General features: G+C 33.9%; 21 protein-coding genes across 43 annotated transcripts; 9 read left to right on the top strand and 12 right to left on the bottom strand.

Annotated features, from left to right (window-relative positions):
• Positions 1 to 28780: 28780 nt before the first annotated feature.
• Positions 28781 to 76554, bottom strand: rdgC (retinal degeneration C). 2 transcript variants are annotated; one of them, XM_053744187.1, is made up of 15 exons: positions 76349 to 76554; positions 57341 to 57716; positions 55156 to 55283; positions 48214 to 48304; positions 44761 to 44906; positions 44051 to 44215; positions 40987 to 41153; positions 39754 to 39790; positions 38139 to 38288; positions 37065 to 37145; positions 33069 to 33254; positions 31873 to 32128; positions 31133 to 31281; positions 30722 to 30824; positions 28781 to 30640 (listed from the first exon to the last, which is right to left on the bottom strand). In XM_053744187.1, the coding sequence occupies exons 2-15, from the start codon at positions 57561 to 57563 to the stop codon at positions 30423 to 30425; spliced, it is 2100 nt and encodes a 699-aa protein (XP_053600162.1). In that variant the 5' UTR covers positions 57564 to 57716; positions 76349 to 76554; the 3' UTR covers positions 28781 to 30422. The 2 variants fall into 2 exon arrangements, with proteins under 2 accessions (XP_053600162.1, XP_053600163.1); XM_053744188.1 differs by having other exon boundaries at positions 30722 to 30821.
• A 2172-nt stretch (positions 76555 to 78726) lies between these two features.
• Positions 78727 to 84373, top strand: LOC128669469 (CCR4-NOT transcription complex subunit 7-like). Its single transcript, XM_053744328.1, has 8 exons — positions 78727 to 79039; positions 79174 to 79284; positions 80900 to 81009; positions 81561 to 81674; positions 81902 to 82020; positions 82573 to 82730; positions 82945 to 83085; positions 83692 to 84373. Exons 2-8 carry the CDS (start codon positions 79174 to 79176, stop codon positions 83806 to 83808), a joined length of 870 nt encoding a protein of 289 aa, XP_053600303.1. The 5' UTR covers positions 78727 to 79039; the 3' UTR covers positions 83809 to 84373.
• A 2292-nt stretch (positions 84374 to 86665) lies between these two features.
• LOC128669283 (CCR4-NOT transcription complex subunit 7-like) lies at positions 86666 to 90437 on the top strand. The gene is made up of 8 exons (XM_053744017.2): positions 86666 to 87024; positions 87281 to 87391; positions 87974 to 88083; positions 88667 to 88780; positions 89050 to 89168; positions 89265 to 89422; positions 89539 to 89679; positions 89975 to 90437. The coding sequence occupies exons 2-8, from the start codon at positions 87281 to 87283 to the stop codon at positions 90089 to 90091; spliced, it is 870 nt and encodes a 289-aa protein (XP_053599992.1). The 5' UTR covers positions 86666 to 87024; the 3' UTR covers positions 90092 to 90437.
• A 716-nt stretch (positions 90438 to 91153) lies between these two features.
• Positions 91154 to 99278, bottom strand: Iswi (Imitation SWI). Of its 2 annotated transcripts, none has more exons than XM_053744015.2 (17): positions 99089 to 99278; positions 98725 to 98951; positions 97959 to 98216; positions 97717 to 97840; positions 97346 to 97633; positions 97028 to 97241; positions 96624 to 96895; positions 96029 to 96256; positions 95704 to 95949; positions 95251 to 95356; positions 94812 to 94957; positions 94069 to 94175; positions 93707 to 93840; positions 93112 to 93227; positions 92679 to 92899; positions 92127 to 92267; positions 91154 to 91714 (listed from the first exon to the last, which is right to left on the bottom strand). In XM_053744015.2, exons 1-17 carry the CDS (start codon positions 99137 to 99139, stop codon positions 91513 to 91515), a joined length of 3081 nt encoding a protein of 1026 aa, XP_053599990.1. In that variant the 5' UTR covers positions 99140 to 99278; the 3' UTR covers positions 91154 to 91512. The 2 variants fall into 2 exon arrangements, with proteins under 2 accessions (XP_053599990.1, XP_053599991.1); XM_053744016.2 differs by having other exon boundaries at positions 94818 to 94957; positions 99089 to 99261.
• Positions 99279 to 100382: 1104 nt separating this feature from the next.
• Positions 100383 to 104864, bottom strand: LOC128669429 (uncharacterized protein). 4 transcript variants are annotated; one of them, XM_053744262.1, is made up of 4 exons: positions 104725 to 104864; positions 102950 to 104460; positions 102454 to 102674; positions 100383 to 100494 (listed from the first exon to the last, which is right to left on the bottom strand). In XM_053744262.1, the coding sequence occupies exons 2-4, from the start codon at positions 104424 to 104426 to the stop codon at positions 100411 to 100413; spliced, it is 1782 nt and encodes a 593-aa protein (XP_053600237.1). In that variant the 5' UTR covers positions 104427 to 104460; positions 104725 to 104864; the 3' UTR covers positions 100383 to 100410. The 4 variants fall into 4 exon arrangements, with proteins under 4 accessions (XP_053600237.1, XP_053600235.1, XP_053600236.1 ...); XM_053744260.1 differs by lacking the exon at positions 104725 to 104864 and adding an exon at positions 104633 to 104703; XM_053744261.1 differs by lacking the exon at positions 104725 to 104864 and adding an exon at positions 104686 to 104700.
• Positions 104746 to 107827, bottom strand: LOC128669430 (uncharacterized). 2 transcript variants are annotated; one of them, XM_053744263.1, is made up of 5 exons: positions 107488 to 107827; positions 106929 to 107143; positions 106233 to 106334; positions 105332 to 105568; positions 104746 to 104885 (listed from the first exon to the last, which is right to left on the bottom strand). In XM_053744263.1, the coding sequence occupies exons 1-4, from the start codon at positions 107618 to 107620 to the stop codon at positions 105338 to 105340; spliced, it is 681 nt and encodes a 226-aa protein (XP_053600238.1). In that variant the 5' UTR covers positions 107621 to 107827; the 3' UTR covers positions 104746 to 104885; positions 105332 to 105337. The 2 variants fall into 2 exon arrangements, with proteins under 2 accessions (XP_053600238.1, XP_053600239.1); XM_053744264.1 differs by having other exon boundaries at positions 105332 to 105550.
• A 610-nt stretch (positions 107828 to 108437) lies between these two features.
• LOC128669362 (uncharacterized protein) lies at positions 108438 to 135176 on the bottom strand. Of its 3 annotated transcripts, none has more exons than XM_053744130.2 (13): positions 134866 to 135176; positions 127205 to 127426; positions 122039 to 122147; positions 120061 to 120085; positions 119318 to 119473; positions 118494 to 118638; positions 117773 to 118002; positions 116550 to 117036; positions 115984 to 116187; positions 110764 to 110880; positions 109767 to 110294; positions 109204 to 109395; positions 108438 to 108857 (listed from the first exon to the last, which is right to left on the bottom strand). In XM_053744130.2, exons 2-12 carry the CDS (start codon positions 127418 to 127420, stop codon positions 109234 to 109236), a joined length of 2379 nt encoding a protein of 792 aa, XP_053600105.1. In that variant the 5' UTR covers positions 127421 to 127426; positions 134866 to 135176; the 3' UTR covers positions 108438 to 108857; positions 109204 to 109233. The 3 variants fall into 3 exon arrangements, with proteins under 3 accessions (XP_053600105.1, XP_053600106.1, XP_053600107.1); XM_053744131.2 differs by lacking the exon at positions 134866 to 135176 and adding an exon at positions 129106 to 129124; XM_053744132.2 differs by lacking the exon at positions 109204 to 109395 and having other exon boundaries at positions 134866 to 135175.
• A 448-nt stretch (positions 135177 to 135624) lies between these two features.
• LOC128669415 (sodium- and chloride-dependent glycine transporter 1-like) lies at positions 135625 to 147556 on the bottom strand. 2 transcript variants are annotated; one of them, XM_053744233.2, is made up of 13 exons: positions 147098 to 147556; positions 146005 to 146158; positions 145404 to 145691; positions 145063 to 145216; positions 144752 to 144884; positions 144337 to 144471; positions 143998 to 144101; positions 143590 to 143827; positions 143208 to 143336; positions 142856 to 143065; positions 142034 to 142207; positions 141225 to 141392; positions 140389 to 140527 (listed from the first exon to the last, which is right to left on the bottom strand). In XM_053744233.2, the coding sequence occupies exons 1-12, from the start codon at positions 147152 to 147154 to the stop codon at positions 141261 to 141263; spliced, it is 1908 nt and encodes a 635-aa protein (XP_053600208.1). In that variant the 5' UTR covers positions 147155 to 147556; the 3' UTR covers positions 140389 to 140527; positions 141225 to 141260. The 2 variants fall into 2 exon arrangements, with proteins under 2 accessions (XP_053600207.1, XP_053600208.1); XM_053744232.1 differs by lacking the exons at positions 142034 to 142207; positions 142856 to 143065; positions 143208 to 143336; ... (6 more) ...; positions 146005 to 146158; positions 147098 to 147556 and having other exon boundaries at positions 135625 to 140527; positions 141225 to 141367.
• A 2056-nt stretch (positions 147557 to 149612) lies between these two features.
• Taldo (Transaldolase) lies at positions 149613 to 154167 on the bottom strand. Of its 2 annotated transcripts, none has more exons than XM_053743796.1 (8): positions 154121 to 154167; positions 153678 to 153779; positions 153444 to 153567; positions 152858 to 152965; positions 152032 to 152163; positions 151527 to 151652; positions 150651 to 150876; positions 149613 to 150286 (listed from the first exon to the last, which is right to left on the bottom strand). In XM_053743796.1, exons 1-8 carry the CDS (start codon positions 154125 to 154127, stop codon positions 150101 to 150103), a joined length of 1011 nt encoding a protein of 336 aa, XP_053599771.1. In that variant the 5' UTR covers positions 154128 to 154167; the 3' UTR covers positions 149613 to 150100. The 2 variants fall into 2 exon arrangements, with proteins under 2 accessions (XP_053599771.1, XP_053599772.1); XM_053743797.1 differs by lacking the exon at positions 154121 to 154167 and adding an exon at positions 153868 to 154008.
• A 243-nt stretch (positions 154168 to 154410) lies between these two features.
• Positions 154411 to 164136, top strand: Hsp110 (Heat shock protein 110). Of its 3 annotated transcripts, none has more exons than XM_053743793.1 (15): positions 154411 to 154705; positions 155903 to 156143; positions 156341 to 156482; positions 156619 to 156755; positions 156836 to 156990; positions 157243 to 157445; positions 157671 to 157789; positions 158242 to 158388; positions 158755 to 158872; positions 159133 to 159455; positions 160309 to 160422; positions 160961 to 161170; positions 161630 to 161772; positions 161985 to 162153; positions 162273 to 164136. In XM_053743793.1, exons 1-15 carry the CDS (start codon positions 154590 to 154592, stop codon positions 162414 to 162416), a joined length of 2481 nt encoding a protein of 826 aa, XP_053599768.1. In that variant the 5' UTR covers positions 154411 to 154589; the 3' UTR covers positions 162417 to 164136. The 3 variants fall into 3 exon arrangements, with proteins under 3 accessions (XP_053599768.1, XP_053599767.1, XP_053599769.1); XM_053743792.1 differs by having other exon boundaries at positions 160288 to 160422; XM_053743794.1 differs by having other exon boundaries at positions 154412 to 154705; positions 159133 to 159377; positions 160288 to 160422.
• Positions 164137 to 165205: 1069 nt separating this feature from the next.
• On the top strand, positions 165206 to 171282 carry eas (easily shocked). Of its 2 annotated transcripts, none has more exons than XM_053743685.2 (7): positions 165206 to 165320; positions 166450 to 166586; positions 166680 to 166863; positions 168334 to 168422; positions 169021 to 169247; positions 170307 to 170535; positions 171023 to 171282. In XM_053743685.2, exons 1-7 carry the CDS (start codon positions 165273 to 165275, stop codon positions 171087 to 171089), a joined length of 981 nt encoding a protein of 326 aa, XP_053599660.1. In that variant the 5' UTR covers positions 165206 to 165272; the 3' UTR covers positions 171090 to 171282. The 2 variants fall into 2 exon arrangements, with proteins under 2 accessions (XP_053599660.1, XP_053599659.1); XM_053743684.2 differs by having other exon boundaries at positions 165229 to 165780.
• A 755-nt stretch (positions 171283 to 172037) lies between these two features.
• On the bottom strand, positions 172038 to 172911 carry Ssu72 (Ssu72 CTD phosphatase). The gene has a single exon (XM_053743687.1). It carries the CDS (start codon positions 172675 to 172677, stop codon positions 172099 to 172101), a length of 579 nt encoding a protein of 192 aa, XP_053599662.1. The 5' UTR covers positions 172678 to 172911; the 3' UTR covers positions 172038 to 172098.
• A 151-nt stretch (positions 172912 to 173062) lies between these two features.
• Positions 173063 to 174532, top strand: mRpL22 (mitochondrial ribosomal protein L22). Its single transcript, XM_053743686.1, has 3 exons — positions 173063 to 173378; positions 173783 to 173996; positions 174264 to 174532. The coding sequence occupies exons 1-3, from the start codon at positions 173202 to 173204 to the stop codon at positions 174482 to 174484; spliced, it is 612 nt and encodes a 203-aa protein (XP_053599661.1). The 5' UTR covers positions 173063 to 173201; the 3' UTR covers positions 174485 to 174532.
• Ugalt (UDP-galactose transporter) lies at positions 174475 to 183629 on the bottom strand. Of its 4 annotated transcripts, XM_053743681.2 has the most exons (7): positions 183392 to 183629; positions 182638 to 182713; positions 181250 to 181388; positions 179599 to 179712; positions 178610 to 178824; positions 177533 to 177802; positions 174475 to 177200 (listed from the first exon to the last, which is right to left on the bottom strand). In XM_053743681.2, exons 3-7 carry the CDS (start codon positions 181365 to 181367, stop codon positions 176841 to 176843), a joined length of 1077 nt encoding a protein of 358 aa, XP_053599656.1. In that variant the 5' UTR covers positions 181368 to 181388; positions 182638 to 182713; positions 183392 to 183629; the 3' UTR covers positions 174475 to 176840. The 4 variants fall into 4 exon arrangements, with proteins under 4 accessions (XP_053599656.1, XP_053599655.1, XP_053599654.1 ...); XM_053743680.2 differs by lacking the exon at positions 182638 to 182713 and having other exon boundaries at positions 183392 to 183628; XM_053743679.2 differs by lacking the exons at positions 182638 to 182713; positions 183392 to 183629 and adding an exon at positions 182209 to 182434.
• Positions 183630 to 184893: 1264 nt separating this feature from the next.
• On the top strand, positions 184894 to 185985 carry LOC128669280 (cytochrome b-c1 complex subunit 8). Its single transcript, XM_053744014.2, has 2 exons — positions 184894 to 185136; positions 185818 to 185985. Exons 1-2 carry the CDS (start codon positions 184983 to 184985, stop codon positions 185910 to 185912), a joined length of 249 nt encoding a protein of 82 aa, XP_053599989.1. The 5' UTR covers positions 184894 to 184982; the 3' UTR covers positions 185913 to 185985.
• Positions 185986 to 186706: 721 nt separating this feature from the next.
• LOC128669389 (uncharacterized protein) lies at positions 186707 to 188695 on the top strand. Its single transcript, XM_053744196.2, has 2 exons — positions 186707 to 187908; positions 188382 to 188695. The coding sequence occupies exons 1-2, from the start codon at positions 186859 to 186861 to the stop codon at positions 188652 to 188654; spliced, it is 1323 nt and encodes a 440-aa protein (XP_053600171.1). The 5' UTR covers positions 186707 to 186858; the 3' UTR covers positions 188655 to 188695.
• An 830-nt stretch (positions 188696 to 189525) lies between these two features.
• LOC128669388 (uncharacterized protein) lies at positions 189526 to 193660 on the bottom strand. 2 transcript variants are annotated; one of them, XM_053744194.2, is made up of 8 exons: positions 193329 to 193660; positions 192761 to 192932; positions 192092 to 192356; positions 191457 to 191731; positions 190974 to 191201; positions 190732 to 190871; positions 190263 to 190428; positions 189526 to 189952 (listed from the first exon to the last, which is right to left on the bottom strand). In XM_053744194.2, the coding sequence occupies exons 1-8, from the start codon at positions 193376 to 193378 to the stop codon at positions 189722 to 189724; spliced, it is 1527 nt and encodes a 508-aa protein (XP_053600169.1). In that variant the 5' UTR covers positions 193379 to 193660; the 3' UTR covers positions 189526 to 189721. The 2 variants fall into 2 exon arrangements, with proteins under 2 accessions (XP_053600169.1, XP_053600170.1); XM_053744195.2 differs by having other exon boundaries at positions 192761 to 192797; positions 193329 to 193467.
• Positions 193661 to 196490: 2830 nt separating this feature from the next.
• LOC128669404 (DEAD-box helicase Dbp80) lies at positions 196491 to 198783 on the top strand. Of its 3 annotated transcripts, none has more exons than XM_053744216.2 (2): positions 196491 to 196673; positions 196930 to 198783. In XM_053744216.2, the coding sequence occupies exon 2, from the start codon at positions 196939 to 196941 to the stop codon at positions 198334 to 198336; it is 1398 nt and encodes a 465-aa protein (XP_053600191.1). In that variant the 5' UTR covers positions 196491 to 196673; positions 196930 to 196938; the 3' UTR covers positions 198337 to 198783. The 3 variants fall into 3 exon arrangements, with proteins under 3 accessions (XP_053600191.1, XP_053600194.1, XP_053600192.1); XM_053744219.2 differs by having other exon boundaries at positions 196614 to 196722; XM_053744217.1 differs by lacking the exon at positions 196491 to 196673 and adding an exon at positions 196687 to 196823.
• Positions 198784 to 199413: 630 nt separating this feature from the next.
• On the bottom strand, positions 199414 to 200690 carry EMC10 (ER membrane protein complex subunit 10). Its single transcript, XM_053744220.2, has 5 exons — positions 200499 to 200690; positions 200218 to 200382; positions 199838 to 200109; positions 199653 to 199749; positions 199414 to 199576 (listed from the first exon to the last, which is right to left on the bottom strand). Exons 1-5 carry the CDS (start codon positions 200547 to 200549, stop codon positions 199493 to 199495), a joined length of 669 nt encoding a protein of 222 aa, XP_053600195.1. The 5' UTR covers positions 200550 to 200690; the 3' UTR covers positions 199414 to 199492.
• Positions 200691 to 206164: 5474 nt separating this feature from the next.
• Positions 206165 to 210800, top strand: LOC128669425 (uncharacterized oxidoreductase YrbE-like). 2 transcript variants are annotated; one of them, XM_053744253.1, is made up of 7 exons: positions 206165 to 206276; positions 207161 to 207261; positions 207724 to 207975; positions 208093 to 208400; positions 209173 to 209412; positions 210112 to 210267; positions 210573 to 210800. In XM_053744253.1, exons 2-7 carry the CDS (start codon positions 207182 to 207184, stop codon positions 210710 to 210712), a joined length of 1176 nt encoding a protein of 391 aa, XP_053600228.1. In that variant the 5' UTR covers positions 206165 to 206276; positions 207161 to 207181; the 3' UTR covers positions 210713 to 210800. The 2 variants fall into 2 exon arrangements, with proteins under 2 accessions (XP_053600228.1, XP_053600227.1); XM_053744252.1 differs by lacking the exon at positions 206165 to 206276 and adding an exon at positions 206651 to 206802.
• A 9806-nt stretch (positions 210801 to 220606) lies between these two features.
• Positions 220607 to 227417, bottom strand: LOC128669431 (delta-sarcoglycan-like). Of its 3 annotated transcripts, none has more exons than XM_053744267.2 (6): positions 227036 to 227417; positions 223916 to 224202; positions 223398 to 223587; positions 222888 to 223080; positions 222302 to 222425; positions 220607 to 222014 (listed from the first exon to the last, which is right to left on the bottom strand). In XM_053744267.2, the coding sequence occupies exons 2-6, from the start codon at positions 224153 to 224155 to the stop codon at positions 221823 to 221825; spliced, it is 939 nt and encodes a 312-aa protein (XP_053600242.1). In that variant the 5' UTR covers positions 224156 to 224202; positions 227036 to 227417; the 3' UTR covers positions 220607 to 221822. The 3 variants fall into 3 exon arrangements, with proteins under 3 accessions (XP_053600242.1, XP_053600241.1, XP_053600243.1); XM_053744266.1 differs by having other exon boundaries at positions 227192 to 227417; XM_053744268.2 differs by lacking the exon at positions 227036 to 227417 and adding an exon at positions 226667 to 227011.
• Between the last annotated feature and the right edge of the window lie 23762 nt (positions 227418 to 251179).

Genomic DNA, 251179 nt, shown 5'->3' with positions numbered 1-251179 from the left:
TTCGTATTCAGGACCACTCGCTACCTTTCTACACGATTGAATTGCCGGGGTCATCTTTTCTTAATACTTTTTTCGGACATAAATAAGAAAATATTTTGGTTGACTTTTTTGGGATAAAGTTTTAATGGAAACAAACATATTTGTTTTTATGTCAAAATAAGATTGATATGACCCTAGAGCAGGTATATACAATTTCAAATGATATTTGATAAGCTTCAAACGTTTAATTGCCAAAGTTGCGACGGTCGTACTTATATTTCCTAATTGACGAAGTAATTTGATTAGGCGTGAAACTTAAATATGCTTTCACATTGGTAAATACGAAGATAATTCTCAAGTATGATGGATTATCAAGTAACCAATACATTAATAAGTAACATAATACAAATAGTTAATTTTGTTTTAAATTCTCTTCTGGTCTTCTTTTTGGCAATGTTTTTCAATGTGTGTTCGCGAAATATTTTTTTTTTGTAAGTACTAAGGATGGGTTGCACTAGTCAAGTTTGACTAACTTTAACCTGCAAAAATTGGCGTACTTTGCGTTGTTGTGCGAAGCTTTACGAAAAATAAAAATCACGTTTTATATGTATAGGAAAATTTTAATGTAATTCTTAGATAACATCACATAAAAATATAACTAAATGATGTCAACAAAATCTATTTGTGAATGACCTAACCGTCGTATTTTATTTTTTATATTTTGATATGTAAATAATTACTTCACAGGTATTCCAAGGTAAGTACCAACTGTAATCCCTGAAATAGTTCTCAGCTGGTATTGTCTCCAAACGGTGTATCAGCGTGCGACGGAACGCGCCATGTCCGCCCAATGGGTGAGCTTCGAAGGGGGCGGCACCGCGTTAGCCCCTCCCCCTGTACTGTTTGTCCATCTAAACATTCGCAGTTAGGAAGTTAACCCAATTTACCATGGTTTTCTTGTCTATTTTGTTTATTTATTTAAAAAATATTGCAGAAAGTTATGTACATATGGTGGACCTACGCCATACGGCATTCCCTAAAAGTCAACCGAAAATGTGATGCGATAAAGTGCACCTATAAGTAGGAAACTTCATCACCTAATATAAACTATCTTTAGTAATATATAGTATATTTCGTAAATTTGACGTTGAAATAAATACCTAAAATGAAATAAAAAATGAAAAATCCTCTTTATTCCAACGGGCTATTTATTCCTACTTTTATAACGGGCGTTGAAGTATTTTTGTTTAATTCTCGATATACTTACTGAACCAGATATCTGTGCTCATCACATATGTGAATAGGTATAATATCGATTAATAAATTGTGAGGAAGGTTTTATTATAGGACAATAATAATTTAGCAACTGAATTAATAAAATTTTATTTTAAAATATTATTTTTTAAGTTGGTGAAATTACTTTTATTGATAAGTAGGTATGCGTTGTATTCTTACTCATTCTCTGGCCGAGTTTGTCTAACGAACCTTCTACTTACCATTAGCCATTTATGCTTACTTTTTTAACTCTCAAAGTACGTTTTGTTTCACCAAAAAATATTTTCATTCAATAAATTAAATAAGTTTACTTAGTAAAATTTTAACAAAATACTTACAGTTCTATCGATCCAAAAACTTTTACTTTAATATTTATATATTATCTATTTATTAAAATCATAGTTATGATAGGTAAGAATTCACTTTACAAAATGTTTTTCTTTAATTTTTAAATTGAGAATGTGTTATTAGGTTATCAAAATTTAAAATAAATGGAAAGCTATACGACATAAAAGTATAAAAATATAGAAAAAAAAAAGTATAAAACCAATATTTTAGTTAGGGACGTGCCTATAATTTAGGCGATTATACAGGGCGTTAAGTTTTAAATTTCATTTGTAAGAAAGTAGATTGTGTTGGCAACTTACATCGTCAAGTACCTATATTGAAGTATTAAGTAAAATGTAAACCTTAATTGCATAAATTATTACACGTGGAATAAGTACCAAACCTCTTGCTAAATGAAATAGTGTTAAAAGAAATTACTCTACCACATATAGCTAGATCTAAATCCATTCCCTAAATCAAATTTTTATTGGATTGAGATGATAATATATGTTATGAAGAAAGTTGGAGTGCTGAACAGTGACATATTTTCTCAAAGTATCATCAGCTCTATGCATATAGGGACAAGCCAGGACTTTAACATACCTTCTGATGGGCTTGAATTTATTAAAATAATAACTATTTTTAAACTTACAAAAATATGACTCCTGTACTAGCGTAACAAGAGCACGCTCTATATTCGGGGTCCGCTCGCCGCCCGCCCACTAACATATGGCGTTTGGACGGAAGGGGCGCGAGGCGCACTTGCCTAGACTGCCTACCCCGAGTATTAACTCGCCTAATTGCTTCCATTTACATACATTAACAGAAAAAAGCCGCGCAACTGCCGCTCCCGGCCCTGTATGTAAATACCGCCTTATATAGACCACACAAGCCCCTATTACCTCCACGATCGCTCAACGAACATGCCAATTCAAAAATTTGATACGTGAAAATTTATAACGGAAATCAATTGTCGTATCACTAATTACACGCTTTCAACCTATGAGAATGTACTCATATTTAATGAATTAAATACTAATTCCAATAATACCTTTATATGTTACTATATATTAGCTACCATAAATTATTTGGGAGCCAACCCTCATTATCGTTTGGATTCGTTTATGAATACGCTAATAACATACTGTTAGGTAATTAAATAATAGTGAGAACCGAAAACTAACAATAGCCAAGTGTTACATTCCAAATTAAACCCACTATAATGAAACATGTAACGTTTTGTGAAATCTCTAGTGGATTTTTAGAGAGATAATATTTTTAAAACCTCTATTCCAAAATTAAATTCTGCAATTAACTTTTTTATGAATTGTACTACGTGAGTTTACAAAAACAGAATACTGTGGTTGCGATTCAATTACCTACTTTAACATATTTTGTTAAATATGCTTAAAATCTGGATTATAATAAGTAGATCGATGTGGAATGAGGGATCCTGCTGAAAAGGAAAATTCTTAGAAAGCCTTTAATCCTCCAACCAACAATAAAATGGCGGGTCTAACAACAATCTAAAAATTTTAAATTGTACCTTGAGAAAAGTTTACTAGGAATAATGTATGTTCCAGAAAAACATGGTGAATTAGAACCTCAACTCGACAAAGGTAGTTTGTATGGCCTATAATCATAGGTTTCAATCAAATCCAGATTTCGCAAGTTCGTTAGCTGAGCGATGTTCAGCTATCATTCAGAACTGTTCTGTTGGCCATACAATGGCTGTTATCTGTGATCGAACAAAGGCTACTTACAACTGTTCTTAATCGTCATTTCACATACCTACGGTTTCCACTGACGCTGGTACGTTACTCTTGACGTATGTCTATCTGGAACTAGATACCCACGTATATACATAGTATGGTTGGAAGAAAAGTAACAAAAAGTTTTTGTTCTATCACATTGTTATGTGTGCAATGAATCAATTTATAAAAGTTTCCTTGCTTCAACCTAAATAATGGATACCAAATTTGTTTTTTCTTTCATAACTTACAACATACCAAAAAAAAAGATTATATGTCTCGATTATTGAGTATCGATGGTAGAGTAAAAGAGGAAATTTGCATTACCAATATGTACCTAATTCTACACAATTTAATTTATTTACTAATAAGAACAAGTTTGTAACAGATGGACAATAACACGACTCAAACAAGTGTCTAGACAAGACCCCATCATTTTAACAAACATCTGGTACGGAACCCTGGACATATTACTTGCCTCAACCGCAAACCAGGCTAATTTAGAGGTCCCGGATATTCATCAGGTATTCTAATACTCCCTCAGCCAAGATACTCATACACATCAAACATTTAAGAATTGTTTATAGGAAACGTGAACATGAACTGGCCTAGGAGTTAATAGAATGTGTAGCCGTATCCTAATTTATTAGACTGGCTGTTTATTCTGTCGCTCCCGCGTTTTGCAAATAAAAGGGGCGATTTTGCTCGCCCGGGCCGCGCTGGGCACAATGGGTTTCGGAACGCTGATATGCATAGATATGCGCTAAACGATGCAGTTCGTGCAAACACCGGCTGTGCTCCACTCACACACACAAATCTCACGCCGCTTTCCATTTGCTAACTAAGTACACAATGAAAAGTGTGTGAGTTAAGGTTAATATTTAAAAATAACAGATTTCAGTCAATCAGGCTCTATCAATCTAATAATAATAAAAATATTTTATAAGGTTTTTGACTCGTTGTTGTAACATAAATATTCAAATACGAGATTTCTTAAATATTTTAAAACTGCTGAAATACAATATTTTACACGCATCAACTCTTTCGGAAAAGTGATATTTTTCATTTGTATTAGGAAGCTGCTTATATCAAACAAATTAGTACATTGAGCAAACACTTAAACCTATACCAATGTAAAGAAATAACAGTACCAACCAATTGAATGTAAACTTAGATCAAAAACTCGGACAAATAGCACAATTCTCTTACATATACCGTTATCTAGTTAGTGCAACAGCATTGCATAAAGATTGCTAAACTCAGATACATATTCGTTCATTAAAACATTAATTATACTCATCCACATTTCGTAAGTAGTCCGTGTACGTGCAGCAAATCTCTTCCGGGCTTTCGTGAATAATTCACAAACGATCATTCTTAGGTAGTTTATTTTTTAATTAGTGGCCGGTTTTTCATAGGCCGCCTTCAATCAAGATAGGCGGTGGAGTTCGTGTGAATGGCCTACGGTTCCCCGTTGCCTCACGCATCGGGGACTGCCTCACCGATTATATGCAAATGAGATGTCATAACACGTGAATAATTACAGCCAGCACGAGTCGCCCTTTCGGACGAGCCGCACAAATTGGATTTACGTGAAAAGTAAGTTTTAGTCTAGCGACATGAAGTTGATGTATGTGAGGGGCGCCGTAAATGTTGAATGTATAAAATATTAGTCGATGGTTCATTTTCGTCTTGTTCAGTTGACAATTTTTCCTGCGAACGACATGAAGGCCAAATTTCGGCAGCAATTATTATAAAATCAATACCCTCAGTAATGCTTATGTTTTATACAATAATTGTTATCGCCGTTGTCGCTTCCGGCACGAAGCGGTTCCAAATGGATTACATTATGTAATACAAAAGATAAAGCCTTTAAATACTGTATATAATGCATAAAGAAAAAAACTTGTTTGAAATAGGTGTAGGTAGTTTTGTGTACTCTGAAAAGAAATTCTATTAGTATTTTTATATTTATATTTTCTATTTTTATATTCAAATAAGTTAAGAAATAAAATATTTTTTTATACGACGCAACACTTTTCATGAAAATCCCCGCTGTGGAAATTGCGACCAACGGCGGGGGGCAGCATGACCAAGCATGTTGCGTTAAGGGGCGCGCGGGTCGTTATGCTAATACAACTTCAGTCATGCAAACCCCGAAACAAAATTCTAATCCACTCTTGAAAATTGAACTTAATTCCAAATAAATTACAATCTGTTTCCATATGAACATACTTGGCGTTTATTATATTTCGGCACTGGAGTATTTCTTCGGTCTGCGTGTCCGAAGCCTGTAGTCGCGATAGCAGCAAAATGGACGGTTGACTACGTTTATGGCTTACCCGCTAGAGCTCAGATTTAAGGTGAATACTCGTTCTCGTAAATACGAAACACGTACCTACTGTGCGATAGCGCCTTAATGGGGTTTATTTTCTAAACAACAGCGACGCGGTGTCGCTTCGCCTGAAATTTTACGACCGCGCCAATTTGAGACACTATCCGCTAGTGGTACAAACTAGCCGTGATGTATGGCGTTAAGAAATAACTGACACCAACGCATCGCAAGAAATATAATATATTATTGTTCAACTTCCGTATTATGTTTTATAATAAAGACTTCCCCTAAACGTTATACAGTTCGTAAAGTAAAGCGACTGTGGCATATGAACGTGCCGTATTTTAACGGAAATTAGTGGCTTGTGGTTACACGCATTTGTGGAAATATTTCATGCACAATACACAACAAAGGTTTAAAAAAATATTAACAATATAATTAAATCGAAAAAAATTCAACATAAAGAAGATACCTATTTAATTAAAAATTTAAGTAAGTACCTAGTCACTTTCCACTTCTGCCTTAATAATTCATGATATAAAACGGTGAGCTATATCGAAAACTGATTTCAGAAGATACATTTATATTTTTTGTTCAAAATACGCGACTTAAATTATTTTCAAACCACCAAATTATGTACCGTTTCCAACACCGACTTTCAACCTAAAATTTCACCATACAAAAGTTTAAATACTTATGAGATGAAGCCCTTGTGGTTTCTACGATTGATACGTAATAATGGTGTTTAAACACCATATTGTAATAGCCGTAACGGTAACACTTCTAATAGCTCTGTTTTTTATGCGCAACCGTTTAAAAGACCCAATTCAAAGAGCATGACGAATTTTCTCTTGATATGGAGTTTCCTGTTTTAAAGATATATTTTAAGTATGGACTGTAAATTCATTCAAAATTATTTAATCAACTTATAGGATGATGTACTTCATATCACTCTTAACTTCTGCTATAACGCTACTCTGTTTTGTTTTATCTACCTTTCACGAGTCACATCAACAGCTGTAACAAAACCGTTTCAAATCGCCCCCGGCTTCTAAACTGTCAATACTTCCCCGCTAGGATATTCATCTCATTTCCGCAGTGACGATGAATACCTTTAAACAAGGAGGGTGTTTAAATTGGTGATCTTTTTGCGGAATGCCGGGCATATCCGCGGGGCAGGTGGAGTGCTCGCCGACGCTAATGAACACAATGAAGACGTATTCCTACGAATGTATCCGGCGTTGATCGATTGATTTACTTGCTACCACCGAGCTCGAGCTTTTTGTATTCGAATGTCGCCTGCATTTGCATATCAAACCCGCGACGGACGAATTTTAAACAAGACGAACGATGGGAGCTCCGATGTGCTAGATACAGTGAGGGGACATCGACATTTGCATATGATGACGCGTATGCTATCAATTTTGATGATATGCAAGTACACGACGATTATGATCTTTATTCCAAATTGTAACAACTACTTTAGTGAGGAAATGATACTCAATGATAACGATAGATGATCCTATAATGACTAGGTACCTTTGTAATTTCATCTATAATTCAAAATCAAGTTCGAGGCTAATTTTAATTCAAGTACGTATATGCCATAGTATGAATAGAAAATTAACAGCTTCAGAAAAAATAATTAAAAATGTTAGTTTTAATCACAATAAATTCCAAATTCAAATTCAAATCATTTATTCACTTTTTCACGTCTATTTAATTTTATCCCAGAAATTTTATCTACAAAAATTATATCTTGCTTATCAAATTATTATTTAAAGAAGCAGTAAAATCAATGTGCATTTACCGAGCGACTTATGCGTATAATAATGATTGATTGTTTACATGCGTCACACATACAATGCTAATTGAAAATTGCGGCTTTATAAACAATGCCCATCAGTAAATAATTATGTAAAGATGACTTTTTTGTCTGATTGTTGTCTGCAAACAAAAAAAACTGTAATCACATGGATTAAAATGTCAATACAATTACATAGACAATCGATACAATAGCACCATAGAAATATGAGCATAACATTGCAATAATAAGTGTTATCTGTTTGCATGTCTCACACAACACGCTAGAAAATTGCAGGTAACCCGGCGCGGCGGCGTCCTAACTGCGCTACAAATACTACAACACCGTGCGACGTGCCGCGATGCGACCATATCAAACGAGTGTCATACATAGTCGCGCTACGTCTTACAAAATGACGAAGCAGGATAATGGGCATGTCTATAATGCCCCATTATCCAGACGCGCTACGTCATTTTGACCGTCAACAGACAACGCGAAAAAAAAAGAAATTGTATGAAGTGCACATCTGTGTCAAAATCTAAAGTAAATAACGAAGCACGACGGACCTACAACGTGGTGTATCATCACAAAGTAGCGCGCTAGGGCAATAGGCCATGGCTCAGTCTATGTTGTCGCCACCGCCGTGATCATTCAAAGCTGTCGTTGCATGGCGTCGTCTACTGGAACCCAAGCGCAATTAGGACATCGGGAAATGTAAACAGGTGGAGCTACTGTGCTGGTCTACAACAAAGTGCACTTGCAACAATTGACTGCATCACCTATCTTGATGACAAGACACGAACATTGCGCACTCGCCGTGCTGTTTGACATCACTGTTGTCACGATTTTGCCGTTATGACTCTATTGCAATCACAGCTATTAAAACAATGTTTTTCAGTTAATATGAAAATTATTAAAATTCAGTTAATATAATATTGGAAACATTTTATTTGAATTAAAAATTTAACTTTGGCTTGAGTCAAATATTGATCAAATTATCATACTTTCATGTGACGTGTGGTTCCCGCCCTAGAATAGGACCACTGCATATTCTTATGTGGATGTTATACGAGGCGACTAAGGAATATAATCTTGGCACCAAAAGAGCAACAACAGTGATGAAATCAGATCAGTGAAGAAAAATAATGTCATTCTTGCGTTTTGGTTTACCGTCGACAGAATAAGAATCGGAATAAATTCTTACGTGGAGACTACCCGTCTAAAGCAATTATGAATTATTATTTTTGTACGAATAAATTCCATGCAAAGTTCTTGTCATAAAATTCGACAAAATTCCAATAGATAAGCAAATCGATGTAAAATGATATGTAAATAGGCAAGACAATTTAGCAGCCCTCCGTATTGACTAAAGTAGAGTAGATGTTATTTGTAGTACTATCGTATCATCAGATCTTTTTTCATCGACTTAATGCACATTATCGACCCCACTTTATGCAAAGATGGGTAATTATTTGTTAGTATAAATTAAACTGTTTTATTGCCTTGTTTATTGGTTACTTATACTTATCAGACGCAGTAATTTTAAACTTGGTGAAGATGGTTACTTAAGGTAGACACTTGGTAGTTAATTGAGATTTATTGGAAGACATCACAACAATGAACAACAATAACTTAGTTTAAATGCTTATTTCTTCTTATGATAACCTATGAACGCATTTAAAAGTAAAGTAAATATTTCGTAAGCGAAACAAAGAAAGAAAAATTTATTTTCCAAAAACAATGAGTACAAATAAAATAATTTTAAAATAAATGAAACGTACTTGTTGTATATGGATATGCAAATATAAATAAATAAATGAAGTGCAAGCTATCCACTACAAATAGCAAAAAAGTAATAATTTATACTGGATTATATAATTTTAAATAAAACTTTTATACCTATTGATTTGGCATTTTGTTGAAAATGTTCGGTGCCATACATACTATTACCGAAAAGCAAAGCATTTCCTTGCATGTTCGTCAGTCCATTTCAAATTTTTTATTCTTTTTAACACTATTTTTTTATCTCATATTGATGAGTACATTATTTTATTTTAATGACTTTAAAGAATTTAAAAAATAATTTTAATTTCTCAAGACATTGGTCTGCTCATCAAATTCAAATAAAACTTTAAACAGAGCCTGTTTATTAATTTTATTAAAATGTGTTCAACCCTTCACCGATTACATTAGAATATATTAACCCTACACATTTTTGACAAGCCGCTAATCATATTCAAAGACACACCTTGCGCTAGTAAGACGGACTGTTAGAATTTTAAACATTAGCTCCCAGGCAAGTATTTGGGTCTCGATTAGAGTAAAAAGAATATGATTTGAAAAGTATGGACAGGTGATAGATAAGCTACTCGTATAAGATTTTACTTGAAAATTGTGCTTAAAAATTTAAATTTTCAGTCTCCTATTAGGTACGTACAATTACTTACATCTTATGAAAATATAAAACTGTGGTTTATGTTATCCAAAACATTATTAATTACTAGCGGCCCGTTCCGGCTTCGATCAGGTGAAAACATTTGAGTTTATCACAAACAAATGTGACCGACGTGACAGAGAACTAATAAGTACTCGTAATTTGTATGTTTACTCTTTCCAAGTACTTACAAAGTACAACATTTTATGTAAAGCTTATTACATAAAGCGGCATTTCCTCCTCTATTTACCGCTATGTGCTCGCTCGCCCCCTAATGCTTAGTCATTGGTGAGCATTGCGAGCATGCGCCTGCGACGCGCAATTAACTGTTTATTGCTTCCCTCATTGGCCGCCGGGCACAATGCCTGCTTAGAATATAACATCGTAGTAAATATCTATGTAAACTTACTTTGTTATCATAGTTACGCTGTATTTATCGCTATTGTTTGTATTCTCATATTCTTGTTTTGTTTTTGTACGCTCTTAGATATTTACCAATAATAAACAATTGGTACAATTTCTTTATTTTTAATCGAATCCCACCCACCCAAAATAATGTTGCAAAAATGCATTAAAGTTAATTAGATAGGATCACTTTCAAATTCGTATACTAAAATTAATACAACCTAAAGCTTCTTTTTTGTATTTTAAAAACTAACAATTAAGATTAATTAAAATTTTATTTCCATCATAACTTACTTTCCACCAATTAAAATCGAATTACACAAACCGACACATTTTAATTTCTCCCCCGTATTATAACGTTTCTCACTGTGTATATTAAAACAATGGCTACTGGCCGTTGCGCCGTTTGGTCTTATCTTTCCATCAATAAATGCCTTTCTTTGGAACGCTGAGGTTATACATTATGTACCTACAATTTTAATTCTCACGTCCGTCAAACGTAATTTGGCCTAACAGACCCCAGTGGTTCACACGCACCAAAATGTAAAAGAATTTTGTGCGAAGGCCTTTGGATATTGGCGTAGAACCTTCGAATTATATCTACTGAATATTCTAATTAGATATTTGTGGCGATTGTCTTGGAACTTTTGTTACTAATTACAATAACTTCATGAATTGGGTGAAGCCAGTTCAGATATAATACTATATACTATCTATCTAATAACAAATGGTTCATCAATTCATCTTACTAGGTATATTTACACCCAAATTTAAGATAAAACTATTTCTAAAAGAACCACTCGAACGTCATTGTGTACGATCTTTTTTCTATGCTTTTCATATTTGGTGCAATGAAAGGTATTTTAGTGAAATGTATGACTTTGTATCAAAATTACATATGTGTGCACAATGACATTCAGGAGGCGACTGAAAGCGGGAGGACTATAGGTAGGTAAGTTGCCTTACAATAATGCTCTCGGTCCAATATCGTTAGGTATTGGACTTAGTGACATCTGCAGTTATAGAAAAATACTCCTACAAATTAAAATAACTATTCAAAGTCGGTGTACTTCAAACGATTTAAATATGCTAATTGTTTACCGTAGCCTATGTGCGCATCAGTGTAGCTCTTTGTGACCAAATAACAATAACACTAACCACAGATCTAGTCAGAAAAGGAACCATTTTCTATTTGGTACTAAACGTTATTCTATTAGAAAGTTAACCTTAATTTCAACGGTATTGATGCTTTTTATCTAATAAATTTTTTCGTTTTCTTTCGTGACTTTAAAAGCTATGGCTTATTTAGACAGATAACTATAATTCCATTTTTTTCTCTAAAAGATCGACATTTAAAACATGTCTAATTTTCAGCAATTTATGAATCTACCCATTAAATTTAGTATAGATCGAAATTGAGACTTTATTGTACTTTAATTAAATGTAGTTTTATTTTTAATTATTACTACAAGAATCCGCATTTTTACTAGAAAATCATTTACTGCATCATTTACTTGACCCTAGTGTATTATTTACTCATAAGGATATTAAGTATATATCCAAGTCCGTTCTATTTGCGTTCAGAAACCAGCCGCGAGGCGACACGGAAGCCCGCTACTGTGTGCCTCCATTGTCCCTCCGGCGGCACTCCTCCAATCGGTTACCACACTCTTTCGTCAAGGTACACCAAAAGACGCCGCTTCTTTGTCTTCTCTACACACAAGTACTTTCATATTTTCAAATATTGTCAGCGGTTTCCATCAATTGCAAGAAAGCAGTTGAACTATTAAAGAATATAAAAATGTTCAGTGAATAAACGAAAGATCGAGTTTAGCAAACTAAATAGTATGAAACTGTTCGGATGAGCGGAATATGTGACATTTATTTCAAAAAAATGTATTCAATAGGATCGTCATAATAAATCATAACATCAAGTTAATCCTAAATTATACAATTGTATCCTCTTCAACAACACAACATGAGATGAAAAAATAATTTATGACCTGAAAAAGGATAAACAATAAGAGGCAATGTGTCAAAATACTCTTACATAATAGGATCAACGCCTAGAAAGACCGTGGAGGTGTTCGTATTAAGCCACAGGAACCCACAACTAACAAAAGATGTCGCCGACATGGTATAAAAAATACTATGAACTTCTGTAGGAGTTAATAGAAACGAGACACAAAAGATCGCAGCGGTGGCACCACTTGAATGAAGTCTACCGTAGTATATTCGTAAGTATATTCATATTTATGACATGTTCGCGGTCAAAGAGGTGCCCCTTTTTATCTCATGATGTTGTCATCGTAGAAAAATGTGATACAATCAACATTAGCCTGAATAGCGGATCCATTATTCAGTATTGTAATAACATTTTTAATGATACAAATGTGAATCTGGGATTATAACTAACACTTTTAATTATTTTCACAATATAGATATTTGTATGAATGATTATACTCATAACTGCATTGGAGCTCTCTTGAACGGACATATTAATGTTCTTCGAACCTTGGCTGAACCTACACCGGATTCACAACAAAAGCTCAATAGTATTTACATTTACTCATCGGCTATTTATCAGCACAACTTGTGTGTATAATATCATAAAAGAATCCGAAACAATCGATGATAAACTGACAAAGAAATGGTGCTAATATAAATAAATGGTTAGCGATATGTTAATGTCTTGATGGCTAAGATACATGGAGAGGACTTCATATTTCGATTTTCTGAATTATTAAAAGGTAGTGCAGTATAATGAATCCATCCACCAATGAATACGAGTAAGTTTTATAATTTGAAATTAGTTTGATTTCATGGATTTGTATTGTTAATAATAGTTATTATATTCCACTTATTTATCCCGCCATTTCCCTTTCAAGATGTGTATAATCTATGTCATATCGAATTAATCGAATTTTATTGGAAGGGCTATGACATGTCTATAAAGACACCATCAATACTCATTCCATACTAGCGAGCAAATAATCCCATGAACGCGCGCGCAACAAGTGGTTCTAACAAGCGGTCATTCAAAGTCTCACTGACACTAAGCCTAAATTATAACACAGAAACTAATCAATCGTCAAAGCTAACTCTCCGGCGCAATCCATAACAAATCCGTGCACCAAATGGCTCGAAGTGAGAGTTCATTACATTGATGTATGAATAACAAAATGCTCATAATAATTGATACATTGTTTAAAAAAAAATACTCACTAGCATCAGCTAGTCACGGGCATCAGCCCGTGACTTCGTTCGCTTGGACTCTAAGACTCCTGTGAATTATAAATACAAAAGTTTGTTACTTGGTTATGCCAAACCAGTAGAACGAAAATTAGATCTAAATGTGGTGCGCTGTTACCGCCATCACCACGTGGAGGTACTCCCAGCTATGAAATCACCAAAACTATGAAATGGTAAATTTGATCTTCAACTCTTTATATCAATGAGTAATGTGGTAAAAACATCAAATTTCTATGTTGATACCATTTTCCAAGTAAATACTAAAAATACCAATACAGGGAAACACTCGACTTCTAGTTTCGCCTTGAGAAATTGTAGTAAAATGTTGTGTAACACGATATCGTGGTGCTGGTAACGGAGCAGTTGACTTTTGAACCCGATGAGTGAGCCTTCATCGTTAGTTTCTGTCGGCAAAAGTCTGCCGACTTGCTAACACAGATCCGATCTAATCAGAACTTCCAATGTGTTTTCTGGAAACTGTGCTTGGGTATTGACTTTTCTATTATTCGATTCTGACCTACATTCAAGAAACTGTCAACACCAGATAACATATACTATCGTTGAGGAAATATAACTCTTGAAATTCATGATGGGATTACTATCGACATAATATGTAATAAGTTGGGGGCAGAAACCTTACCCTAACTAACTAACCTAACTTACTGAAGGTCAGAAGAGTCATTTACCAGTTTGCACTGGTTATATTTTCATATTTTTAAAAAGAAAATCTCTTCTCTACTCTGAATATATTTTTTTAAATCTTTTCATATTATCGATTTCAAATAAAAACGTTTGAATTAAGAGTCTCTTCGAAGTGGGTATCTGTAGAGATACATCATCTTTGTACCGATACAATTCGCTATCGATTTATTCTATCATTACTAGTAACAAGAGGCGCCTTATCCGATAATAATGCGATTAATATTGTTGCAAAGCAAACGGCGATATTGAGCGGGTCCCGTATAAATCCAGCTATGTCGGAGCCGTACCCATTATCCTGTCGATACTTCGACCTCAGTGCACGAGTATCGCTGAAATACACCTCTGTTTACTGTCAAACTTAATTCCCAACTCGTGTCGTTGTAAAGTTCAAACTAGTACCAACCTCAACATCAGAATTTTCATGTTACTCATGTAGTAGTCAAGTATTCTGATGACGAGACGGAACTTTTACTAATTTAAAATGTGCAGTGAAACATGACATAGGTTTTAATTTAATAATGGGGTATTTTTCTTGCATGACTCAACTATGTGTGAAGACTATTGCTAACCATTTTAATGTTTAATTTAATACCAATATTTATTAATTAAGTTGCTAGATATATCGATTTGTGAAGAGCGTATAAAAGTCGGTAGAGAGTCATCAATATTATTATTTGTAAACATTATGTGATTTCAAAATTTATAAAAATAATGCAGCTAAATCATACAAAGAATATAAATCACCATCATCCTATCCACGAAGCTCAGCTCATCTGCAGTAATGTCAGGCATTTAAACAATTAGGGAGTGTCCAAGTAGTTACAGTGATAAACATCTGCGAATCAAGGCCTAGCTCCGGGTGGTACTTACCGACAAAGCTGATGCCTGTAGGACAATAACAAACACATTTAGGACCATGGACTCCTTTCTTTAAGCAGTTTCGCAACATATAGAGATCATGAGGGTTAGAGTGGACTACTTCAGCATCATATTCTGTCAAAATTGATTCAAGATACTTATTATGGTTTCAAGATATCTTTGCATAATCTAGGTTGATTTTATTTTCTTCACAGTTTCACATCCCACTCCTTATGTGCATTGCTATATGCCTATCATGCCTAAGTAAACACGAATTTTTTTTACACATATTAGTTTTACAAATTTCTAGTTTCTTGTTTGTTGTTATACCAAAACTTACACCGAACGCACTTAAAAATGAACCGTGGCAAGATATTAGCGTGTGTCTTCGTCAAGGGTACCTACGCCGTTTAAAATAGATATTTCTAACTTGTTAAAAACTCTATATTGTTGTGAACTTCAAGGCTGCACCGCCAACGATCTACACACCCTAATCGCCAGCTCGCGGCTAGGTTTCAGTCGTGCGCTGATTTCTTGCCTGGTTGATGCATTTCTTAAATACTTCTTGAAATTCGACTTTAAAGCCCAGTCACAGCAAACAAATTAATAATGTGTATAGACACATTATCAATATTTAATTAAGCTAGTATAAATTGTAAAACTATTCATTAAATATGAGGAAATAAGGTTTAAAACCGTTTTAACAGGAATAAGGGCATAATATAACCCATGGGCTTGTATTATAGTGAAATCAATCACAACATAACACTCCAAAACGTTACAGGGCGAGCTTACAAATCGCACTCTTTACCATTATCCTTTGTCCATAATGACTTTTGTATGAGCCTTTTTTACAACTTGCAAGGCAATTACCATTAATTTTTAGGCTTAAATCACAAATGGAAAAAAAACCATATTATCTTTTTATCTTTTTATTCATATTATTTATTTTCACTGCCTTTCATCCTTAGCATTATTTGCAGTAACATTTGAAAAATGTTTATTCACTCTAATATGCTGGTATTACGCCAATTTTAGGGGTTGAGTAAGTGAAATTAAAGTGAATTAAGCTTGGAGTGCAAGCAACGTGATTTAATGTGGATTCGCCTCTAGTTATCATGTATCAAAGATTGTGTCTGACATCCACCGCAACAGTTTAGCTTTTAATAAGGACTCGTTAGAATATTGCATAGAGTAGCGTAAATACACAGATAAATCGTATCTTTTAAGTTTTAGCCGTTGATGCGATGTTATTCAGCAGACAGATAACAAGGTTTATTCATTAGATTTTAAGGAAGTTGCTAGCCTTACTTTACCTAAACCTTGACCAGTTAAAAACGGTAAGTGAAACGAATTTAGCTTCTTCCTGTGACTTTAACAATGTCGTATGACCAGTTGGTTGATGTCGATGTTGGTGGGTGCTCTACAATTTTCCGTAATATATATCTTTCGGCCTATGTAAACTGTGGCAGTGGCTGTGATGATATTTGTTTTTATAATAAAAAAAGAACACAAACATTAATGTCAGCTCTATAATCTAAATTTATTCAAAGCGATCAGACTCTTACTTTGCTTTAAATCGAGGTTCTGCGTACTCAGGCAAATAAAATATGTTAAAAACAATGTAGCAACTGGATACCAGTGTTGACCTGTGGTACAAAAACCTCCAGCGACGTCGCTCCTCTACATAATGATTGATGGCTCCCGAAACCCTTGCCGGCGGCGAACTTTGGATTTATCGACGGGACTCCCAGCTCAGACGCTTACATCCGTTTCGCGCGGTCACGTGGGAGGCAGCGTTCCAGGCGCGCAAACATCATTGGAGACACTTCTCATCTCATAGTAAGACTTACAGCGATGTGCGCAAATGTAACCATGATTATATTTTAAACTAATATTATAACATGTTATACACGTTTATATGGCATTGGAGTTCGTGAGAAAATGCACAAAATTAGAGTTAGGGATTGTGTGATTGACATTCAGCAAATATATACTGGCTGTCAATTACACAATGCAAAATTTCATTCTAAAAATTATGCTCTTTGGGGTAGAAGGAGAAGAAGAGGAGAGAAGAGAAGGAATACTCCATCTATCCCAAAGTGCACAATTTTTCGAGTCCAACGTATAATATAACGCTTAATATTGAGCCAAAGTTAATGTAATAATGATACTTGTCGACTAATTGCTTAATAAAATAAATAAATAATAAAAAGAAAATCTCTTCTATTATTTAAATAGTACATTATTATTGTATTAAATTAAAAACATAATGTTTCCTTGTCAAGTTATCAATTCCTATTTATCAGCAATATTTGAATAACACCAAAGGGATATGAATTCGATAAATCACAACATCTTAAACCGTGCATTAAAGCGATAATCTAAGCCTCCGCAAGTGCAGTTATTACGAAAAGATTTATAGCATTGGCTGCGATTATCCCGAAAACTGTGATATTTGAACCCTTTTGTTGTAACAGCCGCCAGGCAAACAATGAACAGGTGAACGGGGACCAGCGGAACCGAGCAACAAAATGTACCTTTCTTCACGCTTTTTGTGCCTTTTTTGTCGGCAGTCGTAGGTAAGTGTCCAGATAAAGGTCGAACTAACACCAGCAGTAATTAGCGGCGATTAATAATCGGTTATCTTGATCACGATCCTAGCATTATAATTGCCGATCGTGTTCATTTTGTAACAATTTCAACTGAAATTATCGCTTTCGTTGCGATAGACGAGATTTTTAAATGATACATTTCATTTCCTTTCTGTGCTCTTTTTTAACTACCGCGCTTTAGAGAATCTATTGTCGTTCAAATTAAAATGTTTATATTTTTGGTTCGTATACTTTGACCTACTTTTGTTTAACACAATATCAAAATATTGTGTTAAACTTGATGAAATCGAGCCGTATTCAAATTATGAAACTTAACGCCATCGTGTCGTTTATAGACGATTCATATTCAGCAAATTCTATCAAAATTAAGAACATATTTTTTGTCAGACAATGTTAATAAGATCACCAGCAAGAATATCACTTGAGAGCGCGCAGAGGTAACTCTTCATATTGAATGCTGTCATTACTCGACATGTTATCCGAGTTTGAAGGTCCTATCGATCAATTCACCGATGAGGTATACCTACCTGTTTGAAATTACGTGTCAATTTATAAAACATATCACTGCCTCTTTGTTCCTCCGACTGTGCCTCAGACAGAGATCGGAAACGTCGATATGCTCTGTAGGTATGTTCAAAATCAATTTGTTAGAATAAAAGCATGGTTCATGTCATAAGTGGTCTTTATCTACGATCGACTGGTGTCGGCGTGGTTTCGCGCATGCGCCGCTGGAACGACGTTTGCGAGGCAAGCTTCCCCGAAATGCCACGATACCATAAGAATGCCTGAGAGATGTGATCTCAGCATCGATAAAAATAAATAATCAAGTACCTATAAGAGGAAATGGAGAAGATATTTTTTAAAACTAGAACTTCAACTAGATTTAAGAAGTATGCGAGTTTCATGAAAAAATTCCATTGATAGTATATGTTATGATAGATGTAAAATATTTATAAATTCGTGATTATCAAGTTCTCAAATCCCTGACCATTTTTGTCTATGGTGATTGGCTATATTCATTTCATTAAATTAAAGCTTTACTTTTGTATCAGTCATATAAAATATTAGAAATCGCCGTATCAGACTTGTACACAATTACAGTTCATTCATTCTATTATATTTCTAATTCAAATTTGTACATACTTTACCTAATTTACAAAGCTAGAAAAATACAACTGTGGAAAAGATTAATTATGTTGTCCTATATATTTAATATTAAATTATAAAAGTGTTTAAATATCGATAAATCTTATTGGAATCCCGAAGGATGAGGATGACTGGTGTCGGGCACAGTGGCGACCCCTCGCGGCGCTCAATTGATGCATCACTTGGTCGCCTCAATGTGAACCGCCAGATATAACTCCTATCGACATGCGCATGAGATTATAAATTCAACTTGTGAATGCCTGAGAAATTCCTAATAGAATTTAAATATTATCTTAACGACTGGTTCTGTAGTTTCGGCAGAAAATAAAGCTTCGATGACACTATAACTGGCTTGAATTATCGTATGCTATTCTTTTTTGTGTAATACGATGGCGATGATAAAAAGCCTCTACTAAACGCCTGGTTTGTGAAATAAGAAGGATAAACTGTATAATAAGAAGGATAATTACTTTAAAAATATCTGATCGACATTTGGAACCCTTTCTGCGTGTTTTATAATATTTAAATAAAATATTTTCAATACAGTGGAAAAGCAGTTGCTTCCTCAATAACTAGTCGAAGTAGACAAGGCAATATCTGGTCTCAATAGCAGCTCCATCTCAGTCATCAAAATGTGTAATGTGTTCGCTCGTTCGTTGTAAAGATCCACAAAAGCCTTTAATAATGCTTCATTATCGACAAGAAGTGACAACTTTACGACTACTATAAACGAAGGGTTCATTTTAAATAATTTTGTTTTTGAATCCCTATCCTATTTGATTAGAGTATGGTCTTGTTGGACATGATATATTTATAGACCCAATATAAAGAGTATGATACCTATCAGAACTATATTGCTGTTTACAATTTAACACCCTAAATAATTTAAAGTATCCTTGTACCTACTTAAATAAATTTTGGTTAAACGAGAGTTAATTAATATATTACTTCAGGGTGCGCATTTTACATATCATTAAGCAGGCAAGCCATGTGTGCTCAACTTCTTTGAATGAAGTGTAATTTAGTAAGAGCATTTTGGTAAAAGTTTTTAAATAATCGCACGCCCCGAGACACTTTAACAAGTGTGCGGTTTTATTGCGGTCTCCAAAAATGTTCAAGAAAAGACGTGAAACGTTTTTTCGCCCTAAGGTTGTCATCATGTTCGATCTATTGCTACTTTGTTCGCCGTCACCTGCTGTAAGAATGCAAGAAGTTTGTCATGACTCCAAGGTAGGAAAGTTGGCGAGAATTTTTAATTTTGATCCTTTTCCGAAACGCCTTGTGTAACGGTATTGCCAGCTGTAATTTACAAAAACAGATCAAGTTTCGAAACGGTAGCAATTTTTACCGCTTAACTGCGTTTTGTTATGGAATTGGTAGCGTTTTAGTTATTTAAAGCAGTTATTTGAACGGTAATGAACAGCGAATCCTATAGTTCATTTGGTGAGTCTGTATTTAAAGTCCTCTTCGTGAATGTTCGCAGTTGTATTGGACACGCAATCCGCGCTTCACGGAAACCTCAGGTAGGCGCCGCTCAGACAAATTTTTGACTTTACCGCTTTGCAAATCGGGTGATTAAACAGACGAATATTCTCGGATTGACTTTGAAATATATGTAGGCTCACCACACAATAAATAATCAAGGATAATCATCAAAAAAACAAAATAAGAAATTCAATACCATGACAAAGCCACAATGCGCTTAGGTTTAGATAGCAGACATTTATTATAACTCTGATCTATATAATTTCTGATAAAATCAAAATACCTTACACGAATATCCGGCTTCATAAGTATATTTTTTGTTGTAATGTTTTTACTCGCACTGAATTAAATTAATCGTTACGTGCGATTAAACATACGTATTTGCTTCGAAGGAATTCAAAAACCTTAAAACAGACTAGTGTCTTTTTTCTGTGGCCGACAGCGGCGGTAGGTAGACCAGCAAACCATCGGTAGCTGGTTACGAACGAGATTTCATGCGCAAGTTAGTTCAAACAAATCGTACGGTGTCTCTTCCTATCTCGTCACTGTTTTTACGTCAGCGATCTGGAGAGATAAAAAATGTCTACGTACCTACTGATTAGAAATATGCGTATGAGCGCTCACTCATTCCTAGTAGTACTTACTTGAACTAATGTATCGCATTGTATCGCAATGTACTTTAATAGGATCGAATTCAACAGAGAATTTTAGTTAATTATCTTATTTCTCCCTCTGGGTTATTTAGTTGATAAATTGTACAATCGAATTAGATTCATAGGTAATCATGCATAATCAAAAATATATAATTATAAATTGAATGCCGTGCGGCTTCCGAAGATTAAAACAATTTCGGTCAAGTTTTGCTTTATTCTTTTTGTGAGAGGCCAACACGATATCATGTTTCCATAAAATCACCGAAGCGACTATTATTCTCTAGTCCTGTTGTGTTGTAAGTAAAAATATTGTCGCACTGAGATAAGAACCTAACTGTGTAGTTTTAAAGGTGAATTTGTCATGTAGATGATGAGTTTGAAGATGTTCTTAGGTGGATAGCCGCAGGTGCCCAGTAGCCTAGGTAACTCGATAAGGTGGATATCGCTCTGCCTCCGCTTGACTCTGTACGATTAAGATGAATTTGCTTTTGTTTTAATATTTTCAGTGATGAACACGTGATTACAAATAAAGTCTCATTGGCATTGCAAATTGTCCATGCCCCCATGGACAATTTGAAATTGCTATCTTTTTAATGCGATTCATGCTCTTGAATATCTCTTTGATGCCTGAACGGATCTGCATCGCAAACTCGAAACATCATAATCCATTCAATAAATTAAAGCAGCCAATTATTTTCAGACGTTCTCTTTTAGGATATAAAAAGATCAAGCTTTAAGATTAGTAGGTAAGGCTTATATGTTACATAACTAAGTACATTAAGTATATTCTCAACGAATTCCGGATTCCCATCAAAACTAGTGTCACATTATATCTGTCAAACTTTGATGTATCGAGACAAAAAAAGAACCCATCTGGCAATTTTTAACGGTTCCATAAAAAAATAAGCCCTTTTTTCTTCAAATTCAGTAGCATCCACGCTTGAGTAAGCTTTTTTTAATTTAACTATTATCGCCCTGTTACCTCCATACTAAAACAAAGGATAGCATACCTAGCATTGTAGAAAACTAGCGACCGTCATCGACTTCATCCGCAGTAATTGAAAGTTAATATATATGAAGTACTCTAGAAGATCTGATCTATCGTTATGTCTCATATAAATTGGTCCACATTAATATAAATAAAACACGTATTTATTATGGTCCCTAAATGAAAAATATTGAAACTTATTTTGAGTAGCCTTGGTGTGTTATATGTACGTGACTAAATTGGAAAGTATTTCCGATTAATTGCTATTTTATACTTATTTATTTTTATCCAATAAAGATAATTTCATCTAAATATCGACATAATTGGAATTTGATAATCGTCAGATTCGGCTCCCACCTACCGCGTTCCCATTGCCGTCACTGCTCACGTAACCAAATACAGGATGATAATGTTATAGGACGCCTTATCGAAGCGTTTATTTTAATTCGATCTGTCAGAGATGAAACAAAAAACAAAAACTATGAGTCGGGCATCGCTACTGGGCGCAACGGGCGCCTCGTAACGTGATCGCTGAGAGACTTCCATGGCTAGTCGATTATTAGATGATGAAAATTAATTCACGTGACTATACCTACGCTATGAAATGTGATAATAATAAAATAAGCTCATTAAAACGAGTGCACGTTGATCAATCCATATAAGATCACAGCCAGTTCTAAGACCTAATAAACAACAACTGTAAATTGAAACTGGTTGTAATAAGAAATTTTATTGTGACCACGGGTTACCCTCGCGATTCGGCTACTCGTTTACAACCGACCGCGTACCTGACGTCAACCCTCCTGGGATGTTATGGTTTGTCTATTAGCTACCTTGACTGTGTCCCTTAGTCGCCTCGTACGACATCCATAAAATATATAATAAATATGAAGCTCAACATCTTTTTAGTTTCACTTTTATTTTGATTCTCACTCAATATTCGTTAACCTAGTCAAAGATCACGGATTATTTTACGTAATGATAGTGAAACACGCAACAGATTATCGAATTCTTATTTTCTGACTTTTCATTACTATCATGTTGTATAAAATCATAGTCAACATCACTTCTAGCTTGATGTCCATACAACACCCCAAGTAGCATATATGCCACTTTTACCAAAGTTACCTATATATAGGTAGATTAGATTGTACGGTTGCATGCATAAGTCGTAATAACTTTATTACACGCTTACCATTTCATTAGTATGGAAATCTTTAAATATCAACCTTCATCCTTACATAGTATAAAACAAACTACCACTAGCAACTTCTGTTTGTCTGTTCGCGATAAACTCAAAAACTACTACCATTAGAAAGTATGATTTCTGAGGAAGGTTAGGTGTACCATTATGTTTTTACCCGAGCGAAGCCGGGTCGGGCCGCTAGAAACTTCTCAACTATACTGCGTGCAAAATTAGACGATCGATATGTTAAATTTTTAAACAAGATTGGTGTCATCTTAGATCATAATGGGCAGCCAGAACAGAAGCGACCTAGGGATTCAATTCTACTAACGTTATGACAATATCGCGTCGTATCGTATCATAATATGGTGTCTCAATAGTAGCTCTTATTGCATGTAAATAAGAGTTACTATTGAAAATATTGAGTTAGAATCTATACCCAGGAACTGTGAGAATCAAGTTTTGCGGTGCAGACGAGGCGCGCAAGACCGCGCAATGTCTATACCGATACCACATCGTAACAGGGTTGCTACTTTCTATACCAACTACTTTTTAATAAACATTTAATATTTATTGTACCTGTGGCGTGTGATTCTACCCTAGAACAGGATCTTACGATATCCAATACCCTCCCTTGGTTGTCGTGACACATAGCCTAGGCAACTTATAACAAAAACAGCATTCCCAACGAGGGTTCAAGCCAGAACCCCCAGAAGTTTAAAAAAGATAGCCGAGTCTTTGAAATTTTTAAATTTATTTTTGTCGCTGATTCACAGCCCAAAACGCAACCGAAAACATGCAGAGACGAGAGATTGGTTTCTATTTTGAAATGCTGTGAATAGTTGTAATGGATTACCCATTGGTGTCTACATTGATTCAAAAACTATTCACCATATTTATATGTGCTGTACATACTTACCAAATCATTCAAATTAGGGTAGTTGCCATCAAGTCAAATAAAATATTTTTTCCGTGTCAAAATAAAAAAAATATATATGGGGTAATACACATTTCGCTCGATGTTCAACCCTGAAATTCTGAGTAGTCTATACTAGTCTTACTTTCGAAATCATTGTTGTTAAGTATTTTGTAACTTATAGCTCTACAAGTTTTAGAAAATATTAATACTCTCATAGCTCAATGTGTTATGTACACATTGAGCTATGAGAGTTATTATTTAATGAAAATGTCAAAATAAATGTTAGACTTGAGTCGTCATTATCATTGATTTATTTATCTGATAATTTTGTTGTGTCGTATATTTACGAAACAATAGACTAAGCTAAACGATGTTAACTAGAATGATTACTGCCTAGACTAGCTAATAAGAATCAAACGATTCGCTCTGTAATAAGCAGTAATAGTTTAATAGCGGCTCAAATCTTGTTGCCTAATACTCGAAGTCATGGTAACAATAAAACATGCCCGTAGCTACCCATTATTAACTGATAGGCTGTATAATTTATGAAATTGTCAAAAATTATATTCCGGTAGTCACTGGCCAGTTATGGTATTTTTTGTATGAACATTGACGTCAACATCCCGTACTGGACTGGAGAGTTGCTTTTTAATGCAGTGGAATATCATGCTAGCTTAATTTCTCAATGTCACATCACATTGAGAAATTAACTGTAGTAACACTGGGATGGTATAGTAGCATTACCAGTATTTAGTTCCACGATAAAAAATAATTTACTATTAGGTTGGATTAATTTCTTATTTCGCAGAGCTAAACTTTGTTAGTATTAAATACTCGTTCACAGTATGGAATAATACCTACATGTAAAACAAATGAAGAGCTAAATAAATATTATTTAATTTCTGGTTTAGTAAATCAACTGCCGCCTTATAAATAGATAGTTTAATTGATTAATAAACAAAGTTTAATCCCATATAAAAATAGCTCATATTTATTGTCTACGACACATTTAAGGTAACGAAGCAATAATTATAATAAAGCTACCTCCGTTTAGTCTAGCATACTTGCATTAGAAGGCAGTGTACGTTATGATATTTTTTGTATGCACCCCAAACAGAAACCGAAAAAACAACGTGAGAAGCACGCGACACGCGATCGCTGGCGTCTCGACTCACAAAAAGTATAACATCAATAATCAAATCTCCACAGGTTCGGTAATATTAAACGGCTATAAATTATCATAATAGCTGTAAACTATTAAATTGTGAACGCAAAACATTTAAATCTTTGTCCATTCTGGTTTTTATGCGATCTACCGAAGATGGGTCAAATATTATTAGAGCATAATTATAATGTTGTCTAAACGCTTAAATAAACTGTAATCATCATACTGCAAATAATATTTAAATGTGTAGGTAAAGTAGTAGTTTATTTGGCGGTAAATTCCTTTGAGCCATGATGAGGGATCTCTCCCTTGATACGGTAGCATCTAGCAGCGCATATACCTACGGTAGATACCCATTTATGTTTTTTTTCCTTAGGTTAATAAGGGAAAAAGTCATCATACGTATCTAAGAAAAAATAAAGTCGGTTTTTTTTTTCATTAGGTATTAAGTTTATGAAAAAAATAATTTATGAAATTTTGGTCCCAAATAAAATTACTCAAAAGTGCTAAGGTAAGTAAGTAATTAATTAAGATTCTTCTTAGGTACTTCTTTACTTACTTTGCTTTGGTTGTGTATCCGGCAATATTCGTGCAAATGTTTCCAAGACATCTAGTAATTTATCACTGAACTACCCACCACAGCATTGTGTCGCCATCTAGATGTTGTTTTGACACGCAATGGTAAATTGCAGCGCCCTCTGTGTGTCCATATCAAAACCTTCCCACCAACTCTACCAAAAGGACTCACGAAATCTTTCTATGAGTTAAAAATAGATGGCGTTAAAATATTCCACGAACAGAAAAAATATATATATTGAGAACAACGGTGTTGGATAAGCTGCCTACCAAAAAGTTAGTAAGATCAAGGACTCTTTTCAACAATTTTACCACACGTGATGCTGGGTCCACACTCTCAGGGAACATACAAACTACGCATGTTCATGCATTAACGTCGGCATCTGTCAGAGTTCGGTGATAGTGTGTAGCCGTCATTAAATCCTACTAAGAACTACGTTATCTAAGAACCATCACTAATAAAATGGTTAATTTAGTTATTTCAAAAAACCGTATCTAAATAGGTCAAGGCATTTTAGAAACTAGGTAGGTATATTCAAATATTTCCGTTTTTGTTATTGCAGCCCGGTGTAACTTTAACCTGCAAATCAACGCAAAGTACGCCATTTTGTCTTATCGGCACGAGCGCACTGGTGACTAGTGCAAACCACCCTGAGATTACATCATAACGCCTATCACGAACGGAACAGAAAACCGTAATTTTTCCTCTCAGCAGTTTTAAAAAAATGTTACTTAAATACTTAATTACAAATATGCACAAACAATCACTCTGCCGCATTTATTTACCTAATTATAAATCTTTTAAAAAAGAAAGATACCACTGCGATTCAATTAAACATTATTCTTTTTTTTTTTCATAAAGTCCAGTATGACATATGATGAAAAAATACTTAAAGATAAATAAAGTCACGGCTAGCTGCTGTGGTCGCAACTGGTAATAAATCCTCGGGCTGTGTTGTTTGGATTAATTCTTAAATACCATTCGGGATCCACCCCAACACAAGGGTTGGAAATGTCAGGTCAGCTAGCTATTAAATCACACCTTTCAATTTTGTATTAAGAATCATGGAGCGAAAAGGGAACATCTAATTAGATTACAACCCTACAACTTTCATCGAATTTGGGTGCTTTCCAGTGGGATTACGTCAACATGAATATTGGAACAACGGGGAATTTAAAATTGCTGTTCTGTGATTTTTTTTTTTTAGTGATTAAACTAAAAAATATTTATAAAAATATATAAGACACTTTTTTCAAGAGAATATGTAGGTTTTCTACATTCACACAATGTTGTCAAAACCTAAAGCCAGCTTTACATTATCGCGATACAGGTTCGGCGACAGTATGTAGCCGGTAGCCGACATAACGTAGGTATCATCACATACAAAGCAGTATGTGATGACACCTACGTACCCGGGGGTGGCGAATAAATCTGTAAATTACATTATGATAATGCGTTCAGGTTACATTATGATAACACGTATATTTGGTGAGTTAATATAATAATAGATTCCAATGACAGGAAACATCGTAAGGAAACCAGCACACTGGTTGACTGTTCGTTAAGTTCACTAGTGTGCTTGTGACTACTTGCCAGTGGATGTTGAAAATCGAGTCCTAATAAAATACTTCTATAGCTCTAGTAGCAATACACATGAATAAGCTACTCACCCTGGCTTCGCAGGACAACGAGTGACGGATATAAATTATACTTCTAAACTTTTCTGAACAATTTTTGAAATACCGTAGCGTACATAATTTATACCAATTAATGTCATATTTTTTTAATACTACCAATAAGATAAGATGCAGAAATAGTTGAATATACAATTATATTATTGTAGTAATTTGTAAATAATCGCAGAATACAATTTTACTGCTCAAGGAAAACAAATGTACCTATATATCAAGCCACTTCGTGCACTAGTTCATATATTATTCACTAATTCCCAAATGAGTATGTGGCTAACCACCTCAGCCAATATTACCTTACAAACTTGGAGAGTTATTCCAAAGTCATAGAAGCATAACTTCTTATTACATTATCCAAAACTCACACAGTTCGGTAGGTAGGTAGGTACGCAACTCTTGTCTCTCGAAGGCATGTACCTATTTGCTTTTCACTTGGAATACAAACTGAAGAACCGTTATATCCGATGTTTTCTAAAAATAATAGGGTTGTAAATAATAGCGTTTTTCATATGCAATTACAAAAAAAATTAATAATTGAGGAATATGAAATTGGTAGTTTTATTAGACACGTGATCCAAACACCATTGTTTTAGAAATAAGTATAACTGATGAAATAGGTTCGGCATATCTTTTACAGAACTGACAAATCAAAATATTGTAGGCAAAAGGATTATCTAAACTATTACGTTTAGATAATCCTTACTTATATGCGAAATTTTGTCTGTTTGTTCCGCTTTCAAGTGAACCGCTGGCCGCGGCCAATATGACAACTATTATTAATAACAATTCAATTTAAAGTTTAATAGACCTAAAAGTCTCATGCCAAAATAGGTATTTCCCATAGGAATGGATGGATCATGATAATTACCATTTATACACATTATTGTATGCCTACATACCAATTTCAATGTTTAGTATAAATTACTTGCTATTCACATTAATTTAAATAAATGGGTTTTAGTTAGTTTATTACAGTATTTACGAAAAGCAATAAGCGTTCGTCGACCTTTGACCTACTTATTTAACCCTCCTACTACTACTTGTAATCACAGTTTATTTGTAAGAAAGCTTTTATAAAATAAAGTATTAAAATGATTTGTTTTAATTTCGGCTATATTAAAATTCAGAACTTCTGTACCTAATGTTACGTATTTTGTATTTAAAAACCTAGATATGAATTATATTTATTTGACCAAGTTTAACAAAGGGATAGGATAAATAAAACAACCATTAGTTGAATATCACAATTTAATGGACAATAATTCGAAATATTATATATCCTATCATATAGCTACAGACTTGTAATCGTAAATAATGAGAATGTGAAGTTTAAATAATCGATAGGTACCTAAATATTTTATATTAAAATGGTAGCAAGACGATTAAAAAATAAATTACGTGCTAAGTGAGTGTTTAAATTGTTATAATTATTAGGAAATGCCGTAAAAGTTAACTACATAAGTAGAGCTAATGCAAATTGATCTATATAGTTAATTTATCATATGGTAAATATAATTTTTATGTTAACCTACTTTTTAATTCGGTATTATTCAGATGTTTTCTTTCGTTGAAGTTATTTTACCAGTGTTTAGGTACAATTCTTAAACAAAAGCTGTTCAAAACTCGATGATCCGATCCGAATATATCGTAATCTCGTTATTATTATTTCTAAATATATGAATCAATAATTCTCAGAAGTTCTTGGTGCAATTATTGGAATGCATCATTCAATATAAATTAATATAAAAGATATGTATGACAAACCGTGCTTCTTCGCAATATGACTAGACTCACGCGACTCAGATCATAATTTTAACACGTAATAACTATAAATTAATATAATATGTCATTTTATTTTCTAGAATGAATATAGAATAGCTGACATATGTCTAAATTAAGTTATTAATAGTTTAAAATTTTGCACATTTAGAAATATATCCTGAAATAAATCAAAATTTCAAAGGTAATATTCTAATATTCTTAACTATTGTAATAGAGAATGAGTCAAATGCAAGGGTGATTACATTAAATAGTTTAATTAATTAGATTAATTTATGGCCTCTACAAAAATATCAATAAAATTCGTGTAAATATAACAATAAATTTGAAACTTTTCTAACATTGATCCCTTTTGACAATTAATTGAACATAATACAACAAAACAGGATCCACAAACTTAAGGACATTTGTTATAATATAATTGTAATTGGCCAATCAGTACTGTATGCTTTATCATTTTACTAAGCGTTCTTTATAGTTGGCACCAATTCAATAAAGTTATATTTCCAATATCAAAATATTTATTTCATTACATAAATGTCTAATTATAAATTTTATTAGGATAATTTTGGTAGCAATATTTACTTTTCATATTTTTTTTCGAAGTAAATTACGACTATCTTTTGAAGATATAGCAAAAGCTATTAAAAATTTAGTAAGATCAATTCATATTTTAAAAACTAATTATTCTAATTTTCGATTATACATATATTAGGCTTATTTTCAAACAGTACAAAACACATTGAATTCAAATGAAATTATACAAATAAATCCACACGTACAAATATATAAACATTTGAGTACCTAAAAGAGTAATTAAAAATATAGCGTAGAACATTAATTTATGATCCATTCAGTTTGTCAGGCTTCATATATCGCTCTCCAACAGGCCCGGTCGTTTCGACGTTTCCTCGCAATCAATTAACTCAATGTCGTCCATTTCTTTAGAAACACTCGGGACGTACTCGCCCATCAAATGAGCCTGTCCATTTTTATCAATTCTCTTGTCCTCATCGTCCAATCGCAGGATTTCTATTTCAACACCGGTTTCATTTTTATCGACCGCCGTCCTGCTGGGCCGGCGGTCTAACTCTTGTCAAGTGGCTCGTATGTCGGCTAATTCGTTGTCCTCGTCGGTCAAACTCTTCTCGGCCAGTCTGAAGCTCTCCAAAAACTCGTTCAAATCCACTAGCCCGTCTTTGTTGATATCCATTAGTCGACATATATCAACCAACTGTTCTTGGGTCATTGGATTTGGCATATATTTACCTAATAATTGACAGGCCTCAGAAAACTCCTCCAAAGTTATGAAACCTGGAAATCATAATGTCGTCAATATGCCATTTGTACAGACGGCCAAATTGTTATTGCGACTACAAAATTGTACCAAATTACCTGAATTATCCTTATCAAGGATTTTGAAAATTGCTTCCAAACTACGTTTATTTTTGTAAAGTGTCTCTACCACCGTTGTGGTATCAGCTTTACGCCCATTCTTCTGAAATAAAATGAAAAATATTTACCAATAGATATATCACATTAATTTATTATACCTTTGCAGGAAACTTGATGTATACTTCTACACTAGACTTAATGACAATTAAACATCTTTTGTATTCGTGAAAGCATAAAAGACAAATCCTATTCATACTTTTTTCAACGGTCTACATGTAAATCCACAATTTACGAAGTGGGTATTAAATCTAAAGTTCGCATCTTTTCGGATGCAAAGTTGGTATTCGCGATCCTAATGTTACCCAACTTTATCTCTGGACTCCAACACTTCGCTAAAGCATTAAAACTTACGTTGGTAGATAGGTCGAAGGTGTCCATGTATCGCACACGGCGCGTGTCAGGGTCGGTCCTCACTAACTTGTCCTTGAGCATCCTCCACGGAAGCCCCAGATGTGTAGTCTCCTCCATTGCTAGGCACCAGTCGCTAATTGATATGTACCCTATGTACAAATAAATACAAAATATATCGAAATGAACATCTTTATATGTGTTTATATATCAAAAGTGCAGACTCACAATGATAAATAATAATATTTTTCCTTTGTTTCCAATACAAATAAATATAGCTTTACTTATGTTTTATTGGGAGTGTGAACAAATGCCGTTTACATCATATTTTACTGAGAAAATGTTGAACCCACCCAAAGCTCTCATAAATTCGTAGCATCTCGTTGATCTTGAATTTTACGACGCGATGTTAGATTTGTAGGGCCTCTTCGAGTGTCTTTTGATATTCTACGGCTTTTCCGAGAAGGATTTCCTGTTTGAAGACCCTTTAGTTCTTTCCTGCATCTGGGAGGTTTACGAAGCTGAAGTATTTTTTACCACTTACATATGGTATGAATCCTCAAATGTTGAAAATTTAGTTTAATAAAGTTTGATAATCTGTTATGATTCATATTCCAAAGGTTTAGGGCACTTATATTCGTTGAAAGATTTCTCAGTAGGTAGTTTAATCTATGTTTTTAATAGTATAGTTACAAATACTATGAATATATTTTGTTGTGTACGTGGTTTACGTTGACACTTACCGCTTTGGTCGAGATCCATGCTTCGGAAAGTGGCTTCAAGCGATCTCCTGGCCATAATGACCTGGTTGTGCAGCTCCCTCATGGCCGAGGACTCGACCAAGCCCACGCGCTGGCGGAAGGTCAGCCTTCGAGTCCGAGAGACTGCCGCCGTATACTGTACAAACTGTCGCTCAAGTGCGTTGCCACACAGCTTCAAGTAGGCGCCCTTGTTGGAACCCAGCTCGTAGTAATTTGAGGCCGAGAAAATAGTTATTACCTTAAAATAATAAAATGCTTATACCTTCATCTGAAAAATACACAATATAATTCAAATTATTAATATATTAACGAATGCGTGAATTTGGAAATAACCTTTTTCAAATATAACTTTTAACTTTTATTTACCAAAGGAGTTTAAAATAAAAAGGACTCCTGTATTAAAACCCGCACATCGACTTCGGCCAAAGTTTCAATTATTGTGTTAGAAAATTTTCAATGGAAGATAATAACATTGCACGCTTTTATAATAGTTTTATAGTAGTATTATAATATATTACATTAGTAGTTAAGCGCTTGAATAACATAATCTACTTGGGGAGTCCACCTGAAACTGTCGAGTCGAACTGTCCCTTGATCCACCTAGAGCATGGATCAAGACGATCATAGCTTTACTTTAATATAAATATTTGATGAATCCTATGAATACAGGACTTTAATAATATTTTTAAATGTGTTTTTTTCTTTTTTTTTAAGAATGGAGCACATTGTCAATAACTTTTATAAAATGACAATGTGCCTTCCTCATGTTGAATATATACATTGAAGTAGGAAATCGAATGCTTTCAGTTGTCAAGAACATTCGTAGCCGTTTCTAAACTCCTAGAGTTATTCAGTTTGTCCGTAGCATTCAAACGGACAGATCATAGTATTGTTATGAATAAAATTGTACAACGAAATAATCGTTCGTTTATTTGAGTAGTTTACCTTCTATTTCTCATATTATTTATAACAATATTAAGTATACATGAAATTTCAACTTTATAACTCGCGGCAAAAAAATATCTCGTTAAAATGTTTTCATACACCTTTCTACTCATCCATGTAGTCTCTTTGAGGTCGTTATTTATGGGTCTTCATCTCCATATTTTACGTATCAATTTCATCATGTTCAGCCAGGCTTATTCGTTTCTAATAATATTATAATAAGCATGACTTACATTCCCATTATGCAGCAGCTCGTACCCCCCAGGCTTGCATTCGTGGCTGCGGACGAGGAAGCTGAGCTTGTTCTTCTGCAAGAAGGAGGCTGTGACGTCAGGCCCGAAGTATGTACCCGCGCCACGCAACGCGTTCGCCACGCAACCTCCCGTGCTTTGCGGGTCCGACCACAGGATATCGAATACCTACGAAAATTGGTTTACTGGCGGTGCTCCATAATAATATTATAATACAGTGACATAAATCTTCACAAGAATAACTTGCGAAATTTGTGAAAAGTAAACCTGATTGGACAAAAGCATAGGACTAGAGAGCCGATGATTATATCGTAAGTAAAATTACTAAAAGAATGAAAATGAAGGTGAAAGGTCTAGTGGTTTGAAGTTTTTCGTGTATTTAATTCGTAGTATGTGAACAAAACCGTAGGGAATGGGAATCACATATCAGACCTTTCCTGTAACAAATCGAACATCGCTAAGTTAATCCATCTTATATGCCACAATATGGTCACATCTGGCGTCTTCTCAAATCAAAGGGAAAGGTTTACTTACGCTATAAGTAAACACACCTACCTAGTTTCCCCTATCTACATCTATCAGAAATATCTCAGGAGAAAATAATGTCAAACCATTATGTTATAATTATGTATATAGTTATATGTACATTAATACCAATAAAATTTAGCACACATTTAGAAAAGTAGATAAGTAAATTATTTTTAGGCATCTTTGCCTTTTATAGTGTGTGAGTATGATTATACCCATGTACAACTACAATATGGAATCATCTCATTTTAAAATCAAAGATGTGTATGTGTATAACCACCATCGTATCGTCCTATTTTAGAATATCTGCATCAACAGTACTGATATTTTGTTTTGTGAAGATGATTGTACCCGTCGTGCGCAAGTCATGACGCACAATATTAGCTTCTTGTATTAACGATACTATCATAAAACGGCGCTAATAAACCCCTAATGTCATTATAGCATACGGAGTAGACGCTGAAGCACATAAAACCTCAATAAAATAGGAGTAAAATTTTTATTTTCGGACTGAGACAGATCTATTAGCCAGACGAATCGTTTCAGAACAATGAGATTCTTCATTTAAAATTTAAACAAAGTGGTATTAGAGCCAAGTTTATGCAAATTAAGAAAGTTGTAAAACTTATGGGAGTTAATTTCAGTGGGGCGTCGAGTTCGGTGTTCAGCGGTTCTTCACGTGATTACAACAGATTACGTGCCCTCAGTTGTGATTGTTATCGGAGAGGGCCTGAAGTGTGCCATAGTTATCACTGGTAGTCACGTTCCAAACTTTATATGTATCTTCTCTAGCAATTTTGCAACAGCTAAATATATTATAATTTCAAGTATAATTAAATTTTATGAAGTTATCAGATGAAAAGTTAAGAGATGAATATTATTTGTTTATTGTTTTTAGAGTTCATATTATCTCTAAACCTATACTAACATTACAAAACTACAATATGTTTCCATTTAAGGGTTCATTGACATCGGAACTGAATTTACAATTCGCATACAAATAGAAAACGCCGACGAATCAAATGAGAAGTCTGAAGCAAGTGACAAGTTGTGAAAAACCCCTGAGGGAATTGAAGTTCATAAAGCTATAGGAGGTAGAAGATGATCGTGGCGCGGCGGGAGCCGACCCGACCAAATTGTATTACTAAGGATGGCGGCCGCTTAAATTGCCTCAAGAATAAACAGAAATGAATAAGAACTAAACCAATAAGCGTTGAAAGAAAATTAATCAGTGTGTGCTGCAGACTAAAAACCCCCTTTTATTGCTGTTAATATAAACACGAGCCAAACACTTATTAAAGCTATCTCTAATAGCAGTTCAGTTGTTTAGCTAGTAGTTAGTTCAGTTGATGTAAATTCAAAGGTGACTCCAAATTAAGCTGGCACAAATTCAATTTACACATGTACGTGTTTATACAAACTAGAATTGTAATAATAATGAATTATTTCATTCAGGCCATTTCCAGACTAGTTTTTAGATACTTAGAGATGTAACAAATACATAAACGAAATAGCATGAGTAACTTGGTGCTAATACTGCCTATAGAATCAAGGTAAAAGAAACAATGTTATATATATAACTAAATTTAAAATGTGTAGCATTGTGTCCCAAGCGAGACATAAACTCAGAATGAGGGAACCCACCAGTTACAATTCAAGTTGTTTAACAGAAACCTTAGACTTTATTATTGCGAGTACTTTCACCTTACAAGCGTTTTGGGAATAACTTCGCGTTTCTTGACATTTTTACGTGATCTAATTTATTTATCTTGGAAAATAAGCGTACTTTGTAACTTTTGTGCAGGATATTTTTAACCCCGGACGACAAAAGGAGGGGAATTATAAGTTTAACGTGTCTGTGTCTTTATGTCTGTCCATAGCATCGATTTTGATTTTGATCTACTTTTTATTATTTGAAAGAAAATTTAATCTAGTGTTCTTAGCTATGTATGTAAAATGTGCGTTCAGCCTTTTGCAAACTGACATCTCTTAGCTCAACGGCTCAACGGCTCAGCAGATGAGATGATGAAAACAAATTCGGGGTTTTTTAAAATTAGCTTTTATTATATAGACCAGACGGATGATCTTATATAGAGATCTCTAAATACCCCATTTATGCAGGTTAATTTGTTCCTTAATTTCACTCATTCTAATAATAAAATATATACTTATAGCAATAAACTAGGTATACTGAGATATATATATAGGAATGTATTTTTACTATTCCATTTTTACGACGGGATGGTTATTATCTATTGCTGACCAAAAAGCGTTATATAGTGAAATATTTTTATGTAGGTGTGAATATTAAGGATTATTTTATGGCTCGTTAATGGACTCAAAGTTCCGGCACAAAAAAGCAGGAGAGTATTGGTAAGTAAAAGGCAGGGTGCATTCGACAGACGCAAGCCATATAAAAGCATAATCGAATAGTAAAACTTTTCACATTTCGGGGGTAATGGGTATTTTCTCTAAAATGAGGTTATATAATTTCTATATGTCCTATTTTCGTCAGACTTCCCCGACAGCTGACCTAGAAAAGAACATAATATTCATATATGTAAAAAAGTAAGTTTCTTACTGGAATGGTAATTGAATGGACTAAATATATCGCGCAATTTACTTAAATTGCTACCAAATTCAATTTTGGAGTAGTAGCGAGCAAATTAGGAGTTCATTTATCTAGCAAACTTCATTTAATCTACCATCGAGTGAGGGACATGGATGAGACACTAATAATATTAGTTGTTGGTTAGATGAACTAGGCAAAGCAAGTATTGGCCTGAGTAAATCTATTACTGTGGAGGTTAGACGATATTGCTGACACTGATAGAATAACGAGCTTCGGACAGTAATCAACTGAGGCTGATGGATTTATTTAAAAGAATTTGTGTCTTTATGTCCTTTTAAAACAAAAATAATCTAATGAATGTAACGAATGTAATCATACTTGTTTTTAAGTGTTAGTTCAAGTGTTGTATACTTATTTTAGTACGGGGTAAAACGTCGTCGCAGTGACTATGAGAGGATAAAAAATAACTTCGTTTCAATGTCACAAGTTTTTCTTGGCAGTTGGCTCTATTAGATACCAATATTATATTAGTTTGAATTAAATGCCACAATAATGCGTTTCCTTTAGCAATTCGATATTCCAACATAATTTTAAAACTATTCACCAAGGAAATTAATTCTGTACTGACATTAAAGAATCACACCTATTTTATAAATAAATAAAAAACAGTAGTTTTAGGTGGTTGAAGCTGTAACTTACAACAGTATTTATAAACTATTCTATAGGTCAACGCTGGCACTTGAATAACATACGTCGATTGATTGATCCTCGATTCCAACAAAATCCGATAAAAGTTTCAAACGCGTAGGTACAAGAGCCCACCAGAATCGATCGATGACCCAAAATGTGTTGTGAATGATTGATTGTGAATGACTAACCTGTTTCCACTCGACTTTGTCTATAACCTCGCCGCCTGAAGCTGAGTTCTCAGTCACTGGTGGGCGGAGGAGTGACACGTACTGAAATCATATTGAACTAGTGATATCTTATACCTTTAGAAAAACAAATTTCGCTGATGGATCGCTGTTATAAGAAGGTTATTTGTTTTCATAATTTTATTGCGAAACCCGACACTATTGGAATCAAATTTTCTTTTTATATAGGCATATTTTACGTAAAATTAAAGAACTTTAAAGAATTTATTTCAGACATTTATTTTAACAAAGAATGAAATGCTGGCTGTTCTCGTTACCTGCATCGTCACCCACTTTATTTCTCAGAAATATTACATAGTTTTTGGAAGAATTGTCTATACCTTTCATAACATGATTGTAGAATAATTGACACTTTCAGTCGGTTGACGGGTTGAATACCTTTGTAGTTAAAGCATACAAATGAAATTAACAAACTAATCACTTCAACAATATTTCTAGCTAATCAACTAGCATTAGGTAAATTTATGTGATAAGATTTTTGTGGCTTTGTTTTGTTTCGAAATTACTCAGTTTCGTAATTGATTTACAAAATTTCTTTTAATATTTGATTTACAAAATGTGTGTCATACTGAGTATTCCTTAGTAGGAGTAGTTCATTGGAAAGAAGTTTCAGGAAACTATTTATAGCTAAATGTAACATTCTTCAGACGTCGTAAAGAGCGCAAACACGAAAGTACTTGTGCCACGACACAGCTCATATTTTAGTCGCTTGTGTACACAGACAGGGCAAGTAAACGGTAGACAAACACCAGCCATATGCCAGCTGCCAGCGAAACAGAGCATTATGAACCTACTAAACCAGCATAGCATTTTCATCTATAATATATATATATATATATATATATATTACTATTAATAGTACGCTCAAATTGGAATTATATTTTATAACGAGACTGCTTTGAAGAGTGCTTTGATCTCGTCTGAATTGTTAAATTATTTTTATCTATGATACATACTAGATTTCCCAAATTCATCGATTCGATTCGAAAAAAGTTTTTACATTTTCAGTTACCTTACCTTATCCCTTTCAAGGCTGCGGATCATGTCCAGGTCAGTGGTATCAGAGATGCCGCCGTGCACGACAAACACCCGGTTGTTGATGATGGTTCCCAGAGGCAACCACCGGTATACGCACTCTATGAGCTTCAGCAGTCGCTCCGCATTATGCTACCAACGGAACCACAAATTAGATGTACACGTATAAGCTTAAACATCGATTCTATGCTCGATAAATTTTTCTATTAGCAGGTTTAGTTCATTGTATAAATGGTCAAGGTATGAATTTATAGGATACCACAAAATTTTTGTTTTTCATCATATATATTATTTGTCTATAAAATACTGAAATGATAAAACAATTATGTATGATGATATTTAAAAAAAATACATTTCATATATAATATAGCGTCATTTTAACGTAGTTCTAAATACTATATTATATTTATGATTCCGCCTAGTGCACTTAAGTGTGATAATGTTAAAAAATTATTAGGAGCACTCCTGTATAATTTACAAGAACAAATCAAAGTGATTGAAGTAATTAAATTTCTATCCACTCTAAATTCTAATACAATCAAAAAGCGGGAAAGTTCGTTAAATGCTTCGTATTAACTAATTGAATTGTCGATAAGTTTCTAACGGGCAAGAACTTCCTTCAAAACAACAAGCCAAACAAATATTTTGGGTAAAGAGAGTTGAATAATTGGAAATATTTAAGATATCGCAATACATTTTGACCCTTACGTGTTTTACATTTTTATTTTCCTTCTTCGTAGAGAATAGACCAAATGCTACAAAATCGAGCTTTATAATTCAAACAGAAAAAAATTCGAAAAAATGCCTGTCTGGGATACTTAAATAAATAAATATATTAGGACAAATCACACAGATTGAGCTAGCCCCACAGTAAGTTCTAGACTTGTGTTATGGGATATTAACTCAACGATACCATATGTTATAACAAATACATATATAGATAAACATCCAAGACCCGAGCCAATCATAAAAAGATCATTTCCATTCTGACCCGACCTGGGATCGAACCCGGGACCTCTCCGTTCAGAGGCAAGCTCTTTGCGCCACTGCGCCACCGAGGTCGTCATTTCAGGATAAATATTTCATTATGAAAAAAAAATCAAATTATATTGTTTCGAAAACAAAATTAATCACTATGACATCATATCATTGTCTCGTTAACTGATCTAAAACAGTTATAGAAAGTCCAAGTATTTCGGGACTGAAATGTTACTGCCCTGTCAGCCCCTAATCATACCTTAATTTACCTCAACCTACACCTTTTGACAATTTTTTAGATCTTGTTACATTTTATATTTTTTGAGATCATATCATTTTATTTTTAGTATCACTTAATTCGCATTTCACAAAAAGTGATTTCATTTGTTCATATATTTTCCCCACAAAATAAAATTGTATACTCGGGTACATTGTATTTTAATTAAATGTGAATTACATGTTAACTCATGATATTACATTTTTTAACTATTGATGACTTGTCGATTCCTGGCAGTCCCATACAACGGCTAAATCACTCTCAAACCTTAGCCATCGGGAAATCTACTGGTGCTTTGTGGCTATGAATATGAATCAATGTAGTTTATATTTGTGTACTTACTCTGTATTTTTGATGAACCTCCCTTATGAAACCGTACCTATAAAAATAAAAACATCTTCGTCAACAAATAACAAATCATCATTACAAAACAAAGTGAAATTTTATGTGAAACTTTTACTAAACAAATATTAATATTGGCACACTCAATACCTACATATCGACCGATCATAAAGATTTGTCTTTATCAGATAAGGTCTAAAAAATTTTCCTCGTCTATAAATCGATAAATATCGACATTTAAAGATCACAATTTCAGCATTATCAACAATTCTTCACTCGTTTCTCCGCAATGCAGTAACCCGAGAGACGCAATTCTTGTAATGTAACATTTTCCGGATCGTAACCTAAGTGGGATGAGACCCTCTGTGGGATGATATTTATGTGATATTTATGGAACTGTCTGGAGATCACGCACAGATAACAACACTTCCTGTGAAGTATCAAATAAATCATACGTGAAGACAGGGATAAATAATTCATAATGTTATTTTAGGTATATAATTTAATGAAAATATTGAATTTTAAGTATTTCAGTACAATTAGTGTCAGGAACTTATTTGGAACAATGGATTTAATTTACAATAATTTTATAGACATAATGAAATCATAAAATTGATCATATTACATTTGCGGAAAGGTTTGATTCGAAAGTGACATAAATAAAAGTAACTATTTGCTTTTAAAATATTTGTTACGGGAAAACATGTTTTCTACCCAAAAGTTCTAGCTCTTGGGCGATTGCGAAGTCGATTTCGTCATTTGTGATCACATACGCTTATGGGAAGTTTTCCATGACAAAATTTCGTTGTTGTTTGCCGAACAACTTTTTTGTTTGTTTTCTGGTATGAAACAAACAACATGTCTGAATTTAAAAAAATCGCAAATTATATTTCCTCAACTTCCCTTTTGGGAGTTATAATCGAGTGACAATGCAACATTTTATTATTATGGGAAAGAGCTGGTCCGATGAAGGAATTATACATTGAGTCTGAATAATTAAAGCACGTATTCTACTTAGTCCAGATATAAGTTTTTTTAGTACATACAAGTGCACTAAATATTAATAACAACTTTTATAAACTAAGTACATCAACAGTAAATATATTTATTACGTACTAAATTACCATGGATGTAGAAAGTCACTGAATGCAAACGATACGGAAAGATAGTTTATGTTAATATGAGCCTGATGTCCTAATCTCAACGAAAAATCCAAAAAAATGTGTATGTTACCTAGAATTCATGATCAGATCTTCATGGTTGCCCCTGTTCAAGTAGACGCCTCCAGGAAACGCCAGCATGCAGGAAAGCAGCAGCAGGAGCACTTCCAAGCTCTTCTTGCCTCGGTCCACGAAGTCTCCGTTGAATATGTATGGGTTCTCGGGAGAAGGCAAACCATTCTGCATAACAATCAGAAAAATATGCTAAGCCCCACTTCAGTATGCACGGTGGCAAATTAATAATTCTGAGTTTTAAGCTTTAAGGTTTTTAATCCTGAGGAAGATTTACAATTCTAATAAAACAAATCGTAAATTTTTATGACCTTCTTTGCGTAAAAAATCTTTAAAATATATATATTCTCAAAGATTTCACAATTACTAACCAATAGGAACCAATTTAATTACAAGGCTGTCGGCTAGCGAACAAAAGGATACGATGTTCAATTGTTTTAACAAAAACCGATCACGCGATGAATATCCAACTATCCAATTCAGAGCTTGTTGTTTTAAGTCTTGCAAAGAAACTGAACGAGTATTACCAATTACATACGTAATTGGTAATACTCGTTTATAATTTAAGTGATACTATATATGTAGCCTATTTATTACTGTATTATTATAAATGTATTAGTAGTTATATTTCAATAGAACCCCTAAAATTAATGTTGACTACTTTAGATAGATACGTGGATTGTTTTTAATTGGATAAATTACACAAAAAAATAAAAGGATGAAATAAAAATATCCTTATTGACATAGAACAAATAGTTATATAGGGCTACGGTCACATAGGGGACGGTAAGAAAATAACGATGTGAAAAGCCTTGCCTCATAAGATTTCTGAAAGTGTCCAAGTATCCTCAAGTCAGGACCCATCTCAATTTCATGTGTCATGTCGAGACAGTTGGAGAGTTATGACATTGTTACAACGAAACGATTTTACTAATATAGGATTAAATTTTAAATACCATGCTAGCGACTAGGGATACAAAATGCCAGAAGAAATTATCGAAATTACTCTATGGTGTAATATGGAAAAGCGCTTTATTTTTTTTATGTTCGAACACTTTTATCTATGAAACTATTCACCAAGAGGAGACATTGCATTGGTTCCGATGATTTCCAAATTTATGAGGAACAGGAAATAAGGAGAAATTTCGCATTATAGCTATTTGAACGTCCTTGGCATGGCAAGAACATTCATCTAACAGTGATAGACTAAGAAATTCCAAATTCTCAGCCTTGGAGCACGCCAGCCATAAGTGCACGTTATCCAGCGAGTTTCACGAATCCTTACATATACGGTGTCCGCAACCAAGGCCTTACGCAACGTGTCGACTGCCAATCAATACCAGCTGTGTTGTGTAACGTTATCCTTTATCTATCCTATTATATTCCCTAGTAAACAAAAATGAGGCATCGAATGACCTAATTAAGTTTTAAATGTTATTTTTTACGATAGAGTTTGTATTTATTTATGCAGTTAATACTGCTTAAACTCTGTATTTGGAATCTAATATTAACATATTTTTACTAAGTAATATTATAAATGCGAAAGTTTGTGAGCATATGCGAGTATGTGTGTATATAATATAACCTGGAATAACCATACACAACACCTTTTTATCCCATAATTCCCATGAGAGCAAAGCTCCGCGACTAGTTATTCTAAATGTATACCTAACATATCTATAACTATTCATCATTATATGCACAATATGTGAACTATGGTTTCATTCTTCTCAAGGATAAGCTTATTAATGCAAGGAAGTCAGAGTTTATTTTTAAATATTTCAGCAGCTATGTTTACGAAATAACTCATAAAACAATATATATTAATGATGCTGTCCGGCGCTCTAGGTGGTCTATCAATCAATCATTGGCCAAAGGGGGACTCCAGCACCAATTAGATGACGCGTGCGCCGCTCCCGCCTACGACATGTGTGCCGGACTTACATAGTACAAGTGTCAAGGTGAAAATACAATCAACCCTATAAGACCATAACATATTTTTCCAATCATACAATGTTTCTTTCGTTTTTATATTTTCGTAATTTCAGAGTTGTATATCTACTTTAAATTTACGAAAATATGAAAAGCAATCGAACAACAAAGAAGAGACGAGGCAAAGACTTTAGATCAATAAAAACCCAAGAAAAATACCGAAACAATCATATAAAATTAATATTTCCGTGACCGTGATAATGTTGCCCCCAATACTAGTTACGTTTACTTATTGTAGGGCTGGTCTGTGTATTTACTCTTATAGTCCGTCTCTCATGCCCTTTGACGTCAAAACTCTGTAACGAGCGTCTAAGGGAAAACAACTAAAGAAGTATTTGCGATAAATATAGCATTAAGTAAGCAACGCTATTTATATAAGGTAAACAAAGTATATCGATAATTAGTGTCGATGGAATATTACTTATAACGACCCATAACAACCTATCTTCTTAGTAGAAAATGAAAAGGCTCATTATTTACTTATGTCTATTAGATGAAGATTATATAAACCCAATGTTGAACTGGCGACAGCTTAAAGAAAACTTACATCACAGGCGTTGGTTATAGTTATATTAATCCAATTACAGTGTAACAACAAAACTTGTAAGTCTTTGTAAGTACGAATTTTTATTACTTTGTTACATAAGAAGGTTAGAACAGATTGTTAAAACAGATGGAACTAAAACTAAAACATTTTTGGGAATAAAACACGTTGAGAATGGATTTCCTTGAATAACGCATTAACTAAGACACGTAATTAGGTATCGTAGGTTGACCCCCACGATAATTCCGATTCTTAGGCTTTTCACAGCGTAATTTTTCTTAATGTCTATCTGAGGTGACATTACTGATAACTTACCTGCCAGCCATTTATTTTTAGACATTCTCTAAAACATTCGTTATTGTTTTTTAACCTTGACTCTATCCCTTACCTTTGAGGGAAGCCAATGTAATTTTCTATTTTCAATCAATTTATTATTGGTAAACATATAACGGGTCTTCCCATCAGTTTTCATACTTTTTATTACAAGCCATTACAATGCGAATAGAAGTTGAAATGATTATAACATTACCTTGTGAAATATAACTAAAAGGTCGTCGAGCTTCCCATGCAGGTCTCCGCAAACAGTAATCTGGCTAGAAATGGAAGTGGTGGCTACATTGATGTTGGGCAGTCGCTTTAACACCTGCGTTCCTTCTTTCAGGATTTGAGCCACGTGTTTCGGATGCAACCGGTTCTGCAAATAACAATTTTTTGTCACTTAAATGTGAAATACAAAATCAAATCATTCAACAAAATGAAAACATTGCATAGATCTTAAGTATATTTTAGTATTATCTTAAAGATAAATACTATACAATAATAGTATTATTTGTTTGTCAATGTTTAGAGATAAAGTTGGTAATAAAAGTGTAAAAATAAAAATCAATCCTCTAGCAATCCCTTTTATACCAGAGTAACGAATGCCCTGTTACTTTTAAATTATTTCGACTCATTTCTTTTTATGTTCAATTTTAATAGTAGCAGGTGTTTGAAAGTGATGAAAACTGGTTTAATGGTAAAATCGAATCCACCACACAAAGCGACGTTGAGTTATTAGATAATAACCGTAAAACGTTGTCAAGTTTATGACATTAGAATATTTTTAATTTGTTTTAAATTGTAAAAAGTAAAAAGAAACATACGAATTTTTTCGCAACTGAGTAAAATTGTCTAAAAGTTTCGATCTGAGTGACTACTGTAATAAAATTGCTTCAAGGACTTTACGGCTTTAGAAGATACCTTTTTCTTCCTGAAAGTTTCGATCAACAAGTCGATATCCTTTCGTTGAAGTGGGAACTCGATGTCGGGGCCTCGGGAGGACTTGGGGGGAGCAGTCTCGTCCACGCCTCCACCCTCGTCAGACTCCTCCGAAAACACTTGCTCCACTAAAACATTTATATTTAGTAAATAGACTCCAAATAATAGGCAAGGAAGAGGTTTAAAATTTCAAGTACCTATTTGTCTATGAATCTCTAGTACAGCCTTATTTTATAAAATTATAAATACATGCTAACATATTTATATATAAAATAAGTTGTAAAATTAGGCAAGATTTGCCCTAAAGAAACACCTTGAATTACACAGGTGCCTATGTAGTAAGTAATACCTATAAGGGCTATACCTATATTATATAATCAACTTGTCTTATATCCGACATACCTACTTCGTTTATTCTGCGCCGGAAGTTATTTCCCGAACGGTGAACTTCCAGGGGCGGCGACTATAAATTCCCAGTTTCCCACTGAATTATCGTAGGTAAGTATCTAACAATTCTTCGCGTCAAAAGTTAGTGAAGCATAGCTACAAACACGTTAAAAGTTGAAGATGGTGTACAGTAACACAATTGGATTATCTTTTATTGACTTCCGTTGCGACTAATTATTAACACCAATATAAAGTTATTTTTTATTCATATGGAAACATGAAATGAAAGGCCTTGTATACATTTTAGTATTTGTGCCCACTACTTTTGATTGTGCACATTATGATTATCAGTTGATAAGTACATAGTCTCAGTCTCACACTGAACGCCCACATGTCCAGCCAAGTTTTTGTAAGAAAAACATATTTTATTGCATACCTATTAAAGGTCGAACATGGAAGTGGTAAAATTCCGAGAATAGCTGGACCTCTAGACTTGCCTACGGATTGAAAGGTTATAGTCACAAAAGGTTTGATTTATATAAAGAATGCGTAGACTAACAGAAGTAAGAGTAAGTATAGAAGTAATTGATATAAAACAGAAAGAAATATCCTTTCTGTATTCTGTGTGTATATAATTAGTCTGTTGACAAGAGCAAAGAACCGCAGAATTGCGTGCCTGCAGCCCGTCACTCAGGGGAAGGGGAAAAGTGGAAACACTAAATACCAACCCGAGGACAACTGACACAAAAGAAATAAAACTAGAATAGCTAGAATAAATTAAATTTCCCCGGCGTCATTTGCAAATGGGGTTTCATATAACAGTTTACACGAATAATTGAGTATGTCATGTTATTTAATTCGTTAGGCTGGGTAGAGTTAAGTATAGGATGACTATCTAAAATCAGTGGACAAAAGTGTGCGTCAGGTTCGCATAGAATAAGATTTCGAAGCCTACGCGTTCCTACCCCGCATTTAAGTCAACTTCGCCATTTTCGTATTCGGATCTTTGAGTTACACTATTTTCCGTGATTTTTCCGTGAAAGTCCACAAATCTATTAGGTAAATGTATGTATGTATGGTGATCCTAAATATTATAAATCCGTAAATATATACAGATAAAAGTTTATATACTTTATTGTATTAATAAAGAGATGGCGTTTTCTTCGGATACTCAATATTTTTGTTTTTTGCTTGTTTTATTATTCTTGTTCAGAGAAGTTGATGACAACTCATACTACGGGCTCGAAGATAAAAACTTTGTCGTTTGCAATTTGCCATTTGTTTGAACTCGCTAGTTTCTGAAACTACTGGTCCTATTTGAAAAAGAACAATCCTAAATTTTTTCCTGGTGCAAAGCCATGTGACATAGTATTTATTATAAACACATTACTAGTAGTGCTCAAGAGATTAAAATGTACCGAATATTTAGGTGAAAAATATAAAGACGAGAAAGAATCATTCATTGATTAATTCATTTATAAAAGCTGAGCTTGAAATTTGGATTGTATCTTTATATGATCACGTAGTGATCAATTTTTTTAAAATTCAACTGCTTTCAACTGCGACTTAAAATTTGGCATGAACGCTTTTTAACAAAAATAATCAAATGGGTGTTTTAGAGGTTTTACAAATGTTTCTATAATGGTATAAAGGGGTCGAAAAAAAACAAGTCATTCATCATCACAGAACTGAAACCAAAGTAAGAAGAAATGTTATTAACTTTCACATTACATGAATACAAAACATTTGTTTTTCTCTTTTTTAACATAAAAAAAGAGAAAAACAAATGTTTTGTATTCCAACGTGTCTTACACAAAGGAATAATGTACCAAATGGTGTGCTAGTCAAATAGCCGTTTCTTTTTTAAAATAAAATGTAGGTAACGTTAGTTTTCCTCCGCTCACTACAAAGTTTTCTTTTACGAACAATTCGAAGTTTGAAAAATTGAAGAGAACGAATCTACTATATTTGTTCGAAATAAACTCTCTTACCTTACAAGTTTTTAGCACACGTGTAGCATTTTGAGGATTTTGGGAAGAAAAGCAAAAAATAATCCAATTTTCAGTCAATCCATATCAGTCTCTGGTCGTTCACGTGGGCGTATATATCGCGTTAAAATTCCGCGTTCGCGAATTTCAGTATTGTACTTATTTCTATAAATCACAAAATTTTGGTAACTATAAAATATATACGAGATACTAATTGTTGTTGATGATACTAATTGTTTTACTAATTGAGATTGAGAATTGATTGAGATACTAATTGTTAATGTTTCCACACAATATTGTATTGTTTTTGAAATATTGTATAATAAGCTATATTCAGTGCAATGCCGATGCTGCGCGCTAATACGGCCCCAAAATCTTATGCCGCTAATCACTAACATGTACTCAGGCAGGTACTGACGCGAATGCATAAACATTGCGTAGTTTGAATGAGAGCTATTATTTACCGCTATAGAAAACCAGCAATGTATGCAGATCTGCTAAGTTCGTCGAACTGTTTCGCGGTATACATAAGTATAGCCAGCATTATGTTTTTAATAATAATGACTAAGAAATCGTTTAAAACCCAATTATAATTATTGTCAAATATAGTCACGTAGATAAACAATCCTTTACTGACTGCGACATTGATTAAGCGCATTGCACATATAACTGCATGCATGCACTATTTATGCAGTTGTGCTGCATAATTATTGTGTCCTACTTCTACATACATCACAGTTAACATTGTAAAACTTCCCATTCCATTCTTAATTAAATAAACGTATTTTCCCTTAGCAGTGATATTATTTTACTTAATAAATTAATTACTTTTATTTTACTCTGCGACGTAAAAAGTTTATTTAAAAGCAGCTTTGTTCTACTAAATTAACTAACCACGGCTAGAATAAATATTGGATTTTCACCTGAGGATATCTTATTATTGTTGGTGGCAGTTGATAATCCGTTAATGTTTTAGTAAAAATAATCATAAAACAACCTAAAAGACAGACGACTATTTCTTAGTTGAAAAGTGAAATTATAAAAAAAAAAGATTACTTACATACAGAAGCCGTCCTCGATGTCCTCTCGGAGGAAACTCGACCGCTGGTGTCCCTCATGTGACTAAGCAGTGCGTTGAAAAAATTATACAGCTGTGAACAAATGAAACAACAATGATAAAACAAATTCAATAGGATACGCAAAACCCAAATAAAATTTGAAATCGGGTTTACTTAATGATGATTGTAGACTTTTTTTTGTTCTCCTTTTTAGGAATTCGTGTTAGATACCTAATTTATAAAATTATGTGATTTGTTTATTATACAGTCACATAGTAACCACTACTGAAGATAATAATATAACCGTTTTGTATATATCTATTTCGAGACGTTTAATTTTACTCACAATATCAAAAGATGACGAAACCATGTTAATTTTTTTTTACTAAAATATTAAAATATTATTATAATATGACTAAAACAACAAGTAGGTGCTCATATTTTAGGTAGATTAACATAAAAAAGTAACCCGAAGTCAACTTTATCACACCACATTATGAAATTATGTGAAAGTATTACACGCTCCATAAGTAGTAAAGGTTATTGTGACTCATTACATACACTATAATGGTTATAAACATCACGGCATCGGGAAAATACGTATAAAGTTTGAACGAATTAAAGGAAATGTGAAAGGAGATAAGTATATACTTGCGTTAGTACACAAGTAAAAAAATATTAATTAGTTTTAAAAAAATATTAATATTTTTGACAAGTGAAGCCCTGGGCTCTATTTTCATAGAAATTATAATTTAGTAACTTTTGCCCGCGGCTTCGCACGCGTGGATTTCAGTTTTCCAGAAGTCGTTTCCCAATTGAGATGCAATTTTCAAAATCTAGTTATATTTTACTAACTATATATAGATTACCAACTACAAATTTAAATAAAACATTTCATGTGTCTCACTTCAAAAATGTCGAAGTTTCATACAAATTGGCAACCCCTATTTCACCCCCTTAGGGATGGAATTTCGAAATATCCTTTCTTAGCGGATGTCTCCTATTCACAATCTACCTTCCTGCCAAATTTCATCTTCATAGGCTCAATAGTTTTCGAGATTTTGTGATACGTGAGTAAGTGAGTGTTTTTCGCTTTTATATACATAGATTATCTTAATTTTGGGATAAAAAATACATTACTTATAGGTATTCTACGCGTCCCAAATTTCATAACAATCGGTGCAGTAGATTTTGTGTGAAAGAGTTAAAAACAAACATTCTCACAAACTTTCAAATTTACAATACCTATTAGTAGGATACTTACAATTTTTTTTCCAAATTTAATTATTAGCCACGCGACCTTCGGTATACACTGAAAGTGTCAAGTCTAAAATATGTAAGCAATACATTATAGTATTTAGTTACTCAGCTAGCTAGGTACGAAAAAATAAAACGCTTTTCTCTGCAACTTTCAATGAAATTCATTAGTAAATTATGTTCTTAATTAATACTTTTAACATATGGATGTAGTTCTACAATTGCCGTACACGTTACTAAATTTTCCCCATAACAAAGTGGAGGGATTATTAATACGCGTGATTGCGCAGCCGCATGTGCTATTTCATGCGCATGATTGTGCAGCCGCTTCGCTGGTCAATGGTCAACGTGTTGGTGCTTACCACCAGCCTACCGCTCATGCATTCTAAGGCTAGACTGTCTGGGACATATTGCAGTACCGTCGACCGTATGTCAAGTTGAACCCTACATGGACGGTTCATTGACCCAACCTCTATGCCGATGTAATAACGGCAAATTTGCAATGAATTTGGGTAGGTTGATGTATTGTCCACTGTACATGCTATTATCCAGACTGATAGTGATCTGTCTAGATAATAGATATAAATGCAATAGTTTACATTTACTCGAAATTAAGGCTGGATTTACTGAGCATTAAATATACCTAATTATAATCACATCGTTGCCGACGCGAATACACAAACATTACGTAATTTATATGAGAATTTCTGTTTACCGCAAGGCAAAATCCAGAAATGTACGTCGATACCGCAAAATTTGGTGAACCGTTTGCCGATAGTGTGGAACCGGCATTATCAGTAATAAATAAATTGGTAGACAATTTATTTATTACTGAAATAAAATTAAACTAAATACTTTGTATCTCCAAATATTTTTCTCCAAAAATTGATTAATTACTGTCTATAACTAGTTATATTACCGAGGCTGACATATCACGATCATCCAACGTGCATGCATGGCTTTGTTCACTGAAATCAAATAATCGGAATGAAATGCTCAGTGAGTCGTGAATCAATAGAAGCGACGTGTTTCTTCACGAACTACATTAAATTGACTCCAAACCTCACATCATAATCATCTAATATTGTAAAGCCACAAGATATTCAGTGATGTGATTTCGCATCTAACGTGACATACTGAATATTAATATAATTTGAGCACTGTGTGTCAGATGGCATTCCAAGACGTCGAATAAATTTTATTCATCGATTAACCTCGAAATATCACTATAAAATTAAGTTATTTAAATAAAATATTTGCGCGGGCAGAATTCTTTATGATGTGATATAACTATAATCTTATGATATGAATAGGTATGGTATAATAGTCTAATAACGTATTAAATCGACACGAAGTCAAGAATCAGTCGTTAGTATGTTTACAAATGCAACAGTATCTTGAGAATAACAGGGCTAAGGTTACCAATGTGTCAGAGTATTAATTGTACTGTCTTGTGAATAGCGTGCATTACGGGACTGCACTTGAGTGGACAGTAAGATCACTTGAGCTCTAGGTGCTTGTAGGCGAGATGCAGCCCATACGGAGAAATGGTCGTCCTCTGATATCCAAGGATAATAAATAATAATAATCGTTTCCATATATATATATATTATTTTAAAAAAATTCAGTAATTTACGAGTAAAAATACATTTCACATATAGAAAATTAATGATTATTTTCGTCACAACCATATCGCTTAGGCATTTGGCGACAGTTGTTATCGGTTGTAGGGCTGTCATCTACAACTGCCACACCGCAAGAAACCCTTACATAAACTTTTAGGGCTAACTAACGTGTGTTTCTTAATTATTTATGCGTGTTACTTAGGTATTTCATTTATATATAAATTGGTCTAAATCTCGGTTTAAACAGAACGCCATCTTGAATAATTTGTATTTCAGATTCTGACGACGCCTTTTACTAAATTAAATTTATTGAGCACCATTAATCACTAAGACAGAAAGTGTAATTTGTTCACTTATTTGTTGAACAGCTTCATTCATTTTATAATAAATTGGGCCCAAAAATAATTATTGTCACGATTTCGCGGACTAAATTTACGTTATCATGTAATATTTCGACATATCCAATTATATTGAAATTGAGGCTTGCATATTCGATTTATTACAATTACTCGCTAGTCCCCACCACATAAATTATTATAACAATCATAGAAAACTGCTAAAATGCAATTTATTAGTATCTTTTCTTAACTTAATGAAATGGTATAAGTAATTAAAAATAAATATCATTGATGTATCTGATCAATAAATATCTTTTGTCACAAACATATAAAAAAACACCTGTGTGATGCGAACAACCACTAAGCTTCTCATATTGCCTATAGTCGAGATACAAAGTATCTTTTATAAAGCTTATTGAAACGATAGCCGTTTTCTTCTATGACAAGCCATTTCTGTTATCCGTTTATCCGTAAAGAAATGAATAAAGAATCCAGTTTTCATGGTTTTTTGCGGGCGATGCAAAGCCGCCGCCGGCTGTGAAACAAAAGTACTGATTCATTCCATTCACTTCGCTTGTAGAACACCTCCCTTTTATAATTTGTATTTTCAATAAAGCTATGTTGGAGCTAAGTGTATTTTTTACGTTCATGGATACGAAATACCATATTTTTGCATACAATAAATAGTACGTATAATGTCTCACTTGTCCGGCTTTTGAATAATTTTGTAAATCTTTTTTAAAATATGTTAAAATTGGACTGCTAAATGTGAAAAAAATGTAATAGTAGTTGTTTTCGCTTCTCACAATTGATATTAATGACATAAATTATGGTCATCAAGTTGTTATGAAAGGGCTCTGCTCCATCCATTTATGTAGAAATTTGACATTTTTATTCGATGGAGTTCATAGTGGATGGTGACAGAAACATCAGCAGGAAACTTCCGGGACATCCCTATATTAATATCTGAATACGTCGACAACTATTCTCACAAGCTGTCGGAATGAAACCGACCTTGAAGCAGAAGAGGGGTAGCAATCACTTCGAGTAATGTATTAATTAAACCGCATTGCTCATTTGTGTGAAGGTATTATGCTCTCTCCGAGTATTCAATATTACCATAAGTTCTGTTATTCTTGTAATAGATAGTCGGTATTGCTTTGATAAACTGGAAAGTCTTGAAAAACACACGTTGGAATGTTTTCTTTGTCGTATTTTCCACACGCTTATTTTAACAAAAGCTTGCACTCTTAAAAACAAATTAACAAATAGAGCAATCAAATAACAGAATAAGTTTTCTACAAGAATATAACTTTTAAAAAAGCTTTTTATTGTCATCAGAGAGATTTTGTCATTCAACGCTTGACAAAAATATCATGTCCGTGTAGTAAAGCGTGCATTATTGTGATAAGCAAAGATCAGCATCTTTGCTTATCACAATAGTGCATTGCCATCGGAACTGAAGCCACCTCGCTGGGAGCCGATCTTAGGTGCACCATAAGTATTACACCATATAAAAATGTATTGTCATCCAAGCTGTCTAGTTTGGGTATATAATAATAATGTATATAATATTATCGATTAAATACGAGTATATCTGCTTCAAAATGAAGTTGTAATATAATTACCCTTACCCGGACAAGCACTACCCTTATGTATTTATTTAGATCGCTAGTAAAATAAACGCTTCAAAAATGAAGTATACTTCAAAAATAGATACCCACCGCTTCTAAGTTGGATCCATGCTAAAATAAATAAAGCTTATGTAAATTGTAAACAATTTTTATTCTGACAAAATGAAATTTATGTTTTCTCTGTCCATTGTGATTTTTCCTAAAATAATGAAATGCGAAAGAAAAATTGAGACAATAAATCATTGAACACATTACATTTTATTATTACATGCTCGAGATTCTCTAGCACCTGGACAGTGTTTAACGATTGCAGAATCGATAAAGTCTATACAAACATTGCCAACCAGACCATGTGTAGGATAATCATACAGGCTAGGCATTATATTATTTGCCTAATTTGTAATCATGAAATTAAACGCACATTTGACGTAAGACTTCGAGACATAAATGCATTATCATTAATGAATTTAGCTTTTAATTATAGCAACTTCGTAGCCAAATAAATGGTTACATACCTACCTATTTAGTTTAATAAAATAAATCTTCCATTTTTCAACTAGTTATAAACCAGATACTTTTTCTAATGTCAAAAACATTTTCTAGACATCACGTTTTCGATTTAAAATGCATTCAGATAACCGTTATTTACCTACCTAAAGATTTACTTTTTTTTGTTTAATTCGACACCTCCGCCCCGTCCACTCATCCACTGGTTGATGGACGGGATATTCTTATACGAAGCGAGCATTACTATAACCGGGCGAAACAAAAAGTGGTCTAAAAGATTCTTCTATCCAGAAGAGGACGTCACAAAAAGTTGTCTCAAACCGCATTGTAAGTAATAGTTGGGAATGCATACGCATGTACGAAGGGAAGGAACAATACTGCCACAACATAATGAAGCTAAGGGAGGCTGTGGTGTAAGCTTATTACCTCCGTAAAAATGAAACAAAAGGTATTTCCGTGTCATTTATCATTCATTTTTTGTGGTAATTAAGAGACGTTGTAGGGCTCGAGAAATTTCACATTATAGGTACAGCAGGTCACAGCAGGGTTCAAAAAATGCTCAGTGGGTGCGCGACGTAAGGCATAGTTTGTTTTTAAACCAGATGTGGATTTTTCAATGTGACTCATCAATGACTTCCACACAGTTAGAAAGAATTGACGCAATCAATCACTAACAACTGCCGGATGGAGAGTAATTCGACAGTCAACAACACACAGATTACAGTCAGTCAACGACACACAGATTTGTTCAATTTTAATAACGTATATCATAGCATCGCTTCTTCTTTAGCCTTTTTCAACCACCTTGGTGTAGGCCTCCTTCAACCTTTTCCATTTTACCATTTCTTCCCTTATTAAGTTCTCTGTATTTGGATACAGAGAACTTAATAAGGGAAGGAGCCGGCTATCTTCTTCACGTCGTCTTTTCGCCGCATTTGTGGTCTTCTCCGAGGACGTTTTAGACTCCATGCTTTCCATTCGAAGAGACGCTTGCACCACAAGCATTAATTTATTAATTATGCATACATCCTTATGTTTGCTTAAATCTTTAAAACTATGCAACGAATTTTGTCCCTATATCCTTATATAGGGACAGAGAAAGCGACTTTGTATTATATTATGTTATATAATAATATAATAATACTATAATAATAATAGTGATGATATATATAACGAACCAAGTGATTAATTGAAAACCCAAATAAACATAGGTAGGTACTTCTTATTATAACAAATCTCTCAAATGATTGGCCAACAGCCGCATAACAATATTCATAATGTCGGTCGGGGCAATGTGATCAATTTGATGATTCAATCAGTAATATTTCACCTGAAATTGCTTGTCCATATTCAAAATGCCCGGGCATTTTTAACAATGTTATGATTAATCACTTGGTATATAAATATATATATTTATACACTAATTACACCGGGCAGCTTTTAAGCATTTTGTCGTTACCTGTTGATTCTATAAAATAATAATTATTAATAATAATAATTTAATAATCGCTGAATATGCATCGTCCGAATTTAAAAAGTTTTAGTATGAATTAACTATAGTTTAAAAAGACTAATTAACTTACTTTAACCTGATCCTGCTCCCCAGCATATTCGATGTTCTGGAATATGGTCCAGGTGTAGCGCCTGCGCACCTCCATCCGCGCCAAGTACCGCCGATACCACTGTTGGATCAAGATGGCCGCCTTCATAGCTGAAATTAAATCAAATTGTAACCACTTTTTTACTCAAGTAAACTAAAAAAATATATGCTTTATGTAGTTATTAAATTTAAACCTTTTGAACTAAAATAATTTTGTGCTTATCAACGACACAATTTTTCTCAATCCAACTTTTTTTTTTTCAAAGATAGCCGTAAATATTTTATTTATACGCAATCTTCTGTAAAGCCATTATTTGTGTAATAGACAATTGTGACTATAAAGCCATTGGAAAATAAAGCAAAATTAAGGGTCTGGAAAAAAGACAAAATTCACAAAACAATTCTACTTTTTCTACTCACAAGAGGGTAATATGATTAAGTTAAATTCAAATGATAGTGATACTTGAACCACGACAAGACCCGTGTTAACACAAAACTCAATTCAAAAATGTGTGAGAGATATGAGTTTCGCAACAATTTTCTCCTGAATTTAGAAAACATATTGTGTAGAAGTACCGAGAGATGCGTACCGAGCAACGGAAGAAGAAAGCACATTTGCTAAAATTTCCGTAGTAAAATGTAAGCACCGTTTTTACTTGAAGCATCATTACTGAATATATTTCTTTTAGCTATTACCGCCAGATTTTCCACATTTGACATTCAGTTCCTTTGTTTATTTCTTTTTAAACAATTATACCAACTCTACAAAATTAAAAAAATTAAATACATTAAATCGAATGAAAATGCTAATACTAGCTAAATGTAAAAACCACCGTTTAAAAGAGTATTTCTGTATACATTAGAACCAAGAGTACCAACACCTATTTTCTTATACGTCGTTATATAATACGTGACTTGATTCCAATCTGCTTTTTATTCTCTCACTCGTTTTGTATGCATGGCAATATTTATTACATAATTATATATCTACAACAAGGGTTGTATAAAGTGTGTTTAAATTTGATATAGAGTTAAAGGATAGTTTTACTTGAAGTTAGTAATACAATTTGTCAAAAGCACCCGGGTAAATTTACAAAGTTATTAAACTATCAAACCAAAATAATGTAATACTGTATATATAATAAATATTTAGTCTACCTACGACCTACGTCACATTTATATGGTAGATATTTAAATAGGCACAATTAAAACAAGTCACTTGTGAGCGGTCTAAGGTTGTCTTGTAATCATAATTTTATAACTATATGCAAATTTAACCTAGGCTAGGACGACCAACACAATAATGTATCTAGGTTAATAGCCAATAAGAGGGCCGTAGTGTCAATGGAGAACAAATGATATAAAAGTCACTTATCTCCAGAAAACGCTGCTTAAACGATTTTCAAATTTAAAAATACTTTTATTTTGCGAAATTGTATATCTATAAAGACATGATTTCATGAAACTTGAATCGTCATAAGGATGACGCACTTGATAAATGAAACATGAAATGTTTCACTACTCACACTGCTCATATATTTTACTCGTAACATTACCTACCCTAAACAGATTTACCTAAGTTAAGGTTACAGCAATTAACCATTTCCTTGAACAGTGTTAATTAAGGCGACTGTAAGCGGATGACCATACATTTGAAATTGTATTAATTGTATGTGTGGTTTGTCCTCATTTATTTATTTGTTTATTTATTTATTTATTAACATAAGGTAAAAGGTTTGCCAGTTTCAGAGAAATAGAGTAACGTTAAATACGAATACGCCCACAAACTTCCGGCATTAAATTTTATACGAAGGAATTTTATTACATATGCTCTAAGGATGTACAATGGTACGAAATGTAATGACATTAATGAGGTAACTTGGTTGGCACATAGGATTTGTACCGAACTCCATGTATATTCAAGTAGGTAATGTAAGACTGAGTTAGATCCAATTTGCATTCCTTAACCTTGAACAGTTATTATCTACCTTTATGAAACACAATTCTGTCCCTTAGATAAGGAAATTTGGTTTCCCGAGTTCCTCGTTTAGCATTTGCATATAAGGAGCTCAAGATTAATTTCATTGCTGTATCTGATACGCATCTTTTCAATATTAGAAACAAAACAAAATCTTTTCTTATTCGTATATATACTTATGTATACTTACTTCTTTCCGCTTTCGTCATGCTAACGTCGTCTCTCCTCCAGAACTTAAGAAAAGGTGCAAGAGCCTTCATGGTACATTCTCCATTAAGCACCTTTCTTCCCAGCTTTTTCGGAACTTCTTGCTCGATCTCTGAACTACGGCATGACGACGAGTCGTCTCCCAAAGATCTAGCCTTCCGCCCTCGGAAACTGACGCAGCCACAACCTTCGGCCAGGGAAAACATCGTGGGGCTCTTGTCTTTTTTTTTATATTTCTTATCTCTTCGTTTCCGCGTACATCGTGGCGTCTTCTGCCGTGACTTGGGAATGATGATTGCTGGCTCGACTCAACAGTGTTGAAGATGGGACATCACCAGTCACAGCGACTGGGAACGCAACTGTCAACAAATAAAAACAAGATGTTAAAATTCATTAAAATAAAAAGATTTACATAGTTAGTTTATTTTGTTATAGTTTAACTAATATTTCTTTAAGTATTTCTGGATGATTGGGTAATAAACGCGAGGTCAGAAAAACACCGGGGAGAGTGGAACAAGTCAATATATTAAGAAACCCTATCGAGAATTAGGGTGAAATAATTGATGTCGGTATAGAACTATATGAAGACGAATTATAGCTAGCGCGCGTGCAGACCCGAGTGCCGCCAGTTGAGGAAGGACTAACACATTAATGGAACATCAGTCTAAAGACACGTAAATCGGGAAAATCAATACAACCTCCCACGCAAAAGACATGTTTACACGTTTTAATAAATATGATTATTCCACTTCTTTAGTGGTTGATACACCAGTAAATATTACTGATGACATGAAAAAGTATTTAAACTTCATTATCCTTAAGTTTAGTCCCTCTTACAAATGTAAAACAAGATAGCATAGTATTATCATCGTAAGTTCTTTTGATTTCGCTTCTTGATTTTGATTTGTCAAGGATATTGACTGCCCTCGAGGAGCAATAGGGAACTTGGAATACAATAACCAATTTACACAACGATTCAATGAACCTCAGAATAAAACCGGTCAAGTGCCAGTTAAACTCGTATGAAGAGGATTCCGTACAATTCATTAAATTCTTATAAGTTTTCCTGTATTCTACAAACAATGCACTTTTTGGTTTGTAAGCTATCACACCTAAATTGGTTTTAAAGTAATTTATTTTGGCAAATTTGCAAATTTCACCCGATTTGGTCAAGTAGATTCGGAGCAAATTGGCTGTGACAGACTGACGGACAGACAGACGCACGAGTGATCCCATAAGGGTTCTGTTTTTTTTTTTGTTCCTTTATACAGGGAACCCTAAAAGCCTTGCTTCAATTTGGGTTATCAGGCTGCCAGACTGAATGGCGGTCGACAACGACGGTTCGTTTATTTTATTTCCCTAGGGCTCCCGTGCTGGTTAAAATCGCTCATGTTGTTCACAGGAAAAGCAGGTGTTATACTAAAATATTTTAAAATTTGTTACATTTTAACGTCAAACACTCGTAATGTAAATATGCTGATAATAATTTTACGACAAGCTACGTTATTCATTGGTTGTGACACAGATTCCATCATACCTACATGACTGTCTTAATCTTATACTAAGTGTGTACATTTCCTGCCCACACTCCAATAGAGACAAAGGCTTTCCTTTTATCTCAGAGTATTCAGGATTAAATTGCTACTCTTTGTCTTATTACCTTTCCTTCTGGACGTGAAATCAGAGCAGGCAAGTCTAAAAGCTTCGATTAAAACAAGTATTGGAGATTCTATCCATTTGAATCATAGAACATTTAAAGTACCCAGTGAGCAGATAAAAGTGATAATGTTTTGTACATTTTATTCGATATTATTATATCCAGGACTGGGCACATACTCGTATTTTAACTAATAGCTATGAAACCATGCGTATTTATCCCGCAAAGAGGGTGTTTTTATCCTAGTGAGATAATCCGATCTAGCGTATTGTATTTTTTCTTAGATAAAATAGATATCCAGTAAAATGTATTGCCTAGTAAAAACATACGTCTTTTTAAGCTGGAATTTATCCCTAATAACTTTATTTAGCCGTAACAAAGAACAGGTTTTTCTGATGAAATTCGCTTTAAGCTTCCAAGACTTTGATCGTAAACGCTGCGATACATCTTTCCCTATCTCGTTACTTAAAGCCTCAGTAAACCTTCTTGATTTATAAATCTGATGTGACATGGTGGCCAAAATATATTTAAACTAAATTGAATGGAAAAAAAATCCTTTCCACTTTTGAAATATGTTAGCAAAAGATTGACATTGCATAGTCAATGAAGTCGACGTAAATGAAAATTCGTGCACAGGCATCGCTACGAGATTTATTTATTATTATCACCTTTATGCCGTAATGTAAAACGCCCATAATCTTAAGGAACTTATTTGTGAAATAGTTCAAAATTGATTTTTATGGTGGTTTAATCTCATCTTGCTACACATTTTATGAAATAATCATACTACAATCCTTCGGCTGCATAGGTGACTTTTTGAATTACTTTTTATGAGTAGTTTTCAAACACTATTCCATGCCTTCATTGAATTTATTGATTGTAATTTGTTTGGTGGTGACATGACATTAAAAGGTTTGATATCTGAATTGGAGCAAATCTGATTATCTCTACTTCGTCGATCAATCACGTGACCTTTAAAGATGATGGCTTTCGTAAGAGGCACTCAGAGGAAACAGCGAGGATCGTATACGATCTCTATAATTGCGGTACACAAAGCGCTTACCAGACCCTTGCCTCTCTAGTATACGTGACATATGTAGGTATGTATACGTACAGAGTGACACTTTGGACACCAGCCAAATATTCCCTCAACTGTGTGCTCAACATGAAACTCAAAACATTTCCAAAGATATCCGATGATGAAAAATAAAAAAGAACAACTTTTTATTTAATCGCCTATTTTATATTTACATTTTTCTTATAACATTATTTCATATTATTTAGTAAAGTTTAAATAAATAAATTTGTAGTGTTAGAGCAAAATACAATTTTCATATTTCAAGTCCGATCAACTAATCAATTTATTTGTATGGGAATAAACACAAAAAAGATGTAATTTTTTTGACATACATTTATTTGGAAACTAATTTGGCTTCGTCAACAAAATCTGCAGAAAATATATGCACAGTGTTAACAAATAACTCTGTTTACTCGACTGCATCTTATTAGTGACCATGTAGTGAACATGCTTGTTAACAATGAAAAAGAATTTCAAGATTCTGGGATCAGAGGAGTCATAAAATTCAGGGATCAAAAGAACGTCGTTCGTTCAAGGGGTCGGACCAATGTACTTACGTAATTAGGTAGTGGTAAAGTGCGTAACACACCGTGCAAAATTACAACTGCCAGTTTAAAACGATTAGTCTTCTTCATAGGTATTCGAAGATAACGAAAATTATAATTTATTAATGACATTGTTCATAATCAGAAGAATTACTAATTTTTAATTTCATTAATCAATTTAACAACTTGTTTTCGTTATTGTCTTCATCGAGAGAGGTGAAAATCATGTCATCTATTTATAAAACACAAGGAAGTAGGTCACTGAATAATTGGAAATAGACCCAATGGTCATTGATTTTCTGCGCCATTCTATTTCTATAACCACTGGATTTCCGCGGAAAATTAATGTTTATAATGCTCACCTACTGTACTAATCGGCTGATGTCATTATCCAGAAAATCGATTGTCGTCAAAGTTTCCACGATAATTTCCTACTGGTACTACAGGTATATGAACGTTCAATAGATTATAGTTTTTATAAACTGAAACTTATAGAATAAAATAACCGTTACCGTTACGGCATAGTTACCGTTACTTGACGCGGTGCGATCTGGAAAACTTTATGGGTAAATAAATACTTCATTCAGTGATGGAATTCTTAACTAAAACACAAACTTCTGTGCTCACAAAATCCTGAGTGTAAGCACATAAAAAGGCGATCGTTAAGCGTCGCGCACTGGAACGAAATAGCGGTCTGCTAAACTCATAACAACTACTACGAAAGATATACTTGTTACGTGCTGTCCTGGCTTTTATGTGATAGTCGAAAACACTGTCCTGCATTGTGGAGTAAATTATCCAACCCTTCGGTGATTTACAGTTTAGCTTTCAGGTGCCCCGCTCGACAACTAGGTAAATTATTATGGGACGGTCTACTCTACATAATCGCATTGTTTTCCAACACACATAGCCGGATAAGTGAGTTCTGGCAAGCACCGACCCAAGTTTTATAGACATGTAATTGGTTTGCCTAAACAAACCATTTTATTTGTTATGTCATAAATATACCTACCTACATTATAAAAAATCTAATGAAGCCTCAAAAATGAAATTGTAAATATATACAATAAACAAACAGTTTTAAATTTATCAAATAACACAAATATATGTCCAAACTATATCTTCTTGCAAACGCCTAAGAAGAAAAATATCGAATGTGGCATAAATAAAATCAAGACAAGATAAACTCTGTACCGGTTACGGGGTTGTTATAATGAATCGGAGCCTTCGAGCTATAGAGGAGCGCAAAAATAGACTGTAATACGTGCTTATTGAGTTTTCAATTCAGAAATAACAAAAGCCAAAAAAGTAAATTCTTTTTTCCGGGTTAATCGTGCGCCTAAAATTGACAACAACCTACATCGGTTACTGTGTGATTCCCTTATACGTGGGAAACATTCTCCTAGCAAGTGAATACTTTCTAAGAGAAGGTTAACTTATCGTACTAATATTATAAATGCGAAAGTTTGTAAGCATTGTATGTTTGTTACTCTTTCTCGCAAAATCTACTAAACCGATTGTTGCGAAATTTAGTACGCGGTAAAATGTAACCTGGAATAACACATATACACAATAACAGCTAGTAATCGATAAATATTTATTTCAATGTGTTTCTTTTGTGAGAAATCTTTCCCTTTCTTTTGGGAGCCAACTAATTTTGATACAGGGCTCCTCCAAGGCACGCTACGCCATGTATAAATGTATGTAAACAGGCTCTACATTCTCTACTGTTTACATCTAGATAAGTCTAGTGCAATTAGGGCGAATGCTAATACATCATAAAGGGCATAAATTGTATTAAATTACAAAATGAAAATGTCCACCGGTCACAGACACAGATAGAAGCGGTTTCATTTCACCAGTCAGTTAAATTTATTTATTGCTGGCCGGGTTGTGGGGAAATCAAAATTTATAATCTGCCTTTTATTTACGCGTTAAAAATGTTATTAAGTATTGCGGATTCAGTCGTCGACGTTCGTCAACTTTAAAATCGCAATTCACATAAAATAGATACTTATACCGTAATATGATTATTACAACTATAACTTAGTAACATATACATATACGAGTATATATAAAAAATAGGTAAATATTGTATACTCTTCGTATATAATTGTTTAGATTTAATGCAGATGTAAACTCGGTATAACAGAAAGGTAAACTCGAAAAATTAAAAAAAAAAACTAAATTCTATTTGTGATATTTATATTGATCTATTACTTGCAATAAAAAAAGTCTGAGATTAATTAATTAATGTTGGACAATTATTTCACGAGAATATTGAATGTTTTGTTTGAAAAGGGAAGTGGAACTCATGCGACTCGTGTGTATGAAGTCGTGTAACTACGTTTTGTTATTGTTCCTCGCCCACTGTGTCAGCCGTACTAGTTTAACAATATTTTGGTTTATTCGGGAAATTCGGGATAAAAAGTACCCTATGTATTATTCCAGGTTATATTCTACCCGCGTGTACCAAATTTCAATAACAATCCGTCCAGTAGATTTTGCGTGAAAGAGTAACAAACATACATACGCACATATTTCCTCACAAACTCACATTTATAATATAAGTAAGAAGTACAAATGACAGTCTTATAGCTAAGAGCCATTTAATATCATATGATTTTTTCTCAAAAATAATGAATACATATTTAATTCTTCTTTGAATTTGAGAATAAACAGACGTAAACCCATCAACTACAGCATTTTTTGTTACCGTCACGAACCCAAGTCATTATCCTGAACTCATTACAGCGAGCAGTTATCTGGATTCACTTTGTTACGCTCCCACGTACATCCATCATAAAAACGTGCTCCACTTTGGAAATTGTGCGAATTGCCGATTAATCTCGATGTAATCAATTTTACGTCGAACATCTCTCATTTTAATGGAACAAAACTCGTGATTGTACGCTTTCAGCGTTTATAATAACGTTATATACGTTCATTCAACTAATTTAACTTACAATTAATTTTATTCAAACCTAATATAATTTTCCTGTTGTTATATCTCGGAAAAAGTCAAATTTAGAGAAATGTCTCTCTCATTGTCGCGTGATTTCGGTTCCCGGGGCTGTGACGCCGCGAAACCCGGCTCAGCCGTAAAATTGTGAAGATTCGTCTGTTTTTGCTATTAGTTTGACATTAGTCAGTATATTGTGTTTTATCGGTATATCAGTACCTATTGCATAAAAAAATATAAACTCTTACCTTTCATAAGAAATTATAGTACCTATAGGTACAAACGAAACGGAATTCATTATCTACGTTATCTGTCCGGTTTCCTGTCACGGCTTTCATGTAGCACAAATGAGCTTAACTTTTTCCAGCGACCTAACGCAATTAACCGGTAAATTAGCGCACGAGTGGGGAGGTAGATCGGCTAATCTAAAGCAAAGTTACCGTGTACTACCTAATAACTATCTACTACTATAATATTATCCGTGGCATTTGGACGATAATTCGAAAATTTGTTATATTTGCGAAATACGTATACGTGAAATTGTGTACTTTTTTCACGTCAAAACGATTCGATTGACGTCATTTTCGGGGTAGTGATAATTGAAGAGCTGAGTGAGGCATACGTTACTTTTTCAAGCGTGAGGAGTCGCGGGCTGTAGTTAATTCAATATTAAACAAGTGCACTACTCCCTCGCCTCGGCTTATGTGCCTAAGATATCACACCAAGTAAACAATATCAGACTTGTCCTCACAATCTGCAATTAACGTCGCTAGTGATTGACGACCACTCAATTACTGCACATGGTTCCGTATCGCCTCTAATAAATCTACGAGCCAGTCCTACTTTCCATGAATAACGTCTCAAATTAATATATGTTTACGTAACAGTACACAGTTTAGTACACAGTAAACGTGATCATGTTTACTTTCACGACAAAACGGAGCTTTCGCGGGCGCAGCGATTAAGGGCGTGGAATTGTAATTACATTTGATGAAGGAGTACCCGGTTGGAGCCTAGGGTTGACTGAAAAAAAAATTTCTTTACTTTTTTCTATTGTAAAGAAACGTCACTTTACACATTTTGTAATTACAAACTTATACCTAACCCTCGGTGCACGAGTCTAACTCGCTCTTAACCGTTTTATTTTTTATATTTATTGGGGGTAAGCAACAAAGAAGTCATTATTTTCTTGCTTACCCCAATTCTTAGAATTCTCAAAATTGGGCATCCCCAATTTTAAGAAGACACGGCAATAGGCATATATAAAACAACATTACTTACGTCAAAATTAAAATTAATTACTTATTACCTACTCATCCAAAAATCTATTCGTACAACATTGTGGAAGAAGACATTTGAGAATATGTACCTATCCATTCTCATTATAAGCATAACATTATAAGCAAGCATATAAATTTAGTTTATTATTTAATACAAGACCTTCTGATATCAAAATAAACCTGGAATTGTTATTCCGTTTCCAATTGATACTTATTAATTTATATAATAAGTATTACCAATTTATAGAAAAAAGGTGTCACGTGAATAAAAAATCTATTGAATAAGTTTTATTTTCAATGCTACAGGTACACTAGGTTTAGGTAATAAATTGCCAATAATTGAAAGCATATTACGACTATATAGAGTTCACTTCAATGATATATGAAACGCAAACATATTGACTTAAATCATCTCGAACATCTGTTGACTCTGCTAATTGGTCAATTGGCGATTACTCGTGTTTTTAATGCAAATGTCTTAACTCGTCCTCGAATGTCATTAGGGCAATACCTAATTACAATATGAATACGTGAACGGCGGTTTCACTAACCGACATCTATTCTCTCTAGTTTCTGTGCATTAAATTATATCACAGACAAGCGTGGAAATGTGTTGACACTGACACAAATATTAAGCCGTGAGCTGACAACATTTGCTTCTGTTACAAAATAAAATAGTGTTAAATTTATTTAAGGTTTCACCTTTTAGGTATTCTTAGGCTTTTTATGGTATCCATACCTACTATTCTGCCACTTACTCGTTGAGATACATACACAAGTTTCGTTTTGTTCCTTTTTTTCAAACATGAAAAAAATAGACTCATTCCCGATATATATTACATATAAATACTTTTTCATACATATAAATACTTGTTCTTCTTTAGATCTCAAAACATAAAAAATATTATTTTGAGTACCTGCCAAGAAAACCGTAGCAACCACGAAAATAATATATAATAGAAATCCCAAATGTTTTACTTCCAGAATACAACTTCGAGATAATAAGGCTCCTGAAACAAATCCTAACCCACACAGGTCTAAGAGAATAAATAATAGAAGATACAGGAAAAATCTTAAGAAAATCTAATAAGAAACTTTGATGAGCGTCCCAGAAAGGGACACAGTAATTAAGATCATTGTCAATGCCTATTAACTATCCAAGTTGTAATTAATTGGTATAAGTCTACATGTAGTACATTTGTCAGCTTCTGAAGACGGCCCTATTACAGTAAGCTCGAGTAATCTCGTGACAAACAATCAATAGATACGTTTCTTCTTTCTTAAGTATATTGATTATAACCTAATCTAGAATCGAATTATATGTAATATATTAATCGTCTATATAATAATTAAGTACTTACCTAATATATGTTACAACAATCTTAATTGTATTATAGTGAAAGACCTAACCAAAGAAATGTGTTAAGTAAACATAGTTACCTAACGATGTAAAACTTTGTATTATCAGTAGATAGATATATTTCATTTATGCGAATTTATTTGTTGTGTCATTCCTTTTGACGCATTTTTTAAATAAAATATATGAATACTAAAACCCTTTGTGAAAAGTATAAATGCGGCATGAGTCCTAATGAAGAATGGCGCAACTCATTAACTTCACTGACAACAAAAGGTGAAATGATTGGCACTTTTACCTTGTTCTACGAATAATAAAGCACCATGATTTTGGTTAATGACTTCTAGATTTACCGTATGAGCAAGATTACCAGTTTGGGATTATCACTCCTATAAAATACACTATTAAAATAACCTACCTACCTACCTATGTACCTACTAAAAGTATCTGTCTTCATTTCCATATAAAGCTAAAACTGGCGATACTGAATCTAAATTGGATATTACTCGTATCTTTATAGTTTTGTTCGTGGCGTTATGAAATAAAATCTGTCATATTTGTTTTATCGCGACAGTTTCGAAGTAGGTATGTAGGTACTCGTAGCTACATACCGAGTTAGTAAATAATATACCCAATTGCATTTTCCATCTAATGGGAATTTGCAAACTGACATCCTAAAATAGTATTTAGACACATTCGTACGGATCGTATGCATACACTACTCTGATTACGGAAATCCTGTATATATATGTATAGTGTGCAGGATTTCGGATTACGAGCGAGCTATTATGTACACAAATGGCTCGCCCGTATATGGCGTGTGTATTGAAAGCAGCGTCCGACCAGCCTAAACCCAGTGGATTTGAGGGATAATCACTAGATCTACAACTTTGTGGTATGAAAGCCATATAGGGTTATCGTCTAATTGCTCTCAAAACCGAATGCATATGTAATATGTTGCGTCCATATGAATGTTTCCTATGCCTATTTCTATAGATTGCTACATATTCAATAAATAAAAATGTACTTAGTAGGTATTATTTTTGTCTTATATTTTGATAAATAATTCATGTCGGCAAGGTAAAATGATAATAACACTAGAGCATAAAAACGGTGATTTTCAATCGCCACAGTATTTTAATAAGATTTTGACCTATTAGGTTTTAAGGTCGTTGATTAATGAACTTTACTGAAGCGGTTGTGTCGCGCGTCGCCGCCAAATACCACGAACTACTTTGAGCACGCTGATTAATCACTTTCATTGCTTAATTATTCTTCAGAAAAACTTCAATCGTTTTCATCCCATGTGGGGTGAATTTGAATAGAAGTCAGATTAAAACTTCGTTTAGCTTAGAAACCACGCAAGGTGTATTAAAACGGATATGTCTGAAATTGTACACAGTCATAGAATAACAAAATGACGTACACTCGTATTATAATTATAGAGCGATGATCAAATAACTTTTCTATTTCTATTAGTATGAAAACACACATGACATGTTAGCGCAAACAGAATGTACTTCGGCTGTATGATCCTTCCGTTCGGACAACCAAACTGAACCAGACGAAACCGCAAGCAGTTTTATGAAGGTTGATCTATTTTAGTTGCTGTGGTCCTTCTAAAACAATGGATACATTTCAGATTTGCTACATATTATCAGACACTGAGTGGAGTGTTGTGTTGTGTGACAATACGTGCATTATTGCAATTTTATTTCCCAATAAAAATGCATATTTGTATAAGCTTTTAGAAAGGTTTGCTTTGCTTGTGTACCCTTACCAGCCATACGAAGTGACTGTATGAGTATGTACCCATTAGATTCTTTTATTAATTTTACTTTCTCACAAAAATGGAAAAAAGCGTATGGTATTTTTCTTAATTTAAAGATAGGTAGTAGCGAGATATGCAAAAAAATATATTGACTTAGAAAAAAAGACGAAGAAGAAAGAAGACTGATACGTAGAACTACAGCACTCTGTGTAGCATCGATCTTATTTCTGGACTATCTTAACCTCTGTCTTTATAGACTAGTATCTTACTCACACAATTGCCCAATCTAATTTGAACAAACTAATTCTAATTAGCGATGTCTAAACGTACTTCATAGTTTTATAAACAAAAATAATTCATTTCTTCTGGCATTCAGGGTTAAGGTCATATATAAATCTTTACATTCCCACACAAGAGCCTAGCAAAACTTAATTAAAATCGGCCTGTCATACGCTGGAGACCACAGCGTGTATCACACACTCACACATTGCGGAGATAATAAAATAAAATCTCTATCTACTCGCAATATAGCTCTGACTGGGGAACATAATGAAAATTAAAGATTTACACTTTTTTGTAAACTAATAATTGCTTTTATTGTCAATGAATATAATTGAAATCACTCAATGTAAACATTTTTTCTACCAGTCATTCAACAGAGTGATGCAGAGCAAGAAGTACAAAATTAAAGAACAAGAAATAAAATAAGACTCTTTTTATATGAATTTTTACAAGCTTTTATTTAACTTGTAACGTAACTATGTCTCGGATTCATTTAACTTAGGGTTTATTATCGGGTTTATTGCTTTTATTTAACATGCAACTCAATTGTGAAGCTGATATCTTCAACCGATTGAGCTGAAATTTTGTTCACACGCTTAGTTTGGAATCACAATGTACCTATTATTATCACAAGCATGACCTAATGGTGCACCCAGGAACGGCTCCAGACATGGGAATTTCTTAATGATTTACTGCACGGGCATGAAATAAAACCTATGTCAAAAATGTCATTATTGTAAAAAAATATTTTCCGCATAGAAATAAAATATTTAAGTACTTATTTAAATTCCATAACAGACTGTTTCCACGTGAAATGAGACGCGATTAGCCTTTTTAGAATGTAATCGCCGGTCATCAATACGGTACTAATTAAATACAGAAGTTACGTAATTAGGTTAGGCGGACATTTCGACATCTGCGCAGAGAATCTCCGCAAATCCGAGGGTGACCCGCCATTTACATTTTCATTACTTTGGAAGAAATGTTACAAAACAAGTTAAACTTTAAAAACTGATATTTTTACCCAACTGTCAACGAAAGGACTTTGCATATTTTATCATCCTAATTTAAACAAACAACATGAGATTAAAATTTCAATTTGAAAAAATAATAATGTTTTTTTTTCTTTATATTATTTTAGTAAGAAAATCTTACAGAGTAAATTTACAATGTCAAAGCTAGTTGGGAACATGTTTTTCTATCTAAGACAAGACAAAGAGATGTATATTTTAAAATTTAGATAACGTGCAAATTCATTCATATTAAGAAACACTGTAAGGAAATATCTATTTGATTTTTATTAAATTCAATCTCAAACTTAGTTGTTTACAAGCTTTTATTATTCATTTGAAACAACTCCAAATCCTATGAACCAAATAACTGCAATGCGGGAAAATTGCATGTGTGGTTTCTAAAGAGGAATTACATGAGATTTCATTAGAGGATAGGTACATGTAGTTACGTACATACGGTAAGTTTGTACCAGTATGTACCTACATTATCTTGCATATGTAGTGTAGTACTGCATTACTGTGTTTTTCAAGTCGCTATGCCTGCTTACATGTAAAGCTATTTAAATCTTTTTATCCGCCTGTATTGTTAGATCGTCAAATGTTAAGCCATACATTTGCCTCGAAAATGAAACAAGAGATCAAATTTACTGCATCGGAATAAAGTTATTACAAAAATATTTTATTTTCATAATATTTTATTTTAGACTCCAACTCGAAGTCTACAAACATAAGTGCGTTTCTGGGTTACGGTTACGGGTTAATCCTCATATTTCCCATTTCATTAACCCGTAACTTCGTAGATGTAATGAAAGAATTTTATTAACTTTCATATTTTTTAATCCAACCTCATTTGTCGGTTACAGTTGTAGTTTTAAAATTTTACAAAATCGATTTTCAAGTAACCGCAGCTACCACCACTTAAATGTGCTTGTCTGAAACGTCTGAAATCGACGTGAGAAACCAACTTAGGTAAAGACCTAAACAAATAAAATGCTGATAGAAAGAGAAAAGGCGAATGAAAAAGGTAATAATTAAATAACCCGACCGTGACAAAAGCTATATACTTACATCTAATAAAAAAATGTGTGTATTTTTCATCACTATTAAATGAACTCTTCTATTTTATTATGATCTATTTACTTATTTATGTGGTAGGTAAAGGTGGTCATCAAAACAAGAAAATTATCAAGATAAATGAGAAATAAAATATCAAGAAATCGAGCAAAAACATGCAAAAGAATATGAATGATTTTTCTTAAACCATGACTGACTCTGTGACGTTTTGACTTTTTTTTACTAATAATTTTGCATAAAGATTCATCCGCCCCGTTAGATCCCCATATAAAATAGTTATTTTCAGTGGAGATAAGTGTTATATTCGTTCTATACCTAATTTGCATAAGAGTCTAAACCATGACAAACGCTTAGTTTGATTGGAAGAAATTCTGCACAAATTGTTCGGAATGAAAATACTAGTTTTTCAACCGTTTGATGACTTAGTTAGAACCTGATATTTTATTGTTAGATTTATTTTTTAATATAGTTTTGCCTCTGTCCAATGCACACCTCCACGCACATATCCGTGGTGAATGGCGGTGACAACGGAATTGTGGCAAAATACGAACCGATGGTCACCGCAGCTCTGACACAAATATTAAAGTTACATACGCTGCCAGAAATAAACTTACATGTTTTATACATACTATTGTTCAAGTATATCGGTGCTCTGTTTATCTTGCATGAATGAACCAATGAATCATTATTATAATTCTTGGAGTGTTTACGAGATAAAGAAATAAGCGAACTCAGAATGAGTTTTCTTTGATTTACTTATTGACTCACTTACTTATTTGTTTATCTCTATCAAATTGCGAAGTAATGTTTTTTTTTTTATTTAGAATATAACAATATTTTATTACTTAACAACGATCATTATTCCAGAAACGGCAACATTTTTATCAATGTCAACAGTAGAAGACTTGCGAACTCGATAACCCCTTACCTAAAATAGGTACTTAATAATTTCTGCAGTAAGTTCGTGACGACCTTTACCAAACAAACCCCATCAAGCTCATCTGGCCTGTTTCTCCCATCGCTTACTTATTATAAACACCTGTCTTATAAGAAAAGTTTGTTAATTTATATTTTTGTCCCCATCCCGCGTTGGACCGTAAACCGGGAACTTTTGCAATTTCTTCTCGATATTGACCACGATACTGATATCAATATTGCGTGTAATAAGATAAAAATTAGCAAGAAATACTTCGGTCATTACGCAGACGCAACGCAGAGAGGATGTGAACATATTTTAGCTTTAATCAAAATAAATCAATATCCGTAATCTAATGGTTGCATGGTTTCCTTTTCGGGACACAATTTCTGACAGAGCAAACCTTTTGCCTAGTGTGATAATATCATAATAATATCACATGAAACTGATTTGGATATTAATAGTGTCAACGAAAAGATATGACAAATTTTTAAAAATAAATCACAAGGTGTGATTTTGTAAAAAAAACTGAAACGCATGTAGCCGAGTGCTTGCCTCGTCAAGCCGAAACTACGAGCCGTTACGAAATTGTCCCTATCTCAGGGACTAGCGGGCGTTTTAGATAGCCAATAGGGACCTTGAAACGGAAACGACCGTAGATAACTGAACTATAAATCTTTAGGGTTCACCTGACCTAGCGCCTCGTATGAAATAGTAAATGCGAAGAATTATTATATGATTTTAAGGCGATAGGATGTAATTAGGTAGATCTTATCAATATTTAATGGGATGATAGGAAAAGTTTGATAGATTTTGGGTTTCGGTAGGTAGGTATATATATCTGTGGTGAAGTAAATACGGGTTAGCATTTCACTTCTCACCATCGAATCGATTCGAAATGAGACACAGCGAACCAATCATATGTGCCATTGTGACGCAACGACAGCTACACTTCGGTATGTATTCGGTATCAGATAGGTAGGTTTTATATTAGAAATTTACCGATACCGATAATTAAGTACCTACCTACTTCTTATTTCTAAACATCATTACATTACATACGGAACACTAAATGGATAATTTTTCGCAGAAGTAAATTCATTAATTTCAGTCCAATTCTTAAAAAATAACAGTTTTATCCACACTGCACATCCTCGCTCAGCACGTACTTCATACTTAGTTTTAACGTGTAGCCTCAACATGCAATTGAACTAAACTTTCGTGCCGTGCCACTATTACGTGACAAAAAGTAGCAAACAAACATTATTATCATAGTTATCTAATTAAATGTAAGCATGAATCATGCCGTTCTTACACGAATTTGTATAATTATTTATTTCAAAAATATAATCGCAAGCTGTAGCTGATTTAGCTACCCTCGCTTTGTAAATAATCCTTTATACATCTCTGACATAAAACCAAGGCTTAGATAACACGACGTCATATTTCAGCAGTTTCCGCCGGAATAAAAGTAATTTCCCAACGCGAAACAATTGGTAATTCCGTGGAACTACGAGCACGCTGGGAGACATTTTCCCCGATGATTTGGCAACTCGCCCCCGCCTATATTTAAATCGTAATCTTACTGAGTCAACGCTCTCAATGCTCTAACACCAAAAATAAACGGTCCCGCGAAGACGACAATATTCGACCGAGTTCCAAATAGCAACAATGCATTTAAACCACAAAACCGACTCAGAATCGAAATGCGGAAAGTTTTTAGGTGGCGAAAATGCTGCTTATTTTAATTATATTCTTAGGAGCGAGCTTACATACGACAATATGCGGGTGACACAAAACAGCAGTGTTAAAATAATAAAACAAAATTAATTACATTCAGGAAAATGGAATTACGCAGGAAAATGCTATGAACAAAAATTTCATTTAAATAATATTCTACTCATACTCATACTGTAAATGAATTTTACTCAGATTGATTTGAAGCAATAAACAGACTCAGAATTTAAAATTTCTATAGCATTTAAGTGAAAGATATTTGAACGACTTAATTTTACGACGACATTTTAAAATCCTCTGGTTATAAACATATCTACATTCATCCAATTAGTATAATCACTAAAACGCTATACCTACGTACCTACTCGTAATATGTCGCCTTTTAAGTGTAATGAAAAACCATGCAATTACTGGGAGTTAGTAATGTTAAAACTAAAACACCAGCACCACATAAAATACAAGAATTGCTGATTCTAACACATGTGCTATATGTAATATTACCATACAATATGTCTTGTACCTGAATTGGTTTCCAAAGAAAGCTATGTTAAAATAACCGGCCAAGTGCGTGTCGGGCCACGCACAGTGTTGTGGTGTCCGTTTACAGTTGGTCGTCAATTACTCGTAAACTTATAAAACCACATTCAAAGTGATAGTTTTCCTTCTATTTTCGATATGTTAACATTCTTAGTTAGTAGAGATATGTTTCATTCTTTCTTATTTTTCTTCTTCAACTTAACATTCGAATTCCTAACAACAATAAGTTCGTTGGTAGAGGAGGCACACTTGACTCTAACGAAAATTAGCACCATAAAGTTTAAAATTTTACGAACGGTTTACTGAATCCAAAAACGGTCTTCCCACACCTTGTATAGCTTTGAAAGACCTATCCAATAATATAGGCAATCCCACACTATAGGCAGGAAGAAAACTCTCTCACTTTGTCGCCGTAATTAATTTGCACACCCATATCAAATTACATCATTCTAATACTAATAGTTTTTGAGCTAAACCGCATGGACAGACAGAGGGACATGGCGAAACTATAAAGGTCCTTATGTGTAGGACCACAGGACCCTAAAAAGGGCATTTATGTTCTTCCTCTAATTTCCTAAACAGCTGATGGGACGAAGTCTAGAATGTCGAAGTTATTACTAGTACCTACCTATTTTTTAAAGACGATCCTACAGTTATGGTTGTTGCGGAACCTATAAAACTTTGAATTCTTTTAAAGTAATTAATGGAAATTGCTAAACTTAATGATCGCAAAAAAAAACAACGCTTATCGATCTGTCCATTACTGGAGCCCAAACCATTTATGCAAACACGACGATTACCACATAGCACTGGGTAAAATCAGTGAAAACTATGTTTTCTTTATAAATAAGTAATCATCATCTATTTAATTTAACGTGTTAAAAATTGTACACAAAATTACTAACATGAATCAATCCCCCACCCTCACGAAACTAAACAAAATCTAGGTATTGCAATTTTATTTTTATTTTATATTACATGGTTTGATTATAAATCAGTTCCAGGTGAGTGTAAGATGAGTTTCGGCGGAAGCTCAGGCAATACGTCAGCTGTTTAACGATGGAATAAAGTCAATGGAATGGATTCCATTATTAGACCGTACGGTAGATCAGTCATCATCCGATCCAAAATAAATACATTTTACGATCATTAGCTATTAAGTCGCCGCAGTATTTTATGTCATAATATTTACCTTTACTGTAAATTAACCCATCTATTCCCGCGCGGCCCGATCTGACTCGACATTATTGTTGTTCAATTGTTTTTATTATCTCCAGGATCGAAAGGTTTTATTAAATAATAAGTATTAGCAAAATAATATTTTCGTTGCGTGAGGCGCGTCTCGTAGGAAATACGCCTGAAAAATTGATCAAGCCATATAGGTAATTAATTAGCATTTCTAGATTATTATAATTTATGTCGTATGTACCTACCATATAATATACTTTATGATGGGTGTTGAAAATGGAACATATTCACATCAATTCTGAAATGAAAGGCATGATGAATTTTACAACCACCAATTTAGTGTAACCATTAAATAATTAGCTATTTGACCTCGGCTCTTTTAATTGCCCTAAAATTATCAACGCCAACAAAACCAAATCGTATTACTAAGATAAATACTTACATAAATTTATTTTAATATATCGTAGACGTAGAGCCCGAAGAGTTTCGTAGCAAGGCTGCGTAGCAGTACGTAGCAGTAATAACGTCACGGTAACGTTTTTGTGAATAAGGGGATTCTAAGATTTTAATAGTTATTTATAACAAACTAAACATACAGACTAGCTATATGTGGTCCAAATGAAAAGGGATCTTATGGCACCCGGCACTTTCGCCATAATTGCGGTTGTTTTGTATTGGAACAACGGCAATAAAATACAGTGCCACCAGCCTTAAGGCCCTTTTGATTTAGACGACCACATAATATTATAAACCCAACAATAAAAAATCGAATACTTACAAATAACACAATAGTAAAGCTAAGAACTCTGTAGTTATTTAAAATGTTCTTTAGATTTAGTTCCAAATTATTGTGACATCGCTCTAGATATAAAATTATGTTGATGTTATTATCAAGAGAATAGAAAAACCGAAAGTATCAAAGCCGAAGATTTTTTGGCTGCGAACCAATACAGAATAAAAATAAAAATTTGAGTAGCTGTGTATTTACAAATGAAAAAGCACTTTACTCAATTTCCTTTGTGATTGCTAATGGTGTATTCGTCAGAAAAGTATAACAGAATTATAAAAAATTAAGGAATGCCCTGTGCAATTTTTCAATAGCATTCCTTAAAGCGGTCTCTCTAAACTCCTTACACCTACTAAGCAAAGAAATGATTATATTCTAATTCTAACTAGTTATAAAAAAACTTGTTATCGTATCTGAAAGTCCGTATTGTACATCTAAATAATAGTAACCAAACTGTAATTTATTTATGTGTAAATGCAAATTATTCATTTACAAATCAGTGATAAAAACTTATTGCATAAGTTTATTCAATTTTCCAATAAGTTATATTGCATTTAAAAGAATAAATATTGAATAAAGTTTCCTCAGTGCCATCAATCTCATCGAAGTCGGATGCGGCTACGCCCGTCACGAAAATAATTACGGAATGTCGTTCTGAACCCAAATTCCTTACAAAAATATACTGAAGAACTGAATGCAAAAATAAAGATCGAAAAATAAATACTTCTATACTATTTTTTCTGTGTATGTCTTCAGTGCAATATTTACTATTTAATATTATACTTCATACTTAAAATAATTACTTACTTCTTATTTTTCAAACCGCCAGAAATACAAATAAAAAGTAGAAGACACGAAAACAAATCACATTGCTCTATTTGGTGAAATAAAAAGATAAAGTTTTAAATTAAGCACTACGCGAAGTTGCCGACGCACGTCAGGACGGCGCGGCCTGAATATCGCTAAATGCAACTGGCTCTCACCGCGAACCACACAAGACTGCCTTGCGGACTAGACTATACTATACAAGTCACTTTGTGAAAACGTATACTATACTACCATACTTTCACGCCGAGTGACATTTTACGCTATCTTTTCAATGCTCAATTTAATCTTGTTTTATTCCCAAAGCCAATGTGATACTCCCAATTACTCGCTGTTAAATATCTACCAAATTACACAACTAAAGTTGCTTTGTTAATAGTTTACCTATATAAAAAATAAAATGCATAAAAGTATTTATTTTATCAAACAGGTTAATGAAATGTCACTTTAATTCATTAATTTTATTAATTACGCGACTGACTATATTTTGTTCTAATCTATATATATAAAAGAACAAGCGTTTTCTTTTACCTACTTATCAACGCCCAGCTAAAACCATAGAAGCTATATAATCGCGAAATTTGGACAGTAGCTTTAGGTTATTAAGTTAAGATAAGAAAGGAATTTTCAAAATTCGACCCCTAATGGGGGTAAAATTTGTATGAAAAATAACGAAAATCTTCACTGATCTACTTGAAAATTGGCATAGATGCCATGCAACAAAAATAATGAAACCCGTGTTAAAGGATTTTTTAAAATTTGGCCTTTAATGTAGTTAAATGAGTGTGAATAGAAATAACGATCTGACTCGTAATAATCCCATTCAAAATTCGTCAATTAAAGATATGCTGTCTACTCAGCTCAGCGATAACCACCATTGAATTCACATTGTTACTGTTAATGGTTCGAATCCTGAACTTAAAATATTTTGAATTAAATCTGATTATTTATTAGGGTGATTTCTGAGAAAGATTTATTATGGTTTTACCCGTGGTTTTACTCGAGCGAAGCCGGGACAGGCTGCTAGTATAATACGAATGCTATTTTACTCCGAGGTTGAGTTGAAACTTTGCAGTCATAGGCTCACAGACTTCACTCTTCGACAAGATTTAACACATATTTACGGTTTTAACTTTATTTTTGTTATTGTCATTAGAAAATTACTAAGTAAGTACCTATTTTGACAAAAGTTATTATTGTTGTTAGAAAGATCCTTTTGCACTCAATGCGTGTCAAAAAATCAAGTCCATGCAGTAAATCGTTAAGGAATTCCCTCGCCGGGAGTCGTTTCTGTGTGCACCATCAGATCATGCTTGCCATGATATTTATTATTTACTAGGACTTCGATTTCGTGGGAATTTTGAGATAAAATATAGCCTATAGCAATCTAGGATAATGTCACTTTCTAATGGTGAAAGAATTTCTAAAATGGGTTCGGTGGTTTCGGAGATTACCCTCCTCAAACATACATACCTCTTTATAATAATACCTAGTATACAGGCGACAGTGCGGACATTATACCGGCTCCACTCTGTCTTCAAATAGTTTGCCAAACTTTAACGATTTAGATAGACCGGTTTTTTAATTGCGGTAAATAAATCTAACTACGCAATGTTCATTCGCGTCGGCATGTGTCTAGTTCGGTGATAGTGTGGACAGTGTGATGTTAAATGTGGTCTGCATTAGATGATCCTAAGTCACAAAAGAAAAAAGATGGCACCTGTATCAAAATAATCACCACACCATAGACAACAAGTCACCCACAAGCATGTGAAGAAAACGGATTTTTGATGAACTTAAGTCATGGTATTAGTATTTTATATGTATTTTATTAGCTGTACTGTTATACGGAGTAGGTACCTACTGATATAATTTAGTATTACTGCGAATTTATCCCGCCAGAGTGCTACACTGTGTTAGGTAAACAAAAGCTTTGTCGCCTTTTGCTAAATCGATTAAAACGTCTATTTTAAAGTACTTAATCAATCATTTCATTAAGAATTCGTTTGTGAAAATATAGCATACGCAAATCGTCCATAAGATAATCAATAAAATAAAAATTTAAAAAATTACGTTTTCCATAATTAATTCATACAGGTAAGATCTTCAGTCAAAATTAAGTTTATATCAGTTTATGACCACAATTGACCAAATGATGCAGAACATAACCTAAAATAGAATCATTATTTTCAGGGTAATCCACTAAATCCTTTTTTTTTCCTTTTAACTCGCACCACGATGGCGTAGAAGGTATTTTTGTTAGTAAATTGCAACAATATTGAAAATTGGCGCTTGTGACCGAATAAAATATTGTCTTTGCCTGTGACATAAACGGAAGAGCAAACCAAATTTTAAAAAAAGAAGAAAAAAAAAGTATGGCGTTTGGCAACAGCAGCAGTATTTTGTGTGTTTTATTTTGTAAATTTGGTTTTCAACTAATTTCACATAACTTTTCAGATTATTATTTGTCGAGTGTGGATGATTTTCAAGACTAACGCTGAATATTTCTAGAAAAGTGGCCACATTATGATATGTATATTAAAACCGTAATTTAATTTTTTTCGTTCACAATCGCTGTCTTTAGAATTTACCAACAAATACTGTAAAACTAAAATCACGGCGTCGAAAAATCCTGAAGAATCTGTCCACCAAGACACTGACAACCGATATAAGGTCTAATATAATAACAATTTATTCTATATTGCTGCTTTCAGCCAACATTTATTCGCATATTTTACGAGGCAATAACACAGAATACCTACATAATAGTACGAGTAGCAATAACCTAATAATCTAAATAATTTCAGATGCCAGCAGCAAGTTTCGGTTCTCTGTCACAATTACCAGCAAATGGAGATTGCGGTATTAAGGATGTTTGGAATCATAACCTACATGAAGAGTTCCAAATCATAAGACAGGTTTAATTTTTTGTTAAATATTATTAAACTGCATTCACTATCTAACTTGTAGTTAGTCGGCATAAAACAGAAATGTATTGTGCTCACTTCAAATTTGTAATAATACTGAAGTCACTATGTTCTTCTGCTCAGTGACATGCTTTATTTAGTGACAATGTTACGAGGGCTGCTATTTATGTATCCGGAACTGGCCAATAATTCTAGAATATTTAAAAAGTAATTACAACATTTGAAAATAGAACTCTTCGGCTAGAAAATAAATATTTTTCATGTCCCTGTCATTTGTTTTTTTCAATTGGCGCCAATTTTGAAAATAGCTTGTCTTCATTGCCATGGATTTAACTCGTGAACATTTTCGCGCGATGATTTATTATGATTTTCGGCGTGGATTAACTCAAAAACAGTGCATCGAACAACTGATTTTAACTTTTGGAGATGAAGCACCATCGAAAACCACTGTGTATTATTGGTTTAAGGAATTTCAACGTGGACGGTCTATGCTCACGGATGAAATTAAGGAGGGTCGTCCTAAATCGGTAGTGGTACAACAAAATATTGATGCTGTGCGACAATTAGTAATGCAAGATCGTCATGTTACATACCGCGAGATAGAGGCGTCTCTGGGCATTAGTATGACGAGTATACACGCGATATTACACGAACATTTAATTGTTAAAAAAATTTGTTCGCGTTGGATTCCGCACAACTTGAGCGTAGATCAAAAACAGGCTCGTGTCGACTGGTGTAAGAAAATGATAAAAAAATACAACCGTGGCACGTCAAAAGCTGTTTATAATATCTACACAGGTAACGAAACCTGGATCTATGCTTATGACCCTGAAACTAAACAGCAGTCAACGGTGTGGGTCTTTCAAGATGAACCGAATCCAACAAAAGTTGTTCGTGCGAGAAGCACTTTAAAGCAAATGGTCGCTTGTTTTTTTGGTATCAACGGACATGTAGCTACAGTGCCACTAGAGAATAGTAGGACGGTTAATTCTGAATGGTACACCACCATTTGTTTGCCAGAAGTCTTTGAAAAAATACGAAAGAACAACCCACAACGCAGAATCATACTTCATCACGACAACGCTAGCTGCCACAAGTCGGCTGAAACAAATAATTTTTTGGAGGGTCAAAAGATTGAATTGACGGGTCATCCGCCGTACAGCCCCGACCTGGCACCCAATGATTTTTATTTATTTCCAAACATTAAAAATAAATTACGTGGTCAACGTTTTTCGAGCCGCGAAGAGGCCGTTGATGCGTTCAAAACACACGTTTTGGACATACCTCAATCAGAATGGAAAAAGTGCTTTGAAAATTGGTTTCATCGTATGCAGAAGTGCATAGATCATCGCGGAGAATACTTCGAGAAACAATAAAACCATATGTAATAATATATGTTTGTTTAATTTTGTTATTCCGGATACATAAATAGCAGCCCTCGTATTCTCGTATTCTAACTAATATTCAACTTTATTATATTAACTAAGTTAAGGAAACTGAATTATATTCAAAATTCTATGCTATATATGTTAGACTCAACAATGGTCTGGTCAATACTTACATAAAAATTCACTTTTATACAAAAACTTAATAATTATTTTTTCAGGTTGTTCAGAAATATCATTGGGTAGCAATGGACACTGAGTTTCCTGGAGTTGTAGCTCGACCTATTGGAGAATTCAGATCAACTGCAGATTATCAATATCAACTTTTGAGGTTCGGAGACTCTTTATTTGAAAAACTTTTTTCCCTTTTTTACCACTTAGTGATTCATTATAATAAGATACAGTAAACATTAGGTGTAAATCAAGATATCCAAAGTCATTATAAATTTCCCCCTTTTTTTCATATAACTTGATGTGCTGTGGAACGGTCCACTAATGTTTACTGTACCTTCTTATAATAAATCACTAAGTGGTAAAAGAGGGAATTGAATCAAAATAATAAATGAAATCAGACATACATACGGATGTACAAAAATATGTCTGGTTTCATTTATTATTTTGATTCAATATCATAAAAACAATAAATCAAAGTAGTGGAATAGGTTGAATAGGTCAATATTATATTTATTTCAAAATCTGTTAATAGTTCAAAAATAATATACCTACCTACATAAACATTTCTATTATTTTATACATACAGAGAGATTAAGGATTTCCATTTGTCCTCCTTTCTTACAATTCTCTCTTGAAACTTACACCTCTTAATATGTAAAAAATAATAATTATAGTTTATACCTACTTACTTTTTTTTTATTCATTTAGGTGCAATGTGGATCTGTTAAGAATAATCCAATTAGGACTGACATTTATGGATGAAAATGGTAAAACACCCCCGGGTTACACTACTTGGCAATTCAATTTCAAATTCAATCTGCAGTAAGTATGTGACAGATTTTAAAGCTGAATTTTAATTCAAATAATCTGATAATCGTTCATTCATTCCAAGACCTGATGTATTAAGCAGTGCTCTAGGGTCTTGGACATGTCCCTAACAGGCAGCTCGAATTTTGAAGACCTTTATTTACAAATAATTGTAATTTTTTCTTTTATAAATATATGCTAGCATTCTCCATATTGTAACTTTCAAAAATGTCAACTTTCAGGGAAGATATGTATGCACAAGATTCTATTGACTTACTGCAAAACTCAGGATTACAGTTCCGTAAACATGAAGAAGATGGTATAGAACCACTTGAATTTGCAGAATTGCTCATGTCATCAGGTAAGAGGAATAATAATAATAATTAACTATTAATTACTAGCTGCACCCCGGGACTCCCAATTTTTAATTATTTGTACCAAATGTTCCTTGTAACTTTTAATTATTTAGTGTCTCGGTTGATGCGAATAAACTTCTTATCTACCTTCATAACAATTGGTCCAGTAGATAATAAGTGTAATATGTGGAATATGTGAGTAAGTGGAATATGTGGGACATAATAGAAAAAAACGCTTTCTTTTCTTTTTTTTAATAAAAATAAAAAAACAAATTTAGCTAAATTTTATTGAAAATTTTAATTATCTATTTTATACATTTACCCTTTGTGCAAAAGTATGCTTATGTCATATTTTTAAAACATTGGGACAGAGTTGAACCGCGCGGGATAGCAAATTCTTCCCACCAAAATGGTGACGTCTGTATGAGGAATGTAGATATTACCTAATTATACAATGGTCTTCTTTTTACATAATGTTACATATATATTTAAAGTTTTTGTAGTTATTTACTAATGTTGAAATTCATCAGATAATATTGGTTTTTAATTTTTTACAGGGCTTGTACTCATGGACAACATCAAATGGTTAAGTTTTCATTCTGGGTATGATTTTGGATACTTATTGAAACTTTTGACAGACCAGAATTTACCACAAGATGAGAATGACTTTTTTGAAAGTTTAAGATTATATTTTCCTACAGTTTATGATGTTAAAGTGAGTATTTTGTTTTATACTTAAAATATATTGATAAATCTGGTCATATTTGGCTTTTAGAGCTTGATCATCTCTGTGGATCTATTGGTGAAAACCGCATGAAAATCTGTGCAGCAGTTTTTGAGTTTATCGCGATATTAGATGATAGCTATAGTATGAAACATGTACATAGATAGCATAAATTTAGCCCTATTATTTAAATCCTATATTGCAGTATTTGATGAAACTTTGCAAAAACCTGAAAGGAGGACTTCAAGAAGTTGCAGACCAGCTGGAGCTGAGACGAGTTGGGCCGCAGCACCAAGCAGGCTCAGATTCTCATCTCACAGGAATGGCATTCTTCAAGATTAAAGAAGTAGGTTCTGTTTAATTTACTTCATTATGGATTAAAAGATTTTCATTACTGCTTAATCAACTAAAACAGGAAGGCAAATAATTTAAATAATGTATTAAAACGGAAATGTATTCCTTAATGGTTTATAAAATACATAACATGCTACCAGAAATACATCGACATATTATCAATAATAACAATATTAGTATAATATAATAGCAATGGAAACCACTTTCTACCTCCTGCTGAAAAGCCCAAGTTACGATTACTATACTCACATAGACGATGGCATTGCGCAAGTCGTCTTGTATGGACCGTAACCCGTGATGTTTTGTCAATATTATAATCTACTAGCGACCCGTCCCGACTTCGCTCGGGTAAAACATAATAAATTATTCACCTAAACTTTCCTTAGGAATCACATTATTTGTTGGTGAAAACCCGTGCAGTAGTTTTTGAATTTATCGCGAACAAACAGACAGACAGACGCGGCAGAGGGCTTGTTTTATAATATGTAAGGATTATATATCTAAGGATTATATAGCTAATTTAAAAATTATTACATACATTTGGGAATCTTCCGTCATTTTTTTGTTTTATTATTGACTTATGTGTGTTACATTTCAGATATTTTTTGATGACAACATTGAAAGTTCAAGTGGTCACCTGTATGGCCTTGGAGCACCATTTTCGGTCAATGTCAACAATTTCCAAGACAATGGAGAGAATGGCAACTCATCTTGATTTGGGGGATCTGTTTGTCGGGTCCACCACATCTGACTCCATAAGTATTCCATCAAACTAGACTTATGGAGAATAGATAATGTTAAAATATAAAGTGCTGTACATATTCTATCATGTCTACAAAGATTTGTTATATATGTTTACTTTGAAAATCATATTGTAAATGAAAACAAAGGGTAAATCAGAATGTGACTAAAATTATTTCATTTTAGTGTTTAATACATATTCAAGAAATTATTTTATCATTACAATTTGCATGCAATATACTTAAAGAAAATGCACATTTAATGCTGTTAACTTGAAAAGGTGACCAATATATTTTATTAATCAATAAATTTGGAAATAGTTAAAAACGAAAATATTTTGGAGAGAATATTAGTCAGTTTTTCAAGTGAAAACGATTATACAAATTGATCAATTATTTGTACATGTATTTTATACACATAGACATAAGGACATACCTACGTATTTTTTTTCTAAGACTTTTTCTTTTGCTTTTGTTATAAGTATTAGTTTGATATCTATTGTTTTGTAAAGAAAGATAATAAAACTTAATTTAAAAATACTTTAACTTCGTTGTCATTGATTATTTCTTTTTAGACACCATATTCAAAAATATAATCAAACTAAAATCTAAACACTCATTCGTTTTTCAGCTTGTGTAGTTGTAACTACAAAAAGCCAAGACTATGCTATGCCTCAAGTATTGACTATACCTTTTTATTTACCTACATCCTAACAAACTTCCATATTATGATATTAGTAGTAGGATACCTATTTTAATCCTCGCGTATCATGTATCCTAGTCCTCTCGTACCATGCCGTGCCTTCTAGGCGAAAGATTAAAACTGCGAGATCAGCTGTACTTCTGTTGCCAAAATTTGCTTTGGGGGTCCAACCCCCCTCCCCTCAAGCATCCAAACTTGCGGAAATGTGTAGTTTTCGAATTGTTTTTCGCAGTTCTACTAGTTCATAGGTATATCCATGCATGTATAATAAGTGCTGTTATATTGTGAAAAACCTACCAACCAATCCCTCCCTTCCATCTAAACTTTATTTTAGCGCGGCAGCTTTGGAACCATAACTTACATGAAGAGTTTCATGTTATTAGACAGGTAAGAGTTTTTTAGAAAACTAGATTTTATCAAATCTTTATAATCAATGACATTCATATATACATACCTACATCATAATCAATATTCAACTGCCACCAAATATTGGTCTGACTATAACCAGTAATGTTAAAGACAAAGAAAAAGTACTACTTACTTTCATCTAGGAAACTGCAACACCGCCCGTTCGATGGTGGTATTGGGATAAGAAAAAATCCCAGTGTAGCACTGCCGGCGTTCTTGTCCTCAGTTTATAGTACGCAAAACCTCATTGGTAAAATTCTTGGCCCATCACTTTGTGATGCAGAGGTTGCATGCTTGGCTGAAGCTTGGAACGCCTGGTCCAGTGCAGTTGGTCCGAATGTCGATATACATTTGAATCTGGCCTCGCAGCGGCAATGGGACGAGCCGCTTTGTTTGCTTGTCCAGGAAAACTTACTTGAGATTGCTGATTGTCCTGCGGAGCGGTCTCGTCTTTTGGCAAGCTATGAGCCAGTCAGGTTTTTGCTTGAACGCTATTCCTTCAACTAGTGTAAGAGACACTACTAGACGAGACTGGCTATAGTCTGGCAGTAAGCTTTCGATTAGTGGCCAGAACTAATGAACCACATCGCTGTCGTTGTGGGGAAGATGTTGACCACTTAGGTCACCACGGTTTGGCTTGTCGTCGTAGTTACTCGTAATGCAGGCCGCATCTCACGCCATGCTGCACTGAATGACGTCATCCGTCGCGCTCTTACCAGTGCCAGCAGTCCTACTGCTGGCTCGCCGGCACTGGTACCCTACACGGCACTGGTATAGCCTACTGGCATTTCAAGAGATGACGGTCAGAGGCCTGACGGCATGACACTCATTCAGTGGAAGAAGGTCGTTGGTGTGGGATGCGACGTGCGTGGATACAGTAGCTCCATCCCACGTAGCAGCGACTGCATGTAAGGCTGGTGCGGCTGCGTTGGCGGCAGAGTCCGACAAAAGGCGTAAATATGCATCTCTGGGAGAGCCATACATATTTACGCCTTTTTCTATAGAAGCCCTGGGGTGCGAATGCAAAAAAAAAATCCGCACACCTGTCTCTGGAGACCCAAGGGCTGGTGACTATTTTGGCTAACGTTTGAGTTTGGCCATACAAAGAGGAAATGTCGCCAGCCTTCTCAATTTTTTATTTAAATTAATTTAGTATTTATTACTTTAGTTTTAATTTTAACTTATAGTAAATATGTTGTAAATACTTTTATTAATTTGGTATATATTAGTCGTGCAATCTAATAAATATTTTTTACTGTTTGTAGATGAATAAATAAATATTTAATAATATTATGTATAATATATGTCTATGATTTGACAAAATAAATTTAATATGGACATTTTTCTAGGAAACTTCCTCCCTTGCGAACTATCGCAAATTTCCAAGAAAAATGTCATCAGAAATTTCACTAGATCTATCTGAAGAAAATGCTCCGACTTTCCGAGACCGGCACAAACGTCAATGTTTTTGCATTCATATTGTCTGTCATTGTCAATGCCGACTTCACTCAACTATCGCCACCACAGCCACAGACCATTTAGACTATCGCGGACCAGTTCGCCGCTTAGCGTATTCGGCATACATTGCTGGTTTTTCATTGTGCTAAATAAAAGCACTCATTATAAACTGCCCCATATTCATGCAGTTGTCCGTGTGGGCGATAGTGTAGTATAGGCGGCATCATTCATATACACACCAGCAGCAAGGACAACACACACACACACAAACAACAGGGCCGAAAGAAAAAATCTGAACCTGATTGTCTAGTGGGATTAGTTTTTGATTTTAATTTCAGTTTTGTAAAAATAAATAGAAAGTTGTATAAAGTTAACAATTGGTTAATTATTTTTATCATAATTTTACTCCGTATCGCTTCCTTTAATACCGACATAGATTCTGCGAAATCGGAAAGTAATATAGGAATAATCTACCATACCAGTGCCAGTTACAAATATGATAACGAATAGTACATTATAAATGGCTTTCATACCTTATTAAGTCGTTTTAAAAAATTTTGGTACTTCGAAGTAACAGGTAGATCATAGTGCGATTTATCACAAGTTTGAAGTTTTTGGAAATGTAAGTAAAAATAAATTACCTAGGTAGTTACCTATTCTTTGAGTTTCTCATGAATGTTACAGATTTTTATATGTCAACAGAAAATGCTCACAGTATGAACAGCTATGTTATTGTATTATTCTTAAGATCCCAAGACTTAACCAACTTTAGGATTATTTTAACTCAATATGTGGGAATTGTGTGATATGTCTTTATTTTATATATATATAAGAAACTAACAAATAAGTTCAATAATAAAGGTGACAATAAATTACAGATGCCTGCTGCTAGTTTTGGAGCGTTAGTATCAAATGTAATAAAGGAAGATTGTACAATCAAAAATGTTTGGAACCATAACTTACATGAAGAGTTTCATGTTATTAGACAGGTAAATGTTTTTAGGAAACTTTAGATTTTATCAAATCTTTATAATCAATGACATTCATATATACATACCTACATCATAATCAATATTCAACTGCCACCAAATATTGGTCTGACTATAACCAGTAATGTTAAAGACAAAGAAAAAGTACTACTTCCATCTAGGAAACTGCAACACCGCCCGTATGACATGGTGGTATTGGGATAAGAAAAATTCCCAGTGTAGCACTGCCGGCGTTCTTGTCCTCAGTTTATAGTACGCAAAACCTCATTGGTAAAATTCTTGGCCCATCACTTTGTGATGCAGAGGTTGCATATATACCTACATCATAATCAATATTCAACTGCCACCAAATATTGGACTGACTTTAACCAGTAATGTTTAAGATAATAAACAATACCTAATTTAGCTTGATTATACATATTAATCTTTCAGCTCCCACATGGCCCTATTTGGCAGCAATCCTATCGTTCTTATCTCCACCCTTGATGGGTTAAAAAGCCAAATACCTATTTGACTGACTGACATGTTTAAGTTAAAAACAATAAATAATTTATCATATTAAGAAGTCAATTTTTTAAACAGATAGTTCAAAAATACCACTGGGTCGCTATGGATACAGAGTTTCCAGGAGTTGTAGCCCGCCCCATTGGCGAGTTCCGCTCAACTGCAGATTACCAATACCAACTTTTGAGGTAAATACTCTCTTTGCACTATATTAATGCAGTTATTAATTGTAATATTTTTATCATATGTTTATATGTAATTCACAAAAACATTCCTAGCAACAAAATTATTAGTAACTTGTTGTGCCCCGGCACTTCGCTCTGGTGGGATAAAAAGTACCCTACTTATGTGTTATTCCAGGTTATTTTCTACCCGTGTACCAAATTTCATAACAATTGGTCCAGTAGATAATGCATAAAGATGTAACAAACTTACTTCCGCATTTATAATATTAGTTGGGATTATAGTTCAATATTACCTGGCAAGTAGCCCAAATTTCCTCATGACCAACTGAATTTTTTTTTCGAATGGGATCAGTACTTTGGTATTATTGTAATATATTTTTTTAAGTCATATCACTGGATTTATGTCATTACCTTGTCAACGATACATAATCATAAATATGTTTTACTGTCCCAAGGAAAATCATAACAATAAACTAGTTTATGTTACACTGAATGTCTGTCTCTGCCAAATTTCAGTAGTTTTTTAGTTAAAAAAAATACAAATCTTTTCTTGTATAATATTCATACAAAATTAACTTTTTTTCAGGTGTAATGTAGATTTGTTGAGGATAATTCAACTTGGATTGACATTCATGGATGAAAGTGGCAAAACACCACCTGGATGTACCACCTGGCAGTTCAATTTTAAATTTAACTTACAGTAAGTGATCTGTTCTTCAAAAGTAGCTTCACTTAAATTATGTATAATAAAATCTCATCATTATATTTGTGCACGAACGATCACCTTGAAACGCGTGTATAGATTGCGCCTTCGTTCGTATTGTCTGTTTCTTTTTCTTCACATGATATATGATACCTCCAGCACGCAAATTACGCTACAAAAATTCGCACCGCAATTCCGACATAAATCTTTACACATTTTGGCCTTCACTTTGAGTTAAAATTCAACAAGGCAATTGATAATTTTAGGGAGGACATGTATGCTCAAGATTCAATTGATTTGTTGCAAAACTCTGGACTACAGTTTCGTGAGCATGAGGAGCATGGCATTGAACCTTTGGAATTTGCTGAACTTCTAATGTCTTCGGGTAATAATTTGACATCCAAATATATATTTTGCCGTTTAAATTTAAATGCATATCATAGCAGTGGTAACTGCTATTTCATTATTTTTCACTTTACAGGTATAGTTCTTATGGATAATATCAACTGGTTAAGCTTCCATTCAGGATATGATTTTGGTTACCTACTAAAACTTCTGACCGACCAGAATTTACCTCAAGAAGAAAACGATTTCTTTGATAGCCTAAGGCTATATTTTCCCACGGTTTATGATGTCAAAGTAAGTACCTAATTTTATTATTTCCTTGTGATGAATACTCATACCTTGTAATAAACAAGGTATGTATTCATGTACGTTTTCCTTTGGATTTTTAATACATTATAATTTGTTGGCAGTATTTAATGAAGCTTTGCAAGAACTTAAAGGGCGGCCTGCAAGAAGTGGCAGATCAGTTGGAGCTGCGGCGCGTGGGGCCCCAGCACCAGGCGGGCTCCGACTCGCATCTCACTGGAATGGCCTTCTTCAAAATTAAAGAAGTATGTTTCGTCTTTATTGTCTATTTTTGTTATTATTTACTAGCGGCCCGTTCCGGTTTCGTTTGAGTAAATCCACATATATGCCACACCTAAACCTTGCGCCATAATCACACTATCCATTGGTGAACTTATAAAAATCCGACCAGTAGTTTTTTTATCGCGTTCATACAGACAGACGTAAAATTAGAACCTAATTTCACCACCATATCCACTTCAATATTTTTATTTTGTTCAATTTCATCAAATGATACTGATAATCTACCTACAATAATAATGTTATAAAAATAAATTTCAGATCTTTTTCGATGGTAACATCGAAAGTACCAGTGGACATCTTTATGGGTTAGGAGCTCCATTCTCCACGAGTGTGAATAATTTCCAAGACAACGGCGAAAGTGGAAACTCTTCTTGATCCGGAGACTCGCTGTGTGTGACTAGCCTCACACCTCAACCGCGCGTTTTTCACATCACAGAGTGATTGAATACATGGCGAACTGAGACAGTGAAACAACTCAATTTATGATTGCAAGTTAATGCAATTCACAAACATGTTTAACAGTATTATGATAAACAATTAAAACATTATACAATTTTTAGGATACACTATTGTCTAGTCCTAGGTACGAGTAATTTATACTATTGCATAAAAGGCATTTGATTTTTAATATGATCTCAGTAAAGTACTTATTTAATACTTATTGAATAGAAAACTAATTTCAATTTAGATCTTTAAATAAACTAATATCTTGAATTTTCAACGGCGTTTGTTTAGACATAATTCAATCCAAAGAAATGAATGCAAGTGTTATCTTATATTTTTCTTTCTCACACTATCTACTCGATCTACTTCAAAAATTTCGCAATAAACAGCTGCATGGAAAGACATGCTACCTTCCATCACGAGACAAAAAAAGATAATTCCCTGAGTAGCAGATCAAGATTTTTTTATTTCTGTGGGGAATTCACGCGGGCACAAACTATAACTTGATAAGTATATGTATATAAACTTTTATTTAATGATAGATTTATTTTGAAATTTCTTAGGTTTCGCGCTTTGAAAGCAACTATTATTAACGTAAAGTTCTGACGTTTCAGTCATGTAAGGTGTCTAACATTTACCCCCGTAGTCCTTACCTTGTTCGTTCCACTCAATTTTGACATAACATACCTCCAATCCAATCAAATCGCTATTACATTTATTCACCCCCCTTCAGGGGGGTCACCCCCCAAGTCACCAGCGGCGCCCGCCGCACCCGAGGCCGCAGGCTGAGCCACTCCTGCACACTTTATACATGGATGACATTCTACTTTTCGGTAACCCCATAGTCCCGGAAACATCCGACTCGACAGCCGAACCAGTCACAAAAGCTACAGCCGCACGACTACCACTCGAAGTGCTCGCACCTCGCGCCCCCACGCAACCTCTAGTTCGATTATAAACCACACTGGATAAACAAAATAATAACAAAAACAATTTGCATTAAAATGTCACTTTATTACAATACAAAATGACTTGCAAAATCTACTCATGATCAAAATGGAAAAAAATAGCAGGAATGTTTTGTAGGTTAAAAAATATATAGCGCCACGTCATCGGATGCTCACTATGTCACAAACATATTTCTTGAAAGGGATTAATTTGGCAACTTAAAAAGCTATTCTTCCTATGTTTAAAAATTTTATGAATGACCATAGGTCGAATGAGGAAAATAAATTAAATATATAGAACTTTAAAATTCTAAATAGTGGTAAAATAAATTAGGCATTATTATGTCTCGTTTCCTCTTCTGTAAATTTATGGTCAGATCTTATCCAATTACACGATATTGAATTTTACTTCTTCTTTTTCTTGTGTTTTTGTGCTGTATCTGGCGTGTTGTCTGCTTTGCGTTTACCAGCGTTCGGACCTTTGCCAGCTGCATTACCTCCAGGCGTATTTTGATTTGCGGCCCCGCTCTTTTTCTTCTTTTCTGCCCGTTCCTTCTCTTCCAATTCTTGATTTTCTCTCTCAATCAAGGTAATTAGCGTATTGCATCTGTGAATACAAAATGTTACTATTCTATTAGCTCTCTATTACTAACGCGATTTTTTAAAACAAACCTTACATTTTGTTCCGTCAATTGCGGCATATATGTATAATATTTTTTATGAATGAATACATTAATGTCATATTGTACAAATTATTGGGGTAAATGTCCATTTTGAGAAGGGAGATTATGAACTTCAACAGTCCCTGCTAATAATAATCAAGGAAATCAGTAGCCATGAAATAGTACTACCATAGTTTCAATTCAATTCAAATAATTTATTGCTTTTTACAATGTACAGTAAGGTAATTCAGTAACTTAGTCACCTCAGTCAATAATCTAGGTACAATATAAATGTTAAAATACAAATTAGATTAAAATTACAAAATTAAAAAAAACAAAACTATATTCTCAAATTACCTGCGCTGCAGTTCTACAGCGGTCCTGGACTTGAGGAACCAGTCGAAGCGGAACTGCGGCGCCGCGTGAACTGCCGCCCGAAGTTCTTCATATACATTTTCCTTGTCAAAACCAAGCTTGTGTAACATACATACTAGGAACCTGAAATAATTAAATATACATTGTTTTATGCCGGCTCCAGAATGTTGTCAGTTTCCCAAATTATATCGGATTCGATATACATTGCTGGTTTTTCGCCACACATTGCGGTAAATAAAACCACTCATACTCTACGCAATATGCACGCATTCGCGTCGGCATGTCTTGAGTTCCAACGGCATTGTGAAGCTGACATTAAATAAAAAAAAACGAGGACTGTGCCATGATGATGTTTTAAGTTTATGTTTTCAAGGATTCACAGATTAAATTTATTAAATGTTTCATGATAAGGTGCCTTTTCTCGGGCGTCGGTCACATATGACAAACTTTTAGAGAAGGTTCTCTTATTATAAAAAGTTGCTGCATTTAGCTCATTCCTCTGATATTTATGTTACAACAATGTAAAACCTATACCTGTCCTCTTCTTCAACATAGTTCTTTCCTTTGTTTGTCCCATACGAAATTCTAAGTTGATGGAATGGAGCTCTGTAACGAGCCATTTTAGCATCCAACGCCTTTTTAATTGATGCCCTTCTTTGTATTTTCGCTTCTCCCCTTTCAATCTGTCCCATAATCCTGTCGACATCCTGCAGTTCATGACATCTTTCCCAAAATACTGCCGAATACTCCATAACCTGACGTAAAAGACACAATTTTTAATGCACTAATTAATTAAAGCACTGATAGGATACGTATCCACACTGCAAGTTTGTTACTATTACGGCATGAGAAGGGGAGAGAGAGAGAGCGAGAGAGGGAGAGCACGCGGGAAATATATCCAAAGACTATATATAACATAGACAATGCTAAAATGTTGCTATTTCCAACAATCAGTAATATATATTACCTCCTCTGGGGTCTTCCCTTCAACATCTTTTGCAATGTTCTCTATATCATCTCTGCCATATTTCTCATTTGCTTTTATAAACTGATTGAAGTCACGCTTTGTCCAGTTGGTAAATCCTGTAAGTAAATGTATAAGGTACAAGAAAATGTTATTGATGGACATGGTTAAAACTTTCTCGACTTCATGTCCAATTTTCAATAGTGTAGATAAATTATCGATTTCGTAATTCAATTAACGTATTTCATTTACCGTATACTAGCTGCGCCATAGGGCTTCGTTCATGTGGAATTTTCGGGATATGCTATTACAGGTTGTATTTTTACCCATGTACTAAATTTCATCGAAACCCATCCTGTAGATTTTGCATGTAGTGAGTAATAAATAGTATACACCTAAACCTTCCCCAGGAGCACACAATCTATTGGTAAAAACGGCATAAAAATCCGTGCAGTTGTTTTTGAATTTATAGAGACTTTGTTTTATAATATGTAAGAATTAGTAAGTATGTATTGCAGATTTGGATAAACAGGATCTACAAAATTAATTTAATTTCTTCGAATAGTTTTCACTAGGGCAGTCAGCACTCAGAAAGCACCTTGTGTTAAGAGTTGTTCCTTTTCTTGAACTTCTTCTTCAGTGAGTGCCTCTGCGTCATCAATCTTGCGTTGCTCTTCTCTCTGTATCTTGGCCGCGTCTGGACCTAGTTCGGGATTTCGCGGCACTTTATACCTGAAATATTTTTCATCAATTTAGTAACATTTTTATCCTTGGGACGGCTTCACTTATATAGTACAGGAGTTTTTTTCGACATTTGAAGAGCCGGTCGCTGTTTTTAGGTTTTTTTAGACAATCATCATATCATTTTGATAGTGTGCGCCGGGATATTAAGGGACAACCTAAGAAAAATAAAAAAGTAAATAAATATTTCGCTTGTACAATAAAATAATTATCCCTTACCCAAGAGTCTTTCGGTAGTGATATATTTCTTGATCCAACAATTCAAAGAGTCGAGGTGGAAAGAACTGGAAATCTTGCACTATTGGCTGTTTCGGCGGTCGTGGAGCCTAGCAAATAAAAAAAAGAATATCATTTAAACATAATAAATAAATAAAAACGTAAAAACAGGAAGCCCATATATAAAAATATTTTATAGTAATATTATATACTTATACTTATTATATGTATATGCAACAAGAAAGCAAAGTTAAGAAAGCATGTAAGTATGATTGAATCCACATCGTCGTCAATTCGCTTAGATATCCTAATCATGTCTGTCAAATGGCATGTTTGCAACACATCCATTTCTCATAATGTCTCTTTCGCAAAATTAATCTTTCTCAAAATTTGCGAGGAACTTGGGGACATTTTGAGAATTAGACATTCTGTAAATAAGCCTATGTAGTTATGTCATATAACTTGCATGGAATATTTTGTTCAGATTAAGAACAAAAACGTCCGAAGGAATAAAATATTTTCTATCCAATTCATTTTTCCCTAAATATCAAAGGGAAAAGACACAATAAATACAATGGAATAAAAGTGCAATACATACTATAATAGAATAATATATATAACAGTATAAAGAGCTAATTAAATACATGTACCTAGTTACATAGATGAATGATGATAATAATAATAGCACCTCCACCAATACCAAAAGAGACGGAGCACTCCACATTTAGCTCTTTACACTTATTTACCTGTACCTTCGGAGCCTTCGGTTCGGACACACGGAGTGCCTCCCTGAAGTATGCATCCACAGCATAATTAGCTTTACGTTCTCGCTTCGGAGGTTCTATCCAACTACCAATTGGTATAACTTTTTGCTTTTCTCTGTAATCCTCTCCTATTTAAAAAATAAACATTAATAAGTCATGCCTTATTTTTTATATTCTAGTTAACAATGAGATGAGAAAATAAGACTAAAAATATCGATGTTTTACAACGAATTCATTGCCAATCAATTCAAACTCTGTCACATATATTACGTATCTTTGCACATATTGTATAACGCATAGAAATTGTGTTGAAAATAAGTCTGCTAAAAATGTATTGTAATTGTACAAGAGAGATTAAATCATAAAATATTGAGTAATGAATAAATTTTGGACCTACTAAACTTAAACTATTATAGCAAACCTTCAAATTGGTAAACAGAATCGGTGGTCGCCCCTGGGGTGTCCATTGAAAACGCGCGCAGAGAAGATTCTCCAAGACTTTCCAACTTCTGCTTTAGTTCTTCCGTCTGAAACATCGACATAAAGTTACCTAGTTTAAGATTGATTTCTTCCAACTAGCATCTATTTTTTGTTTTATTTGTTTTTGTAACTGGAATGTATGAATTATTTTAACAAATAAATTATTTACTTATCGATCTAAATTAGCTTAAAACATGAAAATAAATAGTCATGCATGGATATGTACATGACTATGTTGGACGGTTGGACGTACAAGTCTATATATCTATATAGACATAAAATGAGTTTACTGGATAGTAAACTCCCAAATTCAAATCAACAAATTAACGGTAGAAAATTATTCTAGTTACGCGGCTATGAAAGCATACAAACAAAATTACACATTGTGTTATACCTTGGTTTCTCCTTTAGCCAATATAGTATCAATGTCTTCGTCTGTAATGGCTGAATCCTTCGACGAGAACACGTGATTAGCTCCATGCCGGATCATGTTGAGCATCTCATCTTTATTGAGTTGGTTTTTAGTGTCAACCAATCGTCCAGACTGAATTACCAATTTATCCAATCTCAATTTCACCTCTGCACGCTCAACTATCTTTTCTTCAACTGTATTATCAGTGATGAGTCTAAACACTCGTACCTACAAATTTTCATTAATTATTTTTTACAACATAAAAAGAATACAGTGGTTAGTTGATTAGTAAAAAAAAAGGATTTACTTGTTTCTTTTGTCCAATACGATGAGCTCTGTCCATGGCTTGTAAATCCATTTGGGGGTTCCAATCAGAATCATAAATAATGACAACATCAGCTGATGTCAGATTTATACCAAGACCTCCAGCCCTGGTTGATAACATAAAAATGAATTTCTCACTTCCCTCTGCATTGTATTCTTCTATTTGTCTGTTTCTGTCTTCATGAGGTGTTTGGCCATCCAAACGGCAATACTGAAAATTACTTTTTAGATAACAATATAGTTACCAACAGCAACACTGACCGAGTAACATTTGTGCTTTTCCGACCAGCGACCTGCCTGACGTCGACTCTCTTCAGGAATTCTATTGTTATCAAGGCTTCTTCTCCTTTAGTCATCTCGTATGGCATCCAAGTTATTGCAAAAATCAAAATACAATGCAAAGTAACAACTACAACATTATAATAAGCATAATGCAATCATTAAAAAGTACTAATTTATTGTAGTTTATATTTTATTCAAATTCGTCTATGAAATTATTTAGTTGCTTTTGTGTGAAACAGGAACATACAACATGCTTATTATCTTTAGAGACACCCAAAGAGACTTAATAAACTCACTTTATATTGCCTCCACAAACAGTAATCTTCCAATATGTCCAACATTCTGGTCATCTGTGAAAAAATTAATACTCTGGAATCTTGTTCACGTAGTTTAGGCAGCAACTTGTCGAGGATGACCAATTTGCCACAGTTGTAGACCAGATGCTCATCAGTTGTGTAGGGAGGGCCGGGTTCAGCACCGTCAAACAGATATGGGTGATTGCAACATTTACGTAGCTGCATCAGAATATTCTGCAAACGCATCTTTTCCACTTTACCAGCACCATTCACTGAAAAAGTTATTTTCATTGTAGAAAAAGATCCAAATTCTATGAACTAGTGGAATAAATAAAGGTGGTTCTGTTTTGTAATGTTTACAATTTTACAAACAAATAAACAGTATAACTTCTTCAAGAACTTACCAATGTCAATGTCCTTCATTAATACTTTTGTATACCATTCTCTTTGCATCTTACTTAGTCCCACATAAACCTTAAGTTCTTTTTTGGGTTTCAATTTCTTTTCAACTTCAGACTTGAGACGTCGAAGCAAAAACGGTCTTAGAACAGCATGCAAACGTGATACCAGTTGATTATCTCCTAATGCAGCATTTGTATTAAACCATGAATCAAAATCCTGAAACCAAACAATTCAACAATAATATCAACATCTTAGATATGTGGAATATTTATGTTTTTATTAAATACCTATAAAATAATGCAATGATAATTAAAACTTACATCTGAGCTATTAAACACATCTGGTAGTAGAAAATTGAGCAATGCCCAAAGTTCATGCAAATTATTTTGCAATGGAGTACCAGTTAACAGTAATCTATTCATGCTTTTGAACTCGCGTAGCAACTCTGAAAGCTTGGACTTTTCATTTTTGATGCGGTGAGCCTCATCTATAACCATGTAGCGCCAATTGAATTTCTTGAAGACAGATCTCTCTCTGATGATCATTTCATATGAGGTAATGCAGACATCCCAGTTACCAGGCATCAATGTCTCTCTTATGAATGTATTCTAAAAACAGAATAAAAAATTTAAAATATAAAGTGAATGATTATTGTAATCAATTAAACCAAAATTGAACAGTATCATCATACTCTTGTCTCTTGATCTCCAATGAGGCACACAGCTCTCAGAGATGGACACCACTTTTTAAACTCATTCATCCAGTTTGTTAAAGTAGATTTTGGCACAATAACTATATGTGGTCCTGGGACATTCCTGTGAAGTTAAAATAGAGGTATAATGCAAAAATGTCTTAAAATGAACCTGAAATGGTAAATTACATGTAACTGTATAATTAGTTCAAATTATCAATGTCAACAATATTTAGACTTACTTGAAGTGTTTCATATAACCAAGCAGAGAAATAGTCTGCAGGGTCTTTCCTAGACCCATTTCATCTGCTAATATCCCATTAATGCCATTTTCATAAAGCGAAATCATCCAATTAAGACCCCTAACTTGGTAGTCTCTCATTTCCCCATTCTTGATATAATGTGGGGAAGCTTCAAAACGGAATATTGTCTTTGGCTTGAGGTTTGTTTCAGCAAGGAGTTCTTCATCTTCTTCTTGTTCAGTTTTTCGGTGACGATGACTAGAATTTTAACAGTTGTGGTTTCATTCAAAATTAATGTGTACTACTAAATTATAGAAATTTAAATTGGTATGACAGATGCAATAAAAATCAAATAGCTTGGACAATATGTATGTAATAAGTTAAGATTACACTTGACTTATATGAGTATTGTCTGTTATATATAGTCTATTCTATCTTTAGTGAACTTATATTATTATACAATTAAATTTAGATCTAGTTGAACACCACCACAGAAATCCAAATCAAAAATTGTACAGAGTAAACCTCTACAGTCTTCAAAGTATCCCCATACTTAAAATTGGCGATATGCTTCATCAAGCATCGCTAATTTGAAGTTTGCACACAAAAACAAATGTGTTATGACATTGTAGTGCTTAGGAAAGTTTTACTTGCAGTAAATATCTTACAGTTAGCAACAAATTAGAACAATGCCCTTTCTAATTATGTTTAAAAAGATTGGTATCGATGTTGCGTAGGCATTTTATAATTTCATAGTATTACTTACTCCCCAGCCGAGCTAGAGGATTCGACAGCTTCTTTGTTTTTCTTTGGTCTCCCTGCTTTAGCTTTAGGAGGACTGCTTCCAGATTTAGGTGTGTTTGTCATGAAATGCGAGAATATCTCAGTTTGCTTGAGTAAAAATTCAAATCTCTTAGAACGATCGGTTTCGATCTTACTTTCAAAATCACCTTCTTTACCTCGCGATGATGTAGTATCGCTTGAAGATCCATTCTGTAAATTAAAATAAAACCATATTTCAGATCACGGATTGTTGATAATACTGGTTAGCATTTTATGCAGCGTCTGTGAATGACTGACACGATTATAACAATGGATTTCCAATTGTGTTAACCAATAGTTTTTCTTACGGAATTATCTCCAACTTCTCCCACATCCATGGCTTCTTCTGTTTGTGACATATTTCCAAACCTTGTATAAAAATATTTTTTTCAACCACTCCTTACATAGGTGCATTTACTATTGCCGGGCGCGAAATACACCCGACCCGACTAAACACAATGGCGGCGGCGGCTCGGCTGACTGTGACTGTTTTTCTTTTAAACCTAGCCAGTGTTGCCACCTCTGGCTGAATAGGGCATGGCATATTACGCAAAGCTCAGGCAGATGGCACTACTAGTACAACTAAGGTACACAAACATCCAATGCAAAAAGCGCCATTTTTCAATATTGTTGCAGTTTTACGACCAAAAATACCTTCTACGTAATCGTGGTGCAAGTTTAAAGGAAAAAGGAAAGATTGGGTGGATTATCCTGAAAATAATAACACTATTTTTGTTATGTTCTGCATTATTTGGTCAACTGTGGTCATAAACTGATATTAAACTTGATTTTGACTGAATATCTTACGTGTATGAAGCCCATATTTTAATAAGGATAATAAAGTACTCTAAAATAAACGTTTTAATCGACATCGTGCTACAGTGTTGTACTCTGGCGGGATAAATGTGCAGTAATACTCCCTCTTTGATGCTGATGCACTGATGGAAGACTGATGGCTGTGTCCCTGGATCCAATAGTTGAATCAATCAATGTAACATGTAATCACAGACATTATTGCACATTTATCCCGCCAGAGTACAGCACTGAATGTTAGGTACACAAAAGCTTTGCCGCCTTTTGCTATGTCGATTAAAACGTTTATTTTAGAGTACTTTATTAATCCTTTCATTATGCAAGCATTCGTTTGTGAAAATGTACAACAATGTAGCATATTCGGGTACCAAAATATTGGAAAAAATCGTTTTCCATAAAACTTCAGAAACTATGGAATACGCCTCACGCTGTAAATTTTTCGAGCCAGTAAACGGACGAAAAAAGCTAAACACTTCACACGTGAAGAATATTTATTAAAATATGGACTTCATACAGGTAAGATCTTCAGTCAAAATCAAGTATATATCAGTTTACTTATATTGTCTCTTAACATTTTACACTAGTACCTACTTCGTCTTAAACATTCATGCTTACATATGTAACAATTTCATTAAACAAATATTCAACTACCTTCAAATTTGCCACTTCTACAAAATTAGTTGTAATTTTTAAATAATGTAATTCTGCGCTCTACTTTTATCAAAAATCGAGTCGATTTTTTACTTATGGATGTTAGTGTATTTTTGTGACTTTTAAAAATAAAACAACTTTCTAATTGGGAGAGTTAGGTATATTATTATCGAGCTTCTCTAACAAGATTATTGATAAACTTTAATTTTTCTTCCTTTGTTTCTAATGATCCATAAGATGTCCAATTCACCTGTAATTCAAAAACATAAAAACAACATTAATAAAGTGCAACAGGTGCAACGTGTTCTTTCTTCATAGTCGTGTATTTTTATAGTTGTTTTCATATTGAGGGTCGTGGTTATTTACGTGGAATTAAACAGACAAAAACTTTCCTGGCACTATACGGAATAGCTCTCCTCCATTTCACAGTCAATCAACCAGTGTGCAGGTTTCCTCCTTTTTTTCACTGGAAGCAGTGGTGGTCGATTAAAGCTACTATACTGACTTATGTATAGGTACCTAAACACATGTGACACAAGTTGGTTTCGAACCTGGGACCTTTCGATCCACAGGCGTCTTACCCTTCACACTTAAATTCATGAAAAAACTAAGCTAATTTTGTTTTGTCTCAAACTCAATATCTTTATTGCAGTAACTGTGTAGTACAAGGTATAGATGGTACAATAGTATCAACAGTTTACCCTTACAGGCATGCAATATTAGTGTTAAGTTAGACTTATAACACATACTATGTTCTATACTTATATGGGTACGTGCAGTACTTACAAATTAAACTGTTTGTTCAAACAGTTAACAAACTTATATGTAATTTGTCTTTGCACACGATATAATTGTTTATGGAATACATACCCATTTACTCTCGTAAGGTACGTACGAGTATTATACTCATAGTATTCATCCAAATTGTAGAACACATGGCCTAATAACCAGGCCTTAAACTTAACTTTGAATAAGTAACTATTTTGTATACATTTGATGTTTACAAGTAAATGGTTAAATACATTTATTTTCTATCGCACCTCATAATTATTTTGATTAGACGGAAAGAAACAAAACATATAGAGTATGATTTAACTTTTTTATAAATATATGTTTAACCATTGAACCACCACCGCTCGCCAGACTAGAAAAATGACATTAAAGCTTGTACCATGAAAGAAGTCGCGCAGATGTGGCGCCACTGTCGCTACAAACAACACCATGGCTTATCGGTTAGGTAGTTAAAGCGCTTGTTCCCTGCGTACTAGCGCCACCTCACATTTTAATTAATTTATTTTATTAACAATAATTAAAAATAGTGTTCGGGGACAAAGCGCCTATGATAGTACTACATTGCCACGGGCTTTCTTTCGTCTTTGCCCCGTGCCCCTGTACAGTGGAACGGGCACTGGACATATATTATGCCAGATTACCAGCTCCAGACTGTCGCCGAACTGACACATGCCGACACGAATGCGTGATCATTGCGTAGTTAGTACGGGTGCTTTTATTTACCGCAACGAAAATTTAGAAATGTATATATACCGAATCCGCCAAAGTTTGGCAAACTGTTCGACGACAGTGTAGAGCCGGAACATTATACTTTTTAAAAAATGACCAAAATTCCATGTTGGCTCGATGCTTAAAATAATAGTAAAATAAGACAAAATAATAATAGGACACAAATGCCTAAAATGATTATACTAATCATATTTAGGCAAATAATGATTATGCCATGATAGTGTTCTGTATCATTGTACCTATGTTTGACAAATGATTGATTGATAATGAAAACAATATGCTCAAACATTATAAGACGAAAAAAAGTCAATTATGTTAGTAACTAGCGGCCCATCCCAGCTTTGCTCGGGTAAAATCAAAATAAGAAATAGCTAAAGATTTCGTGTATTTCTGTGCCAAATTTATAAATCAGCCCAGTAGTTTATTGATCATATACAAAAACACTTCATAATATTATTATGTTGGTACGCATTTTCAGCAATGGAGCCATTTGAGACGTTCATGGAGCAGAAGCCAACATTTAAGAGGCCTTTTTGTACCTTTTTATTCTAATAAGCGAGATGGTGATTTGCTGCTTTTTGGATATTATTTAGTATAGACATGAATAAATAAGTACATTATACCAATGCAAGTTGTTCTACATTGTTAGATAGATATATCTTAGTTAAATTAGAAGATTTTAAGTTACCAATGCTACATTATATCCCAATGCTTTCAACTCCCTAATTTTTGTTTGGTATGTTCCTGTTGGTACATCAGAATTCAATATGAAGCCATTTTTTCCTGGAATTATAAATACAATCCACTGTTTATTGTCAGGAATTTTTCGAACCAAACCAAATACAGTGTGCTTATAACTTTCTGGTATCTTCACTGGCGATCCTTTCTGATCATTGCAAATAATAATATCTGAAAAACAGAAATTGTTATATTAGTAACTTGTATAGTCCTCTGGTCCTCATTATATGTCCTCTTTAATGAACGTTTTGGCAAATGTTGAACAATAACACACTGTGGATCTAAATTAAGCTATATTATAACACACAAGAAAGAAAAAATATAGTTATCAACCATGAAATAAACCATTTTTTTATTGTATTTTATTTATATTTACTGTAAAGATAGCAGTTACCGTTCAGCTATACATATATAATGAATTAATTCAATATAATTTCTTTAATTACCTCCTTTATGATGATGTGGCAAAACATGATCACCTATAACATATTCATCTCCACCTCTTTCTTCTTTTAAAACTTTCATTACATCTAAGAACAACTTATGAGAGTCATTGTAATTTTTAACAAAATTTTCACTTGGCACATACTCTGTATATTTTTTGGCCAAGGAAATTGCACATTTATCAGTGAGACGATTCATTTTAGCTTCAGGACAGAATATTGAAGCTGTGGTATGTATAGTTAATATTTCCCTGCCATAAGCAAGATGATGGTTTCCATATGCTTTATCTAAGAACTTTTTACTTAAAACATCACTCATTAAATCAACTGGGTATATTTCTAAAAGACTTAAATATGAAATACAACAAGCATATGCTCTGCCGTGTTTTTCTATTTCACTTCGCCTTTCGGGTCTCCTTAATTCATTCAATACTTTGTCAAAAAAACATTCCTTGGTAACAGGTTTTATATTAAAAATGCCAAAAGTAAATACCAATCTTTCAAGATCTTTTAATCTTGTTTCAGCAATATGATTCCCAACAGTCTCGGCAATTTTATGTAAACATTCCTCATGAAGAGTGAGAGTGGATGTTCCTACCAATGCTAAGTGAACATTGCACATAACAGATAAGCGTGGGACTTCATGTTGTAAAGTATCTAATAATTTGTAAATCTCACTGTCTTTGCTTTTTCTTAGTGAATAACGAATAATTTTTAAAAGTGATGCAAGGGAGATCTCGTTTACATCATTTGAGTTTTCTATAATCTTATTTATAATTTGAAACACCAATTTACTATCTCTGATAGGAGTTTTACTTTTGAAAAATCCCATTGATATTATAGCCAATTCATCTAAAGTGAACTCTTTGAATCTCTTGACTAATTCAAGTTCCATGTTATGCATGTCAAATGGTGATCGTCTCAAGATTCCAGTATAAAACATAGTCTGCACTACCTGACTATGACTTAATTGTTTTGCTTTTGTAACTAACTTTTGCACACCTTTTTGTGAAAATTCACTTACTCTTGTCACATTTAACATAAAAAAGAGACTGACATATTTAAGGACTTCATCAAATGACCATTTCTGTAATCTATTTATACATTCATCATCTAATGCAGCCCATACTTCTATATAATTTCTTGTTCTGATTGATTCAGTTTCAGGCCAATTGGTTACAGCATAAAACAAAGATTCTAGCTCTTGGTCTGATGTATTTTTTATGCTATCTGTAAGATTATCTATGAAGGTATCAAATGTCTGGTTTGAGATACATAAATTCTTTTTCTTACAGTATACACCTAACTTTGAAAAAAAATCTATTAAATCAGAAGGTTTCTTCCTAGACCAATCCATCATGATATTGTCGAATTGGCTTGAGGTTAGAGAAGAAATTTCATTATCCAAGCTCAAACGTTGAGCATATCCATATCGTTCCATAATGCTATAAGCATATTGATTTTCATGTTCTAAATACATTTTAATACATAGTTTAGGATCGCAGTGGAAACCCCTGCAAATTTTTACATTATTTGCAATTGCCAGAACTGGTTTAGCATATCTAAAAGGAAAACTGTGCACAATTCTCATTGTAAGATACATTTTTACAACAAAATATGAACACAATGTTTAATAGAAACAAAATTAGTTTCTTATTCAATCTGAGTTAATTTAAATCCTCGTACATTTTTAGTACAAAACTAACACATTTTTACACCCCAAATACATCTGCACTTACATTACACTACAGCTAAACAACAGCATGTGACAGACTTACCTAACCTACAAAATTGTCAGTCAGTCAATCAGCTGAGATTGTCAGTGTCAAAATACAATTGGTATTTTCAAGATTAAAATCAAAACACCACATTTATACTGCCATTACCCACTCACTATGAATATGTCGCTACAACTGCAATCTGCAGCACAAAAACGTTCCTACAAAATAGTATTCGGAATAAGTAATTGTTTACTGTACTGCTGCATACATAGCTAGGCTTACCCCTCTACTAATAATATTATCAAATCAATCGATAGAATCAATAATCATAGACACCTAATTTAAATACACGGAACCGCTCCCGATCCATTCTGTGAACTACTTGTAAATAATTAATTTCATTTTATAATTAAATAGTTTCGGGACCCTATATCTGAGTTTTACTTTATGTAAAACATTTAAGTTTTATTTACTTGTCCGCTCACTTTCTCTCATGTGACCGTTTATCCGGTTTTATCCTTAGCTATAGAATCGGGATCCCAAGGTCTGCCTAATTTTTCCTACATTTTTCATGCCTTGATCATGCTCGCATCTTACTCGTGCATCCTTAACGACATCAAACCAACATGGCTTGAGTTCTTTTTTTTTGTTTTATATAACTTACTCATTCTTATATAACTTCAGAAAGTGTTGACCCGCTGATTTCACATTGCACCCAGTGCTCTGTTTGGTCCCAGCAACCAAAATATTGTGGTTTCAGATACAATAATTTTATTTCTTCCGTAGGTCCGAGACCTGGTACTGGAACTGGTTGACGTTTATCCTCTTTTTCTCTCCTCGAACCCAAATATAAATATTTATCTCGCCATTGTGGATGCTTTTTCTGATAATTAAGAAATATCTGTAACATGCGTGCAATCTAACTTCTTCAGATTTGTGATTCCCGCCCTAGAATAGGATCACTATAATACATATATCCCATCCTATCCTATGGATGTCATAACTCGTACATGTTATAACGAGGTGCCCAAGGGTAAAAATCTATAAAAAGTTGGTTTACATTAATCAGGTTTTAGTAAAATCACAGCCTAATCTTCAAATTGTAAGGTTTTTTTTACGTTAACAGCGGGTGCCACATCCGCGAAACTGCCGGAACACGCAACATTATAAGTAAGATTAAATAAAACACTTTACATAAATCGCTCGTTCCTAGGTAGTTTGTAGGTAGGATATAGCACATCAAGTTACCCGGCATGAACCTCTATGGCGCGGTAATAGCGGCGAGTTTGCAACAATTTTGGGTAAGTTGATGTGCTGTAGACTGTACTTAGTATACATTTTGTTGTTAATAGTTAGCCAATAACACTCGAAATGTTTAGATATACCTTCCTTTTCTGAGAGTAGAATTTCTATCATACTTATGTATTGTAATAGTTATATAGGTACTTAACTAACAAAACTGTTGTTACTGTGATGTTGCCACTACCTACTGCATATAATGAAATAAAATACTAGAAAAATACTTTGATACTTCGGGTTTGATATATCTACGGGTGCTTACTCACCTTTTCTTCATTATTTTTATAGTTCGTTTGTCGATCGTGTCTTTTCGGTACATAAGTGTTGCGGAGCGCGGCAATTTGATAACACCATAGATCCCAAAATATCTATTAAAATAATATCATTATTTGTTGCAGCTTGTAATGTCGACATCCCAAATACATTAATATTACCTATTAGAAATGCGAAAGTACCTAATTTTCTCATATATCTTCCTCTTCATCACAGGATAAGTATGTCCTTCTAAGTATACTAAAAATGGACAATACTTAACTACTCAACGGCTTTAAGTCGGCATGGGTTATATACCTAGATCAGAAGATGTTGAAAATATGTAAGTGGTATACTAGCGAGGTTACGTGCCCCATCCTCGCACGTAACTGTACATCACAGCCACATGACTGATGCTCCAACGTCTGTGCGTCTCGCCGTCTCGTAAACAACTGAGCGCTCTCTCGCAGCGCTATGACTTCTCACAGTAGTGGGGAGGACGCATACACTACAAGTGGCATGTCACTTGCTTAGTTTCAACTAGAAATTATTATGATATGATCATAATTTTTAATAAACCTAGCTAGTTCCATTTAATAAATGAATTATCAAACTAATAGGTACACCTCTGCCCTGTTCTTAATATACCTATCTGCTTAGTGTTATGATGACAATGTGACTTTAATTTTAAATCTCACTCGCACGCTTACCTGTCTTTTATTCATGGCCGCCAACTCAAAATATCTGTTTTTTCCATACTTTATACATAATTTTAGAGCCTGTCTTCGACTACGTTTGAAGACAATTATTTCAGCGAATTCAAGAGGATATATGTATTGTAAATTTATGTTGTGTGAATCTGTTTCTTTCATCTTAACGTTTGGTGAAAAATCCAAAGCAACCATTACTTGATGTAGCGTAATTCCTGTCAAAATAAATTACACCATTATAAGGTCTATAGGTACTAGTTTTCCTCATGGTGGGAGTGGTGGCTATTACGTGGGTGAAACACTCAAGGACTCTCTTATTACTTTAGTGCAAAATAAATCGCCACTGCTTACTCAATTCCCAACTTCACTAGTCAGAAGTGGTGGAAGAATGTTGCACCTACATAAACAGATAGGACATAAAAAGATTTGAACTTTTCGGTTAATTAGCCTATCGGGTATTCCAAACTTCTTACTAGATCAAAGCCGTGAAGAACAGCTAGTTTAAATACAATATCAAAAGTATCATCTAGGTGGTATACGGTTATATTATTCTACTAACCTAGTAGGACTTTGTATAAATATTTTCCACTCCGTGTTGTCTCTATAAATGGACTTTCTAATAGGATTGAATCATGGATTCCTAGATTTTTATATTCTTCAGATAAAAATCTTCGTAGTTTTCCGTAAGACATTATCGTAATTATTTTTTACATTACTTTGATATAGTGGAATGTTTAAAATCTGGTTCATAATATCATTCAGTTATAAATAATACTTTATGATAAGTACATAGATGAATATTTGTACAATAGTACAAAATAATATAGATATAAATATCAATAAAGAAATACAAAATATACTAAAATGTTCAAAATGACTTAGCGTTTTCCAGTCATAGAGAAAATGGAAAATGAACTATAGATAGAAGAGTTTTTCTCTGGAATCTCTGAGAGACAAGTTCATTCTGTGAAAGATGCTTGGACTTCAGAAAGAAGCCAAGAACAAGCCGAACAAGAATTAAGTCTTCTAATCCTCTACTTTTTTTCCTGAAAAACCGTTATTACAAATGCAGCCGTTTGGACAAGGTGGACTCACTAGTGATATTACGTTCCTCTGCATTCTCCATCGTATTTATTCGAGAAGAAAGAGTCCTCAGGAGCAATGCCAACCACTAAATTCTACAACCATGCTACTCGCCGAAGGACAAATTCCATTTTATTCGTTTTTACGTAGGAGGTAGGTGCCATCCCACTATATCAGAGTTTGAAATCTCCGAATAAACTCTCTGCCGTAATAGGTACCTACCTATACGTTCATTTAGATATCGTGTCTAAAAAGGTTCTAATGCTATCTTAGATTGGCAATGCATTGGTGATCCGTATCAAGTTGGTGTCCATGGGCTGCGGGTGTTTGCTTACCATCAGGCAACACTCATGATCGTTTACCCACTATGGCTATAAAAATGCAAGTTAGGTATAATTTAATACAAATAATTAAAAAGCCATTAGAATTATTTCTATTACTCTTTATTTATGACTTAGTATGTTCAAACGAAACTTTTGCTTCCAACTTCAATAAGTTGAGTTTGATCAAATAATTAATAGATACCAAAACAATATACATAATAATGTATCTAATTCTAATTTATACAATATAATTATAAATATAACATCTTATGCTCTGGCACGAACTTATTTATAGTTTTGTAACAAACTCACATGCTTGACAAAAAACATTAATAGATATACGAATGAATAAAATTATCTAACTTTGGCTGAAATATTCAATTAATAATAATTAAAATAATACAGTTAAATCTAATGTTATTGTAATGAAAAAAAAGTAATGAAACATTGTAAATTCAATAGATATAATTATATTTCAGAATCTTCCGGCTATATTTCATCGCACTCATCGACCGGCGTCAGCCTGAAAAAAATTAAAATCGAAAAATTAGTTAATGGTATGTAATTCTCAAATTATTAAATATTTAAATTGTATTACTTAACACAATATTTATTCAATTGTGCCCTGCACCGAAAGATAATATTTTTAATAGATTTACGGATTAGTATCACTCATTTACGACTACCTTTAACTATCAAAAATATCAAGTTACTTTTAAGGTAACCTAATTAGTTAATATTTGTTTAGGATAACACGTTGCAGGTGCGGGTAGTATAGTGATTGATATTAGTAAAGAAAAAGACAATCTCGCAGGCAGAATTAGTTGTTTGCTTTTGTCAGAACTACAATTTGTAATAAATGATCTTACGTAAAATCTTTGAATGTTGAATACAAAAGTTCAATGCTTTAACTTGGAAACCTTTGGTATGGTTATGGACGGCGGCAGCGGCAAAATGTAATTGCCGTAACGTGCGTGAAAATTTTTATCAATCGACGAGTCACTATCTTCAGAACCTTTCATATCCTTATAAAACGTGTTTCTGATACCTATAGCATTATTCTGAAAAAATATATATATTATACTATATTTCGACCTTTTGAATGAGTCATCGCCCACAGGATACGGAGGTGCGGGGCAGACTATGAAAGAAATCGACCCTTCCCATTTGTTGCCAATACCCCCGCGCCTATGTATATATTATACTATATTTCGACCTTTTGAATGAGTCATCGCCCACAGGATACGGAGGTGCGGGGCAGACTATGAAAGAAATCGACCCTTCCCATTTGTTGCCAATACCCCCGCGCCTATGTCATCGCGCGGGCGAAGACTCAGTTAAGATTTAAGAGTTTCTTTCATTAGTATATAGGTAAGTATATACATTTCAGAAAAGAAAATTGGTTTAACCTGAAAATTAATAGATTACTTACGAGAGCTTCAGTCTTTTTACGTAAGTTAGACCTAGATAGTGTTAGCGCCAGCTCAGATTGTAGCCTATTCGAGATGGAGACGTCGTCTTCGGCGTGTCTGCCGTCGGGCCTGTCTGCGCTGAGGAAGTCCAGCTTAGTGGGCTCGCGGCGGGCAGCGCCGGTGCTGGCGTACTCGCCGATGGTCACAGAGACAGGCCGCGCATGCTTCTTCATAGTGGCTGTGCCGTTTGGGGCTCGCACGAAGTACGTCGACGGAGGCTTCGGCAACACATTAGCTGGATTTTTCAATTTGAAGGATTCGAGCGATTCCAGATCGACATCTTCTTCATTGGTTTTTGCTTTCGTTAAATTATCTATTTTATTATTATAATCGGGTGTTGGTGTCCTAGTTAATGTACCATTTTTTCTTAGATTTGAAACTTTACTATTGAGATCTCCATTATATGATTTTACAATCGGTTTTTCATTTGATGTTTCTATATATTTATCTTTGACTTCTCCGTAATGGTGGCCGTTTGTGACCGGCATCTGGAAATAAATCAACAAGTTAGTGTTGCAACAAAAAGTAACTATCAAGATATTAGTAAATTGCATCATAACCGCTATAAAGTAATTAACGCGAACCTTAGTGGTTTAATTGGACATTAGCTTAATGTAAGTAATAGGTAATCCTTAATGTGACTAGAAAGAAGAGAAATTAACGTAGCTGTACGATTAGTAAATTTAATATACCTTAAGTGTTTCAAAATCGATTATATTCTTGACTAATTCATCACTATTTTTTTTTCTAAAAAGTTTACTCCGTTTTGTTTTATGCAAAGACAAAACCGATATTTACCAAAACATCTGCCACCGCTATTATTTACAAATTCAATGGTACTTCATAATATCAGGGGCAACAAAATATAATAATATTAATACTTAAACTACTCGAGTTCCACCTTCGAAGTTATAATAAGTTTATATAGTGTACTTAGACGAAGGAAAGATCACTTACTGGCGGCGGAGGCGGCGGATTGTCAGTTGCCTCTCGTCTAGGTTGGCCGTGATTGTTGGTGCCAGCGTCAGGTTCACTGTGGTTGAGTTTCTTTAACGGCAATGTCTGCTGCCGATCCTGTAATTAATTTAATATACAATTAATCACAAACTTACAATTAACTTACTATTTCATACGATTTCTAAAGTTAATAATTAATTTGATATAAGGTAAAATATTAAAAATTATATAGGTATTTATTACTTAAATCAGAAGAAATTCAGTAGTAAGGTTTCCATTTTTCGGAGTTTATTATAATAGTCATTAAGGCTATAATAATAGAAAATTGCTAGATGTAGAAAATAGCAAGAATCATGGTTTCATGGTTAATTACTCCATATATTTCAAACTCAAGATTAGAAAATGTTACAAATATAATAAGTATATTAAACTTATATTAGTTATGTACCTATATCATTTTTAATCAATTTAATAGCAAATGGCCTTAGTATAAGTAATATGTTTTAACAAAAATTAAAATTCATAATTGTGTAGGCCTAAAAGTGTTGTAGTCAGTTACGTATTGGTATCGAAAATAATAGCAAAGGTAGTACTTTTAACCTTTTGCATTCAGTGAATACGACATTGAACACTGACCTTTCGCCGCGTTATTATCTGTATAGTATTTTTTTAATTAGTATGAATAAAAGGGGCAAAATATTTCTTAAGGTTAAAGAAGATTTACGCTAATTTCTGAAACTACATTTAAAAAACGATTTGGGAGCATAGGTCAATAATATTAGTTCTCGGACTTTCTTTCTAAATAATGTTCATGTATTGTATATGTGTGTATTGTATATATAACTGCATATATCTGTGTTCTCTTAAGGGAGCGGTTAGACCAGACTAAAAGCAACATATGAAGTTACGCAGATGGGAACTAGCTAGACTTGTTTCGTTATAAGTACATACCTTCGATTCTAATCGTGTCCTCTAATGGAACATCTACCTCAATAACCTTACCAAGCCATTAAAATTGTAAAAGATTGCAAAACATACGGAACTCTATACTAGAATAAATTTTGGCTAAAAACTTTAATGGATAATTCTTAAAAGCGGTGAATGAAACAATATGCCCCGCAATATAAATAATAATTAGACATATTTCTACAGGATATTGACGTAGTATATTATACTTTCATCAATTTAACGATAGAAATATCATTTGTTATACATATATGTAGTTTGCAAAACTTGTTTTACTTTTAGTTTCTGAACTAAATCAATACTTAGTAGGTAATTTGCGGGGGTGTGAACTTATTAGTGTATTTATTAATATTAGGTTACTATTTTTCATATTTGAGCTGAAAAGTAGAACTAATTTACTTTGCGCGGTGTGACAGATACGATTAATAATATATTACGCATATATAAAAGTACGCCATTTAAAGTAGCGCAGGTTAAAGTCAACATCAATGTTGACTGCCAATAAGGTTTTTAGCATCTGGGCGCTGGACCCCAAAAGGAAATATTCGTTCCGCTGATAATATTGTTAGATAGTTACGGTTTGATACAACAATAAATAGAACCATAGGTAGATATGTATTTGCCTAGCTAATAGGTAGAACAGAATTATATTCTTGTTGCTTGTGAGCATTTGAATCACGTCAATGCAGGTAGGTAGTGACATCACCACATACGATCCGTAATGCACATTAAATTTTATTCGTTTTTGCCACAGAAACCTGAATGATTGTTTTTGTCCATCAGTTTGTTTGTGTTAATTGTACTATTTTGCAATACTAAGCACTTGAATGATGTATAGGTTTCGCTATCCCATCTCTAACTAGGCATTAGAAGCGAGATACCTATATATAAAAAAATGTAGTGTAGCATTTTCATAGTCATGAATGTATTCTACAAGTATTTCAATTAAAGTTTCCACGATAATTTTAACTTCTGTATTTTATGATCATAATTTTGCGAGATAAGTGTCGCTATAATCTTGCTATACGTGGATTATGGACTTAGAAGAAAAATAAAGGCGTAACAAATATTCATACAACTCTCACTGCGTTTAGGAATATTATTATTAGCTCGGCACTTTTTGTTCTATTGGTTGCTGAGTCATCGTATTGTTATCAATATTTATCAGTTACCCATACGTAGATAAGTGCTGCCCTGAACTGTATTTTGACAACAATTCTGATGTATATTCATAGGTACATTATATATTTTTGTATGTCTCATAAATTTACTTTTAAATGGAACATAATGAACAAAATAATCATACTAAGGTGAAGTCTTCAATAAGTAAGTAGGTTTCCTTCTCGCTCTGTTAATAACAACATGTGTCTAAGACTGATATAAATACATATAGATGTTCAACTTACTTCGTAACATTGTATAATGACCAGTGGCTTAGATTTGTTATTCTTCATATTTAAATAACTATAACGCGTAATCTCTATCAATAGAAACAAATTTGGCAAAAGATCGGCATATTACACGTCGAAAACACTGTTCACTAACCACAAGGATTAAGTACTGAAATTATGCACACTGAAATGGCAGTGAGTACGTAGGTACTTTGAGTTTAAAAATCTTGCAAATAAAAGCAAGAACGCGTGAAGGTCAGTGATTACTTTTCCGAGCGCGGAAAATCGGCGGGTGAGTCCGAGCGCGCGGCCGACTGGCGATACGTCGGCGTGCGGTGGGCTAGCTCAGCGGAGTGCCTGCTGACTGACTAAGTAGCTCGAGTAAGCAATGCTGGGCTGCCCACGGAACCACTCATGTAAAACCGGCTGTTGCAATAGAGTCGCAGTTCGGCACCCACCGTGGCGCCGCCGCCGCCGCCGTTATCATTGCAATGCGAATGATGGGGTAACCATACTTCAGCGTATTAACTACTAATATATTTTATCCGTCCATGATCACAACACGATTTTAACTGAGTTTGATGAGTTTCGTCCATTATGGTTGATTTGTGCCCAGATTATGCTAATTGTTATGGAAATGTATGGTTGTTCAAGACAAAACTGATGAATGGCTTGTTTTTGATGACCTTATGATAGTTTTTATATTAAATTATGGTATTAAGTCCATTATCATTGCAATGCAAATCATGGTGTAACCATACTTCAGCGTATTAAGTACTAATATCAAGACACGGTTTTAAATAAGTTTGATAAGTTTCGTCCATTATGGTTGATTTGTGCCCAGATTATGCAAATTATTATGGAAATGGTTTGTTTTTGATGTCCTTATGATTGCTTTTATATTAATCGATGGTATTAAGTCTCTAAACTGCTATTCACATAGTCTTAACAAAATGAATCCAGAACTATTTCATACGCAAGATTTATTAAAGTAATTGGGTTAATTAAAATAGCTACTATTTTTTACTCTCGGATGCTTTGAGTAGACTTAGCTCAAACGTGTAGGTACTTAGTACTCATAATATTCCAACTACATATCTGAGGAACAGCAATTTTCTGTAATTATAGAGCAAGCTTGTGAGATGTTAAGACGAATTTATGCTTTAATTTTGCACAATTTTAAATTCTTTAAGTGCCTAATTGGGTTTGGTATAGTTTAGTCCAGAGTTATTTCTACCATTATTGACTTTACGTATCATCATTATTTTCATACACCAATAGATGTAAGTATCATCACATTATGTGAATAACTTTCATTTTAAAACCTAAAATATTTTAAATATTGATATGTTAATAACTTACGTAATAACTTAAGATAGAAGGTCCCTTAAGTAGGAACTAAATAAATTAACCGACTTGGTAGGTATTACATGGATCTCACAACTTTTTACGATAGAAAAATTTAGCTGCGAGACTTGGGTTTTTTACAGTATGTTTTGTTGGCATAGACCTTTTTGATAAAGACATTAAAAATAAAATAGAAATAATTTATTGATACCATAAAATGTGCTAAAACTTTATTTTATGCTATGAATATTTTTTTTTCGCGATTCGGGGTAAGTCCAAATATCTCGAAAGAAAATTATTCAGAATCATGGGCTGAGCATGTAGACAAAATATTGCCATGTATTAAAAGTCCTGTATAAACAGCATAATCACTTTAAAATATTTACGAGAGAAACTGGCATTGACCCTAAAGTATATTACAAATAAGAAACACATTCATACATGACAAAAAGTAACGGTCCAATAAATACAATTTTATGTAACCATGTAGTAACTGCCCGTGTCAAGTGATTGTATTAATTTCCCAAGCCGCTAATTGTCTTGTTAGGAAATTTTATGTAACTTTGCGATTGATTTGCGAGATTGGTTCACTGTTTATTAGAGAGCCTAAAGGTTTCCGATTCGATCAAAAGTTTTGAAATTTTCACATTTCAATCAATACCGACTTCCTAAAACAGACTTAAATTCGAATAACAAGTTTGTTAAATTTCCCCATGCGTGGTCAAATGTAAGTTAGATCTAAATGTACCTACTGTAATTCGAGCATGTTTTCGTTGCTAACATACAAAAAGGTGTTAGAAATTTTTACAATAAATTACTTGTAACTCGTTCCGTTGTTCTGGTGTATGGTGGTCGGTAGAGCGATATTCTGCTCCACTGAGAATAATTTGTTACATTAAAATTACAATACAACTGTATATTCGATTACTCATTAATGGCGTAGAAAATTTTCAAAATATCTGAATTTTATTGGTATTAAATTTATAGGATAATTATATAAGACATGATCTGATAAAACCTACAGTTTTACCTCTTTCCAGGATGTGGGAATTTTCGAAATTACCTTTTTGTCTATTTACAACAATACAATATCGTGGACGATAAAGTCCATGTAAAATATTATTTATAAATTTTTAGCAGGTATATCTTTCTCCCAATTTTGTGTAGTCGAATATTAAAAGTAGGTATATAACTAGTAGTAATTATATGTAAGTATGTAGTAATAGTATGAAAATAATAATTGGTCAATGGTCACAAACGGAAACGTTAAATTAGTTATTTGGCTACAATCGCAATTACAACTATTCCAACTAACATTATGAATTCGAAATGCGTATGTTTCGTTTGTTACCTCTTCACGCCTTATATCCTCAGTAAATCTTCTTGAAACTTTGCATACATGTTGTTTAAAGTATGGAGAAAGATAAAGAGTACTTTCATTCCGAAAAATAAATGTACCACTGTGATATTCACGCAGGCGAAGCTGTGGGCAAAAGTTAACAATTTAAACACGTACCAAACTGTCGACATCTTCACTGGAGATGACAGTTCCGGGCTCTTTGGGATCGTCTTGGTTGGCAAACATTTTCCTATGCACCTTCTTGAATTCATCCATAAGTGCATCATGCTGTTTCTTCTTATCATTGTCTATCGATTTTGATATATTGTTCTTCTTGACTGGATTAACTATCGCCTTATCAGCATTTGCGTTCTTTTTGTTCTGTGAAAATGACGTCATTTTTATATCGTTGAATATCACCATTATCATAACAGACGATCTATGAATATTTATCTGTAGTACCCGAAAGATATGTGTACGTGTTTTTGTTAGACAACTTTATCATAATGCATTAATTCTGATTAAATCTCCGAATATTTTCGTGAATTAATCAAAGGAATCCTGAGTACAGATTGAATTAATTTTTACACGACTTTTAAATTGTACAAAAAAACATATAATAGGACTATACTTAAAGCAAGTATTTGCAAGTTGATTTGTCGAATAGTCAATACGATCAATTTTTGATTACATTTATGTAGATGCATATTCAAAATTTTATCACAAATGTACTTAACACTTACCAACTTCCTCTTTTGTATTTCCTCAGCAATGGCACTAGAAAGCGTGGTTGAACTTGACACACTGGTCGAATCTGAAATCGGATCCTTCTTCGGCGGCGGAGGATAACTACAGTGCGGTTTGCCGCAAGCTGGCGCGCTTGTGTGGTGGACTTCCACCACTATCGTCTTCTTGTCATTATCTCTATTCGTTAGGTTGGACGCAAACGTATTTTTCTTAGCCAAATTATTATTATCATAACTACACTGTATCGTTGCCCCGTCTTCAGTCAAATTAATTATTGTCCTATTCGATGGGCTCGTAGTAAATTCTTTGCTTTTACTCCTCTGATTGTTCTTATTCTCATATGTGTGAGGATTATTTGGTATGCTTGGACTATCATAATCTGGCTCTATGTCTGACGGTGCATCGAAATTGTGGATGTTACCATTTTTCCAATTGAAGTCTAAACTATCCCAAGTTCTTCTTTTCAGTCTGTTCATAGTCAACCTGCAAAAAAGTCGTCATCATTATGTTGATTATCAAACATGATTATGTTTGGACATCACAAGAAATAAACAAAACAAGATGTAACTCTATAGATTGTATCTATAAACAGTGTTAGCAATAAAGTATTCGACCAGAAAGACCATTGGATTAAACATTGAACACCAGCATCGTATTGTTAATTAGAGAGAGAGAGAGAGTAACTATGTGGGGCAACAAACATTTTTTAGAAAGCAGGAGGAAATTAGGAAATCTCACTAGGTATCGGATAGGAAGTTTGTTATTCAAACTCACGAAATGATTGTTTCGATGACAGCTACAATAGCCCATAGAGTAATGCTACTTTATTTTACATCTTACTAGCGGTCCGTCCCGGCTTCGCTCGGGTAAAAACATAATAAATCTATTGGTCTATCTATTGGTGAAAATCGCATGAAAATCCGTGCAGTAGTTTTTGAGTTTATCGGGAACAGACAGACAGACGCGGCAGCAGACTTTGTTTTATAATATGTAAGGATTTTATGAAAATAAAAAAATAATTGAATTATAGCCTCTCTCTGGGGTCTCTCAACCTTTATCAGTACAATGAATAAGTTAAGAAATATACATACGAGCACGACCAGTTGGCGCCTCAAGCAGTTGGAAAAGGGAGAGGAACGAATAAAGTTTGAGCAGTGGATGATGTCGCTGTCGCAGCCTCAGGAGGTTACCAGTATGACCATTAATTTATGAACTTAACCTATCAGCGCGATCGGCCGCCTCCTCAGCGACACTAGCGAGCCTCCTCCTCAAGGCAGCAGGAGGGGCGAGGGGCACGAGCGGGGCGGTGGTGGGAGCTGGACTGCGCTCGCCCGCGGCGGACGAGGCCGAGCTGTTGTAGCCGGAGCTCTCGGGAGAGACCAGTTCGATGCCAGCGCCTTCGCGGACCATCAATTCGAGGCGTCCGGTTGCTTTCATTGCTGATATTGCCTGTTAAAACAATGATCATTAATAACTTCATTTGTAAGTTGCGTAGTATGGTCAACAAACTCCATATCATTGAATTTTCATGTTTGTAATAATGTTTTGCTTTATGTGTATAAAACAGTTTTGTATTATATATGCATCTTCCGTATTTCGTTCGGTTTAAACTATGTGAGATAGTTTAAAAAATACTATTCTTTTTGTTTATTAGGTACATCAATTTTGGACGAATAGAAAATAGTAAATAGGTAGTATGTACATACACAATTATATTTTTCAGAATGAATTGAATTAATTCAACAGTGATATATAAAGCTGTTTTTTACCGGAACCTCACTCTCGTCTCTTTAGTAAATTTGAATATATTACCAACTAGTATTAGTTGGAATAAAATTAAATTTTGAAATTTAAAATTTTACAACAACCTGAATGTTTAAATACAAACGTCGTGACGTAGTCGTTCAACTAACAAAGTAGTTATAATGACATGCACAAACCTCATTGAACGATATATTCGCAAAGTCTTGTCCATTGCAGGATAAGATCTGGTCCCCAGGTCTCAAGCCAGCCTCCCGAGCTATTCCACCTTCTCGAACAAATTGCACGAATATTCCAGGTTTCCATTCTGGACCTTTACAAATTCTGAAAAAAAAAACAACAAAATTTATTGTGAAACAATTTGAAGACACACAACGCATTTATATCATGAACAATGAAATAAACTAACATACTGTTCCGACATGACTTAAATAAGATAATATAAGAATTGGTAATAAAAAAGAATGTAATTAAATTACAAAAGTAAATAAATCCTCTCAAAGGAAAGATTTTAATGAATTTTATTAAAACCTTTCCTTTATACAGAAATGGATTTTGCCAAAGGAATTTGTAGCTTGATAAGTAATAATATCGTTTTAAAAATAAACGAGATGATGGGCGTGATATTTACACTTTTGATGTTGCAGGCGTTCATTTTACAGGCTGCGGTAACCGCTTTCTATCAGTTGGATCGCATTACTATTTATTACTTAGTGTTATGTCAATTTTGCTTGCGTCTGCGTACGCGTAAAAAGACAGCTTTTTTTCAATTCCCACCCTCTCTTATAATGCTCTCATACACTCCCCAAAGAACCTGAATATATACCAATTTCAACTCTCTACGCCTAGTACTCAATCATCTATGGAATAATTTCAATATTTTTGCGAATTCAACAATTTGAAAATTCAACGTTGTAATTCGGGAGGAATTTTATATACCTTAGTATATATTGCCGATTGATTAATAGATGTTGTGGAAAAAATATAAAATGTGTTTACTGACCCGCAGCCTAGCTTAGCTCTCGGCGGCACCAGTATGGACAGGCGTAGGTCGGTCAGCCTCTCAGTGTCGTGGCAAAGCGTCGGTGACGACGACACGTCCGACGCCAAGGACGCTCGCTCCGAGACAAAATGCCACGATAGACTCTCGTGGGGTTTACTGCAAGTAATTTACTCGTGTTACAAAATGGTAAGAAGATGTAGAAGAAAATTCAATTAAATTCTGCATAGTTCATTGAGCTGATATATCTCTCAACTGAACGTTTTCCGATTTCTTCCTCAGCCGTCGAGCGCAGGGCGCGCTTTTCTACTTTTTTTCTACTTAGTTGTCAGACCTTTGGCAAGCACGCATATCATCCTTGACGACATCAAGCAAGAACTTCTTGAATTAATATACTTATATACAACATTGCATACCTATATACAAATTCCTACAATTTATAATTTCGCAATGTCGGGGCCATGCAATTACGCTAATATTGATATAATTTTGCATTTCTAAATTCCAAATAATAAAGTTACATTTCGTAGAGCTACGCGTTGATGTCTATTCCGGAATTCGTAGCTTTTTGTAGAGGGTCCTTTGAATTATTCGAAGCACTTCGTAGATGATGATAGTTATTTACATAAAAAATATTTTTGTTTTCACTTCCTACTAATTGGTGTTTTTCATATTAATTTATAATTATATACTTATAAGATATATGTAGGTATGTACCTATATATCAATCAATAAAATATACTTACTCTTTAATTGGCAGTATTCCGACATCTGAAAAAAAATATTTTTTCAATATTTTTAGTAGTTTACAATGTTAAATATTATGTTAAGGGTTTACAATGTTAAGTTGACGTTGGTGGCTTTAGGCGTATATCTCATTTCAAGCAACAATACCGTGGTACTAGAGACCGATTCTGAACTCGATTGCCCACGCACTTTCTCGATTATCAGTAACAGGGTGATAAATCGGAGCACAGAAGAAATGTCCAGATCTTCTAAAAAGAGCCCGTAATATGGTTTATAATATTCCGGCATCAGTTAAAAGGCTATTGCCGGATCTTAAAATTTCATTCGCCAAAACGATGATTTTGCCAACGTCAAGGTTGAGATTAATACGGATTAAAAGAACGAATCGATATCTGACATTTGTCAACCACCCATAAAAGGTATTTAGCTTACAAGCTAATAAAGTGAAAAGTTTACTGACTCAAGTTTCAGGTAATACTCCGTGCGACAAGCGTCACGAGTTCACAACACGAAGTACATGTTTAAAATAGATGAACATTGTAATAAGTTGCATAACTATACCGAATATAAATATTATCACGTCTATTTCCCTTAAGGTAGAAGGTATGATTTTCGCTTACAGAACTTTTTAACGTCATCGATATTCATCACTCTCATTATACAAGCTTGCCGACAACTCAATGTGACTACTGTGTGTAGTGACGGGTTATTTATGGGCACTCCTATAAAGCCCATTCTTAGATTGCAATTCTTGGACAAGGTAGACCCTAAGCATTTCTTCCATTTACTATAACTATTTATAAATTGTTAAACTGTTTAACCTTATGTTAGTCTTTTTTTATCTATATTCTCAACATAATATTACTAAACACAAATTTCTACTCTTTTTAATAATTACTAGCGGCCCGTCACAGTTTCACTCGCGTAAAATTGTGGTAAAAAAGCCTAGCTTTTACTACTTTGTTACTACTGAGTGATTTTTTTCCCAGTCGTTTTAGAGTTTATACATTAGAAACAAAAATTTAAATCTATTTATAATATTAGTATAGGTTGTTATAAATACATTTGTAGTAGCAGAGCTCGCCAACATGCAACACCTTTATGGCGTAACTGCTGCTAAATATTATTAATGAATCATAATGATATTCACGCCACATTGTTGTGAAGAGACACCTACGTAAGATGGGTGTCAGCGATGATTTGATTTAACGTTACACAATTGACCTGTTTGTTACTCTCACTTGGTTCAACCGTATAATTTACATGTGACTGCGATAAGCGCATTATTTCGTATGATAAAAACATTATTTTAACTTGGTCTAGTCCATGACTCTCGACTCGAGAATAAAAACAGTGAAAAGTTTATATCCTTCACATTTATTTATAATGTCCATTGAATTAACTATCTATGAACAGTTTCAGTGATAAATGGTTTGCTGCGCAACCAAAGTGGGTCTTCACCTACGATATTATAAGCATTTCATCTTATCCTGCGCAATCTGTTGTCAGTTATCGATGATCTTAAACTATTCATAATATTGCGGTTGCATATTCGAAGAATTATTCTTATATAATAGCTGCCCCGTGGCTTCGCTACCTTTGTAATTTTGAGATACCGGATCGCCTGTATTACAGCCCTATAGAATCTCCTGTAAACATAAGCATACGCAGAAATCTCAGAGAAAGCTCTGAATTAAAAAATATTTCTACGATATTCTGTGACTTATTGTCTATACCTATTAATAAAGAAAAATAGTTTGAACATGCTAATTCCTAGAATCAGAATTCTGGAGTTTAAAATCGATATTTTAAACTCCAGAGGATGTGACGATTCACATCCTCTGATCACATAAATGATAATTTCAACTCATATGTAGTGGTACACAAAATGTGATGACTTGCATCATAGACGATTTTTGGCTTATGGTACAGCCGGAGATAACTTGACACACATCATATACAAGCAAAGGTACTCACGTCTAACTTTGATCTTAAGCCGGGACTGTGAAGAGAGGTAGTGCACCAACTCGGCGTGCACAGCGTCATCCACTCTGTAGCCGTTGACGCTGACCAGCTGGTCGCCCACCTGCAAATCACGTCACTACATCATTCCGACGCTTCGGGGAAAGTAAACACAAACTTTATTGATAATATTAATTGCGGATAACTTCTATTTGTAGTAAAACATTTTATCTATGACAGGTATCTTTACCCATGGAATGTTACATTTAATATTTCACTCATTCAACTAATGTCGCTATTATATCATAGGAAATTAATGCGAAATGAATAATGTATTTTCTCACTTATTTTATCTAGTTCAAAATTTATGACATTACATAACACAAAGCCGTGTCGAAATATAAAATTGCGAAGTTGGAATTGATGTGGCTGTCTCTATTTTCTATGTACGAACTTAACATTTTTTGATATTTTTTAAAATTAAATGTGTGAATTTATCCTGCAACAAGTTTAATTGGCCGAGCGAGCGAAGCGATTCGAGCGAGGTCTCACATTCTACTTGGGGCAAAATACATTTTTTGTATGTATGTATGAATGTTTGTAACGCGATAACTTTCGAACCGTTGGTCCTATTTTGATTAATTTTAAAAAGTAGGATATGTCAATGGAAGTTTTAAATTCTTGGGGCAACAAAATCAGCTAAGCCGTTTTTGAAATATTCACAATTGTGTAAAAAAAAATGTGTTCGCGGGGTGAGTTTGTATGTTTGAGGCGAATTGATGTATGCCTATAGCAATCTCGGATAATGTACCTTTCTAATGGTGAACGAATTTTTGAAATCGCTTCGGTACCTACGGAGATTATCCGCCTCAAACATACAAACTCACAACCGCTTACCTCTTTATAATAATAGTATAGATGTAGAAAAAAAATTGTATTCGCCAGGTCTACGTTCGCGGCAAAGGACTAATAATTACTAGAACAACTTTTTATGATAATAAACATTTTACAAAACAATGTAATTTATTCATTTTCTGACCAGTGGAAACGTCTTAAAACTTAACTGAATAACTATCTAAATAACTTCTGTTTAATTTTGGGTACGTATTTTATTTTAAAACGTTAATTAACAAACTTAAGTTCCACAATGAGTTTAAAGATATAAAATATATTTCTCACTGTCAAAATAGAGTAACAATGGTCTATAAAGTTATTAGTTCTGCAAATGTTACGCCACAGAGGTACTACCTACCGACAACCAACTTCTTGGTCACTGACGCAACAATCAGAAATACCTAAGAGAGATAAAGATAACAGAAGGTCTCATGTTCCATTAAATGAAAGCATTCTCATTGTAAATTTTTCATTGGATGCTTAAGTTAAATTTGTTAATCCTAATAACTGAATTGTGGTTTTCTAAACGGCTATTAGAGTTAGTTTGAGAGAGCTAATGCATTAAATGTTCAATTATTTGTGGCTTCATTGATCACAAGAGTTAATTACACTAATCCTTGTCAACTTTCCTATTAGCAGTTTATTTTTTTTTTAATTAGGCTGTTTTATAGTATATTTAAAATTCATCTAAAACCACCATTTAGATAACATGACCAATAACTTAGATTTAGGTGGCAGCAAGCTGGTGATACCCACATCAATATTGACAGAAACCCTGGCCTACTTTCATCAGTTGTCGCTATCGGAAATTAGAGGTTTATTCAAAGGGTTTACGGGTATATCTACTCAATATAATTTCTTTCCATGGACCGGTCTGTTTCACTCCAATAAACTCGTTTATGAAACAACTCTCAAATAGACGATTGGATCGATTTGTGAATTGTTTACCATATAATAGAAAGCATGTAGTGTAGAGCGTGCGCAACGTGAATTAAAGTTATGGAATGATAGTATGACGTCACTTTCACGCATGCTGCCGCGTGTGTGGTTTTAGCTGTGTGGGTTTAGTTGGCGGCTGCGCTCGAGTGACGAGCCAGAACTTTCTTCACGTCGTCGGCATCGCCTCTGAGCCGGACCGCCTCGTGCCCCACATATCGGACAACTTTCGATCGGACTTTCGTTCCAACCTTTTTTGCGAGACACGCGGGAGAAGGCCAGACTCCGAGGCACCCAGCCCTCCCAAATAAATTCACTTTCCTTTGGCGGCAACTTGATTAATGTTTGGTCAAAATACTATAAACAGAGTGAGAGAATAAATTTGAGTGGGTAAATCAAGCGAATACTTGTACTTATTTATTATTACAGGAACAAGAATTCCAAGAAAAATTCACGGACATCCATTAGTAGTAAAGTCAGTTACTAAATCTCACAAAATGTATTCATTTTAGATTTTTGAAATGTATGCAATGTCATACCCATAACAATTATATTCAGAGGAGAAACTCATAATAACAGATAAATAGTATATTATGCATTTTATTAATTGTTATAATTATAATAAAAGTTTCAAATTAAAATGTGAGATATCAAACAGTTGTGTACACATTACACATATTGTGTTTGTCCGCAATCAATGATTCATTGGTGCCGATATATACGACCTTAGCTTCTGCAGGCTGGTATTTGTTATTTCAAAAAAGTTTTTTCGTTAGTATGTAGACGTAAATCGTTTAAACTCAGTGTTTTCGACAAATAATACATATATTATTATTTCTGCAAAAGGAACTAACACGTTCAAGCAATATTAATACATTTATGTAAAATTGCATTTGTATAAACAAGAAACAGTTACATAACGTTGCTTTGAGATAAGAAATAAGATAACTAAAACACCAAGCTACCAAGCAATCGAATTAAACAGTTAACTCTGCGGTCACTATCGTCACTGGGAGAGATGAAGAAGTTTTGGGTCAGCTTCCTGACAAGACGATACAAACCCGTTCAACCCATTTTTTTAATGTTACATAATACTATATAACGAAGCTGAGTGCAGTAGAAATCCGCCAATCAACCGAAGTGTGGAGTTAATTCACTGAATCACGCACCGGACACAGCGGCTTCGTGAGAACGCTAGCTATTTCTACATAATTGTCATGTACCTAATTATACCTTTTTACTAGTTCTAACCTTTTCCTGCGCTTAACATTCTAGTCTAAAATATAGGCTTCGGCAATTTTTCTGTGAACTGACTATTATCGTCAAGTTTCACTTCCCGTTTCTATTTGCACTTAGTAATAACGTAAATAAATACATGTTAGAGCAATATTTGCAACTAGGTACACATACTATTGAGTTATCGCTGACCGCAAACAGTCACAGCCGACACTTGTCGAAACTTCGGCTAAAGAAAGACCTCTCATCTGGAACCGGGCACACTTCGAGATCATATTATGCTGACTCAAGCTGACTAAGAATTTGCAAGTCGGTTTATAAAGTCATTGACTTGATACATGGCTTCAAATTTCAGAGCGCGAGTATTTCTCAGGATCCTCCACTCGATTGTCTCAAAACATCTTATTGTTATGCTCAAATAACGATGCGACGGATGTACCCATGAATTTTCGTAACTTCTTTGTTAAGGAAGTACTTAATCGTGAGAAAACATATATTTTTGAGAAAAATACTGTACATGTAGTTGTATGGCTTATTCAAATACGAAATATAATGGACTGTGATTTTTAACGCGTTTTATAATTGAATTATTCGTTCTTTTACCGTATGCGGCGTGGCAGTAAAGTAGGAGGTATACAGACTAGAAAGTTATTTATGAATATTTTTGCTATTTAGTTGTAATCTTTAGAAAACGAATGCAGATTTACGTTTAGCCTTTAGCCACAGAGACACATGTTTCGCGTGTTTGGCAATGATCGCACGCCTAACAAAACGATGCGATTATGGTAACAGCTTGACCCAGATATCTTTGACAATGTGGAGAAGATTTTGACTCAAAGCTATGGATTAGAATAGAAAAAAGAAGCTGCTTACATAACGGATGCAAAATAATGTTCGACATTTTTCGTCAGAATTTAGGTAAATGGTTCACTTACATGGCGGATAACAAAATTAATGTGATATGATGAAGATAGGAAATTAGGACCCTGGACTCCGACGTCACATGGCGCAAAAACTAACCGGGAAAACGCTCAGATGTGAGAGAGCGTACATACGAGTAGTGTAGGCATTTTGTTGTATGAATTTGTGGCTGACTGCCTAGAGTTCGCAACTATTCTATGCAAAAAAAAGTACGAGTAACTACCTATATTAATGTACAGAGACGCATGGGGAACAAGTACTATTAGCAAGTACCTACTAGTCTACTCGTGTGAAAAATGTGCAATCGCCGACAGAAAAAAGACGACAACAAAGATCCAACCTTCTCTTGTGGCCGGCATCGCTGTATGCAACAAACACACCACCAACAATGAGATAATGCCACATTGCTCAATGAGCATGTAAAAAGAACGGGAACCCTAACACAATGTAACAATTTTAAGTAAACATTAAATTCCATAGGTAGTTAGATAAATCATGTACCGAAGTAGGTACTTAAGTGCTTACATAAGTAAATGGCAACCAGTGTTAGTTACAAAAATATATATTATTGTAATTACACTGGTCAGCCAAGAATATTAAACAGTAAAATAGATTACCATAGGTTCGCACGTAGTTAGGAATGGAAATTAGGTGAATTAAAATTATTTTTGCCCAACAATTACAGTTTTAACGATGCAAACAGGCAACATGATAAAATTAAATAATTGCGATCTCCTTCCTTCATATAGGAAATACAATTTCTATCCCGGCGTAAAGAATCTCTATTTAACAATCATTATTCATGAGCCATAATACCGATAATTAATACGATATAAGGCTATATTTCGTTTCTAAAATAATGTTTATTATTTAATGTGACCATAAACTTAAATATCCTTATATAATATTAACAACTTCTATACCTTTAACCCTGAAGTCTCTTGATACATAGTTTACTTAAGGCCTGTTTATGCGGTTGCTAATAAAGTATCTAATAGCGAACATGTACGTAATAATAGATTGTTTCTATTGTATTATCACAATTGGAAATTATGTTTCAAAAGTGTTGGTTAGGACTTATAAATAACTTCAGGTAGATTTATCTTGCAGTTAATTCATCTGTCATATTACAATATGATATTTTATGAGAAAGTGGTGAAACAGGCTGTAAATTATATATATTCAAAACTTTACCTTCAATCCTTGTAGATGTGCCTCCGAATTGAACTCCACTTTCGAGATGAAAAATCCGGTGGCGTATTCCCTGCCCCCGCGCAGGGAGAAGCCGAACGCTGGTGCCGATCGTCGCGGGCGCAGGAGCCTCACGACCCGCACACGGCGCTCCGCGGCCGCCACGCAGGCCGCCCGACCGGAGCCCGAAGTTGTCGACAATGTCGACGTCGAATACATTATAGACTGTAATGGGGAAAAGTTTCGTTCGATAGGCATAACATTGACAAGAAACGAGTTTTAGATAGGCATTCGGTATGTTATGTTTTGACCAAAATATTATTTGGTCTCATATTTTCAAAGGAGATAACTACATAAAACCAAAATATGTATTCAGTGACCTAAATAATGTTGTAGTTATTTATACCAGTAACTTAAATTAACTACCATTGATTCAGTTGTTGTAGGTACCTGCCCAGCTAACTAGTGACAGCAAATACTTGGAAATTAATAAAGTAATCACAGATTTACTGAACATTTGACCTATATTTGTAAATCGAAAAGAAAATTAAAATTTTAAACACAATATATAAAAGATCTTACTTATAATTTCTTACGTGCCACGTAGTAAACGACATTATTGCTTCAAAGAAATTAAGTACATAATAACGGAAAACATTGAAACGGATAAAAATTGAATCGCAATATGATTGTATTACTTTGAGCAATCACTGTATTATAACATTTATAGAAGCCTGGTGGTCTTAATAGCTGATATTAATCAATCGAGTCTATTAGTAGGTGACACGATGATACAACATACGGATCGCAATATAAGCAAGCAACTGACCTGGTTAACCTGATAAGCGCGGAATTAACCTTAAAATAAGAAGCCGTGTAACTTAACGTAAAGTTTAAATGCAAAGTGTTTTCTACATTTTACTACACTATTGCATTATTATTATTATATGTTGCCGGGCTGTTTAAATGTCGACTAAAAAAATTTGGATTTGACAGTACCTATTTAACACTATTAAATCCTAAAAACATAATATTTACTTATTGAAATTTAAAAGGAGTCGTAAAACCCCAGCCGAATATTCAAAATTTTAAGTTTATTTTTTACGACTACCCCGGGCTTGGTGGCGTCACAGCATCAAATACACTCGATTGCCAAAAACCAACACACAAAGAAAGAGAGTAAATAGAAGAACATCGTACTTCTTAGAATCCTTTCCTTATATCCTATTTGAAATTTTACATATAATTAAACGAAGTCCTGTGGCGTCTTTCCCTGAGCTTTCCCTGTACGGTTTTCACCAATAGGTAATGTGATTCCTGAGGAAGGTTTCGGTGTATAACTTATATATACGGTGTATAATTTGTTTAACATATATACTTAGCTGGGACGGACCGCTAGTTAATAATAAGACACGAAACGCATCAAATCATTCTTACAAATGTTTCCTTGACATTAGGTGTTCTCATAATCTCGGTCGACAAAGGTTGCCGAATGTTATTTACCGACAAGAACGTTAGAATCAAATAGGTACTATCTGTATCAACATTTTAGTCACGCCATATTCGGATATAAGGATAGTTACTATGCTATAACAACCTCATTGTGTTCCCGGACGTGGTCCGTTCTCGTCTTTGCTCGGGTTAAAAACATAATAAATTATATATAGATCCTAAACCTTCCTCACGAATTACACTATCTATTGGTGAAAACCACACGAAATCTTTAGTTTATTGGGAACAAACAGACACGTCAGGGCAGAGGGCTTTATTTTGTAATATGCAAGGATATGTACTCTGGAACGAAAATAATTTAATTCTTTACCTCCTGCGTAGCACCTAAGTATATTATGAAGTACTTAATAAAAATTAAATAAATGTATTGTATTAATAAGCATGAAACTTACTGAAATAACTTATTAAGTAGTTTAGTTTGTTGATAAATAAATCGAACTTTCAATTCCATTAGCATAATTTTTTGTCTTTTTTGACAACTTCAAAAAAATTTTGCCATAGATACCAAACGTAAATTCTTATTAGAATATAAGAAAAAGGATTTCTAACCACAGACACAAATGTCTTATACTCAGGTCTTAAGCATAACTTGATATGCATATATGTCTGTGTTACTACCTACCTATCTCAACATAAAAAAATCATTGTTTATTATTTTAGGCTTTTATTTTTATATATGTTAGGCTTATATTATTTTGCTAAAAAATACAAATTTCAAAATACATTTTTCAATTTAGTATATACAACACTTCAAAAAATTACTAGTCTACCACTCTACCGACGATTTCCAAAGCGCAGGTGAAGAAGAAGCGGCACAACAAACTTCACCGCAGCTTTTTCTTCAAAGACGTGAATTAACAAATGTATGATAAATATATTAAAGGAAATTGTCTACATTTGGTTGCTCAATGCAAACCTATTTCGAAAAATAAAAATATAAATGGTTCCTTAGTAATAAGAACTTTAAATAATACAAATTACAAAAGAGATACGGTATGCAATTGTAAATAATGACCAGCCGCCAGCGAACTATTGCAAAAATAGTTGAGGTTGCCCTTTTCTTGGATATTGTGAGGTGCAAAGGATGAGGAGTCACAGGGGTACCGGGGGCCGAGGGGGAGGGCTGCAGTACAGCCTCATCAGCGGAGCAACGACCTCGCTATGCGCCTGCACAGACAGCCTCCCTGTGCAACTTGCCTTTTATTCTAATGTACACGAGTTCGTCTTATTGTCACTGTTATCTACTCTAAAAACTAATTAAATTCTACGGTCGAAGAAAGATCTGTAGAAATATTTTCACAACCGAGATTTATCTTTGATATCAACGCTCGCTTCTTCTATTATTAAATGTATTATTCAATAATGTGACGGAATTATGGAAGTGAAAGTTGAAATAATCTTGCTTAAGTGTACTCTAAACTTGCCACAAATGTTTTATGCACGATAGCGTTACGGAACTCTATTAAGTTATTTGTGAAGAATTTAGGCAAAAACCATCATCTCCTTGTTCGATCTACAACATGTTATATGTTATATACATAATGTTACGGTAGGAGTGATTAATTTGAAAATGATTACTTAATAATTGTGGACTATTATTAATAATTACCGAAAGCCGTGATAAATGTGAGAAATTAATAACATTTGTCGGTGATTAGATTACCTATTATATTATCACAAACAAAACAATTGAATTCATATATTATGTACTTATTTCAGACTTTAACCACAATTCCTAGTGGGTTCTTCACTATCTTTTTTTTCGCAATGGAAAAGTCATATTTGGGATAAGTATACCTAATAACCTAAGTGAAATATTATTAACGGAAAATAAATAATAACTGGTAAAAAATTAACGTAATGTGATTTGATACAGAATCTCTCATATTTGTCCTTATAGAGAAATACCTGGTTAAGAATATTGGAGAAACAAACATGCGCCACAACTCAAAACTTCCAAGGATATATGAAATTGCAATAATATGGGTGATTAATTGTTAGAAATTTTGATAACATTTGTTATACACAGAGACAGTTAGCTGAGCTGAGGAGCATAGTTAAATAACGAATAATCATGAAAATCAATCAGTTATAATAGTAAGTAAAAAGCTAATGATAGTGATTTATAACGGCCCCAATAGCTAAGTTGTACCGTGCCAGTATTGTATGGGCCATCACGGCCTCGGATATGATTGCACACTTGTTTGCCGAGTGCTACTAGCGGTGTTGCCTCAGTTGATGCGGATACAGCAACATTCTTATATTAGAAATTGGTATATTATTAAGTAAGTACTTTTAGTACTTTAGCTCATTTAGTTATTTTTTGTAACTTTTTGTAGGCATAGTTTTTCGAAGCTGCAGCTTTTTTTCTATTGAGATCAAAATAATAAAAAAAGATATGAAAACAAATATCTTTTTATGATCTATGATCTATTTATAGTGAAGTGTCTTCTTAATTCCGGTGAAATATCAAAACAGCCTACCAGATCTTTATATCATTAAAATACTCAGGTATTAGACAAAAACGCGCAACACTACAACTACCTAGTGTATGTTGTAAATGAATGTGATTGTGATATCTGCCCCCATAGCCCATAGGCCACGGCGCAAATGGCGCTCCGCGGACACCGCAGGTGGCGGAGTCGCTCGACCATGAACACGGCGCTCCACAACTGTTCCTCGTTTTTTACCCAGACCTGAGAGCAATGGCCTCGTCGAAATCGCGCACTAGAACTAAAACATATTCTTTCTGACTGTTTCTGTAACCCTGGAGGTTACCATAGCCGCTGCCATAGAAAACCAGTTTCTCGTTTCAAGGAAATGTTCGTACCTTTTGACGCATAGCTCGAGATATAACTATGATAAGATTTTGTCACAGATTTGTGTTTTAACTCTTTAACGGTTTCCAACGGAATTCCAACTTCGTCGTCAAAACATTTTTCATTCAAAATCACATAGGTTTACTCATGTAGCTTATAGCTAGAAAAGAATTTACTTATGAAAGTACATATATATATAGTTAATAAATTTTAGTAGCATTTCTACTTCTTCTGTTTTTAATACCAATGGATCAATAATATTGCTAGGATACAAAACAAAAACTAAAATTTTGAAGGGTGCGACGACTGGCGGCGGGTTTATTGAGGGGATTCCTAACTTCCGGCTAAGGGTAACCCGTACCGGCACGGATCGTGTTTCTTCATGGGTAAATTCCTTTACAACTTGCAATAAATGAGAAATAGTGAGTTATTTAATTTTCGTAATATATATGTATATATATCGTCGTACATTCGATCTCTATTAGATAAATCAATCAGCTTAAAATTTCCATAACTATCCGCAAATGTAACATGTTAATTTTCAAATAAAATCAAATATTCTCAGCAGGATATGCCACTTACTGAGACCAGCCAGTGAAAGAGTGGAGCAAAGCTATTTTACTGCAAGAATGCCGTAAAATGTGATCGCTAGACAAACCGGCCGCTACGACTCCTCGCCAATTAACCGCCTGCAACCTTTATCATAAAATAAGGAGTGTATAACATAATTTGCTACGGACTTTACCAAGTTTGAAACTTCACAATTCCAGTAATCCAACCATGTGATCCATGAGACAATGCAGTTTACTATCAAGCTGTAAAGTGGTGCATGTTGCAGCTTGTGAGCAGCAAGTGAGCAGTATACATACATATACGTATGTAGGTGTTTATTTTATTACTTGGTTTTTATGGCTGCCGCTGCCATCATAGCGCCACGTGCTGCTGTTCGTATTTTGGCAAGTATAATTTAGAAATTTGTTTGGAGTTCTGCAGCTACAACAATAGTTTTTTACTTACACAAACTACGCTTTGGGCCACACTTTCCTTCGTGGAAATTTAGGAAAACAATGTACATAAACTAAATCAGTTAAAAATATCGATTCCATTAAATAACTAACACGGAATCTATCTTTAAAATATGATGAATGTAAATTATGATTAATATTTATATTCATAAGCTTATTTTCTGGCAGATCTTTAATTTGTGCAGGCTGCATGCCGTCGTCGTCGGCTGTCCGATAGCCATTCATAGATTTATCCTAGCATCTGCATAAAAGGCCAAGAACTAAACTGACCGGTAGGATTTTAGAGGTTAATTTTTTACATTACCTTTTATTATTTTATCTCTCTAGAAAAATAAAACAAGGAGTGAATGTAACTTATTACACATGATAATTATGTTTAATATAAGTATGAAAATAAATCTATTTAACATTTAATTTAATTCCATAACTAAGATACATATCTCAATGTTTGGACGCCAACTTATAGTTTGTGCTAAATAAAGTTACACAATCACAATGCTCCACCTGACGCTGACGTGGGCTGCACCATCTCTTTTCATTAGCAACGTCAAATCATTGTTGAATAGCTTCATACAATGGCTTTTACTTCTTCAAACATTGCAGTACGAAATATGCGTATTGTTTGTGTTACATTCATTCCTCGGTAACCTGCTTATTGTGTACTGACTTAGTTTACCTAGGTACTAGGTACAATACTAGTTTAGGTAGGTAATATTGTTATGTACAATTTCTGTTTTTGATATAATAAAATAATATGGAATCTTCATAAGAAATAAAAACAAAACATTCATAGTAACTAGGTACTCTTTAATTGTTTTTATTTCTTCAAATTAAAACGAGAAAATTTATCTTTTCTGTTAGTGTTTAAGGGAAAATATAAATTAATTTTCTGTAACCTTCTGAAACAAAAGATTTACACACTGTAATCCTGAAGCTAAGCGAAACTTGTAGGAAAAGAAAACAAAGAAGAAAGCTAGTAATTATAAAACAAGCATGGAACAAGCGGAGGTTGAAAGAAATCATTTGAAAAAGTTGAAGATTCCATGAATGGATGGAAAGTGAGCCGACGAGCGAGACTACCGAGATTTCTGTTCACACGCTGCCTTACAACGTACACTTTTATAATTCGACGAAAAAATGCGCTTTAACTTAACATTCATACTTGATCTGATGATTTGATATAGCCTACGACTAGGTCTAGCTCCAGCGAAGACAATATTTATCATTATTACCTTAATCTAAATTTATACGATAACCTTTTTTAGGTATTCTTCTATTTTTCATTTCAATTGATTTGTAGATATTTGTCTATGGTAATTCGTATATTATTTAACGAATACAAAAGTTTTTTAACGTTTCTAAAAACTTCCTCAAAAGACATCAACGATACCAATACATTTAATATTTTAATATTATACTAATTTCATAATTATCATTTTATTGCGTTTTCTTTCAACATCCAAGTTACCTATATACTGATACCAATAGGTTATATAATAACCTTATCATAAAAATAGAAATATGCACGCACAATTTCACATGTGTGACGATTCAATTATGGCGTACATATTTTCTTCTTTACGTTAACAACAATAAAGTCTTTAATAATCCGATATTTGCAACGAATCTGACAGTTTACTTGATTTGATATATAAAGCGTTAACATACCGCAGCAGTGGCTACGACAGGATACGAGACTGGTTTCTCCTCTGTTGATCAAGTATTTAATCTGTCGGCATCCTAACGGAAAACATCAGGGGCTAATTTAATAGAAATTAAATGGGACACGCAGGACACGTCCAATTGCAATTGTAAATAAAGACTTGAAAATAGTTTCCCTTTGTTTATGAGCATCCTGTGAAATTCCCTAGCTGGCGGATTGGAAATGTCCTTGGAGTTAAGCAAGTTAGGTTCGTGTAATATAAAAAAATAAATAGGTATTGTAATAACCACTTCTGAAACTAAATTATTTATAGATCTACTAATTGTTCTTAAATCTTTGATGAGTGCTAAATATATTTTTATTTGATAGCCATTGAATTATTTGACTTATATTACGCGTTATGTATACTAATTATATAGGGAGACCTAGGTATATATGATAGTTTATCTACAAATATTATTATTTGCATATTGTTTTTAAGACACATGACTTAAAAAACAATATGCAACATTATCGTTATAAGATAAATTTTATGGAGATAAAAATGGCAGATTTATCTACACTTGAGATATTGACAAGGATAAATAAACTAGATTTGCGTAATAACTATCGTGCAAGAAAAATATTTAACAAAAATAAACATACCCTTCTAATAGGCAGCAAAACTAAAAGTCCCAATTGTATTGTTTCACGTCGAATAACAGAACATTGTTGGTGGTATTCTACGTCCTCCTAAGGAATGTGTAGCAGCAGATAAAGTAGCACCTTCTGTCACGATTTTCACGAGAATATTTATTGAGTCCGGCAATTTTACGGTTTTAACAAATTCACGGTTGGTTTGTGACGGCGTAGTCAGTGCACTGGCAGTTACCGGCTTGAGCGCAACGGTGCGGAGCCCGAACGTTGACGCGTGCGCCCGCCGCAGACAACTGACACGAATGGTATTACCCCAAGAAATTTCCATTTTCGACGTCATCGAGTGTGAAAAGCCTTTGCGAAGCGATTTCTGCTTTTTTCTTAACTAAAACGGTATCCCAGGATCTTTAAAGAAATTGAATTACATTACCTACCTACATTGTTTTGAAATAAATATGAATTGAATTGAATGTTGTGTTAATAACTCGAGTCGTGTATGCGCAAACGACTAACTGTATGACCCCGATGGGCGATGGGTATTTGATGACAATGACCATTTATTTTTGAATTCGATTGACCTTGCTACTCGCTATAAATCCACTTTCTTATCGAGTGAGTTGCGGGTCAGTTTAGTTGTACCTACACCTGATTATTTTTTAAACCTTCTATGAACCAACATTAATTATGGTAGAATACGAATTAAGTTTATACTAAATAGGTACATAAATACATAAATATGATTGTAGTGGGGGCTAAAAAAGTATTAAACACATTTGAACATATTTTTATTAATAGCACAACAACACTAAAACTAACATTCTCAGCATTATCACATCATTCCTATAACCATAACCCGCTTCTTTGTTGTGTTACTTTAAATAATGTCTATTTATCAAAGATATGCTGTCTTCCATCTAAAATATCACCCAAAAATACAGCCTTCTAATAACACTCTAGAACATCTCATACTCCTTTGGCTTCAGTTAAATCTAATATTTACAATAAACATCTATGTAACATCGATTTTTAATCAATAATCCTCTAAAATACATCAAGTTAACAACAATATCGCTATTCAATTATTAGGCTTGTTTAATTGTCTTGTAGAAACATACGTATCTGTGGTAGTACCACTATCTATGAGTTCATATCAATATCCATTTCGCCCTGTATTGGTACAGCTTTGTATTGGGATGAGCTCTAAAGACACGTCTGAACTTAAGAACTTTTGACATAGAGAAGACATTAGTTATTTCTCGAGACATCTTCCCAATACACGCGTCCATGAAATCGCAGCAGAATGACAATGTCGCCTCGGTTACCTTCTACCTACTGAGACGCACGCACACTACATAAACTGTCATGGTATTACAATATACAAACTCGTTATTTTAATAACAAGGGAATAAATAATTTGGATAGGTACCTATGCAAAAGCAAATAGGTGGAATATATTTTCAAAAATCATATTTTTCATATACTGATTTACAAGTCTATTGACCTACAGGATAAAAATATAACAGTTCTTTATCAAAATAAACTCATATAAAAAATATAACGAAATAAAGATTTACATTATGAAATTTTACATTCTTATATGCTATAATAAATTAATCTAGAATTTGAGTAGAATATCTAAACGACGAGTCTAATTCTCTAACTTGACTTGATACAACGTTAGGTACGTAGGTACCTACATTCATATTAGTACGCAATCGATTCAATTCAATAATTTGCTGAAAATTTTTCGAAAGTGCAAAGAACTCTTACTTTCATAAGCTCCTACTGACATTATAATGTTTAATATTTCGTTTTATTTTATATTTATTTAAGCATGACTATTTTTGTTCTATTTAATTTCTGATCATTAAACTACTATTGAAAAATCACTTAAAATCACATTTTTCTAAAGACTCTATTCTAACAACAAAACAAACTACTTACAATTCATCGTAAAATTAGTGACAATAAATTAGCTTGAATGTACTTTTTCAGAATATTCTCCGATTTGTTTGAATGTGAAAATCGAGGTCAGTATTTACGCACATACCTAATTATTTATATTCCAACAAATTTAAAATATTAGGTCTTAGTACTTATTAGGTAATTCAGGCTTATTAGAGAATTAATAAATTAGGTCCAAATCGAATAAAAAGGGATCCTAATATAGAATTTTAAAAATGAGTACATGAAATAGTCTCTACACTAGACTAAAAACATCCAAAAGAACTTGTAATTGTTTATCATATTATTTAAATATCTTTTGAGCGTATTGCTTTGGCAGCACAGGTATATTGATAGGTAGGTACAGAGATAAATGGTTATATTTGTGCAGAAAATAGACGGATTTTTTATTAATTGGACGTACCTACATAATATTTAAACATAAACTATTAGTATACGTTTGGACTACTTTTAGCAGCCATGGGAAATACTTATTTGGAAATATTCGCATTAGATATATTTTTATCTATTGTCATCAGAAAGGGTATATGTCAATAGTAGTCATATATGTATGCACCTAATTATCGATCGATACCTTGATTGTATGTTGCATATAAGTTTGTAGTCATACCAAGAAAAAAGGTACATATTAAAAGAACACATCACTTTCATTAAAATTCATTTTCAAGTAGGTAATAAATAATGTCTGCTTTCACATTATATATTATTTATTACTATGGTCTATCTGAGCATACATCAAGGAAATATACCCATAAGATCTCAATTGTCTTAAAATGATAGGTAATTATAAAAAATAAGAATCTTTACGAATTAGATTCTATTATCAGCACTACCCTGCTTTTTAAAAAATTTCTCTCGATTGTTAATTTAAATTATATCCAAATAACTTTTCCATTTACGAGTAGGTAAGTACAATAGATTGATATTTTAAAATAATGATATAAATTGACTCTGTGTGAGACGTAACAAATGATCATCTCTAAATGGTATCGAAAATATAATATTGTCTATGAAATATATTGATGTCTATCTTAGCACCAATAACCTACATACCATCTCTTTGAAACAAACGATTCCATATATGAATGTAACAACATTATTCGTGCTATCTGTCATTAAGAATAATGGTAGATAGATAGACACATAAGTATATCTTGTTTTAAAATATAAATAAGATACATATACATATTTTGACTTAAAATATATTATTAGGTATTTATTTCAATTCCTTCCGTTAATGAGCAAAAAATAGATAAAGATCAGTTCGATACAAATTTAATTTATCACATCCAAGGCTCCACCGCCTTTTCTTTACAATAATTTCTACAGCACGAACATACACATTTAATTTATACCCATGATGTTGATGGAGACTTGCTTTCATTGATAGAAATACTACAGTTCAATTTTTATTAACCGTATTTACTGGTTTGAAAAAGACAAAACGTAAAAAATATAAAAATAGCTAACACATAAAAATATATTATAATTATTTTGTAATAAATAATATATCGTGGTTGATTTACTTTGGAAAATTTTAGTAACAGCTTTACTTTCTCTTCTTTTTATTGAATCCCGACCAAAACACAAAACTTATAACATATAGGTATTCTTAAACTATCACTTTGAATTGAGCGACGATATTATACCTACAAACAATATCCCGTAAGTGTTATATTTTTTTGTTACTCTCGGTACCTTTTGCGTCAATTTGCTTATTCAGCGATTTCGTAGAGGTGATTGTTTTACTAGAGCCACTGTTCGATGGTTTATCATTTGAAGTTATTAAGGTTTTTACTGAGCTACTGCTTGATTTTGTTGATGTTGGCTTTGACCCTTTTCCGGAAAATGATGTCGGGGTAGACGACACTATGGCTGGTTTTGAAATAATTGTTGACGTAGATGACTTTGTACCAGATATAGTTGGCTTAGTTGTTTGTTTTAAACTTTCTTGCCTTTTTACACTCGGTACTATTGAAGTGGAAATAGAAGTACTTGAGGTTGATACAGTAGTTGGTTTTGACTTATTTAAAGATTTGCTTATGTCATTATTTGCAGAAATAGTTTTGACATTTGATTTGGTGTTGGAAGATGGAATTTCAGTAGGCTTTACTGTCTTATTTAAAACTATGTCTGCTCCTGAAGATGGCTTTGTAACAGTATTGACCAAAACTGATTGTGAAGTCATAGGTTTAGGAGAAGATGTTGTAACTGGAATTGTTTTTACTGCCAAAGGTTTTGAAGTAAGTACTTTAGTCGTGGCGTTAGGGTTAGTAGATATAACCAATGATGATGAAGTAATTAAAGGTGTTGTGACTAAAGTTACCAAAGCTTGTGAAACTGTGGGTTTTACTGCAGATGTTATATTAGTTATTATATTCTTAGTACATTCTGACGTTGTTGCTACAGCCTTACTAACTGCCAAAGATCCTGAGTACATATTAGATATTGAGGTCATTGTTGTACACGGAGATGTTGCTATAGCACTGGTTGCTGGTGAAAGTGTTTTGATTGAAATTGTTTCATTTTTTATTGAAGTAGCCGTGGATACAGGTGTAGATTGCGAATTGTCTTTATCATTAGTTTTTATGAAACTAGTTTCAGATAGAATATTTTCCTTTTTCGGTTCTATGATTGATTCCTCAAATGACTTCTTTGTTTTTGTGCTATTTGCAGATGTTCCTTGAGATGCTACTATTTTATTTGTTTCATTATTTTTATGAACATCTACACTTGCTTTCGTTTTAATATCTTTCGCATCCGCATTAAGAGGAATATTTGTACTAACCAGTGTGTTTTTCGTTGCTGTATTTAAATCTGTATTCGGAATTTTCTTGATATCGACAGTATTTACAGGTTTTATAGAATGATTGGACAAAATACTACTACTTGCAGAAATCATATCTGGATCCATTACAACATTTCTTTTAAAATTATTCTCACTAGATATCATACATGGAGAAAAATCACTGCTTGCAGTGCTGATTTGTGCATTTTTGATATCTTTTGTTTCCGTTTCATAAGGTTTCGTACAAACAGTATTAACCATATTATTGCCCTCGCATATTCCAGATATATTTTTGCCCACACCCACTTTGACACTACCTTCAATTGTTGATAAAATTGGGACGGGGGTGACTTGAACCGGTTCCATACTTTTCGTTTTAACATCCGTATGAATTTTTGCTGTTGTGAATATTAAAGGACTGGGATTGTAACCAATTCGTTTATTATCATTGATTTCCACAAGAATTTGACTTCTCGGTGTAATTATTTTCTTGGCATCATCAAAATTACTAAAAACGTTAGAATTCATATGGTTGTGGATTGTACTTGAATTTTCGTATATTTTCTTGGTTTCTTTTGTCCCATTTGGAATCGAAGGGTTTCCATACACACTCGGAGCAGCACTGAGTGAAGGTTTTTCGAGTCTATCATCAGATAGTAATTTATCTCTGTCATTCCCCTTTTCACACGATTCAGTCTTGGTTTTTGGCAACAAACATTTGGCACTTTGATTCGGAGTCTCCATTTTCTCTTTATGTAAGAGAGGTTCAATTACACCATCGTCCGACTCATGGCTAAAGTTCTGAACCTTCTTTTTGATTGAATTTCGTTTTGTTTTCATTATTCCCACAATAGGTTTCTTAATTTCATTTTCCACTCCACTTGTTATAGACATATTATCCCCACCGTCTTGAGAAGTCTGAAAGGTTGAAAAAACAATATAATTATGCCACGCTGGATAAATAAAGTATTATAGTTTTCCATTACACAATATAGTCACAGTTTCCTAGGTAGGTACTACTTATCGAAATCGGTGGCCACCAAAATCCGTGAAGTAACTTAATCTAAACTATTGTAAATTGTATATTTTCTAAACTTTTGAGATAATGGAGGTTGTCCCAAGAAAACTGTTCGAGTTGTGGTCACTAAAAAACACTATAAATAAATATTAGGACAAATCACACAAATTGAGCTAGCCCTAAAGTAAATTCGAGACTGTGTTATGGGATACTAACTCAACGATACTACTATATTTTATAACAAATATATATATATCCATTCAAGACCCGGCGCAATCAGAAAAAGATCATTTTCCATCGTGATCGGACGTCTCGGTTCAAAGGCAAGCACTTTACCACTGCGCCAGAGCCAGCCACCGAGGTCGTCAGAACACTGAACACAGACAGCTTCCAAATAGGGCAGTTTTGCGAACACTGGTATCAGATTATATTGACTTTTATGCCTACCTACCGCCATTTAGTGCCAAGTAGTCGGTTTCCACCAATTTGCACAGGTAGAATTCGAACCTGGGACCCTTCGATCACAGGCGGACGGTTTTAACCACTAGGCCACCAGACCCCACTAGGCTTCCTCAGTGATCATATAGAAAGTGATACCTTTCGCATGTGTCTCAAGACGTGCGCGTGCGGGGGTCAAGCGCCGCGCTCGCGCAGCACGGGCCGGCCGTGCAGCAGCAGCACGGGCGGCGACAGCTCGGGCGCCGGCGCGCCGCCCATCGCCGGCGGGCCCCACTCCTCCGTCGGCCGCGCCAGCACGCGTGCCTTCTGTTACACACAAATACCAACTTATGAAAATTAACTGTTTCTTTATATTTTTTTTCACTTAGATTTTCAAAATATGCGCATTTATTGTGCAATAAATCGTGGTATAAGATATTTCGATACCTGCATATATACTCATATGCATGAAAGTGACCCTATTTTCCACGTCAAAGGGACACTGATCGAAAGATACTTATACTTTTTTTTAAATTGTATATATTGCAACTTATAATTCCTGAGAATGGTGCAATAAAGGGTTTATGTTACTATCTATTATTTCGGTCAGTGTTCCTGTTTCACCGTTAATTAATGATGTTAATTAAATTAATTTCACGTGGAATGACAAGAGGAATGACAAAAGTCAAGTAAGAACTTGAATAATGAAAATATTACCTATCTTAATTGGATACATTTAATTAAATCTGGGGGCCCAAGTCGAGCAAAAAAAGGCCAATTTCGAGCCCTTAATGTCCCGACCATATTCCGAAATGTTTGCCTAATATTTCGCTGATCTCATCTGACAACGACAACAATTGAACTAACTCATCCAGATCAGCATATCTAGTTACATCATCAAAAGCACTAACACAATTTCTTACAAGTAAAAATCTACTCGCAAAGCATGTTTAATAAGAAGACATAACCTCCATGATAGTCAGCTCATCAGGCCCGCTGCAGATCTGGTCCACCGCCATCAGCACCACCACCACCACTGGCAATACTCCGAGAGTCCACCCCACTGCGTCCGCCCACATCGGATACACGTAGTGTCCATACGACGCCGGTTTGTATTCGATCCAGTTGAACACCAGAATAAACTGAAATTTAAATATTTATTTTTTTGTAATTAATGCGATGTAAAATTCAAGACTCGAATCGGACAAAAGCCCTTGCCTAACCAGGACAGTTAAAAAACTGTGTGACTCATACGCATAAACAATACATTTCACCTGTCTATGAGCAATTCCTTCATTTTCTAAATTTAAATTTACACAAACACATCATTAGAGTTCAGTGACAATATAATTAATAGTAATTAAAATTTTGTACATCAGATATTAAATGCAGGTTTACAATTACCATAAATAACATACTATTACCATAAATAGCATAGATATGTAACGACGTATTGAGGACCGAAATCTTATAAACCATGATGCAAGGAAGCACGGTACAGTCACGGGAGTTGTCCTAGGTTGTGTTAACTACCTACTACATCGATTGTATCACTGTGTACGTAGTTCTACCTGGTGGTAGATATGATATGTATACCAATAGGCCACCATTGCAACACACGGGTAGCAATTTCATCTACAAAATGACTTTCCAAAATGGAGCTCAAGCGACTGACGGTCATACCGACAAGTGACGTAATAGGAATTCTACTTTCAAAACTTAAGACAGTGACAAAATACTTATCTAAAGCATAGATCAACCAAAAGAAATACATAAAGGAAATTACGTACCACAAGAGCAGCTGGAGTGATCACCCGCCACATAGCACTCCAGAAATATATCCATAGTTTGGACTGCTTCCCAATCATGTCCTGAATGTCGCGACAAAACTTCTCAGCCCCATAGATCCAAGCGATAAGGATGCATTCTCCAATAGCTATGATGAGGACAGACCAGTTCGCGGCATACTTATCCATCAGTTGCAACCAGTACATACCGCTCTGTAATCGGGAAAATATATCTCCCATTAACATAGATCAACAAAAAATAAAATAAAATGGTCATTAATTGATGATAAACACAATAGAAATAATTACCTATTTACAGTATAATAACATAATTTATTAATAAACAATTACTTACGTTGGTGGTAAAAATCAGTCCTCCCAGATATCCAAAAACAGCTACAGTAAAAACAACCCATCCTTTTTTCTGACGGAAATTTGGAAATTTGTCCAGTATGGCTGTTGTTACTGTTTCCATAAGCGCGAACTGGAACAAATGAAATACAATTTTGTTCATAAAAATTCACAAATCGGAAACTAAACGAAGAACTATACAAATAAAATAATGCATTTAAATAAGTACCTACCTACTTATGTCATAAGTATGGTACGTCGAGGGTTGTAGATTTTGTATGTAGTGAAGCTATAGAAAGTATCAGCAAAAACTTATAGTAAAATAAATGAGCGAGGTTCATTGCGTAAGTAAAATGTACAGTTTGTACAGTGATATATAGTCATACCTGAGAGTCAAGTCCAAGAGTAAGCAGCATGACAAAAAAGAGTATAGACCACAGAGGTGACACGGGCAGCCTCGTCACGACTTCAGGGTACACTATGAAAGCCAATCCAGCCCCTTGGTCCACGACTCTGTCCACACCGACGTTCAACTCATGGGCTAAGAAACCGATCACCGAGAATATCACCAATCCAGCGAAAAACGAAGTGGCTATGTTTGAGACGGCTACGATCAACGAATCCCTGCAAATGTACGAATATTTTTGATAATAAATATAGTTAATTTTCAAATTCTACTAATTAAACCTTTGTATAAAGATTTTTATTCTATTACGTGAAATTCGTATAAAATTAAATTCACGCATGCCAAGTCGAGGGCTATTCTTTAATTAAAATAGTAAAAATATTCTTACACATAGCAGTTGTTGGTAAATTTGTTATAAGAAGATAGTGTTATAAGTCCACCCCACGCTGGACTCAAAGCAAAAAATATTTGCACTGCAGCATCTCCCCAGACCTAAAAATAATATTGATGTAAAATATAACAAATTACATACCTTAAAAAAGTTTATATCGAAAGGTTTGTACATCTATCATGTCCAACTCACTAAAATACTACTTATATCTAGAGAGCTTATTTTATAGTTTAAAAAATCATCACAAATCATATTATAAACTCTTCGCTACACGCTTTCAAAGATAAAATATATGTTTCAACATAGCCAAGCCCAAACGCTAGGACTATACGTTACCTGAGCATTCGCGAGTTGACTAAAGTCCGGTGTGAGATAGAAGAGAATCCCAGTAGAAGCTCCCGGCAATGTCACTCCTCGAAAGAATAAGATCACCAATACTACATAAGGGAATAGAGCGGTAAAGTACACCACCTGTGAAACAAACAAATCATTCGATATCAGATTCTCTATAGGGAAATCGTCAAAAAATAATTTCATTCAAAGTAATATAAATACACTTTCTATAGCACATTATTATCAGTATATTATCAGTTAGGTTGGGTTGATCTGCTTACCCTCAACTATAGGTACCGTACCTACCTGCATTGTATAGGGGGTTGATATTTTCAATTCATATTTCGCTAGATACTATTCTGTGCCAAAAGTTGTTTAGTATCATGCTGAAGTATCATGATATGAAGTAAATACTTACTTTGCCGGATGATTGCACTCCTTTGAACAAACATAAGAAGACTATAAGCCACGCAGCCAACAAACAAACCGCCATTCCCAACCGAATTTCACCGGTCTCTTCAATGCCGCTCGAAAGACCTAGAACTTGGTTTCTGGAATTACATAGAAAATAATTATATAAACTATTTATCTAAAAAGAACTGCGAGTATAATAAAGCTAGGTATATAAAATGAAAGATATTAAAAGTCGATTTGGCAAGCCCGGCTGCATTATTGCAGAATTTCCTTTCCCATAAAACTAGAGTAGATAGTAAATAAAACAAATCTTACGTAAAGTACTCCTCAGCTGGAGGCCGTCGAAGAGCAACCTCCGCTAACGCGCCAATGTTGTGGAGAGCGGCGTAGCTCTGATTGAAACATTTCCTCAAATAGTAAGTTCCATTGTTTACCTCACATCGATCCGCTTCCTCGTATGAATAACAGACTGAAAATATGATAGATTTAAAGGTGTTACCTACTCAGTATTAGAAATATTATCAGTATTAGAATCAATAATATCAGTATTAAACACTATTAGAAAAAATTTGCAAAAATGTTGTCAAGAAATGAGTGAATGTATTATAGATGTAAACGTAAAATCAAAGATAAAAAGATACACAGTCGACACTCACACTCTGTGCTCCATTCAGCATCACAATTTTGCCACGGCAACTGGTAGAAAATACTCGCAAAAGATACGGCCATGTAGTAAATAGTCCAGGCAATAATGAGATTGTAGTACAGCATGACGATGCTGGAGACGATGACCATACCGTAGCCCAGGCCTTGGAAGAGAGGACAGAATTTGTTGTAGACGGCCACTGGCCCGAGCGCGGCGTATTGGCCGAAAGACAGTTCCATGAACATGAGCGGGAGCCCCGCTATTATTAGCATTACCGTAAACGGAATAAGAAATGCACCTGGAAGAGAAATGACAGTAATTAGTTGATAAAAGTAGAACCATCACAATGTGTTGTGGTGGTCGATGCCTGTGTGTAATGAAATGATGCCTGCCTGAAATCAAGAAAACTGATATACTCCATACTGATATACACCATTAAGTTTGAAATAAAAATTCCATTGCATTTTTCTATGAGGATAATATGTTACAAGTAGGTACTTTTATTTGGTACCAACCATACAATCATTAGTTTGTTAGTATTAATTATTATTTTCAATTCTCGCGGTAAAATTGTAGACATATGATGACCTAAAAATATCACGAATACTCACCTCCGCCATTATTGTAACATAGGTAAGGGAATCGCCAGACATTCCCCAAGCCCACACTGTAGCCCAGCAGTGACAAAAGAAAATCGAAGCGACCCGTCCAGTTCCCACGCTCTGGTTCCTCCGCTGTCGGCTCTCGTCCACCCTCTTCCTGGAACTATGAATTTTTACTGAGTTTCAATATCTCGTACCTATAGCTTTTCTAGTTTGAAATGATGCGCTATCTTTTTTAAATATTAAAAAAAAGAAGGCATTATAATAAATGCCTATTGTAGCGCTACTCATGCAAGAGCGTTATACCTATTTGATCCAGTTTTCGATGCCAAAATTAGGATGTAAGGATTGGATAAGGAATATTTATAAAACAGGAAGTTTGAAAGTTGATAATCTTTTGGTTTGAACACTTGATGATGAGAGGAGAGGAAAATTTTACTGACAAAAATTATGAAAGAGGTATGATGATTATAGGAGAGGAATACCTAAAGAGAGATGGATGGAAGTCGAAGTCTCTAGTTGTATTATACTCAACCCTCTAGGAAGTAGTATGGAAAGAAATGACACTTTGCGCTGATACAAGGTGAGGGCGGATACCAAAGCTAAGGAAAAATGACGAGTGAGGCTCGTCATTTCATCTAAGTTGGAAATTCTATAAAATATTGTTCTTTGTTATGACCGGTTTCGTGGAATTTGTAATAAAAAGTATTTTGTTTCTTACAAATCTATCTTTCGTATCAAGTTATCAAACTGTTTGAGTGAAATAGAAGCCAAATATAAATATTTAATATTCATAAATTTTGTTTTGTTATCTTATATAATAGTGTATAATTTAATTGTATAAAGTTCGAAGTAATTATTCAGTAGAGTAGCAATAAAAACTTTGTATGCATATAGGTAGGTAGGTACTTCACTTAGTTGATGATCCCATCATCAAAGTCAACCTGTTACAATCAGACAAATATTACCAGAAGCATAGATTATGCAATACTTCCAGTGCAGAAGTATATGGTTTTGTAATTAAAATATTTAAATTTACAAATCAATAAAATTTTAAAGTATTTAAATTTACGTAAGAGTAAGTAGGTCGTTTTTTACCTACCTCCATTTCGGGAATGCTTGTCGTCACTGCCGGAATGTGAACTTTTGATTTCTCCATATTGAACGATATACAGAAACTATTTAAGCACGAAACGAAGGCTGATCATGTTACAGATAATATCTAGAGAGAGGATAGTACAGAGGCCGTCCACCATCGCACAACACATCACACTCTAAGACCAGCGTGTCACTGCTATGATGTATGCAATCACAACGATTCTCTCGCGCGTCACAAATAAATTATCGTGTATAATAGAAATGAAAAATAGGTGGACGAGTTAAGCACACGTTAAATCGAAAAACACAAAACGCAGGAACGCGCAGATGTCAAGTTTCGCATCGACCGAACTCTGAATGAACATCTAGGTCAATATCAAGACTCCGCCTCCACCCTCCACTCCTCACCCTACTTTACCCCTCTATGAAATTCTGAGATAAATTTCGTACTGAAATCTCGCAAATCAAATCATTCTTCAAAGATCGACAAACGACCTTACACTAATAATACTACATAATCAATTAACTATATTCACTAAGAAACCATCATCTAAAGATACAGATAAAGACATTTCTTATATTTATGAACTACCTACTTACCTACTTATGCAAATATACCTATTTACTTACTTAATTAACTTCTAATTATCATAGCCGTTTCTCATATGCCAACTATAGAAATAGGTACCTATATACTCAAAGAACTGATAATTGAATACACACACTAAAGTTAATTGATAATATTTCCACTCTATAAATAAATAACAGTAGGTAGATACCTACTTCCTTTCCTTCTTTGTATCTACAGCAGATTCCATACCCGCGGGAACTTTGCGATACCTACACGAGGAATTTTGTCTCTATCATCTTATACAATATGGATAAAAATGCTTAAGCTCGTTCGCTCGCTCGTAAAAAATACAATAAAATGTATACTAGGTAAATTGTTTTTTTAATAATTACTGTACTTACTTAAGTCCTAGTATTTTTTAGTGTACCTATCTAAGTTTTAGTGAATAAATGGAAAAATCCTACCAATGATAGTATAACGAAATAAATTTACCCTGAAACGAAAAAAAATCTAAAGTATTATATGCAATTTTCAATGCACAAGCATGTAAATAGAGGATCGCATGGCAGCAAGCAAGCATAGCATAAAGGGAGGCTGTGGCGGCAGAGAAGGCCGTTGAAAGTAGAGCAACGTATTGATCACGGGACGGTGCGCGCCCGCCTGCCCTACTCACGTGCCATCCTATAGGTACCTAATCTAAATTACCAACTTTTATATTTATGCTGTTATATACAAAAGATTTGTATACTCAACGGATGACTGAAATAATATTGATAATCCTACCTTCGTAATTAGAAATGTCAATTTTCATGGTCACGGTTAGACTGAATTTCTTGTAAATAAAAATGTATGGGATTTGTGAGTATGTACCTAGTGTAGGATATCTTGCAAAGATTTAAAAAAAAAATTAACTGGCTGTTAAGAAACTCACAAGGTTGCTCACATTCACCACTTTTTATGTGTATGAGTGCGAAATTTCAAGAAGAGTAGTGGAGTACCTAGATTAAAGCATGAAGCAGCAAGAACAAACTCACTTTCACATTTATAATACTTGCTTCGCCCTGGGGCTTCGCTCCCGTGGGAATTTCGAGATAAAAAGTACCCTACGTGTTATTCAAAGTTATGTTCTACCCGTGTACCAAATTTCATAACAGTAGATTTTTCGTGAAGAGTAACAAACATACATACAGTCATCTTCAGAAACTTTCGCATTTATAACATTAATAGGATTGGGATTAGTCAGCAGGAATAGACTGTAGTTAGTCGCCTACCGCTAGAGAAAATACATCTCTTTTCGTCGTCGCATCACTATGCTGCTCCGCAACGGAGAACCTCGTGGGCCTGAACCCCTATCCAATTCAAACAAATGTGTATTTTTTTCACAAATCAAAGTCAACGAGGTGGGAAGGTACTACCGTAACTTATGTCTTTTCTTGTTCTCTCAACTGATCATGTTGTAAGCAGAAAATGTTATGTTCTTTTACTGTAAATTTATTTTTATTTGGCTGTACAATGTGAGCATATAATGAAGTATAAAATGGATCAAAATAATCCAAATTTATTCAGGGATAAATAAATAGATAGAATAATAATATAAAATAGGTATGTACCTATAAGAAGTACATGTTATTAATAAGGAATAGAGCAGAAAATGTTATGTTCTTTTACTGTAAATTTATTTTTATTTGGCTGTACAATGTGAGCATGAATGAAGTATAAAGTGGAAAAAAATACCCTGAATAAATAAATATATTTCTATCTATTATATTTACTTATATATATTTACTTAATAATATAAAATAGGTATGTACCTATAAGAAGTGGAAATAAACATGAGATCTCATGTTTTTAATAAGGAATATATCCTAATTGATAACTCTAGTAGGTAGTGATAGGTATGGGAAGTAGCCGGCGGCAACGGCACAGAAAGCCATGAAAAAACATTAGACCAATTTTATTTTTTTTATTTATGATCAGAAAATGTATAAATACCTTTCCCATAAAAAGTAACAAAGATATAAAAAATTTGGAATGATTACATAAATTTTGTGGTCCCATTTTATCAGTTCTCCAAATATGATAAGTTATAATATCAACAACGTGTGATTATATCACATCGTTTATTACACATTATTACTTTAATAGTTATTTAACAACCAAATGTAAGTAACACGCAATATAACAATAGAATTCAGAAATAAATATTTAGTAGTGTATATAATATTTATATTACACAATATACGACAGTACATAGATATTGAAAAATGAACATACTCAAAGAAATATTCACGACTTCAAAATGTGACTCATAAGGTAATATCCTTGACATTTAACACATATTTAAAAATATATAATTGCAAGTTGACGACATTATGTACGTAAATAACAATGTACTTAATCCGGAAAACACTTATTCTTAAACTTAATTTGTGAGTTTTACTTTTTAGCTAGGAGCGTTTTGATGAGAGATTCCAGCTTTCTGGTGTCAGCAGCGAATTTCCTTATGCCGTCTGATAGTTTGTCAGTCGCCATCTGGTCCTCATTGAGATGCCAACGGAATTGAGCCTCAGACAGGGATATTTTTTCGATATCACTTTGAGCAGCTAGTTTAGGATCAAGTACCTGAAAACAAATGTAATTATTAATATATGGAAATATTCAGTATTGTCACAGACCACAAATCTCTTGAGGCCCTAACTGGAAGCTTTATGCCTCGTCATTGGAATGAACAAACATGTCTAATAACAGATTATGATTTCAATGTAGTCACAATTTACTAAACCAAAATACCCGTTACCACACAATATGTCTATAAAGTATAGAAAACGAACTACATCTTACTTTTGGTGAAAATTGGTTGAAAAACACTCAGTAATGCCAGCCAAGAGGACAAACCACCGTCATTCATCTTCGACCATTGACAGATTGTATGTATCATGTTTAAAAAATACTATAAAAATGGGTGATGATAAAAAGAGATACAAACTTTTTTGAGTGGCTGGTTGCTATTGGCCAGCTCCTGCAGCAGCTTGGGGCTGATGGTGAGCAGGTCGCAGCCGGCCAGCTCGCGGATCTCGCCGATGTTGCGGAACGAGGCGCCCATCACCTGCGTCTTGTACCCGAACTTCTTGTAGTAGTTGAACACCCGCGTCACTGACACCACACCCGGGTCCTCCTTCGCCTCGTATGTCTTTTTCGTGTGTTCCACATACCTGAAATTTGAATTCATTTAATTAGTAAAGTCTGCATTTTATTTGTATATTTCTATTCTGTATTTTTCTTTGGTACAATATATCTTTTGTATTGTGTTACCATAAGATTTCACTTCATGCACTTTATGTTTTAGGCGACTAAAGTATAGTATATATATAAACAGTAGAAAACACATTAAAAAAATTGCCATGGCAATACCAAATGTTGTAGTCAAGATTGGTTGATATAATTATCTTAATAATACATCCAGTATTGCCAACTAAGAGACCACAGCTCCCTCATTTATTTTCTACTCTTTATAGATAGATTGTGATTTCGAAAATAATTCTTATCTCGAGTACCTTACATGTTAATTCATTTACAAAGATTAAGCAAAATACTAAAAAATTATTCTTATTAAAATACATTGAGGATTAGTATTGAAAAACAATCGAAACACGATTATGGCCTAATGTTAGCACTCGACACCCACATGTTTAGCTACCGTTGTAATTTCGTCATAATCGTGTCTACACAGGCTGTTGAGTTGCTCAATGTTGTAATACTTACAACTTTTTAATTTTATATCCTTGCAATTTTGTAATAGTTTTAGAAGTCTAAAATCTAAGAGATGCTATGCTGATTTATCGAATTCGTAAATAAAACTTACCAATCCAAAATTCGTCCAACAAATGGAGATATGAGTGTAACATTAGCTTCAGCACAAGCAATAGCTTGATATAAAGAGAATAATAAAGTCAGATTACAATGGATACCATGTTTTTTTTCCAATTCTCTGTAAATAAAAAGGTATTGATAAGCACAACGCATTTACACACTGATAAAAAAGACATATAAATTTTGATTTAATTTACAAAATATCTGAAAAAAGAGTTACTACATTTTTTTTACTTAGATATAGTGATACAAATACTTAAGACATTTATGCTTGGAATTTAGACCCTCTATTTCTTATTTGATATTATTTTGTATTCTTTGAACTCCATTTTTTTAATATCTTACAAAAGTTTTTACACTTGGCTAGTCTACTAGACCGCATTAATTATACTATGTGACTAGAATTAAAGCACATAATGTATTTTGTAATATTTTCTAATTAGGTAAATCAGCCTTAGATTTGTATTGTATTATTGGTATAAAATAAAAGTAGATACCTTGCAGCTTGAATTCCTTCCCATGTGGAAGCCAATTTGATTAAAATTCTCTCTTTCTTAATCCCATACTCAGCAAAAATATTAATCAACTTAATGGCTTTTGCAATGCTAGCATCCTTATCAAAGGACAATCTGAAAAAGTACATACATTTATAAAAATATTGACTTCAATACCTATAAAGATCCTTACATGAATCAATGAAGTTGAAACAACCTTCATTTAACAAGGATAAATTCTTGATAGTAAATTAATGAAATTAACCCTTTTTTGGCATACATTTTTTATCCTAAATTAATTTAGCATAACAAGTTAGGCATATATTTCTTTGACATAATAATATTTTGACATAGTTGTATTTTGGCATACCTTTTCAATAAGCTTAATTATAGTTATGTATTTTACCATCATTTTGATTTGCATAAAGCTATAGTTAGCAGTAGCTTAGGATGTGGCGGGTGGCCCTTGGACACCCATAAGCCACTAATGCTTTAGAATATTATGCTTAAAAATTGTTATGCTTATGGTATGTATGCGTAAAAAAAATTGTGCCTAAAACATTATGCCAAATTAATATTGTTTGTAACTATTATTATAATAAGTAAAAGTATTCCATGTTAAATTATGACATAAAATTATATGCATATAATTTTGTAATGTTTTTGTGCACAAAAACAGGGAACCGAAATTTCATGATGCATGTTCACAATTTTATTGAACTTCATATTTTCTTCCATATTTGAAACAAGGTTATTTAAAAGTATCTTGAAAGTTAAACTGTGTGGAGATAGGACTAATAATTGGTCTAAAACTTCAAGTACAACTTACCTTGCATCTACTTCAACAGAAACTCTACCAGGAATGATTTTGAGAATTTCACAACCAAACAAAACACTCAACATATCAAGAGTCTCTGCCACCTGCTCCTCAACATTACTGAAATTATAATGAGTTTGTTCTTTGTATACACATGTTATACAAGTAGATAAATAGACAATAGGCACTAAATATTAAGGACTTTAACAAAACTTATCTCTGTTACTAGATAATTAATATGTGGTTTGTTGGACTATGTCTAAATTACTAATTGGTCCAAATGCAGCAGGCAAACACTTGTTTATCTATTGTGTTGATTCTGCACAATCGACAGGTTAACATTGAAGAAAGCTTTAATAAAAATTGTATTCAAAGAAATAGAAGATCAACAATGCCGCAAGTTATAAATTTAAAAAAGCTCACTGTTCTTCTTTCGTTTTTTTACTCATCTACTTCATATACAACATATTAATCTCTTGATCTTGAAGAGTCAAGACACAATGTTTAAACAAATATCATCTGGTGACTGACTACTGGTCAATAGGCAATGGAATAAAAATACTTTTATTTCTTTAACATTTCCTAATATAAATATTACCTGCCAGAATCCTTTCCGTGTTTAATAGCCTTATCTAATAGATGTTGGTACTGTTCCATACCAGCTGCAGATAGGATAAGACTTGGATTTGTGGTAGCATCAGTGGGCTTGTAAGCTTTCATAGCTACAATCAAAAATAATTTTACATAAGTTATGTATGTAGCTGAATTGCAATAGAGTAAATAAGTAATAAAATACAATTTACTAACCAAATTTCTAAACTACTAGACTAACCTTCAAAATCCCCAGTGTCTGCTACCACTGTACAATATTGCTTTAATTGATCTAATTCACTCATTTTTGGACGTTTCGCTTGCGGCTCTCCACTCATACTGACTTGAACAATACAAAAAGAAAACGTATAGAACAATATAACGACAAGTGCAATGTTACCAAGTTGCGATCACGATTACGCTGTACCTACTTCAACGCGCTTGTGAAGGTGACCTCGTCAGACGCGCTAGTCATGCAAACGCAATGCTAAGCATTGCTTACCGAGAAGATAACCTTTTAACATACTTTGATCATTATTTGTAAAATATATCAATCGGCTTGACAAAACCGCATAACCAATATGTGTACAACAACTTTGATAATTTTTTGGCTTTATTATAATAATAATAAAGTACAAATTAGGTATTCAATACCTACACTTTCCCAATAAGATAAAATATTACCTCTCATCTCGGTACCTACGTAAAAAGGTACGACGCACGATGACTCAAAAGTAAAAGTTTAAAATTGCCGCGATGCCATTAATATTGCCATGTATTTATACATACAAAAGGCGGCAAAGCGTGTGTACCTAACATACAGTGCTGTACTCTGGCGGGATAAATGTGCAGTAATACTCGATTTGTCGAGAACGGCACCATGCATGCATGCATTGACGCTGTTGCCTAATCCCTTTGTAATTAAAAAAATAACTCTGTGACATATGTCAGAAAGTGACAGACAATTCTAGAAAATTCCGGTACTGACGGAAAAGTGTGTGAACCGGCGATCGTTTGCGTGCGATTGCGATCAAATTGATTGAGTGATTGTCAGTGTGTGCTGAGACAACGTGTTTATTATAGCTAGCATTCCCCTGTGAAAAATTACAATTGTTTAATTACAACTTCAATAAAATAAACTTCATCAGTAGTTATGGCCGCGATGTCCGTCATTGGTATTGATTTCGGCAATGAATCCTGCTACATCGCTGTAGCGAAAGCAGGTGGTATCGAGACAATAGCCAATGATTACAGTTTACGGGGTACTCCGTAAGTAAAACTATCCTTTATTTTGTGGTAATAATTAATGTGGAAGAATATTACTGTTCTTTATAGAAATATTGTAAATTGTCATTTTAAATTCTATTCCATGACTTGACTATTCTACCTGTCATCTTACATGGAAAAATCCCATTTATAATGTATTGATTCATTTATACTTGATAATCGATAAATATTACTTTTAGATTTAAATATACTGTACATTTCCTGATTTTCGTTTATTATTTTATCATATACTATGTACTTATGTAAAAAAATGTTTTGGTTCTAAATGAATCTTAGGGGTTCCTAGAAATTTCTATGAATAATCTAATCCAATTTTTGTGGTGGATGTGTTGTAAAATTGTAGGGTTTTATAGATACCACCTATTGAAATACATTATTAAATTATTTTACACCAGCTTGACATTGTTATGATTTGTCACATTTTCCTATAAAAAAAAGTTTAAGGTTATATAGTTTATTGCATCACTACATAATATAAAACAAAGTCGTTTTCTGCTGTCTGCCCCTATATATGCTTAGATTTTTAAAACTATATAACGGATTTTGATGTTGGTTTCTTAAATAAATAGTATGAAACCTGAGGAAGGTTCAGGTGTATATTTTTACCTGAGTTAAGCCGGCACGGGTCGCTAGTCAATTATGTACTTAATACTATATACCCTTATTACTTCTTTCTGCTTCAACATATATTGGGATAAATCTGCCATCTACATGAACTATTTCAATAAAATTATTGGACTTAGTGTTCATCCATTTGTACATTCATATTTGGAAATGTAAGCAGTATTTCTATATTGCCTACATTTTCAACTAAAGATATCCATCTAATAAAATACTTTAAAATGACTTATAATAATGATAAACTTCTACAAATATTTATCTCCTTAAATAATTCTCAAAAACCCATAAAAATCTGAGGCAGTTTCACCTTCAGGGTGTGATGTAATTCTAGAAAAAAAATTGAATACTTAACTCTAAAATATTTGTAGATCCAAAGTTTCGTTTTTCAAATTTCTTTACCATTACAATTATTTTCTTAAGCTCTAGAATAATTTGGAAAAAATGTTTCTAATGCCACAGCTAGTTATATATACCAGGTTGATCCAAAAAGAAAATGTGAATTTATCTTCATATTACATAATAACAAATGAAAAACATATACTTAATTTGTATTTTTAGATCATGTGTGGCCTTCTCCCCAAAGAACAGAATATTGGGTGTTGCTGCAAAAAACCAGATGGTTACAAATATGAAGAATACTGTTTTTGGCTTCAAAAGACTCCTTGGAAGAAAGTATTCTGACCCACTAGTGCAAAAAGAGTTAAAACATTTCCCATTTAAAGTTGAACAAAGAGCAGATGGAGGTATTGGAATACGGGTCAATTACCTCGGAGAAGAAAATGTCTTTAGTCCAGAGCAGGTTATTTTAATTTCTTATCATTAATTCCTTTTCAACAAATCATTTATTGTACCTTCATTTAACTTTTTACTCCTATACTTCAAAAGTATCAGTCAGAACTTGGATATCATCATGAGATTAGAGCTATGACCTGCATTATTATTTTGATTTGAAATTATCGATTTATTAAAATTTAAATGTTCTAATGTGTGTTTCAGATAACTGCAATGCTGTTTACAAAATTGAAAGATATAGCAACTGTTGCACTACAAACTCAAATTAATGACTGTGTCATCTCAGTACCCGGTTACTTCACCAATGCTGAAAGAAATGCTTTGCTCAATGCTGCTTCTATTGCTGGTAAGACACTTGTCTATAAACATGTCATATTGCACTTGTCACTTAGAGACCTCTACCCAAGGTTTGCTGTGCTTCTGGAATTTTACACCTTGTGATAAACAAAAAATGGTAAAAAAATTTTTTGTCTGTTTAACAGGTCTCAATGTGCTCCGTCTTATGAATGAAACAACAGCCACAGCATTAGCATATGGTATTTACAAACAGGATCTCCCAGCACCAGAGGAGAAGCCACGCAATGTTGTGTTCGTTGATTTTGGTCATAGTTCCCTGCAGGTTAATAATTAGATTTTTTTATATATACAAAACTTTTGGATTAAATTGATGTAACTGATGAAGATTACTTTTAATTCCAGGTGGCAGCTGTTGCTTTCAACAAGGGCAAATTGCGTATTTTGGCAACTGCATCGGACCCTCAGTGTGGTGGAAGGGACATAGATATGGCCTTGGCTGAATACTTCTGTCAAGATTTTGTGACTAGATTCAAACTGGATGCAAGAAAAAATCAAAGGTTTAGAACTTGAACTTGACATGTCTAAGTTGTGTTTAAAGTGTAATTTAATTATAACAATTAGTAACATCCTTTAAGGGTACAAGCATTCACATTTCATGTATTTAATATTTCTTTAAAAATAAATGACTGAATTAGCAATCTTCTGTGAATTTTTGAGTATCAGTTACTCTGTAATCTTGTGCACTGCAATTCTATAAGTACTTACTAGATTCAAAAAATATTATTAAGAAATACTTTCTTATTTTACAGAGCTTTCCTTCGTCTACTGCAAGAGGTTGAAAAAATAAAAAAGCAAATGTCTGCCAATAGCACCCGCTTACCTTTGAACATTGAGTGCTTTATGGAAGAAAGGGATGTCTCTGGTGACATGCAGAGATCCCAGATGGAACAACTTTCAGCTGAAACTTTTACCAGAGTTGAGAGGACCCTGAGAGATCTCCTACATAATGCTAGTTAGTATTTATGATTAAAATTTTAATCAAAATTATTTAAGTGATACAAGAATGAAGAATTTATTTTAACTTATTATAAAAACAAATACTCTTACTTATAAAACATATTACAAAAGTAGAATTTACATAGTAGAAGTTTATTATTATGATAAGTTAATAGATATAAATTTTAAATCTTTTTTTTTTCAATTCATTAGTTACAATGAAGTGGTAACTTGTTTTCAGAACTAAGACCCGAAGACATTTACTCTGTGGAGATAGTTGGTGGATCTACCCGTATTCCTGCTGTTAAAGGATTGATTGAACAAGTTTATGGAAAAACTGCATCAACCACTCTTAACCAGGTAAATTGTTTTTACATCTCTGTTGGTTTATTTTAATAAAATTATAACAATAATGATATCTTTGTTAATGACCATATCAAATAATAAGCAATTTAATAAAAATATTGACTTATTTATTCTAGACGACTGCCAGTTTTCAGTATAAGTGTTTATGTGTGCATTTAGATAGAAATACATATGTTATCCTTAGAGAAATCTCTGCTGATGGAAGAGCCGTGCGTACCGTACCTCAATATACGGCTTTTGTTTCTCTATAACGCGAATGCGACCTAACCGTCTTACATTCATCTGCCGCAGTGGCAGGGTGGTTGCGCCATTACTAATAATATAATCCGTGATGGGTTTGTGTAAATATCTTAGCAGCGATGGAAGGAACCGAGAAAATGCTCAGATAATATGTGCCGTCTAGAACTGCAATCTTGTTTTTTTATAAACTTAAAATAAATTGCCAGGACGAAGCTGTGTCGCGCGGATGTGCCCTGCAATGTGCGATGCTGAGCCCCGCGGTGCGCGTGCGGGAGTTCAGCGTCACCGACGTGCAGCCCTACGCTGTGCACCTCGCCTGGGACGCAGCGCGCGGCGAAGACGGCGACATGGAGGTCCGATATCTGATGCCATCTCAATATAATCACAGACACTCGATTTTTTTCTATGAGGCGAATGAGTCGCCAAAGTTTTGTACGTGAAACGCAACGCGTTAGTGTGCGTGAAACAGCAACAGCTCATATATACTCATTTAGCTTTCGACTAAAATCTTGTTGCGTCTGAGCGGGGAAGGCGCGTATCGTTACAGGTGACCAGATTGTATCCTTCTATACATAGCACTCTTTATTATACCATGTTATAGTCGATTTTTTTTTCATATATTGAAAAAAAATGTTATATAACCCCATTCGCCTTTGTTGTAAGTACAAAACAAATCAATCCGTTTGAGAAACTGACTAAATATATTTTTACTTTTACAGGTGTTCCCTCCATTCCATGCAGCTCCATTCACAAAGATGTTGACGTTCTACAGAAAGGAACCTTTCTCAGTCAGCGCTTATTATTCTGGGCAAATTCCCTTCCCAGATACTTTTATTGGTAAGTGATATCAATGTTAGAGAAACTTTACACCATACTTATTTTTCCTCATTGCTCTCTTTCCTTTTAAGACTTGTTTTGAAGGAAAAATTTCTTTCCAGCTACTTTTAAAATGTTTTCCTTTAAGTTGCTCAGAGACTACTATATCAAAACACCCACAGTATCGAAGTGTCCAATGTTTACTCATTTCAATAATTTTACCCATACACAAGGATATCAATTAATTAGACAACGTCATTCTTACCCTTGTTATATCATAGGTCAATGGCACATTAGAGATGTTCAGCCAACCTCAGAAGGGGAATCCCAGAAGGTTAAGTTGAAAGTACGCGTAAATATTAACGGCATCATAACCGTCGCGTCCGCTTCACTTGTGGAGAAGAAGCAAGAGAGCGCGCAGAATGAGAATATTGAGATGGAGAATTCTGAGAACCCGACTCAAGAGGCGCCTATGGAGACCAACGGGTCTCAAGACTCGCAACAGAATGGGCCAGAGAACCAAGAGGTGAGGGAAGATGAGGTGGGGGCGGAGCCGCAACAAAAACAGTCGTGGACACAGAGAGTAGGCCAGTGGTTCAGCGGGGTACGTGTCGGTAGCGCGTGATACAAGTGGTGTTTGTTGCCGGTTGTGTGTCCAAGCTTTCCTATGCGACCAGGCTTATTGTGTGGTTGTTTTTTGAGGTAAACTGTCAGGCCCAAAAATTAAACTACAAATTAATTTAAATAAATAAATAGGGTCTGCAAAAACCGTATTCCTGCATTTCAAATAAATGGCCTGTAAGTTTATTTCGTTTTTCAAAAAACATGCTTCAAGGCCCTAATTCACTGGATCACTTACCCACCCCAGTGACGCATCGTAAATCAGAGTACGTCTTTTGACTTTTATTATTCCAGTTCCAGTAAGTTAGGGCATGTAGGTTATAATTTATTACCATAAAACCCATTGTAATATTAGTTTGAAACAGCATATCATTCCTTTTTTGCTCTCTTTGTTTTATGGCAACGGACACCACAAACAATCAAAGAGACTTCCCCATTCTCCTTTCGAGGTCCCATTTGCACACAAATATTGCATTGAAGGCTTGTGACGCCTTGTGGTCGGTGATATTGTGTTTTGACAAATTATTTCTTTTACAGTTCTGTCTCTGTGTCCACGCATGTTTTGTTATCCTGCAATATATTGGTTGGTTTCTTCTTAATTTTCTTCAGTCAACAGCTTTGGAAGATTTAAATTTTTGAAGTTCTAAATGACTATCTTCCAATTTTGTTGCAGGAGGTGCAAATGGGTCACTACACCACTTGGAATTATGTCTTGTCATTTTTCGATTCATAACATTTTTTTTTAAGTACAAGTGGTGCAGTGGTGGGGGAGGTGTAATGCATTTATAGTTTTGAACTGTTTGCCCTTATTTCAGGATAACTCTGATGACAAAAAGGACAAGTCAAAGGAGAAGTCCAAAAAAGTACTGGTGAAAACTATTGAACTGCCCATCGATGCTAGAACTCATGGCTACTCTCAACACGACCTCAATACTTACATGGAACAAGAGGTATTTCTTTTTGTAGTTTTTCTTGCAAAGAAATGATTCTTTAACTTTGTACTACAAATACTGAAACTTTTGACTCTGTGTTGTTAGCCATGTTGAGATTTGTTTTTAAATTTCAGAAGGCTTATTCTTGTGAAAAATTTTATTGTGTCATTCATGATTTTACAGCCATATAAATTAAAATAAACTTGTTAAGAATTTACTTTAATTGTTAATAAATGTTGTTGAATGGGTCTTTTCCACACAGATTAATAACTATGGTATAGCAATAAGTTATTTTTAATGTTAAAGCGAATATGCAGTGCATAGATAGATCCTTACATGGATTTGGTACCTTAGTGTTATTATCTGTATTTTACTTTAACAAAAAATAAGAAAAGATGGAGTACAGATAATATTGTATTGTGAATGTTATCAGGGTCAGTGAATAAGTCTGGCAGTTCATCGGGGAAAAGCTGTCAGTATTCTAAGCACATCGCCTCGATGCGGTGCGTCGGACGAGAATTTTTATTACATTTCAGACATACATGTACTTTCGCAGGGTAAGATGCAGGCGCAGGACAGGCAGGAGAAGGAGCGCGCGGACGCCCGCAACGCGCTGGAGGAGTACGTGTACGAGCTGCGCGGGCAGCTGTCGGAGGGCGAGGCGCTGCACGCCTTCGTGGCCGACGACGCGCGCGCGCGCCTCGTGCGTGCGCTCGACGCGCTCGAGCACTGGCTCTACGACGAGGGCGAGGACCAGAACCGGCAGGTCAGCTTCGCTAATTCCTACCCTAGAGATAATATAACGATCCATTATAGGTAGACACCGAAACGATACGCCGATTCGATTTCATTCACTCATTTTGCATACTATTCCGTACCATGATGTGCATTGAGAACGTAAATTGGATCGCGTATCTGTCAAGATTGGCGATTCAAAAAGTTACTATTCCCGATTGATTTCCACGAAAGACATCACACAGACGTAACGCTACTGTTGTGGCTGAAAACAAAGACGTGGTCTATCTGTTATTGATAGTTCCTAGTTTTGCCACGGAAACTCGTGGTACATGCTTGGTTATACACCTAGTTTTCATATTTAATTACAAATAACTGGCATTTCAGAAATCTGAGAGAAAAAATGCCAAAACAAACTTAAATAGTTATTAGAATGTTCAAAATGTTTTGAAGTTCTTGTAATGAAGATAACATTTTCTTTCTTTTTTAGGTTTATAGTGACAAGTTAACAGAGTTGAAAACGGAAGGAGAACCCATTAAACAAAGAAGATTAGAATTCGAACTTCGTCCAGGAGCCCTAGACGATTTCTCACTAGCCATTCAATTAGCTAATAAAGCCATCGATCTTTACAAGTAAGGCTTTAGGATACTTGCTTATACTGCATTTTAACTAATATAACTTTGAGTCAAAATATCAACAATGCCCAGATTTGTTAAATTTAAAAGTGATAGTGAAAAATGTGGTAAGTTCATGTCATCTCCAAAAAGAATAATCACAATCTATTATCAAAATAAATGAAATCGATTTTATTCTTCTGTGAATAGCGACGCATTGCGTTTTTCAGGGCCGGCGATGCAAAATACGCGCATTTAACGGAGTCGGACATGCAGAAGGTGAGCGAGGCCGCCGCGAGCGCGCACAGCTGGCTGGAGAAGGCGCGGCAGACGCTGACGCAGACGCCGCCGCACCAGGCGCCGCCGCACACCACGCACCAGATACGCCAGGAGCGACAGGTCGGTGCCACTCCGCCTCCGTTGCTTCTTTGCTTCGACGCACGCTACGTTTCGTAATTATGCGAATTCGTAGACTATGTTCGAAATCGATCTTCAATCTGAACCTCTTTTCATTACAGAACTTTGAGAATTTGATCAATCCTATCCTGAACAAGCCGAAGCCTAAAGAGAAAACGCCGCCGCCAGCGACCAACCCCACGGCGGGCGACGGGCAGCCCGGCGCCGGCAGCGACCAGCCGCAGGAGAAGATGGACGTGGAATGAGCTCCGCACGCCCGACACACCTCCCGTAGTCACCTAGATTTTCTTGACAATGCAACACTTATCTCTAACCACACGGATTCCCGATCAACAAATTACTGCAACAGCTCTTTTTTATATCTAAATTCTTACTTAGCAGTTATAGATTCACCCTGTTATTCATAAAAAGATACAAGCATACTTTAAGCTAAAGTATGTTTGGTCTCTTTCTTTCAATTTCAGATTTAAAGTGCGACAGTGGCAAAATATACTTTAGCTTGAAATATGCTTTATCTTTCGAATAACGGGGTTAGATTGTATTGTGAGGATTATAGTTCTAAATTTAGATTGTATTGAGGGTTATATCTTTTTCAAAGAAATTGCTGTATTGAAAACTCTCATACAACATACCTACCGTGATTTTATATGTTCTTGGCCCGGAGCTCCGATGGCAACGATTGTTAAGGAAAATCTGAATCCGTGTAGTATGATCCTATTTTATACACCTCCAAACATTTACTGTTTATGAATTCGACTTTTAAAAGTTATTATTTAATCTGTGTGGGAGCCGCGTGTTGCCCATATTTGGGCGAATATGGTATATAATTAATATTTATTTTGATTCAAATGTGACCACGTCTCGTGTTACTTATATTTTATTGGAGTTCAGTAAATATTGTTTTGAATGTTGGTAACTCGATTATAATAATAAATAATAGTTGCACATTTCTTAATTTGACATATAACCCGAGAAGTATTAATTTATACTTATTTTTGTTATGATTTGTACACAAAGTGCATTTTACTGCTTCTGGCAGATTTCCTTCATTGTGATGTGATAAAATAATGAATTTAGTCACTGAATAAATTTATTAGAAAATAAAATACTACTTACAAAATATTACTACTTAGATAGTGCTTATTTCTTTTTTTTATTATTAATATTGTTTTATATTTATTTGGTCTGTTTTATCCGTAATATCACAATGCACCAATAGTATATTTTCAGTAAAAGATAGTTAATGCAAGTTTTAGAAACATCGAGACATGTCATCGTCACGTTTTTTAAATGTACAAAATTGTATTGGTTGCTATTTTAGAACACACGCTTTAGCATTCCACATTCTCGAAATATACTTAACTCGATTTTTGTCTCTATACTACTGTTATAATTACGTTTTCTTTATTAAAACTACTGTCGCTGGATACATTTAAGTCTTGGATTCTTGTTTTCCACAAGAAAGACTTGTAATTTTATTAAAAGTAAGTGCAAACTACCTATATGTGTATAAGTTGAAAAAGAAGTTCATATTTTATTTGCTAAATTAGCACGATAGTGATTGTCTTGTGGTGCATCCAGCCAGACTACCTATCACAGAAAAATAATGATAGGATTACTTAGTCAAATTTGAATGTGACTGTAGTATTTTGATTTAATACTTTTTTCTGTATTATAAAATAATATACTTCACTGAATAATTACTTTGGTATAACTTGTGCAGATAAAGAATTGAACGCATTAACCCGATTACGAAAGGTAAGAAATTATTTCTCTGAACGACTTGAAATACACACGTAAGTTCGATTTTTAATCTGCATATCTGCACTACTCCGTAAATTACTGCCGAATTATGTTTACCTGTTTGGCCTACCTACGTATTGTACATACCAATAAATGGTTGAACCATAAGTATGTTATTTGTGCATTTCTAATATTAAAGGCTTAGTAAATTAATTAATAATATTTCCGTGTTTTATTTCTTAGCCTTTGCTAATTAGGTACCTACCCTTTTTCGCAGTTTTCGAATATAGCTATATCACTATGAAAGAAGAATGTTCTTTCACTATGAAAGAAAAATCTTTCACTATGAAAGAAAAATCTTCTTTCACTATGAAAGAAAAATCTTCTTTCACTATGAAAGAAAAATCTTATTTCACTATAAAAGAAGAATGCTATTTTTTCCTAAAATATCTGCTTAGAATAAGTACTTTTTCATTTTTATTTACACGAGTACCTACTTATTCCATGGTGCCAACTGCATTTCAAGTAACTTGTCAACTTTTTGAGAATTTCCAAGCAGTGGGTGTAGAGTTAGTTTGTCTTTTTCCTCTCTAAAACAGGTATGTCCTGATATATCAGATAAAACAAGCTGTGTTTGATCGGCGGCGGTAAATCTTACCGATAACCAAGTGGCTCGATTACATCTTAGGAGCAGAATGTCAGGAAAGGAAACCGCATTGATCGACAATATAGAAAAAGAAAGTAAGTAGGTAAGTAGGACCACGTTGTGCAAGTAGTGTAGCGGGAGCTAGGTGATTATGCTCGACCGCCACAAAGGGAATATCTTCCCGCCAGGCTAGGTGTTGCGCCTGGGGAACCGCACGGCTCCGACAGTGTCATGTCGGAGTTTGTATTTATGCTTCCGATCGATAGTCGATTGTAACGTAGTATGGCTTATTTTGTGTGTTCCGTGTGTGGGATACAAAATAAGCTTGGAAAAACATAAGCTCAAATAATTTCCATTCCTAAAATATTATATTGCTATCGATAGTTCTAGAACTTCTCTTCATAGTAGTATTTCCTCATGGCTGATGGTCGTGGTCATTATGTGGAACTTTCTTGGCACTGTGGTTTGCCATTGCCTTCTCCATTTCACACATTATACACATAATAAATTATTTTTCCAATTTTGAGTTTGAGTAATTTTTTGTCTATCTATCGCAATTTATCGATAGCATGGAATTAGTAAGTACTCCGGTTGTATGAAGTACTTATAATCCATTGCTTGATAGATTTCCTGTCCTGCCTGACAGACGGCTGTCAGCTGGCCCTGTCCTGTCAGCACTCGGTCGCCATCTCCACTATGGATCATTGAATGGATGGTCGCCACGCCACTTGACGCCACTCAGCAGGTGCTGGTGTGTGCTGTACGTACGCTGCGTTGTAATTCTGTTTATTTTATTAATTTGATGCGCGAAATCGTAAAAGAAAAAAATATGTACATAATTTTTTTCTAAAAATGTTCAAAATTGTTTTTGTGATATTATAAAATTATTTCCTACTGTGATAAAAGACCGACGAGTGACTGCAATAAAGGCGCTGCTAAAGTCGAGTATCGCAGTTTCAAACTACTACTGACTGTGTTTATTATATTAGTCACTCAGCGTATCTCACGAGTTGCACACCTGCAAATCATATCCTAGCCGAGCTAACGCTCAATATTACAGTTTGCACCCTCGCTGTTAACTTGGAAAAATGTCAGGTGTCCGCCTCTGTAGTGATATTTATGTGTCGGTCAAAATTGAGGAAAAAGATTTGTTTGGTGGGATTTTACAACTTCTAAAAAAAATAAGGCCTGATTGGAATCCTACAAACATAAAATTCAAGGTATTGTTTTAATTTTGATTTAGAAATAATAGAATAAACCAAATACATATTGAACTTTATGGTTGATATAATTAGTAAGGTACCTACTAGTTACTTTTTCAGTGGTGAATTTGCAATGAATAAGATAAGGTTGTTGGGCTGTTGAGTCTTGACTGTAACCTATTTTACAGTTGTCATTCCAAAAGCAGTCATAAATAAACATGTTTTTGGTAGCAAATCACACTATGCTAAAAAACTGTCAATAGTTAAATTGTTGCCTCATTTTATTATTGTATTTAAAATGAGATTGATTCAAAACAAATGAGACAAAATTTAAATACTCTTCCACTTTACTATAATATGTATCTATAATATTTTACATATGACAAGTTCAAGATCCCCACAACACAAGCACAGTGCAGTGTAATACCTCTCTTTCACTTCTCTATAAAATAATTTGTCTTTAAAATACTGATATACTAACAAATCAGCATTCAATACACTGGCACTTAGATTTCATACTTGATCCCAGAAAAATTGCATGTTACTTTTTAACTTTGGTAAACCTTTCAAGATTCGATAATAAAAAAGCTAGTTATTATTTACTAGCAAAGTTTTTGATTATTCACTAATTTATTATACATATATTTCTTCCTTTATTCTTTTACATCTTGTGATCTTTTTTTTTAGCTATTCACTGATGGAATCACTAATAAACTAGTTGCTTGCCGTTTGTGTACTAACGTAGATGAAAACAACAATGTGGTTCTTGTTCGGATTTATGGGAACAAGACAGACTTGCTTATAGACAGAGCTGCTGAAATAAGGTACCTAATTAGTTAGACCAAATATTTATGGTATCTAGTTTTATTTTTTACTTACATAAAATATTTCTATTAACTATAATACCTTTGTTTCAGAAACATAAAAGCATTGCATGCTCTTGGATTGGCACCTGAAATATATGGAATTTTTGAAAATGGTCTGGCTTATCAGTATTATCCTGGAGTTTGTCTAAATACAGAATCAGTATATGATGACAAAATATGGCCCCTAGTTGCTAAACAAATGGCAAAAATGCACAAGGTTAAACTTGGCCAAGAGGTAGGTTTTATATTTCTATATTTTAAACAATATCCAATAAGACTTGAGGTCCTCTTTGTAATTTAGATTTTTAAATATTCCAATATGATATTTTAGATATCTGATTGCAGGCAGAAGTTGCAGGGGATTTATGTACACCCCCTACAACCCCTGCTTTTTTGGAAGCTTGATCTTTCAAATTAATATTATAGTTATCATAATTGGTGCTGCCCAATTGCTGCTACTAGTCTCTGCTGCCGAAATAATTAAATTACATACAGTTTACAGGACAAGAAATACAGCCTGAATTTTACATCGATCAAAAAAAAACCCAGATTTTTATTATTGCTAAATTCTTTGCATGCTGGCCAAATGATTATAAAAGATGATTGATGGTGATATGATTATTACTAACCAAATTTTAATATAGCATAACTACCAATTACATTTTCCAAAATTTACATTACTGCTCGCCCATTTTGCCTATAATGTCAGTTTTTACAATCTATTTATTTTTCTACATATCACTATCACTTCGTGTGCAGTTCCCGAAAAGTGATAGTTGTAGATAGCTGCGCTCTTTTTGTGTCAAAATTCATATATTTTTTAGCAATATTGTTATCTATATTGTATTAAATTGATTGATGTAGATCTAATGGGCAATAATTCAATTTGCTTGACCAGTATTATTAACACATACACATCATAAAATAATTATGGCAGAGTAGTGTAAACTATGCTTATGCTACCTATTTATCATTGTGATAGTGATAAGGCTTATGACTTTATTATATTTAACTGATTCTTAGATTACACTCCTATCATCACATCACCCGAGTAACAATGTCTTAAAATGTTATCATGTCAATTCAGCATATGTATATTTCCACAGTTAGGAAATAACAAGAGGATTAGTAGATAAAGCACACACTTGTATATCAACAGACATGCATTTGAAATTAGTTGCTACCTTATTAAGAAATTACTGAAATGTTACTTACCCATGTTTAGAAGTGTGATAGTGGTAAATAATGGTTACCTACCAAATGGTTACATAGTACTGCTTTTTATACTGTAAATACTGAGAGGTAGCACCAGTGCTTTTATTATTTCTTTGACACCGAAACTATGGGCGTATAAAAAAGATCTTTTCTGTATCTGTATCTGAAACTGTATAGTCATGGTACTGTAGTCATTTGTTAGAGAGACGGCGGACTGCAGTATGTTTCAATTTTAGCGACATTTCAATTGAATAAAAATACAAGAATTATGGAGGTAGATATGTAGTTGGGTTTAAAAAATAAAGAGCGTAAATGCCGCTTTTTTGCTCGATTTGAGATACTCAGAGATAACAGAAGAGACTCGACCTTGGTCTTTTCAGGTTAATAGGCATGCTTTTTTATTTTTTATTAGCTGTTTGAGTCCCACTGCTGGGCAAAAGCCTCCTCTAACTTCTTCCTCGCATGCTTACGTACTTTTAATTTTTTTCAGGTAAACCAAGAGCCTGTGTTGTGGGAAAAAACTGAACAATTTTTAAGTTTGATACCAGAACGTTTTACAGATGAAAACAAACAAAAAAGGTCTGTTCTATGCTCTTTTCTGGCTCTAAACATAATATACATACCTATATCAATTTTATATTTTAAAATTTAATATTATAGATTTAAGTTTATTATATTTAGTAAGTAAGTATATAATTCTTACACGTGACTTAACTTTATTATATTTAGTAAGTAGTATATAGTTCTAGCATGTGACTTCGCCCGTGAATTTTCCACGATAACAATACTTTTGAAAGGTAACCTATAGGACGCAGGTTACCTTTCTAAAGTATTGTACCTACCTACTCAGTGTGTACAATTAAAAAGCGAAAATTTAAAAATATTGTTTGAATTGGTAAAGCTTGAAGTGGTAACAAACTACCTACTTAACTCATTTTGTAGGTACCTATTTGTAAGAAGTAAGTATCAGTTGGGAAGATACAAATATTCAAGTCGGAATGTTAGTGCGTGACATTGATTGACCATAAATTAATAATATTTCAACTGCACGTGATTAAATTTTTTTAACAAATAACATTAGTATAAAATAAATGGCATAAGTAATGGTACGTTTCGTGTACTTAAATAAGTACCTATAGTATGTTTAACAAAGATATTTTGTGCATTTCTGTTGTAGATTTGTGAATAGTCTTGGGTCAGTAACAAAACTAAGGATAGAGTTTGAGCGCTTAAAGTCCCACTTAGCCAAAGCCGAGAGCCCAGTCGTGTTTGCTCACAATGATTTGGTTCTAGGAAACGTGATCTACGACCAATCTGAAGGGACCGTTGCTTTCATTGACTATGAATATGCGGCATATAACTACCAAGCCTACGATATCGCCAATCATTTCAATGAATATGTCGGTAAGTAAAATTCATACGATTCTGTATAGGTAGGTGGGTGGTTCGCAGAGCGTTTCGACCGCTGCGGCTGCGTGGTCAATACAATCCGTCAATTTTCTTGAGGAAGGAATCATTTCCAAAATCAATCATTCATAAAATTTACATTACTACAGTACACAGTAATTAATGTAATGTGATATATTAAAATATAGTATATATAGTGTGATATAGTTCTTGTCCTTGTTAAAATTTGAAAAATTGTAGTGACAGCGCGACCGCAGCGGTCGAAACGCTCTGCGAATCACCAGGTACCTGAGTAGGTACCTAGCTTAGCTATATGTACTAATATATTTCTAAAATCGGAGTGATATGCAAGAATAGGTAACTACTTAACTAGCAGAGATGGTTTAGGACCGGCCTCGGGCAAAAACCTGTTCTTCTGCCTGGGTGTAGGTATGTAAACCCATCTCTGGTTGGTGGTATAGATGTGCTAATTTACAGTTGTCCTTTCTGATGTTTTCAGTTCTGTTAGTTCACAAGGAAAAAATATTCTATAAATAACGAAACGATCATCCTCGAATATTACATAACAATTACCTAGCCTTTCCATCTAACTGTATAAGTATGGCAAACAAACGTCACGTCACAATAGGTACCTAACTAGGATTAGTTAGGTACCTATTGTGACGTGACGTTTGTCATGAAGGTCTCATACTATATGTTACGACGCCTTGAGAGGATTCTCAAGGCGTCGTAACATATAGTATGAGACCTTCATTCAGTATTATCTAGCTTATTTATCTACTCAACTAAGTTCATCCTGTTGTTATCTTATTGAGACATTTGTGATGGGTTATGAGTTCATGGAAGGTCAATAGCCTAAATGATAAACTGTGTCGATGATACAGACAGATGATAGACTGAATTTAGGTGTATGTATATACCTTTCCTTCCCACCTCTTTGTACCAATTTTGTTTGTTTTTTCTTTCACATATTATATCATATTTTTTCTTTTATAGCAATATTACAAATAACGTCACTGTAGTTTCCTAATATTAGATATATTTTATTTATTTCAGGTTTGACCATAGAGGATATCGACTATAACAGATATCCAAATAAAGATTTCCAGGAAAAATGGATAAGAGTCTATTTAGCCGAATATACGCAGACCGAGACCCCATCCGAATCGGAGATACTTAAAGTTTACAAAGAGGTCCAGCGTTTGACGCTAGCTTCACACTTTTCCTGGGGAGTGTGGTCCCTTGTCCAATATGAACATTCCACTATTGATTTCGATTTCGGAAGGTACGTTTTTTTATTGCTATAATGTTTTTTTTATAATATAACCGCTATTTTAGTTGGTATGGTTTTCTATTTTACGTAGTACAACGCAATAGTGGCGATATGTTATACCCCAATCGGTTAAGAGTCGACTCATTGTGTCTATTTAGTTCACTCTCGTCACCTATGAGGTCTATGTCTGATAGTCCAGAAGCAGCATTTTTTCTATATTTTTCATGCATACAGCACATTACGAAAAACGTACTAAATTAAATTTGAAGCGGTTTTCGATCTCAGTTGTATTCCTAAATTTAATTCGGAAACCGAATGTGTGCGGCCGCGCTGATACGAACTTAATATATGCTTTGATAAAGAACGAATGGACAGGACGACTACAGTACAATATAAATCTGAAATGTAACAAGGAAAAAGGGTACTTCACTACCTAAGTTTATGCAGCCATTGATATTCTCTTTTTTTAAATTAAATTAATGTATTTTTTATATTGCAGATACGCCGAAATAAGATTACATCGTTATTATGAAATAAAAGACAAAATCCTCAAAGAATTCAGTTGACCAGTTTATATCATCAACATTTTAGTTAATATTTTTATTTTATAGAATAAGCAATTATGAATAAATAAATAATATATGTATATAGTTGTATATATAATTTTGTTGTAGTTATTGAATGTCATAATGAAATTATGACAGTTCACCAAAAACTTGTATAAATTTATGTTGAATAATTAAAAATATTAGAATTTAATTGCGTAGTTATTCTTTTTAAGGTTCCATAAGCTCAAAAGAAGAAAAAAAGTTATAAAATCACTCGTGCGTCTCTGTGCCCGACTTCTAGTTTGCTTCGAAACTATGTACTATCTATGTATTAAATTGAAAGTAGAAACTCAAATACTTGAAAAATGTTAAAACAAACTGGCTGTATACCTAGTTCAGATTTAGACGGACAATTATCTAAGACGAAACAGGGCAGGGGGTGCAAACACGCACGCTAGCGCCACCGTCACATTTTCATCAATTTCGTTATTTATTAACGAAAACAAAAGTTAACTCAATTCCCAAGTGCTTGGAACGCCACACATCATGGTCTCTATTTGTAACTGTAACAACTTTGACACCAGCATGGAATTAATAGGCATGGAATATGTTAGTTGGTAATATGGAGTACCTACAAATTCCATCAACACCACCTATTTCTTTTAACCATTAGCAACAAGCTATTCAATCTGAGTCATATTGATCAGCAAATAAAAAAAATTCTCATGCTGGGTTTATTTAATCAGAAACAAAATACTTGAAGCCTATGACATTCTACTAACATTCCTGAGAAAAATAAATTTAGTTCCGATTTCAGTTAAACCCCTCCGTAGGTGAGCCAGTTATAAGAAAAATATTAAAATTTAACACAGCTCACATATTTGTGCCACGTTGGACTCTATTAATAGACTCAAGATGCTATTAGAGTATAATAAAAATGTACATTTTGTTATAATAAAAAGATAATTGCCTATAACAATTCATTTTAATTTTATTGAAATTATAGTCATATATGTCAAATCATAAATTAGTAAAACATGATACAATTCAAAATTGGCCTGTGGCACTTTGCTTCAAAATCATGCAATAATTCATCAATGTCATTGTCCAAGTCTTCACTTTGAGCCATTTTAGTGACCATATCACTTATTAAAAATGCCCCGATTGTTGCCTCTTCATGGTTATCTTGGATGTCTATGTTAATAACATGGACAGGTTGGTTATACACTGATCTTCTTGAACCAAACCATTCTATTACTTGGTCATATACTCTCTCCTCACATGTTATAATGACATCAAATCGCTCTGTAGACACTTGAAATTTTTCTGGGCATGGTTTGATCCTCCTGTTCCGATCCAACATATGTAATAAACCATTTTGGGTATAGTATCCCTTGTCTTTCTCTAATAAGTCATTGTATATATCATCATATGGTACACCGAATTCGTAACAGTTGGGCCGATCCGCGGAAGCGCCTGGTAGTTTTACTTTTTCACCAGTTCCAAAAGATTTAACTTTGAAACCTTTTTTAACAAGAAATGCATGAGCTTCCATGCTCCGATTCATGTTGGAAGAACATACTACTGCGATGTAAATATCACCCATTCTAAAGATAAAAAGACCTCAAACACATACAATCATTTTTAGGGAGAAGCTTTAGAAATAATGCTTTATTATGCTCTGAAAAAAACTATCCATTCAATAACGTAGTCTTCAATAAACAATTAAATGATTTCCAAATTTATGCAAACGACGTGGAATAGTTGCAATTATCGAAATTCATTCAGCAGCTAGCTTCTGCAAGCTAACAAAGATAATTTGTCAGTGTGACACTATGTCACTGACATATGTCAGACTGACTAGTGTTTTGTTCCTAATCGAAATTGATTCGTTTGGATTGAACCTAGGTATCGATGGAATAAATAGGAGCACCTGTCCCCTAGCTGGCACATTTTGACAACTCCAATCAAAGATGGCGATAGTCAACCGAAACGCTATCGATAGTTGACTATCAATCGAGTAACAAGGTTACAACACAACACTAATTCATTTCTTGCATAGACATGAAGATTGTTTTTAGGTTAAAATACCTAGTGAATCTAAGCAATTAAACATTGAGTATATAGAAAATGAATAGTTTATTTAGTAATATTTGCTCTTTGGGTTCGAAATGTGGACTCATAAAAAGTTTACACACCTCGACATCGCTTATGGCGTGGTCAAAATCTGAATTACCGAAAACTTTCTTGCGGAACAATAAAAAAATATATCCGCCCCAAGAAATAGGCGAGAAGCCTAGACCTGCTGTAAGTTGAACGTTTTATCATTCCAAATAAACACTTTGTATTGCGTAAGAGTATGATGTAGTAAGTAAAAATCTACACCATACTTGTGCCGGAATAGTCGTGCAGCAGATCTCTATCCTTTTGACATAGTGTCGGTCTCCAAAAAATTAAATATAGCCACTTAGAAAGGTAAACAAATTTCACTCCATAGGCATTTTTACCTTTTCCCTTACTCTGGCAATGCCACCATACACAATCGAAATGAATTAGTGACAGCAGAAAGACTATTATGACTGTTCTCTCCTACACTACAAAAAGTAACAATATAAAATTAATAATTGTATTTATTTTTCAACTTTGATACAGACAGATATAAAATGCAGAAGTGAATTATACAAAACTATTTTCATTCTTTCTTTTTTCAGTTTGTTTGTCATCAGAAGACTAATATGAAATACAGTCCTGAAAAGCTTTGGTATATTGCATGTTTAGTCAGAGGGATGACTGTAGATGAAGCTGTGAAACAACTAAGCTTTGTCAATAAAAAGGGTGCAGTTTTCGTCAAAGAGGCAATACTAGAAGCTCAAGATTTAGCAGTCAAAGCTCACCATGTAGAATTTAAAAGTAATTTGTGGATAGGTATGATGTATGATGTCATTTTTTAGTTTCTAAAAATATATAAATCAAGTCAAACATTCACCAACTATGAGTGCATAATATAGTATTGCAAGATCAGAGTGCTGTTCCGTAGGATAAAAATAAAAGCTGGTAAAATTTACTACTATTGCAGGTTGTTTATGGTGATTTAAAATGTATACAAGATTTCATCGAAATCGGACCAATAAATTTTGCAAGATTGAGTAATAAGCCTGTAAACAGATTCACAAAATAAAATATTATTTTCAGCTGAATCATTTTCTGGAAAAGGGCATACTATCAAAGGCATAAGAAGGCATGCACGAGGTAGATTGGGTGAAGTACGCTACCAGTATTGTCATTACTTTGTGAGATTAGAAGAAGGCAAACCTCCGAAGGACTATTACAAATTAAATCCTTTGACACCACAACAACAACTGGATAATTGGTTAGAACAAATGAGGAAGAGAAAAATCATCAATTCTTATTAATTTTGCTTTATTATTAAAAATATATAAAATAGTTATAGCTATGAATAATCTCTTTTCTTTTCTCCTTAATCCACATTAGCATGTGCTTTTTATTAGCATAAAATGCTGCTATTGCTGGGAATGCTATTTACAATGAATTTTACATATCACACAACTCATGTAAAATATAGGATGATTTACAATCTAGTAAACAAAACTGACCTTAATCATCTCATAAAATAAAATGTATGTAATTGTTATAATAATTCTACAATACATTGATATATATATTTTTTAAAGTTCGGTACAAGATCTGATATAGTTTTGTATGTAGTCCTGGAGTCCCTAGAAGGAACCTATTCTATCGAACATAACCCTAAAGACGTAAATCGTATGACTGACAATGTTAATTGACTTAAATATATTATCCAGCGGGAATGGCCTTTTGTCTGTATGCTGCATGTGCCTTTGTACATTCAACAGGTGTTCCTATTATTCTGATTGAAGAAGACGCTTGTTGGAATAAACTGTACCTTTTAGACCAGTGCAGCAATTATAGGAAAATATATTAGTGGAAGAAATAAATAGTGCGTTCTTTGTGATCAAACTAAGAAAAAAAAATCACCAAGGTTGGCTTTATGCAGATGTAACCGCACAATAAATAAAATGTACTAATCATGGGTACTAATAATCTAAAAAGAAACTATAATGAGATGAATTTCCAACTACAAAATGATACAACAATCCGATCATTTGTCTCTACTTGTAGGTACTGCAATACTGCAATTCAATCTGCACAGATTCGTAAAGAACTAAATTTTCGATTGGTACCTATAATCAATAGTCAGTTTCATATTTTCGGCGACACGCTAATAGGGTAGGTAGATGATAAGGTCAGAAAAATTTAAAAATATACATGTATAAAATGGATAATTATTGCATATTGGAATTTATTTATATTGCAATTTCAGTTTAATTGTAATGTAGGAATGGCCTATATTTTGATATAAACGATTATTATTCTTGCATTGCTTGGGTTAGCTACCGAGATTTGATTTTGATTATGAAACCTATGGCTTGATGTCATTTACCCCAGCCGAGTATAAAAAGCTGGTCAAGTGCGGTCGAACTAGCGCATTAAGGGTTCCGCAAAATTACTTTTTTGTTATGTACTTACATATTTATTTACAGTTGTCACATTTTTCCTTTATATTTTAAGTCATAATCGTAACTGATCCTCGATATTTCACAATTCCGAGTCAAAAGGAAGAACCGTATATATGATTCTCTTTGCGATATCGCAAAATATGTGACAAAAATGGGCAAATCTGTTAATCGCTTTAATTTTTTTATAGTACAAAAGAGACCGTACCTAAATATTTCCGTTTTTTTACCTATTTAGGTATGTATTCTAAAAAACATAAGGGAATATAACAGAATTCGTACGCTGTTACGAATTCTAGTTCCCTACTTTACTATTTCTGCACTTTTTACAAATTATTAAATTATTTTTTATTGACAAGTCCCGATTTTATTTATTAGATTTTTAAAGACTTCACATAAGTACTCAATGTTTATCTCACTACTGTTTCGAGTTTCAATTAACATTAAAACTTATAGGTACGGTGAAACCTATTTAAGGCGCAATTTGAAAAAAAATTCAATTAGTTTTATTAACATTAATAAAAATACTGAAATAATAATCAATTGTTATACTAAATAAAATCAATACTAAAATAAACAAGTCCAATATTTATTAAAATATGTATGTACTCGTAAGTACGGCTATGTATTTGTCGTAATAAAAATAAATGGTCCGTACAGGAAAGAAAAATAACTCATATATAATTACTATATTCTACCAGGGCTTAGAAATGTTAATTAGGTACATATATCAAACAACGTTTTCAACATTTAACTCGTTCGGTTCGCAACATTTTGTTCGGAACGAAAACTAAATTAAAATAGAAAATTTTTAAGAAACTATGACAAATTTATGACGCCCGAAAACGTAAGTCGTTCGTTAACGTTATAACTTTCAGTTCGAACGAAAGCAAAATACGACGAAAGACGTTTCAAAAAATATACCTGTATCCAAGCCCTGTATAAGTAGCAGCCTATTTGTAAATACATTAATACTACTTACTATACTTAGCTGTATAGATCTTAAAAACACAAACTTATTTCAATGTCCATCATTTCTTCATTACCTACTTACAAATAATTTTAAACCATCTTAATAGAATATTATCGGTTATCTATTTCCTTGTTTCGACCGATTGCGAATTTAGAGGTTTTGCTAGCTTTATCTTCTAATCGCTTTGATTAGATAAATTATTAGACATTATAATTAATTACGTAATAACTGAAAATAAGATCAGACACTTAACGAACGTGTTTCAGGTTTTTTAGGCACATAGCCATAAAGGAAAATGGAGCTAATTACTAAGAGAGTGCCACCAGCGAACTGTAGCGTTAAAACAAAGTTGAAAATAAACATTGACACAACACATGTTATTATAATCGCGACGGATGTTGCAAAACCCTTTAGTATATTATCAGCGTATTTGACAACGACCGCTACGATAAGGCCGCCAGCCGCTTGCAGCAGCACTAAGTACCATACGAAGGCATCGAACCCTTTCAATATGTCATGTGCTGACCCGCCATTGACAAAGTAGGTGATCGTTCCAAATGGCAAGGAGAGCAAACTCAGTTGCACGTTTCGCATCCACACCTGGAATTAACAAACGATTAGTTATTCAATTTATTTTTTATATTATTATTTCAGAGATTATTGTTCAAAATAAGTTAAGAAAACACTAATTTTGGTTTAATGTACATGAGTCAGGAAAACCTGTGGTAGTAGTTGGTTAGGTGGTTGTTAAGTTTACTCTGAACAAAGCCTATTCTGGCACAAATATGTTTTATCTCGTTCTTTCAGAATATGTTATTTCAAATATTGAAAAGAGAGATAGGGACAAAACATATTTGAATTATAATAGACCAAAGCGTTGATTATGCAGATCGTCAAACAGAACGTATATAGATTTTAGTTCAGGTACTTACTGATATATCAGACTCTTTCAAAACTTTCTCAAAATATATCCCAGCAAACCCAGATATAAAACACGCTGCCAGCGCGGCACTGAATCCCAGAATCCTGGACTGTGACAGGTCGGAAGTCGTTGTAGATTTTTCTGATTTTCCGGACAACTGGACCAAGGCTACTCCAGCGGCCAAAAGCCCAAGCGCTAACCATTGCCATTTCTTCAGTTTTCTTTTTAAAACTACTACAGCGAAAAAAGCTGTTGTTAACAATTTTAGCTGATATGTGACCTGGAATTTTAGAAAACAAGATTTAGGTAATAACAACTAAATATGTCATTATAATCATTATTCTATGATGTAGGTATAATTTGTTATCTTAATATGTATAAAGAATTACATAAATCATGAAATACAGGAAGATTAATATATCGTTAAATTCCCTTGTGTTAAATAACGATCAATATCTATTGCTTATCTTTGACAAACTACCTGCCGAGGCTTCAGCAAAGAAAGGGATGCCGACACCAATATGTGTACTGAAGGCCTACCACGAAACATACAAACACGGAGCACATTACTAACATTCACGTACGTAAACGTAAAAAAAGAACGTGTAATTGCGTCCACACGTTCTCTTTTTTTACGTTTGTCGTGCTACGTGTTCATGGGGACAGGGGACAGGGGACACCCTGTTCGTTATGCGATGGGACTTCACGCCAACTCTCTCTATAGTAACAATATCAGTACGAGTAGGTATAATAAAGAGCATAACATACAACTAGCAACTTTAGGAAGTTTTTGTTAGACGACTGACTTAAAACACGACAAGTTTTCACAATACTTATGCTCAGTAGTTACATGGAATACAACAACTTTCTAAAAAACTATTGTGGATAACAGAACACATTTATTAGCTGATCGGTTAATTTGTACGAGACCAAACAATTTTCATAATAATTTTATTCCAAATCTTTTATTTAAGCACTGCTTCGGGTGTACCATGTATGGTTAGAATAAATCTTTTTCAGTGTAGAAAAGAAAATAAGGAATATGTCATATTATATTAAACGAACAAATCCACGGAAAGAAAATTACCTGATATGTCGCAGCGTCTAGATTAGACGCTGACACGTAGAGCAAGTTGTTTTGCACAATGTACAAAAATGATGGCACACAAACTCTTAAAGTGTCCTTGAAATTCAGTATGACTGTTGCATACATGGTTCGCAACCCTTTGTTCACACTGCCTGATTCTTGCATTACAAGTAGAAGGCATATAACTAATTTGAAAATCTCTGTCATTACAACCGCTGAAATTTATTTATGAGCATGAAAAATTGAACAGGAAGAAATATCCTACTAATATTATAAATGCGAAAGTTTACACATACATCCTATGCTTGTTACTCTTTCACGTAAAATCTACTGTTGTTATATGTTGACCGATTGTTATGAAATTTGGTACTCAGGTAGAAAATAAACTGAAACTTTTTATTCCAAAATTCCCATGGGAGCGAAGCCCCGTACTGCAGCTAGTAAATACAAAATATATATATTATTTTAAATATTTTAAGCTCAACAGCTGAATATTTGATTATAGGTACATTTCAATATCTCTAAGTGTTCTTGAGAAAAAGGATATTGATAGACGGATATATAGACATGCACAGACGGAGCACGAAAAATTTGTGTTACATACAAAAATAATTAAGAAATTTTAAATATTTGAAGTACGTTCTCGATTATTTCAGCTTATCGAACCTTTCCTAATCGTTACGTGCGTAAAAACGGCACATCGTTATTCGGCGACCATAAAATTAATAGCAATTTAATTAATCCACGATCTTCAAATGTGTCTATACAAATTCTAAGGTCAATTCAAATAGGTAATAAAGAATCAAACTCTTCATACCTACTTCTCTCCATAATAATATACAATGCGAAAGGCCAATTTAGTTTCACGGTTAAACCAATGGGCCAAAATTTTGATAAAATTTGTAATAGATACATATATACTTAATGACTCGAAGTCAAACGTAGTATAACACCTTAAACAGGTGCTTAATTAGAGCTGAACCACTTACCAGCCGCTGATGAGAACATCTCCACACCCTGCCTTGTACGGGCATACCGCATACTAAGGCCCAGAGTAGCATTTTGCAAAGTAAGTGTCACCAAGCTGACGTACTTAATGTATCCTGTGAATGAGTTAAAATAATTTAATTTACAGTCAACCATACTTCAATGATTTTCGGTAGGTTGATTTGCTGTCGACTGACCGTCCTGTTTATTAACTTGAAAAATGGCATTCTTGACCCCTATTTCGAATGACCTCATAGAAAATAATGGTCATATTGGTCACGAATCAACAACCACACAACCTATTACATCAAAATCGAAGGTTGACTTGCATAACTTTATGCAACATCTTCATGAATGAATCAGCAATATTCATTAATGATGCCAATGTATTTATTTATTTATTTTATTTTGGAAAAACAAACAGTTACATAATAGAGCTTAAGTATAATATACATAGTTGTAATAATAATTATTATTATGCAACCCACAGCGTTTTTCTCAGCTTAATAAGTTCCATTTAGCAGTGATGTTGCCACTAGAGGTAAAGTAATTAAAATATATTTATGATTATGTGGGTACTTATCAATTTTTTTTTCATGATTGAAGGTAAGTGAGAAATATGTAGGTAGTTGATACAGTGAAAATTGCAAGTGGGAAAAAAGTGAAAAATGCAGGCCAAGTAGTGGAGCTAAATGCCATTGTACGCTATTGTTATATTTATGGTTCTAAAATATTGGATTTGCATATCCGCAATTTCGATTTGAAAATAAGAAGAAGCAATATTTATTTTTTTAAGAAGAAGCAAAAACCAAAGTTGTAACTGTGGGTAGTGGGATCATGATTGAAATTTGACAAGCATTGTTTTACAGTACCAATAGGTAATGTAACAAAAAAGAAACGAATTCAGGAATCTTCGGTGCGCGAGTCCAACTAACACTTGACCGCTTTTTTTTGGTATGTCGCAAAATGTATTTATCAAAATGTCAATGTCACGACGAGTGAATGAGTACCAGTGCGAATGTTCTTCTAGTAAGTACCTATATCCATTGCTGCATAGGTACTTTTAATAATATAAGGTACCATATGTACATAATAAATAATAAGGTACCATATATGTACCTAATAATTTTATTTTAGTTTTAATTTCAATGATAAACTATTAGTAGTCAACTGCGAAAAAGTACAGTTTTTATATGTTATGTATTTAGTGCAAATTAATGACAGTATCACCCTTATTGCGAATACTGCTACTACAAGTCTGCTCGGCTTATTTTTGATGACGAAAACAGGTTCACATTTTGAGAAGTGCTCATTTTGAGAAATGCACATTTTCCATCAGACCCTTTTTGTTAATTACTGTGACAGTGTCGGGGGGTGTCCTGTTTATATACAATCTGAAACTACCTAATTTGAACTCTTTTTGCCCTAACAGTCTGCTGCTGTGTTAAACAACAATGTTTAACACAGCTTGCTATATTGAAGACTATGTTCACACAGGTTTTCACATGTTTGAATATGCCAATAATTATAGCTAGTTTAAAAATTAACTCTCTAGTCTGTAAAGCTACAGTAATTATAGCTATTACACGTCTAGTAAACATCTTTTGTGACTCTTACTGCCAAAATGTAAATATAAAGTGTAAAACAACTTACCAAATTTAACATTTTTAATGGTACCTTGCGTCTTCTTATTATCATCATCCATGTTTTCAGCCTTCAGTTGAGTTTCTGCTTCGTCAGCTGAATTACTCTCATCATTTGTGGATTTCATAGGAATGAGCGCTGACACAGCCTGTGAAATAGAATGATGAAACAAGAAATATTAATATAATTTTGACAATAAAACAAGAGATAGAAACAAAATACATATATTCTGTAAATAAAATAACTTTACAATTGCAATAGTAAGTGGTACACTAGCGAGGTTACATGCCCCATCCTCAAACGTAACTGTACATCACAGCCACATGACTGATACTCCAACGTCCGTGCGCCTCGCCGTCTCGTAAACAACTGAGCACTCGCTCGTAGCGCTATGACTTATCACAGTAGTGGGGAGGATGTGAATATAGACGCATACACTACAGTAAGCAAGACAATAATGTGCATATATCTATATCTAATAGATTCAATATTCATAGATAGACATGGTTAAAGGTTTGGTGAATATGTTTGATAGGATACCTTTTTCACTCATCACTGATGAGAGAATGAGAAATTTTATACAACACTGACAACAAGTGTGTGAGAGTGGATGTCTAGGGATTATAAGTAAATGAGGATTTTCATAGTGAATAATAAATTACTTGACTTTGGACCAATCAATAACATAACAGCAGTATACCCTAAAGCCTGGACATAATTAGAAGTGCCTCGAATTATGTGGAAAATATCTAATGAAACTGACTAAAATTTGCAATTTGAATGCTTCTGGATTAGTAGATAGCTAGAAAATAGTTTCAATTCATAAGACCCATTATAACTATGTGATAGTGATAGATAGATAGATAAGCGGCTAATAAATCACATTTAAATAAAATAATATTATAAATATAAATGTTATTTCTAAATAAGGGTAAGCAAATAAAAAAGTTAAAACAATGAATGCTTACATTATATGGATCATAAGATGTTGTTTTATCACATCGATGATGCATCTTATGATTTAAATCAATGCACTGAAACCGATATGAGTTATGCTATTCTTTCACATAATTTCTTAAAATAATGCAACTTGTCTAATTGGCCCTTATGTTTTTAAAAATCATACCAAGAATCATTCTTTAACCTCAACAGGGCAAACATTTCTCAATAAGTAGGTGCTTACAGCACCATGTAGAGGCAATGTTTATCCTAGCTTAGGAGGCTAGCTTAAACATAAAATTTTTGTATTAGGTGCTTGCACAACTTGTTATATCAAGTTAGAAACTGACTAATTGCATATAAATTGAATTACTTCAAATTATTTTACTGTATAAAGCAGATATTGATAGATATATTTTGCCTAACTAATAACTAATCAATACTAAAACAGTACGTACCTATAAAAATATATTAGTATGATTAAACCTAATCTAATTTCATGCATTTTATTGTCCAGTCTCAGATTTGATATGGCTGAAAGGATGGCAAATAGAAAAATGAATTATTTGTGATAATAAATGGCAATGTAAAGTTGTAATTATTTCATAAATTAATTTTATTAGAGATAAGAAGAAAATCTAGTTATTTCATTTTCACACCTAATATGTTGTTTTTATAAAATCTAATTTAACTATTTCCACAAAAATTATACTAAAACGTATAAAATTAGGTACATAATATAGTTATTGATAATAATAAATAAAAATAATTACAATTTAATTTATACTATGTATATAGGTAATTACAAAAGATTGTGGAAAGTTGTTATCTCCTTGACGCACAAGCAGAAGGCAGCACAAGTATTTGCCATATTGTATGGCAAAGCTTATGCTGTATGCAATGAATTCAGCAGCATTTCTAGCTACTCGACCATTTTCTTATTCACAAATCGAAAAGTTTATGAGCACAGACCCATTGTTTCAATATGTATACTGCAACTTATTCATGCATATTTGCACCGATGGAATCTGTCTTAACAAAGATGCCAAAGTGTCGTTCTATTTTATATTTACAAATATGTATTCTATTGACAATATTAAAATGAAATTAAATACTTAGGTATATGGAAAATTTAAGTACCTAATTGATACACATGTAGGTATACACTACATTATCAAAAACTAGAATTCTTTTGTTACTATTGAGACCTACCTTTTCAAAGAATATGGGGTACAAGTTTGTGTGTACAAATGTTTTCGTCAGCAACCATTGATTGATGAGTTAAAAACAGATTTTATAGGAATTGAAAATTTGGCGAAGTAACACGAAGTTATAGATAAACTTCTGACTTCTAATTTAGCTTGCCTCTGTGCACGAATATATTCGTGTTATTTCCCTTCTCCAATTTTGTAAATTTGAGATTTGTCGACGTTGACAACATTTGACATGACTGACATAATTGCGGGGTGAACAATATTATAACAAAAAAAAAAACATGATTTTAGATTCAGCGAATGGCGCCCGGCTCTTTTCGCAGATTTCCAGAAAAAACAATTATCAATGGAAATTTCACGGGAAAGTTTTGAAATACCTATGGAGTATTACTGCACATTTGTCCAGCCAGAGTACAACACTGTATGTTAAGGACATAAAAGCTTTGCCGCCGTTTATTTTCGAGTACTTTAATTACGTAAGCATTCGTTTGTGAAAATATACAACAATCTAACATATTTGGGTGTAACATATCGTTTTCCACAAGATAATAAAACTTCAAAAACTATAGAATACGTCTCACGCTGTAAAATTTTCGAGCCAGTAAACGGTCGAAAAGAAGCTCGAAACACTTCACACATGAAGATTTATTACAATATGGACTTCATACAGGTAAGATCTTCAGTGAAAATCAAGTTTATAATTTATTTATTTATAAAGCTTTATTGTTCCAAGTAAAAACATACTTATAAACAAATGGCGAACTAAATGCTATAAGCATTCTCTCCCAGCTAACCATTAGAAGAAACAGACAAAAGTTGTGCGGCGCAAAAATATCTTAAACACTAATAAGTACTACCACATACTAAAATACAATAATAACTACATATATAAAAATAAATAGCAAAGCATATATACATAACACCACATATATATCAATATATGAAAACATACAAACCAAAATAATAAAAATTATGTTCAAGAAATACAGATAAAAGCTAAAAGAGAAAATCAGGAGGAAAAGGAGACCAAAAGATGAGCATGAACTCTTTTCTTGAAAGAAAATTTGCTGTTTTATATGGTAATGTCAGCGGGCAAAGCATTTAAGAGTCGTAAAGATAAGTATATTAGTTTATGACCACAGTTTACCAAATAATGCAGAAAATAACCTAAAATAGTGTTATTATTTTTAGGATAATACACTAAATCCTTCCTTTTTCCTTTAAATTCGCACCACGATTGCGCAGAAGGTATTTTTGGTCGTAATACTGCAACAATATTGAAAATTGGCGCTTTTTGCCTTCATTGGCAATGTTTGTGTACCAACCGTTTTTGTACCAGTAACTCGAAAATTTCCTAGAATGGCGCAGATGGCACTACTGGTACAACTAAGGTACACAAACATTGCGATTTTCGAATTTCACTTTATCTGTGAATTTATCGATCAATCAATGTCATTGTGTTGTAATTCATGACACTGATTATTAATTTACTCTTTGACACTGACAGACAGAGCGATCGAGCAAGCATCTAGTGCAGGTGTTTTTTGAGGAGTGGAGTTACAAAATTATATAACTAGTACCTATTCAAAATGGGGAAACATTTTGGTGAACTTGCTAAAATTCGAGGATTAATCAGCTACAAGTTGTCGCCTCATGAACAACGCGCCTTTGCAAATGCTGTATCTCATGGAATTCCAAACATATTTCGCAGATTCCGTGAGACTGTCTTCAGAGTAGTTCCACGTAAGTTTCCTCATCACAAAATAAAAATTGAAATAAAGAGTTGTAGAACTGTATAAATATGCGATGGCTTTGTCGGTATGTAAAGCAGTTTATAATTTGCATTGTATTATTAATATAATGTTCAATATGCTAAAAGCAGAGGCACAAGGCCATGTATTGCTGTGTAAAATTATCACACATTCATTGACATTTTCAATAAAGTGTAACTCTTTCATACTAGCTATGCCAATCTGGTTTTCTCTTTTGAAAGTTGTACAATTTGATAGATGAAGTAGTTTTTGGTTGAATAAGCAGTAAGGATTACTCTATATGAATAACATCGGTCAGGTTATAAGTTGTGTGATGTGAGAGCCTTTATTATTATTTCACTTTTGGAGATGCCAGTGTGAATACCAGATGGGTGATAAGTCTTTTGGGACTATTATTTGTCCAGTTCCTTGAAATGGGTAGCACAGGAAACTCAAGTGCCTTTAAACCACCAATAAATTCATACTGTACAGACTCCACATAAAGATTCCACTCCACATCATCATCATCATCCTTACCCAATAAGGATAGGATGATGTGAACATAAGGATTTACTATTTCTATGGTTTGACTCTTTTTTTTCTGGAAACAGCCAGAAACCAAATTTTGACTAATAAACCAAATTTTTATTTATTTCATCTATTTCTATTTCAGCGTTCGTTATTGGTTATCTTATATATGAAGGAGTTGAACGAGAGCACCATCGTCGGGGCCGTAAAAATCCTGCTGATTTTGAAAATGATCAATAAATAATGTTGTATTTTCATTTAATTAGATTATTTATTGTTTAGTCCTAACTTAAATAAATCGGTTTTAAAAAGCTGTGAATGTGTACATCAGTTTAGCATGAGAGTCTATCAAAATCCCAACAAAGGTAACCCTGTTATTCATAAAATACCTAGTTATATTTGCTAAGGTTGTTTTGTCTCTTTTATCAATAGTAAATGTACTACATAGTGCAACAGTAACAACGTGTTCTAGCTTTTATTTATGAATAACGGACTATCTAGTCTACTAGTATCACATACTTATAATATTAAGTCTGTGACTAGCACTAATAGATGAACGAAGTTTGAACGGCCGGTCCAACATGGTGCGGTGTCGTACCATTTTCGATGGTGTGGCGCACGGTCCGTCGGACATTATTATTATTATTGATGGTTCGATGCGTGTGCTCATGTACCGATCCGGTCGTGTGGAAACCTTGCCGCCCGCCACCAATGCTTTTTTAGCAATTTTTTTATATATTACTGGTCCGACCGTACCAAGTTTGAGCGTCTTACGCTTTAAACTACGGATAAACTACGGATTCGAGAAACATTTATTTTTTTAGAAATCGAAATAAGACAACAAAATTCCATACCGTTTGCTACATAGAAGAAAATTTTAGGGATAAAAAAAAATTGGCGCTTTTTGCCTCCAGTGGCAACATTTGTGTACCTTCATTGTACCAGTATTGCCATCTGCGCTGAGCTTTGCGTAATATGCCCTATTCCAAGGTGCTTCCTAAATTTAATATTCTTGCCAGCTTGTTGTTGTATTTATAGGTACAATGTCTAAAATATATCAAGAAAAAAAAAAAAACTAGCGTCAGTCAGTATATTTAACACCATAATAATATTATAACCTACAAAAAAATTGTTTTCATAAAATAAAAAATAGCACCTAAAATAGGCACCTAAATATAATTAAATCATGTTGCGGAACTTGAACAAAGTTGCATTTCCAAGGAAACGAATATCATCAGTAAATTTTCAGAGAACATTTCTTACTAATGATTACAAGTGCAGCGACGCATGGAAGGAACGACTCTCATCACCAATATTGAATAAAGTCAAATTAAATGATTTCTACAACGTTTTAGACCAGAGTTATGCTACAAAGGGTGTGATTACCGCCATAGACGTAGACATTTTTGCTAATTCGCTAAAAGATCCTACTTATTTGGAAGAACTACGAGATCTTTTACATAAGTTGCGACTATCTGCGGAAACAGGTTACATTTTAGACTCTACACATCATGCAATAGTAAGAAACTATATTGAATTTGAAAGAATACAAGATTTAATAGATATACTAAGGGATCCTCTTAATTATGGGGTATTTCTGGATGACTATGCTGCTAATATTTTGTTGGACAAATTAATAACATCATCAAAATATGAAGAAGCTGCTAATGTCGCATCCTTGATAATGCTTCAAGAAGATTATGGAAATGATATAACTTGTAGTCTTTGCCAATATGCTTGCTATAAATACATTACAAGTTATAGTCCTAGGACTCCTGAGAAAACTGAGCCTGAGGGAAAGAATAAAAAAGTAGAAGAAATAAAAATTAGAGTAAAATATCTGAGGAATCCTTATTTTGATGACCACTTTGACATTAAAGATGTTTATACATTAGCTGGGAAGACACTAGCATGGATTTCGCAACGAAATAATGATAACCTTTGTTACAACCTGCAAATCATAGGATGGTTGGTTTATAAAAAATATGATAATTTGTTTGGGTTATGCCAAGAATGTACTAAAACAGAATCGTTTAAAGTCTATCCAGAAGTTGTCCAGTTCTTACAAAAAGAATTAGCCGCAGTGGGAGATGAAATAAAAGAATACTTAAATGATTGTGTATCCACCCTATCTGAAGCCACACCCATGGAAGTATCATTAGAAGAGTCAATACAGATAGCCATAGAAAATGCTATCAATAAAACTCAAAATAATGACATATCAGAACAAAAAAAGGTTAGTTGTATAGACAGGTTTTATTAAACAGGACCTATTCCACATATTCCTGCTGATCAATCAGTACTAGTAATCAGGGCAGTGGGCTAGTAAAATGTAGTGTCATTTTTTTCCAATTTTTAACATATTATAAATGAAAAGTGAGTTTGTTACCTCTTTCACACTTTAAAACACCGAATTAAGTGTTAAGAAATAATTCTGTACATTTTATGTATCATACTTATTATGAGTACCTATGATACATTTATGGAGTTATGAGTTCCTTTTCTATCCTATTTCAAAAATACGATCTTCCCTCAGACCTTACCTTTTCAACATCCATATTAATATCATAAATGTGAAAGTATGTTTCAATGTTTGAGCTGCAGGCAACAGCATAGATAAATCATAGCATAGAGCATATGTAGATACTAACCAAGTTGATTGAAATAAATAAACAGTATTTTTATTAAACATGCTGGTGTATATTTCAGCTATTTAAATTATGGGCTGCACAGCGGGAGTCAAGTTTACAAGAACAAATTAAACGCTTGGATAGAGCTAAACGCATGCAGCTTATAGAGCAGAAACAAAACCAACTAAAAGAAGAGGAACAGAGGTTGTGGTTCTTTGACAATGAAGATAAAATTGATCTTCAAATTGAGGAAAAAGAAAAGCTTGTAGAGCCCACGGTGGGAAAGAAACAGATTTCAAAGACCGCAGACGAAAATTACATCCCACCAGAAATTACTCCCCAACGAAAATAAAAGCTTGAAGAAATAAAATCTACATTTCATAATATGTATAATGCTGTTTTATTGTATTATAATGTTATGAGCTAATGGAACTAGAAAATAGAAAAGCTGGTATACAAAAAGCTTTTCCACATTCCAAATCTTACATTTGTTTATAATACACTAACGAATATAGACAACATGTCCTAGTAAGAGTTCACACTTCTCTGATGCTACTATAGACGGTATATACTATGGACCTTATGCACCGAAGGTTTCCATAGATACTACTAGAGCCCCAGTACTTGTTGATGCAAGACACACATTTAATGTTATCTCTTTCATCGATAGCCCGACGTCTCTTATGTATTGCGGAGTATATAAATAAGAGCGTTTTTAAACTGACGACGCCATATGTAAACGGCAGAATCATATAAAATGCCTTCGTCATATACACAGGTATAATGTGTAGTCACCCACCAATGCATTACTTGCCGCTAGACGTGTAGTCGTAGTAATAGTCGTGTATCCTTTAGGCGACGAATAAAATAGGACACCAATGTTAGCAATCAATATTATTATTATAAAGAAGTAAGCGTTTGTGAGTTTGTATGTTTGAGGCGGGTAATCTTCGAAACTACCAAACCGATTACTACAGAATTCAAAAATTATTTCACCATTAGAAAAGTACATTATCCAAGATTGCTATAGGCTATATTTTATCTCAAAATAACAATGGAAACGAAAATAAATCTACAGACTAGCTTGCCTGTTGGCTACATACAAAAGGTCTCATTAGGGCCCCCATTACATGGAGAGGTCGGGGTACAGATGAACACATACGGTATGTATATGTACTTTGGAATAAAAAGTTCATGGGAGTACTGGATCCAGTTTACAGTTACATAACCAAAGGCATGCCTTGCAGTGCTGTGATTAGTCACGTGCAATGTAAAGTATTATGGCAAATTGAGTTCACAATTTCGATATTGGGATATTTATAAATGTTTGCAATATACACTTCTCACTTTTCATTGCATGTTACTATACATTTTTGGTCTCTGACATAATTTTATGAGAGGCTATCATTTAATATAATTTTATTTGATAATTTTTATTTCCTCTTGTATCCTAGCTAGATCAGAGTTAATCTTTTGTAAAGTTTCTTCAGTATGTTTCGCTTTCTCAGTTTTTATATTGTCTTCTATATCTACAATATCTCTTGCTAATGCACCTGTATCATTTACTAGGGAAACAATTGTGTTGCACTCTGAATGCAATAATGCAAGCAATTTATATGCCTTCTTTGCTTGATCATCTTTCTTGGCATCCTGAAATGTATTGTCATATTGTGAATATAAATTACAATCAATAAATGTAATCCCAAATAATATCGATATTATTTTGGACCATCTAAAAAGCTATGTTTAATATACATACTATCGATAATATTGCTATGCAATATTACTTGATATTATTTATTGTGAAATTATCGATAGTATCGTACCATATAACTAATAGTATACCTAAGTTGAAGGACTATTCCACAATTTCAAATTTTTATATTTTGGCACAGAGTTTCATTTTTATATTTTGAGATATAGGACCCTGAAAATGGCATTTTTCGATTTTGAAGCTTACCCTAAAGAGTGTTTCATCTGCAATAGAAAAACATCTATCCAATTGACCTTCCAATGTGTTAATTTCTTTCTGAAGTTGTCTAGTGTCATCCAATATTTTCTTGATTTCCATGTTTTGTTTATCTACGTTGTTAATTATTTCCATAATTCTTTTTGTGTAAATTGACCTAAAATTATGTTGAAATTATTGAAATATTCCCCAAAATAGCAGTGGTTAGTGAGGCATGCGATAGTCTATGCTTACTTTCTGCCCTATCCGCTCAGTTCTCGCCGAGCGATTGGAGGAGAAATAAATTATTGCCACTACTTTGCTTCGATTTCCAAAGCGAAGTTAGGTCAGGACAAACTTCTGCTGCAGCAATATTATTATATAGGGTATTATTTTCGGCAACGAGAGCGGCAGGGGCTGAATGTAAATGTAGCAATAGATATGTAGCTGACACAATATAATAAACACAATATAATCAAACCTCTTATTCCCCCCTTTCAAATTTTCATAGTTATTCCTCAGTTGCTGCCTTAGTTCATCTTTCTTTGCATACTCATCTTTCATTTCTTTAGCATTGGTTTTTAATGTTGTCAGAATTTTTTTGCACTTGTTTCTTTCAGACTATAAAATAGAAATATGTTAAAGAAAAAGTTTTACAATCAATGAAGAAACCTATTATATAATCTAAAATTGCAAAATAATTGGATTGTAAATGTTACTTACCTCTGATAAAGCAACCTTGTTCTTTACTTTGTCTATCTCAACTTTTAGAGTTAAATTTCTAGATGTCAGCTCTTCACTCTTCCTGTGCAATATATTTATATTTCCGTGTACTTTGTCTAGTAACTTTTGTATATTATCTTCACTATCAATTTCTGTTATGCCAATACTGCTCAATATATTTTCTACATTTTTCATGTCTGCTTCTACTCTTTCACAAGATTTTTGAGCCTGAAAAGTTTTAAATTCTATGTTAACTCCTTGTTTTACAAGCCTAACCTGAAAGCATATACTAGGCGACATTGACATGCAATATATATCTCTCTCTTGTCTCGCAATATCTCTCTTGTCTTGCTTTACAATTAACATGAGTAAGAAACAATTTGTTATTTCTCTTGAGTTAATGGGAAATAGTGTGATACTATAATATGAACCAGTTTTGTTTTGAGTGATTTTCATTTGTGGTTTAAAAAAAATTATGCTTACCTGAGAATATTCTACATCCATTATGTTTCGTTCACTCTCTAGTGTGTCCAATTTTTGACTCAAAATAATAGCTGTTTCTTTCAATTCCTTTAGACTTTGTTTTATTTCAATTTGTACATCTGATTTTTCTGTGTAATCAGTTTTTACATCTTGTTCTGACGTGCAACATGTTTTCATTACCTTAGTGTCATTACTAACATGTTTAATTTTCAATAGTTTTTGTATTAATTGTTCCTTTGTAAGATTTTTCGGAGTTGATTGTATGGATAAAGGTTCTGAAAATCATAATGTAATTTTGATAAAGTTAGGATAGGCAAAGCTAGGTATTTAATAAAATTAATATCAACTTCACAAAATTATATATGTAAGTAATATATTATACTTATGTAATTAATAATAATATATAAATATTAAGTAACATTTGCCTAGGTCAACAAAAAGAAAAAACTTACATAATGAATATTTGGGAAGCAAAATTATATTACATGTGAATAATAAATATGACATAATAATATAACATTTGGAATAAATATACATTTGGGAAGATGTACTATCAATATGACTATATTCTGTAAAATATAGTTGTATTGATTCCAAAGCTTCAGTTATGTAAGTACATAATTTTTAATCATTACCAGGTGGATATGCATAGTCTCCAATTCCTGTGGTTAGCTGGGAATTACAACATGGAGGGATCCACATGAGGTTTAATTCTTCAGCAATCTTATGTCTGATGTCTCTAAAGAGTGTTGATTTTCTGTTGGTTGGTAATACATCAGTAGTTGTTTCATTCCCTTCAGTTGGCAGCCTCTCAATAAGGAACATAAAAACTTGTCGTAGGTCCGCTTCATTATGGTAAAGAAAAGTCTGATATCCAACATCATTTTTGTATCCCAAGTCCTGATAAAATAAAACATAATTGATTACTTCATATTCAATAAGCACATAATTAATATCAACGTAGAAGAAAAATGCAGATTCTAAATTTAAAAAATCGATTATATGAACTTTTCCTTCAAATAACTAATAATGATATGCTTTACTATTTTATTAGCGGCCCATCCCTGCTTCGCTTGGGTAAAAACAATATTTTTGGAAACAGTACATTTTAAATAAATTATACACCTAAACCTTCCTCAAGAATCACAATATCTATTGGTGAAAACCACATAAAATATCGTGCAGTAGTTTTTGAGTTTATCTTGAACAGACCGACGCGGCAGAGGATTTGTTTTATAATATGTAAGGATTTATTGCACTAACTTTTTTTACAACTTTTGAAAGTAAATAAATTTAAAAAATACCTTACAAATTGAAGCTATCTGAGCTGCAACTTCTATCCTGTGGGATATACCAGAGGGTAATTTCATTGGAACTTTCAATGTTTGATTTATTGATATTAGACATTTTGAAGCAGCTTCAATAATGGTTTCCACAGGCAATTCACATATGTTTTTTATTTCTTCATCTATCTTCCTGGAATTTGATAAAATTATATGATAAATTTATTGATATCTCTTATAGCAGTGAGCTATGCAAACCCTATTGTGATAGGTTTCATAGTAAGTGTTGGATCTTAAAATGCATAAAATTTGTACTTTAATTTATAATATATATATCGTATATAACTGAACTTAAAATACTTAAAAATATGCATAAATAAATTGGATGCAATCCACACTTCCATATCATATATTAATATTAAAAAAGTAAAAGTTTGTTTGCCTGTCATATCAAAACGGAACAATGAGATAATTTGTCATTTCTGTTAATGTAATTTTTTGTGTGGAGATAGTTGGAAAGGTGGAGACTAACATAGGCAATTTTTTGCCGAGGACTGAGCCCTCAGGGAACAGGTAGTAAGTAACTCACACATTCAATTGGCGAATAAAGTGTAAAATAATGGAGTCCACTTCTTCCATAATAGCAGGCGACGGAACGAAACTCAGTCAAAACGAAATGTATTTAGTTGTATTTAGCCATACAACCAAGTAAATAATAAAATAACCTCAAAACGCCTTAAAATCTTTGATTTTTTTTTTTTTGATCTTGGGGTTAGAGTTGGATGAATAGAGTAGAGTTTCAAATACAACAAACAACATCAAAGAGTTAATTATTATTCTACAAACTCCATCTAATCATAATACAATACAATTCTCCAATAAAATATCCCCAAACAAAATATAAAATAAAACAAGAACAAAAACAGATGTGTCACTTGGACATTGATATTTTAATTTTTTGACTGTGCGTGTTGTAGCGCGCGCTTGATGAGCCGTTGTGTGTTGACATCATTCTAAGCTGAAACCGAATGAACCGTGCGTGTGCGATGCGCCGGCCGAGCCAACATATAGGCAAGGTAGCGTTGTGTCTTTGATGACGTTATTTACTCCGAGAAAATTCTCAACATATCCTTTTAACTATGTTCCACAATTATGCAAAGCTCAGCGCAGATGGCGCTACTAGTACAACTGAGGAATTCAAAGGCGCTCAAAGCGCCAATTTTTTATTATTGTTGCAGTTATATTTGTACCAAAAATACCTTCTACGCAATCGTGCTGCTAGTTTAAAGTAAAAAAGAAGGATTAAGTGGATTATCCTGAAAATAATAACACTATTTTAGGTTATGTTCTGCATTATTTGGTCAACTGTGGGCATAAACTGATATGAACTTGATTTGGACTGAAGATCTTACCTGTATGAAGTTTTGGAGTGATTCAGGTGTATAAAGAAAGTCACAAGTCATAGATCATATCACTATATTGTAGTCAAGTAGTAACAAGCAGCTTACGTTCTTTTGTACAGTTCTATTGTAGTTCGCAAAATATATGCTTATGTGTTATGTATATATTTTGCGAAATTTAACATAGGTATATAGAAAATCCTTGCACACCACAAGTCTTACAGTCTGGCGCGAAACCTTAGTATTGCCACATCACCCCCCTACGGAGGAAGGAAGGTTACAGGTCAAAAGGACGAGAGAAATGAACTTTTCGACCTACGCGTGTAATGTACGGGGCATTTGTACCATTAGTACTAGTTGGGTGTTAAGGTGATGGTACAACAGACGATGGATACTCGTTAAGTGTTTGTGGATTTGTTGATGAATCTGTGTTGGGTAGGACTACATTCGTGGATATGAGTGGATTTATTCCTATGAAATACACGACGAATTACGATAGGAAAATCTCAGTAATTTTATCGCGTACTCTGTAAGACTGGTAAACATATATGTTACAAATTCGCATTTTTTTCTCATCCCGCAAACTTGTTCAACTTGTCCGCTTCCTGCTTTGTAATGTAGAATTGTAGATATCCCGTACCGTTTCCTACATATTATGTGCCATCATGTTTTTCGCAATGTGTCCCGTCCCGTTACCCACTATGTGTCTCCTTCCCATTTCCCGCTCCAACTCCCACTCCCGCTTTCTGCAACACGTGCCGTCCCATTTTCCATGACGTTTTACGGCCCGGTTTTTTATTATCCACAAACATAAATTAAACATTTTTTGTATTTACTATTACTGTTAATTACTATAAAAAGTAATTTCAACTATTTAGCTATCGCTGCTAGTGACAGACAAACAGACATACAGACGTTGCCCGCGGCTTCGCCCGCGTGATGTGTCTTTGCTCTGTCTACACCGTAAGAGATAAAGTCGTGTAAAATAGGTTTCTATATAGAAAAAGTCTAGCAGGGTCAAATCACACGATCTTATTGGCCTTGGAGAATTGACCTCGAAGGGCCACCTCGTCTGCTGTAAAATGGATGACGTATTGCGACATTTGCATTGACGAACACCCAGGCTTTGATATAATCATAACAACCCCATTCCACCCTAATAGGGATGATGGTATTTCACTTCCACCACGTTAGATTTCAAATACGTTGTGTTATTCGTAATCAGCGACCCGAAAAACCGTACAAACAATACCCATGTTGATATTTGACTTTATTAGCCCCTTTTCCCCCATTTAGGGGTAATTTTTTGAAAAATCCGGAGACCTGGATTTACTAATTTTTTGATAGAAGTAATCCTGTAAAGTTTCAAACGAAACAAATTAACTAATCTGGTTTCCCCATACGAACTTTGGATCCTCTAAGGAGGTGAAAGGGGACCTTCTTAGAGGATGAATTTTGATTGAAATCCTTTCTTAGTGCACCCCTAGGCCACATAAGGAACCTACGTGCCAAATTTGAAGTTTCTAGACCCAGCGGTTTAGGCTGTACGTTGATATGTCAGTCCGTCAGTCATTCAATTTGTTCTTTATATATTTAAAAAAAGAAAAAGATCAACGCTGATCGTTGAATTCGTTCCTTGATATCTACGGTTATGGTTTTACCATCACTAGCGCGTCCCACTATCTTAAAGGGGCCTGTGTAAAGAGATTGCAATGCTCGCCGTACAGAATCGTCTTGAACGAAAATATGAGTTGCTGACTTGATAAATTAACTGAACAGGGCTGGTATGACGAGACGCTGAAGTTGGTCGGAGACTTATTTAAGTCCATATTTTAATAAGTCTTCACGTGTGAAGTGTTCGGAGCTTTTTTTCGACCGTTTACTGGCTTGAAAAATTTACATCGTGAGCCGTATCCCATAGTTTTCGAAGTTTTTTATCTTATGGAAAACGATTTTTCCCAATATTTCTGCACCCGAATATGCTACATTGTTGTATATTTTTACAAACGAATGCTTGCATAATGAAAGGATTAATAAAGTACTCTAAAATAAACGTTTTAATCGACATAGCAAAAGGCGGCAAAGCTTTTGTGCACTTAACATACAGTGCTGTACTCTGGCGGGATAAATGTGCAGTAATACTGTCTATTAGTAAGTACTCCGTGTACTTATTAAATCCATGCGTTAACTTTTTTCCGTTTGGAAAAAGGAAGGAATGTGAAGAAAGTATTTATATTTTCTTTTGCATAAAATCTACGATTTTATCAATGTGTGCGGGCAGAGATAGCGCGCCGCTTTCTAAACTTAAGCTTCTAAATCTATGTGTGCGGCTCGGATTCATTCATTTTTATGTTCATTCGGTTTCAGACAGCTCATCAAGCGCGCGTTGCAACATGATTGCAACCAATGTTGCGATACGAACAGTACTTTAAAAAAATCATACTGTCAAAATTACAAACTTCAAACATATTTTCCAAATTGCTATAGGTAGTTTGAGCTTGATCTAGGTGACTTGAGAATACCTACGCTAAAAAGTAAGTACCTACCTAAAAGGACAGTGCTTCATGCCGTACCTATTTTATTGTAAGAAATATTCATAAGTACCTACGTATTCGTATCATAATGATCATTTTCGGCTTATATTAGTTGGTTATAATAACTGAAAAAAACTTAGTTCTTTGCAAGTTGGTACTTTGTTTTTCTTGATTTAGTGTAGTGTGATAGAAATCCCCATCTACGTGCGATAAATTTGTATAACTGAATAATTTATTGAGCGACATATATTTCCAGGTCTCAGAAATGGCTAATCAATGGGGACAAAAAGCAGAGGAATTAGAAATCACAAACAAAGTAGCTGGGTTGGGCCTGAAGAAATCTCTTGATCAGACAGCTGAATCTGACGATGCTCCAGATGCAGCAAATCCAGCAGAAGCATCTCTATTAATGAAAATAATAAGGCAAGGTTTAGTTGAGTCAAAGTTAGATATTGAAATTCAAAGAAAAGATCCGAACTCACCTCTTTATTCTGTGAAAACATTTGAAGCTCTTCATTTGAAACCCAACCTGTTGAAAGGAGTCTATGATATGGGGTTCAATGCACCCTCTAAAATTCAAGAAACGGCTTTACCAACATTGTTGGCTGATCCTCCACAAAACATGATTGCACAGTCTCAGTCTGGTACTGGTAAAACTGCTGCATTTGTACTTGCTATGTTGAGCAGAGTTGATACTTCAAAAAATTACCCTCAAGTGTTGTGTCTCAGTCCCACCTATGAACTTGCAATTCAAACTGGTGAAGTTGCTGCTAAAATGGCAAAATTTTGTCCTGAGATTAAACTTAAGTATGCTGTTAGGGGGGAAGAAGTGCCAAGAGGTACTAAGATTACTGACCATATAATTATTGGCACACCAGGCAAGATGCTTGATTGGGGTGTGAAGTTTGGCATGTTTGATTTAAGCAAGATTAGAGTGTTTGTGTTGGATGAAGCCGATGTCATGATAGACAGGCAAGGGCATCAAGACCAATGCATCCGCATCCATAAATGCTTACCAAGTACTTGCCAAATGATGTTCTTTTCTGCCACCTATGACAGTGCAGTCATGGAGTTTGCTGAAATAATTGTTCCAAATCCAATAATTATTAGACTTTTGCGTGAAGAAGAGTCCTTGGATAACATAAAGCAATATTATGTGAAATGTAAAAGCTCTGAAGAAAAGTATAAGGCGATTTGTAATATATACGGTGTTATTACTATTGGTCAAGCTATCATATTTTGTCACACAAGAAAAACAGCAGGGTGGCTGTCAGAAAAAATGTCTAAAGATGGTCACTCTGTTGCTGTGCTCTCAGGAGAATTGACTGTAGAACAGAGAATAGCTGTGTTAGATCGCTTCAGAGCAGGCTTGGAGAAGGTATTGATTACAACTAATGTTTTGTCTAGAGGTATAGATGTAGAACAAGTTACCCTTGTTGTGAATTTTGACATGCCAATGGATATGAATAAAAAAGCAGACTGTGAAACATATTTGCATAGAATTGGACGCACAGGAAGGTTTGGTAAAGCTGGAATTGCTATAAATTTGATTGATTCTTCATTGGCAATGGAAATTTGTAACAATATTGAAGCACATTTTGGGAAAAAAATCAAGCTTTTAGACATTGAGGATGCTGAAGAAATAGAAAAGATTGGTGCATAGTTATTCTTTAATGTTAGTGTTAAGATTTATTTTTGTACTTGAATTTCCTGCATAACAATAACAAACTGTTGCATTGCATATAATGTACCTATATGCAGGTTTAAATTTAATAATGTTAAAGATATATTTATACATGCCAATGGATATGAAAAGCAGACTGTGAAATATATTTGTATAGAATGGAATGCACCAGAAGGTTTGTCAAAGCTGGAATTGCTATTAGTTTGATTCTCCATTGGCAATGGAAATTTGCAACAATATTGAAGCACATTTAGGCAAAAAGATCAAGCTTTTGGACATTTAGGATGCTGAAGAAATAGAAAAGACTAGTACATAGTTATAAGATTTATTTTTGTACTTGAATTTCCTGCATTACCTACAATAACAAGATGTTGCACTGCATATAATGTACCTATATGTAGATTTTAATAAACAATGTTAAAGATATATTTATTTTTATTATGTATATTATAGCATTTTTTTAACATTAACATTCCCACAGGACCATAGGAAGTGCTACGAAAAAAGAAAGGCCTATATCCAGCAGTTGATATAGACTTGGAAAATGATGATGATATGGAACATTCTTTTAAATTGTTTCGAAGGAATTTGCACAATTTTGTTTAATTTTGAATGTCAACATCTATAACACAACAAATGTTATAAGATCATTTTAATAATATGTAGTGATAAGGTCACTAGGTACATATTATTTACTTTTAATATGTTGTGTAAGTATTTATTTATACAAAAAAGAAAATATGTAATGACATACATATATTATTTACCCAGGATATTCTTATATGAAAATATATTTTCAAGAATCTATAGCTCCTATATTACAGCACTGGGTATTTATCAATCATCTTGAATATTTGGATTGCAATGATAATAAACATAGTTAAAATCAATGTTCTACTCTTTATAAACAGACCATATGTTATGTTGAATAGAAACAACAACAAAACTAAAATATGCATTGTGTATAACTGAACACTCAAAAATAGACAGGCAATACAAATACTGTAGAATGGTTTTATGAGAATGGGACTATTGGGAATAATGAATTAATAAAAATAAAACAGGTTTTATTATTTATTACAGATGCTTCACTAACTTCATTTCACTAGTTTTACATTTTCTAAAGATTATACTATTAACGAGCCGATTGAGCTGCAGGCTCGGGATTTGTAGCTCCTGATATCATCACAAAGATAGCAATGGGAACAATATACATCCACTGAAACAAAATGAAATATCCATCAATATTATGTAGATCTTTTTATATGATTTTACCTGAACTGATATACACTTACATATTTTGCTAAAAATGATCTGTTATCTTTGACATCCCCCTTTTCTCTAGCCTCTCTTTCACGTTCCAATTTTTGTATATAAGAAGCTGTGTCAGGGCTGAAATAAAAATTATAATTATTACTTAATAAAAATTACTTTTTTTAAACACATTCATTCAATGCAAGTTTTAAAACCAAAAACCTACACAGGTGCCTGATCCACATGACGGAGATAGAAATTGGAATTTATTGAATATCCTTTGTCAGATTCATATTTTAGGGGTCGAGAAGAATTTGCCACTTGGAAACTGACAACAATCACAGCTCCATTAGGTAAAACCCAAGCATTTATTACATCAGATAGCCCACTTTCCAAAAAAGCTCTAGCTTTTACTGATGACAAAAATTCTGTTTCTCTATTTTCTGCAGAAGTTACTATAGTTCTGATAGAATAAAAGCCATCATACTCTGCTATTTCCTAAAAAAATAAAAAAGTGTGTGAAAATAACATTTAACACTAGAATAATTACACAATCTTATGAGATTTTATGTTTTCAAAATATGCCTCTTGAAAATAAGTACTTACTTTCAGTTCTTGAATGTGTTGTTTGGTAAAAGGGGTTTGTTCTATTGACGAAATTCCAGATCGAATACTCTTTAACCCAATGTTTCCCCGAGTACAATACTTTTCATTACAATTTATTGTATGTTCAATTTTAATGTTTAGCCATCCATCATAGTCAATGCAAATCTAAAAAAATAATAATAAATCGACTAGACTGTCGTGTAATAGGTATACCATACCATCAGAATAGAAATAAACAGATACAAGAAAATTGGTCACTACAAATACATATTTGTACATACCGCATATTGGAATATTTTGATAAAATAAATCAATTTTAAAATGGTTTTCATCGTGTATACTGATGGATGTTGTAGCAGTTTAGAAAAAAAAATATCCAAAATACAGAAAAATAAACTTTAAATTGTAATTACTTCTTAAATTGATCTAATCCGTATAGGTACCTAGTCCAAAATTCAGCAGTGCAAATTGCAAGTGCAATGCCATTTGCCACTCTTTCACTGACATTGACGTGACAACACTGACAATGACAAACGTATTATACTTTTTTTAATTCGTATCCCATGTTGTTGAATGGTTGACAGCTCAAACCTCGAGCTGTCAACAATTCGCTTCGCTCGCGCGGTCAAAAATCCTACTTTGTTGGAAATTATACCCATCAAAGTATGCCTACAATGGCTGTTTCTGGTCATATGGTGGCCAACGGATACACAAAAATAATATTTCTGTGGTAGATAAATAGAGGGTATTATGTACTGTATGTATGAATAGATTTGAACCGGATCGCTATAGCGGTAGCTTTCGCCAGGGACTCCTCGACTAGTTCTTAGATATACGTAGTTGCAATTTTTTTGAAAACTTATATGTTAAAAACATGGATTTAATAAGTACTTCGTACGGAGTACCTACTAATTCCATGAGTTGAACTTAGAACGTCAAGAGGATGGGCACACGGTGACAACTACGCCACAGAGGTCGTCACCGAAGAGTATGTTTGAGTATTTTTATTAGTTGTTTTTCATGGAATTAGGTAGTAGGTATACTCCGGAATACCTACTAATTCCATGTTGTTTGTATCTAAGTAGGTAGTAGGTACAATCAGCAGTAGGTAAACAAGATGAAAGAGTTTATCTCATTAGTTTCGAAGTTCCGACTTGGTTCCCAATCTAAGTCGTTAATTCCTGACCGCGGCACGCACGTGTCGGATTAACCGATAAATAATACTTTGTTGGAAAGTGCATATAACACGATTCTCGTCGTAAGTAACCATTGAACAATAACAGTTAATCCACACATTATCCTTCATATTATAAAACAAGTCCTCTGCCGCGTCTGTCTGAATGTCTGTTCGCAATAAACTCAAAAACCACTCCACGCATTTCAATGCGGTTTTCGCCAATAAATAGTGTGATTCCTGAGGGGTGTACAATTTATTGTTTATGTTTTTATTATTATATTTTTATCCGAGCGAAGCCGAGACGGGCCGCTAGTATAATATAAATAACAATACATAGAAATCTGAAATCTTAGTACTGAAGACTTAAGCTGTTTAGAATGTAAGTAGTCGATTCGTCCGTTATCCGTTAACGGCCAGTTTTTATGTAAAACTAGATGTTGCCCGGGGCTTCGCTCCCGCAGGAGTTTTTAGATAAAATATAGCAATCTTGAATAATGTACCTTTCTAATGCTGAAAGAATTTTTGAAATCTGTTCGGTAGTTTTGGATATTACCCGCCTCAAACATACAAACTCACAAACTTACAAACGCTTACCGCTTTGTAATAATAGTATAGATTACAACAACTTTTTTTAGAAGAATTTGGGGTCTGAGATCTTTTTACGGATTCTCATACGAGATGAAATTAAAGATGAATACTCCCTTTACCCTGACGTGGAGCATTCCGCTTCAATACATTCTCTTTGAGCACAAGGGAAACTCCAGGAGGGTAATCGGGTTTAGTAACATAATACATCTTTTTTAACATCACCCGCAATGAGATAAATGAGTAAAATAATTTTGGCTTTATTGGAACATTATTGGAATTCTTGAGCTCAAATTGCCTGTTACAATAAAACTGGAATTCCGCAGGATATTTCATTATCTAGATTCTACTCATCTCTTTTGCTGGTCATTACTAAATATGTTTACTCGTACGTCGATTATTGCAGTTAAAGTCTCATAACAGAAAGCACAGTCTATGCGTCTCTATTTAGTACATCTACATAAGTACCTACATAAACATAGAAATGCCAAGAAAGACGTACAAAAAAATAAATTTATATATTTTTATTAAAAAAATGGCAAGCCTACTGGCATAACAGGGACCAAAACTATTTAAATGAGGTTCTTTCGGCATTTTTTCTTAACAGTGATTGTTTCGAAATGCTACTATTATTTAATTTCAAATATGACGTGAAAAAGTCAAGGCCTGATTTCTGAATAAACGATTTGATTTGATTCAATCGTTCAACAAAGTATTTGTAATTAGCTTTATATATTTTTTAATGATGGCTTCACTCTCATCTGTAAAGAAAAAAAATATAGACTTAGGAAAACTTCTGGGGGATCATGAGTGATTGAAAAATACTTATATAAAAAGAACATTCGATGCGCCATGCATTGTTCGCAGGGCAGACAGTCGGGACAAACTTAATTTAGTACTAGTTGAAGTGGATAAGCGCGAGTGGAATTATTTATCCACGGAGGCAGCGGTGACTGTGACGGAGTTGCCAAGGCCACTCTGGGTACGCTCGCGGGAGCGAGAGCGGAAACTAAATGTTTTTAATATACATAGAGAAATATTTTACATATATTTTTCTCAGCATTCGACCACACGGTTGTAGCCTCCCTCAGTTTATGCAATCGATATCGATCTTAAGTACCTAATCTCTATTAACTTTACACGGCTGTTCTCTTACATCATTAGATCAGCCGAATTTCGGTCTTCTCTGTAGGCGTGTTCCCACATGGTCTTTACCAGAAGTTTGCACCAGGTTATTTTTCTGTGTCTTTGCGGTGTCTTCTGAGTCGCACGTTTATCTTGGGTTGTTTAAGCCGTGGCGTGGAACCAATATCTTGAACAGGATACCCAAGCTAGTCGCCTTCAGGGGTTCCTGAAGTAAACCAATATCGAGCTGAATAACCGCATCTCCGCCATCATCCCTATGATAATATTCTTCTCTCCCGATGATTTTCCGTTAGACATTGTACTTACTAATAAGTAGAGCAGCTTTTATTTCAGCTTGCTTAGTAATATCAAGATTTTTCTATTTGAAACATTAGTTATTCATTATTATCATCACGAGTATCAATGGCTTACTCGTACCTATATTAAAATGGGCTACTCGTATGTAGCTGAAAACTTTTCCGAAATACTAAATGATAATTCCAAAAAAATGGAAGTTTTAGCAGAAACACATCGTATCGAGTTCGTATCCGCTACATGCGGTAACGTGTCATGGTGTTATTGTTACGGTCTCAACTGTTAGACGGCGCTCTAATTGAAAAATGCAGTTAGTTAGCTTGAGCTTTAATTCCTAATATACGAATAGAACCTAGGATACGTGCTATCAATCTGAAGACCTTTTAATAGAACGTGACAAAAGTATTTTTGGCGGCCTGGCCTGGCCCATATACTCGTACGCTGATCTGGCCACAAATACCTACTTAGGTAGGTACTTGTTCAATTTAACTGCTTATTTGTTCTTTGTTTGATTCGAATTCAAATTTGGAATGCCTTTTACAAACTTTACATTGATTTTAGCCTAGTTTTATTGTCATATTTAGGCGTAGTCTACCTATGTATTTTGTATAATGGACACTTTACACCACACACTTCTTATTCAAATGTAACAAAGTAAAAAATTTTATGCAGTTGCATCATCTCAATGTATGTGTACTTTAAACCATAAACTTTTACTCTTCGGATCGGGGACCGGGTTAGTAATTTTGAATCGGTGTAAAATATTTTACATTATTTGATAGGTATCAAAGTATGAATAAGTTGATGGATATTTAGTCGCTACCTACATATCCGTGATAAAAATATTGGGCGCGGGCAACCGTAAAATTAAACAACGCGTTGCCGGCTGACATGTGATATCAATATTGTATCTTATTTTTATATTTAGGGATTACTACAGCCCTACAGCTTATTTTAATTATAGCATTATACTTACTTTGTATTAGAACGAATTTTTACTGGGGATAATATTAAATTTTGAGCACCTAATTCTAGTTTTCACAAAGGCTCGTAATAAAAACTAGTTCTAACTAGGGAAAATTCGTTATATATATAACTAGTGTTAACTATAACATATACATACCAATATATTAGTGGACGTGGCGACACGGTATCTTGAAATCTAGCCATAAAGTTCATTCATACGTATAGGTGCAAGAATTTAGTTTTTTAACAAATATGTAATTAAATTAAATTTATAGATGACAGTGTCCAACCATCATCGTGCATGCAATTTATGATATCATCGAAGGCCGCTCCTAGCTCACGTCAGTATCGGGCTGATACGAGATAATTGAACATGCCCATCCCGTCCATTGGTAATGAATTTCGCCTCTTTCTATACATAGGTCAGTAATAAATAGTACGATATCAAAGTGCATTTTGGTAATATGAAATGAAAAGTAGATAGGCTCAGCGTTGCCAGATTTTTTATGGGCAAAGCAGGATTTTGAGAACTAATGAGTAAAAAAGAGGAATTATTCTTTATATATAACGGATGTGTTGTAAGTATTGTTATTGAAAATTTAAATTAGGTTATTTTATAAAATCACAATTTGTTTAAAAGTATGCCGATTTCGTGTTTGTTTTTAATTGCGACTTCAAATCCTAAAATGAGTTACAGTAAATTCTGCACTCATAATAGGGCGTCCCGCCAAAATCGGGGTGTCTGGCAACGCTGTACCTACTTATGACTATTACTATGCTAACAGTGGCACACAAAAACGTTTATTGCATTAAGGTGTTAAGCATCTTAACTTGAGATTGACAACAAAGTTTGTTGTAAATAATACTAAGTATTATTAAAATTTGTGATATTGTACATCGTCTGTCTTTTGAGCCGTAAATCATACTTAATCGTCATTGGGAATTGGGACCTTTGTTATGCCGGCTCTACACTATCGCGGAACAGATGGTCGCTGAACTTTGGCGGATTCGGTATACAAAGCTGGCGTTAATTGCAGTAAATAAAACTCATACAAACTACGCAGTGTTCATGCATTCGTGTCGGCATCTGTCAGAGGTTAGCGATAATGTTCTGCCGGCATTAGTGTCAAAGATAGAAATATTCGCTATTTCCATCAGCAAACAAATCATAAAGATATATCGCCAGTGCTTAAACTCATTGTTATTTTAGATTTGAAAAGACTCATACCAAAAACTATTGAAGACAAAGATAAAAGTTTCTTTAATTTTCATAAATCGCTGAGCGGCGATAAAGTGCGCCCACATAAGTATGTTTTATCACAAATCCCTACTGTTATGTAATGATATGATCGTTTAATAATCATCTATTTATTAGGCGTATTAGTTTGTGTACTAACTAAATGGCTAATCATTAGCAGATATGGTTAATATTTTTAAGTAAGCAATAAATATTTCTTATCTTCATTTTATTGTTTTAATGGGATCAGGAAATTTCCATGCAGTTTCTCATAATTATAATGTTTTTAACATAAGTGTGTTTGATGAGAACTTGCGTATTTCCATAAACTTGTTTTGATTTGTAATATCTGGTAGCATAGGTTACGATAACAATTCAGAATTTTGTTTTATAGAGATTCCATAACCAGGAGGGAATTTAGTAGTTTTAGGTAATAATATATTTACATATAAATGCGAAAATAAGTTAGTTTGTTACCTCTTCACACTTTATCTGCTCAACCAATATTCTTAAAATTCTGCATAACTATATGTTACCTACAGGTGCTTGAAGTTTGAAGTAAGGAGAGGGACATAGGGTGCCTTTCATTGCGGAAAAATCCCTGTCCGTTTGAGAAATTGCTAGATTTTTTTTTATAAAACTTTGCTTCACTAGGTAAGTAGTGTTTTGTTCTATAAAAATATAAAAAGTAGCCTATGTAAAAAAGTAGCCTTGAACGTTTCGTCTATATCTGTGCCTAATTTCATCAAACTCAGTACAGTCGTTTTTTAGTTTATTCATTACAAACAAACAAAAAATACAAGTCTTTTCTCTTTATAATATTAATATAAATTGGTATTAAATCTATGGATACATGTAATATTGTCAAATATAAAATTAAATATTTGTGAGAACTTAGTTATTGGATGAAACTAACGATGTTTTTAAAAATTAACTAACTAAACATATTATCTTTTTTATACGAATTCAGAATACAATTTTTTCGGAGCAACCAAATACTTCTCTGTTGCACCGTTGTTGTTATCTATCTGTGGCACCAATAACACTACTCCATAAAATTATATAACTTTCGTTTTATCTTACTCTATTACGAATGTATATTAAGAGTTCCAAATCTGCCATTGGTCATAACAGACTTTGTCGGTGTCACGGCAAGGCATCTCTCATTGTATTTCTTTAGGTACGTACTTGGTAAATTTCAATAGATTTTGAAGAATTTTACCTACTGACTGGCCGTGCTTCTGAACTATTTATTCCTAAATTTTCACGGAAAAGGTTCCATGGAGGCGCGGCTGGTTTTTGAAATGTATTAATTAATTTATTTGTATTTGTTGGTTTTTTTTACAATGCATTTAAAATATATAAGTTATTTAAATTAAAATGTATTTAAATGCTATTGCATTTAAATACATTTTAATACATACATAAAAGGAATTAGAATTACATTAAAGGAATTAGAATTAAACAGACAAACTTAGTTTTTACTAATCTGTAAACCTGCTTACTTACCTTATAAGTTACATTTCCAATGATTTCAGGTACTAAACTTTTTATTCACAATGGCTACAAAGAAGTTTGCCGGACCTTCTCCCTACAGTTTGAAGCAGACGTACCCACCTGAAGACTACTTACACACAGAGTAAGTACCAAGTATCAGCCTTAATTTATTAAGCCTTTCAACTGATTTCCAAAATAAAAATAATCGATGTGTGTATGTATGTTTGTTTGTTTCTTTGTTTGTAACGCGATAACTTTCGAACCGTTGTTGGTCCGATTTTGATGAAATTTAAAAGGTATGTAGGCCAATAGAATTTTTAAGTTCGTGCAGCATCAAAATCGGTTTTCGTGAGGTCTAAGTTCGCGGCGAACAACGAGTTTATTTTAAGTTACGTAACATGCTGAACGTCTTTGGGTTAGAAACTTATACATATAGGTATGTATGTTATGAAAAAAAACTTAATATGGCGTACCTTGTGTTAACAAATGCGAGTTCAAATTGCACTTAACCGCCAATTATAAATGGTATGCTCCATACCATTACTAAATTTAGATTTAAAAGTACTCGAGTAACACTCGTAATATTTCAATTTCTTTGCGCCAGGTATTTAAACTTCAGCACCAGGAACCATGCCGCCAAGTCTCAGGCTGCACCAGTGGTCGGTGCTCTGTTCGGCCTCGGCCGAGCTGGATCCATCCACTTGACCAGCATCGTTAACAACCCCCGCATTGTCCTGAAGTATGTGGTGGATGATCGCAAGGAAATCTTCCCAGACTTGAGGAAGTACTGGAAGTTCGGTGATAATGTTCACCTAATCACCTCGGCTGAATCCAAACGCGTCTATGAAGATAAGAGGTATGTATGGCTTTGTATTAGAAAATGAAAGATTAATATGAATCCACGACATTAAAGATTAATATCACTGTGTATTTAATGAAACGAGAACTGCATTATTAATATTTTGATTTGCAGTGTCAATGTAGTCTTCATCGCTTCCCCAACTTGGACTCACCACGACATTGTCGTCAACTCGATCGCCAACAACAAGGACGTGTACTGCGAGAAGCCCATCGCTGAGAACATCGAGGACACCAAAAAATGCTACGAAGCAGCTAAAGCCAAAGGGCGCACGCTCTTTGCCGCCTTCAACCGGCGCTTCGACCCCGCTTACAGCGGCCTCAAAGAAAGAGTGCGCAAGGGAGAAGTTGGTCATGTCCAAATTCTCAAAGTTACCGCAAGAGATTCTCCACTGCCAACTATTGACTACTTGAAAACTTCAGGTATGTTCTGTACTGGCGAAATTTTTTAAATATTGTTTGAACTATCATTATTTTTTTAAATCGTACGAACGCTCCATTCTAAGGGTGAGCTGCACTGTCACATTTTGCGCTGATTTTTTTGCGTTTAGACATTTTTTTAAGTTCGTGGAGCATCAAAATCGGTTCAGTCGTTTTTGAAATATTTCACGTTACATTTCACAATAAATATTTCAATAGTTTACGTTTTTCTGCGCAAGTTAAAGTTATGCAACCCACCCTAAATGACATTTGCGTGTGACGTCACATGAAAGCAATTTGTTCACAAAGAAAGCCATTGAAAATAAATGTTTGTTCGAAAGCTATAAATAAAAGTTTTCACACAATGAGAGTTGTGTCTCTAGTTCATATTTTATAGATTGGTGATTTCTTCTCTTACACATATAAATAAGTTTGTGTTATCTGATGATGATGACCTTTGACTAAAATACATAATATTTATTTGTATCATAATTACATTTATAACATATCAACAACAACAGATAGCTACATATAAATCAAGGCCCAACAAGTTAATTATATTATAGTCATATTAAATATTTATGAAATTATAAATTCCACCAAGAAAAAATCATCAGTTGCTCGACTGTAGAAATGAACTTAAAATTTACTTTTTAGTCGATATCATATAAATAAAAATTTTATATTCGTCTGAAAAAATCAGCTCTGTAGAAAGAGACTGTAATAACGACGATCTATTATCAAAACCGGCTGCAAAAATGTAAATCATTACCAGGTGGTGTGTTCCATGATTGCCTGGTGCACGACTTCGACATGTCGTGCTGGGTGCTGGGCGAGCTGCCGGTGCGCGTGCAGGCCTCCGCTTCTGCCCTCATCCCCGAGGTCAAAGCCATCGACGACTTCGACACCATCGCCTTCCTCCTCACATTCCCCTCCGGAGCCGTGGCTCTAGGGGACAACAGCCGCTTCTCTGCCTATGGTTATGACCAAAGATTAGAAGTTTTCGGCAATAAGGGTACGTATACTTTAATTTCTATAACTTTCTAACGTGTATACTTTTCAAGTCGAAATGGCAAATAAGTTATATTAATTTAGACCTTAAGGACTGTCACGAAACATACCATTAGCACGTAATTAGCACGTTACTAAAGTCCACATGCTGTATCTTTTTCCCATACGGATACGTATCGTGTATGTGAACGTGCGGACGCAATGACGTGTACATTATTTATGTTTCATGGTAGGGCCGGCAATTGCCCTATCATTGGCCTCATTCGGGTTCTCTATGGAGTAGAAGGAGGACACTAATTTTATTTTTCACTTTATTTTGGCCCGAAACTGTCAATATAATACTAGTATTCATTATTACAAAATTGTAGACGTTGCCGAATATTTATAAAGGCTAAATTTCTTGAAATGTTTCATACGTATAGTTAGCAGTAGGTATGGAGAAGCATATAGTTCCTATGGGGAATTTGTTCTACTCCGTACGCGAGAAAAAGCTGGTTGAATATATTTGGGCTGAATTTACCTAGATGGGTTCATCTTTATGTATATCATACCTTGAAATAGATTTAAATTGAAGTTGCGGTTGTGGTTGTGATTGAACGATGTATATCACGACCACTATTATACGTTTAAAAGTATAGTACGCATATTTTTGTTATTGATTTTGTTTGATTTGTGATCTTTGTTATAATTTATTTTATTTCAGGTATGATTAAGGTCGAGAACGAAAGGCCGTGCCACTCCACAGAGGCCCTCATCGGTCAGGAGGGACTCAAGCAGACCCCCATTTTCTACTCGTTCCCGTCCCGCTACAAGCTCGCCTACAAACACGAATTGGAACATTTCTTGGATGTTGTTCAGCGTGAGTACATGTTTGATTGTTAAGTAATTGTTGCTTTTCTTACTAAATTAATCTCGATATTTCATAGTAACATAATTATAGATTTTTGCAGGTTAGATTTAATCGAATTTCTGTTATTAAAACTTTGGGCACCTCTCTCACTAGAGAAGGTTAAATATTAGCATGACTTGACTAGCTCGCTAGCTATGCCGGTTCATTTATGGAAATTGCATAGCCAAAATATTTTTCTTTATTAGTCTAAGTTGTATTTTTGATCTTTCCATTGAAATCCTAAGTATATGCCTATAAATTTGCCTCTTTTACAGATGGCGTCCCTCTTGAAGTGACCAGCTGGCAGACGCTAGCGGTTAGTAAGATCGCGACCGCCGCGGAAGAGAGCGCACGCACCGGCAAGTCCGTCGACATCGACTGGTCCAGTGACAACATTCCCGCTGTCTACTCCTAAACTATCGACAATGTTCTCTAATGACTTAAACTTAATTTTTTTTTATGGATTCCGAAAATAAATTTTGTACATAATTATCAATTACCTATTTAAGAACATTTTTTTTTCAGAACATAGAGACACCGCTAAGTAGTTCTATAAAATGTGAGGTGAAATCAGAAGTCAATATTTCTCTTGTAAAGAGAAAAACATTGTAGATATACCTAAATAGGTTATTAGATGCATTGAAAGAACTGGATTTGTCACATCACGTAATCTCGAGGAATGCTCGCTATTGGAACTCCTTGGATTGCTGTCATTGTGTTGCCACAATGAGCTCTGATGAGTACTCCCACATTTCCAGCCACATCACGTTCACCTTGATTGTACACCTGTCTTTTTTATTAAATTTCTTAGGTCCATCAGAAAATAAAACGGAAATTTGTTTTGTTAAGGGATTTGTTAAGAAAATACCAGATGACTTTACAAAAGGGCTTTTCATTAACCGCATGATTTGACAAAATAACTTCATCAGGTAGCCATGCATCTAATACAAATTAAGTCTACCCGTTTTGAATTCGGCTTTTTTAAAATAAGTAAGTGTACTTAATGTTAATGATTTTATATGTATTATTTTTGCGTTATCATGTATAAATGATTTCATGTTGGTATTCTCGAGCCCTGACAAAAGTTAATAAGAAATATATTTTTAGATAGGATTTTAATTTGACCGGTCGGCTAACATTAAAAGGTTAATCGTTCACATAAAACACGGCACAATAAAGAGCGTTTCAACATTCACGAGGCATACCGAGTCAGACATCTCACGTTATTATACTCGTAAAGTTCGCCCTTTCCTTGCATAATGACATGACGAATTGCGTTCGCGATATTTTTGCTTCTTTATACGATGAGGTCATTACGCGCCAGTTATGACGTAAAAGGCGGGAGAAATGTGCTTCCGAATTATTGTTACAGAACATTTTTTGAACTTTTGTCGCTGAAAATGTAAAACGTTCTCCAGTTTGGTTTCGCAGTCAGTGCACTAAATATACACTGAAACCCAATGTGTGTTTTGGACAAAAAAATGGTAGGAAATTTAAAACAAATACGGTCGCAGAGATAATGGAGAGCTGGAGTTTCGAGTAATAGAGAACGTGTGGCTGGCAAGCGGGGTGAAAAAGTACAAAAGTTGTTTAGCTCGCCATATAAATTGAGTTTCAAATATAAATACGTTTATTGTGGAATCATTACATGATTTCAATTGGTATCATATAATTTGTATCATAGGACTGGAAAAAGTGAATACTTATATTATTCTTACTTTTATTTTATACTTACATTATATTATGATATCAATTTAAATAGATATAAGTAAAACTTGCGTTTAAATATGAATATAATAATGCGTATTAGTTTCAAATGGAAGGTTTCCCCCGGAAATTATTATAATAGGAGATAGGTACTGGTACAACATGCATAGTAGGTAACTTCAGCATATCAACTTTTACATCTTTTCAATTTCAATTCATAATTCTTTTTGAACTTAAATGCAAGTTAAAAGCTTAAAGTAGTGGGGGAGTACTTTTCTCTGATTTTTACTGTTGTGAAGTTGGAAAATTCTTACAGAAAGTTTTCGCTGAGTAATTTATGAGATTGAAAGTTAACGGGCAGAACTAGCCTATAAGAGCATAATTTATTTAAGTACTAATGAATGAAAAAGTAATAAATTAATACCTATATTACTGACTTATGTAAGTTAGTAAATTATTAGTAATCCTAGTTAAATAAAGATAAGTATAGGTACCTACTTAGACGTAAAGAAAACAAAGCATTTGAAAATGTTATTGTAGTTCAACATACTTAGAAGGTAGGTACGTTATCAAATCACCGGTTATTACTAGAATTGAGTGTTTCTTCAATAATTTCATAAAAATAAACGAGCAAATCTCCTCCGCGGAGTGGGAGAGCAGTTCGTGCCTGGAATAAATTTCTTCAAAGGGATCGTTTTCAATTTCATGGCTCAATCTTCGGGATCTCAGTGAGAATATGTAAAAGGGCATTTGTCGGTGTCAACACAATGTAATGAGCCCCTTTCGCATTAGCTACGTGCCCGCGGATATCACGACGATCCACCGTATTGGCTACAATTTTCGAATCCCAACGTTACTGTTATACCGTCTTCATTAAATGTAAATCCAGTTTACTTTATGTATTCATCTGCAAAGTTATAAAACAAGATTAGGCAAATCCTCCGTGGGTTTAATTAATACTTTTATGTAACTTGTCTTGCAATATGACTTGCATGCAGTAAGTAAGTATATAATGTGTCATCTAAACTAAACAGAGGTGGATAGGTATTTACCTATTTGTATTTACAAATTGTTAGAATGAAGTAATTGCGATTGGAATTCAATTTGATAAAAAAATGGCCGATAAAAACAATTTAATAACTGTTAAGGAGTGCCGGTGTAACAAAGTAAAAGCGAATACAATTTAAATGCATCTTACGTAGTTAACACTGTCACAAAGAGTTATTTTGAATTCTTAATTACTGCCCGCAGCTGTATTATGGGTAGCTATAATACCCGTTCCCGTAGCCTTACTGGAAATGTAATTAGCTCCATTACGGTTTGAAAAGGCAAAGTAATGAAGTTCAAATCATTCATTTATGTGACGATTTGAGGAAGGAAATGCAAATTAATACATATATATATATATATATATATATATATATATATATATATATATATATATATATATATATATATATATATATATATATATATATATATATATATATATATATATATATATATATATATATATATATATACTTGCTCTGTACTTGCATGTAAATAAATAATAATCTATGAAACTTTTATATCGATGTCTACAATACAAGAAATCAATTCTATCAGAAAGTTGTTCACCAATGTTTATAATACAATAAAGACAATGCAATCTATTTCGCTCAAAACTTCGTCTTTATCGGTAGATGGATGCGTTTAAATTCGCATGTCGAAGTATGCCAACCTTCTTTCCCTTTGACATCACAGTTCCCCTATTGTGAATTGTTTTAGCGGAACATTTTACCATCGGAGCAGTAATAACGTTTGTTCAAGAAATTCAAACGTGAAACTATTGCGGCGCTCCTTGAAGAGTGCGCAGTGTGGCATAAACGTCTTCCGCAATATTGTGTCACAAGTCGCGCCTTCACCCATCAAGGCATTTGCACAAATATTCGATCGTGCAAACATAGGTGAAGAAGCATAACAACATGAATATTTATTCGGTATTCCTCGGGACGATTTGATGGGAACTCGCGATGGCGAGATATAAATATTTTGTTGGCACATCGTGACGTGAGATCGTTCGTTCAGCTCGTTATTCTTGACATATTCTAATGACGAATGTGATTTGTTAAAAGGTAAACACGGATTTACTAATGTTCAGGTCCCTAGCAAATTTGTATTACATTTTTAATTCTTACTTTTTGGGCCTAAAATGGGTACATACCTATGTATACTTTATAAAAATGAATAAGGAGGGCGAATTAAAGCGGCCTTAAAATGCTGCTGCATAATAATGTGTAATGTCTATATAATTATAGATAAATGTGTGTATTTTAACATATAATCGAAACTAGAAGAATTAAAAATAAAAACTTAAAAACGTAGTTTGAATTTCGTACGTTTAGGGATCGGGTGAGGTTAGTTTAACAGAATTTAACAAAGAGCCCTTGTTGATGAAGCTGTGTTCGACACAACGGCTGGGGGATGAGGTGAGATTGCGACCCTTCTGATTACACAATGTTGGCTTTCATCCCTTGTGCAAGTCGCGCTCCGGAAATCTTTTGTGATTCGACTTCGGTTATTGTGGCATGGCATACTAATACGAGGTAGGTGACGTCGCTGAAATACTCATAAGACTGCTGAAAATTCCCGACAATTTGGACCATACCTCACTTTTGTAAAAAAGATTTGAAAACAACGCAAAAAGTATTGTATATCTGACATATGTATAAGCAAGCATATTCTTTCTAACAAATCTTAACAGTTACAACTCTGTCTGCATCCTCCATATGTCTAGATGAGAAGTGAATCTATGCGTATTCTCCATAGGAGTATTTTGCGCAAAATGAAGGTTTATATTACGCTGGGATGATAGTGATAAAGTGCAGGGTTATCGAATAGTTGTGCTGCCGGTAGCTAAATTAAATTTGTGCCGCCCGTCGCCTCCGTGATCTAGTACAAGTACAACCCACACGTACTTATCTAGATTTATAAGTCATATTCTCTAGTCTCACTAGTTAGTTCGAACTTTACTTTTACCCAAATAGGTCCAGTACTTTTTCTCTACATTCAAACAAGCAATTATGACAATCAATGATATTTATCTAACTGTACTTAATAAAGTAATAAAAATAAGTTTGTTGATAAACGATATCTTGTGTTAAACTCTGTATCTTTCTTGTATTAATATTGATTAATGTACTTATTTTCGTGCAATAAAGTTATTACAAACAAAACATTTCTTATACGTAGTTACACTGTGTCACATTATATTGTGATAAATCCGTTTAAGCAGGCAAGCCGAGCTAGAAATTATCCTGTTAATATTTCGATTTGCGGTAGGTATCATGGGAACATTGGGAACTCAGAACAGAATGCAGGAATAGATTTTAGATGTTATTATTAGTCATCAATCCCAATCTATAATAGAAACTGTGTTTTGGGAACTAAAATAAATAAGTACATTGATTACAGTAAATAGTACTTAGTTAAAAATAATAATATAAATGCTATATCTATGTTTATTTTCTACAACGAGAAAAATAATCTGTAAACCAGATTTACTATTACTATTGCAAAGATGACTGAACATGTTATCTCAGCTAAAGTACTTTCGCCGGGTAAAGGATTTAAGCCTGTATGTCAGAAGCTTTCCAAGAGTGTGTTTCTCTTGTGATAAGAATTCGTAAGAGCATAAAAATAAAAGTTCACATCGAAGGAACAGGGAAAATGTCGCTGAATAATATTTGGGATTCCCGTTTTATTTGACTGCAGACCCTCTGCGAATGGAGACAGAGATTTCCCGAGATGGCCCTATCAAACATTTATGGAGTACCTACATAAAAGGACAACACTTAAGAGCAGTTTCAATAAGTGTTTCACGTAACATGACCGTGACGAATTGAACCCGTTTGAAATCTAAAAACGTTTCTTTTATATGGTATCGGTATCTCGAGCCTTTTTATACAACATTCTAAAAGATAAGGTATCCCATATAAAAAATGCAACATTTTTTAACTATGCCATTATTATAACTAACAAAGCGAGAATCAGTGTGTGGTGGCTCCATCGGTGGGGCATAATATATACATATATACGGTGAATATTTTTGGATGTGTGGTTTGTGAGCCTTTCAAATCTCTAAGCAGTTGTCAACATTTCATTCACATTCGTTTCCGTTTTACAATCTGAAAATAATACTGATATTTCCTGAAGATACCAAATAAAGCTTTTTTAGTGTCTTCGGTTTTCATATATTACAAATAATATCCACTTCATAGTGGATAACACTTGAACATAATACTAGTCACTTAGTAGGTCGCGGCCAATTTAACCGGAGTCGAGATAGGCAGCTGCAGGTAACTAAACTAGCTGGAAGCTATTAAGAGATTATCTGATCACTATTGTGGGCTGCTTCCTATATCAAGTTATATAGATCAAGCTTGTTAATTTGACATGCAAGCAATAAGCACATCACTCACTTAGCTAACCAACTACTAAAATTGTACTGAGTATCTAGTACGCATGCGATTTCTTTTTCAAAGCCTGAACTGAACTTTTAACATCGGTTTGCAAGAGTTGGTATTTAGGGTAGTATAATTTTATTTGGGGAAATATTTTTTTTATTATTATTATGAAATACATCGCATATAATAACAGAACGAAATCTAAGTTTTTTATCTTGAATTGCGAAGTTTAAGAGCACTTCTTGCTACTTTCTTACATAAGTCTGTCGATTGAGTAGAAAAAGCTTAATTTTTTGTAATAAAGTTAAATAAATAAATACTTTACGAGATAAAGGAAATGTGAAAATCGAAATACTTACCTAATTGTCAAAAAGATGAGTGTGATTTGTAGAAATGCAGAATATAACCATTAGGAAGTGATGCGGTTTGACCGGGCGCGCAGTCTCGTATAAATGCAAATGAGCCGATTGTAGTCTTGCTTGATTAATTTGAAACATTTACGAGTTTCCGCAGGAGCGATATAGTTCCATTTCAGTCACTCACTAGATCCAACGTTTATTCTGTACTTTACGGATCTCTCAATAGTTTACAATTGTATTTACATCTCGAAGAAAGTATTTTCGCTTTCTTTGTCGTATCATTCGTATAATATTTATAAATCGGGTAACAAAGGAATTCCATTTCGGGGCAAATGTGCAAATAGTTCGACGTTTGAGTTTCCCTCGTGTAAATGTTATTACTGGTTGAAATTGTAGTAGGCTTGCAGGTGAAACATTCCACAATAACAGGCGACTCGGCGCTGGCGCTCCACAAACGGGGATTGGCGTTTAATGCGGTAAAGGAAGTCTCGAGTTGTCTTACGTATAAAATGTTACGAAATTGGATGAAAATCAGAATTGTAAGTTGAGTAGATTAAAAAATAAACATATTATTACTAGAAAGCTTTGGCGAGCACGAGTCCGCGTCACCTGAGCCGCTCACTGCCTCCGCTCTAAACAAACTTCCCAAAGTAACTTCACTAAGTAAGACTGATAGACATTTTTCAGAACACGAACCGAAAAATTGAGTTTGATTGACGTCTTGTAAATTATTTCTAATACCTACAATTATTTCATAACAATTCAATGATTTTATAAACACACAGCAATAGAACGAGAACAATAACAAACAAGTTTTCAATATACTTATGTACCTAAGTATCACTGCAATTGCAAGTGAAAGTTCCTGTAATTATTAGCAAATGTTTTACCAGAAATCCGTCACAAAAGAGCTGTGTAAAATTATAACATAATGAGTAAAGGAGTGCGCAAAAATATTATAAAGAGACATAACGGGAAAAAAAGATTCGTGTGTCGTTTTTTCTTCATTCGTGCCCGATTCTTGAAATTATCACGCGCGCCGTGATTATGATTAACCGCCACAGCGGCGGCAGGTGGGCAAACTTGAGGATAAAATTAAAATTACATTTTGTTTGTGCCCCTCTCATTTTGTTTCACGTACTTATACTTAAATTATTAGCTTGTATAATTTATCATTTCTTAAAGATTCAACAAATGAGCTACTAGGTATTCCTGAGTTTCAGGTTTGATTAACTATGTACTATGTCTGAATACAAAAGCGTACGGCCCACATTATTTTGGAGATTACGATAATATAAGATGTTCATGACGAAAAAGACGTTCATTCTGTATGTCTAAGTATATCAAGATTGTTATAATGATGCAATACTACGAAGCTATCTGGAGATAACCAGCTAAAGTATAAAACTGTAAACTATAACGAAAAAAAATAAATAAAACGTTTTGATGCTAGTATTTTAGTATGAACATTACGTAAACACCAGTGCAGACAGGTATCGCCGGCAGGTGGCTTTAACAACCAAATTTGTCATGCGAGGACAACAAAATGTACAAATTTATCACTAACTGATGCTTTGCACTTAACTCGCGGGAATATTTATGGATTATCCTACTCTATGGTATAAATTAACTGACATAGATCGGTACAAACAGACTATTTATTGATGCTAATAATTTCAAACCAACGCATAATTTTCACGCTTTAATGTATTGAACTGAATATATAAACTAAAATATGTCCATTATGAAATTCATAAATTGATATTACGTAAGTAATATATATCGTATATTTAACTGAAGTCACAATAGGGTAGTTGCCAAGGTCAGAGAATTGTAAAAAATATGTATAATCTAGATAAAATAGATATATTTAGGATCATTATGATAATTCATAGACTGCAACAATGCAGCTGGATCTAAATACAAAGATTTAAAGTTGGTTGGAAAGTCCATTTTCAAAAAGTATGAAATTATAAAAATCAATTTAACCATCATAAACATTTTGTAACAATTTTTATTAAGAAATCGTCACCATAAACGTAATATTTAATGTAGTTGTCGAACAAACAAATCTTTCTTCGGGAACATTTTCGCACGTTGTGTTTGCGTCATTTAGTATGGAGCGTTTGGACGAGTCCAAAAATGTGTGATGTGTAAATAAATATTGAAATTGTAGTACATTGCACTATAAAATGGGAAAAGATAAAATTAGGTCACAAATTTCATGGATCTTTGATTTTAAATATAAGGATAAGATGGGCAATGTTTTGTATAAGTGGTGTATCACTTGAAATAGTGAGGGTCTTGTTTAAGGAAGTTTTTATATGGTACGTCTCGGAGGCCACATAACGGGCACCTGCGGCACCATCTGCATAATGTGGACGAGAAGGCGAGCTCCTCACTGGACACTTTTGTTTAGGCTGCTAGCTGAATTCAATACACAATTTATTTAGATACCCAGGGGCAAAAGTATAGTTCCAAGTGGATCTGTAGAAATGGATGCGTTCCGAACAGATTTGTAGTTACAGAGATTTAGTGCATTCAAACAAATAAATATATAAACTCATGTTAAAAGCTTATCAATTGCAGTTTATCTAGCTACGGTTATGATTCCAAATATTTGTAACCCAGATTATTTACATACATTAGTTAATCACAGAATTTCTTGATATAATATTTATAATAGAACCCTTATATATGTTACTGTAAAAGCCCGTATACAGGTAAATCTTAGGTATTTTCAGAAAATCTTAGGATTTAGCGGCATGGGTTTGGTAAATGTAAGGATTTATAAATAATTGACGATTTGTTCGGACTTTTGCCATTAGAATTTAGTATATGCTAGGTTTTGCTACTGATAGCTGGTAAATGTTGGTTTTGGGAATAAAACGATGAGTAATTTTTATTAATCATTTATTTTTCAGTCAAACCCTTACATATTTTTATGTAGGTATTATAATTATGAGAGTAATTAAATAACTAAGTAATTAGTCAAATCCTATTTTAAATTATTTTCATTTGGTAAGTATGATTATTTATAAATGTTTTTATATTTGAAAGGTAAAATTATACCTTACCTTAAAATATTTCTTAAATAGTAAAAAATAAGAAAAGTAAAATTAATTTCTCAACATTTACCGTGCCTTTGATGTAAATCTTAAGATTTACCAAGTGAATGGTGGTAAAAGTTAGAATCGCAAAATTGTTCGGACTTTTACCATTAAGAGTTGGTAAATCTTAGGTTTTACTGGAATATCTAAGGATTTACCGTAGCTCTTGCTTTTACAGTAACATATATACGGATTTTCATTTGGTTTTCAACGATAGATAGTGTGATTCCTGAAGAAGTTTTAGGTATATAATTAATTATGTTTTCTCCGAGCGAAGTATCATTAATATATAAATATTTTAATTTTTTAAATCTACGTTATCCCTCTGCTGGACCATGGCGAAAAACGGGGGCGTCGTTTCCACTCATTGTGCCCTATAAAAATAATACTATTTTATATGTTGCGAGTTTTATTTTCTCTACCATATATTTATTTCATGTATAAGTAATTACGTTTCAGTTTATTTTTTATGATTGTGAATTGGGACTTAAAATAAAACAAAAGGATTCTTTGCATTTCGATTTGTGTGACGTAACACTAATGGAAAACTTTTTTAGGATATTGTCTTTGTTTATTGGGTCGTAAGTAAACAAACAAACGTAACAGTTCACGGCTCCTTTTATGCGACATGAAGGAAACGCAAATACATACTGTGCCGTATGGAGGAATATGATTTTTAAAAAAATAAAAATCTAAGCAATTGTATTTCAAACATATTGTATGGTTATAAAGTTAGTTTTTTGAAGAAATTTGATATTTTTTTATATATGATAAACAGGCATGCGGTCTATTTGATGGGATGTGGTCACCACATCCCATGGACGCTAACACCATCATAATGCTTCCATGGGATCCACCCCTGCAGGGGCTACACACGTGGCCCTGCCGACTTTGTATGTGTGACACACATACTTTGTAGTTTATAAGTACTTTAGAAACAATGCTCACATATTTAAAACATTTACTCCACGGGAATACCTGTTTTTATAAGTTTAAACGTTAGCTGTGTCGTTCGTTAACGAGCTAGTGAAAAAAAAAAAAACAAAAACAAAACACTCGCAGCGGTTTCAATTAGGGTGACATCGCCTGGCAGGGTCGCCGGTCGCCGGCGCAACCACCAAGATTGATTGCGAAGTCAAACCGCAAACAAAAACTAACAGAGATCTGTCAAATAAAACTAGGATTGCCCCCTCGTGAATGTACTTACATTTTATTAACTTTAGATGAAATAAATGTATTTACATTCGGTGTTTAAAGCTAAATGTTTATTTATTGATTCAAAATACTTGAACTAATGAGCATTGCTATTTATTATCTTATCAACATTTTTGATCATATATTTTCTAACAAACATTGAAACGCAATTCCGTAAAATATTGCATACTTACCTCGGTAATTTCAGTTTGGCACAATACTTAACCGATATTATAAGTACTTATTTCATTAAATATTGGAGTGATACTAACCATCTGTGAGCATTTTGTACCTATATTGTCAATGCGTACCTTAATACACTACACAAACTCGTAGCACTATATCCAGTTGCTACAAAAATCGTAGCATAAATAACTTATATTCTCCACTTATATATGGCAGGAATGCCATGGAAAGCATAGAAAGCATAGCAAGCGTAGCTTTATGACTTAAGTCGCTACGAACTTTATTCATTAAATAAATATTTAAGGATTTAACCGGAGCAAAATGCGCTTTATCATTATAGAATTATTATACTAAATCCTAAAGTTACGTGCTGAGCAGATTTGCATGATGAAAATTGTACGCGCAGAGATCTGAATTGGTTAAATTCTGTCCTCAAATTCCTACGAAAGAAGATCTATCTAACACAAAATAAATACATATAAGTGCTCAAATGTTGCTAAAATAAACTAAAACATGGTTCATCATCGACATAATTCTTCATCAGGACTCTCGCACGCGGCATCGGGCGCGGCAAGGAAGAGTTTTCCAGAGTCGCAGGCGCACAGTTGGTACACTTTGTTAGCCCACATGGCTTTTTGTTGTTTATCTTCTTTTTGTATTATCGATCCTATTTTCAAATTATTTATTACAATATTTGCAGCATCAATTTTGATCTGAAAATAAATATTTATACACATAATAAAGATACATGTATCTTTATTATGTGTGTGTGTGCATATTTTAAACTCTTTTTAAAATCAGTTTTGTTTAACATGATATTAAGCTATAAATTTATATATGTAGCACTTTCCCGAAAGATGAGAAAATATAATTAAATCGTACTGTTGAAAAGGTTAAAATTTGCCGTAGATTGTGTAAATATAAGTTGCTTAAATTGTCATCAAAAAGTGCGGCCAGAAGTAGAGTAATAATAATAAATATACAAATGAAATGAACTCACCGCTCCCACAACGGAACTTAATTTGACGTCGCTGTGTGAAGTTACGTCTATGCTCCCCGCTCTACTATCAAATTTTATTAACTGGGGAGCCTTCAGATATAACTGCCTTGTTAATGACTCCAATCTAAAACAGAAGATATAATAATTAGTTATTAAAAGTATAAAAACTAAAATAATACAATGCCCAGATTTAATTTTAAAAGTTGGGAAATGTTCTTGTTTTTTTAGATTGCAGATTGAATATTTTTTTTGGTTCTTTAATTAGGAGGTTGTTACCTGGTTCGTACGGTAACGTCTAACGTCTTTTGCTATCCACCTTCAGAGTATCTGAGAAGTTGAGGCTGCTTGCGATTCACACAATTTTGTAAATAATAATGAAATGAAAAAAAACTGGAGTCGAGTTAACTCCTGATCTAACCGGGATAGACCACCACTGAGCTATCGAACATACTCGTATGCCATGCCATTACCGTTTGATTACAAAGAATCTAATATATATATATTTTATAAAAGTAGTTAAAAATCATGTGTGTGTGACATGTATAACCAAATCGTTTACACACACAAGTAACTAAGAAGGACTTACTGTAGGTCCGAGCCAAATGGAGCTCGAACCATGGGGGTCTGCACAGCTGAAGGCACGGAGACGCCGCCCTCGCCGTCCATTGTCAGGGCATCTGCGAAGACTCTAACTTCGTCCTTCGAGGCGAAGAATATGCTGTCCCCGCGTCCATCACGTACGTCAAAATTACGTCCATTACACTCCACACTGTCTCGTCCTATAAAATTTAAAGATAGTTTAATTGAAGTGATTGTTGTTGAACTGTACAAAATTTGTAATGAAATATTTTATGGCTTATTATTCTTTCCTTTTCATCTTCATTATTTTTCCTTTCAATTGTATCTTTTCAAGCCAACGATATGAACTTTGGCATTAGTCTTTTTACACATTTGTTGAATGTGAATTGAACAATTATTTTCCTGATAGTAATAAGTATAACATTAAAATCTTTGGAGGTACGAGTTCTGCATAGTTACCAGCACAACACTTATATAATCCATTCACCAACGTAAATAAAATTTCAAAAAAACGAACTTATTACAAGTTTGGCGAACTCCATCCTTTTGGGATCTGATACCAATACTGTGAAATTTCGATGAGAGTGTAGGTTGAGGGGCTGACTGGTCTGCGAACTGATCGTGGAAGCCACTAGTTTGTCCACGATCCACGCCTGCCCTTCGAACTGGATGCCATTGTTAATTATTTTTATAGGCCCAATTCCTTTCTGAAAAATAAATACAATTCATTTTCCTCGAACTATCTAGACTAGTTTAATTTTGGACTTTCTCTGAAATATTCAAACAATTGACATATTTTGTTAATGTTATCATCACGTTATTTTTGGATTGAGTACATTTTAAATAAATTATACACCTAAAGCCTTCACAGGAATCACATTACCTATTGGTAAAAACCGTACAAAAATCCGACCGGTAGTTTTTGAGTTTATGTATCAAACCCACGCCGCTGGTTTGATTCCTTCTCGCTCGAGTCTTGATTTTTATCATCTCATTATGTAAATTTATTTTTTTAACAATATTAAAAATACTTACCGTGCTTAATTTCAATGTCCCTATAATCCAAAGCGTGAGTGCAATATTCAAGAATACTAGAATCATGAGGAACACTATGATGGCGTACAGAGCAGTCCTCCTCCAGCCCCTGATTAAGGCTGCGGGTACACAGGACGAGACCGGCGCATGCGCATCTGTGGTGGGGGGAGGGTCGCCGGTCGGAGTGCAACCCCAGCCGCGAATGATACCCGTGCTTGCTGATGTGTCTTCTACACTCATCGTATTATTTTCCGGTGTAATCTTGTACGAATTTTACATTGTGAATACTAGAAAGAAAAAATATGTTGTAGTTAGTTTAAATTTCAACACAGGTATATTTTTTATTACATGTAAATATAAATAGTTTAATGCTCACGATTATTGAGAAGAATGATCACATGTTACAAAACATTATTGAACATGTTTAGTTTTAGGTAATACAAATTATTGAATAACCAAAATGTTTAACATTGAATCGTTATGCAATAAAAAGCACTGAAACGAAACTTATTTTAAATGTTCAACTTAGTAAAGAGCACTAAAAATTCACAAAGTTAAATCCAGACGAATTACAAAGAAATATCATACTCGAAGATGAATAAAAGTTTTTGATTTTACCTTTGTCCGTGGATTTAAACAACAAAGAAAGACTTATGTAAAACAGATAGCTATAAGATGTTGGATCGCCACACGGCGCGCCCAGGGGCCTATAGCCTCGGAAGCGGTCTGCCAGATACCTGGTACGTGCGCCAGGAACAAATGTTCTTTTTGTTTTATAGCGGAACAATGTTACTGTTATTGCCTAACATGTCTATTTTAAGACGTCAATGTCGGCGACTTGTCTTACGATATTATGTTAAGTTTGTAAGAATGTTTGTGTCCTCCCCGCAATCAGTAAGTGTTTCTAGTTGTCTATATTGAGCAAATATCGCTTACGATACTTTTTATGGTCAAATTTCTAAAATAGCGGATTATTTCTTAGATGTACTCTCTAATAAAAGTAAAATACCTTTATTGAGTAGCTGGGTACCATATCAGCAGAGGTATTTACAAAATTGCTGACTATTTGAACCTAATGACATGTCAATAGCAACTCGCTGGTATAAAATGTTGAGTATGTACGTGTTGGGATTTTCTGATTGATTTTTCAGTTAATTGGCATGTAATTGAATGAAAAGCAGGGTAAGAGCGAGACAAAAGTAACGGATAAAGCACAACGGAGTGCACTAATGAACAGGATATAAAATAAGGAAATTACAGGTAGTTACTACAGTAAGAGTATAAACGTGCACCGGAAGAATATTAGGATTAAAAAAAAATGAAACAGGCTCGTCTAGACTTAACCTACGAATGAGCTGTTAGCCGGGTTTCTTTGTTAAGTCGAGTGTGTTTTGTAATTATTATTTTTGGACGGTACCCGATGTTACTAATGTGTCATTATTTATGTATATTGTATTATGCCATGCAATATATACTTTTTTGTGTGCGTGATTTCCCTAGACCATTACACACAAACTAAACAATCTACTTGTTTAGTATGCTGCATATTGTAATGAGACTCCTGGGTATATTATGCCTTTTCCATATTTTGTACGATCTGGTGACGACGAGAGCGAGCATCACTAATTAATATAACACAGGGCTTTTCAAAAATACCCATTAAATAGGCAGAATGACGTCATAACAACGTCACAGTCGGAGAAATACCTCCTTTGTTTCAGTCGAAGCGCATTGGAATTTATTTATCGGATAAATTAATTAATGAAGGGACCGTAATATTTTCTATTGTATAATTCATAAGCATATCATTAGTGTTTGGAATTAAATTAAAGAGGGTACGTTCAAAATTTTTTTGAACTTTGTTTTCCCATAGTCACTATAGTATGTCTTATGTATACCTATTCACTAAAAGCTAAGTTCCACATACGACTAATATACCTTCGAAAATAGATGCGAGTAAATTTTTAAGGAGAAGCTTTTTAGGAAAGCATTGGTGTTGTTCAATAGTACATCAACCCGTTCCAAATCCGTTACATATTGGTTTCTATACGTACCTATAGTGTAGTCCAAAAGAATAGCTCTACATGAGGGTAACTTTACTAGCGAAATAAAATGATTCAAATTGCACTGGCAACGAAGAAAAATAAACTGGACGGACAGAATTAGCAAATAAAGTGATAAATCGTGTGACCAAAAATTAACTGGTGCAATGAACTCGGCTATTTCCATAATCTTTCCTTTTAGTACTATATTTTTAAACCAAACGAGAACCAAAACTTTTAACGAAGTGTTGGAGTATTTACTGTCGTGTCATACCTATGTATATCCAAGCTTTGTACTACAAGCCTTTCACGAAGACACAATAGGCCATAAAGTAGCAAAGCAAAAACCAGTATAAAGTGAGGCGAAAGGTGAAGTCATCGTATTACTTTACATAGATACTTAAACTCACTGTGCATTAGTGAATAAACTTTATTTATATTGACTAAGTATTTGGTTCTACTTTCCAAATAATACTAATAAGATCTAGTAAAATAAACTAAACATTATCATCTATTATAAACATTATCATGATCTAGTAAAATAAATAACAAATTAATTTAAATTAAGTACTCATGCATCCTAAAAAATAATCCTAAACAATCCTAAAAATAAGTGGTATCCTAAAAAAATCCAGTGCTTTGTGTTTTTATCAGTTACCTTTGTTTAAAAGTTTATTTTCAATACACAATTAATAAAATATGGAATTACCTAATTATTTAAAAGAAAACTGACGATAAATTTCTCAAACATTAAAAACACCTGTGACGAGTTGCCTGACTTTCAGTACTCGGAAATCTCAATTTTAATCATTTTAAAGATTAATTTAACGATGCGGGCGGCTGTGCCCGGCGTGCTCTATGACTGAAACTAGATAAATTCATAGGTGGTGGAAGTAACACTCGAAATATCTAGCGCGAGGCGAGGCGACGTGCTCCAGAATATAATATCAGGCGGTGGAGTGGCTGCGCGACTCCCTCAGTGTGCCCGCGCCGCGTCGACCCTCATAATAAACGATATAGTGCGAAAATAGAAGCGAAACGGGTATCGCCGTGCTCTCCACGTAAATAAAATACCGACGTTTGCAGCGCTCCTGTCTCCCGCTGGCCGCGTTTCTGTTTTATGAATGTCAGTAGGTACGATCGATTTGATGCCGTTGGTTTAAAAATAAAAAGTCCGCTTAAGCCCACGTATACGATCCAATTTGCAAACTAGGTAAATGAATGTCACACTCACTAAATGCCACCGGAAAAGAGTTCATTAGGGGACGGTAATTACTGAAAACTGACATTGGTTATGCCAGTATGTTATATAAACTACTGAATGATTCACATAATGAAATAGTTACTTATAGTTTCACTATGTTTTGATACGGATTTAGAATGAAACTGCATCGCGGTTTGGGCAAGACAAGCTCCCGGCTGGAGCGCCACAGTCCTACTGGCAGCATGGTGCGCCAGCGACGCCGCTGCCGAATCCACCTCGTTTTGAAATACTGCATTTTTAATCAGGCGCCTGTCTCGCGCGGGACATAACTCGGAATGCTCTGGATACAGCTGAGCTCCCCTCTATTACAAATTCTAGTTAACGTTAACGTGTCATTAACTGACACCTTCATACAGACCCATTAATATTTAACGTTTGTGACCTTGTTAACATCCTTTGGTTGGTGTGAGGTGGATGTTTTGTCATATTTCAATAGTTTCGACTGCTATTTATCACAGAGTTAGAAACTTATTTTTATGTTTGGGAAATGTTATTATCTATATCAATTTGTTACTATCTGTTATAATTACTGCATACTTTAGAACTTATCTGTCAGTGAAAACAAAATTTCCCCAATTTTTCTTCATGAGTCCCATCCATCAATTTCTACAATAAAAATTTCCTCTCTAAAATTTAGAATGAGTATAATTTAGTTTTATCAGTTAAATAGTGTGTTCTAAATTCTTATTACAGATAAATTTAATAAATGTATGAAATTTATCTGTTTAATGTATCAACTAAGTGGATATAAAGAAAAGAAAATACTTAAACACGTAGGCGTGTTCCGCTGCACGGAAAAAGAAAATTGATATTTTACAGAGGACGTGAGGCGTGCGTTTGGCTTAGAGTTGTAGAGGTGATAACGTATCGAATCCTTTTCTTACGTTCATAATACCAGTAGATTAAAAGTTCATTTATGATACATATATAAAAATAGAGTTTACAAATATCAGTCACCAGCCGTCGCCAAATATTATTCTCATTGATCGTCGTCGATGAATTAAAATAGTAGTTATACCTGAGAAGATTTTCATTTCATGTCAAAATGAAGATTAAAATGTAAGGATACATTTTACTATAAATAAATAATGTTGTGAATATATATTTACTTGATTATTAGATATTATTTTCCAGTTCAAAAACTTCATGTGACTACATTTGTCTACGTCTACGTCCCTCAAAGTATAGCAACAAAGAAAACAGCGAATTTCAATGCATATCATAAAAGTTTACATCTGTCCATAACAAAGTGAGGCCCTGTAATATACCAGAATATTTGATGTCCTCCTCAGTGGGCCCTTCGGAGACGGCGATGAAATCATATTGGACGTCACCAAATGTTTTCATGGAAGTTTTATTGAGCTGATAAATGTCACCCCTCGGGACAACACGCTGGCACTTTTTAGATAAGTAAAAGAGTATAAAAGGTCCATGAGTTCATTTCCTATCTCTGCTCGTCCATTTCAAATTTGTCTCTTCCGAGTTGATGCGAGATAAAATTGAGAGTTTGTTTACTATTGACATATACCTAACTGATTGATGTGTATAGGTAAGAAACTAGTTTTTACTTGGTGTCTTTTTCTTTCATGTTATTCATGAAATATTTAGGCAAAGCATAAGGTACCTATAATATAAGTGTGGTTATTATATACAATCATTTTTATTTTTAGTAAGACAACAAGTCACGCTTTTAATAATACACATCCTAATCGTATACGTGTCCCCAGTAGGTATTGCGATGTATTCTCGTTTAATTCAGCCACTGCTCCCACTCGATCCTGTTTTAGGAAACAATCCTCGTGATCCCGCCGTGCTGCTGCATAATGTACCCGGCGCCAGACGTACTTCTCTAATATATATTTTTTCTTCAGAGCACTCCATGAAAATATTACGTCTACCCCTTTATTAAATGGGGGGTAGAGACATTTATGAAGCAATTAAGGTAATGTGGAGCTTCTGTTAAACTTAATTCTCGAAAAATAAGAACATGCATTGAACAGAAGTAAAAAAAATATCTACTAATCTAAATCTGGGTGAGAGAAGAAACCTTCCAGTAGAGTATATGGTTGTTTTATTTTGTATATAATTCATACGTTACCTTATTCTAGTTAAATATGCATTTATCGAAAGGCTTCAATAGTTTCGTGTACACACATGAACAAACCTCGTCGTGGTTGGAGGCTGCGTCCGAAGCCAAAGTTCCCCATCATACCTGCGTCACTTGAAAATTGAAAAACTTTCGCAATGCCTTTCTTATGGAAATAGTTCGCGTTTACATTCGAGTGAGTTGTCATTGTGGGGATTCACTGTTGCAGTCTTATTGAAATAATAGTTCGCCGGGATAACTTTCGATGACTATGTATTTTCGAAATAAGTGCCTTGTTTTCTTAGTTCTAAGTTCAAACGTAAAAATAGTGACTAACATTTAAATATACGATGCATTCTACGATTAATAAAAATTTGCTAAAAAATGAAGAACTTACTTAAGACTAATTCAAGTATTATGTTACTCTTTTGCATTTGACTGGTAACATATGGTTTGGTCAATAAACATTTATCTGTCTGAAGACCACTCCCAGAATTCAATAGATCATTGTTTATGAACACTTTGTGTTCGCATGCATAGGGTTTAACACCGGGACATTATTTACGATCACAACAGCATGAAACTATACCGGTTTTTTGTAACGCATGCACATTTTATACTCGTTATTGGTACTAGCGGCGCAGTATGTATCGAGTTGGGTATTTTAGGACGGCAAAATGCAAGCCCTCGCGATAGCCGTGTAAATCCGCATGAAATATTGATACAGTTTCGTGTAAACGTGTAACAAATGCGGTAATTTAAGCCACCTGCCGGCGGTCGCGACTCGCGCACCGCGCTACTATGCACCACTTTTAAACTGCTTACCTTATGCCACCATGCCGTTTAACCGTGTTTTTGTGCAGTCAACATAAATAGGTTTTTAAACAATGTAGATCTACACTTTAATACTAATATTAATATAATAAATGCGAATGTCTGGTTATCTTTATAGAGCTATGAAGCTCTCTGGGCTAATTTTGATGAAAATTGGAATAGATTGACATGAGGGGAGATATCGCGGGCGGAGTTGCGGTCAACAGCAACTTTAAACATAATTTTCGTTCTTAATGTGTTGTTTACCTTCCGCCCTTCTTTTCTTTTTTGGTCAATATTATTTATATTCAATTGACACCAACAATCGGTCGGTCGCCAGACGTCGACGTCAGCAACATTCTTTGTTTCGCTAAAATATTGCACCATTGCACCATTACGCACCTTTATTCAGTGAATTTTCCTTTTCTTAGCATTTGACCACAGCTCTTCTTTGTTTACATCAGCAATAAGAATATTCGTGTGAAAGTATGTGAAATAATGATTTAGATATTATCAAAGCAATAGTTTTGGAGCGACCTTCTTAAAGCTCTGTTAGTATAGTGTCACAACATTATGTAACACGCTCCGTAGCCGAGTATTTGTACACTTCGTATTTACGGAGCTCACACTGTTTGTTTAGGATCGATATTATTAGCTAACTGGGCCTTCACACGTCTCTTGATTTTTATCAAGATAACTTAATGTAACTCAATATGTATCCAACGTAAACTTATAGTCTAGGTGTTTTATTGTCTAAGCAAATATTTTTCGTTACTCTCGAAATATGTATTCAATAAATAAGTTAATTTTGATAGTGTTTATATTATCATAATACAATTATTGCACAGGACTTAACTTTATGATATAAGTTATTGAAATAAAGAAAGAATTAAGGATTCCTTACTTCTGATGTACAGTGCCGAGTGTGAATTTTCTTTGGAACGTATTCGTATTATAGATATCAATATGGTCCCCACAAACACATCACACTTATCATGAATACATTTTTTAAAATATGTCTGGACTTTGATGGAAGCGCAACGGCTCCGGAAGGAACAAAGAAAACTCTCATATGAGATCTAGATATCATTTTTTTTAATAAACAGTTTTTGCTACTAATACAAAAAAAATGTTATGCTATATATTATAAAGTTATATATTATAAATTCAATTGTCAAACGCGGAATATGTAAAAGTTTCAAAAACAACTTTGCGTAAGTTGCTTTAACATTAATATAAGTAAGTACATAAATCTTTCCAAATTTTAATTTTCTTTCAAAGGATTCGGAATCTTTTATACGATTTTCATATTTTTGTAACCGATACAGGAGCAGGGTGGAGCCATTCGGAAAGAGTCCGCTAGTAGCGGGGCAATCATCTAATGAATGCTTCCGGGCAGATAAGCTTCGATTAAATGCCCGCTTTATTGCCAAAGGAAAGGCGCGCTCCCTTTATGTGCACATTGAGATATCTATTATGGCATTGATAGGACAGTGTCTCGAAATGTACTTCTATATTTTTCTGTAAGTTAATTTATACTTAGAAAAGGTTAAAATGTATTGACTATTAACGGTTTTTTCAAGTTGACTGACTAACTTGATTGTAATTTTTTCTTTAAACTTAAAATAACAACGAGACTAATAATTTATACAAGATGAATTTTGCGCCACTCATTGTTTAAAAAAATAGAATATTATGCTATAGTCCCTACTACAAATTAAAGTTATATCTAATATCTAAACTACCTCTTGTAAGTAATTACTACCAAATATCAATTACAGTTTAATAAATTATTTCCGCCATAAAGACGTCAGGCTGTGGTTAGATTTAAGATAAGTGCCTACTAGGTAGGTGTATAGGTTGTACAATTTATCGCCTGCATATCCTTTCAGCGGTAGATAATGACCGCAGTAAAACGTTTAAGCACGGAATAACTGCTGCTAGAAGCCGTTATTACAATATTATGAATGGGTTTCCCGACGTCTAACCGCGCCGCGCCGCGCCGCGCATCCCTTGCGAATGTATTGTAACTTGTAAATATTTCTTGACACCATTTATTTCAAATTCTTTCGAGGTCACCCATTTTTAATTATAATACACTATTACTTATTCATAGTTATCATTCTCTACATAAACAAATACGGAAGAAATGTTTGACTACAAAAAAATATTACACTTCAGCTTGAATAAATATTTCTGCAAGTTACTATATTAAACGAAAAATTCCTCTTTAAAATATTAAATATTTCCGATAGTACTTCTAGTATATATAATGATGATTTAATTATAGAAAATTAAAGGTAAAGTGACTTACCATTAGTAAAATACTACCTAATGAAACTATTAGCTTAGCACACAATCGCTTTTGTGAAACTTTTAAACGCAGCGATTTAAATTTACTTTCCCTCGAGTATAAAAAAGACAGAGTGTATCAAATTGTGTTTCTATCTGAGAAATTACTTTGGGATTGAATGCGCAAACAAAAAGCGATTTAACATCAATTTGGGGTGGCGAGTACATTCACCTGTATTGGTGGTATTTAGGAGGCGCGACGGGATGGTCTCCCAGATGCATGGAGTGGCAACTTTTTGTATAAAGAACAAAATCTGTGAAAAATTTTTTCGCATATTGCATGATCGCCATGATTGCACGATCATATTCGCATTTTCGCAATTGATAAAGATGACAAATGGCTAACGTGTTGGTGCAAAGAACTATTAATTTGTGAAAAACTAAAGTAAAGATCTATCATCTATTTAAAGATCTATCTAAAAATATAATAGATCTAATAAGTAAAGATCTATATGTAAAGATCTATCCAAAATCTCATTAAACGATGACATAAAATTAACTTATTAACAATCTTTAACCTATCTTTAGAACATTCTTTCGCTTCAACAAATTTATTAACAGTACATTTTGTTTACGTAAATATTTCTTTAATTTTATTTGTATAATATTTGTTATATGAAAGTGTGTTATGGTCTATGTCTATATGAAAGAAACGAGTTCATTGTTGAGTGTACGACAAAACATTTCCGAGTAGTTCGTAAGAGGCTGAGCTTATTTGGAGCATATATCGCTCTTTACGTACACGATAGTTACAGTACCCTCAGAGGTCTTCCGAGGCCGACGCAGAGTCAGCGACGCCTCGCTCGAGGCGCGCCGTAATTAGCGCCGCTTTCCTTCCGCCCGCCCAGCGCGGCCGCCCTAACAACCCTGTTCCTTGTTCTTTGCCTGCAACATTGACATACATACTTAGTACACGTACGATTATTGTTACGTTTTTTGTTACGAACACTTGTTACGACTATATTTACACTAGTGCATATGAGCCTGCATATTTTTATATGTACCTAAATGTTGAAATACATTTCATGTAATCTATCTTTTCCATGTGCTATCATTTAAGAAAACGAGATCTTAGCATGTGAAATACTTTATGGTTATGAGGTTCGTTGCCTTCAATCAAGACAACAAAGATACAGTAATCAGTATTTTTTGTGTGCATTATGCTTCCATTTATTTAGACGAGACGGAGCAACGATCTTTCAGCCATACAAAGAGAAAATTCGTTTAATTTTAGAAAATACTTTTCTTGTTCATATTCAAATTGTCATCGTCCTTTAAATTCCTCATAATCCGTCCAATTCTGAACCGTCGAGCGTCGCTCGGGTCGCAGTAATCAAGACGGCTTCAACTGGATTTCATTCATCCCTATACTAGATGTGCGGGCGACTATTATGGAATCCTCAAAGATATTGAAAATATGTGCCTATTGGGCCGAATTTTAAAATATTTTTGGAAACCAATATAGATGAATTTTTTTTTCAAAATAATTTTGCTGGTTAAACTGTGGTCGTATTTGCACTACACTAATCCAGTGGAACTAGGCGGGCGTGTGAATGTGTTGCGCATTTAAAAAAAAACTCATTACAGGCGGCGCGGACGAGTGCCGTCTTTGAAGGCCTGCCGCCACTGCGGTATTATTCCAGATTATACCCGCTCCATACAAATGAAATCTCGCTTAAAACCACTGCAATTTCGGAACGAGAAAATAAGGCTCAAAAGTTGTGTTGCACTCACACTTCCTCGAATTCTTTTGAACTCGAGAAATAGACGTTTTTAAGACGGTATAATCCATTGAAACTGTAAACTGTAGATGATGTTTAGAAATTTACTTGTCAGGGTTTAGCTTTGTTGTTTATGTATTAATTGGTATAGATCGAGGGTATGTACGTTACTTTATCTGGTCAATTTGAAGCTGGGCCTAAGTGTAGCGAGTCCGCTCGGAATAACCATTACATATTTAGTTAGTATGTCCCCGGGGACTGCGCTTGCGGTTCTTGCCATTAGTGCGATTGAGCACTGGTCGGCCCGAGGTGCTTTAGGATCGCCCCGGCTTTATAGGCGCGCTCCGTAGCTAGTGTTAATTTTTGGTCAAACAGCCTAAAGGTGCATACCGAATGCGTATCCAGCACGCGCACAGCTAAATTGTAAGGGATTATAGCGCACGTATGCACGCTTGCGTTACGATTCCAAAAATTGTGCGGCAAGAATGCTACGCAGGAATTCGGTAAGCAAGGGTCATAAATGTATACATTTTTCTTAAATTAAAACACATATATAAATGCATATTAATGTGGTAAGTCTTAAATAGTTCTCGACGCTTGGCTTTGTCTATCGCGTGATAGGTATAGACATCATGCTTCATCTATCGATAAAGATGAAGCATGATGTCTGTATCTATCACGTCATTATCATTAACTGATATTTAATGTGACTTATGAAAAACATTAAAGCGTCCGTACCGCGTACATTTTTATACTCATTCCACTTGGATAAATTATAAGGCCTAGGTACGAAATACACTTTATTAATCGCGGGCAAAGCCAAAGGCAAAAGCAAGTTTTACAGAAGGTAACGGTGAAATATCGAAGCCTCGCCGGTTGGTGCCGACTCGTATAGATGCAGATGAGCCAACTATTTGTCTTACCTGATGGCTGGGGTTGATTAAACCGCGAAACATTTACCACTCACGACTCACTATTGCTAAGATATATCGTCAGAGCATCCGAGTGATATAGGCAACGAAATATCCTTGTATTCAAATTCCCATAATAGAAAATACGTTTTATATTATTAATGGGATGGGATGTGATTATAAAATTACAAGAACTCATTCAGATACTATGGTTAGATAGCCCGGAGAATTTCATACTTTCTTTTTAAATGATCTCAATTTACTTAAAATAACCATTTCATTTTGATGACGCATATAGGTACAATCGAAGTTTAGTTTTCAAATCATAATGATATGGTTTAAAATTAAGTTTTTCGAACATGAAAAATTTTAGACCAACGGATGGAGAACTGTTATACTGTGCAATAATAATGGGATATTAAATCAGATTATATGTATACCTATATAAATAGGTGAAAGTTGTTTACTAGTTTTCAATCAGGAATCCACTTTAAAAATATGTTATACATCAATACAAACGTGTTGATTTTTTAATCGCGGCGCTACGGGGCATCCACTTACATAGTGATTAGGGCAAATAAATGACGGACATTACTCGTAATGAATGTTTAGGTGGCCGTAATCGCGTCGCGTAAAGTGTCGGCGCCATTACTTTGCAGCTGCCGTGGAGATATTGCTTCGCTACCATTTACCGCCAAAACTGGATTTATCCGTCTACGTATGGGACACTTTTATTTATGTTTACGTGGAAACCGACATTGGTTAAATGATTTATATTACATTATTTAAAAAACTAAGAAATTTAACGTTTGATAAGTTTCTTCGTTCGTAAAGCTCCTTGGACAAAGACTTTTTATGGCTAAGGTTGGGTTTCTGACTCAAAAAAGAATCTTACTCAGATGAGACAGAGAGAGATCAATATACAAATGTTAAAGCCATAGTAAGTAGCAAATTCATAATAAAATAAGTAAACAGGTATCTGGGGGCACGGCAATGTCCCCTCAAGTCGAGCAAAAAAAGCCGCACGGCCGTACTATCCTTTTCTCGAAGCAATTCAGGCCAATTTCGAACATCAATAACTTCGTTGTGGATAAAACAGGAAGCCTGAATTTTCCGTAACTAAGCAGGTATTGTATAAACACTGTATATTTCAAATTTCACTCAATTTGAACCAGTAGTTTAAGTCACTCACTCAGTCACTCACTCACTGACCGATCATCAAAACTCTAAGGCACTTCCAGCAGACATAGAAGCTTCAAATTTAGAATACAATTAGTGTTTAGTGTGTAAATCAAAGGAAAACCTAAATATTTTGTAATTTCGGTTCAGTTTTCTAGATACATCAACTGTATGAAAATAGGCGCCATAGACTAAATAATCTAACTAATATAATATAATATATATTACTTGTAAGATACATTGTGTTTTCATGGGATGGCCAAGTCGATCTATTTATTTAAAACGTAAAAGATGTTTAATATAATATTTGTAACTTACGTAATAACTTAAGACAGAAGGTCCCTTAAGTAGGGACTAAATAAATTGACCGACTTGGTGTTACATAGATCTAAAAACTTTTTACGGTAGAAAAACTGAGCTGCGAGACTGTTTTTGATGGCATACCTGCTTACTTACAAATTGTCCAAGATAGTTCTAAAATTTCAGTAAACGCTAAAAAACAAATGATGCGAATGAATGTCCTCATACAGTATTTGAAAATCAAACCTAGATCTCAATTATACCTATACGTTCGGGAATGTGAAAGCATTCATTCAATAAACATAGAGCAAGCACTACTTTCTCATCCTCTCGTGTTTATGGTTGCGTCAGCCGCTAATAAGGCTGTGACGCACGGTCCTTGTAAAACAAATCTCTTTTGTAGATTTAAATAATTCAAATATTTAGGAATGATATCGGTTCAAATATTGTTTAAACTTATACAAATTCATTAAGTGAAGATTTATAAATAGCTTAACGACAATCATCCTAATCAATAATATAAGATGGAGGCTTTTTCCTCATACGTTTTAAATTTAAATATTGTAATCGACATATGAAACATACCCATATCCACAGTTAGCGTAGACAGGTGTGCCGTGGAGAAGTCACAATTTCCTGCACTTAACAACACAGGAAGCAATTTTGATGAGTCATCAAACGACGGACGATTGACGACCGTCACCTAGATGTCTATCATTAGTTTACCCGAACGAAATTTTAATGGAAGTCATTTGCTTTCTTTGTTTTTATATTTTTTTCATAATACACATCGAAACACAGACTTTGAATGGGTATTAATAATTGTATTTTTTAAGGATAAATAAGTAAAAACTAATTATTAGTTGCCAGCACTTTATAATTTTAAAAGATAAGTAATAACCACACACCAAGCAATTTGTCATTATTATATATTATATTATTTGATTTGTGAATTTCATAACATGTCCATAACCTATATATATTCAGAGCATCCGTTATCGGCGTCATCACATCATACCTTAGAACTTATACTAATGAATATTGGAGACGTAGGAAGTCTTCTAATGCGCCATACCATTAATTCTTTCTCCAATGTCTCGAATGCCTCCCTCCATTTTTTCCTAATAAGTTTAGTAACTAAATGTGTCGAATTTATAATATAAATAACATAAAATATTATCCAATTTGTTACATATCTTTCTGTATTAAAGTGTACTAAAACTAATTTTACAAAAAAATATATTTTGACATTAGAATATTCCACCTACAAAACGAATCTCTTACATTACTACTACTTTCCTCAAAAATTACCCTGGAATTGCTCTATAATTCTGAATATTCTGAAATCTAATTCTGAAATTCACAGGTAAATAATTTTACCTCCTTTACATTAAAACGACATTGAAATAACTTTTTTGAAGTGCAAGTAGTTGGTAACAAAAGTGTACAAATCGCGGTTGATTCCCGGCATCGCAGCTAAATTAAAGAGGATTCAGAGTTATATGTATAATTATATATTATACTATGATTATATTTGTAACTTTCCCCATTATTGACGTTTATATCCTTAAGCACAGCACGTATTTTTTGCCATTTTCTGTTTGGCCTGAAGGTCTAACAGGCAGAGAACATAACAGAACATCATGTTGTGTCTATTTCAAGAATAAAAATCAAAACACGAAATATTTGATCGGTTTTACATACATCATATCTACGACTTAATATAAAAATAATTGAAAAGATAAGTAATAACGGTCGGCTGCACTGGTAGGTTCGAACTATAGAAATTTAATTCTAAGTAAAAGGTAATATATATGTATACCGCATTCGTGTACCAAATGTTTACTAGAAATGCACTATCTGGATGAATGAATAAATTTTCTTTATCTGGATAGTCTAATCTTTTGCACACTCGATATTTGACGTCGGGATTGAAGCGCGGCGTTCGTCATCAAAGTTTGGGAATCGTGGCCATCTGCCGCGGAGCAGATTACCATGGAGAGCTTCGTTTAATCGTTTTATTAATACGCCGACAAATCGTTTAACTGCTACTTGCTTCCCGCTCGTTATTCCCAAGTCGTCTTTTTTGTTACGTCTATAATTTTATCTTAGAATAAAATAATATAAGTGTAAGAGGTTAAAATCGAGATAATGAGGACGTTCAATATTATACATTGTAATCGTATATCTTAAAACATACAATACAATATTTGTTTTTTTTTTTTATGTTTTTGATATATTCATTATTTGGGATCACAGACCAGCCTTGTGTGTGACGTAGTAAATGGTGTAGAACCGTAGAACCACTTGGTAGCTTCGTAGCAATTCCCTACGCCGTAGCGCTACGAGAGTCCCAGGTGAACCAGCTGCGTTTGTTTTTCTTTTTTCGTAACAAATAAAGTTAGTTCTGCTTAGATTTGCTTTTAAATGTTCCTTTTTTCAATTCACTACACACTATTTAAATACCCCAGAGTATCTAACAAAAGGTATATGTCAATTTTTAAGTAAATATCCCAGACAGGTCCAAGGGTGCAAGGTATGTTTAGTTTAAAGTGGTCGGCCGGCGCTGTGTACCTGCACTTTTTTATCTTTTTTTTATCATTTTTATTTTTTACGTATTATTTTTCAACATTACGCAATAGTATTTTTATATTTATGTATATAAGTAAAGCAAGGTATGCATGTATAAAATTTTATCAATAAAACAATTCAATTGTCAAAACTTTCGGTTCAGATGTGTTTGAGTAATAAGAAGCACATTTTACAAGATTTAAAAATTTAAATAATCTATCGTTTGCTTTCAAAACGGGGTTAAATAAAGAGGGTGAATGAGCCAGACTCGTGCAGCCGATTCACCCCGCCGACCAGACGGCTATTAGGGACCGTAAATAATAAGTATTATAAGCCTTTTCGTTTTATTTATAGGTGATACGTGTACGGCTTTTTTGAATCACGGAAATTAACGACGATATCATATATATTTAATTTTTTTTAGTTTTATCAGCATGTTTTGACAAATTACAACTGACATTTTTTGTCAATACTAATTAATATTTTATCACGGTATTAGTAGGTACTCCGTTGTACGAAGTATACTTACTAAATCCTAGGAATGTATAGTTTTCACATAAAGGTTTGAGGCTAAGCGGTGTTGGGCTTGGGTGACACCTGAATACGCAACCAGGAACACGCTCTGATGGCATGGTGAAAGGCATAAATAGTTATTTTACAGTGACGCTTTTTGCTATTAAAGTAAAATCTCTATTTATGTATAGTGTAGGATAAAATAAAAGTTAATAAGTACATTTTGCATGCCCAAATGTAATAGCTGCATTAAAACGTTAATTATTCAATTAACGTGACAGCTAGTATGAGTAATGCTATTCTCGTCAGCAGTTTTACTGATCCGGTTTTTATTATGAGTGAAATGTTCGCGGGTAATTGTATGTGGCATGTATGTTGGTGATAAACAACTAAAGTATAGAAACAAAGCGTTGCTTGAAAGTTAATATATTGAACTCCTGAAAAATCCGTCTATCTATACTTTAGTTTACATTCCTGTTAGTTAACCGATTTCTCCATCGATTGTTACAAAGTCATCTATATTAATATTATACGGATATGAATTCCATTTAAATCATATCAGCTTTTTTCTTACTGAATTTTGTAGTTAGTTATGGTTATGACGGTTAATAAGTATTTTATCGGACTTTAAGGTATTAAGGTGTTTAGTTGCAGAATGTGTAATTCCCAAAATATCCCGCGGGTGCAATTCGTCACTATCAAATTATAGGAGGATACTATGAACGAGGCTTTCTCTCTATCTTATTTCGGGGTTGATCGCCTCGACACCGTGGCGGATGCCGTTGGCGGCTGGCTGTGTGAAATTGACACCCGTGTCCAGCGCCATTGCCTCTGATTGGATTAGGTTCGAAGCGCACTCATGCACTGATGTGGAGCTCAAACATAAAATTTTACGTGACCACTTTCCAAACGTCGACTTTTGCAACGCGATTGCATCCTTGAGTGCCTCTCTTGAGAGCTGTGCTCAACGCGTCGTCCTATTATGTAAATCATGGAATTACGATTTTTGTAAAATTTTTCGACAAATATATCAAAATATCTAAATAATTACATATTTTTTAAAAAATATATATTTCACATATAAAGAACAAATATATATAGTACATAATATAAGAACACTGACAAAAACCACAGAAAATAAAATTGACTTAATTAAATTAATAAAATGACAAAATAAAATTAATGCAAAACATAATATTACGTTAATTTTGAAAACAATTATAACAAATCCAATTTCACATTCATTCAATGTAAGTACAATGATATTTAATAAATACGATAATACCAGACTAGACAAAGTTGTTTCTAGAAATATTTAAGAAGTTTACAGGAAAATAATAACAGTCTTTGTGATCCTCATAAATTGATAGCGCGCCATCGACTGCAGTCTACATGCACGATAGGTGATTCCAGGAATTTTTCATGGAGCCTACATTGTGATCCGTGAATTTAAGTGAATTTTCAAACTGAGGATGAAATGTAAAGTACAATATTTTCATTTAGATATTAACAGTCTACTAGTAATACTCAAATTATAAACTTCACAAAAAGCAATATACATAATACCTAAGTAATAACTAAGTTTTTGGTTAAAATATTTATTATTCGAAATCTGCAATTGGCCGAAGTCAGATACATCACCAAGCGTGTCAACATAATAATCTATCAAGAATCTCAAAACTACAAAAAGTACGTAAACTATTAACAAAGTGCATCAATTCTCGGTAATATGTGGCAATAAATTAAACACCGTGTTACCGGAGTGGCGCCATTTTTACGTACTGTACATGTAATCTATATTTTCTTAATGCCCTCGACTTATTCTGGAAGGAGAATTTATGCGCCATTTGCCGCACCGTTTCTCTCTTCGCTTGAATTAGGTACCAACTTTGACAATGTTCAACATAATTCTCAGTTGAGTACTCGTAAATACTAAAGATTTATTTATTTTGAATTGTTACATTGCTGATACAAGCTTATATAGCATATTCTAGGAGAGACCTGTGATTAGGGAAAATACCACGGCTTCACCCTCGTGACTTTCCTACAGTTTTTAGGATGAAAGGTAGTCTACTACTCCTTTATCTAGTTAACTGAATATATGAGACATTCAAAAATATTGAAGATGAAGTGTAAATAAATACGTGAAGAGGTAACAAACGTTCGCATTTTTATATTGGTTGGATAGAATAGAAGGGCTGAAGAAAAGAAAAAACAAATGGCTAAAGGCAAACACACGACTTTACCATTTGCCTTCGAATACCTCCCATACCTCATGTCTTTTCCAAGTTCAACTAACAGTATTTCATGCTAAAGATTATTTTTGTAAAAACAACGATTAATGAACATAAATTACATTCTATTATATATAAAAAATATTAAAATACTGGTTATTTACTTAGTAACAAGTACCTCTGTGAAAGGAAGTCATATGCACCAAAGTAGAGGTAAGATAACTCGACGTCAAGCTGTGGTCCTGCTGCATCTAAATCTTATAAGAATGTTGTAATATCCGCATCTCATTACACGTAACTTTGAAGAATTATGACTTGGCAAAGTCCTTTATTGGAAATACCTTCACGAGCCTGAAATATTGCTATGTCGTGAAGAGGTAAAATTTCTAATTAGAAATTCTTTAGTGAAACTTTATTAAGTTTTTACTGCAACGAACCTAATGAAAATACCGCGCTGTCAGTCGCTCTTCGCGGAAGAGGTAATTCAAAAACAATATTGCATCTTTCCTTTACTAAACAAACATTCATGGAAAATATTTACGTAAATTCTTGTCTTCGTACTTTCTACAAATATCAGCACTAATTGAATCAGAATGCATTTTTTGAATGAATGCAGAATGTCATTGAATCCTTTTGAACTTTGTAGTTTATTCTATTTACCAAACCAATTAGATTTCGAGAAATTTTATTATAATAATTAATTTATTTCAGTTATAAAATAATTACAAATCCATATTTGTTGTTAGTATACCTTATGTCATAAAAATAAATAAATACAACTCTGATTTAGATTGTCGTTTACCAGTTGCTTCATAACTTTTTTGCAACGCGTTTAATTCATATTCTTTTCCATAACTTTTCCATTTATGAGTATTAGGTAGATGTAATCGTTAAATTATTCTTTCGCTATCTTCGCTGCCCGCATGCTCGGATAAATTGCTGTAACAGATAACCAGCCCCAACACACTCGTATACCATTGAGAGATAGATCTACAATGCTCATTCTATATATTTATTTACACCCATTTATTAGTTGGCTTACTTTTCCAGTTTAACAAAAATGACATAAACAATCTAGCAGTATATATAAGATATGTACAATTGTGTAACAACACAATCATATGCTTTAAGGTACCTGAAAAATCAGTGTTGAGTGTGAATATCTTATATAATTTCTATAATCAAGTTAGACTTGAATACTTAATTTTTATTTTTATTTTATTACTTAATTCTTTTAAAATATCTTTTCTGAAAGATAGACAGGAAATAACACGTGAAATTAAAGCAAAACTAAGAAATGAAATGGAAACTTTGAAAAGACATTCTCTCGGAACAACTGCATAATCAGCTTTGCGTCGATTAATATCGCCGTGGCCGGCGGCGCGGCCGTCTTCCTCGATATTGCAGACAAAGAACTAAATTATTTCCTCCATTTCCCGAACATCTCTTTGTTTTTGATACAATAATGTTTTTCTCTTACTTCCAATACGGGTAGCAAGGAAAAAAAGCCGAGAAAACAGGTAACTATGTGATATTTTGATTGATCTTGAAATTTTATACTTCATGTTCATTGAAAATAAAATATTTTACAAGCATAATATTATGCAGTATAAGGAGGCCATGATTCATTATGCTGACGGAGATGTCTGATTGTCAAATAAAAAAAATGTGACACCAGTGTACGCCCTCATATGAAATAGTAAATGCACAGTAATTTAGCAGTCTAAATAAATGTCACTGATTTCAGAATGAAATTCACTATAGGAAACAATCTAACAAGATAACCGAACCGAGGTTCCTAAGTCATAGCACAAAGTCAAATTTAACATGCCATAACAGCCAAAAACAGTGGGTCGTGTTCAACGAGTGCTACTCAGGCTTGGTTCGCTGCCAAACTATATAATATGCATGAAGTACTGTAATTGTTTGCTCCATGCGTCTAATGATAAATTACATATTAAATAGGTATGACACTCTATGTGTAATACTTGAAATGGAATTATGTAGAAATAAATTGGGACAGGTATATATTACCTGATACTTATTCCTATACCTGTTTTCGCCATCGCTTAGGTTGGAAAGGAAAATAAATAAAATAATTAGACAATACCAGTAAAGCCGAAATAACATGACAACAAATAAGTAGTTACGGAGGGTGGAAAAACTGTGCGTTATGAGGTAATTCATACTAATATTATAAATGCGAACGTCTGTCTGTCTGTTATCCGCTTTCACGGTTAGACTTTCGACTGATTTTGATGAAATTTGGTATGTATATATTCAAAGGCTATATTCAAAGGTTCAAACAAAGAATAGTCTAAAATTAACCTCTAAATTGCTATAAAGCTAGTTAGTTTTCCATAACATAGGTAGTTTGTGGTCTAATGTTGTGTTACTGAAACCCGAACGACAATGGCGTTTTGTCGAAATAGTATTGGATATTGAAATATTGGTAATCAATCGCTCATATTTCGAGTATCTGACATATAAGTATAGTTTTAAAAAAATACTGTACATGTATGTTAAAATGTTTAAAACTATATTTACTAACACAACAACATCATTTTTAGTTTTTTTCTTTGTTGCGATACCAAGCTCATATTAGAACTAAGCAATGCATGTTATGCTTATAGTATAGTGTATGACCCTGCTGGTATCATCATCAATATTCGTGCTGATTTATTTCTCATGCAGTCTTAAAAGTCTATCGGCAAGGGAAATACACTGTAAAGATATAGCCAAAGAAAACTTAGTATTGATTGTGACAAAGGTGTGTTTTATCTGTAGTTACACCGTCGGCCGCGCCGCAAACAACTGAACGAAAACAGCAAACACGCGGGCTCGCCTTCTACATTACTCATGGAAATGAAGCGGTCCACACAAACAAACAATCCATGTGACTTATTGATACGATGTTTTCTTTATTTATTTTTGTAAATACGTAATAGAAACATATATAAGATATTTGAAATTGTAGATTGTTCATTATTATAAATAAAATGTTACGAATTACATAACACATATAAATTTCTAAAATGAAGATTTCTATACCAATAGGTCTGACAGAAAGGACATGGCAATCCCAAGAAAAATTGACTATATGTCGTCAAACACAAAATATGCCGAAGACCGTGCGAAATGGAATGGAAAGGCGGACCCTGGGCTCCGACGTGGTATGGCTACGGAAGTAACTGGATTATAGCTTTAATGAGTGAGTCCCATTTTGTACATATGGTTTTTGATTCCATACTACAAACTTGCTTACTTATCTCGTATTAAAAAAGTTTAGTAGTCACAAAAAGCAAATGCACCAACATAAAGACGAGTTGCATTAGCATCAACTCCCTGGCCACCAAAGAGCGCCATTATAACTGCTAAAACAGTAACATCAAAGTTATACGAAACCAAACTAATAAATAAGCTCCATCTGGTATTTAATTTAAATTTACTAGTATATAGAATGATTGTTTCAATTTGGAACTTTATACGTTTTTTAAGTATATAAGTGGTTTACGTCTTCTCGTTAGATATATCCAAGATATCATATTTACTTTTTAATCGTTGGTAAGTAGATCTACGTAATGTAACATGAAATATTTTAAAAAATAAAACGACATGAAAGGAAAGTTGATATTGGGTTACGAATGATGGATATTCTCTAACTTTAGTGTTGCGTTCATATAAATTATTTATTGGAAGTGATGGATCGTAGTTAGCTATTTTAAAACTAAAATAAATGATGGCATTTCGTGTATCTGACCCGTGAACAGGCTGATATACTTACTCAACTTTGTGTGAAATATATGATAAGAAAAATGACAAAGTGATTTGATTAAATACTTAAATCTGGTCGGGAGCGGCTGGGGCTGGTCTGTGATTGATAGGTGTTATAATACGGCCGACTCTCACGCTTCCCCTCCATAAGCGGGAATTCATCCTCGACAATCCCTTACATCTGAATTCTTAATGAAACAAAAATTGCAAATGTCATGCGATATCTCCACCGGCTCCATGAATACTAAAGACGCTATTTGTGGATCGTTCGCGTGTGCGAAATTGAGATTCACACTTTTGACACAAATGATACTGATTTGTCAAGTGTAGGGGAAGTCATTATATATTGCGATATGTGGTGAATTTTTCTCACAGAGTAAGAATAAATCATGAATTTATAAGAATGATACACGTCGTCAGAAAACAATTGGGAAAACGTGACCGACGCCGATCCGGGACGGAGGCGATCGCAACACGTCGCGCCGCCCAATGCATACTAAGTAATGATACCAGTTTCAATTTTGCATCCCCTTCGCTTGATCATAACATCATAACGTATTACTGAAAATCTTGTTTTAGGTTCGAACGCTACATAGCCATTTTGTAATTAGCTGTATCGAACAGAATGCTTCTATTCAGCTACGCTTAATTTATATAATTCTAAGGAATGCTCCAAGCTAGGTAGAACAAGAATCATACTTGAGCTTTTCAAATTGGGCTATATTTCAATGAATGTCACTCATATAAATATTTAACCGTATATGCTAACGATACAATTGGCTGTAACCTGACTGCATATTAGTACATAAAATTATGTATTGACCACATTCACCCGATTCATCGATAAAATACAAAGTAGGGCTAATAAGCATAAATCGAACTATTCAATTAAAGTGGCTTCAAACCATGACGTTGTCGGTACTTAGTATTCAAACGTATGCAAATTACAGACGTGCTATGCAATAAATGCCGACATACGGATCACAATTCGACAATTGGCATTTACGTCGCAATCGCATTGTCTCTCCTCTACATACACCCTCTATTTGTATCAACTCTTAATTTAAACTCTTTAACGATCCGTTTTATTAGAGGAGCACTCTACAACAACAATCTTAATGAGTATTCGACGAATTCTCGGAATGTAATTAGTTTACTCGTCAATTTGTAAATTACTTATGGTATATGTATTTACAACAGCTGGAGTGCTTTTTAGAAATGATTAATAAAAATAGACAAAAAGTTAAGCAATCATAATAATTTAGAGAACAGAAGTCCTTTAAAATAACGGGCGGACCATTGAAAAAAAATCTATGAGAGCCTCTGGTAGGGATCAGGGATAGGCTGTTATAAATGGAGTAAATTTTCTTTTCAATGATTCACGCTTTTGAAACAAACATACAATAATTTAAGCGTTATTATAAAACCCTGAAGAAACTATTGTATGTTTGTTAATCCATTAAATTAGATCTTTCTTTGTTATCAAACAAATTTTATACATATTAGTTAAAATAGATACCGGTATCCTTAACATAGTAGGTACAGTTTATGCGTGTTGGCGAGCGATAGAGCGTGGATCTTGCAAATCGCGGCATGTAGACTAGCCGGCCGCACGGCTTGACGCGCCCTAAGCCGCTCAATGTGGGTCTGTATATGTGTTTAGATATACAGTATAGAGGAATATTGTATACATTGGATTTATTGCCGCAGTTCTGTGGTAACAAATGAGTGTTGTAGCCATGTGACACTCCTAATCTCAATGTCAGCACGTGTGACATACTTATTAACATCGAAAAAGTAAATTATATTTACTGATATTAAAAAGAAAGTAAATTCTATTACGTACTAAAATCTAAGTTTAAACATGGAATATGATTATTTCTGACTAGATGGCGTAAAATATATTTTATTTTTATATGGCGATGGACAAAAAATATAATTGTAAAAATATTTACTTACTAATGCTAATATAATTATTAATATAATTTACTTAATAATTTAGTTAATAAATATTAACTAAACTTGTTGATGTTAACAAAATACAGGTAGAATCAAAGTTAATTCATAGTAGAATACACGATATATCTACCTTTTCTCTGTCAACAAGACAAAAGGAGTTACCCGGTTCATTTAGACGTGGATCTGAGGGTCTTGTTACTTAGTTACAAGTGTCGGCTGTGAGGCTATGACCCGGGGCGGTCAGTCCAGAGAACAGATTCGAGCCAAAAAGGATATGACACGATGTATTGCATATTTATTATGTTATACAACAAAATAATTATATTTTAGTTCGACTGCTTTACGTTGGGAACTATTTCAATTATTCTTATCCTTACATATTATAAAACAACAATAGGATCGCAGTTCGATCGGGCCTCGCGAGAACTTAGAGGTCAACTCAAATATTTGATTGAATGCATAATACATAGAATACTTTTAAAAATGATGCATCTTACATAAAGTAAATGTAGTAGTCTCATTCCTATTAGGTATGAAAAGAGATTAATTGTTTAAGATATAGAATATATTTCCTTATTATCAGAGGTTTGACATTCATCTGAAAGGGCTTGCAGTTTCATAAGACAGACCCTCGGAGTACAACAGGGTCGCATGTGGCTCTGTCCCTTTAGGGAATGCTGACGTTAAAGTTTTATTTCGCTGGCCAAGCAAGGGAAGCTGTGTTATTCCCGAACTTTGATTTTGTACGAGTACATTGTTTATAAATTTTAAGTTTATAAAACAACGTAGGCATGTGTATAGCTTTTAGCTATAATCACAAACCACACCAAAAGTTTACTTTTGGTATAAACTTAACTAAACAAAACCAAAATGTATATGGACATGTTTATTTGTGAATAGATCACAAGCAACCGTAGAAAATTCAATTTTCACAAATATAATACATTTATCATTTCACCTAAAAGATAACAAAGACTTATCCATGAGCCTAAAGCATTGATTAAATCTTATCCGTATCGAAGGAACGTAGTGATGCAACAAAGTGATCAAAGTAAGCACCTACTTATTTTTGATACAGAGTAACGTCAAGGTGCAGAGGCAGCTATCTCAGAAGTGGCGTACACAAAACGGTTTTGTTGATGGATTTTATGCAATTTTCAGTATCTATCACATCCAGCACCGGTTCGAACCCGGAGGGATTAAGTTCGATCTTCTCGCAATACTTACAGGGTAAACAGCTTGAGTGAGATGCCGCTGCAGCGTTTAGAAATAACTAACAATGATAAAATATTCTTCGACATCGTCTATAGTACAGTTCTTTTAATCAAGCCGCTAGTAGATTAAAGGCAAAATACAAAAGAAAATAAAATTATATTCGTATTATGCAAAGCTTCGTACTCAATTAACGTGGTTAGGCTAAAACCTATGCCATAACTGAGTACGCATAATAAAGAGGCAAGCAACGGTTTAGTTATGAATTTCACTCAAAAGCGAGAGCTGCAAGTAGTACCGCTCATTCAGCGTCGGATAGCTCCGGAATATGAGTTTTTTAATTTTACCACTTAGAAACTTGTCACTTCACCACTTGCAGTCTTGTAAACTACATTTGGAGCAAAAGTTTAAAATGAATGTGTTATGTTTACATTGTTCCAGGTTTCATCTTTGATATAGGCAATTTTTTTGATACCTTAAAATTAGTCTTTTAAATAACCCCTTATTTGATGAATATGATGTGTTCAATTTACCAAAATGTCTAAATGTTTGTTATTAATACATATCTATACTAATAATACATACATGCCCTTACATGTACGTGAGTATCAAACTGGAATGATACGAAAGCAAAACTTGAAAAATATAACACTCAAAGGAATCTCACAAATACTTTTCCTTGAGACAATCAAGCTGTATAAAGTAATCAGATATTGATACAAACCTCGGCACGAGGAACAAGAGTGGGACCATGTAGTTACGATATGCGGCGAACGTGCGTGGAATAAATTTTTGTTCATAGAAACCATTTTCAATTTCACGGCTCAATCTTTGTATGCTCGGGGTGAATATGTAAAAGGGCATTCGTTGGTGTCAACAAAGTGTAATGGTTTCGTGCTAGCGCGCGCTTGATCTACGAGTTTGAATCCAGGACGTTTCCAAATTGGAAAAAATATTGCACTTCCCATCGATCTATTCTATTACTAGTTTGTTTACATTCAATTTGGGAAGATGTCTATCTTCTTGAACCAGGTGACAGTTTTATTTAACTTGATATATACGGGACAAATATCTGTAAATGCCAATTTAGTAAATGTGCTCTTTTAAAATAATAGTTTTGGTAAAATTAAATGTATGTTGGTGGATGCATGTGCCTGTTTGTCTTTTCCAATTAAGTTACTGACCACTTAATAGCTAAAAAAAGCGTTACTCTAGAGGTTTTTTTCCGAAAATATTAAAATATTTGCAACATCGGAACCCCAAAACACGAATAAGTGAAAGGAATCGTTCGCAATAAAGGCAGGCGAGTTTTGACAAATTATTTAAGAACGTGTGTCTGAGGACGTGGCCCTATTATGCCGTGATTGATAGTGTTGATAGCCACGCGGCGCCATTTTAATTTTCCTCGAAATTATATGGCGTGAAAATGTATTGAAACGATTTATTGGTTTTTGGTGAGTTATTACGGTGAAGTTAAGTTATAATTTATATATACTCAGTAAGTTTAAAATGTTAAAAATACTCTGCATTTACTTTTTTGGATTTAGAATGCAATTGAAGGCCAAGCCACGGTTATTACTGGATGGTTTTTAATGTTAAAAAGGGTTAAATACTCCTCATTGAATTTTTGGGATTTGACATCTGATTCGAGGCTACAACACGATTATCAGTGGATAAAATATTATTTTGTACTATACACTTATTGCTCATAACTTTTTATGTACATGAACTTAAATATAATATCTTACAATATATCTCTTTAATATTGTTATCTTTTAAATATTTTTACGCGAAATCGAGAAACGCTAGAAATGTTCAACAGTCCAAATGTCATCACTGATATTGGCCGTCGTTTTGTCAGACGCGGAACACGGAACGTAAACAGACATCATGTTACCCATACAGCTTATTTCATTTTATATGGCGGATATCCATCATCTTTATATCGGACCCTGCTGTGACAGCCGCGTAAAGGTTGTTATGGATATTAGCCGGAATTAACAACAGTTTGTGTTACTTTTGACGTGGAGTAATGTGTTTATGAAGCGTTTAGCTGCGGTAGTTAATATCAAAGCATATCTTTATTGGAAAATGTCACTGTAACGTGAATCAATATATACCTACTTTATATGTTCATGTTTGATTACTTGTCTAATATTTTTTTTAAATGTGTTTCGGATAGAAAAGTACTTTCGGTTTCAACATTCATAAAGAAGTATTTATTATACGTTCAATTTTGTGCTAATAATTGTAGCACAACAAAATAAATTGGTACATATAAACTAAAGACATGTAGTAAAAATGTAAAAACTATAATAGTTTTCCAATTACAC

This window comes from Plodia interpunctella, chromosome 4, assembly GCF_027563975.2.
Source record: "Plodia interpunctella isolate USDA-ARS_2022_Savannah chromosome 4, ilPloInte3.2, whole genome shotgun sequence".
NCBI lineage: Eukaryota > Metazoa > Arthropoda > Insecta > Lepidoptera > Pyralidae > Plodia > Plodia interpunctella.
The sequence above is the reverse complement of the archived record's forward strand: the minus strand, read 5'-3'. Positions and strand labels throughout refer to the sequence as shown.

Excerpts from the sequence above, each read along its gene's own strand:
- rdgC (XM_053744187.1), bottom strand. The coding sequence starts at position 57,563 with ATGTTTTCCCTGGCCGAAGGTTGTGGCTGCGTCAGTTTCCGAGGGCGG. Across the intron at positions 55,284-57,340 it reads CATGACGAAAGCGGAAAGAA|CTATGAAGGCGGCCATCTTG; the intron begins GTAAGTATACAT and ends ATTTAATTTCAG. Across the intron at positions 39,791-40,986 it reads GATCTGATCATGAATTCTAG|GTACGGTTTCATAAGGGAGG; the intron begins GTAACATACACA and ends TTATTTTTATAG.
- LOC128669469 (XM_053744328.1), top strand. The coding sequence starts at position 79,174 with ATGCCAGCAGCAAGTTTCGGTTCTCTGTCACAATTACCAGCAAATGGA. Across the intron at positions 79,285-80,899 it reads AGTTCCAAATCATAAGACAG|GTTGTTCAGAAATATCATTG; the intron begins GTTTAATTTTTT and ends TTATTTTTTCAG. Across the intron at positions 83,086-83,691 it reads CATTCTTCAAGATTAAAGAA|ATATTTTTTGATGACAACAT; the intron begins GTAGGTTCTGTT and ends GTTACATTTCAG.
- LOC128669283 (XM_053744017.2), top strand. The coding sequence starts at position 87,281 with ATGCCTGCTGCTAGTTTTGGAGCGTTAGTATCAAATGTAATAAAGGAA. Across the intron at positions 87,392-87,973 it reads AGTTTCATGTTATTAGACAG|ATAGTTCAAAAATACCACTG; the intron begins GTAAATGTTTTT and ends TTTTTTAAACAG. Across the intron at positions 89,169-89,264 it reads TGAACTTCTAATGTCTTCGG|GTATAGTTCTTATGGATAAT; the intron begins GTAATAATTTGA and ends TTCACTTTACAG.
- Iswi (XM_053744015.2), bottom strand. The coding sequence starts at position 99,139 with ATGTCACAAACAGAAGAAGCCATGGATGTGGGAGAAGTTGGAGATAAT. Across the intron at positions 96,257-96,623 it reads GTTTGTGGAGGCAATATAAA|TATTGCCGTTTGGATGGCCA; the intron begins GTGAGTTTATTA and ends AGTAATTTTCAG. Across the intron at positions 91,715-92,126 it reads GCTGTAGAACTGCAGCGCAG|ATGCAATACGCTAATTACCT; the intron begins GTAATTTGAGAA and ends TTGTATTCACAG.
- LOC128669429 (XM_053744259.1), bottom strand. The coding sequence starts at position 104,549 with ATGTATCTTACAATGAGAATTGTGCACAGTTTTCCTTTTAGATATGCT. Across the intron at positions 102,675-102,949 it reads GCCACATCATCATAAAGGAG|ATATTATTATTTGCAATGAT; the intron begins GTAATTAAAGAA and ends TCTGTTTTTCAG. Across the intron at positions 100,495-102,453 it reads TGGGATATAATGTAGCATTG|GTGAATTGGACATCTTATGG; the intron begins GTAACTTAAAAT and ends TTTGAATTACAG.
- LOC128669430 (XM_053744263.1), bottom strand. The coding sequence starts at position 107,620 with ATGTCTTACGGAAAACTACGAAGATTTTTATCTGAAGAATATAAAAAT. Across the intron at positions 107,144-107,487 it reads TTTATACAAAGTCCTACTAG|GAATTACGCTACATCAAGTA; the intron begins GTTAGTAGAATA and ends TTATTTTGACAG. Across the intron at positions 105,569-106,232 it reads ATAAAAATAATGAAGAAAAG|ATATTTCTTAATTATCAGAA; the intron begins GTGAGTAAGCAC and ends CGCATGTTACAG.
- LOC128669362 (XM_053744130.2), bottom strand. The coding sequence starts at position 127,420 with ATGTATTCGACGTCGACATTGTCGACAACTTCGGGCTCCGGTCGGGCG. Across the intron at positions 122,148-127,204 it reads CACATCTACAAGGATTGAAG|GTGGGCGACCAGCTGGTCAG; the intron begins GTAAAGTTTTGA and ends CGTGATTTGCAG. Across the intron at positions 110,295-110,763 it reads ATCCGCCGCCTCCGCCGCCA|ATGCCGGTCACAAACGGCCA; the intron begins GTAAGTGATCTT and ends ATTTATTTCCAG.
- Taldo (XM_053743796.1), bottom strand. Across the intron at positions 152,966-153,443 it reads CACGGAAAGGATTCTGGCAG|TAATGTTGAGGAGCAGGTGG; the intron begins GTAATATTTATA and ends TTATAATTTCAG. Across the intron at positions 150,287-150,650 it reads GCAACCAGCCACTCAAAAAA|GTACTTGATCCTAAACTAGC; the intron begins GTTTGTATCTCT and ends ATTTGTTTTCAG.
- Hsp110 (XM_053743792.1), top strand. The coding sequence starts at position 154,590 with ATGGCCGCGATGTCCGTCATTGGTATTGATTTCGGCAATGAATCCTGC. Across the intron at positions 154,706-155,902 it reads TACAGTTTACGGGGTACTCC|ATCATGTGTGGCCTTCTCCC; the intron begins GTAAGTAAAACT and ends TTGTATTTTTAG. Across the intron at positions 156,991-157,242 it reads GATGCAAGAAAAAATCAAAG|AGCTTTCCTTCGTCTACTGC; the intron begins GTTTAGAACTTG and ends CTTATTTTACAG.
- eas (XM_053743684.2), top strand. The coding sequence starts at position 165,649 with ATGTCAGGTGTCCGCCTCTGTAGTGATATTTATGTGTCGGTCAAAATT. Across the intron at positions 166,864-168,333 it reads AGGTTAAACTTGGCCAAGAG|GTAAACCAAGAGCCTGTGTT; the intron begins GTAGGTTTTATA and ends AATTTTTTTCAG. Across the intron at positions 169,248-170,306 it reads TCATTTCAATGAATATGTCG|GTTTGACCATAGAGGATATC; the intron begins GTAAGTAAAATT and ends TATTTATTTCAG.
- Ssu72 (XM_053743687.1), bottom strand. The coding sequence starts at position 172,677 with ATGGGTGATATTTACATCGCAGTAGTATGTTCTTCCAACATGAATCGG.
- mRpL22 (XM_053743686.1), top strand. The coding sequence starts at position 173,202 with ATGAATAGTTTATTTAGTAATATTTGCTCTTTGGGTTCGAAATGTGGA. Across the intron at positions 173,379-173,782 it reads GCGAGAAGCCTAGACCTGCT|TTTGTTTGTCATCAGAAGAC; the intron begins GTAAGTTGAACG and ends TTCTTTTTTCAG. Across the intron at positions 173,997-174,263 it reads TAAAAGTAATTTGTGGATAG|CTGAATCATTTTCTGGAAAA; the intron begins GTATGATGTATG and ends TATTATTTTCAG.
- Ugalt (XM_053743679.2), bottom strand. The coding sequence starts at position 182,253 with ATGCATCATCGATGTGATAAAACAACATCTTATGATCCATATAAT. Across the intron at positions 181,389-182,208 it reads CATCTTATGATCCATATAAT|GCTGTGTCAGCGCTCATTCC; the intron begins GTAAGCATTCAT and ends TCTATTTCACAG. Across the intron at positions 179,713-181,249 it reads CATTAAAAATGTTAAATTTG|GATACATTAAGTACGTCAGC; the intron begins GTAAGTTGTTTT and ends ACTCATTCACAG.
- LOC128669280 (XM_053744014.2), top strand. The coding sequence starts at position 184,983 with ATGGGGAAACATTTTGGTGAACTTGCTAAAATTCGAGGATTAATCAGC. Across the intron at positions 185,137-185,817 it reads TGTCTTCAGAGTAGTTCCAC|CGTTCGTTATTGGTTATCTT; the intron begins GTAAGTTTCCTC and ends TTTCTATTTCAG.
- LOC128669389 (XM_053744196.2), top strand. The coding sequence starts at position 186,859 with ATGTTGCGGAACTTGAACAAAGTTGCATTTCCAAGGAAACGAATATCA. Across the intron at positions 187,909-188,381 it reads ACATATCAGAACAAAAAAAG|CTATTTAAATTATGGGCTGC; the intron begins GTTAGTTGTATA and ends TGTATATTTCAG.
- LOC128669388 (XM_053744194.2), bottom strand. The coding sequence starts at position 193,378 with ATGGAAGAAGTGGACTCCATTATTTTACACTTTATTCGCCAATTGAAT. Across the intron at positions 192,357-192,760 it reads AGATAGCTTCAATTTGTAAG|GACTTGGGATACAAAAATGA; the intron begins GTATTTTTTAAA and ends TTATTTTATCAG. Across the intron at positions 190,872-190,973 it reads ACAAGGTTGCTTTATCAGAG|TCTGAAAGAAACAAGTGCAA; the intron begins GTAAGTAACATT and ends TCTATTTTATAG.
- LOC128669404 (XM_053744216.2), top strand. The coding sequence starts at position 196,939 with ATGGCTAATCAATGGGGACAAAAAGCAGAGGAATTAGAAATCACAAAC.
- EMC10 (XM_053744220.2), bottom strand. The coding sequence starts at position 200,549 with ATGAAAACCATTTTAAAATTGATTTATTTTATCAAAATATTCCAATAT. Across the intron at positions 199,750-199,837 it reads CATGTGGATCAGGCACCTGT|CCCTGACACAGCTTCTTATA; the intron begins GTAGGTTTTTGG and ends TTTTTATTTCAG. Across the intron at positions 199,577-199,652 it reads GATCATTTTTAGCAAAATAT|TGGATGTATATTGTTCCCAT; the intron begins GTAAGTGTATAT and ends ATTTTGTTTCAG.
- LOC128669425 (XM_053744253.1), top strand. The coding sequence starts at position 207,182 with ATGGCTACAAAGAAGTTTGCCGGACCTTCTCCCTACAGTTTGAAGCAG. Across the intron at positions 209,413-210,111 it reads AGAAGTTTTCGGCAATAAGG|GTATGATTAAGGTCGAGAAC; the intron begins GTACGTATACTT and ends ATTTTATTTCAG. Across the intron at positions 210,268-210,572 it reads TTTCTTGGATGTTGTTCAGC|ATGGCGTCCCTCTTGAAGTG; the intron begins GTGAGTACATGT and ends CCTCTTTTACAG.
- LOC128669431 (XM_053744267.2), bottom strand. The coding sequence starts at position 224,155 with ATGAGTGTAGAAGACACATCAGCAAGCACGGGTATCATTCGCGGCTGG. Across the intron at positions 223,588-223,915 it reads GGACATTGAAATTAAGCACG|AAAGGAATTGGGCCTATAAA; the intron begins GTAAGTATTTTT and ends TTTATTTTTCAG. Across the intron at positions 222,426-222,887 it reads CCATTTGGCTCGGACCTACA|ATTGGAGTCATTAACAAGGC; the intron begins GTAAGTCCTTCT and ends CTTCTGTTTTAG.